At 48.8% G+C, this 286,016-nt stretch overlaps 3 protein-coding genes and 1 long non-coding RNA gene across 7 annotated transcripts in view; 2 read left to right on the forward strand and 2 right to left on the reverse strand.

The window, feature by feature from the left end:
- Positions 1–27,670, reverse strand: part of ZBTB7C (zinc finger and BTB domain containing 7C) — a 163,282-nt gene extending 135,612 nt beyond the window's left edge. Inside the window, exons 1-2 of the mRNA XM_074855897.1 lie at positions 27,656–27,670; positions 26,533–26,614 (exon numbers count right to left, since the gene is read on the reverse strand). Coding sequence (XP_074711998.1) covers positions 26,533–26,537 — 5 coding nt within the window. The 5' untranslated portion in view covers positions 26,538–26,614; positions 27,656–27,670. The remainder of the gene's footprint in view (positions 1–26,532; positions 26,615–27,655) is intronic.
- A 35,365-nt stretch (positions 27,671–63,035) lies between these two features.
- On the forward strand, positions 63,036–67,014 carry LOC141937900 (uncharacterized). The gene is made up of 2 exons (XR_012627112.1): positions 63,036–63,174; positions 65,450–67,014. It is a non-coding gene; the product is annotated as an uncharacterized LOC141937900 (long non-coding RNA).
- Positions 67,015–69,393: 2,379 nt separating this feature from the next.
- Positions 69,394–216,109, forward strand: CTIF (cap binding complex dependent translation initiation factor). 3 transcript variants are annotated; one of them, XM_074856064.1, is made up of 13 exons: positions 69,394–69,535; positions 97,013–97,225; positions 101,189–101,272; positions 112,853–112,975; positions 117,613–117,686; positions 118,586–118,690; positions 121,949–122,024; positions 148,480–148,556; positions 172,770–173,211; positions 174,905–175,234; positions 194,698–194,853; positions 209,631–209,684; positions 211,503–216,109. In XM_074856064.1, exons 2-13 carry the CDS (start codon positions 97,046–97,048, stop codon positions 211,716–211,718), a joined length of 1,917 nt encoding a protein of 638 aa, XP_074712165.1. In that variant the 5' UTR covers positions 69,394–69,535; positions 97,013–97,045; the 3' UTR covers positions 211,719–216,109. The 3 variants fall into 3 exon arrangements, with proteins under 3 accessions (XP_074712165.1, XP_074712166.1, XP_074712169.1); XM_074856065.1 differs by having other exon boundaries at positions 174,935–175,234; XM_074856068.1 differs by lacking the exon at positions 112,853–112,975.
- A 22,926-nt stretch (positions 216,110–239,035) lies between these two features.
- SMAD7 (SMAD family member 7) lies at positions 239,036–265,930 on the reverse strand. 2 transcript variants are annotated; one of them, XM_074856341.1, is made up of 4 exons: positions 265,325–265,930; positions 264,713–264,766; positions 259,556–259,627; positions 239,036–240,867 (listed from the first exon to the last, which is right to left on the reverse strand). In XM_074856341.1, the coding sequence occupies exons 1-4, from the start codon at positions 265,851–265,853 to the stop codon at positions 240,329–240,331; spliced, it is 1,194 nt and encodes a 397-aa protein (XP_074712442.1). In that variant the 5' UTR covers positions 265,854–265,930; the 3' UTR covers positions 239,036–240,328. The 2 variants fall into 2 exon arrangements, with proteins under 2 accessions (XP_074712442.1, XP_074712441.1); XM_074856340.1 differs by having other exon boundaries at positions 259,556–259,630.
- Positions 265,931–286,016: the final 20,086 nt, after the last annotated feature.

Raw genomic sequence — 286,016 nt, forward strand, 5'->3', positions numbered from 1 at the left:
ACCGGCTGCACAGTCTGGCCCAGTAACCCATAATTTCTCTGTAATCAGAAGCAACAGGGTGAGAGTTTTAGTGGCCATACATAATGCATGTCTTCTGGCATTGGTGGGGAAGCAGGAGATGAGCACCACAGCCAGCAGGGCCGGCCACAACGCCAAAAAATTGGACACCCAAATAACCAAAAAGAGCTCCAAGTGCCCCCTACAATCCCAAAGGCATTTGGCAGCATATCCTCCCCTCTCTCCCTGCTTCCCCACCATATTGCAGCTCTTTTCCACTCCCCCATGCAGCAGCAACACATGGCTGGTTTCACTGTGGCTGGTGGACCAGGCAGCTGCTGCCCCTTGGCACGGACGAGGGCTGAGCAACTTGCCCACACATATCCCCTCTGTCATACAGTATGAAAAAAGCTTGTTGAATTAGTTCATCAGCTGTAAGTACAATTAAGTACTTCAGGTATGATGTGCCCCACACTCCAAGGTCTCTGCGGTAGTTTGAGAGCACCCCATGATGCTCCCCTGCAGCCTGATGCTGATACATTCCTTCCCATTCCCACTGCCAGGCCACCATCGACCTCCTCTTCATCATCTCGGCCTCTTTCCTGTCATCCAGCCTCCAGTACATCCCCCAAAACGTCCGATCTAGTCCTCATCCCAGCTGTGACCCTCCCTCCTTATCCTCACACCCAGGGAAGCTGCTTTTATCCCTTTTTCCCTTCATTTTCCCTTGTGTGTTCTTCCCCAGCCCACCCTGATGCCTCCCTCTCTGCACCCTTGGTCCTTCCCTAAAAATCCCAATAACTGCACATCCCCAGAAACCCCTGAAAGCATCTTACACCAAGTTTTATACAATCCCAAAACACTCTTCTCCCTGAAACCCAGAATAAACCCACTCCACTGTGGGCAATCATGCCCTTTAGCTTGCACAGTTTCCAGGAAATAAAGATTTCCTTCCCTGGATGCCCATGGGTGGGTTTCAGACCAGGGCCAAGGTTCTACCCGGTCCCCTCCACATGCACAGTCACACCTCCAGCAGGGTCCTCCACTGGCATGGGAGCCAGACAGGAAGCATGTACTGGAGAGTCCCCCCTCCATTTTATATTGAAAAGATGCAGGACTTGGACCAGAAACCACCCTCCTGGCCAGGTCCATCTTCGTCCTGCCTACCTGGGGCACCAACAGTGATGCCACCATGTCATACTTTGCTGTCCTGGCCACATTATGATGATGCAGAAGCTGCTGCTCCTTTAAAAGGTCCCCGCTGCTGTAAACCAAAGATGGTTGTGGCAGCTGCAACCCAAGCAGCAGCAGCAACCATCTGCTGAAAAGGGCAGGGAAGAAGCCAATAATACTTCCCAGAAATAGGGGCTAGATCGATCCTGCTGCCACCAAAGTATCTGGGTTTCCCTGGGAGGAAGGCTCTCCACCCTGCACGGTGGAGCACGATCACATAAATATCAGCCCTGATTGAACTGCACAGGGCATGACATTTACCACCAGGATGTAACCTTTGAATACATCTCCTTCAAGTGATTAGCGCTGAGCACACTCCGTGCCATTTAGCCATCACCGCTGAATGATGATCAGATTAAGTCATGACAGAGCTAATGAAAAATGTGTGAGCACACTACACGGAGAGCGCCGGACGGTGCTTCCCAGCCTGACCACGAGTGGAGAAGAGCAGCAGCAGCAGAAAGGAGAGCATCAAGATTTGAGTTTCCTTAAGTGAGGCAGCCCAGGCAATCAACATGGAGCGACATTTGCCTCAGCAAAACCCTGCGAATAAATGAAGGGAAAGATCTTCTGACAATCCCCTCCGGCTGTAAGCCTCAGCACATCTGGGGAAGTTCAGTGGACAGCGAGGCGAGGAGGCAAGGGCAGACGGCAGGCAAGCGTCAACAGCAGCACAAATTGGGACCCATCAGAATATCTCTGTAAGAACTCGTTACTACAGAAAACTGGATCTCTGACAAGAGTTCTTTTTGCACAGAGAGCTTGCAGTGCTGCCCAGGAGATCCGTTTTCAAAAATTTCACTAAAAATTGAGGTCTGCTCTTGGAAAGGAAGAATAATGTATCTCAACCCTTGCTAAGAATACATCGATCTGCTCAGAGGATGAGAAACCAGACCCTTCCCAGGCCACAACCCCAGCATCGCTTGCATTTTCCACTTCTCTGCTCTGAACCTGTGAAACTTGGCAGACATCAGACACCTCTTCCGCAAATCCCACTCCAGCTTTCCAAAGCTGTAGCAAACGGCAAGCCCCACGCATCGACTGGGGTGCAAGACCCTGGAACGATCTCAGTCAGGTTGTGTGTCATCGCTTGTGTGGTTTGCATAAACAATTGATGGGGGCCCCAGCAGCAGAAGGGGATTTCAGAGAGAAAAACCCAGTGACAGACCTTCAGCTTGAATAATCTTCACCAGGCTGCCACTGCCACCAGCCAAGGACCTTCTCCTAGGCTACGGGGCCACCACTAGCTCTTCCCTTGCATGCTCCTCACCAGTCTCAAGACCAGAGGGGTTTACAGACAGAAAAATCTCTGGCTTCCCAGCAAAGACATGAGCTTTGGGAAGTGCACCCCACAGCAGCGTGCCCAGAAGACCCATGTCCTTCACCCCACTCCATGCCCTGGTGTACCAGCACTCAACACACACAAAATACAGCCTCGAGTCCAAAGACCATACCATTACCTTAACCCTCCACCCCACACACATACCCAGGAAATTGCACAGACCCCTCTTCAGGGCACGTTTGGTATTGGGCTATAGAGGGTTAAACTTTATGGCTTCAAAAATAACATTTTAAATCCAAAAAAGGAGGTGGAGGGGAGGGACAACGTGCCATCCCCCAAGCCACATGCTCCTATGTTCAGGGAAATCTCACCCAAATTCTTATATAAACCAACTCAAGTACCCAAGCGCACCAAAAAAAATTAAAATAAAAACTAAGAAAATTAAAATAAAAACATTTAAAAAAAAAAAGAAAAAAACAAACTACCTCCTGCAATCCGACGGTCCCTGGGTCAGTTGCTGTACATCCTTGGGAGTTTTTGGGGAGGACACCTCCACATCAGCAAATAATCGACCATATCGAAACGACTGTGCCCCATCTTCTGCCTGCAAATGCTCCGGTTGGTGTTTTTTTTTCCTACAGCGGTTTGACTCAGAGGTCTGGCCAGACTCGCAGCTCTCAAATTCGTTTAATAAATCATCTCCTCACCACGCCCAGAAGCAAAAGGCAAATCTGTGTCTCCCAGGCACCTGCTGATTGGACTAACGTGCCTCTTGCTAATTACCCCGCGAGGAAGAGTATGGCTCGAGTGACATGTTTATGAAGATAAATATTTTAACTTCACAGTTAGCGCTGTAAACTCGGTCTAGCCGGAGAGTCTCTTAAGTTGATTCCAGGAGAAAATGTCTCAATAATTAATTAATTTTTTTTAAAGGCTATGAAATATTAATTTTGGTGAAATACATAGCGTGTCTTTCAGGTGCAATTAGTAGCTGCTGTTGGAGGAAAAAAAGCTTGCTGGTGAAGCCCAGGGAAGGGATGCAAGTGTTTTCTCCCCTCAGCAGAGGGAAAGCAGCGCTCTGCCCTATCTAATCTCACTATAGCAACGGGAAGACCTTGGCAACCCCGGTCTTTACAGTTATTAAGACGGGAGTGGGAAGAGTCAGGAGCGCAGTGCTGGGGGATGCTCGACCAAGAAGCTGACCTTACTACCAAGGAAATAAAGCGCGCTGTCTTGCTCAGGGGTGATGGAGGGTCTGCCAACCTCTTGGGCAGATGGTGGTCCAAGCCTGGCTCCCCAAAACTTTCTTGTGGTGCCTTTTTTTAGGGAGATATATGACAAAGAGGAGATATGCATCTCCCCACCACACCCTGGAGAAGGATCTTCAAGTCCTACTGCTTGGATCTGCTCAAGCAGGTCCAGAGGAGTGTCCAAAAATGATCCGAGGGCTGGAACATGTCCCCTATGAGGACAGGATGAGAGGGTTGGGAGTGTTCAGCTGGAGAAGACAAGGATCTGGGGAGACCTTAGAGCGGCCTCCCAGGACTTAAAGGGGGCTCAGAAGAAAGGAGGACAGACTTTTTCATAGGTCCTGTAGCCATAGGACAAGGGGGATAGTTTTAACCTGAAAGAGGGCAGATTCAGACTAGAGAGAAGGAAGAAACATTTTACGGTGAGGGACTGGCACAGGTTGCCCAGAGAGGTGGTCGATGCCCCATCCCTGGAAACATTCCAGGCCAGGTTGGACGGGGCTCTGAGCAACCTGGTCTAGTAGAAGATGTCCCTGCTCATGGCAGGGGGTTGGACTAGATGGCCTTTAAAGGTCCCTCCCAACCCAAATCATCCTACAATTCCATGATTCCCTGAAGTCCCAAGAAGATGCTGGTCTCAGGACCAGGGGCCAAGTCTGCAGCCAGCTGCTCTCCCTCAGCTCCCCTAATCTCAGCCCCAACTTCAGCCATGAGGACATGTCCAGACAGGACGGGGACAAGCAGGCTCCCCCTGACTGCCACCCAGCCTGGGGCCGTCAGCAACCTGTGCCGCTGCCATCTCAGCGCCTCCAGAGACCGCTTGCTCGCTCTCAGATCTCACTGGGATTATTCACCCACAAATGCAAAGGCGCAGAGTGCTCAGATCACCTTGTTGCAAAATATTACATCTTGCTGACCACCTGGCCCAGAGCCACTTCTGTTCCGGGCTTCTAGACAGTGGGGACAGCCCCAGGGCTAGCCTGGCTGCCACCACCTCCTGGCCATAGCTTGGTCCCACATGGACAGAGCAGTATCTGCTGTAATACTTCTCCCCTGTCAAAGAGGGGCAGTTCACTAAGACCTCAACAGCCCTGCACCACCCTATAAAAGGGGACTTCAAGCTGCTAAAATCTCCAAAACCAGACCCTACAGCTCACAGACCAGCCCTGAACATCTGCCACCCACTCTGCTCCACCATCTCACCATGATGGCCACTCACCAGAACTGGCTACTGACTCAGGGGGGATTGGCTGGGGACCCTGCAAAGCTAAATTACTATTACTACTACTACTACTATTCAGACTGCTAGTAGAATAATAATAACAATCCATACTAAACTTCCAAGGTAGCATGGGTCGGTCTTTTTGGTGGCAGATGTGTTTGTCTCTAGCACCACTCTTCTTGGCACCCTGAAGTCCTGGGACCATGTTCCTCCCACTCCTCACTCCACTATCACGGTTTCCACCCAGACTCAGCTGTTTCTTTCCTTTCAGCATCTGGATTAGCCCAAAGAAGTTTCTCCACCAGTTTCTGAAACACTGTCCCACAACCCAAACCTGCCATAGGTGCATATCCCCAGCTCACAGTGGCCAGCACAGCCCTTGCTCCTTCACGCTACCTTCTGCTCACCACCGAGACCTTCCTCACCACCAAAGTTCTCAGCTGACTCCCAAGCACATTCCTCGTGATCCCAGCTTTAACTCCTCCAGGTCTTCACCAGCATTACAATATAAAGTAGGCAAGTGGGCCAATTCCAGATGGAATTGGATGACGCTGGTCATTTTTTCCTCCAAAGAAGAGAGGAAGCCCCCACCACTTCACTCAGCTCTGTTGGGTGGATGATGTCCAGCCAGCACCTTTGCTAGGCAGCCTGACGCTGGGCACCAATGCAGCCTAGTATAAATGTAGCTCTGTACTCTGAGCATTGCTCATTCTCACTCCTGCAGCCCTTGGAGGCAATTAAACGATAGCAATGGAAACATAAATCCTTCAGCAGCTGGGAGGAAAGCTGCCAAGGACATTTTGAAGCCCTGGTAGATTTAGACCATGGAAAACATAGGGGTAGACAGTGTTTAATTACCATTATGAATGGAAGAGCAGCAGGAAAAGGGGTTAGATCAGATAAAGCAATCACAATTTCACTCAAGAGGGGAGATGGTGTAGAAAAGTTAAATATATGATTCCAATCCTTCAGCCAGCTCTTCAGATGGTGTATATTGGCCAAGCTCCATGGAGCTCTGCTGATAGCCACCCATCTGGATGGATCCAAGTCTAGGACTCTTCTGAATGTTTGTCAGTGGTTTTGCTTGCTTTTATTTTTTATTTTTGACTGGGCTGGAAAGTACCTTGATCAAAATGCACTGTGCCCTTTAGCGCACATTAAAACTGAGAGCTATCGGAGACAAATGTCAAAATTTTCATAACTGGCTAGATCCTAATCTGGTTGAAAACAGCACCCTGCCACACTCCCTGCGTTGCCTCTGTCCAGGCAGGGATTACGGCTGTCAGCAAGGTGCCAGCCCCTGTCCCAGCAGTGGGAATCTGGGAGGGGGGCTGCCAGGTAGGACAGCAGCGGTGAGTAAATCAAAATACAGCAAGACAGTGTGTCATCCTAAGAGCCCCCTTCAGCCTCAGACACCCGCCAGCATTAGATACTGGAAGGCTCTTTATGTTGTCACCGGTGACTAAGGGCATCCATGCCATGACAGCACCACAAAAATACAGGTGATGGAAAATGGCCCTTTTCCAAGGAGGATGGATCTTTTATTACGTTCTGTTTATCTCCTATATTACTAAAGAGAAAGCCATGAAGCATGCGATCCTTTTAGGTTCTCTGAATCCACTTAGATTTTATCTCTGGAGCCGGAGCCTTCCAGGAATGAAATAGCTGCAAGACACAACGTGGGTGAAACAAAATCAAATAGAAAGTCTCCAACATGAAAGGCAAACTAAAAGGATGACAGTACTAGTTATACAGAGGGAGAAATAAGGAGGAAAGGAAATTAAAAGCAATTAAAGGGAATTAATTAGAAGGTATGATGGAACTATGAAAGAGGAAAAACGGCTATGCAGAGTTCACTAAATACCCCAAACTTTTAATTGTCGCACTTGGAACTGCAAGCCCTGGAGGTTCAAAACCCCTCTGGCAGTTTCAAAAAAAAAAAAATTCCCATGGCTTAAACAAATTACTTCTTTGCCTCTAAGTCTGCATGGCAGACAAGTTTCTGAGCTTCTCCTCCAAACCATGAAGGCAGAAGTGCATCCTGCTCTGCCCTTCACTCCACCAGCCAAAGTGGACAACCCATGCCGGCATCTGATGCCAGAAGCTGGGGCTTCAAGTAGAGTGTTAATGTTGTCCCAAGCATTGGGTTGAATTATTTGTACCTACCCCATGTTCCTGGTAGGGTTTTCTCAGGGCCCTGAGGGTGCTGAGGCCACCGTTTGTGATTGAAAGTCAGCAGGATGAGACCAGCTGCTGGGTTAGTCCTGGGGGAGATGGCTATCAGCTAAAACATCTCCCCTTTCATCAAAATGCACCACCTACATTTCCCACTAAAATCTAACAGGCCTTTTCATAGAATCACAGACTGGTTTGGGTTGGAAGGCACCTTTAAGATCATTCAGTCCCACCCCCCTACCCCAGGCAGGGACACCTTCCACTAGCCCAGGTTGCCCAAAGCCCCGTCCAACCTGGCCTTGAACCCTTCCAGGGAGGGGGCAGCCACAGCTTCTCTGGGCAACCTGTGCCAGGGCCTCACCACCCCCACAGGGAAGAATTTCTTCCTTATATCTAACCTAAATCTCTGCTCTTTCAGTCTAAAACCTGCTCATCATCCCCAGTTCTGAACTGGCATAAAGATCTAAATCAAAATGTTGCCATGAAAAGGGCTGTGGAGAGCAGGAGCCCCCAGACTCTCCAGGTCTTCCCATTGCCAACTGCCTTGGCTTTAACCATGAGAAGTAAGGAAGTCCCCTACGGAGATCAAAACGTTCTTTATTAAGGGAATAGTGTTGATGGCTGGGAGGAACGACAAGAGGTCATAAAAAAAGCAGGCAGACACTGTTTGTCTTGGCCTCCTGGGTACGTATTATTTTCCTGAGATGCAAGCTCCGGCCCCACGCCGAGGGCAAGGATGCATGAAATGGAGACAGGGCTGCCTTGCCAACGTGGGGTTTGTTTCGGAAGAAACTCCTCACCCGGCATTTCCGTGCGGGAAGGAGACAGTGGGGCAGCAAAGCCAGAGCCGCTGAATGGTGCTTGGAAAGCAACGGCCAAATACTTCAAGCTTGGGGTGCGTGCATGGGGAGATGGGCAAGGTCTAAAGCTCTTTACGGCCTTGCCTTGTTCTCCATACATACATGCCGTGCTGGCCTCCATCAGCTACAAGACAGGTCACGTATAGATATAGGGACTGTGCAAAAGGCTCCATCTCCACCCCCAGCACCAGCGGCAGCCCTGCTGCCCCCTCTGCCCTGGCCTTTGCTGGATGCTGCCAAAGACCCACAAAGCCTTGATTGTGTTTAATTAAGTGACCACACGCTGATTTACACAACAATAACCTTGTTTCCAAACACAAGGGCTTCAAGCAGCTTGCCCCAGTGACAGAATCACACTGTTCCTATGAAAGGGAGAACTTCATTATCAGTTACCTATTACAATTCAGAATTTTTAAAATCTTTTTTTATAAAGGCACAGCTAATGTGACAAGAAAAACTACTCATTTTCAATCCAAGCCTAGGGAGGAAATTTTTTTTTTTTTTTTTTTTTGCTTGAAAGACAGACTGTTTCACGCTTTGAAGTTAATTATAACTATTTTGCTTTATACATCACTTGCTCAGGAAGTTATGAGCCTTCCAGATCTCTCTGGTTTATTTGGTACCGAGACAGACCAAGGTTTGAAAGTCACAGCTGTCATAGGCCCAGCTTCCATTAGGAAGATTAATCTTCCCTGAGATGCATCTATGGGAAGGTCTGAATCACAGGGTTGGATCCTGCTGTTGGTTACGTGGCATCAACAGAATTGCTTGAAGGCGAGGAAAAGCAAAGCTGGGCTGGTGAGCATCAAAGCTCCTGCTGTGGGACCAGACAGGAGCAAGGCAGTAGAAAACCATCTCTTTGGGACATTTCAGCAGAATATTTATGCTCCGTGTAGCAAAGAAGAGCCCTGCTCCAGTGCTGGGTCTGCCAGGCACTGGGGCAAGACAATAACTGATTAATAGCAATAATCAAACTGTGACTGGAAATGTCAATGGAGCATCTATCAGTGGTCATGCCTATGTGGTGGGATGGGAAAGCTTCAGCTGCTGGTCCCTGGAGACGCTCACAGAGACCCACTGCTGCTCCAGGGTGTGCCATGGTACCTATCACAGCCTCCATCCCTAAATTAGGGGAACCTCCCGATTCCTCAGTGCTAAACGAACTCAAATAACAAAGCGGTGAGGGAACAGCCCATCCCATGGCAAACAGCAGGCACTGCTGGGACAAGCAGCTTGCTAACAAGCCCCTTCAAACAGCCTGCACCTCCTTCTCTGCCCACTGCCCGCCCCCCCCCCAACCTTGCCCTGTATCCACAGGAGCAAAATAATTTAGCTTTGGGCTTTTAATTAGAAGAGAAGAGCGACTAACACATTGAATCAGGGTCATGCCATCCTTCCCAAGCGCCACACTGAGAACACAGGCGGCACGTACATGGGAGAAAGACGTTTAAGCTGCCAGATCACAGGCCAATTCAAAGCAAACCCTGAAGAGTCACCAGGTAGTTCTTAGATACTCCTACACACACAGACACCAAAGGGACAGAAGAAACTGCCTGGCAGGGAGGGAACTGGAACTGCTCCAAGTGAAGGGCTGCACTCGTGGTGGAGTTGGTACTAAGAGGTATCAGTGCGCAAAGCTTCCTGTCTGCCTCCAATGCCTGCAACTTGCAGGCAAATACAACAAAGAGTTGGTTTTCTGCTGGTGCAGTATCTGCTGGTGGGTCTTCTAGGTGCACCTCAAAGGCAGAGGAATTTCAGCAATGGCCAAGCTAAAAAACTGGGGAGAGAATCGTGAGTGGTGAGGTTCTGCTCCAGGTTCGTGCAAGAAGAACATCACCACCGCAACACCTGGTCTTGAACCACGCATGGGAAGAGCTGGTGGTCTTCAGGCAGCTGCAAGCCACTGCGACAAGGCTTTGGGGAATGTCACGCTTGCCTTGGTTTAGGTTTTCTGCCTGCTTTGTGAATTAGCCTGTCTCCTAGAGGGACCCAGGCCAGGAGCCCATGAGTTACAGCTCAGCTGTGTCTGCAGCAAAGCTGCTGAATTCAGAAGGTGCAGGCAGATGCTGGCCTTTAATTCGGGGAACCTGCAATGGATGAACATTACCTTTTCCCTAGTAAAACAGCAGAATTCAGCTTACAAATTAAAAGGCAGCAGAAGATAAGCGATTAGCATACACTTCCCACTGCATGAGGCTGTCATCGACAAAGTAACTATAAACCTTTATTTTAAAGCACAGTCTCTACAGAATTATTCTGCCTCCGGGCTCCATTGAGTTTGCAGCACCCTGTATTTGTTTCCCAGCTGAGACAATTGCAAGTTAAGTGTTCACTGGTGTTGTTGCTGCTACAGAGATTGTGCAGCTAAATAATTCAGTAACCAATTACTGTTTAACAATATCACTCCCCATCATTTGAGCAGTAATCCATCATTCAGGGCAAGAGACTCCAGCAAAAAGGAGTCTGCAAGAACCATTTGTTTGATGTAAAGACATCAACTTGTGCACTTCTGTGTAATATACAACTTATTGACCAAAAGACAAGGTATATGGTGCATTTTATCGCATGCTAAATGAGAGCTGTAATGAATTGCTGCTTGCCTCTAGGTCATTTGTTTGATTGCCACCTAAGCAAACTGGTGAGGGCAAAAGGTCCTGCCCATGGGAAGGTTCCTTGGTGAAATGGGCTACTGATCAGCACAAGAAAAATAGAAAGCAGGACAGCCGAACGCTGACGTGCCCAGATCAGGAAATCTGGATTTCTCCCTCGTCCCCAAAATATATGAGACACCACCATACCTGATGGTTTCACCCTTCACACCACCGCACCCAGCCGGCTCCCCAACAAGAGCAGCCAGTGCTCTCCACCTCAGATTCATTCCGCTCAGGACCTGGTCCTCCCAGTCTGCCTCTGTGCCTGGACTGCGACCCAAAAATGCAGCTGCTTTCATTTTTAAAGACTCATCGATACACAGCATTCATGACCAGCTGCCCTCTTGGCTATGAGACAGGAGCTTATTTAAGGGCTGCACCTGATCTTCTTCATGTAGGGCATCCCCAGAGCTCACCCAGCCCATCTCCATCACTGTGGCTCAGTAGAGAAACATGCCTGGTTTTTAAAGATATTCCTCCTGCCTACTTGGTTCTTTGGTTGCATGGCTTTAAAGCTTTCTTCTGCACAGCTATAAAAGGGTGTGAGAAAACTTGGAAAGGAAACCCTGGGTGGTACAGACAACTGGAACAAGGAGCAATCTGTGCCCGGGGCAGGGGAGGGGGTGGCAAAGCCCACACGGTGCCATGCTGAATGGCTGCCGGGGAGGAAATGACACACCACACTATCCTGCTTTTGTCCAGGGGCGAGACCAAAACGCTCCAGGAGAAAAACCAAAAAGGGATTATTCTGGCTTGCACCGCTCCCTCCGCTCCCTCCTCTCCGCCACCCCCATGCAGGCTACGGGCGACCGCCTCTGTGTCCTCGCTCCTGCAGCTCATGGGGCATCATGACCTGAGCAGCATCTGGTTCGGTTTACCACCAGGCTTATACTTTCATGCTCCCTAGGTTTCTCCCTGCTTTTCATTTTTTTAATGAGGAACCATGGCCACAAAGCCACCCGGCGCTGGGTCTGGCTGGCTGGCAAAGCTGGGGCGCAGGAATGCCCCGCTCCACTGCTCCTCCGGGCGAGATGCCAGCAAAATGCTGTGGGCAGGGAGGAGCAGGCAGCGTCCTCCAGCCCTACCCACACTGCCCTTGCGTGAGGTGCCACCAAGCACACCGGCTATGGGGCCCATGCTGGTGGTTCTCCCCAAGCCCCATCTCCCAAAGGGCTGAGTACAGCAGAGTCCCAGCTGCGCTCTCCCCAAAAAAAATAGTCTTAAAAACTCTTCACCCTTGTTATTCCAAAGAAAAACTCAAAACCATGGTGTTTTCCAGTGCTCCACTGCAGGCCTTGAGGTCTACTCATACCTCTGCCGTGCCCCACATTCAGGCACGTCCTCTCCTGCTCCCCTATCTCAGGCACCCCTCCACCACAGCAGCCTCATGCTGTGGGGTTTCCCCAGAGTCCATCACTGGGATGATCCCCCTCCCCACGGGCTGTCTCCTCCCCCTCCACAGCTGAGGCTCATCCTCCAGCCACCTGCAGGTCATATCTTCCACCTGCAGCTTGTGAACCATCTCCCAAAGGCCCAACCACCCTTTCAAGCCCCACCCCATGGTATCACACATTTTTTCCATAACTCTCTTTTTCCTATTGTTTCAGTATCTCCCTCATCGCATCCTCTGCTGTAAAATGACCAGAACTCACACTTTATTTCTCAGCCAAATTTATCTCCCCATCTGGGCTACCCTTCACTCCTCTCTTCAGGCATAATGAAAACAAGCAAGGTACAAATTACATTTTCTTATAAATTAAGAAGCCCACCCTGAAAGGAATCCAAAATCTCTACTGTATATATACATATCGATGGTACACCTTATAAAAAACAAAACCCCAGCAGAACCCCAACTGAACAACTGTCCATAGACACAAGTTCTCCTCCTACATCACACAGGCACTTCAAAAGGGCTCAGGAAACATTAAGCAAAAAGATGGATTGGAGAGTGCAGGAGTCAGGGAAGGGTGAATATTGTGGGACAGATCTAATCTTGTGGGAATTCAAGAGGACTTCAAAAAAGCCAATAACCTAAAGCCAACTTGTGTGCAGAAACCTAAAGCCAGCTTGTGTGCAGAAGCACCCATATAGACAGGCAGGCAACCCAACTGATGTGCCTCAGTACTAGTGAAGGAGTTGGAGGGACAGTGAGGATTAGCCTGAACAGGAATGAAAGGTTTTGGCTAAGCAAAGGAGGACTCACTGGCTCTCTGCTCATCACAAGGGGACACAAAAGTCTCCTGCTTTAGTTGCCAGCATATCCAAGGCTTGGTCCAGCCTCAGTCCAGGTACTCCAAACTTATGTTGGAGAAAAGACACCAGGGTACAGAAAGAGCTGCCCACAGACACCTGGTGTTGCCTGGAGACACAGGACATCCTCATCCAGAGCAATCTCCCCATGCACGGGATCTCCTAGGGCAAAGCAGAGCTGCCCAGACCTAGAGGACAGCACCAATCAGCACTTCCCAGGCTCTGCCCCAGACCATGAGCACACCCTGCCAAGCACTGGGCACAGAAGAGAAGCCACCAAGCCCATCTTCAGCTGGTGCCAAACATCACAGCATCCCTTCAGCCCAAAGCCATGCTGAGCCCAGCACAGGGTCTGCTCTCCGTCTACAGACACCAATGTCCTACTGCCAGCAGCAGCCATAAAACCCCCCTGCCCACCCCACAACTGGCTGGGACCCTCAGTGCTAGAAGCTGCAAACAAAAAAAATCAAAATTATCAATTGCAGCAGACACATCTTAGTCATATTCTTCTTTCGCATGTCAGAGCTTGCTCCTCTTTAAGGCATTTTTATCTCAGCATCCTGAGGCAGGACGGGGCTCTCCCTCCATCTTGCAGAAGAGAGAGATGAGGAGACCACAGCACTTCCTGCATCCCACTGACCCACATCCCATCCCCGTCTGCACGCAGAGCCACCCAGCAACCCAGGGAAGTGTACAGCTACACGTGGCTGCAGCTCCCTGTTAACAGGACTCCGGCCAATTCGGCTACATCCACGTGAGTCATGATACCAACAGCAACGCTACGTCCAAGCGACCTGCTCCAGTTACAGAGGATGCCTGCAGGAGAGCAAGACACCCTTGCGCAAGCTTCTCCAGGCTGCTAAACCCAAAGCTTCCCCTTTTATTCCTCTGTGAAATAAGTATTTCAAAACTTTCATGTCAAAATAATTAAAAATAAAGCCAGATCTCCACCCCCATCCTTAGTTTAATATAAACTGTAAGACTGTGAGCTTTGCAAAGTGAGTCTGGTGGTAGAAATGGTCTGTTTTTTTCTATCACATCCATTTCTGCAGGGTTAATGCGCAATCCCACCACTGTCCTCATCTCCACTGGCAAGGTGGAGAGTGGGCTGGGAGCAAGCACGTGGCCTGTGGATTGTTTTTGGTGTCTTTGTCAGGTCTGACTGAGCCTCAGTGAGCTACAGCCCTTTTGCAAACCAAAATTAGAGGCAGAAGAGGGTCAGAAATGGTGCAGACACCTCAGGTGATGCCACACCAGCCTGCAGGAGGTCACCTTACTGAGTACACCTCAACAAGGTGAAGTCCAAGTAAAGATTGAAGATTGGCCACTTCCACATGGATCAGATCTTGATGGAGAGCAGCTGCAAACTTCCCCCATGGGGCTCTGTGGTGCTCAGCCTGGATTAAGGAGGATTCCCTTTTCCTTTTGTCCTCCCTGAAGACTCATCTTGAGCATCTCCAGCTCTGAAGAAGAGCAAAACATGACCGCTGTCCCTCCAGAAAACAGCAGCAAGCAGAGGCACCGGCACAGCCCCCTCCCAAACCCAATCACGCTGCAAAACCACCTACCACAATCCCCCCACCAGGATCCATCCCTCACCTACGGAGAAAAGCTGCTCCAATGCAGATACGCCCCCTCTTTACATTCCTAATGAATTATTATTGATAATCTATAGGCATGGCTGGCCAGCCAACCTGCCACGCCTGCAGCAGAGCCTCCTCTTGCTCAGCTGTTGAAGGATCTGACCCAGAGGCAGCTAGATGATGAGCTTCAGCTGTGGAGAAAGAGGAGGAGAGCCCAAGGGAAGGTGGGGAGGGGATTGCCATGTCGATGGACTCTGGGGAAGCTCCACAGCACAAGGCCAATGTGTTGGAGAAGTGCCCAAGATGGGGGAGCAGGAGAGGACATCCCTGAGCATGGGGCACAGCAAGAGGGGAAGATTTAGCCCTCTGGGTCATCTCAGTCACCTGGGTGTCCCCCCAGGACTTGAGTCACCAGACACTCATTAGCCACCTCAGTCACCCAAGGCACCACCAGCCCCGGGGCCAGCACGATGCGGGGAGCCCTGGGGAAGCATTGAAAGGCTTCATGGAGCCGCCTGCTTCAGATTGCACTGTCTGAACATTTGCATATTTGGAACCACATAAAACCATCCCCTAATACTAACAAAAAATAGCTTAAGAGCAAAAGAGAAGTACAACTGCAAATATTGTAGGGGTCCGCACCCCATGCTGAACCCACCATAGAGGCTGCCAAAACCCACAAAGATGTCCCCAGCCCCAGGAGCATGAGATGAGGCAGAGCATGCAAGGAAAAAGTGCTCAGCTGTGGTATACAGTGCAGCAGAAAAATGGCTTGTGGTTTTTTTTTTTTTTTACAAGTCACACCTGCACATCGTCCACCCATTCGTTCCCCTCCAGACTCATCAAAACACTCACTACTTGCAAGATGCTTCCCAAAAAGGATCAAGTTTGTTAAGAAAAAGAATACAGCTCTAGGCAAAATTAGCTTTTTTGTCTCCCAAACAGGCAATTATCTCTTGCAAAACTATGTTAAGTCTAAATGCAGGAGGGGCAATATTAAGCTTTACTAAAATGGTGCCTTTAAAGTACAAATTGTTGCAACATGTGAAAATAACATGGGGGATTTGCAGCTGTGGTAAACTGGGACTACTTTTTATTGTATAGTTTCCAGACATACTGGGCTCCAACAGAGATGACCCTAAAAAATCTCAACCACAGCTGTACTACATACAGCACCCCATTTTTAAATTTTTTTAGAGCAGGTACAAACTGCAAACTGCTTCCCCGTTCCTCCTGAAACCCCCATAGATACGCTCTAAAGAGGACTGAGCAACCTGGATTCACAAGGTATAGCTGTTAATATATGTAAAACATAAACTGAACTGCAACATACAGCTAATATATGGTGGTGTGATGTGGCTAAAAATGTTCTTGGTGTTTATTTGGGACTGCCTACAGAAGAAAACCCTGATGTTCCTACTTACGTGGCAACCTGGGCATGCTAGATGAGTATCAAAACATCTTCATTGCCCACCATCAATACACATAGCTATTAAGTAGACAGATGCAGACAGAGATTAGGAAACATTTTTGGAGATCATTAGGACAGCCCTTGTAAAGGCACAAGCTTCGGGATGCAATGAACTGAAAGGCAAAACAGAGACTTGAGATTTACATCCCAGATCAGGCTCCGGAGCGTGAAGCAATAACGGTGGTTCTGGATAGCAAAGGCAGCAAACTGCGTCTAATGCGACTTCTCCAGACAGGCAAAGCAGTCAGGAATGAAGCAGGCACAGGTCTATGCAGATTCCAGCCCATGACACACTCGGCAGAGATTAAAAAGTCTAAGTGCTTTCTAAAGAACAAAAAAAAAAGCCCCTTCAGGGGGACTGATATATGATTGCATGATAAATGAAAATTATAAAATATGATATGGATAAAAGAAAATAAGCAGCATCTCCTAGAACAGTTTCAGGGATGCCCCTCCTGCATGTCTGGTCTCCCCCACAACCATCAAAGGGACCGAGCTGAAGGTGAAGCAGTTTTCCAGGGGCAGGGAAGCACACAGCTCTGGAAATCCCATGGAAAAATGGATTCCTGCTCATGCCTGAGTGTGTCACACCCTCAACTTCTCCTGCCACCAGGATCACCAGCATGTCCCCATCCAGGACCACAGCTGGCACGAACCCATCCCAGCATTTTGCAGGAAATGCTGCACATAAATGCCTGCACAAAACAAATGCAAAATTATGCAGCTAATTTGCATGTGTAATTACTATGAATTAGTATGCAATTGGCCAATTAGATTCCCTTCTTGCATGCATGCAGTTTCTAAATTCAGGCCTCATCATGGAGCGATCCCCTGGTTTGATAAGCGGTCCAGCTGACAGGCTGTCTCCAAGTTCTACTCCCAACCTCAAGATCATCCTACAGCTCCTTTATGGGTTTCCATCAGAAGTACTGGCTAAAAACATTCACTGATCGCACAAGCTTTAATAAATTCACAGAATTTTATCTATAAGGGACCTCCAAGATTACTTTTTGTATCAGCAATAGCGTGGCCAGCAGGGACAGGGAAGGGATCTTACCCCTAGACTCGGCACTGGTGAGGCCACACCTCGATTACTGTGTTCAGTTTTGGGCCCCTCACTCCAAAAAGGCCATTGAATGACTCGAGCGTGTCCAGAGAAGGGCAACAGAGCTGGTGCAGGGTCTGGAGCACAGGTGTGATGGGGAGCGGCTGAGGGAACTGGGGGGGTTTAGTGTGGAGAAGAGGAGGCTGAGGGGAGACCTCATGGCCCTCTACAACTCCCTGAAAGGAGGGTGCAGGGAGGGGGGATGAGTCTCTTGACCCAAGGAAACAGCGGCAGGACAAGAGGGAATGGCCTCAAGCTGCGCCAGGGCAGGGTCAGACTGGCTCTTAGGAAGGATTTCTTTGCAGAAGGGGTTGTTGGGCGTTGGAATGGGCTGCCCAGGGCAGGGGGGGAGTCCCCATCCCTGGAGGGGTTGAAGAGTCGCGTTGACCCAGCGCTGAGGGATCTGGTGGAGTTGGGAACGGTCAGTGTGAGGTTCATGGTTGGACTGGAGGATCTTCAAGGGCTTTTCCAACCGAGATGATTCTGTAATTCTGTAATTAACCTCACCTCAACCTAAAGAGTGGAGCCTCATAAAGCCCACATGTGACATTTGAGGTAAAGCACGTTTTTCAGAAGACAACTGATCCCTAAACTAAAGATGACGGAGAACCCATCCCAACCCTACACAAGCACATCAGCAGCCTGCCTGGAAGTTTATACAACATCTGGCACATCCAGTTAAAACATGCAATGGAAACGCTTTTACTACTCATCCACAGCGGACGTGCTCTCAGGACTGAGAGGGTATCGGGGAGCACCAGCCATCCCCACCGACGTGGAGGCAGCATGTTTCTCCAAACTCCTTTTTCACCTCTAGATGCAACCTGGCAGAGTCCAGCCAGGGAAGAAGTAATGAAGAAAATGAGCCTCCCAACAAGCCCAGTTTGAAGCCATCCCTGCGGGACAAGGTGGGCTGCATGGACTTGGGGTAACAGGGAGAGGGAAGCGGGGCTCAACCCTGCTCCTCACCCTTGCCCAGGTCCTCTCCTGGGGCTAGGGACCTCAGTGACAAGCAGCCACTCTTCCAGGCAGCGCTTCTTCAGCTCTAGTGACTGTGGAGGTCTGGAGTTCCTCATGGAGAGAGGAGCCCAGTGAGCTGTGAGCCCATTCTGGGGAGCCTGGGGGCTGGCAGAGGAGTGTGGCCACGCCAGACCCCCCCTGGGTGTGTGGCATTTTCCTGTTCCTGGAGGAGGACAGGAGCACTGGGGAATGACTAAGTCCCATTAACAGCACTGGGGTTGCCAAGCAACTGGGAGGAACCAGCCAGAGACAATAGGGACTAGGGCCAAAATTGCAGTGGCACCGGGTGAGGTGGGGGTGAGGTGGGCGAGAGGAGGCTTGAAGCTGTACAGTGGTTAACACCCATGCACCCACCAGCCACTCCTCCACCCAAAATCATCCCCCCGAGGTCGTTCTCAAGTAGGATGCTCATGCACCTGCGAAGGCGAGGATGCCCCTACTCATTCCACCAAGGAAGGTATCACCACCCCATGTTGGGTGGGGTGAAGGGGAGTGTTATCTCCCAAAAATCCTGCCACCAGTGACCCAAATCCCACACCTTGGCCCCTTTTATGAAGCACCCCTGGGCAGCAACAGTGGAAATTTACAACAGATTTCCTCTCCAACGCTGTGCCAACTCTTGCCAAAACAGAGGAAACTCGCTCAAGTCTTGAAGGTGACTTTAATTTCCTCTGATTTTTTCGGGGGGGGGGGGGGGGGGGGCGGATTTACTTCTTTCTTTTTAACGCCTGGTTTTGAGTTACACCTCCCAGAAGAGAAGCATCCCAACGGCATGCTCATCCGTGGCTGCTAAAGGAAGGGAGGCTCAGCACTTGGCACAGCAGCACACTCCACAATTACTCATGTTTCAAAATCAAAAGTGCCTTTTTCCTCTGTTCCGCCCCCCCCCAAAAATGCAAGCGATCTTTCAGTTCAGCTTGGCCACAGGACAAATAGCTCCAATACTGCTTTTTTTTTTTCCAGCTCTGCAGCAAGCGCATGCAGGGGAAGCGGTCCAGGTCCAACACGGATCAGTGTGAAGAGCTGCTGAGCATCACCAACCCCGAGATGCCACCACCCTAAGCTCATCCAGGGCTGATGGCACTTTCTTCAGGACTTTGCTAAAGGCACCGACATGTTTCTCTAAAGAAGTTTCAGGTCCGCAGCTATCTGTTGGTGTAAATAAGGTGACCTCCAAAGCTACACATCAACATCTGCTGTGAAGACACCATCCTTCTCCTCCCTGCTTCTCCCCAGACCCATGCACATTTAAAACACACCATGTTTTAACCCAATAGTTTTGCTACCTCTTGCTTTCAGCTGGGACTGCACGTTCAAAATGAGAACAAACAGGTATTTTACAAGCATGGCCAGGCATTACTTTACAATTCAAAGCCCGATAAAGATAACGGTCTTAGAATAACCCCGCATGCACAGTCTTGGAGAAGGTCTGCTCCTGAAATCAATGGACTAGCCAGGCAAATAAAATCACTCATGTGTGGAAGTGTTGCAAGCTCAGTCCATAATACAAGTCATAAAAAAAGGGTCCAAAAAATAACACAGGAGGTGCTGCAGGAGTAAGCACGTACACGTACAGACAAAGCTGCTCTAGTGGGATACTCAAGTTGCATCAACATCACAAAAAATGAAGTTAACACCCTGGTTTTCATATTTTTAAGGGGAATTATAAAATGAGCTATTTGTAAACTGATACTAAATTAATTTACAAGTTGATGTTTATTTTGTGAAGCCCATCATTATTAGGGGTCACTTTAAATTTACAACCTGAACCCGGTAAATTCATGCATCATCATATTAACTGCTCATTATCAAACGGCTCATCTATAGCCTTATCATTTGAAACAGTGATCGTTGAAGAAACCCCGCTGCTTGTTTCCCGCTTACAATTTCACATGACATCTCTACGCTTCTCAACAGGCTGACCAAGAAGTGTTTATCTTCTTGGGGAAAAAAAAGGACTCTAAAACAGAGTATCAGGGATTAATCGAACCAGGGCACCGACCCAGTGTCTTTGGGTTGAAGAGAAGACCAAGACCCTCAATACTAAATTCCAGCCCCACAAAGAAACTTCAAGCTGCAAATATCCAAAAAAGGACGATTTATAATGGCAACGCTGACAAGTGGAGCGCTGCCGGCAGACGGCAATGCAATAACAACGCTGCCTGCAAATCCCCACTGAGCAACTTCAGTGACTATCATCCGTCATGTTTCTCTTCTCCTCTGTTTAATTGACAATCAAGATGCTTAAAAGCCACAACAAATACCACAAAATGTTTTCTCTCGCATCACCGTGATTAACTTCTGGAACTTAAATCTCAAGCTGCAAAAGGTCACCAGTTTTGGTCAATCTTCTGGACGTTAACCGCAAGCTCACTGCTGACCTAGCTGAGGTCACCATGCTCCTGCCCACCCTTTTTTGGTTTTACTTTGATCGCATGTTCATCACAGAACAAGGCAACTAAAAATAAATCCCCCACAGGGATTTATATTTAAAAGTTGCCAATGGCTTCTTACTCATGTTCCTGTGCCAAGGTACAACATGCTCTACAGAAGGGCTCATCTTCATTGCAGTCATGGAGTTCATCGCCTGCCAATTAGCTTCAGGTCCATACATTTGCTCAGGCTGATTTGGTTACTCTCATCAGATTTGATCAAGCATGCAAATCTTCAGGCCTTACGCTAGGCAAAGCCTGGAGAAATGAGAAGGCCTGAGCCAATAAATAAATAAAACCACCATTTTTGGATTAAAGTGAAAAAAGAGGGCAAGAAGTAAAGTTTTCTCCTCCCTCTCAACCTCCTCCTCTGCTGCGTGTTGTCGAACATGATGCAATGAGAAGGTTTAGGTAGTACTGGAAAGGCTCCTTCCACCAGGAACAGAGACCCAGGGGTCCTACAGGACAAGGGCCATCTTGTAGACTGGTAGATCTTGTACACACTAGACCCAAAATCTGCAAGACGTAGTGACAACAGGTTGGGAGACACCACTTTTCTCAGCAAATCAGTACCCCGTAAGGTTACTTAGGACTTTCTAGAGCGTTGTTCATCCCACAACCTAATGTCCCTCTCGGGGGTGCTTGGCTGGCAGAGCTGACAACTTTCGGATAAGCTGAAAGCATAGAGCTGCTGGGTTTTCCCACTGGAAGACATAAAATGTCCACAGGAGGTGTCCTGTTGAGTTTCCCATAGGGTTCATCCTATTTGTGGGCCCAACTTTTCCCTGCAGCTCCAAGTGGAGGCAGTAATTCTGCATCTCAGGTCCTGAACCATCGTGTAGTTTTGTTATTAAACAGCTGACGCTGCCTTGAAGCCTGGGAGCAGCGTTTTATGTGCATGTGAGAGTTTATAGAACATTTGGGTGTCATTTCTGATGAATGGCCCTGCATAAATGTTAGATCTCCAACCTGCTGCTCTTGCAAATGCTATTTTTTTTTTCTTATTTATTTGTATTGCAGTAATTCATTCAAGTGCCAACCATGACTGGGGCTGTGCTATCAATATGCAGCCTGACAGCAGCAACAAGAGACACGACCAGCTTTACAGACCACACAGGAGAACAGGAAGCATCATGGCTGGTGTCCACGGGGAATGGAGGTAAAACGAGGTGATGTCCCCAAATCCCAAGGAAAACCCCGGCAAAATGGACAGAAAGAGAACCCTGATCCACAGTGCACCCATCTAAGTGTTTAACCAGAAGAGGACCACTGAAGACCCATGACAGGCAGAACAAGGAGTCTCAGACAGACCTTTCATATTGAGACACATGTCCCACCAAAACACCTAGACCATGACAAGAGTGCCTAAAGGCCATCAGCTCACACTTCTGCAAAGCCAGTCGCAGATAAAGCTGTCCTAGCTGGGACAGCCTCCCTACCCGCCCCAGGGACCTGCTTCCCTGCAGGAACTATAATGCACAGCCAGCGCTGGTTTGTATGGACCGTCAGGATGAGATGCTATCAGAGTACAGCTCTTCTTCTCTACAGAGTGCCCCGAGGCAGCGTGCAAGCCCTGCTGCTGGTGAGCAACGCAGAGGTGGAGGGTGGATTTGCAATATCCCAGCTCTGGTCTGGCAAGGTGCGGACCTGCACCATCCCTGAAGAAGCCAACATGCTGTCCAGAAGTAGGCTGACATGGCCCATCAGCACCTACGGGGGATGTGGGCTCACTCCACATCTGTGTCACCTCCTCTACCTGTGCTAGATGTTCATCCCACTGCACGGAGGACCACGAGTGTGGACAACCACCACGGTCATGGGTGACAGCGAGCTGCTGCTACCCCGAGCCACTGCAGCCAGTGTCACCAGGATGGGCTGGACCTCCAAGCCACAGAGGTCTGCCAAGGTCCTAGTCCTGCTCCCTGGGAATTGCACCACCATCTGCAGTGGAAGCAAAGCTGGCTCCTGGTTCTCCCTGCCACCAGGAACAGGCAGTGTCATCTCACCCTTTGAAGCCTTTCTTCTGAACTCCACTCCTGTAGCAACTCCCTTTGCTCCTGGAGATCCGCTGGAGAGGAAACCAGCAGCCTGGCAAGCCCCACTGCTCCCCACCTGCCTGCTCCTTCCTCCTCCAAAAGAAAAAAGAAAAATGCAAACCCTTTCAGACCAACCAGCTTAGGTAAACAAGCCAACACACCTCCTCCCAAAAATGATAATGGAGAACTAAGATCTAACTAAATAAATTAAACAGATTCATTAGAATGGGAAGGGTTGTTTCTTTGAGCTGGTCACAGTGAGATTAAAAGCAAAGCAAGACCTGGATCCCTTTTCACCAGAGTGCTGTAAAGCGAGTGGCACAGACCCAGCAGAGCTTAAAATACACGGCAGGGCACACCCTTCCCTCCAAACACACCTGCCACTTTTTTCCCCCCCCTTTTTCTCTCCCACATCCTCTCTGGAAAAGCCAAACTTCATTCATTACAGAACTGAACTATTTCCTTTTTTATTCTAATATTTCCTTTTTTTTTATAGGCAACCATCTGGGAGCAGGGAGGGGAAAGGAAGCCCTGGAGCTTTTCAGACACAATAAAAAAAAAAAAAAAAAAGTATGATTAAAACCAAACAGCATAAACAAACAAACCATGTTACCCAGAATAATGACTTCGGGGAAAAGCGCCAAAAAAATTGTATAAGCTTCTGGAGCGTGGCAGGAGAAGAGAACAGAGAGTCCTCGCTGCCGAGGAGAGCGTGCCGCTGTGGTGGGACGGTGGCGGGGACAGCAGGGATGCTCTGGGAGAGCCAGGAAGGAGAAGGGTTTCACAACGATTTAGCTGTCTAAATATGTCTTTGGGCACCTGGTTTTGGTAATTGCAAAGCCCTGGTCTAGGCAAACTCAGACCCTTCCAATACAGTGTAATTGCCCCTCTGCTCCGCTCTGGTGAGACACCCCTGCAGTGCTGGGTCCAGCTCTGGGGGCACCAACAGCAGAAGGACACGGACCTGCTCGAGCGGGGCCAGAGGAAGCCACGAAGATGCTGAGGGGACTGGAGCAGCTCCCCTGTGAGGACAGGCTGAGAGAGTTGGGGGGGTTCAGCTGGAGAAGAGAAGGCTCCGGGGAGACCTTAGAGCGGCCTCCCAGGACTGAAAGGGGCTCCAGGAAAGGGGGAAGGGACTCTTGATCAGGGGGTAGGGATAGGACGAGGGGTAAGGGTTTTAAACCAGAAGATTTAGACTAAATCAAAGGAAGACATTTTTTATGATGAGGGTGGTGAAACACTGGCACAGGTTGCCCAGAGAGGTGGTCGATGCCCCATCCCTGGAAACATTCCAGGCCAGGTTGGACGGGGCTCTGAGCAACCTGATCTAGTGGAAGATGCCCCTGCTCATGGCAGGGGGTTGGACTAGATCTGCCTCTATTGATACCAGGGGTTGCCCCAGTGCAGGTGCAGGACCTTGCACTTGGCCTTGTTGAACTTCATGAGGTTCACACAGGGCCACTTCTCGAGCTTGTCCAGGTCCCTCCGGATGGCATCCTGTCCCTCAGGCATGTCCACCGCACCACTCAGCTTGGTGGTGTCTGCAAATATAAACCCCTCTGAGCTATTCTTGTTTTATAGCTTCATCATTTTCGGCAGCAGCATGCAATATTCTGTAGTGATGACAAACGGGGGGCACGCAGGGCGGTTGGCACTACCCAGAACCAAGGTTATGTTCTCCCAAATAAAGGGGAGCACAGAGGGATCCACCTACTGCTCCTGTCCTAGGAAGGAAGCGTTTTTGGGGGGATGCTTTGCACCCTGATGCAGCACCCTAAAAATAACGGGGTGGAAGAGCCACATGAAAACCACGGTGAGGAGGAGGGGGACAGCATGCAGCATAGAGACAGGGCTAGCAGAAAACATGGGCAGTGCAGGCAGCTACACTCCTGAGATACTGACACTGCAGCAGAGAAGATAAATGACTGGCCCAAGGCCACGCAGCGAGGCAGTGTCCCCTCTACGTGACTTTCAGTCCCTGCTCTGGCACAGGATCACTAAGAGATCCTTCAACAAAATGTTATATTGGCTTCAGAACCGTGTGATTTATTTTACACCCGTACGCACTCACATTTATAAACGTATTTTTTTTTTGCCTCCTTCTTTCTCCTCTATCCAGATGCACTCAAGCACATCTCAAAGCCTCTCTGAATAACCAGAGAAAGTAAAAACTTCATATTTCTCTGATAAAGAACTCGCAGGGGTTGACCTGACTCCAGAAGCTTGGGCTTCGCATGAAGCAGGACGCTGCCAACAGTCCCACCTGGCAAATCAGCGCCTGTATTTACAACCACACTCCGGGAGATACTGCAAATATTTCCTAGAAGCTATAAAACCCATCCCGACGATTGCAATGGGAGCAGGGATGAATTAGCTGAAGTCTGTCACTTGGAGAAGTCACGCTGGAGGAGATCCATCCAGGTAATCCATCTTTCTGCGCTGTAATACAATGACACAGTAATGGCCAGCCCGGAGGGATTTCCTTCAGGAAAACTCAACTGTTACTAAAATGGTAAGTTAATACCGAGAAGAACTCAGCTGCCGTTGGACCAAAGGATGGGCACAACAGGGAATAAAATATTACAGTCCCCATTCAAATATTTTTATTTATAAGAGCAGAAATAAATAGACCTATCTGCAGGCTGCAAAGAGAGAAGGCAGAGATTAAAAGAAAAGAAAAAAACCTGCATGCATCGATTCCTTCTTTGCCATTTTTCCTAATAAATAGCCCGGCATGGCTGTGCTGAGGTGGAGGAGGGCACGCTGCCCAGCTCTCGTGGGGACACAGGACGCAAATCTGAGCTCAGGCTCTGCCCTTTTGTGTTGATTAAAAAAAAAAAAAAAAAGAAGAAGAAAGAAAGCAAGCCAGAAAAGTTATGTAGCTAATAAAGGGCTCTATTGTGCCATCAATTTTTTAAGCTTTAATGATTTCAGGAGGAAGTTCAGCTCAGCAATCAATAGCACAATATGGGCAGGAGGGCTTGGAGGAAATTCAGCGCCGGAGCTGCGGCGAGAGCTGGTGGGAAGCGGGGTTCAGAGGAAGGGGGTTCCCCTTGCTCGGGGCAGAGGAGGTGCCCCAGTACCCCAAACAGGCTGGGCCTGTCCCCTGTCCCGCACAGCTCCCCATCCTCTTCAGCCGGCGCGGTGCGAGCTCCCCCTCCTGCCGCACAGCGTGTGCGGCTGGGGGACAGCGGGGACATTTGGGGATGCTAGGAGCACGGCCAGCAGCGCGGGAGGTGGCAAAGCACCCATGGCGGCTGGGGTGCTCGCCCCACATGCCCCACACCGGGGCTGAGCACATCCTGGGGATGCTTGCCCCACACTAAGCCCGTCCCAGGGATGCTCCCTCCATGCTGAGCCCGTCCCAAGGATGCTCTCCCCATGCTGAGCCCGTCCCAGGGATGCTCGCCCCATACTAAGCCTGTCCCAGGGATGCTCGCCCCACACTAAGCCTGTCCTAGGGATGCTCGCCCACACTGAGCCCGTACCAGGGATGCTCGCCCCACACTGAGCCTGTCCCAGGGATGCTTGCCCCACACTGAGCCTGTCCCAGGGATGCTCGCCCCACACTGAGCCCATCCTAGAGATGCTTACCCCACACTGAGCCTGTCCCAAGGATGCTCACCCCACGCTGAGCCTGTCCTAAGGATGCTTGCCCCACGCTGAGCCCGTCCTAGGGATGCTCGCCCCACGCTAAGCCTGTCCTAGGGATGCTCGCCCCATGCTGAGCCCATCCTAGGGGTGCTTGCCCCACACTGAGCCCGTCCTAGGGGTGCTCGCCCCACACTGTGCATGTCCCAAGGATGCTCGCCCCACAGTCCCTGCACCCGGTCTGAGCCCATCCCGGGGATGCTCGCCACCAGGCCCACAGGTTCCTGGGCACGCAGGTAGCCCCCCAGGTCCCCCTCCCGCGGGCAGCCAGCCCCGGTGCTGCCCGCAGCGTGAGCACACGCCGGCAGACGTACCGCATCGCCGAGTCTCGGTGCTACCGGCGGGAAGGCAGGACGCGGGGTTGTCCGGAGGGGGATGATCCTGCGCCAGGCAAACCTAAGTGACACGATGATACAGCATGAAGCTCTTCAGCATCAGCGGGGACAACGCCTTGCCCGAGGTGCCACCCTAACCCCGTTTACAGGGGCTCAGGCAGCAGCTGGATAAATAACTGGAATAAAAACCCACCGAGGACTCCGCAGCACCGGGAGGGGGCTGAGCTACCGGGTCCCTGCCCCGGTGCAAGGTGCAGAGGAGAAGGGATGGGCTGCGATGGGGTCTCCCCCCTGCTTCCCGTCCTTAATTACGAGTAAAATCTGATCCTGTAAGTCAGCGTGCGCTTGGCAGCGCTCAGGATCGCGTCGGCTGCAGCGCGAGCAACCACAGGCAGCAGGAACTCCAGCAAAAGTTTTGCCACGATACCAAAAAAAAAAAAAAAAAAAGAATAGTAATAATTAATCAACCAAAAAAAAATTATAATATTAATCATTCAGTAAAAAGAAAGGGGGGAAATGGCAGACCTGGAAAGCCAGGAGCGACGGTGACAGCGGCGCTGCCTCTGCGCGATGCTGCCGCAGCTCGGGGACCCTCCGGTGCTGCGACCCCGCCGGGAGAACCGGGCACCGTCCCCCCGGTCCCGGGCAGGGAGGGAGGGAGGGAGGGGGGGGGAGGCTGCCACCACCGCCCCACGCAGGAGGGTCCACGCGTGGCGGGGAGGAGGGCGCTGGGGATGCGGGGACACACACACACACACACACACGCCGGTGCATCCCCCCCCGTCGGTGAAGGCAGCAGCCGGGGGATCCCCACCCCCGAGCCCCGGTCCCGTCCCCCCTCACCCCGGGGACTCCAGTGGCAGCGGGGTATGGGGTGGCGTTTTGTTTTGGGTTTTTTTAATGTTAATATTAAATTAAAAAAAGAACTTACCGTCTAAAACGAAATTAAAAGGGAAGGAGCCCCGGCGGCGCGGAGCGGGGAGGGGGGGGAGCATCGCCCCCGCCGGTGGGACGGGACGGGGCGGGGCGGGACGGGACGGGGCGGACCTCGGGGGGGGGGGGGGGGGGGGTCGGTGGGAGCACGACGGGGACGCGGACCCACCTGCGTGCGGCAGCCGCCCGCCCCGTCCGGCGGCTCCCGGCGGCGGCGAGCGAAGGGCCCGGATGTCTGTAGCCCGCTCCCTCCCCTCAGCGCGGCTCGCTCGCCACCCCCCCAACCCCCGGCCATTGCCGCCGCCCGGGGCGGCCCCACCCCCGCCGAGGGGGGGGGTCACCGACCGCGGGGGGGGGGTGTCACCGACAGCGTAGGGGGGGGGTCCCGCCGTCCCGCCCGCCCCATCGGGGCGCCCCGCGCTGCCACGTGGGACCAGCGGCGGGGGGGTGGGGGGGGGGGGGCGGGGGGGCGCCGCTCCCTCTTCTCCCTCCTCCTCCTCCTCCTCTTCCCCCCCCCGCGTCGGGCTTGACAGGTCCACGCGACCAAACAAACCGCGGCGGACGGGCGGGCGGATCAGCCAATCGGAACGGGCGGGTGGGCGGCTCAGCCAATTGGGGTGGAGGGGCGGGGCCGTCGGGCGGCGGAGGGGGAGCGGGGTGACGGCGGCGGCGCCCCGGGGTCTGAGCGCCGCCCGCTGCCCCCCGGGGTCTCTGCGAGGGGGAGTCACGGCCAGGGCGGGACGCGGAGGTGCGATGCCCTCAGCACCCCCCGCCCGAGGGAGCGGCGGCCCTGTAGCTGCTCTGAGTTTGGGGGAATCGATGGTGTTGGGAAGGGGGAGCAGCCCGGCGCCCACCTTCACCCCCCCCGCCACGGCTCACCGGCCTTCGAGGCCGCTGGAGAGAGGCTGAAGCGAGCTGATGTCCTGGACTATCAGATAATTCCAGCGGAATAAACGCTTAGATGGGGGGAAAAAAAAAAAACCAAACACTAAAATACAGAGTGGCAGGGCTGCTCCAGCATCGTCACCCCAAGCCCCGCTCGCAGGCAGGAGCGTGGTGCAGCGGGGTACGTCTCACCTCCCGGGGATCTAGCAGGTCTGGATCCTCTCTACATCATCCCCTTCCCAATCACCACTGTCCGCCTGCGTTCTCCGGGGCACTGGGAAAGGGGATTTAAGATAAAAAGGTTTTTTTTTTTTTTTTTTCTGAGAGGAAAAAAAACCCCACAGCTCCCTGAAAGGATCAGTTCCCATGTTCATGCGGATCACAAGCTTAGGGTGCCACCTGCCCCGTGTTTTGTTGTACTGGCATCACCCAGCCTGACAAAAACGTGGGGATGACCCCATATCACTCCTCAGTGTCTCCAGGGTTGGGGTCTGAGGGAATAAAATAGGACTTGCAGAGGAAGAAGGCAAAGAGTGCACTTAAATCCCACTCGCTCCACAAAATTAGGATAGTGAGAAGCTTGGTCCCAAAACTGGTGTTCCAAAGGGAAAAATATCAAGGTTCTGACAGCAGGAGGGTTTTTTGGATGGTCGTTCTCTTTGGCAGGGTGTTGTTTTGGGGATTTGGGATTTTTGATTTATTTATTTTTAAGTCAGATCTAGCCAAAATCACAATTTGTTTTGATTTCATCTGGCAGTCTACACCTCATCAGGCTTCCGTGCTTTCCCACCGGGTCCTTGAATGCACGATGCTGAGTCACAGAAGAACATTGTCAGCTTCAACTCAAAGTCGTTGGGTCTTCATCCTCGATATCAGCTATTCGGAGGGGGTGTCCTCCATGTGTGTGTTTAGATCATTTCCAGCGTATTTATACGCGCGCTATTTTCCAAGATTTCTGAGGTGGATGCAGCAAACTTTCAGCAAGTGTTTTCAAAGAAACACCATTTCAAGCCGTTCCTTTAGGGTACGTTGTTCTGCCATCCCTGTTTCAGGTGGAGGACCCTGGCACAGCGGTGCTCCGATTAAGCCTGGGATCTCTGCTCTAAGACCGAGTACAACCATGGCTAACTGCTGATCCAGCCTGGGACTCTGAATGCCTTATTTAGTCAAAACTCTCCGATTCCAAAGGAAATCCTTCATTAATAGTTCATTTTTAGATTTAAAGGAAAGATTTGAATTAGAAAGGGTAGGAGCAGCTGCTGCGACTTTTCTCTCCTGATGGAGGAATGTGTGTTCCCAACAGAAAGAGGAGGCAGGATTTGGGGATACCCCACAAAGAACCACAGGGAGCTGTTGTGTGATAAAACCCTGAGTCCTCTGTATCAGCTGATTTTGGAGAGGAAGGATGCAAGGGGCAAGCAGCCATGAAGGAGCAGCGGCCCTTTTCCCTCCAGAGGAAGGATGTGGTCCAGCTAAAGAAACTCTCCATAAGGGACAGAGGGGATTTTCCCCAGGGATGCTGGAAGCTTTGTTCTCTAGATCCAGAGTTAACACCTGGTTATTTTTAAAATAACAAGGTCATGTAAAACGCGCTGACAGGAACAACGTGATGCCACCCCCTGATCTCCCCGGTACACGTCCTGCCTTCAAAAATCCATCGACATGGAATTGCCTTCCCAAGTACCTAAGCCCATGGCAGCAAAAGCACCTTGGAGAGAGTGTGTGACACAAGACAGACGTGCGCCAAGGACTCCTGCACGTCTTCGTCTGGCAAACACTCACCGGCACGGCAGGCGAGAGGCTACAAGGGAGGGCAGCTTTAGACAAGGCATGTCACGAGGCAGAAAGTGCCGCTTCTATCTCCTTGGTTGTTTTCTCCCCCTGCCCAGCCACAGGCAAACTTGAGATAGGACCAAACCAAAGAAGACCTTGGCCTGAGGTTAGAAAGGGATAAAATAGAAACAGAACTTTTCCTGCTCCACTTTGCATCTGGTTGTGTCAGGGTCCTCAGTTCACTAATTGGCCTTAATTACCCTGGCCAACCTCATCTCCACCCGTGCATCCTCCACTCATTCATCCAGAGGCTCCACTTAAGCTCAGGCTGGGCACCTTGCCTGAGCTGTGTTGTAGGAGCACCCATTTGTAGTCCTGCCCGGGTTCCTGTGTCAGACCTACATTTTGTAGCCTTGTTTCCAGTCCTTCTCCTGCTGTTCCCAAGTGGACCCTGGACCCAGTTCATCCCCTCACCTTGCCTGGGACTGTAGGTAGTTCCTTTTTACCAGCATATGGCCCTGCCAACCCTCTTGAGATCTGGTGGGACTACATCCCGGCCAGCAAGGACACCGCCTGTGCCTTGGTCATCCTCAACACTTGGCCCACCTTCCCTTGGCAGGAAGGATCCTGAACGCACCGCAGCACCTGGGAACCCTGATGCATGAACACCCTGCTTCTAGACTGTGTTCCCTGACTAGCTCTGCAAGGCATGTCTGGCAGCTCTTGTGGCTATTGGACTCGTGAAGGCTTTGGCGTGGGGTTTGTAGGCTCAGGAAGACGTGGCCACCCCTGCCTTAACACCATGTTTGTTCCACTTGTACTTATGGAGGTCTTCGGTCAACTCAAGTACTCTCAGTTAGAGGGCTCAACTCCGGTGTTCGCTTGTAACGTGATAGAGAGTGTGGAAGTTGGCAGGAGAGGCAGGGAGCTACCTCACCTTCATGCACATAATCAATAGCAAATCGTTACTTAAAAAGTAAAGTGGTTGATGGTGGTTTTGTAGGGCAAGACATGCCCTGCATCTGCAGCCTTTGATTCATACTGCTTAATGTGCCATGAGATGGAGCTCAGCGAGTGACTCACATGGTAAAAGCTCTCCGGTGAGCCCCTGGTGCTACCTCTCAGTGAGTGTGTCATGGTTGCTTCAGCATGTCTGCGTCTCTTCTCCATCCCAGCTCTGTAAGCCTTCAAGGCCCTGTTAGGGAAATCCCTAAGCCCAGACTTTGGAGGGACAACACCAAAGCATGTGTGGGGCTCTTGCCAGGATCAAGACACTCCCAGTCTGGATTAGGTCCCGCCTGCATGAGGCAGAGTATGATGCAGCTCAGTCCACCTGCAGATACCAGCCAGCGGTGTGGACAGCAAACCCGTGGCTCGAGGAGCACCGGCTGTGGCAACCCGCTCCATCTTGCAGGAGGAAAGAACCTCACTCCTAGCTTCCATCACGTTTATGTGAGGGTCTGGCCATTCCCGTTTGAAGGAGGCAATGTACTGAAAGAATGTCCCCCGAATTCACATCGCCGCATCCATCACAGATACACATCAGCACTTCTGAAGTGTCAGCCTTTCCAAACGCGGTGTGCTGCCCCTTTGAGTGCTGCCACTCCACTGCGGCATTCAGCCAAGGTATCTAATGGTCCTTCTCTTATTCCAACATTATTTGCTTTACTCCAATAACCTGGTCATTGATTTTGGTCGGGAGCTGCCTGTTGAACAAGGGACAAAGCTAGATAAGATTCTTTCCTACTTTATTTATACACTGAGGATGCGGAGAGTGTTCCCTCACTGACACCTCCTGTGCTCCCCTTGCACTGACAGCAATCTCATTCTTCTTGCTTCCCTGGAGCTACCCTGGGGTTTCTGTCAGTTTGGGTGGGATGCAGGGGTGTCCTTGGAGAAGAGGTGGGAGTGGAGAGGCACTGGGACCAGGCTGCTTTAGCTGAGAGGCGGGCAGCACAGAGGAAAGACAGCAACCAACTTGGGGCTTGTGAGATCTCCAGTCAGCGATGGCCTAAACTGCCCTGTCGGAGTCTGCAGCGAGACAGGAGCACTCACATGTTGACCATACCCCTGCATGCTGCTCCGTGGTTAATTACTGGCCCCTGGCACAGACCCCAAACCCTCTTCTAACCGTATCTCCCACCTAGAGCCCTCCTTGTCCTTAGCTCTATGCAGCCCTAAATGCCGCTCACCACTGCAGCTCCAGTCCCCTTACCGTACCGTGGTGCTGGATGCCTGGTAGGCCTCAGCCTGGTGTGTGGAAGTAAAACCTGCTCGAGCGCCAAGACGCACCCCGAGCCGGGATGCACACGCTGTGTGGGCATAGTTTTGGCCGTTATTCCTGCAACTGGAGTACATCTCGTACAGTGAATGGGAGAGCTGGGGCCGTGAAACTGGTGAACCGAACACAGTCCGAGTCCTTCAGCATGTACAAGCTCAAGCCACGCAGCCAGGCTTTGCCGGGGTGATCTGTCCCTGGTGTGATTCTCTCAAGCTAATGATTAAAGACTGTGCCACGGCCAGATCTCTGCACCCATCTGCAGTGTGGTCAGCTCTCCTTGCACTTTGCCTCCTCTCTCAAATGAGGTGGCAATCCTCTCTTCCTCTGGCGATGCTTAGCCCAGCGGGTCTGCATTTTCAGTCTGCTGTTCAAAGGCTACATTAATGTGGAGGATAATAAAGTGTCCTTGGAGATGCAGGAAGGCAGCCATGGGTGTAGCACAGGCTCCACTGAAGCCAGTGACAAATCTGACTTCAGATTGATGCGCCAACTGCTCTGATGCCTCATCGAAGCATCACGGGGCAGCAAGGGACCTAGCCTGTTCGGTGCAGTGAAGGAACTAAACCAGGAGAAACCCTAAAATCCTGCTGCCTGGACGTAGGGAAACCTTTCATCTGAGCACGAGCAGCTGAAAACGGCTTCGGTGACAAAATGCCAGTTGAGCTCAAGAGGAGCGTGAAGGGTTACGGACACTTGTGCTGTGACAGGCGGTCCTGGGCAAGGCTGAGCACGTCCTGTGGAGCCCAGCCAGCAGGGCTGACCTGATGTAACTGGGAGCTGAAGCTGGCGCTGGATGCTTGACTTGAAATGGCCCAGGGACTGAACAGATGGCTCCTCTTTATTTGCATGCTACTTGGATTTGTGAGTCAAGCAGAAGAATAACTTAATTTTTGACATTTGCTTCTCCTCAGAGCCCGGCACAATTTATGTTATACTGGCATTTGCGTGAAGGATGTTGCTTTAGGCACAAAACCCATCCTGGCTTTAACCCTAAAAGGAGCCAAATAGGCAGGAACCATGTTCCTCCCCAGCTCTTTTGTAGGCTCTGCCAAGGGATATCACACTTACACAATGACCAAAGAATCAGGAGAAAACAGTCATTTAGGGCTTGTGGAAGGAAGGGGCAGGGTTGGAGTTAAACTGGACTGGAAAATATCTCATTTGTAGGCCTGAAATGAGAGACTGTTTGTGGATGAGGTTTACCTCCTATTAAAAATACCCTTCAAGGCCTGTGCAGTTAGACTTGAGCACAGGGGATAAATTTAGTAAAGGCCTGTTCCTGCTGACATAAACTTAAGTGAAAATAATATATATGGCCAGGGCACAACATCTGCAAGCCAATTAAAAACCTGGCTGATCACACCCAAGATGACAGTTGCCATGACTAGTGTGTCTGTGTGCCACCTCTTTTAGAGGGAAAAAACCAAATCCTGACCGGCTGTGCAGCATCTTCCTGTACCCACGACAGCTAATGGTGATGATGTGACAGCTCAAGCCCTGGGAGTCTGTCCTGCTCGCCATCACCGCTGTGCCTGCTGTCCCTGTGTGGTCATGTATGTGATACTCACGGTTTTGACAGTAGGGCAGTAATAAAAGTCACAGGATAAGAGAATAAAGTGCATTTTCTGGCCTAAGATGTGAGAGTTAGCCTGGGTAAGGACGTGTGTGCTTTGACGCCCATAAACGTATGAACTTTTCAAAAGCTGTATTTTAAATACCTAGTACAAAGAGATGTTCTTGGGTTTGCCGTGGACAAAGGGCAGTTCTCCTTCACCTGTAAATTTAAGTGAAGCATCAGGTGTTGTCAGCGAAACGGGTTTGTGAATGTGAGACAAAGCAGCCAGAGCGGGGAGATCCATGTCCCTGAAGTCTGGGGCTCCGTTATGTTTTCCAGATGCTTTCCAGCATCTCTTGCATTCACTGTGATCCCCCTCTTGTGGCTAGTCCAGCGCCTGCAAAATTTCCCTGCCTGTGCCTGTCAAGGCTCAGTGGCTTGAGGTTCCTGAACCAATGCAACAGAAATATGGTGGATTTAATAGGTTAGCTGCCCCCCAGCTGTGACCGTCCTGGTGTGTGCTAGAAGATGACCCAAACTGTTGTAAAGTGCATTGGCTCAAACCTCTCCTGTTGACTGTTACCCCAGTAGCCTAAGTTACCAACCTGTCTTGGAGCTGCTGACCTTGTGTAAGATCTTAACAAGCTCCGGTTGTGAAGTAAAACGTGGTTTAAACCGTATTCGTGGCAAGTCCAGCCAACACGCTTTCCTTCACCACATGGACAGGCCATGGGCATGCACAGGAAGCAGCCCATCTCACGGGCCATAACTTGCTATATTACGATAACTTGGTCACATCTGATGGTGTGTTTCAGATTTGGCCTGAGCCCTGAGTGAATAAAACACGCCTGGAGTGCACAGCCATTGCGGTGTTGCTTGTATGCAAATGGGTCCCCGTCATGATCTCCTCTACATCCCACGTGGAGCAGAAGTCTGTTGACCTCACTGAGTTGGTCACTTTGAAAATGAGACTGAGCCCAGTGTTCACGTAGAGGTACTTGGGTTGGGAGCCATGGCGTGGGGATCTGATTCCCTGAGCTAGTCCGTCCTCTCTCTAGTGTCTTCAGGGAGGCCAGGATCTTTGCAGATTAAATTCTACCTCTGGCTATTAAGTGGCCTTTGAAAATCAGGGCCTGCTCTTCCCCCTTCCTTTGGTGCTTCAAGGAGGTGGGACAGGTATGCTGTGCTCCATGTCCTCTTTAGGATGGATCCACGTGTTCAGATCCAAGCTCCTGAGATCCAGCACTGAGACCTCTTTGAATCTCCTTATAACTTTTGACCTACTGTCTTCGGTTTCAAAAACAAAATGCCCAATGTTGCAATAGCCTGGCGTTGCGGGTGGGCCGTTCGTTTGACGTGACACAACCATCCCGTGACGCTTCATCATTTTCTTCATAATTCTCACCGGGTGAGACCCGCCACAGCACAGGGCTGCACCAGAACCCGTCACGGCTGACAGCCGGAGGGTTGGTGTGGCTACCAGCGGCGGGTCTGTGCTGCGTGCTGAGAATAAGGAACTGCACTCCCTCTCGTGGCTATGCTCTCCCCTCGCTTTTCCTACAGCAGAAGACCCTAAAGCTTCACCATGTTTACAGACCGTGCCCATGGCCTGTGCAAAGCCCTGGCATATCCAGAGTTACCGGCGCAACAGAGCCCACTGCTTAAGGCACTGATAATTCGGCTTATGGTTTCGTCAAACTGTAATTGTTTGGGCAAAAATTTTTCCATGCCAGATGTCTGCCTTAGGCTGAAGTTCACTGAAAAGTTTCAGCCAAACAATTTTGACCATTTCCAAGAATGAGGGGAAAGCACAGTGTTTTGCCCAGATTTTGCAAATAAATAATTCCGTGAAACTGTTAGAAGACAGAAGAGCCTCCATGTATTGAAGAAAGAGCATGAAATTTGGCCGTGCTGTCAAAAAGTGCCATTTGCCACTTCCAGGAAAGTTTGTTTAGTTTTGAATTAGTTATAAGCTCTGCAAATCATGGTTTGTATGTGCTCAACAGATCCGGTCACAGATTAACAACTCTGTTCTCCGAGGACTATCTGTAGCAGGCACGCTCCAGCCCAGGGCTGCAAAGGCCTGAGTATGAAATGGCTGCTTCTAGCGCTGGAAATAAGAGCTGGGGAAGTGAGGGAAGCTGGGGAGAGCAGAGGGCTTCAGAGATGAGTGTGGGGGGCATTGGGATGGGGTCAGAAATGGGTAGGTGATGTTGGACATCTCTCTAGGAGAGGGATAACACAAGCTGGCCTAGAAAGAATAATGATGAAGAAGCTCCCGTGAGGGGTACAAGTATGAGGCACCCTCTCCTTGCTCCTCCAGAAACGCTTCCCCTTGGTGTCAGGGACAGGAAGGGCAGATGCCCTCAACATTGGGTCACCTCCTGAGCTAAGAAACCTTCCCATGCAGGGAGAGTTTCTTCTCAGAGCTGCTCCAGGGGTGGCAGTAAGAGATTCAGAGTTTGGTTGCCGTGCCGTCATCCCAGAGGCAATTTCTGAGGGAGAGCAGGTGATGCCTCAGGAGTATGTCTAAGGGATGTTCAGCTGGCATGTGATGGAGATGCGCTGACTGATCCGGGGTGTCCATGGGAGCGTTTGCCACCCGGCAGCACGGCCTTGCAGAGAGGCAGGGCAAGCTGACTGGAGCTCTGGGCTGCTCCTCCCGGCACCCTGCCTCTCACATCTAAAGCTTGCACTGGGTGTCTGGACCCAGCCCCACAGCGTGCCCCGTGGACTCGGGTGCAGATAACATCTGACTCTCTCTTGTCCTGGCAAGAAGATTGTGTTGCTTTATAACGCTGCAAACCAGATGCCAAAAACGCACTTTTGCCATCCAGTGGAGGCAAGGTTGTTAAGAATGGAGGCGTTGACACAAACTGCCTTTGGGGGAAATGGCACGGAGCAGCATCCCTAGTTCAAGAGGCTGTCTGAGTTTAGCAATAGTCTCTTGTTCCCAGGCTCTGCGCCAGGGTAAATTGGCTGCAGTGTACTTTGGGAATGAGGGTTTTGCCTCCAGGAGAAAAAGAGCTTAGCACAACTCTGCCGAGAGTCCCTCTTAAGCTCATCCACGCAAAGGGATTGGTGCCAGTTCCTCAGATGGGCTTGTTACTGGCCTTCCCTGGGTGTAGCAAAAGCTGCCGTTAGCAGGTACAATCCAGAAATACAGATGTGGGGGCAAAAGGGGGTGGAGAGACAGGAGGGGACCATGAATTTAATTTTCTTACATGAAGTAGCCTGAGTTAATTGAATGGCATCTCTCTGATGGGGAGGAGAGGAAGGCAGAGACTAGGATGACTACCCTCTCCGTGCTCCGAGCTTTGCGAACACAAGCCTCGTGTTCCCCACCGTGCCAAGTATTCTAATGCATCACACGGTATCTGGGAACAATCAGAGTACAAAGAGCCTCTGCCCTACCCCCTGCCCAGCCCCTGCTGCCCTGGATGCATCCCTGCCCCTGGGTCTGGGTGGTGGATGAGGCAGGAGCCAGGCAAGGTCTGCTCTAGCTGAGAGGTCCTGGGGGGTTCTCTGTTGGCTCTATCCGGCTGCTTTGCCTGGAAGTCCTTCAGGTTTCAGGACTGTTTGCCCTGCAAGGGGAAGAGTGAGTTGGAACAGGCACAACTGGAGTCTCATGACCCGCATGGCTCCCATTCTCACTGGAGTGGAGCGTGGCTGTAGCTCAGGCCCACGGGCCTCTGGGTTGCCTAAACGAGGTTCTCCTGTGGCTGAGATGTTTGAGACCATCTCTGGCCTTGCCTCCAGCCACCACTCCATCACATGTCTCCTGGGAGCCCTCTGTCATGCCCACCAGACTCCGTCTCAGTACCTAGACCATCTCACGTGGCATGGGAGACCTACCTTTGGGCAACTGAATTGAGCCCTTGACGTTCACGCTGCACACAGGTTGTCCCGAGAGGTGCCATTTCTGCTGCTGGGCTCAGCACTGACTTTCTCGGGCTCTCCGTTCAGTCAGGCTGTCTGGATGAGTGCGTCATGAATATGTCCAGCCACCCCTTCCCAGAGGGCTCCAGTGGCTCCAAAATCCATGTCAGGGAGCAGAACAAGCCTCATTTTTCCCCCTGGACTTCAATCTCCCCTGCACACAGATTAGACATCCCCATTTCCTACCTGAGATGCAGTAAGCCAGCAGGATGGCGACCAACAATAATCTCTTTTAATGGTTTTTACTTAGAGCAGGGTTTTGTATTTAAATTACATCCACCTTTAAAAATAAAGGATTACAACTTCTTGAAAGTCCTAGGCTTATTACACTCTATTAAATTTCCTTAATTACCAAATTTGAAAATGCCACCAGATCAGTAGAGCAGTCACAGTCAAGGTGAAGCACACGACGTCCTGGTTTCTTGAGGAACTAATGCACCTTTTGACAGAAGCCAACTTTTCCACAGATGCAGGGAGACTATTTACTTCATTTCCCTTTGCTTGCCTAGCTCAGCTCAATGACTTCTTCATTCAGGACTCAGAAGAGAATGGGCAATTGAAATAAGCAACAAAGTGTGTTTTAATCCTCCAGGGATAAAAAAATGAGGTGTGAAAATCCACTGGTTCTAAAAATCTTGTTTCTGGTCAAGTCAGGTCACCGACAACAGGACTTTCTTCGTTTAAGTTGGTTTCAAACAAACTGACTTTTCCCTTTCTATTTATCCAACACATTTAGGCTTCATCCCTGAGAGCTCTGGCCAGAAGCGACCCCTGTCCATGCTGTTTGACTCTCATCCTTAAAAACAGGGTGGCCCTCTACAAACTGCTTGCTGGGGCACGAGTCTCAGGTCCATGAGAATAAATTTGAATAAACTCATCAATAATTCACTGCATTCACTGCAAAAGTCCACTGCATTTTAGTTAAATTATATCAAATTCTGTGCTTTGGTACAAATGAGTAAATAGTGTGCAGCATCCTTTGTTCTATAATATAAGACATCTATGCTATAGAATTCTGAAAAATGGGTATTCATTTATATGGTGACTTAAATATGTGTTTCTGTCCTGGAGTCGTAGCAAAACAGAGCTGAGAGGGGGCTTGGCTGTTCAGCTCATCCGTTCCCTACACCCAGGACAGGGTTAGCTGGATTTCTGGCTCAGTTTCTTCTCGGGTGTTATTACTGATCTCCAGTGATGGATATTCCACGATCGCATTGATCGCATACCCACCTACTCACCAAAATTTAACAAAATGTTATATTCAGTTGGAAATCAGCATGTTTTGATATTTACTAGTAAATGTCCTAGGGGGGAAAAAAAAAAAAAAAAAAGAAAAAACCACTATCATTGCAAAACAAGATTAAAAATAATGTTTTCAAACATGACTGCATTTGAAAATTTTGGTAATTTGATTGAAACTCTTCTTGGCACCAGACCCCACCCCAAAACCTCTCACTCTTTATTTTTAAGCTGGATCAGTTCGGTGGAGACAGCAGAAATTTTTTAAGCTGGCACTGCTGCAAAGAAGAAAGTCTTGGAAATCGTCCTGCTGCTGGTTCAATGCGGATGCTTCCCTCAGCTTTCCCTTAACCCAGCAGGTTACCTGGCTTCACCAGCAAGTTAAAGCGGAGACGAGCTGCCAGGGACGAGCTCAGGGTCTCCTCTTGTTGTAAAACCATAACAAAGCATTTTGCTTTCCAAACGCTTGTCTAACCCAACGGGAATAATTTGCAAAGGAATCCTGACTGTACTTGTCATTCAGTTCATTATCTTTATGATCCAGTCCTTAAAAACACTTAATGGTTAATAAAACTTAAGGAAATACAATCTCACAGGCAAATGTTTTGGCTGAGCATCTGCTTCAACACTGGAAAGGGCTGGTCTTTTGTCTCTTTAATTGCCTTTTTGACCTTTTCAGAATACAGACTTTTACATCAGCCACAGGACAGCTGCACAGCATCGGTGACACCAGCTATGCGTCCCTTACAGATGCTCTTGCTCCACAGCTATTTTGATGCTAACCTTTCTGCAGGTTCTGTTACTCATCCCAGAAAGGCTCTTTAAAAACCCCAAGGAAGAGTCCTGGCATTTCCAAAATGTGCATAGGGAGGCCCAGTGGCGGTTTGGAAGAAATCCTAGTTTTGTGATGCCAATTCTTCAGCCTGTGTCAAGATATGAGTGCAGAGCCTCCTTCACATACATGAAAGTGCTTTAGAAGAGAGCTCAGCATTGCTGCACCGGGTTTGTAGGAGACCCTCAGTCCCGAGTGAGAGGGTCTGTGTGGGGGAAGCTGGGCTGTATCTATACCACAAGGGGAAAAGCTTTAGAGATCAGCCTAATGCCATCTTAGGCTGAGCTTGAGCGTTTGCAGGAGAGACAGTGGGGAAGTCTAATCCTGAGACCAGGTCTGGATACGTGCTTAGCTGATCATGGCTTGTGTGATCTGCCTTAGCTAGCTGAGAGGAGGTGATGGGACTGTGGGGATGAGGAGACCATGGGGAGCAAGTGACTAACAGGCAGCAAGGAGGTGTCTGTGCTGGACCATCTCCCAAGGATTAATGTACAAGCTAATCCTTTCTTGCAGAAAAGTGCCACAGGGAGGCTGTGCCTTTCTACTCAATAACCCGTGAGTTAGCGCACCCATCTGGAAGTGCTTTGGGAGACCTTGAAGACCCCTTCCCACCTTCGAGGAGATGAGCCACCTGGCAAGTTATTCTGGAGTGGGGCTTGTTCAGCTTCTTTCTCTGTTTTGTATAAAATAATTAACTGATGGAGAGAGACAGACAGAGACAACATGTGAGTTTATAGCTCATTGCCTAGGCATTTATCTAGAAGGGGAAGACCCAGTCCCTGCTCTTAAGACTAACAGAAAACTGCACCTAACTCCACAGAGTCTACCCAAGGATCTTCTTTGTACCTAGAGGAAACCAGAAAGTTAAACCAAGACTAATGAGGAGAGATGAGTGTGGAGTTTCCAGGTCAACAGTGGGCTCCTTAGCAACACTGCCCAGGGATCAGTGAAGCCTGGAGACCACATATGTCAATTGTGGACCTCGGGCCCTAAATCTTTTCATGGATTGGATGTCATCAACATGGCCAAGCATTTTGAAAGTACTTGCTACCTCAACATCTAAATACAAGTGATAAAATTAAAAGTAAAATTTTTGTTTCCCTTAGTAAGATCCCATCAGAATATCCCCCAAGACAGAAAAGCAAGGAGCAGAGGGTTTCCTGGGACAACACCTCCACAACCACATGGGTTCTGGGAGAAGGAGTCATCACTGGTGGTGGCTCTTTCCCTGCCTCTCTTTGGCTGCACTGTCTCTGGCAGGGAGTGGATTGACATTGTCTCTGTCCTCTTAAGCAACAGCTTCAGGTCCAGAGGTCCAACTGATGGAGATGAGGTGAAACATAAATGCAGCTCTGTCCTGCAGAAGCTCTGGGGTTCCTGCTCTGTTTCAAAGACAATGGCAAAGTCTGGTGAGTAGAAGGCGTGTCACCAGCCCAACTTGGCTGGAACAGTTAATTAATTTTCTTCCTAGTTACTAATGTCTGTTAATGGCAGATTCCTGTCATAGGGATGGAGAGATACTCTCATTTTTGCCCAGTTCCTGCATTTTTTAGTGTGAAAGGCCCTGGAGGAAAGGTTTGCCCTTATTATAAGCATGATTTAGCTGGAGCTGCCTCCTGGCCTTCCATCAATGATATGTCATTGCAATGCAAGCCCTTAGATAGTGGTGTGTTTAGAGAGCCTTTGTTCTTGTGTTTGGTGAATTGATTTCCATCTGAGAAAGTATCACTCACTGTCAGAATTAAAAAACAGCCTGTGAAAAAGAAAAGCAGCAGCCTGACTTCAAAGGGCTGTGGTTCTTTTCTTGTGGCCTCTCCTAACCTGCATGCAGCTGAAAAACTTGTTTGACCCAATTCATTTAAGGCCTCCTTCTTCCCCTCCAACAGACAAAGACGCACAAACAATAAGCGCATTCAGGTGCAGAAGAGGGAGGGAAACCCAGAGACCCAGGCGAGGCTCCCGCTGCACACACCCTGTTCCCACAGATAAGCACAAAGCCGGAGGAGTGACAGGTTATCTTGGGCAGAACCAGCTACATGCGAGGTCTCCTTGAAGTCAGTGGTGTGTGCGGAGAGATGTTATCTTTTATTAGGCCAACTGGTAGAGTCAGAAAAACTAGACAAGCTCTCAGGCGCACAAACCCTTCTTCAGGCCAGGGAAATATCTGGGCCACCTGAAGCCAGGAGGTGCATGCGATGTCCTAGGAGGAACAGAGTGGGGTAGAAGGTGGGCAGAGGTAAGTAGTTGGGTAGGCAACCCTGAGCTAAGGAGCTGGTGGGCTGGCTTGGCATAAAGGCTCTAAGGCAGACCTTATGGCAGCCTTCCAGTACTTAGAGGAGCTACAGGAAAGGTGGGGAGGGACTCTTGATCAGGGGGGTAGGGATAGGATGAGGGGTAATGGTTTTAAACAGAGGGCAGATTTAGATGAGATGTAAGGAAGAAATTCTTCCCTGTGAGGGTGGTGAGGCCCTGGCACAGGTTACCCAGAGAAGCTGTGGCTGCCCCCTCCCTGGAAGGGTTCAAGGCCAGGTTGGACGGGGCTTTGGGCAACCTGGGCTAGTGGAAGGTGTCCCTGCCCATGGCAGGGGGGTTGGGACTGGATGATCTTTAAGGCTCCTTCCAACCCAAACCATTCTGTGACCTATAATGTGTAAGTGATTCTTTTCTGGGGACCAAGTTAGTTTCTGACTTGCTACCTGACATCTCATCTCTGACTGGCATATGGCCAAGGGTGGGACCACAGCCGCAATCCCTTCCATCAGTTTAAGCTCCCATGAAAAGGTCCTTCAAAGTCATTACCAGGAATTAGCAGGGTGCCTGGGCTGGCAGCTGTGACCTTGGAGGTTTCCAACAGCTGAAAACATGCTCAGGAGAGTTATGTCTGCAGCAGAGGTACCAAACCACTCCCAAGCAGGGCTGACTGCAGCAGGCAGCACAACCTCATACAGAGAAGACCTCCGGATTTTTTTTTTTCCCATTTCTATTTTTAAACGTGCTCCAAGCTAAAGTCCTCATTTTTTCTTCAGTGATGCATGTGCCTTCATTTCCTCAAGCTGGTATTCATTCCTTCCTTCCTCCCTCCCTCCCTCCCTTCTCTTTTCCAAGAGAAATGTCTTAACATTTGCAAAAAGGAACTATTGTTTTTGCACTTCAGAAATGTGAACATGTCACTATAGCAATTACCTCTTAAACTTAACTAAACCGGCCTAATGTTGTTAAGCTTAATAGGACCTTTGTCACCTCTGAGCACTTTTCTCTTTATTAATGACTCATTGTAAAGCACATTATCGCTGGTGTCACTTTCTCAGTCCTGCTTCACTGCAGTTGGATGTAGCATTACCTCAGCGCATGCAGATCTCAGCCAGGGATCTGCCGGGTGCAGCGCAAACAGCTCTGCAAGTTCTTTGTTGGATGTCGATGATAAGATGTGAGTAGAAGACCAGATAAAACCAGCCAGTGAATAGCAACAACTAGATGAGCACCAGTACCAATCGCCAGGTGCCTGAGAGGGCTTGGTACCTGGTTCAACCCAGCCAGGAACAGACTAATAACATGCTAAGTGGTTCAGGTTTGGAGATAATACTGCTGGGAAAAAGGCCAAGGGATAAAACCAGCATGGAAACTAAACATCTTGAGCTTTGAGGTGGTTCCTCAAGGTTGGCTGAAGCATGTAAAAGTCTGCGTTGCCCCTGAATACCACCACTTTCTGACCAGCACTGAGGAGGTGCTCTGTGCTGTTACACACAGCATGTGTAAACACAACAAATGTAACTCCATATAGCCTGGACCAGCTGGTACCTCTCATCACCACCGTGTACAAAAAGCCCTTTGTGAAGCTACTTCCTATGGGCTAGAAATTAATTTCTCCTGGTCACCCCCAATCACCCAGACAGACCCTGTCCACAGGGGACTCCTGCAAACCCATCCATAAGTCATCACACCACCGGTGCCTCCAGGCAGAGTGCTCTGCGGGCTTCAGAGGGGCTCTACAAGGAGACGGCACCCCAAGTGATTTTAAGCTTCCACATTTCTGATAGTCAAAAGGATTGAACGTTGAGATACACAAGCTACCGTTCACCAGCAGAGCTGTGTTTTCTATGTATATGCTCTACACCTGTATCCCTCTGGTTAGGGACCACTAGTTAGTAGGTTGAAATACCTGACACTTGTGGTGGGCTTAGATTGTGCATGAGGACAGTTACAGGTACTCAGCTGTGGTAGGATACCATCAGGCTTCTCTACTTAGCTAAACCTGCGCTCTCAGCGTCTTTATTTTAAACATGGTCACCCTGTGTGTATCCGTACATCACACCTGTATGTTCCTCTTTGCATGGTGGTTGCATGAGAAAGGGCTGGAGAACTAGGTGAGAGAAGCTATTCTCTTTTCAAATGGTATCTACCCTGAGCAAGGTTTAGGAAGGTGATGCATGGATTTATCTGTCTTGGTAGGAGGTGGTGACAGTCCTTGTGTCTGTCACCTGAAGATTTCCTTTGAGTCCTGATAATCTGAAGTGTTATAACTATTATCAGGCACTTCCAGAATAGCCAGGGTGGGAAGACCTCCCGCAGCAAGCTCCCTGCTTGCTTCTCCCAGCTCTCACACTCCTGAAAGAGAAATAATCTCCTGCCAAGATATTTCACTCTGGTGGCAAAAAGATTTGAGAAGTGTGCGAGAGAGGCTAATCCTGGCACTCATCTCAGCAAGGCTTCAAAACCCCAAGCATCAGCATGTACAAGTCAGAAAGGTGTCTTTGAGCAGTTAGACTCCCTCAAACCCAGCATACGCACCCCCGGCCAGCCTCTGGGACGGGCAGTATTTCAGTTATTTCTCAGTGAGCCTTTACCCAAGGTCCAGATGATGACTCTTGGGTCCTCATGCCCAGTCCAATTCCACGCCTGCTGCTCTACTGTAGCCTTGCGATTCCTAAGCTATATATCACAGCACATTTATTCTGACACCCTGTGTGTGCGCAGGTTAGTGCTGCTCTGCCAGGCTCAGCAAAGGCTTCTAAATATATTAGTGAAGGAGAAGGATCTGGGATGGCTTCCAATTTTAACCAAGGTCACATTGGCGAGTGCTGGTGTGCAGTGCGAGGATATTATACACAGCATCTTTCAAACGAGCGGTATTCCAGCTGCCTACAGCATTTCTGTACTGCAGCAGAAGGAAATGGGAAAGGATGACAGAAACGAGAAGCCTGGGAGATACCTAAATTTTGCGACGGGTATATTGTGTAGCTCTGGTTATTCTTCTACCAAAAAAACCCAAGCCCAAACCGTGTTACCTACCTGCCTCAAATGGTAGGCTCGGGCATAATGTTTTTCAAAGAGTTCAGAGCTTTGGGCCCTTGGATTCATCCTAGCAGACAATTTTCCCATTAGGAGGCAGCCAAATGCTCCAGGGAAACATACACTGCTGGAAACAGCACCTGCATTCCAGATTTATCCAAGTCCCTTGATGAGGCATCCTAAGAAGAGCTCTCCTCCTAGCCACAAGAAAGGGCTGGGAAAGTTTAGGCAAGGCCAAGGACTGGAGGTGAGACACATCACAGATGAAGGTTTGAAATCCCCCCTCTGGCAGGGGTGACTCTCTGCAACTCTCTCCATGGGAAACGGAAGAGACCTGGACTTTTAATTGCAGCCCTGGACTGGAGGAGGAGACCCAGGAGGAGCAAAAAGAGAAAGGAATAAGGAGATGCATAATTTGAGACACCAGGGAAAGAGGCAGGCTGCTCTGGCTGAGGACAAGGCTCAGCAGAGGCCAGTTTATGAGCCTGGCAAAAAAGCAGAAGGAGGTTTTACTTTTGTTGGCTTTCAGTGCGGTTCAGGAGCCCCTCGAGGCTGGGGCAGCTTTCCCATTTCTGCAGCGAGGCAGTGGAGAGCCCTGTGCTCCCCCAAGAGCAGGCGAAGGGCAAAGTCTGGGGGAAGAAGGAGCAGGTTGCTATAAATTACCTGTCCATCTTTCGAGGCTCCATGACTGACAGCTGTGCTAGGATCTCCCAGGGAGAAGACTCACTGAAACCTGATAAATGTGGTGTTGGAAACGATGCTGGGAGCTTCCTGGTACTCTGTACTGGTGTGTGTTCCTGTGATTATTCATTTATGGTGAGTCAGAAGGTGGGATAAGGGTTAAATTTACCTTCTTAAAGAAACTCCATCTTCTGCCTGTCTCCCCCTCTAAAGCTGTTAGATATATTTCAAGCTGGCAAAGGGTTAGGAGTCCCAAAGACACATTTATGCCTTAGGTGGAAATAGGGCGCTAGGTGGAAGATAAAGACCTTTTCAGTGCCCCAGCGAGGAGAAAGCTGTCAGGGGAGGTCCCTGAAACATCGATAAGGCAGAAAGAAGAGTGTGTTAGAAGTCCTTGGCCGCAGGACAAGCATCAGGCAGACTGCAAGAGAATCCAGCTGTGCCACACTAATTTCGTTTTCTAAGTCCACCTTTGGTTACTAATGTGCTCTGTCAGTAGACCAGGGGATGTTTTGTCTACTTGCCTTTATTTTTAGCTGCCTTGGGTCAGCAAAACAACTCAGACAGTAGTGTTAAAAGATCTGCACCTCCAGATCTAATCGGCTGGTTCGGAGCCATACCCTATGCAGAGAGCTAGCCTGCACTCAGTAAATTCTCCCTTCTCCCCAGCTCATCTTGCTCTCACCAACTGGCACCTCCACCTCCTCCTGATGGCCCTAGCTGATGACTGTGGTACCCTGCCCCAGCCACACGGTGTGGAGATCTCCAATCCTGGTGCTCCAGGCCCGCTCTTGGCAAAATTTAGCCTTGTTCCAAATGAGCTTAGTACCTGAGCATTGGGATGGAGGTGCACACCCCCGATGGGGCATCTGCATCTTGCTCCTGCCCTCCTGCCCTGCCTGCATCAGGAGATCCAGGAAGAGGAGCACGCCTCTTCCTGCCTTTGTGAAACCCACAGGCTTTCCTCCATCACATGAAGATATGAGTTGTTATTAATGTGCCACAAGTGCTGGGGGAGGGGGGGGCCACAGAAACTTTCTGTGGATTTGTCCCCAAGTCAGACTGCGCCTGAAATGACCGCATGGTCTTTGGAGCGGCTGGTGTGCTAGAAAACTGGCTATTCACCATCGATGCCAAAACCATATCCCAGCACACTGCTCTGGGTCTCCAATACTGGCTGGAGGACAAGGGCAATGTCAGGGATGTTAGCCTTCAGTTATCCTTCCACTCAATCCCTGAACAGAGGTTGAAAAATCAATGTCACAAGCCACAGTCGGAGCAGGACTGGGTGGACTCTCCGAACTGAAGCATAGTTTTGGTCTAGAAATCATCTAACAGCATCTTGCAAAACTTCCAGGATTTCATGAGCTGGACTCAAACAGAAATGCCACAGGCAGTGCTGCCAACCCCAAGCATTCAAATACCATGAGTCAGCCCCCCCTCCCTCAACTCTTCCAAGTCTCCTTTCCTCTCTGCTTTTTTTTGAACTGTGAGGTTAAACTTGGTTCATATTTTCCAGGTTCCTCTCCTCCTCTTCCCCCCACCATCTTTTAGGAGGGCTAGAAACTTAACTGTTCTTTGGGTGAATGGGGCTATTTCTAAAAGGAAGAGGAGGCGCAATGCTCTAAATCCCTGGAGCAGGACCCTAAGTAACATTGTTATGTGACTTATGATAAATTTAGGCAATTTGGCAGTGCTTCAGTCTGGCTCCTTATTTAATTGCCTGCAGATCCTGCCTTGTCATTAACACAAGAGGTCAAGGTACTGGCAGGGGTTCTGTGAATTGTGGATGCATACTTAGGTTATAAAAACACCCCTGTCTTCGCCTCCCAGTGAGCCCTCCTTGTTCATCCAGCTGTTACAGCTGTTCTCCCCTACCCAGAGCTCCTTCAGCTGACTCTGCTCTTCTTTGCCTTTGCGAGGTGACTTATGCAATGCCTCTGCTCAAGCACGCATTTGGCTAGCTACATGCTCACTGCAGCAGCAACTGGGCATCCTAAATCCTCAGTAAAATTGGTATATTTTAATAATTTTCCATCCAGGAAATGTTTTCTTCCTCTGAAGCTTGCAGGGGAAAGGAAGCAGAGAGGAAGACGAGCAAGCAGAGCCCAAGGAGCATCCAGCAAGTTCTTTGAATAAAGAAAGAGCATTTGCCAGGATGCAGCGTGTATGCAACAAGCAGTACACATGTGTCTACTGAATCCTGCAGCATCTCGCAGCTGCATGAAACACACCACACGTGCAGCTGGGGGATCTCCAGCCTGCACTTGTAATGCACACTTTAAAACCAGCTTCATCCCAGGGACTGGTTAATTCTTCTTTCATGGGACTCGATGAGAGAGATTTGTAACCCCTTATGGAAGGCCAAAAAAAAAAGTTCTGGTCTTCCTCAGGTTTCCCTGAAGATCAGGGTTTGGAGCTGAGGATTTCCTCAAAACCACGGGTTGCTCCTTATGACATGCTCCAAGCCTTATATGACTCCTTTTACTTGCAATTACTTAACCACCTTCTGATAACACAACAGGAAAATGTAACTCCAAAGGGACAGAACTTGGGTAAACAGCATTCAGCATTATTCCTTCCTTATTCCTGACTTGCAGCTACCAGGGACCTGGGGGGTTGATTGCCAGCCAGCTGAACAGGAGCCAGCAGAGTGCCCAGGTGGCCAAGAAGGCCAATGGCATCCTGGCTTGTATCAGCAATAGCGTGGCCAGCAGGGACAGGGAAGGGATCTTACCCCTGGACTCGGCACTGGTGAGGCCGCCCCTCGATGAGTGGGTTCAGTTTTGGGCCCCTCACTACAAAAAGGCCATTGAATGACTCGAGCGTGTCCAGAGAAGGGCAACGGAGCTGGTGCAGGGTCTGGAGCACAGGTCTGATGGGGAGCGGCTGAGGGAACTGGGGGGGTTTAGTCTGGAGAAGAGGAGGCTGAGGGGAGACCTCATGGCCCTCTACAACTCCCTGAAAGGAGGGTGCAGAGAGGGGGGATGAGTCTCTTGAGCCAAGGAACCAGCGCCAGGACAAGAGGGAATGGCCTCAAGCTGCGCCAGGGCAGGGTCAGACTGGCTCTTAGGAAGGATTTCTTTGCAGAAGGGGTTGTTGGGCGTTGGAATGGGCTGCCCAGGGCAGGGGGGGAGTCCCCATCCCTGGAGGGGTTGAAGAGTCGGGTTGACCCTGCACTGAGGGATGTGTCAGTGCTAGGTTAACGGTTGGACTAGATGATCTTCAAGGTGCTTTCCAACCGAGATGATTCTGTGATTCTGTGATACCATGGGAATCCCGGTACTCTCCGTCCTGCTCTGTGCTGAAAATGTTTGGTGGGACTCGCAGCAGACCTTAACTCTGGTGTTGTGAGCAGCGTTGCGTGGTTGGCTGTCACAGCTCGCAGGGTCTGAAGGGTCTGCAGAGTCCAGGTTGCTGGACCACGTTCTTGAAAGGAGTGTCAGTTGGGCTGGAGCAGCAGGAGCGCTGTCTGCGATGGGTCTGGCGCCTGGCAGAGGGATGGATGGCTGCAGATAGGCAGTCTCTGGCACCCCTCTGTGGCCACCTGCACAATCACAGCCCGGGGAGGAGGGGACAGCAGCCTCCCCTGGGGAGCACCTCCCTGGCAAGCGGAGAGGACAGGGAAGAAGTTCTGAAGGGTCTAGAGGGGAGGTTAAATCCTGTCTGTCGAGGCAGCAAGTCGCTGTGAAGGGTGGGAGCTCTCTTGTCCTTCGTGCAGGGCCAGGAGGTCCTTATGGATGTGGGTACCTGGAGAGAAGCATTAAGGAAGGGACCAGGATTTTGGGGTTCAGCGCTTGGGCACAGCTGGGGTGGGACCTTGGCTGCTGTGTTCCTACAGCTGGGGAGCAAGAAAATGAGCCTTTTTTTTAATGCTGATTGACTGCTATCAGTGGAGATATAAACTACCTACATGGAGAGATTATGGTGATAGCTGTGATCTGACTTAAATAGCAGAAAGTTGGTGTTGTAAGGCTGTGGATGGTGCAGCAGTGATGCTGTTAGCTGGGTTTAACCCTCTTGTCCGTCGACCCAGATTACTTCCTTGGTAAAACAGCTGAGAAACCAAAAATAACCAAAAATACAACTCCAGTGCTACAGTGCTACAGTGCTACAGTGCTGCCCATGGCCAGGCAGGCATCGGGGAGCGCAGCCAGGCACTGTGGGCGGGCAGCTCTGCAGAGGGTTGAGACCCCACACCTACCGAAGGTCAGCGGGTCCCTGAGGCTTTCCAGTCCCTTCCAGTCCCCCCCCCATCACTCTCACCTGCTCACACGGTGCCTGGCTTGGAGGCAGCGTGCTCCAGCATGGTGCTCCAGCAAGGTGCCCCGAGAAACAGGGAGCTCCTTCCACCCTCATTCATCTGGCCTCCAGCTCATCCTGCTGTTTAACCCAGCCCTCTCATTGCATGTGCTCCCCACGCTACTCCCTAATTTAATTTCTATTCCTAGGGAGCTTAGGAAAGGTGGATTTTCCCCCACCCAATTTCTTACCCTTCTTTGTGCTTCTTGGGAGAGGGGGGAAGCACTCGGAGGGGTTAGACTCACCTTGCAAAGGTGTCAGGGTTGGAAGCAGGACCCCGACTTCTTGCCTCTGGATAATTGCTGGCCATAGCCAGGGGCAGGACTGGCCCTTGCAGACATCAGTCCCTCCTGGGCTATGTGCAGGGACACGGTGGGCATGTGGTGTGTCCGGCTGTGCCGTGTGTGGGCAGCAGGTCTCTGTGTGCGTGCTCAGGAGCAGGCGTGCTCAGGCAGGTGATGGGCAGGAGCAAGAAGAGCCTGGAAGGGCTCCTCTCCAAACAGTGGAGAGTGGAGATAAGAGCTCCTGGGCTTCAAGCGGGACCCAGGGCCTTGGCTCAGATGCATTTGGGGAAAAAGATAGCAGTGGGGTCAGTGTCACTTCAGTTCCACCAAATGCTACCCTCTGTGTGGCACCATGGCCACTAAGAGGGCATCTGGGCCAAGCAGAGCTGCCTGTGCACCACCCAGCAAGCTTCATCAGTCATGGGCAGAGGGAAGGTCCTGAGCTTAAAATAAAAGGCCCTCGTGCTTTTGGGTTGCTGGACAGATGCACAGGATCTCAGGAGAAATCTCCTGGGCCAGATCCCTGCCGGTGCAGAGCTGTATCCAGCAGCGAGGTCAGCTCTGCACAGACACAGCCCTGGACTTTCTCCTGTGCCTGGAAGAACCTCCTAGTGTTCCCACCAGACCTCCACACCTGAGCCCAGCTCTTAGCTTGCTAGCAGAGTCCTGTACTTTACAATTATAATTATTTGCAATAAGCTGCGGCCTCTTACAGCACTTTCCCCAGTGCAAATGATGTTCAGGGAAGTGTAACAGGTCTGAGGCTATGCCTGTGAAGTCTTAAGGCTGAGGTCAGAGAAGATACAGTCACCTGTGAGTGTGGAGATGGCCTCTGGAGAGCAAAATACTCACTAATGCCAGGGGAAGAACAAGACAGCATCCAAAGGAGGTTCAAGGAGCAAGTTAAAACAAACTTTAAAGTATCTTCGTGCAAAGATGCAGCTATGGGACTTGCTGCTGCCTTTACATCTCCAACCCTGGCTTCGGGAAAGCCCTGAGCGGTATTCCCAGAGGAAAGGCTGGTTAGAAGAAATCGACTTGGGCGCTGCATCCAATTCACCCCTTTAACTCGTGGCTGCTGGAAGGTAGGTCTGTTCTTACCGTGCAGCTCCTGGCAGCATTTCCCCAGCGCTCTCCGTCCCTGCAGAGGGAGCGTAAGGAGATGATACCCGTCCCCATGGCGGGGTCAGAGCTTGCTCTACCACCCTGAGCTCTGCAACCTGTTGCAGGTCTGGAGTGGGTCTGACCACAGTTACACTTGGAGGGATCTCCTAAGGATGTCTTCAGCTTCAGGATGCCTTTGGGCAGGGGAAACAACACCAAAACTGCTCTAGGTGGGAGCATTCAGCTCAGGACTCTGCCTGGGCACTGAAATCTCGGTGGTGAACAGCTCTGCAGCGATGGGAGCACCCTCGGCAGCAACGGCTTTGCTGGGCAGCCAGTGGTCAATCCAACCCGCCGTGCATGGTGGCTGGGGTGGGAGCAGGAGCTGTGGGATTTTCTGGTGTCCCCTTCTCCGTCATCAGCTTTTTCCCTGCTGACTATTCCCCTTTCCCAAACTTTTCCCCAAAGTAGAGCTACCTGATAAAGCTCCCAGCAAGAAATCTTAAAACCTTCCACTGATTGTATATGAACCCTGACAGAATGGTCTGACACCGAGGTGGTAAAGGCACCCACTTCCTTGTTGCAGCCATGGCACCCTGTGATGGGTCACTGGGAGAAGGGACATCCTCGGGGACAGCCAGGAACATGCCGTCCTGCCTCGTTGGCTCCAAGGCTCAAGGGAAAAGCTTCATCTTGTGCAAGTCCGTGGGCAGGGAGGGACGGGTGACCTGAGAAAAGGGCCGCAAGAGCAGATTTCATGCATCTGGTTTGAGCACAGGACAGCGGCTGAGCCCAAGGGGCTGCGGGCAGCTGGGGAACACGGTGGATAACGAAATGCAGTGAGACAGCCTGTCCCAAGATAGTCCCTCACGGCAGCTCGTGGGGCGGTCGCTGGCCTTCCCGTGGCCAGCGTGGAGTTGGAAGCACGGCAGGATGCCTCCCACCCTCCTCCTGGGATGTGGCTGTCTGTGGACGTGGTCCTGCCCCCCAGACCCACCGGCGGAGCCCCCATCCCCACCACCCTCCGCATCCCTCCCGCCCTCGCCCCTTTCTGTGGGATGCTCCGTAACGCTGCCGGGCCCTGCTGTGCCATCCCCCGTGGCGCTGCAGGGGAAGATTTTGGGAGATGGCCTGTGCGGGTGGAGGTGGGAAGGGCCCCCCCCGTGTCGTCTTGCTGCAAGTGGGAGCTGTGGGCGCGCAGGCAGGGTGGCAGGCAAGGAACCCACATGCTGTGTGTGAGGCCTGCCTGGAAGGGGAAGCTGGTGGTGCAGGCAGGGGGTGGGAGGGGTGACGGCAGGGGTTCAGGTGGGTTTAGGCAGGGCTTCAGGTAGGTGCAGGCAGAGGTTCAGGTGGGTGCAGACAGGGGTTTTGGTGGGGGTGCCGGCAGGGATTCAGATGGGTGCAGGCAGGGGTTCAGATAGGTGTGGGCAGGGGTTCAGCAGGGTGCCAGCAGGGCTTCAGGCAGGTGCAGGCAGGGCTTCAGGTGTGTGCAGGCAAGGGTTCAGATGGGTGCAGGCAGGGGTTTCAGTGGGTGCAGTCAGGGGTTTTGGTGGATGCAGGCAGGGGTGCAGGCAGGGGTTTTGGGGGATGCAGACAGGGGTTCACATGGGTGCAGGCAGGTGTTCAGGTGGGTGCAGGCAGGGTTTCAGACGGGTGCAGGCAGGGGTTTCGGGGGGTTTCGGGGGGTGCAGGCAGGTGCAGGCAGAGGCGCTGCCCGCAGTCCGCGCTCGCCGCCAGCAGGGGGCGCCGCAGCGTCACTGCCCGTCGCTGCCGGGAGGGGCCGGGAGAGGGCGGGGATGGGATAACGGGATGGGGGTACCGGGGTGGGATAATGGGATGGGATAACGGGATGGGGGTACCAGGGTGGGGGTACGGGGATGGGAGCACCAGCCTGTGGAATATCGGGATGGGGGTGGGGGCTACTGGGATGGGAGGGGTACCAGGATGGGGAGCACCGGGCTGGGGGAGGGTATCGGGCTGGGATGCAAACGCACCGGGATGCGGGAACTCTGGGCTGGGGGCGGGGATCCCAGAGATGCAGGAGCGCCGGGATATGGAGGAGCATCATCGGGGGGGGGGGGGGGGGGGGGGGGGGCGGGGCTGGGATGCAGGAGCACGGGGATGGGGGAGCAGCAGGCGGCAGAAGCGCCAGACACAATCCCGTTTCCAACACATCTCTTTCAGAGGCTGCAGATGGAAAATTGCTGGCGCAGGGCACAGAGGTGGGCTTTGTGGGGTGTGGGGTGGCGGTGGGGACCTGGCAGTGACCCTGAGGTGCCCAATGGCATGTGTGTGCTGCGAGGTGCCCAGAGCGCCCACCCAGATGGTAGCAAATACCAAATACACCGATGTAACAGCTGGTTTTCTTGTCTTTCGAAGACTCTGTCGCTCCGTGCATTGAGGTAGGCAGCTCTCCTCCTCTTCTTCTCCTCTGTCCGCCCAGGCCCAGAGCACGTGCCATGCCTGGGCTGGGTTTGCCGAGGAGGACCTGGAGGATGAAGACCATCCTGGCTGGGGCATCACGGTGACCGTTAGCTGCTCTGAGGCAGGATGAGGGGCACTGTGGCTTGGGGGAGCTGGTAGACCGCCCCTCATCTCGGAATGCCACCTCAAATCAGCCTTTCTAAGCTGGCAAATAGCAGCCGGGCTCTTGTCGAGTTGTGACATCCCCATACGCAGGCACAAGTGGCAGCTTCTGGCTGGGGTGAACCTGATTTCATCGATAAACCCAGCGCTTGAGAGCAATTCCTGCTCTAACAGTGGCTTAACAGCATCCAAGGGAGGATACTACGTATTAAACAACATAATTGGAATGAAATAACTTGCTTCTGTGCTCCTCACAGGCGTGCTGTGCTGTAACCCCTTGCAGGAGCCAAAACGGATGATTGCTCCTTAAAATTGAGATTTATCTTTAATTTCAGCATCTCCCTTGGAAAAGCTACTCATCTCCAAGGTGCCTCGGCAGAAGAGAGGCTCCAGTAACCCCATGTGAAATTTGGGGCTGCCCAGCACCTCTAACCTCTACAGAAGAGCCTCCTGGCTCCAGAGAGAAACCTTTTTTTTTTTGTGCAGGGGTCTGAACTCCTGCATCAACTCTTCGTGGAGGTGGTCAGTGTGTGCAACAAGAGTCGAGGGCGATAAAGCTTCAGTGCCACGTGCCAGCCTGTAGATAGATGCTCATGGAGACTTTGAACAGGATGCAACACTGAGGCCAGAGGCTGCTGAGTGCTGGGAGCTCTCAAGTCCCATTAAATCCCAGATGGATCTAAAACATTTTCCTTGAGTGAAAAGTGTTCAGGCTGGCCTAGAAAGGATCCATGTCTCTTCAGGTTCTCTCGTGGTAGGGCTGAGATGGGTTTAGCAGGCTGTGGGGCTGCGTTTGTGCCCTGCATGTGGGGTTTAGCAATGGCAACTTTTTCTATATCTCCCTGGGTTGTCATTGACCTTGGCCATGGTGCCAAGGCCCATGCAGCAGTACCGTGACAGCAGAAGTTGTCTCACCATGCTTCACTGGCAGCTGTGCCAGCTGCTGCTCCCAGCCGTGCCAGGTCAGCCCCAGCTTGGCTTTGGCGTCCTTTCCATCAACTGTGATGCAGTGCTCAGCTCTCAGCATGGCATGGAGATACAAAAACGCAGCTGATTCTCACCATAATGTGCCGTTCACCAACACCCTCTGAAGTCCTTGGGGAGGGGAGCGTGAAGGTGCTCACTGAAGATATTAATGAGCAGGAAAAGAAGCCAAGAGGGAGGTCTTGGTCTTCATGGGGGAACCAAATGGTGCAGAAGGGGATGGGTGGAAATGGAGACACACTGTTGGTTCCATGCTGCAAACAAGGGACAGGTGGGTTGGAAACACTGAGCTCCCAAATGCCAGGGATAGGATGGGATGGGATGGGATGGGATGGGATGGGATGGGATGGGACATATGGGGACAGGATGAGATGGGATGGGATGGGATGGGATGGGAGGGGATGGGAGGGGATGGGATGGGATGGGACATATGGGGACAGGATGGGATGGGATGGGATGGGATGGGATGGGATGGGATGGGATGGGAGGGGATGGGATGGGAGGGGAAGAGATGGGATCTTGCAGCTTTGCGCCAAGGTAAGCCAACTAATAAGCTATTAGAGACAACTCTTCGCTCAGCAGATTGAAAACATATCATGACCCTTAACAGTCTCAGTGGGTTGGCAAGGCACAGACAGATGCAAACCCATGGATTTAATTTTTTCATGAAGATGAAGCAAAGAGGAGCACCCTGGTTTCAGGATAATATTCTAGAGTGGCATGGAAATGCAGCACCATAAATACAGATGTGTTGAGTCTTAAATGTAAGATGCAGTTTGGCTTAAGTGGCATGCTAGGATATTTCCTAAAACAAAACTATTCCAGATGGGAGCTAAGTATTTAGCTTAATATCCATTTGTCTGGATTAAACTGTATCTGTTGTGACAGCGGAGCATGTTTGCTGCAGAAATTGCTGCAGAAGGCTGGACCTGAGCTGGCTCAGCCCCAGGCCAAGGTTTGAAGCACCCAGATCTGACAGCAGTGGCTTCCTTAGCAGACAGAGAGAACATGCTCCTGCCTTCAGTAAGAAAGCAATTTCAGAGCTGGAAAAGCAGGAAAGCATGACATTGTTTTTAATTCAAGACTGAGAGGGCTGAGCATGAGATCTGCTTGTTCTGAATTCCTGAAGGATGTGATCATCCAAGATCATTCAAAGAAGAGATCATTCAAGTCAGTGTAGCAGTTAATGGCAACCTCTCCTAAGGCATCGGTTTGCTTGGTAAACTTTCTTTCTTACATCTAGCATATGCTTTAAATATTATCTCATATATAGGTATATTAATTCTACATTTAATTACATTTTTAATCCCATCTTCAGTCCAAGGACAGACTCATGGAGAAGCATGGACTTTTTACTTAAAACGAAATATGCTTCTTCCCACTCTCTTAACTACACAGTGTTAAGAACCTGAAGATTGAAGCTTGTTTTTTTCTGTTTTCCCTTTCCCAATTTTTTATCCCCCTAATTTGTAGGTAGGGTAAACAATAAACTTTGGGCTTTGGGTTTGATCTAACTGTAAAGCGTTTGGAAACAACTGTGCAATAGTGCTGTTGTTAACATAGTCGGGGGGTCCGGGCATTTGGGATGTGAAAGGATTCAGCTGACTTAGTGTGTCTCAAATCCTAAAGCTTGATGAGGTCAAAGGGGCAGGGAGATTCATGGCAGGCAAACAACAGAGGAGGTTCGTAGGTGCCTAATCATCTCCTGGGCCTCTGTGGGGAGAGGCTCGTTCCTGCCAGTGTGGATTGAGCACAACTTTCCGACGTTTCCTCAGCTTATGGTGTGCCCAGACATCTGCTTTGGGCCTGTACAGTTTGGTTTTGTTCTACAGAGCCAAGGTATTTTAGAGCTGGTTCAGCTGCAAGAACACAGGAATCCACCTGGGGTGCTCCGAGGCCTCCCGGCTGCCCCACCCATGGTCCAGGAGGGTACTGGAGGTCCTCTGTCACCCATGTGCCCATGCAGATGTCTTAGCTAGCATAAGACACTTGTGTTTGGGGACTTAAATAGACCCCTTTCTATTTGTTATGCTGACTTGCCTGCAAAATAATACAAAACAAACCCTCTTTTTACCCAAAATGAGATTTATCTCCCTGCTTTCCCAAATGCAAAAGAAAAATGTCTTGATGGCCACTCCACACTTCACCACTGTTAGTGACTTCAGTCGGACAGAAAATGGGTATGGGAGTGATGGAAACAACAACTGTGTGAGAAAAGGGTCCCAACCAGGGACGTGGCACCGTATGTCACTGCATGGCCGGGGATGATGAGGGGGACGGTCTCTAAGAGATGTGGTCTAATGGTCCAAGAGACATGGTCTAATACGGGGGTTCTCAACCTTTCCTTCACCACGGACCCCCTTTAAATACCTTCTGTGGCTGCGGGCCACCAAGACTTAATTCAAGATTCAAAGCACTAGACTACATCAAATATTTATTTCAATTTTCTCATGAAAGGTCTTCGAATTTGGAGAGAAGGGAAAATAAGTTAATCTGTTAATGCACACACTCCTATTATAATATCTTTACTGAAACAATTCCACATGAATTTAAGATAATAGCATCAACATTCTTCTTGCTCAAATGGCCCATTTTACAGTATTTTAACATGCTAATTCCAAATTTGATGCCAATTTTTACATTAAGATTTGATGAAAAGTTTTTACAGTTCTTCTCACCACACCCCTTGTCTGTCTGTGTTCAGTCACCATATATTTTTGTTTACAGGTCCAGGGCCACCACTTGGAGGAACAGACTTCAGCCCCATTGTGGCCCTAAAGAGGGCCGTTGGGTTAAGAAAATGCCTTTAAGAGAAAAACCACCTGGTTAAAGTGGGTCCCACCAACCATACTAGCACCAAATAGTGCATCAGGGCAGGCAGGGGTGGGGGGCGCTTGAGTATGAGAGGAGCATTGAGGGCTGCAGGAAAAGGAGGCACAGTGCTTGCCGCAGGCCAGACCAAATGTTTCCGGGCTGGACGTTCTCCACCCCTGCTTTAAGCCTTCACAAGACCCCCTGTGACGACATCACGGCTCCCCAGGGGTCTGCAGACCACAGGTTGAGAACACTGGTCTAATACATCATGTGCTTCGGCAGCATTCAGGGAGAAATGTGGCTCCAGGTTAGTTTTTTGAACACCTGGGTGAATGCAGCAAGGATTTTATTTCTGCCTGGGTGTCCTCAGGCCAGATGGGGAAGAGGAATAACCCATGTCAGCAAACACCTCTATCTCATGAGCAGTAAACGTCCAAGGCTGGAACAAGCTGTGCGCTACAGCCACAGGGGAACAAGACAACTCCCCTTGGTGCTTGTTCAGGACCTGTCTCAGGTTGCTCCAGGGCTTGGCTGCTGCTGGCAAAGGCTCAGATGTGGGAAAAGGGTTGGGAAGAGGAGGCTACTGGTATATCAGGGTCATGGTGGTGAGAACCTATTCTCACCACGGTCACGAGCACTCCTATAATTTGTCCTCTGTGTGACCACCTATTGCATGAAACCTATAGAAAACTAAGAAAACATCAGCTGCCCCCAGTCGATGGCTCAGAGGCAGAAACCCAGCTCTGTTTGACTATGCTTTATGTAAACTCTACTGCCACGTTTCACCTGCCGTGAACTACAACAGGAGCCCGGGGCGGTGGTTTCAAAGGCTGATGCCTGCTTTGACTGCGCCGGTGTTCAAAGCTGGAGCTGCTGTTGGATGTGGTGTGGGATGTGGTGCTGCTGGGGCAGACAGGCAGCAAATTCCCTGCTCTTGTCTCAAATAGGTTGTGATGTTAAGAGAAGGGAAGGGGGTGGGGAAAGATGGGGCTGTGGGTCTGGAGGACATGTGCTTGACGTGGAGTTTGTTAACGAGTCCAGTGGGACCAAGGAGGAGCTCCTCATTCCAGTCCTTGGTGGAGGTAACACCCCCCAGTGACACAAAGAAACTTTGCTGCTCTAAGATATCCTCCTATAATTCCCATCTATTATGAGGAATTATATATTCTCATTATTACGTGAAATAATATATTCCCATATATTATGAGGAAGTATATACTCCCATTATTATGGGGAAGAATATATTCCCATATATTATGTGGATGTGGTTTATCAACATCTCTGCCAAACCCCTTGACCCCAGTAGGAGTCAGGCAGCAGAAGCCAAAGGCATGCACAAACAATAATTTAATGCTGAAGATGGGAAACAGAAATCTCCTTATATATGTTGGAATTATCTTAGCTACATACTGATCTCCAGGTCTGTGAGGGATGTTGGTGGTCCCAGTGCCTGAGATCTGGTTGACGGATAGATCTTTTGCAAAGAGCCCATTTAATTCACACAAACTCAACTCTATTAAAAACCAAAACTTTTGCCTCTCCAGAGAGAGTTACATTCCTTCAGCATTCTCTCCCCTGTGCCCTTGGTTGGCCAGTGCCTTCACAGGGTGGTCACAGCCCCACCACAGCCAGGGATGCCACAAGGTTTGACGCTTACCTTTGCATCCAAGCATACCCAAATGATTTATCCGGGATTTCTCAGGCAATGTCTGCATGTAGCTCTTTCCCAAGGTCCACAGGAATAGACTTGCTGAGTTCAAGGCCAGGAGGGATGGTCTCCTCTGATGCCCTCTCTTACGCAGCCCAAAGGACCGCACCCAGTAATCCCCATACAATGTCCCCCGTTCTGTTTAAGCCCTAGCACACTATTTTAGAAGCCTCTATTAAATACACACACAAAAAAGAAACAACTCTGATTAAAGACTCCAGCTGATGAGGAATCCACCACAGCCCCAGGTCCCACACCCTTAATTACCTTTACTGTTGAATGCTTGCAACTAAATTTGTCCATCTTTCATGTGCTGCCATGCATCCCTGTATTTTGTGATAATTTCTCTTCAATTATAATCGCTCTGTCCTGCAGAAAACAAATAGAAGCAGATTTATTCAGGGCTATCTTTGTAGCAAAATTCAGCCCTTTCTGAAGTCAAACCCCTCCTAGGAGAATACATCACTTGGGAGACGTGACCAGTCTTCTTTTTCTTTAAAACTGGAGAAAATAATTTCCCATCACCTTGCTCTCTCATGACTTGTAGCATGACTCTGGTAATATCTGGTGCCTTTCCTTACAACTTGCTGGAATCCAAAAGTGGATGAAATAGACCATGAAGAAAGGATTTTACCTGGTGCAATTGCCAAGTGCTCCATAAATGCTCAGAACTTGGGCAAGAGAGAAGTAGGACTAGATGATCGTTGTAGGTCCCTTCCAACTGTACTACTCTATTCTAGAACCCAAAATCTTGTGTTTTTCCAGAAGATGCTGAGGATTTTAAGGTGCTTGGCTTTGCAATACTTTGCTTCTCCAAATGGCCAGAAGTGCCTTGCAAACATCATGGACATCTAATCAGTAAGGATTTTCTCACCTCCAGGACCTGAAAAATGCTAACGAAGGTTTGGGTCTATTATTGCTCTAACTGTCTGCACTTCAGCCCTTGTGAATGAAGCCTATCTGGGGAACGTGGGTTTATTATGCAGAAATTAAACATTATCTTCTGGAAATTATATTACCTGGAATCCAAAAGCAGGTCTTTCATGATTACTTTCCTTTCAAGAAAGGGGTTTCTCTCTGTGGAGTGCACTTAATTGTGTTGCTAGCACTTTTTAATTAGGATAATTTAGAAATTAAGTTAAATTAAACATTTTATTTCAGCAGTAGAAGAAGAGGGGACACTGGAATAACCGCTGACTGAAGGGCTATGCCTGTTCATTCTTGGTCTAGCTCCAAAGACCTGCTAATATTTATTCACAGGAGAGATGCACTCAGCATCTTCCCAGATTTTACTGTGCTTCTGAAACAAAGGGAATTTCCTCACTCAACGCAGGCAGGAAGCTTAGGAAAACATCTCCTTGTGTCCCATCCCTGGGGAAAAGAGCTGATTCCTGATACACAGGAAAGCCAGGGTCTGTGGGACCATCCCTGCCTGGGGGCCCCCAGCTGGGTTAGAGCACCGTCATGCCATAGCGACATATTAGAAGAGCAAGTTTATTTTATAGCCAAAGCTCTGAAAAAGCTTGCCTCTTTTTTATAGCATTTGGGTGATTTTTTTTAGGAAAAATTGTGGGCAATTTGAGAACCTGTGGCAAACCGGGGTGTGGCGTTCAGTGCTCTCACCCGTGCACGCACATCCCATCATGAGGGATATCCAGGAGAAACGTGTCCCTTCACAGCAAATAGGAGCTGGCTTCTTGCCTGAGCTTGGAACCCGAGTAAAATATTTATCAGCCGCGTGAATGCAAATTTCCCAAGGACAGCTGTGGATATGATTTAATTCGCAGATATCTTGTGGCAGGGGTCCTTCAGCTGTCTTTTTCTTACCAGAAACCTAGGAAACAGGCAACTCGGAGGTGCTGGTGATAGAGGAAGAGGCAGGAGAGGGGAGAAGGGATGTGTGCCTCCTCCTTGGGCATGAATTTCAACGGTGAGAAAGCCTTCGGGTTGATGGATTTGCCATCAGGAATCTGGAGCTCATCTGTTATCCTTGGCTGATGGGGGGAAAGAGATGAAGAAGAGGTAACAGGAGATGAAGGCTCTATGTTCTTTGGAAGCCCCAGCCCAGCATCCTGGAAGCCATCCTCCAGGCACAGAGCTCCTCCTGTCTCCTCCAGTCAACACAATGGGGTGGTTCGAGGAGATTTGGGTAAAACAACTTGGTTTAGCTAAAGCTCATATTCAGTGTGCAGCATATGTTTATGAACTGCTCTGGGGCAAAAGGTACCCACCACCCTGGAGATGAAGGGAGCCCCGGGTACGGCTTTTTAATGACAGTTGGAAATGCCTCAGTTTCCCTTCTAGGTGTTAGTTGTGGCGTGGGGGTCAAATGAGGCTTTTGGGGAAGAAATAGGAAAAAATAAAGGTGACAGGCGAGAGGAGAGCAGTGAAGGACGCTAAGGGGGATAAGGAGGCTGTTACCTGGGAAGTGTTGCTCTGCTTGGAAAACAAATTAACATGTGCCAAGCAGCCTGATGGCAGGGTGATGCCACGCCGCTGGGGGAAGGGTGGGTGGCCAGCAGCACCCAGGGGTGATGGGGAGGCAGGAGGCTCCTCCAGCCCCTCGGGTCCTTCAGCTGCAGGGACACGCTCCAGCTCACAGCAGAGAAATGTGTGGGTCAGACCCAGTTGAAAAGATCTTTTATTTTTTTCTGTTATTTCAGACTTCGCACACTGTGTGTTTTGGGGCAAAAAAATAGAACTTTTGCTCTCAAACAACCAAATCTTTAAGCAGTGCCTATCCTACAGGGGATAACTAACTTCTGTTGAGCAGGTCATGTTGTCGGTTATTTGGAAGCTGCAAATTTCCATCTCCTGTATATGCTATCCTGTGTGTATATATGAGCATATCTGTAGTACATATTTATATTTCTGTCCCAGCACGGTTAATATAAATCTGCCCACTCTCATGCCTGAAGGCCATAGCATGATAAAAAGCCTGCCATACACCCGGCGTGCTTGTAGTCTGATACTGTTATCTCTTTTTTCCCCCTATCAAAAGCAGGACTGTGTCAAGTCCTTTTCTTCTAACAGCTTTCACAGTGAGCAGGGAATGAAAATGTTTCCCTTTCCTCCCCAGTCACCTTACTGGGAAGGCAAACGGGTCTAAACTGGGTGTACCAGCCCTCAGCAGCTGCTGGGAAATGGAGGGGAGGGCTTCAGCTGGGTGTATTTTTACCAAAGTGATGTGATAAGAAGCAAAGCCCGCGTGAAGATAAGCTTGTTTATTTTATTAGCAGACCAAGGATAAATCCTGAGCTCTTGTCATTGCCCAACCTGACCTGCTGGCCTGTGAAAACCACAAGTTGCCTTGTCCAGAGTAGGGTTTCATTATGAGGTTAAGGACTATCATTTCATGGTGTGAAGATGCCCAGTGGGAAAGAGAGGATGAAAGACTTGGGTGCTCTGAGACGTCACATCTCCTTGGTGGAGGTAGGTGTGTAAGTCCTTCCCCTTGAAGGAACGGAGTCTGAGCGACCCTGATGGTTTCTCCGTTGCACATAATATATAAACTATACTTATCTGACTCAAATATACGTATTTTCCAAGCTCACCCATACTTGCTGGGTGGTGGAGTGCTGTTTGCTGCCAATCCTCCTTCCTGTTTGTGGTGGCTCTGCTGGTAGCAGAGATGAGAGAGGATTTGGGGGAAAGGGAGGATCTCCACACCAGCAGGTGAGTCAGAGCCAGAAAAGGCATCATTACAAGATGCGTGGGAGATAACAGAGGGTGCAGGAAGGTGATGCAGAAGGATGTGGTCTCCCAGGAGTGGAGAAGCAAGAAGTTGGGCTGCTGGTGTGAGTAGGGGTTTGGTGAAAGCCTCCTTGGTGGGCTTCATGATCTTCCCCACCAGATCCTGGAGTAACCCAAGGTCAGGCAAGGAAGTTGCCACCACCCTGAAGGTGATGAGGCACAAGACTGTAACAGCCTGAGACACTTCTCATTTTCCCAGAGAGGAAGATTTTCTCCTAGGACTTCATCCTGAGGACCAGAGACAAATGTTCAAAGAGTCCTTCTCAGTCCTTGCTAACCCAGGGCTGCTGGCAGCTCTACAAACATTGGTGGTGATTTAAACCTGGTGAAAGCTGACTCACAAAGTACTTTACCAACAGGGTAAGTAGAGCTGTACCCACTCAGGGGAGGAAAACTGAAGCTGAGAACTGATGGCTTTTGTCTATCATCACCAGTGACAGAGCCCAGGTTATTCAAACTCAAGCCCATTGAGTCATGCTGCCTTCCACTCCTCTCCAGCCATGGGTTGGGCTAGCAGCCCCATGGTAGTACCTGCACTGGCTCTAGCAGAACTGGCTCATATGGTGCAGCCACCACAGCTCGGTGTGGTGCCCAGCCTTCTCTCTTCAGCCTTGTTTCTAAGGAAAAGTGTACCTGGGACCAGAGTGCTAGCTCTCCAGCTTGCCTAAAGCATGGCTTTCCTCCAAAACCTCTTAGTTGTAGTCTCCTTCTTGCTACTCCTTCATTCCAGGTAGTCTTTTGGGGATATAGCTTGCTTAAAAGTCAACAGTGTCAATGAAATTGCCTGTACGGAATGATGAAATGAATGAGTGATGAAATGGCCAAATCATAGAACCATAGAATCACAGACTGGTTTGGGCTGTAAGGGACCTTTAAAGGCCATCTAGTCCAACCCCCTGCCATGGGCAGGGACATCTTCACTAGATCAGGTTGCTCAGAGCCCTGTCCAACCTGGCCTGGAATGTTTCCAGGGATGGGGCATCTACCACCTCTCTGGGCAACCTGTGCCAGGGCCTCACCACCATCGTAAACAATTTCTTCCTTCTATCTATTCTGAATCTCCCCTCTTTTAGTTTAAAACTGTTACCCCTTGTCCTATGGGTACAGGCCCTACCAAAAAGTCTGTCCCCATCTTTCTTCTAAGCCCCCTTTAAGTATTGAAAGGTCACAATAAAGTCTTCCCAAGAGAGACAAACTGGAAGAGATACTTGCTCTCGTCCTCCATCCAGCACCCTGGATTTTCCACACCCCTCACCCTGGCGCCAGTAAAATTCCCCTGCTTCTTCTCCCACCCCATCAATTAGCAATTCCCTCCCGCTGCACCCCTCTAAGCAGCATCTCAATCCTCCGATGCAATTAATATCTACAATAAAGGAGTATGAAAAAAAAATCCCATTTGCTACCAGAGGAAAAGAGAGATATTTCTGGGTTACTGGAATATTTCCTGGCTGGCTGTGCCTCTTCAAAATGTGCTTATCAATGGTTAATTTGAAATCATTCTCCAGCAAACCCAGAGTTATTGATGTCCCTGTCAGGGATGCTTTCTGTCACACTGCAGAGGCATCTGACAGGATCAGCCCTGCCTGGTGTTGAGGACATCCTTCATCACCCATCTCAAGTCCTTGTGATACCTCTGACAGCTCTCGGCTCGGCCTCCTCAGCAGCTTGACCTTTGCAAATGCCCATGTGTTTCCTTGTGGCTAGATTAGTGGCAATCCTTTAAATTGGTAATTTGTTCTTACCTGGGTAATCATACTTTGCATTTCTAAGGCCTCTTTAATCCAAAGATGTAGCTGTGAATTAAATCAGGGGAGGAAAGTAATGAATTATGTCCAGGTAGCCTCATTATTCAGCTGAGTTATGTGAAATACGGGAAATTAGGGATATTATTTTAAGGACATGGGAGGTCAAGGAGAAAATCCAAACGTTCTGAGTTGTACCTTCTCATCTGTAGTATGGAAAGTGGCATCAGACCTGGATTTCAACCCATATGCAGCAAAGCAGTCTTCATAAACCCAGCTCTCCAGGAGCCCAGACCCATCCTGTTCCAGACCTCCGCCGGATACCAGTGAATTTAGCCTTGACTTGAAAACAGCCTTGGCACCGATCACCGCGCTGGATACAAATGCCCTTCTAAAAATAACTGAAAAGTGGGGGAAGGAGCCTGTCCCCGTGCTCAGCGTTTCAAAACCAGCTTCTCCTCTTGCCATAGCAAAGCATTGCTTCACCCGTGGATACCCTGCTCTGAAATTAGATTTTTATATATATATAGGAGACAGTCTTGACAACTTTGTTCTGTCACTTGCCGCAAACATCCTGGCTGGCCACATTCACATCCCATCACCTCAGTTTCTCTCTAGTTTTGCTGCCAGGCTAGCTCATCCCATAAGATTTGGGTGGAGGAGGAACCGCTGGAGCCCCACGTCCAACGCTGCCAGCCCCCCAGGCACGGATGGACGTCTCCGTGCTCGGGAAGGAGAGCAGAGCCGCTCACTCAGGCTCTGTCGGGACAGAATAAAGACCTTGTCTGTCTCCAGTCCTTGCTTCTACAGTAGGTCTATTATTTGGATTTTTAAAGGAGGTCTATTTGCTTTCAAGTCAACTCCAGCCTAGCCAAAATAATGATCTCTCTGACTCTGGCAGGGAGATTGTTGACCCAACTGTTTTAAGGGTTTCTTTTCCTGCAGGAGCCTCTGATGGAGCATCTAAGCACTTGATGGCCACGGTGGCATTTTGCAGGTCACTTCTTAGAAACCTGTTGAGTCTCCATCCTGGGAGACATCCCCATCATCCCACCTATGCCAGAAGTACTTGGGGAAGAAGAAAGGATTTCCCTTCTTCTTCAGTTCATTTTTTCAGTATCTATCTGTACGTATAACTGAGCTTTCCACACAGGGGATGTATAATTTGAGCAGAACACAGTACGCTGAATTTTGCCTTCAGCTACACTCTGTGAAGCCAACATTTGCTCCAAGCTACTGAGGGAGCGCCAAGCTACCAGCACACCGCAGTTACGAGCAAGGTACTTTGTAAATAATCTGTATTTCCCCTTCGAAGCAGCAGGTGCCCATCACAGCTAAGCCATTTTAAGGGGTATTGCCAGGGCAAGGGCAGACTTTGGCACAGCATCATTTTGGTTGCAGTTTCTGCTCTCAAATATCTTCGTGTCCCTGGCTGCTCTTTCTGTCTCTTTTCCTGGGACAAATATCTTGAGGCTGGAGCTTTTCCCACTGGCAGAGATCCACCAGTTCCCACTGAACTGGGAGAGAGCTGAGGGAGGCTCTTAACATCTTCCCAGAGATGCTCAGCGCTTTCCCAGGAGCAACCCTGGGAGGATGGTGAGGCAGGATACAGACCTGCCCACACGGGTCCCAGCATCTTGTGGACTCTGTGCTTGTCAGCATAAGGAGCCAGGCAGCCTGCCTCAATTCCCTCTGCTAAGGCGATGGAGGAACTCCCCTGACGCCTCCCTACCTCCCTAAACACACTCTTTTAATAAAAAGCCAATTTAATTTCCCAAGCACTGAGTCATCTCTTGTTATTACCTGGCGTATGGTACCCAAAACAGCAGCCACAGCATCTTTTCCTTAAAAGAAGGATGTTTCATTCCCTTCTCCATCCCCAGCTTTTCACAACTCCTCGCTTTTTTTCCTTTTAAGCAGAAACCCTCTCCTTTCCCAATTTCCCGCCTTCCTAAACTGCAGTGGGATTAAGCCAGAAGCAGGGACAAAAGGAGGCCGAGCTGCTGAGCACACACATCGGAGGGGCTGGAGGGGAGCGGGATTGCACCCACACAGGGATGGGACCAGCAGCTCCGCTTTGCCCTTTGGACCCAGAGCCGCACCAGCTCCTGGAGAAAAGTCCCCGGTGACTGTAAAGCTGTGTTTTCTTCCTGCTGGGACAGGTTAATAACTATTGGCACAACCAGCGTGGCCGTGGAGCTTTGCACCCGTGCTCCCCAGGTTTCCCTTTAGTCATCCCCTGCCCTCCAGGTCCAAATTCCCCCCCCAACTACTCAAGGGATGACTCCAGCTCCCTCCCGTGCTCCTGCAGACACCACGCTCTGCGGGATGGGTCATTCCCCACCCAAAAAACATCTCAGGCTGGCAGCTGTGTGCCCTGATCCAGCACCCAGCTGGGCTCCTCAACCAGCACACCCAGTCCCCAGCCACACCCGGTGAGAACCTGGGATGCCCGGTGGCATTTTGCACTGCCACCCGCTCAGGGGATGCCTTCAGCAGGGCGGGCAGGGATGCACAGAGACGTCCCACCGTGGGGCCAGCACCTCGTGCCCACCCAGCAGCAGGACTTTACACGTGACAGCGTGTTCACACCACTCATACTACAGGCCAGTGTTCTGCAAAGAGGGTGATTTGCTATAAATAACTAGCTGAGATGAATTGTTATCAGGTTAAAGTTGACAATCCCAATCGCACTGGCATTTCAAAAAATGCTCGTTAATGCAAGAGCTGATCATACCTTTTTTTTTTTTTTTTTCCATCGACTCTGCTCTCACACACCAGGAGCATCCCTGGGAAATCCTGGTCCTGGGTGCTCTCGGCTTAGGGGATGTGGGGCTGGAGAGGATGCGGGGGGGCTGGAGGAGGAGATAAGCCGGGGAAAAGGGATGTGGGCAGAGCCGTTGTCTGCCCCAGTGAGTTCTGCACGGCAGCTCAGCCTTCACTGGAGCAACGCTATTGGTGCTCGGATTAATAATTAAACCGTAGTATGATCATAGATAAAAATATGAAAATCCAGGCAGTTCCCCTTCGCTTAAAATACAACAAAATAAAAAAAAAAAATGTGGCGCTAAATTAACAATGTGCTCTCCCAATTATAGCCACCCTCCAGTGAATACAAGGTTGTCATGGCAACCTGCCCAGCAAACGATAGGGCCAAAAATAAAGCGCAGCAGGGATAGAGATCTTTTGAATCTGATTTTGCTGTCAAAGTAGAATTAAGGTTTCTTCAGAGGCCAGCTCTTCTGGTTAATTTATGGCCGCGGTTCCTCCGTTGATGTTCATTAACATGATCCATTTATCCCGATGAATGTTCGGGCAGAAGTAGGCAGAGAGCAACAAAGAATTCATGGCTGGAAATAAAAGTTACCTCTTGAATCTAACCCAAACAACAAGAGAGGGGGAATGGCTGGGCAGGTTGGTGTTTCTGAGAGCCCGATGGGGTAAGGAGAAGGTGGTTTAAAACGCTTGTAGGAACATTTCCAAGCGGCTTTGAGCAGGTCTGAGGTGTCTCTAACAGATCCAGCTGGCTGTGTGTTTAAAAGGTGTGTAAATTCCGGGTTTTTACATTTCCCGACTCAGAGTTTTGTGTATTTATATGGAAACGCTTGGTTTATATGGAAACATTTGCAGTTTCCTTCTTAAACTCAGTTTAAACCCGCCTTTTTAAGGTCAGCTTTTTAAGCTCAGCTTAAAACCCGTCTCCTTAAAGCCCAGCTGGATGTGCGGAGGAAGCGGAGGATGCTGCAGGACGCAGCCTGGCCGGCCAGGGAGATGCGAAAATGAGATTACAGTGTTCAACCGGGGGCTTGGAACGGACTGTGTGTGTGTGTGTGTGTGTGTGTGTGTGTGTGTGTGTGTTAAAAAATGACGCCACAAAAGCCGGTCTGAAATCGGGGCGGTTTAACGGACCCGGTGGCCGGTGAGGAGCTGGGGAGGGGGGTGGGAGGCGCTCGGTGGTCGTGGGGGGGACACCCAACACTGCTCAGGAACCCCAGGGCTGAGGGGGGAGCGCGGCACCGTCGCGGGCAGGCCGGGCGGCGGGGCGCGGACTACATCTCCCGGCAGGGCCGGCGGCGGAGGAGTCAGCGGCGGGGGCCGGCCCGGGCGGGGCGGGCGGGCGCGTCACTCTCCGGCCGCCCCGGCGCGTCCCTCCGCCGGAGCCGGAGCCGGGTGTCTCCTCCCGGCCCTTGTCCCCTGTTCCCCCCCCCCCTCCCCTTGTCCCCTTGTCCCCCCTCACCTCAGCGCGGCGCCCATGAGCCTCCCGGCGGGGGTCTGACACCGCCCGGCCCCGCTGCTCGGTAAGGCCGGGGAGGGGGGGCCATGACACAGCAGCCGGTGCGGCGGCGGGGAGGGAAAAGGCGGCGGGGGGGGTGGGGGGCACGTCCCGCCTTTTGTCTCCCTCAGAAATCCTAAAAAAACCCCAACACCCCCTTGCCCCCCAAAACAACCCCGGCGCGTGGGTGCACTCGGGGGTTGCAGACAGCGTGGCCGCCCTGGGGGTGGGTTTTAATGGGGCGGTTGAAGCCGGGACACGGGGATTTGGCCTCTCGGGTGGTTTCCGTCAGCATGAGCGGCCTCGTCCCCGGGGCGGGGGTTCGTCCCTTCGCTGACAATTTGTGCACAAACACCACCCCCACCCCACCCCCCCCCCGGTATTTCCCTCCCCTGGCAAAGGCGAGCGGCGGGAAGGGCGGTAACGGGGGCGGCGGGGGTCCAGGGCTCGGGCACGGCGCTCGGGCCTCTGGAAGCTTCCCGGGCCGCTTCGTTATCCCTGACGAAGGGCAGGGCTGGCTTCTCCTCTGGCGAAGACAAAAAAAAAAAAAAAAAAAAAAAACCAACAAAAAAGGAGAGGGGAACCCATCGTCCGGTCCCCGTTGCAGTGAAGCGTGGTTGGTGGTTCTCCCCTTCGCAGCAAAGCCGGCGGGGGCTCGGCACAGCGAGGCGTCGGGGCGGGAGAACGCGAGCGGTGGCAGCATGCCCGGGCACAAAGATGCCGCCTGGTTTAACCCGGAGCATGGAAGGGAACGTCCCCGGGTGGGATGCCCGCTGTTGTGTGGTCTAGAGGTGGGAGCATCTCCCCCCTCCCCCGGGGGTGCTTCCCCCAGTCCTTGACGCCGGGTTGGGTTTGGGTGTAGCAAGCGAGGACTCGGCTAAATTTTTGTTGCTGTTTCAAGATTAGCGTTTTCCTGCAGAGTCACTCTGGTTGCACGTGGTCTTGGGGACTGTGGGTGACAGGAGGGGACAACAGATGTCAGTGGCGGCGGAGCCGCCGGAGTCGCGGGACGTTTTTTGATGCAGCTGCCCCCAGAGATGCCAGATGCCTGGAGAGGTTGTTGATGGGTGCCCCTGGTGTACCAGGGCCTCAAATCTCATCCTTGGAGTTGCTTTTCCATCAGATGAGACTAAGGTTCATCTCCCAGGTCTCTTCCCTGTGTCAGGCTCCTCTGGAAGGGGTTGAGACCCCCACCAGTAAGACCCCACACTGGGCCAGGTCGCAATCCCATTAAATTAGAAAGGGGCAGGGGCTGTTTCCCAGCATGAGGAGAAGGTCTGGAGTGCCCTGGGCCTCTCTGGAGATGTGGTGGGTCCTGAAATAGGCCATTTCCACGTGTCTATCTGCGCCACCCTCGTTCCTGCTCCAATAATCCGTGCTGCTCTTCCTCCATCACTCAGGTATGGAATGAAGCTTGAAGTCACACCTTGTTAATAGAAATGAAAGAGATGGGAGGAAGCAGAAGATACACTGAGCTTCCAGGTTGTTTCTCTCAACCCAAAGATACCAAAATAAGACCAGGTGGTTTAATAGTCCCTCCTCTCCAAAATCCAGGAGGGTTTTTTGGTGGTGGACCATCCTCTGAGCATCCAGATGCTGGCAGGGGGTGCCACATGGGATGGAGGAGGCAGCATCCCACCCTGCTTACGGCTTCTATGACCATAACAAGCAAATATTCACACTTTGTCTCCAGTGAGTGGGGAAAAAAACACATTTTATTGTGTCAATCCACATTGCTTTTCCTCATAAGGACCATAAAGGCTTTACTCTGCCTTTGCTGATCCAGAGGTCCAAGAACAAAACCTTGCGCTGGATTTTATTCCCTCGAGCCTTGAGTAAAATTTGTAGGCTGTGATTTCCCCGCGTTAAGTGTGTTATCTTTGGCAGAGAGACGCGCGGTGTCTGTTTTGGGAAGCTCAGGCTATGCATGTATGTAAAGCTCTTTCCCTCTGAGCTCTGTCTGAGACCTCCTTGCAGTGCAGGTACTGCAGTGGAGGGCTCTGTGGATTTAAGGTGTCATGGTTAAAGTGTTGTGGGACTTGTCCAGCTCTTAGGAAGCATTTTTTTAAATCATTTATAAGATCTCAGGTTGCTTTTAAAGGAAAGCAGAGGAGCAGCGTTGGATGGTGAAGGTGACGTGGGAATGCGACTTGTTTCAGGTGAGCTGGAGGGTAAAACCCTGCACCCAGGAGCTCCCTGACCAACGGGAGACCGGAGAAACCATTTCTGGGGATGAATTGAAGACCAGTTCTGCCTTTGCCAGGGGATGTGGGAGAGGACTGAGCTACTTGAGGGTCTTGTCTGTCTGGAAGAGAAAAATACTCTTTTTTTTTTTTTTACTCTCTGAGCATCCTCACTTCGCAGGCAAGTGCTCCGTTGAGTTCACTCTTTTGTGGTCTCCTGGTGAGGACAAATTTTGCTATGCTGACTCTCTGCTTCCTTCTCATTTTGTGTCTCTCTCTCCTGTTTCTCCTTGCAGCTGTCCTTGCTGCTGCTTGGTCTTTTCCCAGCAGGACTGGTGTGAAATTGTGGTAGTTATCACTGGTTGAGGTTTTGCCCGAAGGTCTCTGCAGAGTGGCAAGAAAACCGTCCTGGACCTTATTTAATTTAATGTTCTTGCTGCTCACGTGAGTCTTTGGGGTCCTGTGTATTTGTGAGGAGCTATACCTGAAAGTATAGCAAGACTATGGTTTCTGTGGAAGCTGGGGGCAGCCGATGACCTATTGCAGGGGCTGTTTGGGGCACATTTAGCATATTGCTTGACTATTTCAATGGAGGGATTAAATATTCCTAATTATTTCATTGTTCTTAAGTTTGGCAGAAGTATCAGGACATTTACATTGCACATGCCATTGTTAAGTTTCAGAGTTAACGGTCTGCTGCTTAGTTTGGGGTAGCTCATGGTCTTCATCAGACTGGGGAAAGGACAACTGTTCCTGTCTTGAAAAGCTGGAAGCATTGAGGCTTCTGGACAAGTAATCTCCATAAATGCTTTAGGATGTTCTTGTGAAACTCCTCGGAGAAGGTGCAGTTCTGCTACCTGAGTATAATTAGCGCATTACTGAGTCATCCGAAATAAAGGGCTAGTGTAGCTAACCAATCATTTCTGTTTGTTTGAGAGACTGGCTATTTTGTTTTTATTTATTTATATATATGTGTGTGCACATATATAGTCATTTACACCACAGATGCCCTGCTACTGATCCTGAGAGAAATCTGTTTCCTGTTCAGTTCAGACTGAAATGGAGATGACACTGGATGTTCTCAAAACTTCTGTGCTGTTAACCCTCAGCTTCCCTGCTGAAAAGAGAGATTTTGTTTCTTCCACATCTGCCTTGGGCTGTGCCATGATTGGTCTTGTCTGACTGGACTCTGCGTTGTCATTGCTGGTCTTCTGCAAGGTGGAGGTACCGCAGCAGTGCCCAGGAGAGGGGATGGTGTCTCTGTAATGGATTTGAGATCTTTGCTGTTTTGAGTTAGCTTTCAGAGACTCCTGTGAGGCAGTCCATGGTCCTATGAGGCTTTAGGAACCGCGGCTTGGCTAGGAGTAGTCTTGTGCTTACTTCAGAAAAAACATTGCTCCTGTCTCCTCTTCTACAGAGACAACCCTTGGCCTCCCCTGTCCCCCAGGCACGTAGCAGTTGTGGTACAGGAGAAGAAAAACCTGGTTTCTTAGGCGGTAGGTGAAGCTGTGGTGACACAACTAAACTCCTGCCTCTGCTATCTCTGCAGGACCAAACCCTGCTGTGCCTGTTGGCCAGGAGGCTGCCGCAGGAGTGTTTCATAACGTGTAGCAATTTATCGAGGGCGTCTCCCCTGTGGCCACCAGCACTAGCTCAGCTTCGCCTTCTGCCCCAGCATGGTTGCGTCCACCACGCCGCGGGGAGGTGATGGAAGTCATCTGCATCTCTCAGGTGGCTGGACGGAGAGGATTATGGGTGGGACGACGTGTTTCTGGAGGAGATGTCGCTGGGATGGGGAGTGGAGGTGGGCAGCTCTTTGGTGTGCCACATCCCTTGGTGTCATGTCATGCGCGGGTGACCCGAGGATGCAAACACAAGCTTCTTGTTTCTCCACGGTGGTTTTGTCTTAATGCAAGAGAACGACAGCCAACCTTCCCCCTTGCTCTGGAGCTGGCTCGGCTTGCTGGGACTGGTTTGTACAGCCTGCGACGTTCCGGGAGAGCTTCATCACCACTGGAGCCTGCCCTGCACTGAAGCAGAAGCTACTGGGAGACATAGAGCTGCCACCAGCTTCCACAGCCACCTGCGATGGGGAACCGTTAGTGGGGTTTGTAATTAATTCTGGAAAATGCTTTTGAACTCGTGGAATCCTGGAGGAGCCACGTTGCTTGGCTTGTGTTCACCAGGACCTTGGGAGAAGCTGGTGTTCACAACCAAGCTGTTGCCACCCCTCTGCTGCCTGTTGCGTTGGGTGGCAGCAGGCACGGGAGGTGAGGGGCTGGGTGAGCACAGGGGCACGGGAGGCCTGCAGCCACAGCTGCTCTTGCTGCCACGTGGGCCATGGAGATGTCGTTTTGGAGCCACCAGCTTCCGCAGGTGGCTTTGAAGGGTGCTCAGGTCTGCAAAAACACATCTTAGTGTTTGCTAATGGAGGATCTCACAGGAGTAATCGTGGGGTGAATTTTAAAGGGTTTTTTTCTCCTGCAGAGAAGTGTGTGCTCTGGTCACCAGCGGGACTATGGCGTAGTTGAGGTCCAGCCATGCCAGCCCAAAGTCGTGGTCTGCAGACAGTGTTTTGCTTTAGGGTGCTGGCATCTACTTGCATCACCCAGCCAAAAGCAAACCCCATGGGCCAGAGGGCTCCTGGGCGCCGTGACTGGCTGCAACCAAGCCAGAGGGGATTTTAATAATGCACCATCTTGGATGTCTGGGCAAGAGAGGAAAAGAAAGCAGGAAAGGTTGTGGTTGTGCTGTGGTTGTCAGCTGGAGTTTAATAGCAGAGAAACGTTTTATGTTCAAGGTGGTGTTTGCTTTTCATGATGAGAAGAGACAGGGGTGGATGCCTGCACCCACAGGAGCTGTATTCCCTTAGGTCAGGGCATATCAGTGCCTCTTCCCAGCCCGGTGATTGGCTTGGAGGCATCTTTGATTACATTTTTCTCCGTCTTGGGAAGCCGGGCCGGCGATCCTAAAACTTGCAGCAATAATTTTTGCAGCTGGAGGCTTCCCAGCAGGACGTGGAGGCTGGGGGTGGTTTTGGAAATGATTTCTTTATTTTTCTTGTCACGTGCTCATTTCGTCATTGCAAGATAGTAGATGAGTTCGGCGGAGTTCTCAGGGTCCGTGGGGTCTCACCACGATGGCTACAGGTGTAGGAGGGGAGACCATGGATGTGGATGAAGAGGCTGAAGAGCTGCAGGGCACCAGCAGTGGTGAGGCGATGGATGGCTTTCTCCGACAGCTTTTTCCCCTTCTTTTGACATCAGCAGTTTCTCGCACCCTGACAGCAGCTCTGCGATGAAACACACGCTTCTGGAAAGCTCTTCTGGTGAATGGCGAGTTTTCCATCCCTCCCTGCATCCCTGCCCTGTGCTGGCCTGGCGAAGGCAGCAGAGCGTTTTTCCCTGCCTCTGCAGGTGGTTGGAGCAGCCTCAGTGGTGGGCAGGACTTTGTAGCCCTATGGAGCGCTTGGTTGTTGGCGGAGCTGCAGCATCCTTCCCCGCTTGGATGCTTTAATTGCAAAGATTCACCCCAGGGTGCTGATCTCTCTCCTTCCCTCCCAGGTTTCGGAGCATCTGTGGAGCACACATCATCTTTCTCAGAATCATCTTTGAGAAAGGATGTTTGCATGGCTTTTTTTTATAATATGTTTGCATTACACGGGCTGAAAGATTTATTTGTCGACTGCAAACAGCCACTTAGAAGCCTCTTCTCTATGTTTCTGTGCTTTTTTTTTTTTTTTATTTAACAGAAATGAGGCTTATGCACTCAGACTGGCTGTCACTCACTATTCCTCCAGATGCTTTTTTAACCCAGGGTCTAATTTCAGCCAGATTTGACAGAGGAGTGCAGATCTCAAAGATAAGGTTTTACAGTCTGTATGAAAGAGGGTGGAAAAGGGAAAGCCAAATTTCTTCTTGACTACAAGGAGAGGCTGCAGCAGTCGTGAGCTTCAATATGACCTGTCTGGGTGCAAGCAGGTTGGTTAATTCAGAAGCACCTTTAGTAATTCACTAAATTTTCTTTAAGGAAATAACCCAAATTCTCTTGAGCATGGGTGAGGAGGAGCTGGCTGTAGGGATGCTGCCAGGGAGGGTGTGATGGGCTGATGCTAGATGACCTTTAAGGTCCCTTTCAACCCAAACTGTTCTATCTTATGCTGCCACCCTGTTGTACCAGGACTTTGTGCTTGTGTGTGACCAATGAGCTTGCAGTGAAAAGCTGATTTACCTCCAGGGTCTCCTGCCTGTACCAGTATTCCACCATTTAAAAAGGTTTTCCAGCCTTCAGCTTAGCCTTGCCACGTACCTGCTGGGATGGATAATTGGGTATAATACCATTACTGCTCCTAATAGTGACATGTCACATGCTACCACCTAGAAGCTCGCATAGAACATTTGCACACTGAGGAGCAGATAAATTCTCTTCCCAAAAGCTTGCCCAGGCTCTGCCCAGGCTCACTGCATTTTCCCATCAAGACCGAGGTCACGGCCAACATCATCGCCTCGAGGAGGTGAGGCAGCAGCGCAGTGGCTTTTCGGCACCATCGATGGTCCATGAACTTGCCTTGGAGCTGGAGCTGCTGTTAAAAGTGATTAGCCAACCCCCAGTCCCCAGAGGATCCGAGAATGATGCTTTGCCCCTCTTGACAGCCTTTCCCATTACAGCTGCAGCACGAGGCTGCCTTTTCTGTCCATTCCCCTTCTGCCGTCATGTATGCACTTTGATTTTTTTAATTTTTTTTTAAACAGGGGATTCTCTTCCTTTTTTGTCAGCTCAGAGAATGATTTTCCTTACGCTCTTCTCTATTTAGGGCTCTGGGGGAGGAAGTGACTCAGCCTTTCCCCTGCTCGGGTTTGCACAGTCATCCCTTGCTGGCTTTGCTGAGGTTTTCCTTGAGCACCTCCAGTTACGCTCGCTTCATTCAGCAGGAGCCTGTCTGCCTCTCCACCGCACGTTTTGGTGGGGAAGGGCATGGTGGGGGAGGATAAGCCGTCGGTGGGAGCTTTCCCTGTGCCAGGAGGATAGTAATGCAGCGAGGAGGACACGCTGCCAGACCTGCACCAGCTCCAGGTCTCCTGCTCCTCATCTGTGAGCGTAGACATCTGCGGAGAGGCAGGCAAGCCCAGCCAGATGAAATTTTGGGGGCTAGCCTAGTCGTACTATTAAAAAAATGATGAGATTTGATGGCACGGACTCACCAGGGAGAGGAGGTGACTCCGGTCGTGCTGCCGACACCACTGAAGGATGCCGTGCTCACCCGGGCACTGATGGGAGAGGTCTGCGTGGATGATGGATGACGCTTGCTCTATGCAGGACTGCTGCCAGCTTGCCTTTCATGGCAGAGCTGAACTGGCTGCTAAATACTGGGGAGGAAGGTTCACTTGCTCTCTGCAGGGCTTTCAGATGCTGCTGCTCAGTGAGGGAGTCACTAAATTGTCTGACACTCTTAAGTGATACCAGGCATTTGGCGTGCCATGTACTATATGAAAAAAAAGTGCATTCGTTTCAGGTTAATTGTTCTCCTATCCTGGAAGCCAGCACAGCTGGCTGCAAACTCTGCTTCTTTCTAAAGGGGAGAAGGGAAAATAAAAAGAAGAAGAAAAAGAAGAAGAAACTCCCAAGCCCCCTAGAACCTTTCCTCTCCCCGGCAAAACCCAGAAACTCAAACCCTGAAAGCAATTTTGATCTGGTCAGGCAATTCCAACACACACCACTTATTCCTTTGTTTTATAAAGTTGTTGGAGTAGGAATTATTTTTGTCTCAAACTATTCATCTCTCAAATTTTATCTTCTCTCAAATTCTTACTCTCAGGAGTAATAACTTGTATGTGATGAGATCCTTGCTGAGGATGTGTGTGATGGGATCCTCGTTATGGAGATCTTACCTCCTCGGCAGCAGTCCTGTGCCTTTGCTGTCTTTTGCCAGCAGTTGGCTCTCCCGGGTGGTCTCTCAGCTCGTGGCTTGGCTCTGGCTGGGCGCAATGTCTTGTGAGAGTGTGTTGCTGAAGGTTGGGCACTGTTCCTCTAGTAGCTTATGGTGATAGGTCTATCCCCACTCTTGGTCTGCGTGGTGCCTGCAGCGGAGTTTGATCCCACTTTGACGTGGTTGAATTTCAGTGAGTGGTGAATTTCACAGGCTTTTGGGAGAACATTGGTAACTCCAGACATGGCCTTGTTGAAGCTCAGGTGCTGTGAGCAAGGACTTCTCTGGTGGTCACGAGATTCAAGCATTTTTTTGTGTATATTAACACCTCATTTGGCACCTAGGATTGTAGCTATTGATATGGACCTTCATCATGACCCTGTTGTGCCAGGTGCTTGAGAAGAACTGAAAAGCAAGGCCTTTTGGCATGGTGGGTGGTGGTCTCATGTCACGGAATCGGTGTCAAGAGAGCTTTTAATAGCTTGGTAATACTAAACTTGCTCAGCAGGGCTAGATCAAGCTTCTGCAGTGTGGCTGAAGCACCTCTAAGGTACTTCCTGTGCATAGGGGCTACCTGGGAGCCCTCATACTAAACAGCTCATGTGGTTTGCTGGTAACAAAGAAGGCGTCTTGAGTGTCCCAAAAGAGGGTCTTGACTAGCCCAGAATCTTGGTGTAAGGAGCAGAGTCCAGGACTCAGAAGTTACGTCTGATCTTTATTGGGATCTCTGTTGAATCAGACCTGTCTGGTTCAGCCAGATGTTTCTGGAGAAGGTGTGGTACCCTTGCAGGACTTAGGTTTTACCTGCCCCTTGCATTACTTACCTTCTCGAGGAGCTGTTTGCCATGGAAAGTGCATGGAGGAGGCTCTCTCCTGGTGGTGCCAGCCATAAATACACAAGGAGAAAAGCTGGCTGGAAAAGTGAAGGAGGCACTTTGGAAGGAAGCCATCTCTCTGGTCTGGTAGTCAGTAAATATGGTGGTACACTCGTGGGTATGCTGGTGGTTAAGCTGTCTCTAGTAAGTAAATGTAAACTCTGGGAATTTCCAGATATTTTTACAAGAAACCCCAGAAACCTAAGCCTATTGCTTCTTGTAATACCCATGTCAGATCTTTTCCTTCCTCAAGTCCCGTGGCCCTTGCCCTGGCCAGCCCATTGCAGCAGATGGAGCGTGGGTGCCTGGGGGCATCGCGTTGTCTCTTCTGTTCAGTTTTGCCTGTTGAGACAATACAGGCATTAAAGTCAAGTTTTATGGGAAGTGCTTTAAACTTGCTTCATGATAAGGTGGTGGCTGATGCTGTGAAAAAGCTTGTAATTGAGGAGTTGTGGAATTTTAGCAGCTGAGGTGAATATTTGCGTGGAGGTGTAGGGTGTGCTGCAAAGTTGGTCATCACCTAGAAATGCTTCAGTGACCCAACTTGGGTTTTGCTTGCTTATGTTCCATATTTTTCTTTTCTTTTAAGAAATCCAACCAAATCATGGGGCTTGTCAGAGGCTGTTAGTTGAGCAGTGTGGCAGCTGTAAGGCATCTGGTGGTGTGACTCTCAGATCCATCTAACTGGATGTCAAGAGGTGGATTTGTTGGCGAGTCCTCCCCTCTGTCCCTTAATGCTTCTGACCTTTTCCACGTGTCTACAGGCATTACACTGAGCTTGATGGGAAGTGTCAGCCAGTAAAACCTTCCTCTCCTTCTCTCCATAGGCTAATAAGCCTCAGACTTTAATTTTTCAGTTATTGCCTTAATTCTGTCTGTTTATCCACTTTATTACAGTAGACACATCCATTGTGTGCTTCCAGCCTCTCCCTTCCCAGGTCTCTTCCACGTCATCCAGTGACACAAATGAAGAGCTGTAACCTTGTCCTCGCAGCACCTACACTCAGCTCAGGCCGTATTAGCTCTCTTCTGAGCATCTCTGTCTATTGATTAAAGGATTAGGAGGAATGTCAGCTGGGAAGCAATGGGTTTGATTAGCCAATTATTTTAACAAAAAAGCAGTGAACTTTGATTCAAAGTACATGAGAAACTGTAGCTGCTGTTTTCTAATGCGCTAGAGGGAGATCGGAGTATATAACCAAATGAGAGCATTGGTTGGGAAGCTAACGAGAGGAGTTTGCAGGCTGAACATGATCATTGTGCATGAGGGTCTTCTGCATGACCTCGGAGTCTGGAAAAATATGTATATTTAAGGGGGGCTGCTGGTTTTTGGCTGGTGAAGTGTTGTGACTGCAGGAACTTCATGGTTGCGTGAAGCATATACAGGATGGTTGAGTCTGTGGGATGGTGCTCTTGTGTGAAGATTGGGTTTAACTTGGATTATCAATCAGTGAAGTACTTGCGTCCTGAAGGACTTCATGTTTTTGTGGAGGACTCAGGAGTTGGCCAGTGGGAAAAGCTTGCTGGTATCCACAGAGCTTGCTGGAGGGACAGCAGTGTGGTTGGAAAGCGTGAGGCTTCCCAAGAGCATCTCATACTGTTGGTTGGTGTGTGGGTTGCCCTGAGCTGTCCAGGGAGCTGATGTGGGTCGAAGGGACAAGCAGGAGTATTGGTGAGGTGTTCACAAGGAGGCAGCTTAGAAAAAATTTTGGAGAGACCAGTGAAGGGAGTATCTGCCTCCCTTGTTAACAAAACCAAGTGGCTTTTGGAAGATGGGGGTTTGATTCAGGTCACCATCTGGAGGGAGACCCTAAAGCCCAAGCAGTAGGTGACTGGTTTCTGTTTTCTGGATTGGAGGTTGGGCCCCGGTGCTGGATGACCGAATCAGAGACAGATGGTGGCTCTTGCGTGGTACAGATGGGGAGGAAGAGCGAAGGGGGGTCAGGGCAGTGAGCACATCCTCCTCTTTGGTCTCCCTTTCCTGTTTTCTTGGTCTGGTGTCAAACATCTGGATGTGAGCTTGGTCCAGCTCCTGCTCTGGGGCTGTAGCTGTGGCTCTTCGAAGTGCTTGAGCCCTGAGGCTGCCAGGATGGGCAGAGCTGATGTCAAAGCATCCAGGGAGGAAGAGATGGGTAATAGAAAGCCTCCGGTTCCCTTTTTACACAGAAGAGTGCGTACAAACCCTGCCCAGCGCTTGCTGCGTGGGACCATCCTCTTTGCCTCCTGGAGCAGAAGGCTTTGCTTGCTGTGAGTGATTGTTGTGTATTTGAGCTTCACGTCAACCTCTGCTACCTCTCCTAAAGGTCAGCCGGGACTTCCCAGCCACTTCCTGCTGGGAATAAGTTTCTTCTGGTTTTGATTAAGCTGGAGGTGAAACCTGGTGGCTTTGTCCTGGAAGTCTGGCCTAAGGGAAGGTCTCCCTAGGCAAGATCCTGGAGTTACTCAGCGTTGAAGTAAGCTCTGGAGGTCCTCTGGTCCAGCCCTCTGCTCAGCGTGGGGCCAACTTCTACATCAAACCTTCCTGCTCAGGGCCTCATCCAGCTGAGTCTTGATGCTGTTTCCAAGAATGGAGACTGTGCACCCCTTTGGGTCACCTGTTTGATGCTTGAACCACACTCACAGTGAAGGAATTTTCTAACACCCCGTCAGAGTTTCCTGTGCTTCAGCTACCGATCCTCAGACCTTGAGGTGAGCAGCAGCCATGGTTTGCTGCTGGAGAAAGCTTTCTGCTACCAGTCTTTTCCATGCCCCTGGTGTATCACTGTTGGGTTTCTCAGCTCCTTGGGGACATCACCACTTTCTGACAAGGCAGCTGCGTGTGTGTGCCTGCGTGCACTGAGAAGGCTTATCGCCAGCTGACCTAATTATTATAATCTCACTCTTCCCTAGATAGTGCAGGTTTCCTTGGCTCTCGGGAGGCTTCCCTGGTTTCTCCAAGCTGCTGTTTGATTTCTCATCTGTCTTTTAATAATATTATTCATTCACTCAGGTGTTTGTTCACTCTGCCTAGGTAAAGCCAGAGAATAAGGTTTGTAGCCAGATACAGTGCAATACTTGTGAACTGCCCTTCCTGCTCCGATGGCCAACCTGCTAGATTTGGTGGCCCCAGCCTGCCAGACCTTCTGGGCAGCCCCCCTGCATGCGTTTGCTTGCAGTCCTGCTCTTCATTGTGACCCCCTCCTCTTCCTCCTGCCCTGTACACATGCATTCTCTTTACAGTGGAAATCCTCTGGCTGCTGACGTTACTGGATGAAAATTCTGTATTGCCACCTTCTGCCCTGCTCGTGGATGCAGGGTTGCTCCCTATCCCTTTTTTGTTGTTGTTGCTCCCTACCCGTTTTTTGTTGTTGTTACCTATTCCACTTTTTTGTTCCTTATCCCATTTTTTCTCTCATCTGCCAGACTCCTCCAGCTGTCCTGCTCTGCCTTCTGCAGATGCTGCCTTCCTTATGTGACCCCTTTCCTTTCCATAAGGTGTTTATTTGGGTAGAGATATAGGCCAGTTACCTTTTAAAGGTGCCAGATTCTTTTTTCAGCAAGACAGGGATTTGCAGCACGTTATGAGGATTTAACAGCTACTTCAGCATAAATAAAATAAAGCCCAGGAGAGAAAAAAAGCCCAAAACCAACCCAACAACAAAACCTTGCATCTTGGGGTGAGTTCCCACCATTCATCAACGTAATTTTCATCCTGAAAATTGAAGTTGGGATTATCCCTGTGCTATTTGAAAGCCTTTGCAGTCCCCATCGGGCAGAGAATAACCCAGTATAACTTGGTGCCTCCTTGCAGGGACAGGGCTTACTGCTAAGCTTCCCAGTTAAACCACCTGATGGGATCAGCAGAGGTTAACAGCACCGCAGGGGCTTGGTGGCAGAGGGTTTGAAAAACAAGAAGTCAGCAACATTATCCTGAAAACCTGTTTGTTTTTTTTTTTTTTATCCCCTTGTCATGAACAAGATCCAGTTTGACCTGAAAGGGAGCAGGAGAGGATGCAGCAGGGCACCATCCCAGCATCATCCAGGCTTTATCTGCGTTGGGGTTTCTGCAGCCCTGGGTGTTATCTTGTACAATGCCTGATAGTTTCCATAGAGTAAATATTTTCTCCTGGAGCAGTGCAGCTTGTGGAGGAGCTGAGAACAAGCCAAAGCAGAGGCATTGCTGGGAGGATAAAGCCCAAAAGGGCTGGCACTTGGGTTGTGTCCTGCATCGCAGCTTGCCTGCAGAATCGGGACTGCAGCAGTCCCCCTCTTTGGGGGGATATGAGTTCCCATTTTCCTTATTACCCTCTTCTTTAAAAAAACCCACAACTTTCCTGAGGTTCCTGTGACTTTCTAACATACATGTGAATTACAGTAACACTCGAAATTACATCTTCCGGCCTGGAGCATTGCTGCATCCTTTGGGTGGGTACCCCAAGTTATCCTCAGATACTCTTAATACTCCTCAGCATCAGCCCATAGAACAAATAATTGATACTAACTGTATTTTTTTCCCAGTTAATTAGCTGTAGAAAAATCGTGGTAGTAGGGATGGTTGTGAGGGTTAAGAGGACTTTTAGCTGGGGTCAATTAGAATAGGTATTTTTATTTTGTTAAAACAGGAAACAAAATAATGTCAAGTCAAAGAGCCTTTATTGAATCCAAAATTAAATCTGTTTTTAAGTATTTTACACCATAATGGAGAGCTGTGGAAATTTGGTGTACGTCACTATGAAATAAAAGCAAAAATCCTTTGTTTAAAAATACCAAACCCTAAAAAAAACCTGGAAGAACTTTTTCCAGCATTTTCTTCACAGTGTTTTGGCTGCAGTGGCTTGACTAAAACTATTTAAAACTCACCAAGCAAAAGCTAGGTTGCTGACAAACAAGTGATTTAAAAAAAATAATTTATTTTTATTATTTTTATTTTTATTTGATGAGTTCAGCCTTTTGCTTCTGCAAAGGTGGATTTAGTTCCTCAGGTGACTGTGGCAGGGGAGAAAAATGACCCTTGTCTGTGCCAAAGGAGGGGACACATGGCGCTTGAGTGCCAGGTGTCACCTCTAGTTCCTGATGCTGGAGGGCACTGGTCTTCTTCTGGATGTCATGGATTATGTGGGGGTGCTCACCAGCAGCAGGGTGACCCCATGGATTGGGGGTCCTCAGCAAGCACAAAGGTTCTTCGAGGTCCCTCCAGGAGGGAAAATCCCTGAAGCAAGCTCTAGTGTGAGTGGAGGAAGCCTGCCCCGAGCCCCAGTGTTTTGTGGTTATGTTGGCATTCATTGCATCTTCCTCTGAAGTCACTACGTGCTTGCAGTAAGTGAGGGCTAGGTGCAAGTTCATTTTCTTGATCATTCATGTTGTATAATTTCTCCCAGAAGTGCCTTTTCCAGTCCCTTGTTAAGCCTAGCTTCTTACTTGGTGGGTCATAAAGATCCCTCAGATGCCTTCATCTGACCTGTGCTGTACAGGCATCCGAGAGCCAGCAGTGATGGTCTTCCACCTGCAAGGCCCTTTCATAGGAGATACCATCTGGGTATATAGTGTTATACAGTCTCTTGATTAATCAAATTCTCCGTTACTTCTTTTCTTTTCTTTTTTTTTTTTCCGAAGCTAAATAGTTTGGGCTCTTTATTTGCACCTCTTAGGTCAAAGGTACGTGAATAGCAGGTGCCCTGCTATGATGTTTCTGCTGAAACTGCTGATGCTGCTTCTTGTTGCTGCAATTGCAGTCCTCCCCCTCACGTTCTCGTTATGATTAGCTTTGGGGCTGTTAATCCCTTGGGTGTAAGCAGAGGTTGGCCAGTGCAGGGAGGCACAGGAGAGGACTTTCTCAGATGCTGACATGTCCTGACATGAGCTCCTTCAGTCCGTGCAGCCTTATTTGGTGGGGCTGCCACATGGTGGAGGTTATCATGGGAAGACCTTCATGAGGGACATGAAGGACCCTTCAACAAAAGAACAAAAATAGTGTAAAACTTGTTCGTGGATGTGTTTCTGGGTTGTCCTCATGCCTGCAGGTCCCCCAGTTATTGTGGGGGAGTCAGTCCTGAGCACGGCTGGTGGGTTTTCCACTGCAAATGGGGTCTTGGAGTGGACACATCTGCCCTGAAAGATGGATCCTTCTGTTGGTCTTTGATGTCTGCAGGTGGTTCTGGGTCCTCCAGTTGTCATCCAGCCTGGTAGGAACAGTGTTTCCTTTTGGATCGAGGCAATCCTACCAAAATAAGTATTTCTGGCACTATCCCTGAGCAAGCTGTATTTGTGAAGAAAAAGCTTCTCTCGGTGCCTTCTTGAGCTGGTGTCCTGAGGGGTATTAACTCAGTGCAGTCACCCCAGAGGCATTCTGAAAACTAAGGCCAAATTTCTGATGTTCATCAAAGACCCTCTAGATCTGTGATGCCTTCCCTGCAGTAGCACCTTGAGGCTCCAAGACCTCTTTCCTCCTCCCCAAGCTAGAAGGGAAAGCCAAGCATTTAAGGTAAGTCCTAACAGGGCTTGTTGTCTTTTACAAGAGAAGGAAGTGAGGTATGGTGGCTTGACCAGAGGATCCAGCAATACATCCCAATCACATGTGCAGCACGTGGCATGCTTGGGTCTGTGATGGGTGGAGCCCTTGGACACAAGTTGCAGCTCAAGCACATTTTGGGACTAGCTTGAGGTTCTTGTCCCCGGTACACTGGCAGCAGTGCTGAGGCTCAGCGGGGCATCTGAGACCTGCGGTTTGCAGAAGGGACTGATGTCAAGGACACTGTCAGCAGGGAACATTAGGATATAGGGTTGGTGGATCCCAAGGCTGAACATCAGCTGTCTTGATCTGGGCCAATCGTCTAGACTGTTACTGCTTCTGGAGGTAAATAGACACTCCCAAAGCTCACTTGGTCTCATGTTCATCTCAAAATAGGTCAGCTATCATGTCCTGGAAGACCTGTCTCTCCGTTTGCTTTGTATTAATGAAAACTTCCCTGTCTTCCTGCTGGGGCTCAGCTGAGTTGAGCTGCTTCATTTACCTCTTATTAATCAAACCCAGCGGTCCCCTGGGCAATAAATGTGGCTGCGCAAATACTTGCAGTGTCTTTACCCTCTGGGGTTCAGCAGGCTGTTCTACCAATCCCCATCGCTGGCTTCTTATCACCCTCTCACTTGCTGCAATTTAGTGAGGCCACCTGGGATGGGCTTTTGGGCAGATGTCCGGCTGTGTTGCTGCTGCAGAGCTTTAGTCTGGGAGTGATTGCGAAAAAATGCACTTCAGGCCTCAAAAAGGGAGGCTGGTGTCTGGCCAGTAACTCCCAAAAATTCCTGTCTGGGGAGGTGCTTTGCTTGTTATTTGCGGGACTGGTTCCTTAAGGGGGATGTTATCCTTGTGAATTGGTTCAAGCTGTCTCATGAGCTGCTGGAAGGAGCTAAAATCTGGGGATGGATTTGAGAGGAGGGTTGAGCCCATGGGCTTGGTCCCTGCTGCTTGAGCAAAGAGTCTGATCCCCAGCCCTCCAGGACTGAGCATCACCTGCTGCTGTGGCTTTGGCCAGCATGGTGGGGTGGTGGGTCCACAGGGAGCTGGACCCCATCCCTGCCACGTGGCAGCATTCCTCAGCTCAGTGGGACACTTGGCAGGCTTGAGGTCATGTCCCTTCCCGGGGCAGCTGTTGGGAGCCCAGTGCAAACCCTGGGTCTGGCTGGGTGTCACGTTTTCTCTTCTAATTGCTGTGGGAAACTACATGGGAGAATGTGCAGGAGGAGATCCTTGTAGGCTGAGAAATGGATTTAGGATCTTCGAGGGCATCTTCCCATGCTGGAAGAGCTCTTAGATGATGCCTTTTGCTCACAGCAGTCTCAGGGAGCCAGGTTTAATTAGGATGGCCCCTCTGGTTGGAGTGAGAATCACTTCTCCAAAATGGAATCACGTTGGTGGATGGAAATCTGCTGTCTAGACGATGTCCAGTCCATGTGTCCAGGAGCAGGAACTAAGGAGGACACTGTGTCCAGCCCTGGGGGAAGGCAAAGCTTTGCCAACCAACTCAGTCCTGGGTCAAAAACCTGTCCTTAAATGCATGAGAGTTGGATACCTTGCTGGTCTGTGTCCTTCTTTCCCAAGCAGAAGGTTCAACAAGTAGGTAGGACATGGGAGATGATGCCTGTGGCTTTTTCCCTGTGTTTGCAAGCGGCTGCAGCTCTTATATTGGTGCATTTAAATCGGGAGGAAGCCAGAAGCAGGGTCCAGGAAATCTCAGCTCTTCTGACACCGATGTCCTCGTTCCTTGGCAAGCTCTGTGCCATGGTGGACCCGCTCGTGTGGTGTTGAACACTGACCCCACAGGGTTCCCTGCCCCCTTGTGCTTCCCCAGGGCTTTGTTTGCTTCCCTGCCTCTTAATTTATTATTATTAGATTAAAAGCATTATGAAGAAGGGATTTATTTTCCTTCTGCGTCTATGGAATTTCCAATTTCCATGGTTCTTGTTCTTTTCCACGAGAATATATAGAAGATCTGATTGATGGCAGTGCTGTGGCAGCTGCCTGTGCAGGAACTGATGAGGTCCACGACTGATGCTCCTGGGGTAGCCGTGATGTAAAAGCCAATCTGCTGCTTATTTTATGACTTGAACATTTGAATGTGGTGGAGGAGTGGGGGTCCAGGATCCAGAGGCAGGTTTTGGAAATTTTGTTTGTTTGTGGGTGTTGCTAAGTGGGGTTTTTTAGGTGGGTTTTTTTTTAGCACTGAAGATAATTAAAGATTCAGAAAATCTCTGAATATACTTATCTGCATGGATTCTTTCAGATGAGTTTAACTAGCTCAGAGAGGGGCATGGTGAGTTGTTTATTTTCTCTTTCCTCTGCAAACTGGCAGAGGTTTACTGGATGATTTTTCTTTCCAGTTTCATTTGAGCAGCTCATGTTAGGCAGAAGAGGCAGGGGGTCTGCTAAGAACAAGCCAACCTTGAGTCATAGGGAGTTGTCTCTCCTTGAAATCTGCTCCTTGTCTTGCTTGTGTAACCCAGGTCCAAAAGTGACCAGATCTGAGGCTGGGAAGGTTTTTCCCCTTGGTCAGAGCAGCTGGAATCCAGGGTTCATTTGCTTTGCTCTGTTGCAGTGGTGCAGAAGGTGGCTGATGCTGCAAAAAGCATCTTGCTTCCTCATTTCTATTTCGTCTTTCAAAGACCTTGAATATGGGGGGCACCTGAGGCTCTCCAGCCCCCAGCCTTGTTGCACAGAAGAGCTTCATTTCCAAAGAAGAGGAAAGCTGTGATGAAGGGAGGCAATCAGTGGGGATGGAGGCGAGATTCCATGGGGATGTGAACCTCATGAAGTTCAACAAGGCCAGGTGCAACGTTTTCCATCTGGTTGGGGCAATCCCTGGTAACAATATGGGCTGGGGAATGAAGGGATTGAGAGCAGCCCTGCGGAGAAGGATTTTGGGAAGCAGATGGATGAAAAATTGGACATGAACCAGCAATGTGTGCTCGCAGCCCAGAAAGCCAACCACATCCAGAGCAGTGTGGCCAGCAGGTTGAGGAAGGAGATTCTTCCCCTCTGCTCTGCTCTGGTGAGACCCCCCCTGCAGTGCTGGGTCCAGCTCTGGGGGCACAAACAGCAGAAGGACACGGACCTGCTCGAGCGGGGCCAGAGGAAGCCACGAAGATGCTGGGGGGGCTGGAGCACCCCTCTGTGAGGACAGGCTGAGAGAGTTGGGGGGGTTCAGCTAGAGAAGAGAAGGCTCCGGGGAGACCTTAGAGCGGCCTCCCAGGGCTGAAAGGGGCTACAGGAAAGGGGGGAGGGACTGTTGATCAGGGAGGTAGGGATAGGATGAGGGGTGACGGTTTTAAACTGACAGAGGGGAAATTTAGATGAGATCTAAGGAAGAAATTCTTCCCTGTGGGGGTGGTGAGGCCCTGGCACAGGTTGTCCAGAGAAGCTGTGGCTGCCCCCTCCCTGGAAGGGTTCAAGGCCAGGTTGGACAGGGCTTTGGGCAACCTGGGCTAGTGGAAGGTGTGTCTGCCCAGGGCAGGGGGGTTGGGACTGGATGGGCTTTAAGGTCCCTTCCAACCCAAACCAGTCTGTGATTCCCAGGAGGAGAAGACCAGCTGACTCCTCCTAGGATAAAATCCCCTCCATCTATCCGGAGTGGCAGCTCCAGCATTTTGGCTGGCGGCCAAGGTATGTCCTCTGAATGCTGCTAAAAGCTGGCGTACGGGCACAAAAATGCTCTTTGCCAGCAAACTACGAGTGTGGTTTAATAGGGATTAAGCACCCTCTGTGCTTGCCCTGCTGCTGACCGGGGGATGCCACTCCCGCCCCATCCCTCCCTGCCAGCAGCGACCCGTGGGGTGGATTACTTCAGCAGGTTGACATCTCAACTTAGAGTTGGATGTGTCTTTTAGGATTACAGGGCTTTTCACAGCCCAAGTGCTCATTATATTGCCTGGGTGCCTGGAAAGAAAAGATTTACTTTCTGATAATGGTGTTTCCCTTCGGTTATTTGCAAAAGACAGTACGTGGCGGCTGGCGTGCAAGCACCAGGTCAAAACGTGCGGTTGTAAAGCGTATGGATCAGCTTGTTATTATAGTGCTTTTATTTAGGACGTGGGCTGTGCTCTCTGCCTGCAGAGCGCTGCCTGTGTGGGGAGTTTCACACCCTGCCTGCTGCTTCCACGGGATCAGGGCTCATCCCCTGGGATTGCGGAGGAGCTGGGCAAAACACACGCGTTGGTTGTGTGAGGACTGCTACCTGTGTTGTGCATCATAGTGGGGCACGCATGTGTGCACAGTGTACATGTGCAAGCTCTTCTGGCAGGAGAACATCCTTCGTTCATGTCTTCTAGCGTAATTCCTGCAGCTGCCATGTCCTGCCCAGCCTGCTGGTGTCATGCTGTGTGCTCTCGGAGGAGAAACAGCGTGGCTCCAAAGAGGAGATTGTGGAGCATGTGTGATGTCTGCATTTTTTTTCTATTTCTTCAAATACTTTTATTTGGCAATGTTTCCTTTGTAAAGGTGAAAAATAACAAGGATAAGATGTAATGTGGGCTCTTGTTCCCTTAGCTTTTAGGGAGGGGAATGTGAAAATGGATTATGTCTGACTTAAGTCACAGTTTGTAGTATCAGCCAATGTAGAAATAAGACTCAGGCTGTTCTTGATTCAGGAGCTGGTGTTTGGAGGCTGTGACCTGTTTCAGGTTTTATTTCTAGAAATGCTGATGTATTTCCATGTGTTGAATTTGTATGAAGATCATGGGTTGGGGACTGTGCCTTGCTGTCGTGCTGCAGTGCTGCTGATACTCCGGCAGACTCCTTGCTCTGGCATCCCATGTAGTAGAGCATCCCACCATGGGATGGGACCAAGGTCCATCAGATGGCCCATAAACCCACCTCCATTCACCCTCTGAACTTCAGACAGTGGTTTTCTTAGTGGCTTTTCCTTATTTTTCTTGGCAACATCCATCACAAACCAAAGGTAACATCTTCCCCCTGGGCAAGGAAGCCCATCTGTTGGGAAACTGCTCCAAACTTGTGCACAGATTTGACACACTAAAAGACTTTGTGTTTCTAAAGGTGACGAGGCTTTGGTTTTGTTTAAACAGAAAAAAACCCACCTCCCAACTGCAAAAAATTCCTTATTGTGGTGAAGCAAGCTGCGTAATAAATTGTCTGGCTGAGAATGATTTCTGGCTTTCTGGTTATTTCTCTCCCTTCCTTGCCGGATCACTGTGTCAAGGCGGCTGTTTTGGGTTGCATTCTGTGGCCTTTTGCACTTGATAGTCTCCTGGTGCTCTCCTTTCCCTCCTCCACCATTTATTTCTGTGTTTATTTTAGTGTTTGCCCGCTCTGTTGCATGCCAGACTCGTGGATGGCACTGCAACGTGCCAGCTGTTGGTCTCCTGTCCTGTCACTTGGGCTTTTCTGCATCACCAGGTACCAGAAACTGGCCCTGAGACTGGAGGGATGATGAAATATATAAAACGCTCAGCCAGCCATGGACGCATCAGTATCTGAAAAGCCCAAGGCTAGCTCCGCCAGCAGTCACTCAGTGTGGTTTTCAAAGGTGTTTACATTTTAATTAGAAAAGAGTCAGATCCAGGATATAATAATTTACATGGCTGTGCTTGACGTTTTGGCATCTGGAAAGATAGCAGCTTTGGAGCAGCAAATCCAAACCAGACACGTGATGCTTCATCTGTGCTCGTGGAGATGCAGCAATACCTGGGTGCGGGGAGCCATGGTTCATCTCGACTGCTTTCATTTTCCATAGTAACTGTTCCTGCAGTTTACTGAATACAAAAGCTGTCCGCCAGCAATAAAGATAACCTGCTTGTTTCATTCAGTGAGATGCTCTCACCGCTTTAGAAAGACACATTGCTAATTACTTGTTGGAAATGGGGTGGATTAGGGGAGAGAAAATATTGCTGCTGAAGGAGCTCATTAAAAAGAGATGCTGGGAAGCGACCTGCCTGCCCACTGGCCGTGGCCGTGCTGATAGGCAGGAGTTCAAACCCCAAATGCAGACAGTGCTTCTGCCTGTGCTGCTGCCAGAGTGTTAGCTGGTGGATGGTGAGTCAAAGCATGCAGAGGGTTTCACCTGACCTGAAGGTGCTGATAAGAAGCAGATAAGGAGAGTTGTTCTGCACCAGCTGCTCTGCCCTGGTCTGTGTGGCCAAAATATCCCTCACCTCCCAGGTCTGGGGCCGAAGGGACACCCTCCCTGGTGCACGTTGTGCACTTCAGCAGCAGTTTTAGAAAGCCTGGCTTGGTGAAGACAATAGGCAGAAGGTGTGAGGGAGGTGATGATGGAGGGTTTGTCCATGTGTCGTTCCTCTCTGCCCAGCCCCAGAGAGGTACCGAGCAGAAGAGGGCATCATCTCGCTGAGAGGTGATGTCCAACAGGTCTTCGTTGTAGGGAGTGGAGAGCAGTGCGGTGGGTTTTGGAGGCTGGGCAAGAGATTTGAAAATTGATGTTGGTTGCTCATGGGGCAGGACGTGGTGTCTGCTGGCTGGGGCTGGGCTGGAGCTTGTCCCTGAGTCTCACTGGGGGTCCCTTCATTTTGGTTTTACCATCATCCCATTCAGGCACAGATAAATATATCTGTGGGCTGCTGAGATGCTACTAGATTCATGTCCCAGATGTCTCAGAGCAGACAGGACCTGCTGAATCGCAGCAGTATTTAAAATTTATTTATTGTAAACTCCCCAGGGAGAGCAAATATGAGAGGGACACTGGAAGGAAGTGACTGCATTGGTACACATAGAATTTGCACTGCAGCTGCCTTTTATAGGAAGCATCCTGTGTTCCTAGAAAAACCTGGGATGATAAATCCCATATGGCAAGAAAAAGGCTTTCAGTGATCTGTCAGGGTAGCTCTGGAGATTGTCTGTGAATTGTGAGCTGCCCAGTGGCTGCCCTGTGGTGGCATTTCTGGAGAATAAAGCTTCTGCAGAGGGAGGCTGTTCCATGTTCAAAGCCCCATCCAACCTGGCCTTGAACCTTTCCAGGGAGGGGGCAGCCACAGCTTCTCTGGGCAACCTGTGCCAGGGCCTCACCACCCCCACAGGGAAGAATTTCTTCCTTAGATCTCATCTAAATTTCCCCTCTGTCAGTTTAAAACCGTTCCCCCTCATCCTATCCCTACCCCCTGATCAAGAGTCCCTCCCCCCTTTCCTGTAGCCCCTTTCAGTCCTGGGAGGCCGCTCTAAGGTCTCCCCGGAGCCTTCTCTTCTCCAGCTGAACCCCCCCAACTCTCTCAGCCTGTCCTCACAGGGGAGCTGCTCCAGCCCCCCGAGCATCTTCGTGGCTTCCTCTGGCCCCACTGGAGCAGGTCTGTGTCCTTCTGCTGTTGGTGCCCCCAGAGCTGGACCCAGCACTGCAGGGGGGTCTCACCAGAGCGGAGCAGAGGGGGAGAATCCCCCCCCTCGCCCTGCTGCCCACACTGCTCTGGGTGCAGCCCAGCACACGGGTGGCTTTCTGGGCTACCAGCGCACGTTGCTGGCTCACAGTTTTCCACCCCCCAACCCCCCCAAGTCCTTCTCCTTGGGGCTGCTCTCCAGCCACCCCTCGCCCAGCCTGGATTTGTGCTGGGGATCTCCCCGACCCATGGGCGGGACCTTGCCCTTGGCCTTGTTGAACTCCATGAGGTTTGCCCGTCCCCACTCTCCAGCCTGTCCAGGTCCCTCAGGATGGATCCCTTCCCTCAGCGTGTCACCGCCCCACACAGCTCGGTGTCAGCAGGAACTTGCTGAGGGTGCTTTGATGCCGCTGTCCATGGCCTCAACAAAGACATTCAACAGCGCCGGTCCCAACCCCAGGCCCTGAGGATGCCACTTGTCACCACTCTCCACTTGCACATCGAGGCGCTGACCATAACTCTTGAGTGCAACCACCCAGCCAGTTCCTTATCCACCAACTGACCCATCCATCAAATCCACATCTCTCCAATCTAGAGACAAGGATGTCATGTGGGACAGTGTCAAATTCTTTGCACATATCCAGGTAGATGATGTCAGTTGCTCTTCATTATCCACCAATGCTGTAACCTCATTGTAGAAGGCCACCAGATTTGTCAAGCACAAATTGCCCTTGGTGAAGCCATGTTGGCTGTCACCAATCACCTCCTTATTTTCCATGTGCCTCCTTATTTCCATGTGGAGAAGCTTTGTCTTGGTGTGCTGGAGAGTAGATGGCTGGAGCATCTTCCCTGAGGGAGGATGTATGTATGGAGTCCTCTCACCCAGACTGCTGTGAGCTGATGGAAATGCATTGCTGTCTCTGCATGACTGTCTTCCTTTCATTGTAGACTCACCTCTTCTTACCTAATTTTGGTTGCAAGTTCCCCTGTGCTGTTGTCTCCCACCCATCTTGGCCAAAATGGGTTCCTTCTCCATTGCTGCTCTTCACCTATCAGACTCACCATTTGGTTGCACAAGCTCAACAAGCCTAGGGCACCTTTGGGAGAAGGGGAATGAATGTCCAGATGTCATAAAAAATGCTTGTTCTTATTATTTGCTGATTAAGGGTAAAACTGTGTAATTGCCATAAACTGTATAATCTTGCTAGAGCAAGAACCCCATTTTAAAATAACAGGTATTAATAATAATTATACATTACAGTAATGCTGATAATTACTAAGTTATAATAAGCAGTTTGCACATCAATTGACTTTTTCTGCTTCTGATTCCTTGTTTTATGGTCATAGTAATGAGCGTGGCATGGGCTTTGTAGGAAGGGTTTGGAAGGTAATTTTCAGACCCCCAAAACTTACAGACTTCATGCTTTGACAAAGTAGGGGGAGGAGCAGGGAACAGGGGGAAAAAAAAATATTTGAGGTTGATCTCTATTAATTATCATTAAAGAAGGTATCTGGGGTCTGGGAATCCTTGGTGGTAGGCACTATGCCAACACAGATCCAAGGGATCACCACTCCCTGAAGAGCTCTCAAGAACATGCGTTTGTGCCCAGTTTGGGAAGACATCAACCGCTTTGATGCTCAAATGTGGGTTTGGGTTTTTCTTTGAAAACCTCTTGTTTGTACATGTTTTCAGGGCGAGGCGAGATGGGAAACCTACTCCAGGCCCAGAGGTTTCCTGACACATGGCACCAAGAAGAGCAGGGCACCATCCAGCCTGTGGCGCCTTCCCAGTGGAGAGGGTTAATTTTGGAAAGGGAGAGAAGGTTTATCATTAGTATGGAGAGTAAACCTTCACAGGTGGACTTGAATTGGTCTGGATCTAGGTGGATGGTTCCCTTCCCAAGGGGTTCCCTGCCAAGGAGGAAGGGCCGCCATATGTGTTGCACATTTGTGTTCCAAAAATCTGTCCCTCTTGAAGGGCCAGGCTGCCTCAACCAAGAACCAGCTTGCAGGACCCAGCAAATGGGCCTCTGTAAACCTGTGATTATATTGGTTTTGTTTTGTCAAGCATGTTTATGTATGTGCATCTCACACTTGGTAGAATAAGGTAGAGCCTGGAAATCAATGGCTAACAGCTGAAAAAGCCCTGCCTTGAAAAAGCTTCTAGAGGATGTTGACCAAAACAACCCTCATCTGAGCATTGGGACGTCTCTGGGCAGACTGGTGGAATTGGAGAAGGCAGTTGTATGATAACTGAGAGAGACTCATCTGAAATAGGTGACACTGCTCAGAAAGAAGTATTGAAAGTAGACTGAGAGAGCAGAGTAGGCTTTCTTAAGTGATGAAGTGTTTGAATGTCATCTCATGGAACTGTAAAACCATTCAGGTTGGAGAAGACTTCAGGAGGTCTTTAGTCCAACCAGTTGCCCAAAGCAGGGTCAGCATCAAGTTTAGACATGACCTCGCTGCCCTAGTGATCAGGCACATGTGGTCCTAACCATTAACCCCGGTATAGGAAAGGAGCGTGGTCAGAAGGGGAATTCAAAAGACAAATTCAGAAAACCGGGAGCTGGTTGCTACCAGGGAGTGCCAGGAGATGCCACAAAGTCAAGATGTTCCTCTGGTTGTTGACCCTCTTTGTGGAGCCCAGGGTGTGGCGATGGTGGCGTATTGGCAGTGACGCCAGCACAGCCGACACGCTGGGATGTCCATGTCGGGTGGCCGGTCTCTGTGTCATTACGTGATTCACACCAACTTGGTGCAGAATAAGCATACAAAGATTACGGACCATGACTTGTTGGTCTCCTATCTGTCCAAGCCTGAACATCTGCTCTAGGGGTCTTTGTGTACAATGATGATCTTATCTTGGGTGTAAGTGGTAACTCATTACCCTTAAATATAGGGGAGTTTTCTTCCTGCTAAGTTCTGGTTTCCATTAGAGAAAGAGGTGAAGGTACTGCAAGATGACTTGGTTTTAGGGTTTCCTACTAGAGATCCATAAATATCTCAAATACGTGGTTTGTGCTTGTTTGCTGGACCTGGTACTTCTGATAAACCCATTTGCTTTCAGTTCACCGTCTCTCCTGTTGCTAATCAGCAAAATGCTTGCTGGGCATGCATTGCCACCCCAAAAGTGGAGACATGTCTTAGCCCTTGCTCTGGTTTATGCTTTATCATGGTTGTTCAAGGGGGAGCATCCCCATGGCAGTGCCCTGGGCTTGATTTCCTCTAGGGCCAACTTCAAAAAACCAATAAAAATAGGCAAAAAACCTTTGGGTTTGTGTTGTGTGGCCCCAGGGAATGGAGAATACCCTCAGACTCTGCTTGCTCCATCCTAAGTGATGCCACCTGTATCAGCTGTCCCCTACCTCATGTGGTCACCTCCCCATGCCATCATGCCCTCCAGGACTCATTGCAGCCACCTATTCTCCCAACTCTTTCTTTGGCACTTTCTGTTTAATAATTGGTGCTTTCCATTTGGTAATTGACAATAATTAGCTAAAAGGGGAGAAGCATACCCTCCTCCAGGGCTCCATGCTCTCTGGGGCTCTTCTTTTTTATCCTTGTCTATTTCTTTTTTCTTTCGCCTTTTTTAATACGCCACATGATTTTTGTTCAGGAGCTAATGTGTGATATTGATCTACATAATGAGCCTTTTTGGCAGTCCGGGCACATTTGGGAATAATTCCTTGAACAGATGAAATCCTTAGGCCAGAACTGCTCGTTCTCAGCAGTTTCCAAATGAAGCCACAATTGTTCAGAAGTGACAGATGAGAAATAGTTCAGGAGCTGGAAATTACATGAGCTGGGAACAGATTTTTTTTTTTCCTTCCCTTCCGGATGGCATGTGACTCACTTCGAATTTGCTTGGTAATTTTATGTTTTTCTCAAAACAGACTGTAAATACCAGTTCCTGGTGAAGGAGAGGGTGAGGGGTGAAGTCCTGCAATGTGATGGGAGCTCCCCTGTCTTCTCCCTCCAGCCGCAGGAAAGGAGGAGTGAGAGTCTTACCACAAGACACTGGTCCAAAATTTAATTCTTGTGCAAACATGCCCAGCCCAGGTCCAGGAGCTGATAGTTTCTTTTCTTTAAGGTGTGCTTGGCTTTCAGCCATGGAGAAATAGGAAGGAAGAGAGCATCATAAACCCCCTATATCTTCTGCAGAGCCATTCTCCTGCAGAGAGAGAGGTTTTAAACATAGATTCTGGTGTGATCTCTGCTCACCTCCTCATGCAGACCTCCTCAGTGGACCATTTACCTGTCGCATCATTGACTCAGCATCATTTACTGTTGCCGTCCTAGAGAAGCTTTTCAGTTATCATCCTCTTCCTCACACCCTTGTCCGTCATCCCCAGCTGATCATCCTTATCCAGCACAGCTAATACTGTGGACTTTTTAAATTAAGCTTTTTAATTTTGTTTTTCTCTTGTGCATGTGTCTGGAGGTTTTCAGTATCTTGGGTTTTAAGAAGGAGGATAAGCAAATGTCTGTTGTCCTCAGGTGTAGGAATATTACAGAAATTGGACTTGTTTTTTTTATGCACACATGGAAACTCTGTATGTGACCACCTAGGATTATTATAAATGTTATTGGATGTACAGCAAAAGTAACCTGTGTGTGGTAACTGACAGGCTTTGGCTACTGTTTTTTTAACCTTTTTATGATTACTGGGAAATCATTTCCTGCCTTTTTTAATTTTACTTCCTCAGGCCCCCTCCGTTCTCGGCGTCTCTCCTGAAGGGATGGAGAACTCATCGGTGGCATCAGCCTCCTCAGAGGCAGGGAGCAGCCGCTCTCAGGAGATCGAGGAGCTGGAGCGTTTCATCGACAGCTACGTCCTGGAGTACCAGGTCCAGGGGCTGCTGACGGATAAAACGGAGGGGGATGGTGAGAGCGAGAAGACACAGTCCCATGTCTCGCAGGTGGGTGAAGGGCACGGTGTGGGGTGGGAGAGGGGCTGAGGGACACCAGTGGCTTGTCACCTGGGTTGGGGATGCACATCCAGCTGAAGCAGCTTTTCGAGCATTGGGGTGTAAAGCAGGACATAATAAAAGACTGGATTTGGGGCAGCTTGCTTGTTCAGCCAGATATGAGGTCTCCAACCGGTTGGTAGAGGTCTCTCGCCAACTGGATTCTGTTTTTGCATGTTCTTAAGGTGTGTGCCCCGAAGCTTTTTGACTTCTCCAAGGTTCCCATTTATAAATGAAGAACATTTCATCTGTAAATGAAGGGTGGTTCTCTCCATCCCAGACAGCACGCTGCTTCAACAGGGTGGAAAAATCCTGGAGGGATTGGGAAGAGCTGCAAAGACTGCAGCGGCAGGATGCTCTGCAGTGAGGTGTTCTCCCATCCGTATGCACAGGGGTGTCCATGAAACAACCAAGACCAGAAGGTCAATCAAAAGCCCCAAATTCTCAAAACTGTGTTTTTTGTGGGCATTTTAATATGTGTAATAACCTGTTTTCTTGCATCATGGTTGTTATGTCAGAGAAGGAAATTTCTGTGTTTCAGAGGATGGGAACACCCAGCAAACAGAGGCATGGTTTTAGCGGGGATGTGGTTTGGTATTTTCATTAGGATGACAGGGTCCTAGTTAGGTTTGTTCGCAAAATGGACATTTTAGGTCCAACACAAGGAGAAATGAAACCTCCTGACCTGTTGTTGTTCGGAGAAAAATCGTTTGTGCCACGATGTGCCAGATGTGGGCTGAAGATGTGAACTATCAAAGGGATAAGGAGTCCATGGAGCAGGGAGCTCTGGTCTTTGCCCTTGGGTGAGTAAGGCTACCGTGATCCTCCGTTTGTGATAGAGCAGCTTTCCTACCCCACAGGGCTCCTGGTAGGATAAAATATTTAGGTTAGAGACCACTTACATACTGGTTATGAGGATGCAATAAGAGTAAGACTGAAGGGTCGTAAGGGTAAGGATATGCTTGTTGTTGGATAGCTGAGATGTGTTTTTGCTGCTGGTGGGGTCTGCTGGTTTGATTTGGGTCTTTGTCTCTTTATACAAGGTGTAAGGGAGACTGATCCCAAGCAGAGATCCCCGGAACACTTCGTGTTAAGCCTTAATGCTAGTTTAACAGCTAACAAGACTACGTGGCAAAGCCAAGACGGGGGTATGATGATGGAGAGAAAGGCAGAGTGCAGGCTGGGTTTGTGCAGGATCATGACCTCCTCCAGCATGCAGAGGAGTTTTGTTGCAGGTCATTTTGTCTCTTGCTTCATGCTCAAGTCTATTAATTGCTTACCAGTAAGGCCCTGCCTCCCTAGGGTTTTGTTTTGCCTTTAAACTGGGAGGTGTGCTGGGGTAGTGAGAGCAAGGTGCTCTCCTGCCATTTGCCAGAGCTGCCTGCTTCTCCTGTCCCCTGCACTGTGCTCCCCAGCGTGCAAAAGCCAGGGTCCCCAAGTCCAGCAGAGAAGAGCTTGCTCTCCTGTGTGAACCTCGTGAAGTTCAACAAGGCCAAGTGCAAGGTCCTGCACGTGGGTTGGGGCAATCCCAAGCATCACCACGAACTGGGGGATGGATGGGTTGAGAGCAGCCCTGCCGAGAAGGGCTTGGGGACACAGGTGGGTGAAAAACTGGACGTGACCCAGCAATGTGCGCTGGCAGCCCAGAAAGCCAACCATCTCCTGGGCTGCATCAAAAGAAGTGTAGCCAGCAGGGCGAGGGAGGGGATTCTCCTCTGCTACTCCCAGAGACCCCATCTGGAGTACTGTGTCCAACTCTGGGGTCCCCCACTCAAGAAAGACATAGACCTGTTGGAGCGGGTCCAGAGGAGGTCAGAGGGCTGGAGCAGCTCCCCTGTGAGGACAGGCTGAGAGAGTCGCGGGTGTTCAGCTGGAGAGGAGAAGGCTCCAGGGAGACCTTAGAGCAGCCTCCCAGGACTTAAAGGGGGCTTCTAAGAAAGACAGAGAGACTTTTTACCAAGGTCTAGAGTGGCAGGACAAGAGGCAATGGTTTTAAACTGAAAAAGAGTAGATTTGGATTGGACATAAGGAAGAAATTGTTCCCTGTGAGGGTGGTGAGGCCCTGGCACAGGTTGCCCAGAGAAGCTGTGGCTGCCCCCTCCCTGGAAGGGTTCAAGGCCAGGTTGGATGGGGCTTTGGGCAACCTGGGCTAGTGGAAGGTGTCCCTGCCCATGGCCGGGGGGTGGGACTGGGTGGTCTATAAGGTCCCTTCCAACCCAAACCAGTCTGTGATTCTGTATATGAAGGATCTCATCCTTATCTGATATCAGCAGTGCTTATCTGATTTATAGGAGCTATGCAGGTTTGATGGAGCTGAGTATCTGTTCCAGAGCTTTGGACCCTTTATCCCTTTATATATTAGCTCAGTGTAAAGAAATTACCAATCAAATGAACCTTTTTAAGAATATGTTTTGCTGTAGAGGTCTTTTAGCTGCTCTCCATGCCAGGGAAGGAAGGAAAGGCACATTGTACACTGCTTCATCCTCCACACCACTCACAGGGGAGCTGATTCCATCACCAGTCTAGAGAATCCCAAAATGTTGATGTTCCCATGGTGGGGATGTCTCCAACCTTGTTCCCACCAGGAAAAAGAGGAAAGTCAGAAGGAAAATGCAGTTTTGTTTTGGCTGTGGGCATAATAATGGGTGAGCTACACCTTGGGAGATGCTTCCAGGCATGTGGTTGCACCCAGAATTGTTAAAGGAGATAGGCATAGATCTAGCTCTCAAGCGTGATAGCACCATGAGCTTCTGCAGGTAGGTCAGCAGAGGTGGCAGGAGAGTGATGGGCAGCTCTTTAAAGAGCTCGCTAAAGGCGAGGCTGAGGTCCCTCCATCTGGTGAGCTAGAACGGGCTCTCTGATGAGGGCAGAGCTGTGCAGCGATCATGGGCAGTTCTAGTGGTGGCTCTTCCTCTTATTTTGTGGCCTCATTGATACCTGTCAAGAAGGTAGTTGGTGTTTGAATGGAATTGACTTTTCATTTTCTTGGTACATCAGCCTTGGTGATGGCATCCGGGCGGTGAGTGTCTCAGGAGCAGCTGAGCACTTCCAGGATGAAAGACCTCAGAAATGGGGCTACTCACCAAGGTTCAGTCTCAGCTTTGGGGGGGCGGTGACAAAACAGCTTTAGGATTAAGCAGCGTCTTTCATGTTTGTCTAGTGAAAATTGCTTTTAAAAATTTTATTTATTTTTCACAGTACAATGCAGCCCTTAATTTCTCCGAGGGGGGAAAAAAACCTAAATGACCCCAAATGGAATTATTTTGGTGGGCGTGTCTTGCTGTCTAAACCTTGGGGAAAGCTGTCATGATCCCCTGTGGCTGGGAAGTCCCCTGATGCCGATGTCCTTCACCATGGGGCGAAGCCAGTGTGACAGCAGGGCTGCCATCCAGGCTGCACATCCCAGCTGCGGCGTACAGCAGTGGCCAAACCTGCAGCTTTGAGCTCTGTTTTCTGTTTTGTTTAAAATAAAGACAGAGTTTTTTGGCAATTCAGGAGTCATATCTGTCCCTGAAGCAAACAGAGTTGGGAAAAGCAGAAACTTTCCAGCTTTCCATGGTAGACTCTATGGCAAAGAGTAATCAAGTCAAGCTGCTCTGGTGTGTACCAGACACCTGAGATACCAAACATGGTTGGAGTCTGTAAGGAAATACTGGGAATGGATTTTATTGCAAAGTGTTGTTTTCAGGTGCCTTCCTGCAATGGTTCCTGCATCTTTCCTCTGCTCCCCATCGGCGGGTGAAGCGTTTCCAAGCCAAAGCCTTTGGGATGATCCTCAAAAAGGAGGCGGGGGGGTGCACGTGTACAGTGATGCCCGCGGCCGGACGGTGTTTGCTGTGTGCTGTGGACTGACACAGCAGTTTTCCGCAGCCCGGCTATTATTTTACACAATCCCTTTTTTTATCCCTTTTACAGTGGACGGCGGATTGTAGCGAGCAGCTTGATGGCAGCTGCTCCCCATCCCGAGGGAAGGGCTCGTCGTCTCACGAACACAATCAGGTAGGGGTTGTGTTTAGCTCTTCCTCACCAAACCTTTGCTTTTGTTCTTGCACTGTCTCATCCGGCAGTGCGGAGCCTGCCTGTGCTGCCAGCTTTCCTTCTCCTGTGGAAGGGGAGACGTGTCCCTCTGCTCGGCATCTGAAAGCTCGTTCCCACTGAAACCATGGGAGATGGGCAACATCCTGATGTGTGGATGGATGCTCTGACCACAAACTTATTGCTCTGCGATAACGGGGAAAAAATACGGAGTGTCCCATTTATTCCTGAAGAGCTTCTTATTGCCACCTGTGCAAGGCACCTCTTCGGAGCATCAAAACTGACTTGGAAGTATGTGATGTATCTGGGGTGAGGGATCTTTGTGTAGCTGTGCCTCTTGGTTATGTGCTGCAGCACAAGGATGGTGTTGCAGGGAAGAGGATTAAATAGCTGAGAGGGTGAACTGGGAGAAACAGCAAAATTGCACGTGCTGACAGCCTGTGTTGGGTTTGCAGTGACGGAAGCCAGGTGCAAGTCAGTTTTGGTGGTTGTACGTGGCGTGAACGCCAGTGAAGAGTATTTAGCACTGCTGGCATCGCTGGAGGTGGCTGTCCCTCCTCTGTGCGAGCACTGGCGTGGGAGAGGGTTGGGTAGAGAGGAGGCATGGATTTGACCGTTGTCACCTGGTTGAGGAGCTGCTGTGCCACCACGCGAGTGTCAACTCTGTAAGAGCAGTGTTCACCCGAGGAGACAGGAGACCGAGCCGGCTGCAGGAAGGGGTGAAGTGGCATTTGCCGTTGCCGTGGCTGATGGATGATGGATGTCTCCAGGGCTTCAGGCCGGTGGTTTTGCTGCTCTTGCCCTGCTTGATGTCCTCCAGGCTTCAGTCCCACGCATGGGATCCATGAGAAGAAGTCTGGGAGCCCCTTGCAGGGTGGTACAAGAGGCCGTGCCGGTCTGAGCAGTGCATGTTGCAGCTCCCATTTTGGGCACAGTTTCTTCCCGTGCAGAGCCGTGCTGGAAGCTTCTGGGCTGTGGGATGGAGGCTGACACATCTCCTCCCTGCCATGTGCCTGGATGGAAGGGAGCATCTATACAAGCACTTGCACAGAACAAAGGCAAGATCCTGTTGTGCAGGAAGGTGCGGGCTGTACAGAGATGCTGCTTCAGATGAACCTCTGAAGGTGGCAGATGGTATTGTGGATTTAATTTATTATAGCTTTGATCTGCTCTGAAATATTCAGCAGCAAAACCCCGGCTGGGGTCTCTCCCACTGCTGCAGCCGGCTGCTTGAAATTCAGCTGGGAGGCTGGCCGTTTCCCTCAAGCCTCCTTGGGTTGCTCGGGGTGTTAACAGGACCGGGTGTTTTCCCTGGGAAGAATGTCCCTGGCTCGTCACCCAAGGGCCCAGCTGACATGCCAGTCTCTGGTGGGTACCACAGGAGGATGCAGGAGTCACACACGAGTGATGCTCGACTTCAATCAACGCAGCCCTGACATCTTCCATCTGCCTGATGCTGTGCTCTCTTTTGTTTCAACTTATGGGGCGTTTTTTTGTTGTTTTTTTTTTTTTTTTTCCCTGGGAATTAAACCTATTTGATCTCCTCCAACAGGGAGCTTGTTTTCTATATACAAATAACATTCGCTGATGCCCAAGCTGTTTTCCCTGCATTTGGGCTCTCTCCCAGCCTGCAGCAGAGCTAGTAATTATCTCTCTCCATGTTGGGCTTCCTTTAACAGCGAGTAACAAATTTTCCTTGGCACCAAAGAGGAGCTGCAAGCTATTGTTCTTCTGTCCAGGCAAGCGTTTCTCTTGCTGTTACTGATATATGAGTGAAACGCTGCTGGTGAGGGCTAGGTTCAGTTTATTACCATTTCTGGCTGTTGATTTTTCACTAGTAGCTTTAAACATTAAAAATATATATATTCATTAATAAGGTGTTTATCCTGAATGTAAGTTATCAATCAGTCTTCAAACCTGCTAAGGAAAATGCTGGCTTATTATTTCCCAAGAGATGTTGGCAGTTTTTTGGTTGCAATTTTTTATGGTTTTTGAGGGTTTTAGTTGAAAAATCAAATTCCTGTTTTTCCTATTTTATTTCCAGCTGAGATTTCTGCATTGTCAGTTATGCAGTATGCACCAGACTTAGTTCAAAAATACTTGGATGTGAGATTTCTGCTGGCTTCAGCTACTGTGAAAATGTGGGTTATGTATTGGTGGTCGTGATACGCCTCACGCAGTTCTAACCTGGTGACCAGAAAGGGCATTTATATGGAAATCCAGGTTAGTCCTGGAAATATATTCAGCATCAGTTTTCTTTTCTGCAAAGGCAGAGTAGTCAAGGGCCACAAAACTAATTGGCTTCCTAAAGGTTATAGGGGAGCCTAGAGTGAAGCTGACTTTCTCGTGATTGAAAATCCCCCTCTGCATCCCTAAGTACCTGATGCCTTTGAAATTCTTGTCTGTAGGATCCAGCAAGGTTAAGGCAAATAAAAGAATTATTTTTTTTTCATGCGTAGGCGTATTACGCATTTATATAGACATTTATATATAATGTGTGTATATAAGCATCCACAGGATGTTGTGTAAGTGTGGGGCTGAGAGTAATTCCTGGATAATGTGCAATTCAAGAGTAAAAATAAGGTGTCTTGATGCATCCTGCAGTCCAGGATATTCCTAAATTGCATTTTTTCTGACGTGGTTGGTTATCTATGGAGAAGACCACCCCGTACTTGCCCTGCTCTTGCACTGCTTGGTGAGACATCTGCTATTGGCAGCTGTGGGAGACTGTATGGGGGTCAGTGCCTGTAGGCTGGCACTTGTACATCCTGTACAAAGCAGTGGCTTCAAAATGGAAAAAATTGCCCCTGGAAACCTTTTACTCTAGTTTTTCCAGTTCTCTGGACAGGTGGCTGCGAGAAGATGGTCTGCTCATGGAGAATCTCATGAGATACATTTCGTGAGCTCCTGGTGCGCTGAGAAAATCCTGGCCTCACAGTCACATTCAGCTCATCAATAATTCTCCTTGTTTCCTACTGTGAACACTTCCGTTTGCTGCATGGCAGTGCCATGTTCCACTAAGCCCAGCTGCATTTGAGCGATGCCCCCCAGAAGGTCTGCCAGCACTGTGTGAGCCTCTGGGGTAGAGACCACTCCGTCGAGGTATGCAAGATACTCTCTGAGCACCATATGACCTTTATAAATGAGGAAAGTTTAGGTAATGGAGTAATTTCATATCTTTTTACGTTTGGATTTATTTTTTTTTCTAAAAAGACCCAGTGGGAAGGTTTTATGTAATACTTTATTTGCATTCCCCTTGTGAGGCTGTTGGAAGTAGGAAGCTCTTTGATATATTTCTGAGAGCAATTCATTAAGTAAAAGACTTCTGGTATGGTATGTATTTAGAGAGCCAGCAGAGCTCTTGGTACATGAAAGGCCTGGCAGCAGCTCCATCCCAGGCTCCCCTTATGTAAAGGGCATTAACAAAAACCAGAGCAACTCTGCGGGTCTGTCCCATTTCTCCAGGCGGTGGGAGAGGGAAAGCTGAAAATCCTCCTTCCTGGCCAAGTCCGTCCCTTCCCCCATTGGTGGCTGGCTGTCACCCATCATCACCAAGCAAATGCCTGTGTTGTTGGCAGTAAATGGGACTGCAGTTTATTTCACTGCTTATTTGCATGTGTGTCCATGTCCCACTGGGTGCAGCAGGGACTTGTTGCATGATTGGGGACCTCAGAGGCTTCTCCAGTTGATGGTCATGTTGTCTATCTGCTGAACAGTGAAGGAGCAGGTAGGGTGTGTGGATCACATCTGGATTATCCTACACCCTGCCAGTACCACCCTTCTCCTGTCCTCCCCGAGGAGCTGGTGGTGGAGGAGATGATTTGGTTTGCCTTTCCATTAAGCCAATAGAAACAGCAGCACGCCTGTGACAGGCAGAGGTGGTGGGTTTCCACACTCGGGCTTTGGTTGGAGAGGACTAGCTGGCCAGGGTCAAGAGCATCCCAAGGGCTGCACTGAGAAGTTTAGTGTCCGATGTTGAGTGTCTGGCGCTATTTGGTAGCGTGGAGATGTAGAGAGCTTTGCAGGAGTTGTTTGCCATTGTCACCAAGCCTGCCACATCCTGCCTAAGGATGTCTGAACCCAAACTCAAGCCTTGCTGTTAAGGAAAGCATGAGAAGTTCTCACAAAATCAAATGTCACATGAAACTTTTATCTCCGATGTCTCCGTGACTCAAAGAAGCACAGTGCTAGTGCCAAAATGTTTCCAGGCAGGAGATGGTTCTCATCGTATGAGCTCAGACTGTAGACAGAGGACATCTGACCTGCCTGCATCTGGGGAGGTGCAGCCCGAGGAGGTGTCTTTGACTGCTGTGCATGGAGTGGGAACAGCAGAGATCCACCTAAACCTTCCAGGTCCCTCTTTCATGTGTCTCACTTGAACCTCAAAACCCCCTCCGATGATGAGCACTTGTCTTCCAACCGTGTATGAAGGTTCTCTTGGAAAACAGCAGATTTCAATGCACAATGGAACTTAATTTTATAGAAATCAGAAAAAACAAAGTAACAGTGCAGATTTTTCTTGCAATTCCAGAGATATTTTTTTTTGCAGGCATCAGTGCTGCTTGGCTGCCTGGGGTGAAACATCAGGAAATCCTCCCCAGTGGATGCTGCATAGGCAGATGGCAAGGGATCACAGTCTCAGGCAGTGGCTGTGTCAGAAGGTCTAGACTTGGACTGAGGCTCCTGCAACCACCACCATCACCGTGTAAACTTCTCAGGTCGTTGGTAAAGTCATCTTCTTGCCAGCTTAAATCTGCTGACATCAGCAGACAGCGTGTAATGCCCCAAATCCTTGGCTAACCAGATCAGTGCTGGAGAGTGGTTGGACACTGCTTGCGAAGAGGCTGACAGGATCTCCTGGCCGAGGATGGAATTCATTTCCTCGTGCTGGTAGACAGCCTGTGTCTGGCTTTAGTTGACCATCTTTGGGTCCCGGATCTGAATCACAGTGATTTTCTTGCTCAGCAAAATGTCAGGGATGATCCTGGGGGCAGTTTGGGGTTCTCCATCTCACCACCCCGCTTCTGTCATAGCCCAGGGCCAGTTTGTACACTGAAGTTGGTTGAGGTTGTCCACCACGCTGAAAACCTGTTGGGACAAGTGGATGCTGGCAGGTACTGCAGTCACCGTTGTCTTGTTTCCAAAAGAAAAAGAGAAAGCGAAAGACAGGAAGTTACTTTGAGGCTTTGCCAGTGAATACAGGTTAGTGTAGCCCTGCCTGACAGAAGAAGAAATTAAATCTTTAAGTAGGGTGACCTGCCCATGATCAGAGAGCAGTTCTGAGAAAACCAGTCACTTAATGGTTTTCTGCCTGTAATTGCTGGGTAACACTCCCTCTGTGCAGCGAACGCAGCCGTGATTGGAGAGGACTGCTGAGAAAGAAATCAACTCCTTTAACTAATATATAGGTGTGCTGGGTTTGTGTGGAGGGTTTTTGGTAGCAAGGGAGGGGGCTACAGCGGTGGCCCCTGTGAGAAGCTGCTTGAAGCTCCCCCAGCTCCAAGGTGGACCCACCTCTGGCCAAGGCCAATCAGTGATGGTGGTGAGCCTCTGTGATAATGTATTTAAGAAGGGAGAGATTGGGACTTTGAGGAGGAGTTAGGAGGACACCTCTGCGAACACCGAGGTCAGTGGGAGGAAGGACGAGGAAGAGGGGGAGATGCACCAGAGCATGGAACCCCCCTGTATCCCATGGTGAGAGGGCAGGGCCCCCCCCATCACCCATGGGGGTCACTGGAGGAGCAGACATTTGCCTGCGGCCTGTGGGGGACCCCCAGGACTCTGTGGGGAGAAGCAGCCCCCGCTGTTGTAGTTCAGTGCTGGGAGGTGCAACACGTGGGGGTGACCCACGGCGGAGCATCTCGGGAAGAATCATCCCGTGGGGAGGACTCACGGTGGAGAGAGTTTGTGGGGGACTGTCTGCTGTGAGAGGGACGTGACGTGGAGCAGGGTGAGGAATGCAGAGGAGTTCTTCCCCCCAGCCTTGGGGGAAGGAACAGCAGGACTGACTGCACCCCCCATCCCCTGCGCCGCTGGGGGAGGAGGTAGAGATATTGGGGACAAAACTGAGTCCCAGAAGAAGGGAGGGGTGAGCGGAGGTGTGTTTAACATATGGTAACACTTCTCACTGTCCCACTCTGTCAAGTGTTGGTGGTCTTAGTGTTTGAATTATAGTGATGTCCTTGTTTTCTTCCCCTAACGAGCCTGTCTTTTGCCTGTGAATGGCTGACCCACCCCTCCCTGTCCTTATCTTTCTGAGCCTTTTGTTTCATTTTTCTCCTTCCCAGCGCTGGGGGGGAAGGAGTGAGTGAACAGTGAATGTCTGCTCAGTTGCCCTCTGGGCTCAAACCACAATAATAGGTCTGACTTCTCTGTGACTTCTGCTTGGGATACACCTCGTGAAGCAGTGCCACTCCTCATGAGGCAGACACCTGCTTGGGTGTCTGAAGATTTGGGAGTGAAATGGCTTCACTGCTTTGCAGCCTAATTTAGGAGAACTGTTGCTGTTTACTGACGATGGAGGAAGGCGGCTTCTAGGCCTGGTGTCACTAGTGACTCATGGGAGGACATCTTGTCACCCTCGGTTTCCATTTGTGTAGAGTGGACAGTGATGTTGGTCTGCCTGCTGAAGGGAGAGCTTCTCATGCTCTATTTTTGTGAAACTTGCCGTAGCTGAGTTACCTTTCAGGTCTCCATTCTTCTTCCAGATTTGGTTGAATAGGTCAACAAATGCTGAAGCTCTTAACAGGGGAGGGATGACTTGAGCCATTTAGTCTGAGGCTCAGGCTGGAGCTTGGTGCTGGATTCCATGGCATGTCTGAAGTTTTCGGTGCCATTCTGAGTGCTCTCAGTGCTCCTTCTCATCTTCATCCTTGTGTGTGAACAAGCTATCTAGCACATCCTTGGTTAACACATCTCTTCCAATGTTGTCTGGAAGGAACACAACCACACAGGCTTAGCCCTTTCCTGAGGAGTCCAGAAAGATCTTGTAGGCTTAATGTCCTAATTCCAAGCCCATCAGGTCCTTTGGTCCTTTATTGTGGCGGAGGTATAGGTAAAACCTTACTTTTCCAGTTGGGAGAAGAGCTCCAAACGATGTTTGAAGTCCCTCCTGCTGTACCTTTACTGAAGTAGTGATCAGGGACCATACCATATTGGAGAGGGCTGGGGAAGGTGGACATGGACCTGGGGAGTGAAGGAGCAGAGCCAAAGTGGTTGTTTTCTCTGCATGGTATTTTTATATCAGGGTAAGTTTTCATTTTTTCTTATAGCCTTATGCAGTACACTGAGAAGAAAGAAGCTGGAAATTTGTCCCTGCTAAAATGTTTAGAGTAATCTTATGTTTTTTTCTTAAAAGGTACATTTAAAATTATTAAAATAATTAAATCATTATTTTTCTGTAGAAAAATTGGAGTGGTTGTTCTTGAAAAGGTCTAGAAGAGCAGGGAGATACTTGGAGTACGGTGTCAAAATTCTGCATAACTGGAAGGTTTAGCTGCAGCGCAAAGTGGGTGCAGAAAACCTCTGCTACAGAAAACCCCCAAAGTTTACGTGATACCTGTCTTGTGTTATGACCAGGATTAAGACTCAAAGTTTGGGAGTCATTTGAAGGACACCCCACAACTTGATCTAGTGACCTCTCATAGGTGCAGTGGTTAGACTGATGTTAATGCTGGAGGATATCTCAGAGGCTTTTGTGTCCTGAGAAGTCCTCTAGATTTCTATTGTTTTTCCTTTTTCTCTGGCCCACCTTAGGCTGTGAATGCTGTACATTGAATATTGAGGTTTTGACATACAATTGTACATGAATCCCATCAAGAATCCACTGATGTCTTCGGGCCACATAAATCTTGTGGTATTGCCATGGTTGGTCTACACCTCTACCAACACAGCCAGCTTCACCCATACTTACCATCACTGAGACCAACCACGTAGGTGATCACCACGTTTCCGTTTATTGCCTGTGCACTGGGGCAAAGTTACCTCCTTTTTCTGCAAATGGGATTTTCAAACTTGCACTGAAGCAGCAGAAAATATTAACTCTTGAGCTGGCAAAGGGAGTGGGATTAATTAGTTCATACCTCAAAGATCTAGCTGCGAAAGTGAAAATGGCAGTGTAAGTGAAACATATGATTATTGCTAATTAAAATGCAAATGTTAGATTTGACAGCTAGTTTCTGAAGGAGGGTGGCTGGCAGTGTTAATGTGCACAAGCCTCACTGTTCCCAAGAGGGTGCAGAGCTTGGCCAGAAGGATTGGCATGGATGAGAGCAGCTGCTAGGAGTCAGTCTCTGGAGCCCCAGAGTGTGGCTCAGAGGTCCCATCTCCTGCTGATGAGTGTAGATCATGAATAGTGGGTGGAGGAGCCCAAATAAGGGCTGGAAACAAGAGTTCAAGGTTTGTTTGGGAGAGAGTGGGAGAGTCTTGGTCTTTCGGGGGCACAGCAGAGATAATGGGGCCAGATGATGGGGGATTTAGTTGGCAGGAGGCAAGGGCACGGGATGGAAAACTTTGTGCCGTTACAACTGTTTCTTCAGCCTTTGTCAGAGCTGTGGACAAATCTGTTCCTGCAAGAGCGCTGTGTGTAGGGAGACATGTAGGTGGCCATGCTGCGGGATGGAGGGTGAGCAGTGCCAACGTCTCACCACTGCAGAGCCTCAGCTTTCTGCTGAAGTCCAGCTGCCTGTAAGGGTTTGGAATTGGGGTTTTTATGGTTTTTGCAATGATGCTGGTGGAGTGTTTTTGTTGCTCGGTTGTTGTTTTTTAAGGAACGATCATTACCTGCGTACTTTCGCTCACTCCTCCAGGATCACCCATGAGGTTGGTGTGAGCTTCCCCGCTCCCGCAGAAAGGAGGTCTGCAGAAAGGGTTCGTTTTAGCATGAAAGGGATTTATTAGAGGACACAAAGCCACCAGAAATGTCTGGGAGAGTTTCTGATGGACACATTTCTGTTCTGGAGATTTGAACCCCTATCAGTAAGGTAGCAGTAAAGAGTTGTTCATCTTTGGCAATTAGTCAGAAATTTAGGTGAAATACTGAGCTTGGCTGTGCTGGTGAGTACGAACATGAATGTATTTAGGCCATACTCTGTTTCAGCTTCAACAAAAGTTTCAACAATTTTTAGTTCAACAATTTTTATTTTTAAAATAATTTGGTTTTAAATATGAATATTAATAGGACGTGATAAAGATAAGGAATGTGAACAGGGAAAAGACCCCAGGCCATGAGTTAGAGCCAGGAGACAAGCTGATTTAGTGAAAGGGTACCTGTGATTTTTGTCTTAACTAACTGGTTCGTGCCGTATCTGCTGACTTGTCTCGGTGAGTTTGGATGTCGATGCATGGTGGTACCAATCTCCCCATTTCTCACAACAGTTTTATTGTGGCCAGCCACATTTCTGGAATTTACATATCTTCAGGTTGTCTGCAGGCAACTGCGACCAAAAGTTGGATCAACTGAATATAACTGAATGGTGATGTTTATTTTCAGTGTGTCTTTTAAAGCAAAGGGTGCATATGCTCACTGGTCCCATTGGAGCATTTGGCACAGAAATTTTTCAGACATGGATGAACAACGTGTTCAGTGTTTAGGATACAGTAAACTGGTAATTAATCCTTTGAATATTAATGGTGGTGCAGGTTCATTTCTCCCAACCATCTTTTCAGTTGGGGCGTATCCTCCCCACATCAAATGAGATATTTCTTACTTCTCAAGATGCCTGCAAGACTGGGTCTTCCCCGAAGCTTCCCAAAGTGGCTACCTGCCTGTGTCTCACAAGTGACATTGATCAAGTTTTTTTTCCCTCCATGCCAATTTAACAACTCCCTTAACTGGTATTTCTCAGCCATCGGGAGATTCAGGCCACGATGTGATGAGGAGGCAAGAAGATGCTTTCTACTGTTGTTGTAACATGTGGGAACAACCACAACCTCTCAAATTTCATCTCTATACAGCTTGAAAACCAGTTGACCTCCTCTTTTGAAGTCAGTGCTGATTTTAGGCTATAGCAACCACAGTATATTTGAGCTTGCTTGAGACTTGCTAGGTTTGAGGATGGAGAATGTGCAGCTGTAGCAACACAGAAACCAGTACTGATGTGTTCTGCTTCCATTTCCTCATGTTGGGTAAATACTTACATGTTTCACGCGCACTAAGGTCCATGCTGGAGCACTTGGTAGCATCACCTTAGGCAGCTTAACGTCTGCTGTGTGGGTCCCTGACCCATCCAACCCAGGTGGCAGTGGTGGAGCTGAGACCTGGTCTGTGCTCCCAGATTAGTGACCTGGACTTGGCTGTTGTGTGCAAAGAGGAGTTCACGCTTTGCTTTGCTGGTGAGTCCTTTTGGCTCTTGAAGGCCAAGGTGGTTCTGCCCTTGTCTTAGCCCATGATAGTGTCTGCAGGTAACCCCGCGAGGATGTCTGAGACATGAGAAACCCTCTTTAAGTGTCAGCTGTCACACCAGTCCTGAAACACATGCTCCTTTTTGTATTTCCCAGATTTTCAGAGTGCTTGAAAGAGTTGAATATTCTGCACTCTGTGATTTCATGTTTTTTTGATCATCTTAGGTCACTTCAGAGGTCTTTCCCAAGCCTGTGAGCAAAGCTTTTGGAGCAATTACCCTGACAATATCCACCTTTCTCCCCAAGCACCTTGTGGGTTGTTTGGGTAGATAGAACTGGTAGGGTGAGTTATTCTGGTTTTCAGATGACTCATCTTGCCCTGAGGGCTGTTGGCTGAACAAGAAACCTGCAGGTTGCTTGACAGCAGAACAAGTGTTAGGAGAATAAAGGAGAACATTAGGGACAGCTCCTTAATAGGGAAAAATAGTTATTTGTGTAATGTGTCTCCTGGTGAACTCCAAGTGTTTTCAAATATGTGAGTAGCTGAACTCCAACAGTGGGCTAAGCAGGTGGAAAAACTGACTGAGAAGTTGATTTGGACTTGGGAGGGGAAATAAGGGTAAAGAATAAGAATAGAATAGAATAGAATAGAATAGAATAGAATAGAATAGAATAGAATAGAATAGAATAGAATAGAATAGAATAGAATAGAATAGAATAGAATAGAATAGAATAGAATAGGACGAGACTATTTCAGTTGAAAGGGACTTACAAGGATCATCTAGTCCAATTGCCTGACCAGTTCAGGGCTGACAGAAGGTTAAAGCATGTTGTTAAGGGCATTAGTCCAAATGCCCTTAAGCAGTTTTGGAGGATGTGGGGTTGCTGAATATGCATAATTAATCTTCATGAAGACAGAGGAGGTAAGTATTATTTTTCCTTATGCATAGACTAGAGCAGTAGAGCTAAATCTTATCTTCATTGAAGCGTCCCACAGTGTCATCCCTTCGCAGTATGTAAATAGAACATGTTAAAGGACTCCGAGAAAGCCCCAAAATCAGGGTGTTGGGCATGGGCATGGTTTTGTAGGTGGTTGCACGTGTGGTCTGGGAGCTGGAGCTCTCCTGGCTCCCCAGGTCAATAGTTTTTGTGGGTGTGGGACAGCATTGCCCTTGACTAAAGCAAGCTGTTTGTTATTTCTAGGAAGAGTGGGATCACAGCAGCAGTGGGAGCGCAGGATCCCGGCCGGGGTCGGGCTCCAGGCGCGGGTCTGGATCCAGGTCTGGCAGCCACGGGAGAAGCAGCCAGTTCAGGCAATCAACCAAGGTATACCTGGTAGCAACATGCTGAAGTCGTGTCCTTTGCTTGCTGTTTATCAGAGGCATCCTCCTAACGACGTGTTTTGTGTGTGTGTGTACACGTAGGGTGTGAGCACATGTCAATTATGAAGGACACCTCAGAGACCTAATTAATTCACACATAATGTGTGACCTGGCTGCTGAGGGCTGTAGCTGTCCTTCATCCTCAAGAAGTCTGTTGAGGTACGCTGAGTGCCCTAATATTGGGAAAGAAGTTCCTAGTCAGCTGGTTTAGTGCAAAGGAAATTAGGGTTTTTTCTTTATTTGAAGTCTTGGAGTATTTTAATTTTGGGAAATTAAGAGATGTCTGTAATTATTTTTTGTCAAGTCTTCCATTAGAAGGTGATATATGAGTGGACACCACATAGATGGTGTTAAATGGTGACCATGAGTCCAGCTGCTTTCTGTGGAAGCTGTTAGCAGGACTAGATGGGGAGTTACCTTCCTGCCCTGCAAAAAACTGTAAGAATCTGCTTTTGACTTGGTTTAGATCCATTTCTTGAACTCAGACCAGTGAGCTATTCTGCGTGTTTTACTCAGCCTCTGTCCTCCTCTCTCCTTTTGGGGTTGGTGTACTTCTGCACACGTTGTGCCAGAAGTGGAGGATGGACTCCAGGAGATCTGGGGCCAGTGGTCCTGAGTCCTGATCTGTTCATCCATCTCACCCATCCTGGAGAGCTTGAGGAAGTTGTCTGTCCTCCTGAACCATGCTGTGTAGGAAGAGGACCTGCAGAACCATCTTGTTGCTGGAAAATAATGTTCCTTTCTGGTGGGAGTGAGACTCACGTATCCTTCTTTCTTTGAGCAGGGATAATACTGTCTTCCTCAAAATGTCTGTATTTTTCGTATGAAAACTTGCTGTTGTCAACAAGGAAACCTTTAATTGGAGCCTTTTCAGACAGTTCAGTATCTATCTTTTTTTGTTTTCCACCAAAGTGCAGCCAGGGGTTGTAGGCAGCTGAGAAGGAGGAAGGGTGTGGGAATCTTCTCAGATGTAGAACTGAAAAATGCTTAAGAAGTAGCACATGACACAGGATAATCCCTGAATTTCTACCACGGACTCAGCCGACCACTTGGCATTGTTCTACGTTCCTGCCAAGCACAGTGATGACCTAACACTGTTGCAGTCGTGCCGCGAAGAGCGTGATTTTGTATTTGTAGTGGTTCGCTGGAGGATGGTAACGAGGAGTGGCGAGAGGAACGGGTGGGACACTGAGCTGGGCTTTGAAAAGCTGCTGCGTGCATGCAAATGCTGACTTTGTGGGGAATTTGCTGAAGCTGCATGCATGAGTAAACAGTCAGAGTCCACGTGGCCGGTGGCGTGGTCCATCCCTCTGTTTGTGTGGGCAGCGACAGGCGTTGGGTGGCGGTGGATGGAGGTGACGTATGCTCACAGGGACTGGAGGACAGAGGTCACGGACGTGCATTTAAACCATGCTGGGTGTAGAATCTGCTACAGCCGATCTCTGATCTCTCTGAGTATTGATGTTATTCTTGTCGGTGTGTGTCTCAATCATCATTCCTAGTGGCTTAATTAATTTTCAGCAGTACTAACCCCTTTGCGGTGAAAATGTTTATCTAAAGCTGAGGGTTGGCTCATTCGGAGCTTCATGTTAAAACTGCTTATGGTTATAATTGCAGTCCTGGAGGAACTGACAGCAAGTCGCTTCTTTTCTTAAATACATGTAATTTACTTTTTTTGTTCCTCCACTTGAGAATTGGCTTTATGAAAGTCTTATATATTAACTGTTGGTACCGTGCTGTGAGCATTTTAGTAAACGCCCTGCAGCGCAGGTTCACTTGGGCAGCAAACATGCTCCCTGCCTTGTGCAGCGAGACAGAAACCAGTTATAAAGACACGTCACTGAAGACCGACAGGATGTCTTGAAATGACTGTAGTGACTCACAACTTAATGACAAGGTGCGTTATCGTTTGGCCCTGGCGCCAGATTTATGGAGTCTGGCTGATGCTTGGAGCGTCTCCGAGAGGTCATGGGGACATTGTCTCAGAGGACCAGGAGTTGCAGCCCAGTTTGGGTGGGAGCATCCAACCGCTGCCTAGAAGCTTGCACCACCTGAACCATCGCTGCAATTTCCCTTAATTGCAGGGATTAGTGCTGGGACTGACCTGCCTGTGCTCACCGGTAGAGCACCGATGAGCCGATGTGCCAGGGAGGTATGGGGGAGCTAGGTGGGACAGCTTGTGCTGGCTCCGCTTGCGACACGGGCTAGGAGGTGTCAGTGCCAAGGCTCTCCGTCCACATCCAAACAGATTTCAAGCCAAGCGTCGGAGGCTAATTGCTAGGTGCTTTATTTCAGAGCTCAAGACGGGGCTCTTCAGAAGCCCAGTATCGAGCTGAATTTGGGCAACAATTTTAGGATGCAACCTGTTGCATTAGGAACCCAGTTTATCTTAAATTTTTTGCTATTTAATATCTTTGTTGATGATTTGTCTCAGCCTCACTGCAACTGCTTACGTGTTCCCAGTCTTCCTTCCTGAACCCAAATACTTTGCTCTTGGGAAATCCCAGGCTCACTGACAGCTACTCAAAATTTCCCATGTCCATAGGAAATGGAAAGAGAAATGCATCTGTCTGCAAGAAGTATCTCTTCTTTGGATGACAGCTATAAAGACCTGTACATATATTTTCATTATACTGCATGAGGATGTTTCTAAGTATTTAGAAAACTATTTTCTCTCCTTGGTGGGAGAAAATTTTGCTTACATTTGCCTAAAATAAAAAGCTCTGCTTCCAGAACTGATCTACAGAATTTTATGTATTTCACAGAATCCAGAATCGTCTAGGTTGGAAAAGCCCTTGAAGATCCTCCAGTCCAACCATGAACCTCACACTGACCGTTCCCAACTCCACCAGATCCCTCAGCACTGGGTCAACCCGACTCTTCAACCCCTCCAGGGATGGGGACTCCCCCCCTGCCCTGGGCAGCCCATTCCACCTCCCCAAAACCCCTTCTGCAAAGAAATACTTCCTAGGAGCCAGTCTGACCCTGCCCTGGCGCAGCTTGAGGCCATTCCCTCTTGTCCTATTGCACCCTATTTCTGGTAGTTTGTTTCTGTGCATAGACTTGTTGACCTGCAGATCCCTGGAGGTTAAAATCGTAATCTGTAGACCCCTTGGAGGAGACAAAAAAGGGAGCAATGTGGCTGTGTTTGGTGTATCTGGTGCCTAAATTGGTCGTTGTGCTAGGAATGGCTGCCAAGTGTCAGCAACTGTAGTGTGGACTGAGGATGCGTGTCCTGCTTGTTGGGAAAAGATTGCTCACTTTATGGGCAGATTGAGGTCTGGAACTTCATTAAGAAATGGTCACACTTTCATGAGTTTTTAGTGTCTCGATTATTATTAATAATATTTGAAAATGGCAGAAATTACAGGATGGGGAATATATGGAAGCTGTCTTCTCCAGCACTTGTTTCACAAGAGCAGGACCATTTGGGCTGAAATACTTAAATAATCTGAATATGGGTAAGATTATGAATAATCTGAATATGTGTGAGAAATATTGAGGGAAAATTGATAATACGGGATTCCCTATTTGCAATGCATTTATGTGTCCGTCCCAGATGAGTCTGAGTCAAGTCTGATTTCTTGAATGGTCTTGAATGGCAAATTCCAACATGCTTTACTTCTTCACCTGTAAAGCGTGGAGAGGGCAGCCCTCTTTCTGTGGGAGGGGCACGTGTAGGCTGATGACTGTAAAGGGACCATGAAGGACGAGTGCGAGGTCTTTGCTTTAGATGCTCTTGCTTCAGGTCTCTGGTTTTGCCAAAAGCAGCTGTACGGGAAAATTCAAGGTGCTTTGCAGTTTGCTGGAGGTTTCTCATAATTCCCACCTGATTATACCATGATGCTTTTGCTTCTGAGGGGAAGGAACCATCACCTTAGTGTTGGTGGGACGTGTACCAAAATAACCGTGTGAACTCATTTGCTGGTGTGCATTGCAGAGGTGGCACAGTGCGGGTTCTGACATCCCCTGCCTGATGTTAGAGCAAGAAGTCATGCCACCGTGACTCCTTGAAGAAGCAGGATGGCTTTCCCCGTCATTATTGGTGACAGCAGGCTCTGGTGGCAGCTGCTGAAGAGTATCTCCATCCTTGGAGATATTCAAAAACCATCTGGATGTGGTCTTGGGCAGGTGGTTGTAGGTGGCCCTGCTGGAGCAGGAGGGTTGGGCCAGATGAGCTTCAGAGGTCCCTTCCCACCTCAACTGCTCTGTCACTCTGTAGCTGAGTGTCTTCATAGGTGGGACCTCAACCTACCCACTGAACCTTGGTGTGCCTTGGAGGTTGTGGACGATGGGGTAAGAGGACAGGGCTGGCGTCAGAGCTGAGCCTACATGTTGTCTGCTCCGTGTTGTCCACAGTTTTGTTTCCCCAAGGCTGAAACTGTGTCACTCCTTACCTTCACGGTGCACTTTTGCAGCAGACAAGGGGACTCTGCATTGCAGTGAGCGTGGATTCACACGGGAGTGGAGGAGCCAGGACACCTCTGTGACTGGCGATGGGAGAGGCTGTGCCAGGCTGTGCCGTGGTGCGGATAGTGCCAAGTGCCTTCCGGCGAGTAACCACCTTTCCCTCCCTCCTAGAATGGCAACAAGGAGAGCTCCCTTGACATGCTGGGCACGGACATCTGGGCTGCCAACACCTTTGACTCCTTCAGGTAAGCCGGTTTTAAAATGCTTTAAGAGAGAGATGGACTGTGCCCTCTCCTAGCCCGTGTGCCCATCCTGCCAGTATCCAGGTGCCAGTGAGTACCCTGCTGGTACTCAAGTCATTGCTCCTCCTCCTCCCCATCCCCATTTCGCCCGCAGCACTAAGCACAATGTACTTAAAGCATGCTACATGCTTAGGAGAGACAGCTGGATGGGTTTGCAGTCCAAACACCTGAAACCAGTGCTGATATGATTACTTGTAATCATCCGAGAGCTGCGCAGGCAAGACTTGAGGCAGCTCTGAGCTACTGCTCCAGGCTTTTACTCTTCCATTAATTGGAGATGCGATCATGCATTGGCTTCGCAGCTGCTGGGAAGAGCTCTTCAGCAGCTGCATCCATGCAAGGGGAAGTGGTGAAATATGCTTTCTGTCCAGATCTATGCATCTCTCTCTCTCTGTGCCTGGAGCGCCACAAGAGTCTGCAGGGGTTGAGTTCCCACCTGGGGCTTGCTCCAGGCTGTTGGGAGCGGGCAGGTTATGCAGGACCAGAGAGAACATCTCCACTGCATGGACCAGACCACACGTGCTGCAATACCCCCTTGATACAGAGAGCAAGTATAGCTAGCAAGGTGTGTGCTGCATCATGCTACATCATACATTGAAATTATGGGTTTAGAGCAAGCAACAGGAGCTCAGCATCTACAAAAAAATAGAAGAAATGAAAAGAAACGTGATGCAGCAATGTGAAGGTTGGAGACCTGCATCCGTGTGCTCTGTGGCAGGGAGCAGTGCCTCCAGAAGTACCAGCTTTCCTTGTCTACAGGCTCCAATGTGCCCTCTGTTCCTCCACTTGTTTAATTAGTAGTGGACTTTCTTTCTTTGTTTTTCCCTGTTTTTCTCTCCTAGTGGTGCGACGTGGGACTTGCAGCCTGAGAAACTAGATTTCACCCAGTTTCACAGGAAGCTGCGAAACACCTCCAAACACCCGCTGCCTCACATAGACAGAGAAGGGTGAGTGCTGCGTGTGCAATACCGTGTTCTCCAGCAAGGTCTCTAACTCCTGTGCTGTAGGAACGCTAGCTCGGTGTCATGGCTCCTGTGGAGGACATGGGGAAGCAGTGCTGGATGATGTGTGGGGTTTGAGCATGCCACGATCAGTCTATCTGGCTCTGCTATTGTCCAGTTTTACATTGCTTGGTAGAGTTCAGTCTTTAAACCGTGCTGGATCCAAGTCTCCTAGATTTAAGCATCTCTGAATATTGGAGGAAAGATCCTGGCTTAGTGCTGATCCCAATTACAGTTCCCACGAGTGACAGGGCTTCTGCTGTTCTCCCCAGCGAGACTTCAGGGAAGGAGAAAGCATCAGTGTGATCCATGTAGTGTTCATCCCCCATCTGCTAGCCACAAAACTGTGAAAACATTAAACAGCTCCTTTGGTGGTGACAGCCTGCAGGAACTTCCATGGTGTTGCTGGATTCCTCTTTGGTTGTTGGCTGGTCAAGCCAAATAAAGGCATGCCAGCACCAAGTGGATCACCGATGTTGCTTAGATGTTCATCACCATTTCTCTGGAGATTCTCTGCAGATTGGGAAACAGTCATAGTTTGGGTTTCCCTCTCTGTATTGTTCAGGGTACAGAGGAGGGAAAAAACCCAGAATGGGTCAGAAAGATGGGGTTAAGAAGATTGCAGGTGACTTCCATTGCCATGGGGGGATGGAAATCCTTTCTCAGAGAAGTTTTTCTTTTGGTAGGTTGCTCTTGCCAAAGTACAGGCCAATGCCACGTGTCTGGGCTGCACATCTTGTTTAGAAACACCAGGCTAGCAATCCCTCCCCAGCCCAGGTTCAGGAGTGTCCTGTACCATATAGTGACAGGCACTCACACAACTGTGTAAAGCTTTTTTTTTCTGCACTGTAAGTATTTACTGCAGGTATATAAACAGCAATTTTCAGAATATTTGGAACAAGGAATTTTTAGATTTTAGTATTAGCTCTAAATTTCTAAGTCCCTAAGTGCCTTAGTCATGTTTATTCCCATTTCTACCATTCAGATGGTTTTGAAAAATGAGGTGAAGGACCCTCTGTAAAATAAGATATAATGTGCTCCGTGGTTGATGGCACTTGACAAATGATCCTGCCAGCAGCACCTGCTACCTATAGGGAGGATGCAGCAGGGTCTGCTTTGTGGTTTGCCCCCAGTTCCTGGGGTACTGTGAATGCCCAGGCTGCAAACAGGTAGAGAAGGCGGTATGGAGGTGAGCTTTAACCACTCCTAAATATTACAGCTGTAAAAATGTAGTAAGAATTAGTGTATATGCAGAAAAATTAAACAGATGCTGTCAGTGCAGGCAGCGCGTCTCCCAAAATGCAGGTCATATAAGTAACCTGCACTGGAGTAGAGGAAGCACAGACAAAATTGTTTTTATTTTTTAACTTTTAAAGCTGTCTCTGTTGTGAATTCATCAGCTCTCCATGATGAATCTGTGCTGAGCATGATTCAGCTGGTTAAACCTCCAAGAACGTCCTCCTGCTAGCTAGGCATTTTCCCTCTTGCTTGAGTGGGGTTTTTAACATGCTAGCTGTGCAATGAAAAATTTAATAGAAAAAAAAAAAGGAAAGATGCTGTTCAGGATGTGTTTTCTGTGCTGTACATACCAAAGGGACCATTCTATTCCTTAGTCCAATCATGTGGCCATGTAGTTCCATCCAGTTGATTGACCTCAAGTGTCTTTTGCTTGGCTGAAGGGTTTTCCTCCAGAAGGAATCTGAGTTTGGTGATATGCTGAATAATCAAAGTGAACTGGTTAAGGAAAACCAGGGAACTGTACCTCATTTCTGACCCAAATTTGTCTGCCTTTAATTTCCAGTGTTAGTGCTTTTTGTGCTTTTGCTCTTCCAGTTCAAACAACTTTTTGTAGCTGATATTTTCTCTTCATTCCAGTTATCTCCCAAGCCCATGTATCACTTTAGTTTTTCCCATTCTCTAAGAAGTTTCTCTACCACCTCTTTGAAACATGACTGCCCGAGCTGCTTACAATCCTGTAGTTCAGGCTCAGCCATGCTGCCTGTAGAGGAAAGCTGCCTTCATCCCCCTAGTCCCTGCCTCCTCATCTCCTGCCTTTATGCCACAGTCCATCATCAGACGTTCACCCTGGGATAGTCCCCATCCTTTTCAGATAACTTTTTCCTACCATGTGCATGCCCGTTCTTTACCTGTAACTGGTATTATTTGTCCTCAGATGTTTGACTTGATTTTTCTCCTCTATATATAAATTTTCTGTCTTGCATATTTATATATTTTATATATATACACACATGTTTTTTGAGCCTGGTGCTTTAGCACGTGCCATTTTTCTGGATTTTTTTTCCCCCTATTTGCTGTAATTCCACCAAGATCTTTGGCTCTAGAAGTCAGATTCTCTGACTTCTAAGTACTGATTACCTGGGTCTGCTGCTATCAAAGTTTCTGCCTAATGTATGTTGTTTAACAATATCTTGTCACTGATTGACCAAAAAATGCATTATCATTCTAGCATAGTAAAAATAGATCACCTCAATTATTTATAAATGCAGAAGGATGGTATTTATTGACCATTTTTTTTCTGTATTATTACAGACTCTCTGCATCCAGCTAGTAGTTACCTTTGGATTGGTTTTTTTCCTTTCTTGATTAAAAAAAGTCCTTCAGCTGCCAGCTATCTGTTTGGTCTGTCAGTGCTTGGCTTCTCACCCCAATTTTTCTGCGTTTCAAGTTGTATGTTTGTATTTATATTGATTGCTGTTTGCTGTCTGAGATGTACGTTTCTGCTTGTTTGCCAACACCTTTCTCAGCAGGAGAACTGGAGCTCCCGTGGAGACCGACAAATGAGCAGTGCTTCAAAGAAAACATTTTTCATTACATTTTTGTGTCCTCATTGTTTTTTTTTCCAGGTGGGCTGTGCTTTTGGTTTTGCTTGGTCTGGGAATTGAATCACCCAATGCTGCTGTTCAGGACTTGGTTTTCTCACTGCTGTTATTACCAAAAGGATTTGAACGCTGTGGCGAATGGTGCAGGTGGAGAGGACTAAGAAAAGCATTCAATTTTGTATTAACGGCTTTGTGCCTGTGTGGGAGTGTTTTGGAGGCACAGCATACTCACTTCAGAGAGCCTCTGTGTTTTCATGAAGGTCCTTTCCATTAAGCAACAATCTTCCCCATGTGCTGTAATAGAAAATCAAGTTTGGCTCCCGCGAGGTTTCACGTGGTTTTGTTTGTTTTCTTCTTGCCACAGGCTTGGAAAGGGGAAATACGAGGATGGTGATGGCATCAACTTGAACGACATAGAGAAGGTCCTTCCAGTGTGGCAGGTAGGTGCTGAGGACATCACCTGCCTGTGGTGTGGTGGAGACCAGCAGCTCCCTGCCTCAGCTTTCCTTAGGAGACTCTCCCCAGAGGTGGGAAGACTGCTGGGGTGGATGCACTGAGCTATGGTCCTTTGGGGTTTGCAATGGAGAATTATGGTTTCAGTCAGCCTTGCTGGGAACCTGAGTGCTGGGCAAGGGCCGTGACCCAAGAGACTTCATTGGAAGGTGAAACGTTGAGGACAGTATATATATATATATATACACACATATATACATAGATATAGATATAGATATAGATATACATGTAATGGACACAGGGCTCATATGTTTTAGGAAAGAAGGTTCTGAAAAGCACTGAGCCTCTTGACAGCTCCAAAATAAATTGCTACCAGGAAGCTGGCAGTGACAGTGTGCTGACCCAGATGTTTCCCCTATGGGGTGGACATATATTTATACGCAGTGGTCATCTACTTGTAGATTTTCTCCAGATATATCTCTAGTGCCCAGTTTCAGTAGTTCTGGTTAAATGACTTTGATGCTCAGATGTTGGGGAATGGCAGCATAAGACCTTCAGTTAAAATGTCCAGTTTAACAGGTCAGTTTGTCAGCATGATATATTTTTTCACTTTCCAGAGACCTAGTCCTCAAAGGAGCTGAGTGTCCTGGGCTGGGCAAGTTTCTGAGGATGCTCAGCGTGTCTTTGCTGAAGTCTCCTCTTTGCTTCCAGAGGGAAGGACGGAGACATCTCCTGTGCTGTGGTAGCATTACCCTTTTCAGTGCTGAGAAAAGAGCTCACCGGCCTTCTTGCTCATGCATCATGTGAGGGAAAGCTTTGCTCATCCTGCAAGCCATGTGATGATCTGCCTTACTATTTCTTTTGGGTGAGCTAGCTGGCACTAAATACATGAACCATGTGGTGGAAGGAGTGGAGAAGTGCTGCTGACTTTGGCAGGGAGGAGCGCTGCCTGCAGCTGCTTTCTGCTCAGTCTTTTCTGTGCTTGGTATGTCTGGACTTTAGGTCACAGGGAGAAAATGTCAGGTTCAGCTGATACAGACCCCAGTAATTCTGCAAAATAAGGTTATTTTCCCTGGGGGATAATTGGAAATGAGGAATCAATCCATATTTAGTGCAGGGAGATGACTTTTTTCTCTAGGGTTTAACTTCTTTTCTGATCAACAGCTAATAAGGCAGGTCCTCCTGGTCTGGTTGTCATCTCATCCTGTCCTAACACCAGGTCGAGTCCATTGACTCCAGTGAATTAATTCCAATATGTACCTTAATATCTAGCTTAATTGTTAGTGTGGCACCTCTATGCTGGAAGACCTAGTGGGAACGGTGGATTTGGTGTTCTGTTTGTGCCTCTGGGCAGACTTGTGCAATGCTGTATTATTTTGGAGATGCACTTACCTAGGTACATGCAGTCATATGTGCATGTGGGAACTAGGAGCCGGGTAGTTCTGGGTGAGGGTTTATCTTGTTCGGTGTTGACAAATGAAATACTTGCAGACAGCTGGTTTAATCCTGACATATCATTGTTAACTGGATTTGAATGCAATCGTGCAATGCTAACAGTGATTTTGCTGGTCTTTATCCCTTGTTTTAAATGGCTCTGTGGAGCACAGTGTGTGGGGACATAAGGGAAAATATTCATGTGAGCCTATGGAAGAAAAATCTTTCACCTTCCATAGGGCTTTCCCACACTGCAGTTATGTTTGTGTCGTATCCTGAAGAAGAGGCTTTTCAGGTTGGAGGTACATAAACTCTTGTTCTGTCTGTGTTTAAGGGTTGCTTACAGCAGCTGTGCATGGACAGAGGGGCTGGTCTGAGCATCCTGCAGCACGACTCAGATGCAAACGTTTTGCTGCTGAATGTGCTTCAGCAGCTAGAGCAGAGTTAAGAACACCAAGTTTGAGAGAGGTAGCGAGTCTTACTTGCAGGCTGCTTTGGAAATTTGGGTTCCTTTGATGGTATGGTATGATAAACGTAGGACATGAATCTAGAACTAATTTGTGGTGCACATTCAAGTCTGTATGTGTATCTACAGAGAGATACAGTGACACCCACAATGGATTAAGCAGAATATTCTGGATATCTGAATGTCAATATATAAAAATGAGTTCTGTTGCTGGACTTAGTATTCTAACAAAATATTAGAAGGAAAGCCCATGATTATTTGACAATTAAAAGGTAAAAAAATAAACCAAACCCAAAACAACTTCCCCCAAAACCCTCTTTCTTCATAGCTGTCTGAGGGAAAAATGCCTGTCGCCAGCCTTTTGTTTTGAAATTGGAGAATGCATGCAGCTGGCTCCTCCGAGATGCTGTCGCTGTCTCCGCAGCACGGCGGGCTCTGCCATCTCGTGGACATGCACAGGCAGGCGAATCCGGCTCCGCTTCAGCACTGCGCACAATTTCTTCATGACAACTGGTATTTTGAAGCTTCCTCCTGCCCCATCTTTTCCAGGCTCATCTGGGGTGCTTGTTTTTACTGGTAAATAGGCTTTGTTTTGAAAGCTTCATGGCTAGGAGCTCATGAGGTCATTGCTTTGGCTCAGCTGGTGAGCCGTAACCTCTTCATCTCTCCTTTTACTCATAGGAGTCTGTAGTTGGATTTGGGCACTAATTCACCTAAGCGATGCCAAAAAATTACTTTGGAAGAAAATAATCTTTTGAAGATAAGTATTCCCCATTCATAAGATCTGCTTTTTATTGCACACCAGGGAGGATCGATTGTCTGCTGCGTTAGAGAGGCAGAGCTCAGTTGAAGAGCCAGTCTTCATTATCCTCTCTGTGTCACCTCAGCTGGTTTGTTGGAGGAGACCATATAACATCTGCGTGTCATGAAGACGTCATGGGGAGGTCTGAGTCAGTGCATTTTGCTTTTGCTCCCCTTGGCAAACACGTGGAAAGGCTTTCAGGCTTGGATGTGTCACAGCCAAATGTCTCGATCCTAGATGTGGTCTTCAGACTGCAAGCCCTTGGCAAACTCTACACTTACCAGAGAAAACAACCCAAGGGGTCATGTCCTGCAAGATACCCCCCATCCTCCCTGTGAAGCTGCTGTAGCTCATGAAGGATACAGGAGGCTGCATGTCACACGGACATGCTGTGAATGCTGCTAGACACGAGCAAAGAGTTTTGGGGCACATCCCGAGTGGTCTCTGGACTGGCATCTTGCAGTTTTTGGCTCTCAGTTTGCTGGACTCATGCCTTCAGGATGGGCCTGCCTTCCTCCCAGTGGTGTGGCTGTGCCTTTGCTGGCCAGCTGCTCCTTGTCTTGTGTTTTAGGAGGTAGAAATTATGTGGCACTTTTGAAAGGCATACTGGGCTTTACTGGTGCTGTGGGATAAACTTGGAAGATAGCACTGATACCGTTTGGTTTGACGTCTTAATTGCCTTGCAGCTCATCCCCTTCCATTTCCTTAGTGATTTTTGACCCTTTTTGTTATATGCTTGGAATTACAATAAACTGCTTGTTTCTCTTCTGGCTACAGTTGTCATCCAGCTTCCTTTTTGGATGAGAAACAAGGGAGCAGCTCTTTAGGAGAAAGGCAGACTCTAAGTTGTTCGTGTTCCTCTTAGCACCACTGTATTTCTGACTTTGTCCAAACAGGCCTAGAAGCACTGGGATTCTTGACTGTGCTGGGTTCCCTCCTGAATTTAGGCACCTAACAGGTGCCTCTACCTGCTTTCCTTGGGAGCCCTCCTCATTGAAAAGTATTTTCAAGTCAGACCTTACAATTCAGTGTGGAGATTGTGTAAGTAAAGGTGGAACCTGTGCGTGGGCTGGTCAGTTGGGCTTCCTGCCGTAGGAAGAGCATGGACACTTTGGGGCATGATTTGTTGCATCTCAATGCAGAGGTCTAGAAAAAGTTAGATGATTTCTATCCAAGGATACCCATGTCCTTTCTCTGTCAGCTCTGCAAGGAGCCCAGAGAGACCAGCTCACACATGGACTTGTCAGATACAGTAGGTTCCTTAAGAGAGATGAAGACAGGGCAGATGTCCCGTGGAGAAGGGCAGATCATGGGGAAGCATCCCCTTTGCTGTCACTTGGCATGCGAGGGGAGGAGGTTGGTGTCCAGCACTGGTGTGTGGGCTTGCTCATGGACCCTACAGATCGCTGACCCTTCCAGGGTGGTGGTGACAGAGGGACAGGTCTCTTTGGAGCTCAGGGACAACTCTTTGGTGGGGTGGTGTTATTTATTGTCACCATACAGAGTTCTCATCCTCTCCTCCCTGCTCTTTCTGCACTACAAAGTTGGGTGGTTCTTGTTTTAGCCAGCTTGTTAGCCAGCCCAGAACCCTCCTCTTTCAGAGCCTTGGGCACAGCGACATGGCCCTCTCTCAGTAGGCTGTTCTGCCCTGGTGAAGCTGTGGTGGGCTCATCCCCTCCCACCGGGAGTGATGGTCCATGTGGTGTCTCCCATGTGCTGTATGTCCCTCCTGCCACTCACCAGGTCTAACCCTGACATCCTTCACGTGTCCACCAAACACTTATGAACAAGTTGGGGTGGCTCCCTAGGAGTCCCAAACTAGGGAGATTTCTTCTTCCTGCCCCCAGATTCTGCTGGACTCCATCCAGAGCGTGTAGGCATGGCATTACTTTCAGAGAAGGTTTCTAGTCTAACAAGCCAGCTTCCCATATCCCAAGGGTCTTTCCAATACTGTAACTGCTAAAACCACTGTGGAAAGTCCCTGTCAAAGAGCCAGGGGTTACTTGAGTATAGGTCAAAATGGATTGGAGTCAGATCTCTATTGCTGAGTAAAAAGCTTTTGTTTTGCCATGACTGCCAGTAAGATATGGTCTTTCTGTGGCCTAGTTTTTGTTGCATTTAACCCAACTGACAGTGACCATCTCCTTGGGCTGAAAGGGCAAACTGCCATGGTCACTTGTAACCCCTTCAGCATCACTCCTATGTTAGAGTTAAGGCCACCATTGACCAAGGAAGGCAGATGAGACTGTTGCCATCTCCAAAGCACTGGAGTGGAGAGATCTGGACCAAGAGTGGCTTGTCCTACATGCAGGTCACCAGCTAGCAGGTTCTTGCAAGGTCCAGTCCTGGTCTCTGGCGGTAGAGCAGAGCTGCTGTGAGTCCTGAACCAGGTTATAAACCCCATGGTTCTTATCAGACATGCAGAAAAGGGGAGATCTTCCAGTGTTTTTTTCAGATTATGATGGTCTTCCATATCATAGGATTGCTAGGCTTATTTTCTGCACAGAGGAAACACCAGGGAAATGCGCAAGAGCTCTGATGCTTCCATCATCATTATTATTGTTATTATTGTTTTTATTGTTTCTAGGGTTCAGAGCTGGTTTCGGATTGCGACAAATGAGATGGACTCTCCCTTCTCAGGGCTGGATTTATTTTTCTGGCTGTCACCCAGTTCAAGCAGACTTAGCGATGGTGGCTCGTAATTCCCAACCTGATGGGTGCAGAGATGCCTTTTTTATTGTGTTTCCTGGAACTAGTACTGGTCAGCTGAGCAGGGTTGGAGCCAGGCAGCCCTGTTGTTTGGAGAATGGTGGAGCTGTAGTGAGCTCCTGCCAGAATGGGAGTCGTTGGGGTGCTCCCTCACCCCAGTTGGGTTGGCTGAGTTTAGAGACACGGATTTGGGATGTGCAAGGAGGGTCAGTGGAATGGTCAAGGTTGACTTACATTGCAGTTCTGAAGGTTGGCTTGATGTCGGTGGCTGAGGGGACAGGGCTGGTGGCAGAAGGAGCCCAGCAGCACTAGAGGGCACTGCGGCCTCGCTGCACAGCCCCGAAACACGGCTCTGCACAGAGGAAGCATTTCCAAAGACTTTTTCCAAGCAGAACCTCGGTCCGCAGTGGCTGCGTCTCGCACCCTCCTGTGCCAGGTCATGGTGCTCTCCATCCCTCTGTGCCCACCTCGGCCTCGGGGTGCATGTCCAGCATGGGGGACCCTGGGGCTTGTGGAGAGGGAAGGTGTTTCTCTGCACCTAGGACTGAATTTGGTTAGCACTGTGCATCGTCATAAGCCTCAAAGCAAGTGGAGGCCCTGAGCAGAGTGAGGTCAAAACAGAAGGTGTTTGTGAACCCCCCATCATTGCCTTGTCTAAGCACTACAATCCTGAGGGGTTAGACATGCCGCACAGCCCAGGTCTCCCTTGCTTGCATCGCGACACCTCCTCAGCTCCTCTTGGAAATCCACTTTTCCAAATGTAGTCCTGAATGCCACCTATTTCCTATGGGATGCTCCAGCAGGGCTCAGTCTGAAGTAACGATCCTCACACCAAAGAGCAGTGCCAGATGTGCTGCGGGTTCCTCCCTTTCTCCGGAAGATGCTGCTACCCCATCAAATGTAGGATGTTCCTCTGAACACCCACGTTTCCGTTTGTTCATCTGTCCCTGTCTCCCATCTACTCTGTTGTCCCCACCCCACCTTGAAGGACATGCCAACCTCGGAAAGAGGGAGACAAAGACCATGGTGGTGTCCACCGCTGGACCATCTCAGTTCCTTAGACCCCAGTTTGCCAGGCACTGGTTTGTGCTAAAAAAAAAATAAAAAATGAATAATGAGATTTTAGCTGCTTTGCAGCTTTTTCTTGGGCTAGGCCAATGGAGGGGTAGACACAAAGTGACTGAGTGGCTGGACGAAGCTGGTGAAGGGCCTGGAGAACAAATCCTATGAGGAGTGATTGAAGGAGCTGGAGCTGTTTAATTTGAGGAGGAGAAGGCTGAGGGGAGACCTCATCACTCTCTACAGCTCCCTGAAAGGACGTTGTAGAGAGGTTGGTGCTGGTCTCTTCTCACAGGTGATTAGTGACAGAACAAGAGGGAATGGCTTTAAACTGCAACAGGGGAGGTTCAGACTGGACATGAGGAACAAATGTTTCCCAGAAAGAGTGGTCAGAGAGTGGAATAGGCTGCCCAGGGAGGGGGTGGAGTCCTCATCCCTGGATGTGTTTAAGGGTCGTTTGGATGAGCTGTTGGGGGATGTGGTGTAGGGGAGAACTTTGCAGAGTAGGGCTGAGGGTTGGACTCGATGATCCCAAGGGTCTTTTCCAACCTGAAGGATTCTGTGATTCTGTGTGACTAGGCTGGGCTTACTAATAGGAGGTGGTGGGTTTTGGGTTCACGATCAAGGACCACAAGGAGATGAGAGAGGAGGATGGGAGAGCTGGATGGGTAAGTCTGTTCCTGGGAGGATGATAAAGAAAGATGGTCTGGTTTGCTTTTAAGAAGTTCACAAGTAGTTTTAGACCTGAGAACTGCAGTTTTCTGGGGAATTAGCTGATTTGGGTATGGAGACTTGTGCTGGAGTATAAATAACAGCTCAATAAGCATTTGAGGCTCAAAATTGAGCTCTGGCTTAAACACACCAGAGGACAACACAGGTTTTTCGCAGCCTCACAGTTGACTTCCCTTTCAACAAAGTTTGCTTTTGTGCAGCTATATAATATGCAAAGCAGGCCTGAAAGGTTTGGTTTTGTTTTTTCCCAGTCCTTTTTATAGACTGTAACATCTCCCCCGCCTCAAATCCTGCCTGAATTTTAACTTCTGAATAGTGTTACATCTTTTTTTCCCTTGTTTTCCCAGAGGATTCATTAGAAACCTGAGAGGGCTTTTGCTGCATTCCCTTGAATTTGCTGAATATTTTCCTGAAGCTGGTTGTGGAGTAATGATTAAGTTATAAAAAAGTTACTAAAAGTAGCAGAGAAAAAAAAATCCAGATTTCTAAAGGTCCCAAATAAAAACTCAATGTCTCTTTGGTCAAGCAGCTATTTCTGCTGGCTTGGCTATTTCCACATCCTAATCCCCTTCCCTGCTCTCCATGAAAGACCTGAATTTTTAATAAAATAGAGGGAAGGAAGGAATTTTCTCTCTAAAAAAAAGTAGACATACCATAGGACCAGAGAATAGAGACGTGCCTAGATCCCCGTTGGCGGAGGGACCTACAGAGCCTAGAAACACATCGCGCTCTAAAAATCCTGCTAATGGGGGATGTCCTTGTCCCTTGTCTGACAAAATATGAGCTTAATGTTTCCTGTCACATTTAAAAATTTCTTCTTAACCAGAAGATTCTCCCCCCCCTTGCTGCTGCCTTTCCTCTGATGTTATGGAAATAGAAACCGATACAATAAATGAGACCAGAAGTTCTTAAAATGCGAATTTCCTGTCCGGAGGCAGCAGGTAAGTGAATCCCGTCCAGCTTGGGGAGATGTATATATAGCTATGGGTATAAATATAGGTATTTAGTGGCAGGATAAGTGTTTATTGCAATCCAAGGTGGTTGGTCAAAGATTGTCCTTTAAGTGGGAAATTTATTGCTGCGTACGACGCCTGGATGTCTCTTCCACAGGGAAAATAAAGACTGTTTATGAAGGGAATTAAATGATGTTCTCGCCTGTGGTAGCAGATGAAGCTCTGTAACCAACAGGTACTTTCTAGTCCCATGTTCATATTGTCCCTTATTTCATGATTTTGAAAATACCTTTGGGGTTTGTTTGGGTTTTTTGATGATACTTCATGAACTTCTCTGCTGGCTCTAAAAACGGCAAGTGCTCAGCTGTACGTGTGCTGGTGTGGTCAGTGAAAGAAAACTCTGTGCCATCCCCAAAATGCCTTTGCTGGGGATTGGGATTGAAGGATTTCATCGGGGCTAACAGAAATAGCGAGAGGAACGTGGTCTCCATGTCTTCAGCCACACGATGCTGCCCCGGTGTCCATGTCTCCCAGGGTTATTCTGCTCTGCCCTTCACCTGCTGGTACCACTGTGGAGAAACTCCTCCTTGTTGGCTTGCTTTCTTTTTAATTTTTTTTTTTTTTTTTTTTTTTTTGGTAATTCCTGTAATGTATGAGCAGAGAAACCACTGGAGAATGATAAAGCTTCATTTCTTCCTGCTTTTGTGACCTGCTTGATTATTTTGTTTCTCATTGTATATTCTTTTGAGGCGCCTTGTCTGAACGGAAAGAAAATATGTATGCTTATAGGAGCCGTTTGTTTCCCTTTGGCTGGGCAAAATAAGACCCTTTGGCTGGGCAAAACAAGCAGGTATCACATAAGATGCGGATGGTTTCTGCTTGTTGGTGCTGGGGAGGGAGCCGCCAACATTTACTCCATCATGCGCCTGTGAGCGGCATTATTAAAGCTGGTGAGCTGCATATGCCTTCATTTGGCCAGCCTTCCTCATGGGGCTATGAATAAATACAACGTAAAAGTGTGTGTTGCTCAGGTTTGGGTTACTGCATGTTTACTAGATAGGAGTGAAAAGGTTTGGGGTTGGTAGTTGAATGGACATCGTTTGAAGCAGTAGCGGGAGAGATGAGACACCCTGTCCTGTTGTTTCATGGTTGCTGTGCAATGATAATCTGGTCCGAAGCCAGTTTTTAAGATTCAAATGCGAAACACAAATTTGCATTTGTTGTAATTTAGAAAAAAACATGACTCCGAGATGATCTCCAGGTTTCCAACCTAATGGTACCAGCAGGTCGCACCGCTGCTGTTGGACCTCCTGGGCATGCCATGGCATGACAGCAGCAGCCAGTCTGCTCCAGCTGTTAGGCCTGTGGTCAATGAAAGCTTGGTTTTCCAAAAGCAGAGGTCTAGTGTGGGCTTTTTTAAAGTTTTCTTGTTGTTTGGGTTGTTCCCATCCACACCACTGCGTCCATGGAGCTTGTTCAGCCCTGCAGCTAGGATCCCTGGTGTAGACAGTGCTAGGAGACATCGAGGATGGAGGATCTTCAGAGTTGCCTGTGGTTGTACTTCCAACTCAACTTAAAGGCTGTGGAGAACCTGGGGGCTAGACAGGTGACCATGGATCGTGGTTGGACTTGTAGATGCAACCGGCATGCTAAAAAATCATCTCCTTGCATCCAGATTTTGATCTGGAAACCCAGCAATGGGTTTTGATACCTGGATGGTTGAGGTAAAGTTTCCCCTTGTGCTTTATTTTACTTTCAGTGCAAATCAGCCCCACATGCCTTAAGGCTTTGGGTCCCTGTGTTCCCCACGGCGTCACTGCCCGGCGCCAACAGTGTCCCGTCAAAACGGGTCACCACCCCTATAAGCAGAAAGGCAAAGAATTGAACTCTCACTGAAATGGTATTTCAGCCAGAAAGAGCAAAGGGGGCAAAAAAATACCCTGACCATTAGAGTGTGAGCGGCCACCTTGTCATGCAATCACAATATCAGTTTTCTATTATATTTTTTTTAATGGTTGGCTTAGCAATTAAAAGGCTACACTGCGCTTTGGTTTTTCCAGTCTGCTGCATCGTGTGACCCCAGTGACTCTGAGTTAAGCCTCATTATATAATGGCGGGGTGGTTTTTTGGAAAACCTCCATTTAATCCTTTTGGAGCAGAATTTGCTGTTTTTGTTTTCTTTCATATCGTCGTCTTGTTTCCCCCCCGCCTACCCCTTCCCCGGCAGGCGTATGCTGGAGGCGTCAGTCTGGGAGCAGGGTCCTTTCTTCCTTTCTTTTTTTTTTTTTTCCAAATCTGCAGAGAAAGGAAAAAAAAAAGAGGTTTATTTTCGTTTGCTTGGGTTACAGCGCCTTTCCCCGCTGACGGGGGGAAGGACTACGTGATGTGCAGCAGGTATTTTGTGAATGGAGCACAACCCTGTGACTCCCCGTCGCTTGACCGAAGCAGGAGGCAGGGGAAGGAGAAAGAAAAAAATAAAAAATAAAAACCACCACCCAGTGACTCTATCTGACTCGTTTTGGCTGGAAAGCTTTTTCAGCGCCATGGTTCTTAAGCCGGGAGGAAGCTTTCTTCTGGCCCAAGAACAATAAAGGGGTCAGCAGCCTGATCCTCCCTCCTACACCCTCTTCCTTCCATTGTGAGGGGTCTGTGCAAATATCCCAGGCTGCTTCTGCTGGGGCCTGAGGGACCTGAGCCGCGCATGTGACATTAAGGAGAGACTGCGAATTTAGTAGTCCTGAGCTGCAAAAAGAAGAAAATAAAGAAAAAACAGTCTCTGAGGTGCTCTATCTCTGGTGTAGCATTGTGCCTGGAGAAGGTACCGATGGGTATTTCTCATGGTGGGGGGAAATCTGTCCCCTTACCGTGCATAGGTGCACCTCCATGATGCCACGGTGTCATCTTCCCCAGTGTCTGCTCAACAAAGGGCCAAATCCCCACAGAGGGTAGGTGAACCCTTGCGTCTCGCCAGCCCTTGACCTCCTCCATTTCTTTGGTTGTCCAGGATAGGGCATTTCTGCTGGTCTAGTAGTGCACGTGCAAAGCCTGTGTGCTGGTGGTGTATGGTCTCCAGCAAGGATGGGGTTGAAGGAGGCACGGCTGCTCACCATGTTGTGCTTTCTCCAGGGATCAACCGCCGTCTGGCAGCACCCAGGTTTCCAAGTCGACACCTGGAACGTCGTGCCTGCTACTCCTCGGATGTGTATCACAGACCATGAGGGTCTGAGCCAACAATCCCTGGAGTAAAAGACCTTTGGAGAAGTTCTACGGGGCCTGACTCACAGCAGTGTGCTCACCACGCCTGTCCATCATTAAGGCAGCCTGCATCTCTGTTGGGGGAGGTTGTACATGGATCAGAGGGCTGCTGTGGTTTCTGTGATATTTCTTGGGAATCCAGAGCAGTCACAAAACTTGCAGACCACGCTGGGGTCTGCCACTATGAATGGTGATACTTTTTCTGGGTGACATTTGGTATCTGCCACACTAGATACCACCTACCTTCCCAAAGGAGAAGATGGGACCGGTGGCCTCCCATGAGAAGGCAAATTCAATGCAGAAAGCTGATTGTGCACTGAAGACCCGATTCATTTGCCAGAGGGAGAGTGGATGATGCTCATCAAATTGTAGGAACCCACCTCTTTTTTTTTTTTTCCCTTTTTTTTCCACAATAACCAGCCAATAGCATGTGTGACCTCCTCTCGCTGTGTTCCAGCTTGTTGGACCTTGGCACCAGGCAGTCGCATGAATCATGATGGTGATTTTGCCGTAAGGCAGTTCCTGTCGTTATTATCTCCTTGCTGTGTTGATAACGCTTTGGTGGCGATGGTCAGGATTTCCTTGCACTACAGAGCTTTCCTGAAGATCAGCTCTGCGAACGGTGGAGGAAGTAGCCGTTACAAGATTGCTCCTGGCTGCTGAGAACTGGGTGGCCAACTTCAAACGTACGTGCGACCTGACATGATCCGAAGAGCACGGCGGCGACTCCTCTTTCCCCTCATCCGTGTTGTCAGTGCAGGCGGGTGGGAGCTCCTCTTCTTCTGCAAATGGTCCGAGGGCTGAAGCAGACCAAACCTGGTCATGGAAAACTGTCAGAGACCAGGACCCCTGGCAATGCAGATGCGGGGGGAGTTGTCCCATGTCTTGCCTGAAATCCCAAGGGCATGGTGGGAACACTCATGACAGGGAGAAATTCAGGGTCTCACACCCGCCCCTCTTGCAGTGCCACAGTATGGGGACTACACACACTATGGGATCTTTTAGTTGAAAGGAAAACTATTTTTTGTTCAATTTATAAATGCTTAGGCAAAGAGATTTGTTATTTAAACTCTTTGTTTTTACAAATGCCCTTGTTTGAAGGTAAAAGCAAGCAAGCTGTGAGTTCTTTTGTCAGCCTTGGTATTATGCTGCTTCTCTCCTGGTACCAGAGCAGCTTTCTGATCTCTGCATACAACATCTAGCTCCAGGATTTTGGTATTTCCAAGCAGCATAGCTGCACAGGTAATAAATGATAATTACACAGCCTGCCTTGACCTTGGTGGAAGGCATGTGAAGTGTGACAGACTTCCAGGATACAGCTCCTTTGCTTCTATTCCTTGTCTAGAAGAAGAAATAGTGCCCAGCTGCCCATGGCCAGCAAGGCCATGAAAATATATCTCAAGTAGCTCCAAGGGTTGCAAGTGTACATGAGGCTGGGAACCTGTTGTGTTAGAGGTGGAGCTCCATGACTACTTGACCATCCTGCCGTTCCTGTCTGAAGTGGAAGCAGATTGCCTTGTTTGCCTTCATACTTGCCACATCTTTTCATGGTGCGATTTGCATACAAGACAGGACTTGAATTTATTCTGCCAGTCCTCAACTTCTGAGAGTTGTTGGTTCAGGAAGGGCAAGGCTACAGTGCAGCAGCTGATGGCCATGCCCTTCTTCTGGGAGGTCTAAGGTAGCTTTCCTGACACGAGGTCAGATCAAGAGAGTGTTCTGGCAGTGCAGAAGTCTTTCTGCATGTGCTGCACTGAAAATTGATGATCTAGTGGTCCCCTAGAGTGGTTTGCAGTTTGGGTAGGGTAATCCAGGCATCTTTCACAGACGCTTTTCCAAAGGTACTTGACTATTTAGTGCCATTGCTATGCGTAGCACAGGCAAATCAGATGTTCGTGTCCTGGTGAGAAGGACAGACTGTTCAGAAGCAGATGGTAATGCAGCAGAGGATGGTTAGAAGTGAGTTGGATGAAGATGGGTAAGGATGGGAGTGGGACTTGGTGATGTTCCATTAGTCCACTGTCAAGTCTGGGCAGGTTGCTCCTCGATGAAGGCAGTCGTGTTTCTGGAGAAATCAACAGCAAATCTTCATCTTCTGTGTCCATGTTTCCAATCTGCTGCTCATCTGTTTTGTCCATATCTTCCAAGTCTTGCCTGTGCTGCCTGTGTGGAGTGGTTGCTTCTCTGCACCAAGAGGGCTTTTGCTCTGCCAGACCTGCACATGTACCCACAGCCACCGAGGTCCTAGCAGGGGTCGATGCAATGGAAATAAAAAAGCTCATATGAAAGAGCATGGAAGGCAAAAAAAAAAAAAAAAAGTCATGCAAGTGACCTCCCACCCTTTAGAAGCTGTGTGGCCTCTTAGAATATTCCCTGTTGGGTGCTGCACTTTGCTGTGGGGAAGAGCATACTGGTTTCATGAATTTTGTATTGCCACGTCTCTTCTTCCCCTGTATGTCCACCAAAAGGCTTCTGAGATCTTAACACATGCAGAGAGCTACATCCAGGGGCCAAGTTCAAGGGGGCCCCTGCCCTGGGAGGTGAGGGCTGTGGTAGCTGGGGGTTTCTGCTGGAGCTTTAAGGAGTCTCCTTGGGTTGGGAGCCATGTACAGTAGGGACAGTCACCAGCCTCATCTTACGTGCGCCTCGTCTCACTGGTTAGGATCATTTCCCTCGTTGAAACCATCAAGAATTTCCGTTATTTCCTTTCCTGAGGCTTTGTTTGGGTGGGGATTTCTGGAAGGTATTTCACAGGCAGGTATAATTAAAGAAAGACATGCTTTGCCTAGAGGCTAGACAAGGTTTCTTTAAAACCAAGCCTTTAGCGTGGTGGCAAAACAGAAACCGTTTGTTGCCTGGTCCAGTGGAGGGGAGTTCAGGGAAAGGAGGGAGCTAATCAGCTGAGAATCATCCCAGTTAAATGCTGCACACCCAGGGTTAAAACCCTTATCCAGCAAATCCTTGAAATATGTGCTTAATTTTAAGTCCCTCTGACTTCAATCTGTTTACTCTTGTGCTTAACTTTAAGCATGTGCCTAAGTGCTTGGCTGGCTGAGGGCCAAGGCAAATAGTAGACTTAAGAGCAGATTCTCATAAAGTAAATGCTTTACTGGACTGAAGTCCCGTAGGACAGCGGATGCTATTGCAGGTCTGGGATGATGGAAGGGGACAGTGCTGCATATCCCAGCTCCGTCAAGTTATTCAGTGTCGGGTATGATGGACCTGGGGCTGTGCTTGCCTTACAGGGAGCATCCTAACAGTGTAGTCTCTAAATGGGTACTTCAATTTCAGTGTCTGTATTTCACTGTTCCACAGGCATCAGCCTCACTTGTAGCCTTGTGTATACCACAAACAGAGTCTTGGGAAAAAAAAGGATAATTTTTTTCCTCTTAAGTGAGAGAGAGGAACATTTTAGTGGAGGAAAATACCTTGATTTTATCATCAGGAGAGGAAGGAGAGCAGATTATATGACCTGACTAATAAATCTTCATAGGGATTTGCGTGGCTGCATTAACACTTACAACAAAAAGGACTCCTGTATTAGTACAAGCTTTTATAATGGCTTTATCTTCTTCTTTTCTGTTCCAAGCTAATTCCTGAAAGCCTTCTTTTAATCCCTCTTTTGCTCATCCAGCCTGGACTTCTCAGAATGGCAAAGGTTTTTTTTTCTTTTATTTTTAATCTATGAATGACAGCACTTAAAGCTAATAACTGTAGCTGTGGCATGGACAGAAATGAAAAGCCACCATCAGAAAACAAGATCTGTGTTTTTTGAAAACACCACTACCAGGGGTTAAGGGAAATCTGCAGCTGGAACAAATACAGCGCTCGTCTAACTTCCTCAATAACTCTGCTGGGGGAGCAGGCAGTTGCCAGACGAAGGAAGCATGGTTAGCCATCAAGTCTTTGAATGCAGCTCCACTTCCCCCTCAAACCCATGGAATTTATATTAACCTCCAGCTTTTCTTAGCTGGTGGGAATTTTTTTTTTTTTTTGCATGAGGAAGAGCCTCGCTTTTGTTGCTTAGGTTTATTGGAGGAACGGAGAAGATGGTTCTGCTCCTCACGCAGCGTTCTTGCTGGCAAAAGGCCATGGATGATAAGTAAATAATTTTTGGCGTTGCTAAGGAGAGAAAGGCTGAGGCTGCCAAGCACAGAGACGCAAGTGTTTGATGACTTGGTTTTTGGAAAGGGCAGGCTTGAGCCATCCTGGCTCGCCAGGTTGTCTCTGATCGCAGCAGAGATGCGGGCAGGAGGAAGGACCCCATGTGCCTTTAGCATCTTGTGCATGGGCAAAGACCAATATGCCAGTGAGGATGTCTAAAACCACTTTTAGTAAGGTACTTGCTACTTAATTTAAGGCCGTAGGTGGACCCACAGGAGAGCTACCCAGATGAGCATGGAGTGTAGTGTGGGAAAGCTTGTTTTGCATCCGAGGCTGCTGTAGCGTCCCTGCCTGACTTCAGGAGTCACCGTGACTGCATAGCATCTGTAGGATGGTTATGGCTGCGGTGGTGACAGCGGCGGGCAGGGGTCCAGAACAGAGAAGGCAGCTGGCTGAATGGACATGGGGACATGCTGGTTGCCAAAATTCCCGTCTCTCTTTGGTGACGAGTGGTTCAATGGCCGCTTCCGGGTTGCTCGTAATGCAGTGCATCTGCTCGGGGGTGCCTGCAGTTCTCCCATGGTGTCCTTTTCTGTTCCTCAGTCACACTGCTCTCAGTGATCACTCCCTCAGACCCTTCCCAGCTTTCGGAGCCCAGTACTGCCCATCACACGCCCACAATCCTGCCAGCAAGAAGGGCACCAAAGAAAGGAGAAAGGAGCTAAAAAAGCCCAAGCAAGAAGGGGCAACGTGACCTGAAACACGCCAGTAAGCAAGGTCTTTGGTGGTCGTCACTTGGCACAGGAAAATATTGAGGAGGGTCAGTGTGTTGAGTTTTGTTGCTCATTCTTCTTGTCCTCATTTGGTTCTGATGAAACACCTGAAGGTGTGTCCTCTTGGCCAATGTGAAATGAATTGAAGGGGCTTCACCCAGCTCCTGGCAGTCATCACAAAAGCAGCTGTAACTCATGCTTTCACTGGCAAGAAAGCTGATGTTTGAATGATGCCTGTATCTTTGGAGTTGTCATGGTTGAGGTTCAGCCTTTGCAAGACACGGGAGAGTGGGTACGGCCACCTTGGTGCATGTCCTTAGCAACTTTGAATAAAAACCAGTTTTTCAGGACTTTTTTTTTGGTGGAAATGACAGATCCATTTCCAAATTTCACATTTGGAGACTGCTGTAAAGCAGGTACAAACATGCTTTTCTTGCTCGTCCTCACTTTACTGTTCAAAGTAGTCCATGGCTCCCAGAGGCCTGCAAAGCACCAGTGAAAAACCACCAGCGTAATTAATATGTGATGTGATATGATTGATACTCTGTGGCAAGTGCATAATGTTTTCTGTGCTTGTCCCTGCATTAAAACCCATTACAGCAGGAGGAATCTTAGTCCTTGATGCATAAAAAGAAAATCCTGGGAGGGAGCAGACGGGCACTCAAGAAGCAGTTTCTTCTACCCAGGTACAAACTGCCAGTAACCTGGCAAGGAGAAAGTCAAGCCGTTGTGTTGCACAGCCCACACTTGGGCAAAGGAATGGGACTTTTCAAAGGGAAGAATGAGGCTTTTATAGAATTAAATTGGCATTTGCACATTGGGGTATTTTCCGAGCTGGGGTGGCTGTGACATGGGAACCTCACTTGCTCTCTCTGGGCTGAGCTAGACTAAGCAGAGACTTCAGAAAGGAGAAAAAACATTTCTTTGTGGTATAATCCCAGGGACAGTGTGTTGGCTGTATCTTCAGCCAACTGCAAACAGGAGTATCTGTTGTGTGAAAATTTTTCCAGCACTATACAAGGGACTTGGAGAAGGAAAGGACAGTTATATTCTGTGCAGCTTTCTTCAGCCATGAAGGTCTGTGAGAAAGGTCCACTGGTGGACCAAGAGGGGCTGTCACCACGATGACCCTATTAAAGCTGATGGCAAAATTTACTTTTCCTTTGGTGGCTCAGTGTATGGATCACAGTGATATGAATCATGGCAAAAAATGCTCATTGACTTATTAACTATTGCCTGTGATCTTAGGGTGTTGCAAAACTTTATGCACTTGGAAGGCTTCCAACAGGAAGTGCTAAGGGCTGAGCAGTGAGAAAGTTCTCCTAGCGCCTCTGGATCTACTCATGTTGAAAGAAAAGAGAAGTCACCTCTTGTTTGTAAAGTTGTGAAGTTATCACTCTGCAAATAAGGGGTTTCATCGCTGTTGGACTGTCCCAGCTCCTGGGAACTTGCATGAGGTGGAGCTCCTACAGGCTGAAACCATGGTCCAGCCAAGAGGAGAAGATCTGTGGGGACCTCGTTCTGGGGGATTGCACAAATGCACATGGAAAACACACAGTCTTTTGTTAATAGTAAGGGTTAACTGAAAATATACTTGGATACAGCCCTTACCTCCTGCTGAGAAAGATGCTGAGGTTCAAGGTGAGCACACCCAGCCAGAGGAGGCTGTACAAACGCTGGAGATTGCACAGAGGTTCAACAGACCCTCCAGCTTAGAGGGTGACCTGGGCTCTGGTCCCAAATTCCCTGGTGTCCTATGGGGTCTGTTTAGAGGTCACCTTAAAAATTCATCAAGGAGGTCCCTATTGTACCTGCAGGTCTCTTCCTTGCGACACCATCCACTGCAGTGGTGTGATGGGGAGGTGTTGAGGGTAGATGGTGAACGAAGGGTCCTCCCGCCATCTCACCTGCCCTGTTCATCTCGGCTGGAGAGGCATGGTCAAATGGCTCATTGAGGTGCACAAATGAGAGGTGGTAGTCTTTGAAGGGGATAAGAGATAGGGAAAACCAGACTGGGGAACGTGGAAAATACAGAGGAAAAGTACACTTTAAAGAAATGCGAGGTCCCAGAGGGACTGAAATAGTTCGAGTTACAAATACTCCCATAGCAACCTCCTAACAGTCTAAGTCCTAGCTAAAGCAATTCCTCCCTCACCCCCAAACTAGCACAAGACAATGAAAAAGTAGGAAGACCTTTTCAGAGCAGTGCAGCCCTTTCTCAGGATGAACTTGGGCTACCTGGACAGACCGCAAACCAAATACCACATGTGGTGCCTCCTGGTCACAAATGATGTGGGTGGTATTTATTCCAAATATTAGCTGAAAAAGGCTCCTTTTTCCAGGTGAAAGCAAACCCAAGTCACCAACGCTATTTGTTTTAATGATTCTTTAAATATTCTGCATTTACGGACTCCAAGCAATGGTGTGGTTATATCTATATTTACTGGATAAATATATTTATTTATGGATGGGATGCTTTACTGCTGACAGTAAGGTTTGTTTTTAAGCCTGACCAGGCTAGAGGAAATACATACAAATAAACAATAAACCTAAACAACACTAAAATAACATCAGTTAAAACAATTAAAGTTACTTCCACTCACAAAGTATTGTTCCCATTTTGCTAAAACATGGGAAAAAAATCCATTTCCTAAGTCAGTTTGTACTGATTTTGGAGTTGCGTATTCTTGTAACAAAAGGGGATTTCTTTTGTCTGTTATTTATACTCTTCCTATGGCACCGTGTGTCCGTGTGTCTGGAGCACCCTGTTTCAATGCAACAGCCTTTCCAGCCTGTCCCCATCTCGGTGGCTTAGCTGGGACTTGGTGGCATTGGTTGGGCGTTTCTTCCTGCCCATCCTGGTTGCACTGATGTGCACGTGTGTGTTTGTAGAGGCAGTTACTCCTAGGAGACTTTGTCCTGGATTTTAAAGTTTTCTTATCTCTGAATTATGTATAATTCAGGAGCTTAGGGGCTGAGAGTTAAAAATAGGCCCCAGAAAACTCGCTGTCAGTAATCAGCAGAAGGCATTGAGGAAGGTTCAGGGTACGTTTCACTTGGGATGCTTTGCCTAATTATTCTAATGCTTTAATTGCATTTGCATCCTTCACCCCGCATGGGGAGTTTCACGCTGGGTTGTTCTGCCATTCTGTGTGTCTTTTGTTTCATCCGAGAGCTGGTTGCAGAGGGATGAGGTGGGACAGTTTAGCTGCCATCAAGTATTTAATGCCATTTTAAGTGCTGTCTTCCCTCTAGCTGGGTGTCTGCTCTCTGCCAGAAGCTGATAGCAAATGCTAAGGAAAGATGGTGGGAAGATAAGGGTCTAAATAATACTTCTTTTGGTCTGGAACTGCATGCAGAGGGTCTGTACTTCATTAAAACACCCACTATTTCGTGAGAGGGGCCTATAGACCAGCATTAATGCTCAGCAAGTGGGAATGCAGGAGGTTGCATCCTTGGGGCAGTGTGGGAAGGCAGAGCCCTGTAGGGAATAGCGCTGGTGTTTGTAGTGATAACTGCAGAGTGGTGTTTAGCTGTGACAGTCGTGATCACCACCACAGCCATCGCTCCTCTGTGCTCCCACTCCTCCTTAGGGAAAGGAGTATCCTGCAAGGTGCTCATCACCAAGGCACATGTGCTGCAGCTGCGTGTTCAGCCTTTACCGGTGATGTATGATTTATGGTGTGCTCCACAAAGATGCAGTTAATCAGGAAATTCTCCAAATGGGGACACCTCCCAAGAAACAACTTCCTATGCCTCCCATTCGAGGCATATTGCACCATGCCGTGATTCATCGGGCAAGCACGTCCTACTGTCAAGGTCCCACGGAGCATCCCTCCTCCGCTGTGAGGCTTGTTGGATCAGCGGTGGCAAAGCCAGAGGAGTTTTGCTCCTTTTCCAGCTCTTGGGTGGCTGGAAACTAAATCCTCTTTGCCAACCGTGTAGTTTAATTTAGCCCTGTCTCCAGTGACTGAGGTTGAAGAAAGCGTCCTTAGAGGTGGCCAGGACCTGCGTGTGCTGTGTGGTGGGTGAGGAGTGATGGGAGAGCCACAACCATGAAGTGCTGTAAGGATTTACCTGACTTTTATCTTGAGTGAGGAGTGTGTTGTAAAATGGTTGCGCTTTCTGTTCTGTTGATGTTGAGCACCAATTGATTCCTTATACAGAAGCAACTATTATTATAAGCACCTTCCAGGAAAAATGAATAGCTTGCAATTTGAAGGAACAGATTTATCATTTAAATTTTAACAGAGAGGAAATCATTTCCAGGCGGCTTCCTGACATTGTTTGGTATTCTTCCATAGCTTCCAAAGCAGGTCAAGGCTTCGGGTTGTGCCTCAGTCCTCTCCTTTCAAGAGGTAAAAAATTCCCCTTGTATAAGAGAGGAGAGTGAGTGGCAAGACAGCACTGTGAGAGTTCCTGGAAGGGAAAGAGGCAATGGCAAATAGCCTCCAGGAGATAGCTCTACTGGAAGTGCCCATGGGACTTTTATGTGTCGATAAATCCTGGCCTTGGGTGGGTAGAGGTGATGGGGATGATGCTAGCGGTGTCTTTGCCACATTTTTCATGTGCAATTGGATGGCTGGGGTGGTTGTACTGAGCATTGGCACATTCAACCCCATAGACACCAGGAGTGTGGGACTGGTACAATAGAAGTTAAATATATCTGTATCTCTGTGCTGTCCCGGACTTTCCTGACATGGATAATGCATCCTACAGGGAGATGAAAGCCTTATCGTGGGGTGTTGCAAGCCTCTAGGTTGGTTTCTGTGGAACATTTCTGGAACCACAATATATTTATTTTTTTATGCTCCCTCCAACCTTGGTATATGTGTTGTTGCCTTTACGCAGGCAGATGGGGGTGTCTTCGGGGCTGCTGTGAACCCAGCCCCACCTCACCTTTCCCACCTCCCCAGAAAAGAAATCCCACCCTGAACTTTGCGTGCAATAAAACTGAGTGAAACTCTCAGTGCCTACCGCAGGCCTAATAACCTGTTTGTTCAGTTCAGGCCTTCTGCAACCATTTGTTTAAGATAAGCAAGGGTGGAGATGTTTCTTGAGGGCACAAAAGGCTCTTGAGATAAAGCTCATGCAGACTGATCCTGCGATATGGCTGGATCATTTCTTTTCCTTCTCTCATCACCCCAGCATTGGTTTTTTCCATCAGTCTGGTTGCTTTTCTCAACCTTTCATTCACTCTCAGGGTTTCAATGTTGCTGTTTCCCATGCAGGCATCTTCACCTGCTTGACCATCACAGACTGAGGGCATTTCTGCTGCATGGAAACATCTATGGAAAAGGTGGAAGGCGTGGGTATGAGTGAAAACAGTCACGCTGTGGGGCTGAGTTTCACATCTGAAAGTCAGGCTGCAGTAACCAGACAAAAAGACCATGAGGATGAAGCAATGAACCCCAGCCTCTCGTAGCACCTGAGAATTTTACCAGGTCTTTGTGAAACGCCCATGAATTTGGCCACCCCAGGCAGCAGTTGCACTTGAGAACTGCAGAAATGGAGGAGGAAGAGGAGGGAGGGTGCAGGTTGGTCCCAAATAGGACCACCTCTTTTATAAGGCAGTTGTTGGATGTTGAAGGAGTCTCTGGAGTTTGCTACATAAGGGTGGTCACAGAAGGACCAGCAGCAGCAGAAAACCCTGCCTCCTTTCTGCTTATCTCCCTGTGATTTACTGTGTGATTTGCCATCATTGGTAAAAAAGGCAAAGCTGGTGCCTTCCTCCAACTTCTTCTGCTGATGTTGCTGCAGAGGAGGCATGAGAAAAACGATAGCAAAGCTCCTGCCTGTAGCAGGGTTGCTCTAAAACCAATCGTTTACCTCCTCTGATCCTGCCCCATTTCCTCACATCCTTCCCAGGCCAGTACCCCACAGGTTACTGGGCTTGAAGTGTGGGGTGGTTCAGGAGAGGGATGTTGCGGGAAAGGGGCAGCTGTTGGTGGGGGGGAGAGGTGGAGGCTCGTGGCTTGCTGCAGATTGCCAACAAGATCTTGAAAGCTTTTTATTTGTTCTTTCATTAAACTTTGATGTAAATGGGTCTGGGGCAGCAGAGAGGCAGCTGCTGGCTTTCTGGATTCCCACGGGCAGGTGAATGGGGTTGAGGGTTGGGCAGATACCTTCATTAGGGAGGTAAAGCACAAAAAGAGTGCACGTGAGTGTCAGACCTGGTCCCCTCTGCTGTCTGTCTGCAGCAATTTTGATAGATGACAGATTTCCCTTGGCGTATGCTAGCTGGCCACCTGATAGTCACCTAATAACCTTGGCAGACATCACCTTCCCTTGTCCAAGAGCCGCTTTCCCTAAACCATCTAAAAATGAATATGCATATCACAACATAGCTGATCTCTAGGGGATTGGCCCAGAGAGCAGACCAGTCTTGAACACCCCTTCTTTTCCAGAGCTATTGGCCTTTCTTGTTAGAGCGTGCATGTTTATGATTTAAACTTGACATACACATACATGCATTAGAAGTCCCATGGGCTTCTCAAGTTCTGCTCCAAGCTTCCCACCATGTAAACTGCAGAGTGTTTAGCTCCAAAATTGAAAATGACCCCTATTAGCGATCCTTCCTGAGACCATGGGCTCCTTGTTCTTTGCTTTTCCCACACCCCTGGCTTCGAGAACCAGCAGCACTGAAATGTTGGTTTGTTACCTTCTTCTCCAGCCACCTGTGAATAAATATCAAAACCCGTGTGGGAGAGAGACCAAATGTGATTTTGCTGCCCAATGAGAAGTTGCAAACCTATGAAAACCCTGAGCACCTGGGCTTGATGGTGTCTTTTGGCCCAAGCAGGAGCAAAAAACATCCCTCTTATGTAGGTCTTGTTGTAGACCCACTGCGGAGCAGAGGGTGCTCGTCTGCCTTGCAAGACATGTATTTCCCTTTGGCTCTGTTCAGGGATTTCAGCTTCATGGAGAGTGTGTCCACTGAAAGAATGGAAGAGCTGCATTTCAGATCCACAGTGTCCTCAGCGAGCCAGCACTATTGAAAGCACTTCCATTGCTGTCCTGCCTGACCCGTGGTGGGGATCAGCCTCCAGGCAAACCCAAGAGCCAGGTCATCAAAGCACTTACTGTGCCCTTGGGACTCTGGCCTGTCTCCACCCACCCAGCACCCTTGGTCTTCTCCAGCCACTCCGCCCTTCTTGCAAGTTGCTGATACTTCCTTTTACATCAGCTTGCTGCACAAAAAAAGTCGACTTTTCTCCCTTCCAAATTTAGCTCTGTTTAGGCACCAAAATAGACAAGAGTAGGGATCGGTGACTGTTTTTTTCCAAAACATTGTCTCATGACTAGGACTAAGGAAGGGAACTGCTCAGCAGGAGAAGGGACATACTTCATTTTCCTAATGGGGACACGGAGTTCTCCTTTGTTCAGGCACAGGCAGTGTCCAGAAGTGCTCCTTGGATTAGGAGCCTTATTCCCATGTAATTAATCCATCTCTCACCTCGATGCTGTCTGCTGCTGGTGGGCAGAGGTCTGAGGAAGTGCAGGGGTGCTCTGCAAGGAAGACATGCAGCAATGCACCACCGTACGTATGATTTCTAGTTGGAAAGATCAGAAAAGCAGCTCCTGAGACTTTGGTGAAGGCTTCACATTGAGGAAATAGGTGCTTTAGGTCCTTGTGTCCTGCAGAGATAGTTTCACTTTTCCAGGGTAATTGTATTTGCACATGTGTCTGCAATGCAGCTTAAATTCTTAAAAATACCCCAGGCTTTAGCCTGCTGTGATAGTATGACATTTAGAAACAGCCTCACTGAGTAGTGTACTATTTTTAGCCTGATTTCTTAAACTAGCACGGCTGATGTGATTGGGCTGTGTGTGTCTGCTCCCTCCCTTCCTTTTCTCATTTGGTTCGGTAGCCATTGGCCAATTCCAAGCAAATTTTCAGAGGAACAGAGATCTTGGAGATGTTAAGCTCCTCCTGTGCATTCAGTGAAAATAAATGATTGGGAAAATAAGTGATGAGGAAGACTCAAACCACAGCCCTCAGTAATGAAGGTTCAGTATGATTCTAAGCTATTAGACATCAAAGATGCCACACAGATTTAACCATGAGGTGTTTGGCTGCAGGAGAAGTCCAAGTCAGACCTGGTTAACTAGATGATAACCCAACCACAGCCCTAGGAGAGCAGGTTGCCAGCTTTCCCTACTCCCAAACTACCTCTTATTAGTCAAAGATGGGCTACGTTTGAGCAGTGAGATAGGATCTAGGGATCATGAGGAGAGCTCTTTCTGGTGCTAGGTGCAGGGACGTGAGCAGAAAACCACAGAACAACGTGCATCGCTGAGGAGATCCTCACTAGATGAGCAGATTTGCAAGAAATCATGTAATGATGGCCATTGTACCATTGGCAGTGTACCATTATGAGGGATCATGTAGGATGCTGTGTCTGGAGTGGCACCTCTGGGTGTTAAGGGTGTTTTAGTGGGAGAGGAGGATTATTTGGTCACTGAGAGTGGGTACTAATCTTGAACAGGCTTTCACAAGCCTGTGCTAAACCGTATGATCATGGCGCATTGGGTTTTCTCTGGAAGAGTTAAAAGTGAAGGAGAAAGTTGAAAGGGAAGCTGCCTTCTCAGGAAACACACTTCAAGACTGCAGCCAAAGCAAGGTTCAAATGGGGATGTGCAAGCCAGCAGCAGGACTTACCCAAGGGCTTGGTGAGTTCTTCATTGCTTGAAGTCTCACAGAGCAAAGGTCTCTGAAGCAGAAGGCTCCAACTGCTGTGGGAGCTGTAGTGTTGCTGCAGTAGCAGTTTCTCCAGGCTCTTTGCAGATGGCCAGGATGGATAGTCGCAATAACCCTGTTGGTCTTGGACTCAGGAATGCCTTCTCCGGTCTGCAAGCCTGAATTCGTTACCATCCCCAGCAACCTTTCTCCTCCATTGCATCTTCCACCAGAGGAACTCAAAATATTATTATCTCAGTAACCGCTACTAAAATTAACTGTCATTTTTAAGGCTCTTCACTCAGAGAGGGACTTTTTTTCTAAGCCGGTGTGTTATGTTGTCATGCCAATGTGACAAAGCTGCTGCTCGATGAGATGCATTCCCACCCAGCCCTTGCCCTTGCCCAGGCTGCTCCCTCATGGCCCCTCATGCATGGTGATTCACCACCAGCGGCTACAACACCGAGGCTAAGATAGATTGCAATGGAAATAAAAGGAGCGACTTTTACAGGGCTTTTATTGCCAGCCAGGGAAGTACAATACTGCATAAATAAAATTCATTATGGTTATGACAGCTCTGTGGTCCCTGGAAAATAAATAATACTTTGCACTTACATAGTGCCTGTCATCCAGGAACCTCAGAGCTCTTTGCTCACATTAATGAAGCCTCACGATGCCCGTAGTAGGATGGTAAATACAGCATCCCCCTTATCAGATGAACATACCAAGTCAGAGAGTCGGCACCTTCGGTGGAGAGAGGACAAAACAGCAGCTTGAGTTACACACAGCTCTTCCACTGATATGACCAGGGCAAATCATTTAATGTCCTGGTCATCTCAGTTGTTGCCAGTAGGTGGATGCCACCAGTCCCTGCCCCAGCTGTGGTACGGGTTGACTAGCTCACAGCAGGCAGGCACAGCAAGATGCTCATGAGAAAGTCATTTACTTGCTGGTGGCGTGGAGGCACAGCCCCAGTGGACCAGCCCACTGTGGCTCATCTTTGCTTACTCCAGTATCCTCAAAATGCTGCTGAGCATCGTCCCCATACAGTCATTTTTACAGCTGAGTTTTAGACAAATAAATAAATCCGAAGGAAACAGCCCAGTGAAAGTGGATGGTTTAGGTGCACCAGTGTCAGCAGTGTCACATGTGAAGTAGGTAAAATCCCTGTAGATGGTGTATATTGGGATCAATCTGTGTGTGGTCCAGTTACTTGCCCCGTGGGGTTTCTCCCATACAGAAATTGCAGATAACCATTCCCTGCTCATTGCAATGGCCATGAGAGGGTACAACAAGTCTGTGGATTTCCAGACCTGCTTCAATAAGTCTGAGATGTTGTAAGGGTCTTTGGATGGCAACTGTTTCTTTTATCATCCTCACATGTTGGGTGTGCAGTTCTGTCTCACTCTCACCTCTTCCATATTGATGCCTCCTGTATCTTGGAGCTGATCACTGCTTTTCCCTCTGTTTTTCAGGGTTACCATCCATTGCCTCATGAAGCTGAAATCGCACACACCAAAAAGCTGTTCAGAAGGAGGAGAAACGACCGGAGGTAGGTGAAACCTCTTTATTCTTTTTTAATCTTCTCTTCTTTATTGTACATCTTGCCCCACTGTTTCATGGGGTGTCTTTGGACAATATTGCTTTTAGCAGTTTAGTGTTGGGTTAATGCATAAACCCTTATTTGAGCACTAACATCCTGAAAATGCACAGACTGTCCAACCCCTTGGTTTGTCTTTTAAATCTGGGGTATGTCCTGTATTGCTCCAGGAGTATCTTAAGGACCTCCTCTTCCCCTTACTCCAGCATAGCCAGATCCACCACTTGTGTTAGAAGAGGCAGCTGGCAAGGTATTATCTGTAAAAGCTTTGAGTCCTTGCGACTTACTTCCTCTCTTTCTGTTGAAAAACAAAATTTGCTGACTTTCAGGGTCGCTTGCAAAGTGGGTATGGTTGAGAGGGGTTTGCAGCAAGCATCGGATGCTTGTCTGTGTGAAGGAGGGGATATGCTAAATAGGCAGCTGAGTTCCTGTGGCATTGGTGATTTCAATCCATTGAGTTAATTTAATTGGGTCAATTTGATGTTTAATTGTGTAAATTGCATATTCAATTATATGAGGGCATCTAGAGTTCTTGATAAGAATTGTGACTATGGTTAAATGTGAAAATAAGTGGGGGGTAAGGGAATTAGTTGTACATGCAGCTTTATTTCTGCTGGTGTGTTCTGCTATGGCTGAGACAACACAACCATAGCAGTAAAACGTTTCTAAAGCCAAGGTTAATGTTATTTAATAGGAGAAAGAGTGGCTAATGTTTTCTCCTAGAGTGATCTGAATCTGTGTCTGAGCTGTGATGCCTGACAGGGGGATTTACGGGAAAGTCCTACAGACACCTGTAATAGTTGTTGCAATGTATCCTCAAATCTCCCCATCATTTCTCAACTCATGAACAGCCATGATGTAGTTAATTCTGTGCTTGGTTTGGTTTTCCCAAATTTTACCCAGTGACCAGAAAACAGCTGTAAAGAGTTTGCTTAGCCATCCTAGAAGCATTCTTCTGTAGGCCGGTTCAGCAGCAGCAAACTCCGTTTTCTCTCTTCTTTGGTCCTCCCTCCTTTTTTTCTGTATGCAATTTAAATGACAATTTCATTTCGTGATTTAGTTAAAAAAAAAAAAAAAAAAAAAGGGCTTGTTTCAGCTGGGTTGCAGCCCTGTGATCACTAAACATGCTTAGAACCAAGTTGAAGTCTGTTTGTGTTGTAAGAGAGAGCTGGGTGGGCTTCCTCACAGTGTTGGGCTGGCTTCCTGAGAAATCACAGTGGAGGTTTGAGCATCCAGCTCCCATCCCTGCTCACTGAGCGGGTCTTTCTCTGCCATCTGAAGAGTGCACGATGCTGTGGGAGAGGAAACCTGCAGAGCCAAGGGGTCTCCTGCCTGAAGCCCCATGCTCAAAGCTGTGCTGGAGCAGAGCGTGGAACTGCCTGTTGGTTCTTCCCTCCCATCCAAAAAACCAGCCGGTCCAAGAGAACACACCAGACCTGTATTTCTATTTCTTTTTCTTTCTGGTCCCTTGAGATAAACCATCAGCAGACAGAAGCATTCAGCCCCCCAGGGCATCCCTGCCTTCCACACAGATGACAAGGAGAGATAACAAAAGAAACTGCCTTGGGCTGGGGTTGGAAGATCATGGGATGAGAGACAGCCTAGACCAAGTAGCACTGGGTTAATATCTCAGTGCGAGAGACAGAAGCCTTAAAACCCAGTTGATATGGATCATGAGGGAGGAGGCATGGGACGGTTTCAGCCCTAGACAATCATGAATGAAATAAAATGGAAAGAACAGAGGGGATGTGGTCCTGCCTGAGTCCTGCACACACATCCATGGTGGTGTCTTAAGCTTAGACAGAAAAAAAATGCTTGCTTTATTTGCAGAAAGCTAAGAAGCCCAGTTTGAGGCAGTGGAGTGAAACAACAGTCTCTTAAATAATTATTTAAGCTGAAAAGGCATGGTCCCATCCCCTAGACTTCAGCTGGGGACCTCAGCAGCCCCCTCTCCCCACACCACGTGGTTTGATGTTGGGGGTTTTCTGGGTCCCCTTGCCTCTACCATGCACTTTGGACTAGGAGGTGAGTTTTAGTCCTTCTTGTGCCATTGGAGATGCCCCCAGAGAGCACTCACTCCTTAAAATTATTTTCTAGCAGTAAGTGAGGTCTCAGAATGGTTATTTTATGAGAAAAACATGGTAGAAATAGAGGGGGAAAAGGGTAGAAATAGGGGAAAAAAGGGAATAGGAAAAATTAAAAAACAGACTATATTGGAGCATAAACAGGTTACAAAGCTGTTTAACTTTATTTGCAGTGTTATTATCTTAATGTCCCAGGCATCATTCTGGGGGAGAAAAGCTTCATTTTGAGGCTGGTGAAGCCACACATGGTGGTATAAACATCCCTCAGGATGAGATTTTATGGCCAGCAAAACAGTTGGGAGTTACAGGCTTTTTGTTTTAAACCTCATCTGGATATGGAGAGACTCAAAATTGCAAGACCGTGGATGGAGCATCGGAGGCAGCAGGGTTTGGGAGAGGCTTGAGTGGGGCCTTCTGGGGGTGCAGGGCTTGGGAGGGAGGTTTAGGAAGCAGCTCTGGATGCCTGGACCCAAGGGAAATAGAGCTGGTTTCTTAGAAGGGGGTTGGTAGCAGCCAAGGATGGGAGTAGGGTTGACATGCAATGGATTTGGAAGGAGAATCACAGAATCATTCAGGTTGGAAAAGACCCTTGGGATCATCGAGTCCAACACTCAGCCCTACTCTACAAAGTTCTCCCCTACACCACATCCCCCAACAGCTCATCCAAACGACCCTTAAACACATCCAGGGATGGGGACTCCACCCCCTCCCTGGGCAGCCTATTCCACTCTCTGACCACTCTTTCTGGGAAACATTTTTTCCTCATGTCCAGTCTGAACCTCCCCTGTTGCAGTTTAAAGCCGTTCCCTCTTGTTCTGTCACTAATCACCTGTGAGAAGAGACCAGCACCAACCTCTCTACAATGTCCTTTCAGGGAGCTGTAGAGAGTGATGAGGTCTCCCCTCAGCCTTCTCCTCCTCACACTGAACAGTCCCAGCTCCTTCAATGGCTCCTCACAGGATTTATTCTCCAGGCCCTTCCCCAGCCTCGTTGCCCTCCTCTGCACTCGCTCCAGCCCCTCGAGATCTCTCTCGTATCGAGGTGCCCAAAACTGGACACAACACTCCAGATGTGGCCTCACCAGTGCAGAGCACAGGGGGACTATCACCTCCCTACTTCTGCTGGTCACACTATTTCTAATCCAAGCCAGGATGCCGTTGGCTTTCTTGGCCACCTGGGCACACTGCTGGCTCGTGTTCAGCTGCTTGTCAGTTAGAACCCCCAGATCCTTCTCTTCCAGACAGCTCCAGCCACACCTCCCCGAGCCTGTAGCCATGCAGGGGGTTGTTGTGGCCCAAGTTCAGGACCTTGCCTGGTTGTAGCTGACCTTCAGGTTGGCTGGTACTTTATATAACACAGCTATTATAAAAGAGCTGATAAAGCACATTGGTACCCAGAAATCTGCCTATTTATTTCCAGCTGGTCTTATAAATAATACCTGTTCCACCCCAGAGAACGTGGGGCTCCTCTCCCCTCCATGACGGTGACATTCAGAAGGGGCCACATCTTGGGCTAGCAAAGCACCTTTTTTTTCTCGTGCAAAACGACTCTGACGTCCGGCCGTGCTGTAAATAGCACCCATCCCCACTTCCTTCCCGTCACCTTTCCTCGGGAAATGCTGTCACCACATTGCAGAGGAACGTGGCTCACCTATCCTGAGGTCTCTGCCGTGCACCTTTCACTCCCCCGAGGAGAAGCAACCCTATAGGTGTGCAGCCACAGCTCTCTCCTTGCACATATAATATGTTTTTACGTTCCATGAGTCATTTTTCTGTAGGATGCATGGTCCATTTGTGGCATAAGATAGATGTGAAGAGCAAATTAGAGACGTCATTAAAACAGGCTTCGACTTTCTGAGTTAACGACCACTGTGGGTGTGTTGGACACATTTTTGGTTACAGCGATCAACGTCAGAGCCACATCTGGTGGAGGGTTTAGTTGCACAAGGTGTTATAAAAGCCTATAGGAGATACTGAGGTCCTTGCTGCAAAGACCTTATAATCAGAGCAGGAGAGCAGGGAGAGGTATCGTCTTCCCCACCTCACCCAACAGAAACCCCACACCCGGTGATTTCTCTGTTGGTTTGGACACATGAGGTGTAACTGCCACCTCCTGATGAGGGTGATGGAGGGCATCACCGCTTGATGGAATCGTTGAAGAAGAGTAGCAGAGGCAATTTTTTTCATAGATGTCCATGTGGACAAGTATTGAACACCAGTGAGGGTTTTATTGTCCCAAACGCTAATCCGCTGTTTGCTGCCACACAAGACCAACCCTACCTAGATATCACCAAAGGCAACTTGTTTTGGCCTCCCATGGGCAGACACCTCTAGGGAAGGAGGGACTTTCCCTGGGCCGTGGCAGGACTTCACCTGCCCTTCTCTTCTGCAAGCAGTTAGGAGAAAAAAACCTCTGGGATATGGGGCACAATAGATCCAGTTGTCAAGTCCTCTTCTCTGACCCTTCCCAACCCAGTGCCTCGCTGCTAGCAGATCACAAGCTGTGCTGGGATGTGGTGTCCTCGGACAGGTGAGCGCTGAGTTTGGCCCCTTGTTTTTCAAAAAGTTCCCAAAAATGTCATTTCTTAAGTATCTCTTGAAACATTGCAAGTCAACTTGGTGCTGCACAGGGTGTCTCCAGTTCCTGTGGCATCCTGGTATGATGTGTTTTGGGATGGAGGGTCCAGCTGGCCAAGCCCCATGGCCCAGAAATGCATGCACAGAGGATTGCACCAGCTTTGTTGGAGTGATAAGAAATGTTTCCCAGTTTAAATCAAATTTACAAGGAATATATGGAGTTGCAATGGGTAAAGACAGGTGAGTTTGCACCTACTTTTTGGTCTTCTGGATAAGAGAGTACTGAAGTTGTTCTGCCTAAGGAAGGGTTTTCATGAGGACCAGGAAAAGGTTGCTAGGGAAGTCTTAAGATGTTCGTGCTGTTGTGATTGCATTGGTTCAGTCACATCTTGTTGGATTTAAAAGTCAAATCAGGCTGAATACCTTACCAAAAGGAAATCCTTGTGTGTGCATAGATACTGGCTGGTACTTCACAAGGCTTTTGGTGATCAGTCTATGGGCAAGGTCAGGAGCAGATGACAGAGGGAAGTGCAGCTCCATGTCTTGGAGAGGGTGGAGTAAAAGGGGATTAATCAATCCCCTCTTTCCAAAAGGCATCTGAATTGCTCTCTTCAATAGAAAAGGTGTGGATCCCTTGTGCTAGCTCCACACGCAGCTGGTGTGTCTCAGGCTTTGGGATGACCAGAGCCACCGTTCTCCCAGCCAGGGCTGTTGGGGACCATGGCTGGCCTCTGGTGAAGGACTGTCACCCTTACCTGTAACTGAGTTTCGTGTCATCTCCTCCTTCTCCTGTTGGATGGAGGTTTAAGAGGGGTATTTCTGCACCTGGCAAATCCATCCTTGATAAAGCCCTTGCATGGGGATCAGGAGTTGGAGCTGTGTAGGTCCTCCTGGCTCAGACACAGGGGGAAGGGATGGAAGCAAAGAGGCTTGTGTGCTTTCCCCATCTCCCTTCAGCATGCTCCAAATACTTACAACTTTTGACAACAGGATTACAGAAGTGTCCCCAAGTTTTTTCTTGCATTGTCCCTATTTGCTTCCTACAGTTAACTTGGCTTTACACTTAAATGATCAGGAAAAAACAGACTGGATTATTTTTTGTGTGTGTGTTGTTTTCTGGTTTTAATTAGATTCAGAGCTGGGGAAGGCAGAAATATCCTCCTTCCCCAGAGAGCCCCGGGTGGCTGTCAGGGACGGTTTCCTCTTCCTGAAGCAGGAGGGTTGTGTAAGCGCCACTGACCTCTCCTGCTCGCGCCCACGCCAAAAACCGGGTTAGCTGGGGTGAATGCACGGGGGCGGGCACCCCTGTCCTGACTCCCGGGTCATAGTCCACGTTGCTGAGGGACCTCCTGGGGCTCATCCCAGCCCATCCACGTGGCCCTGGCCGGGGTCTTGCATGGAGGCGAGCATGGTCCTGCCCAGGGATGGCCCAAAGGACGGTCACAGTGGGCTCAGGGCCAGACAGGGAATGTCGCAGGTCTGCCAGCGGCTCCGCCAAGGAGCGTAGGCAAGCTGTGATATATTTCTTTTCCCATTATATTTGATTTTACAGACCCTTAGGGACACTCAACCACCTACAGTGATTAGTTCAACTGATTAAGCTGCTTTTCCTCTTGTGGCAAACTCCTTTTGTGAAGGGTTTTCAATAGCCACGCTGCTCAGGACATTGTTCCTGTACAATTTCCTTTCAAAACATCATAAAGGGCACTCCACCACTTTACCCTGTCATAAAACATCACAGGAATCAGCTTTGCCCAGCTTGCTCCTTCAAGGGCAAGATCTCCTCATTCAGGGAGAAGGTATGGGGTCGGGTGGGAGTTGCAGGACCGCATGATGCTGGAGTGAGATGGAGCCATTAGCAAGCGGGATTTGAGATGAGACGTAGAGCAAAAGTTTTCTGCTTTTTTTTTGTGCTCTTTGTTAGTATGAGGACCCAGGGTCACCCAGGGAAGTGAAGGATAAAATAAACTTGAAAGCCCAGAGAAGGAAATGCTGCTTTTCACGTGTCGGCTGGTTCAGCCTTGCCCAGCAGAGGCTGGGAGCGGATGCGGATGCTCTTGAGGTACCCGGGGGTAAACAGCACAGGGGGAGAAGGGCTTTTTCTGCTGAAGAAACATGCTGCTGTGAACAGTAAGCGGATAAGACTGGCCATTTAATTAAGACTGGAAATCAGAGGAAGGTCTGTCTTGATTGCCACCAAGGGAGTAACAGATGTAGGGAACTGGAGAGGGTTGCAGTGGCACAGGGTCCTTCCTCCCTGTGTTTGTAGTTACTCCCATACCCTCTCATGAGGCTGTCGGGTGGGTCCGTACAAAGACCTGGTGTTGTTGGGACCTGGTTAGTCCACCAGCTGCTCTTTGGGCAAGGCGGTGATGGAGCAGGGCAGAGATGGTATCAGGAGGGGTCAAACAAGAGTCCCTTCAACCCTTCTGGAGCCACGCTGGCCAGACATGCTGGCATCACCCAGCCCTGCTGCCCTTCCTTCCAGGCGTCAAGGAGAAGGCTCTGCCAGGGGTCACGGCGCTGGGACCCTGCTCCCAGAGGGAGACTGTTGAGAACAAAGCCTGCACCAGGCTCCCTGTTGAAGGAGCGGTCCTTAAGTGACCAAAAAGCTGCCTCCTGATGACCCGTGTTCATCTGGCTGCGGGTGACTCAGCCACGGGTGGAGCTGGTGGGCGGCATTGCAACTTCTCCTCAAGAGGGACCTCTTGGAGCTGAGATCTGGGGATGGTTTGGCTCCATTGAGACCACTCACTGCCTTTGCACCGTGCTCTGGGCTCAGTGAACAGGACACAGCATGGCATGGGGCTGCCATAGTCCAACACCATCGCTGTGCAGTAGTCCCAGCCCCGGCACCTGCAGGACACAGGTGATCAAATAGCTCTGCAGAAGACACCTGAAGTTCGACCACGTTTATATCTAGCATCAGTCCTGGATTGGCTCATCTAAGAGCAACTTGTCTGCCCCAGCACCGTCCCCGGAGCTGCCCGTGTAGTGTCTTTCCATTAGCCAAGCGACCATGTGAAACACCAGTAGCAGTAAAGGGGGAGCAGTTGGTATTTAGCGTCCATTGGGGAGTTTGTTTTGCCTGTCACTAGTGTCTCAAGCTGTGGCAGGGTGAGTAGAGGTCTTCTACCCAGCTGCTCTTGTTTCTGCCATTGTGATCAACACTAAGACCTTACGCACTTGAGGGCGTCAGTGAAAATATGCCCAGCCGTGAGTCACCCCTGAAGGCAGATGGTGTGGCTGAGATCCCGCCGGCAAAACACACCACGAAAGGCGATACCGTATTTACAGCTCCTCTCCTGATGCTAGCAACAACAAAAAGGATTTTGCATTTCACATGATGCGAGGAAAATGTACTTCTGCAAATATCAGAGCTCTCTTGTGGGCTCAAGACTAATGTCAATAGAAAGATAAACCTTTGTGAATTCAACAGGACATGCTCCACGTGAGCAGGACTTCAGGAGATGTGTATCCATTACCATTCTCCATATCTGATCCATCCTCCTTGTGTGCCTAGCTAAAGGCATGGTGCAGAAGGGTTAAAAGATACTCATCTAAGCAAATTTAATCCTTTCCTTTCATTGTTCCTTTTTTTTTAATGCCAGGAGGCAGTGACAGGAGAGAGCCGGGTGCATTTCCCAGCTGCAGGGTTGCCACCTCTCTATTGAGAGCGGCTTTGTCATTACATAAAAACTCCACAACACAAGACTTTTTATTCCCTTTTTTTTTTATGAACTTGGCGACTGAAGTGAGCCCTGTCCTACAGACTAAATTTAACCTGAATTGCCAAGCTGCCAGTAGACTTTATGGCATCAGGAGGCTTTTGCAGGTTGTTTTTCTCCATCTCTGCAGCTGATTGAAAGACTTGATGTACCACCGGCAAAACATTTTACTGTTATGAAACCTCAATAGAAATGTAATGGCCTGCTGGATAAGCTCTGGGTCTTACGAGGTTAGTTCACAGAAAGCAAAATAATTGCTCCAGCAAAAAATCCATGAGAACTTCAGTGTGTGGCTGTTGTGGAGGGACACCTGACTTCATCAATTAGGTATCTTGTTCCTGTGTGGCAGCAGGGTCTGGTCTGAAGGACAGTCAGTTGTCAACACCAACAGCTCTTCGCTCCTTTTCTGCTGCTGCCCATTCTTGTGAGCATTAGGGAACAGGGAGCAGGAGCTCATGGTGGCTATACAACTAGGCAGAAGGTTGGCAAAGCAACTGCTCGTGTGTCCAGGGTCCTGGGAGGGACATGGGAGACCTCATTTCAGTTCTCAGCTTTATCAGACTGCTGGGTTTCACCCCCATGATCACACGGGCTATTTCAGTTGCCTATGCAAGGAGCTACCAGACACCAGACCTTGTGAAACCTGCACCAAAATGGGGTGGGAGCCAGACAAGATGCCATAAAGCATCTCCACCATCTGAATCCCACCGCATGTGTCCATAACTATGTTGGCCATATATGAAGTGGGTGCCAGAGTTCTCGTTCTGGTCAGAGAGGATGTGGTCAGTGGAGTTCAGAGGATGGTTCGCCTCAGTGTGAAGCAGGCATTTGGCCAGGTGACTCCCTCCCCAGTCTCCACCACCTGTAATGAGTTGGGCTGCCATGGAGTTGAGATCCCCACCTTACATTTGGCCTCTGACATCACAGACATCTAAAATTAGGCAAATGGAACCCACCCTCAGCGTGATGCTGTGTAACGCCCTCCCCATGCCTGTGTTCTCTGTGAGTTAAATGCACCTTGCTGCTGTAAGCTGTCTGGGGAGCAGTTGTTCTGTACACTAAGCACGTATACATGGGTCCTGAAGTTCTCCACCATGGCAGTCTGGTAAAAGGCCTGCACAAGGCTGAACTTAGTGAGCAACCCTACAATAATCTGGTGCTGTATGGAGAAGAGGGAAGATTCCCCTTCCCCTGGGCCTAGGTAGGAATTCCCAAAGGTGGCAGTGACAGGTGCTTGTAGAGCCCTGAAAAGCTTCTCACTGAGAAATTCTGGCCCCCACACAAGAAAAATTAGTCTGGCCATCTTATAAGAACAGGTTTCCTTGCTTTATTTTGCCTTCCCATGTTGACCAGAACCAAGGAAGTCTGAAAAACAAAGAGCTGTAGGAGGAGTTGAGCCAAAAAACCTCTCACTGGAGGAAACACTGGGATGCAGATTTGTTCTGGGCTCTCTTCAGCAAGAACAAAGACTTGAGACTGGGCATCCCATTCTCTCCCCATCTCATGGAGGGAAAATCTCTTCTCAGCCAAGGAGAGCAAGGGTTTCCACCAAGACATTTTCATGCTCACAGCAAGTGCCACCTTGGCACTTCTTGAGAAGCTTTAGAGGCAGCAGTGTCCACTTCAGACCATGCTTGCCGTAAGTATTTCTAGTGACTGAAGAAAATGTGCTGGTGTCTGTACCTGAAAGATGCACACGGCTAATGAGATCCCTTTAGTCAACCCCTTGTTGAGGCTGCCTGGCTTCACTGGCCAGAGGAAAACCCCCCTTACCCATCAGCTGGGTAGGTAGACCCTACGGAGGTCTACCAGCCAAGACTGCTAATGAGCAGGAGTTGACACCAGTCACTGCTGTTTCAGCAGCCTGGGTGGAGTGCCTAGTAGGCTTTTTTTGCCCTCAGTTTTTCATAAACAGGTGTCAACAGAATTGTTGTCATCACAGGTGGAAGGGTTTAGCCCTGAGCCCCTTAAAGTCATTGCCAACTCCTGCTACAACCCCTCACTCATTTTCACTTCAGTTATCAATTTACACCTTCTTCTAGAAGGTTTCTTCCAGAAGGGAGCTGGTGGGTGGATGTCCAGTTGATGAGTCTGGTATGTCCTAAGGCAGGAGCTGGCTGAACTGGGGGAAGTCTGATGAGATGGTGATATCTCAGGATGTGCACGGCAGTGATGCTTTTGGCACTTACATTTCAGACAAAATGTGAACCTTGGGGTTGGGTGGGGTTTTCAGTATTGGTTGATGAGCTGTCAAGTCCTCAGCTCTGCCTGAGCTGTGTTGTGGATGTATGTGTGCTGCCTTGGATTTGGTCCTAAATGTGAAGAAAAAAGAAATATATATGCCTAGGTGTGTCATGGGCACATGAAATCGTGAGAGCATCAGGAATGGACTCTAAAGCAGTGTGGCTTGTATTTGTACATGTGAATTTTAAAGCTATTTTCTAGCTTGTATTTAAAGGACAATATTACTTTATGTGAAAATCTGCTATTCTGCATTCATTGTTATCTGAGTTCTCAGGCATCATCTTCCTGTCCATTGTTTCATCTCTTATAAAAAAATTATTTTCCTTCTTGTTTACCCTCGTCTTTCACTCTCAGCTTAAAGATATATATATACACACACATGTATAACCAAGATACATACATATATCCAAGTTGTCCCAGCATTTTTTCTCACAAAATGTTTTCTCAGTGGGACTTTGCCAAAGCCCCACACTTGTTCCCACAAGCATCACATTGGCAAGGCAAGAGGTTGGGATCACACTCGCACATGTCCTCTTCGGGCCAGGTAGATTTTGTGCTGGAAAAATCGCTAAGAAAAGCCAGACCATCACTCAGGAGCGTGCCATGGAAGGTATTTATTTGAAGACTCTTTACAATAAGCTGACAGCCTGTATTCATGCAATTTTCACACTATCTTGAAGGGTTGCACTATTTCCAGAGCTGCTCCCATGCCAACCTATTCATGGCCAGCACTAGGGCTCCTTTCACAAATAAAAATAGTCACAGGAATGGCCCTCACCCTGGATTTTAAGATTGCAATTTATTTTGGGTGAAGGCGAAGGTGAACGTGTTTTACGGCTGACATGAACGTGTCGTTTTTAAGGCTGTGAAATTTTGGAAAAGCCTTAGAAACCCGTTCTCAGAGGTCACGGGGACAAACCTCTCCTGCTGGGCGAGTGAATAGAAATGAGTTCATAATTACAGAGTATAGTAGCAACACGTTTGCTTTTTCACCATTTTAATTGAGGTTTTCAGAAAGGAAGAGAACTTAAAACAATACAGAAATGTCTTTTGTTCTTCCAGGGCCATTTACTGAAGGCTTTGCAGTGAGAGGAGAGGATGTTTATTAAAGAAACCAACAATATCAAGACATTATTTTAGTGACGAAGTACTGTTCCTAGCTGGAACAAAATGAAATGTTTCAGATGGAATGGGTATTTGCTGAAAACTAACATCGAGCTAAATGATTTACAGTGCCTTTACTGAACTCAACAAATGGTGTTGAAACAGAATAAAGAGAAAGGGAAGAAATTGAAAAGATCGAAACACGCTTTTCCTTCTCGGTAGGATTTCCAAGTCAAATTAATAAGGTTTAACGCCACGTGGGTCTGAACCCCTGAAGCAGCATCTGGAAATCAGGTTTTCATCCTCTTCTTCCTTATGCTCATGTCTTCTTCATGCTCCCCTGGGAGCTGATGGGGGTTACTGGAGCTGCCACGGAAACTCTCTTCGGGGGTGCAGAGGGAGCATCCCAAACCCACCGGGGATGTCACAGCTGTCAACACTGAGGAGCTGAGTCAGCACGATGGTGGCTGTGAATAGCTGCCATTTGTGGGACCGCTCTTCTCCTGAGAAAGCTCCTGAGAAAATTTTTTTTTTCTTTTAAGGATAAAAGTAAGTCTCTGGTGGTGTACTCGCCTGCAATGATGAGTAGCAAGACTAGCATCTAGCCAAATCATAGTGTTTAGAGTGTAACAATGCAAAAAATCCTTCTAGGCAGCTGAAAGCACCTAAGCAGAGATGCTGTTAAAGTAATAGTTTCTGTCCTGCTTAAGATTTAGAAACCTTGAACCAGTGGTGAAGGGCAGGCCACGTTTTCAGTATCAACTGCACTAATGAATCCTTCAGAAAGGAATTGGAGTATCTCAAGCTGGAAGGACCCCATAAGGATCATCAAGTCCAACTCCCTGCTCCTCACAGGATTACCTAAAACTAAACCTTATGACTAAGAAAGCTGCACTGGCTGAAGCTGAGCATTCAGGTGAACAAGGTGAAGAACTCCTTATTGGAGTGCTGGTGCTTCATGATGAGGTTCCTCAAGGATGTTCCCAAGGACTCGATGATCCCAAGGGTATTTTCCAACCTGAATGATTCTGTGATTAATTGTTCCTGTGCATGAAAGTCCCAAGTAAACAGTCGGCACTTGTGCCGCCTGCCCAAGCAGAGCTGGTGGGCATCAGCCAAGGGGTTGGTTACAGGCAGTTTAAAGACAGATCATCATTTCTTTCAGTTTGATTGTCTGCAACATCGCTGGGAGTTATTACACTAAATTAATTCTCTGAACTGCAGGTCCCCAGGGGACAATATTGTCTCGGTGGTTTGTTCCTAAAAGGACTCAGCTGGGTGATTGCGTTATTGCGGCTTAATGAATTACGGCACGTGAGCTGGGCGGCAGTAATTGCCTGTGCATTGCCACTGGCTGGGCGTGCAGAGTGCCTTACATCGCAACCCCTCCACCCAGCTGGGAGATGACTCGCCTTATCTTATGGTTGCCATGCCATCCTGCATTAGCAGCTGGGCAGGAGCTTTTCATGTGCAATTAGATGTGCTAGTGGTGTGCTGGAGCTGGTTGGGAGGTCAGTAACAGCAGGAGGAGAGCTGTGAAGGGTCACACCAGACCACCTGGCTTGGTGACCAGCAATGGACACCAGGATGAGCATGACACGAACAGGGTATGCAGGTAATGCTGCTTCCCAGTAGTGTTCTCCTCTTCTTAGTGGTCAGACTCGATCTTAAGGTTCTTCTCCAACCGAAATGATTCTGTTATTCTGCAGGAATTTACACTTTGAGGATCTGCAGGACCACATTTGTTCACTTTTGCATCCAGTAGCTCCTGATTGATTTTCCTTTCATGACTTTCGCAATGTGCTCTTTGAACTCTTGTGAATTCCTGGTACTCACATCTCATGTAGCAGAGCTCCACAGTTTAACTGTGCATTATGTGAAGAAATACCTCCTTTTGCTTATTTTGAACCATCCTTCTTTTCATGTCATGAGGGTTAAAGTGCTCTCATGGCTGTGCCTGCAGACTAACTGACTGTTTGTTAAACACTACCTTAGCTCTTCAGTTGTGTCCAGCAAAGTGGGAGTCAGCATTTAAAACCAATTTTGCCATTTTGAAAGCAAGACCTTTAAGAGAAGCATTCAGCAGTGCCAGTTCTGGGATCATAGAATCACAGAATCACAGACTTGTTTGGGTTGGAAGAGACCTTTGAAGGCCATCTAGTCCAACCCCCCTGCCATGAGCAGGGACATCTTCCACTAGATCAGGTTGCTCAGAGCCCCGTCCAACCTGGCCTGGAATGTTTCCAGGGATGGGGCATCGACCACCTCTCTGCGCAACCTGTGCCAGGGCCTCACCACCTTCATCATAAACTATTTCTTCCTTTTATCTAGTCTGAATCTCTTCTTTCTTAGTTTAAAACCATTACCCCTTGTCCTATGGCTACAGGCCCTACTAAAAAGTCTGTCCCCCTTTCTTCTAAGCCCCCTTTAAGTCCTGGGAGGCTGCTCTAAGGTCTCCCTGGAGCCTTCTCTTCTCCGGGATGAACAATCCTGAGTCTCTCAGCCTGTCCTCATAGGAGAGGTGTTCCAACCCTCTGATCATTTTTGTGGCCCTCCACCCAGGGCACCTTGGTCATCTTGGTTGTATGGGTGTTGCTTTGGTAGCTGATGATGTGATTTACTTATTTTTAACCAGCTGGGCAGGAAAATCCTCATCGTGTGGGCAAGTGTAGGGTGCTGTTGGGTCGATCAGCTGTAGGAAGAGTCACAGGGCAGGAGTTCAAGAGCTGTCCCCAGGGAAGACAGCCAGAGATGAAGCAACACTGCGGTGGTTTGTTCTCCATCAACCTCAAAGTGCTTTTTGGCAGAGGGCTGCTCTCAGCATCCCCCCTTTCCCTGTGAGGAAACTGAGGCAGAAAGGCGGGAAGGGGCTGTGGCTGGATCTTCCTCCACTGCAGACCTTGCAGTGAACCCGTGGCCACCAGACCTTCATATGTGCAAACCCTGTCACCCATGAGACTGTCCTTCAAGGCTGCTCTTTTAGTGTTATGTAGTGCAAAACACAACCGTCTACGTGATGCTATTTCAGCCGGGCAGAATTGAGGGAAGGAAATATAGCGGCAGGTTCCTCTGCACTAGGAAACCGATCTGTTATTGAAATGGCTTTCTCTTTGGTGGAGTGTTTCCGGCATGGCTCCTCAGTACTGGAAATAGGTTTATCCATCTACACGTTGTTTTCCAGCATGAGTTCATGGAGGTGTTGTCAGCAGCTGGTTGCCGGAGTGAATATAAAGGGAAATAACTTGTTTCTTTCTCCTACTTTCAATCCTTGAATATAAATGTACCATTCCTGGTGATCACTTGGAACGAGCACTGAGGGCTTTCTGCTGCCAGATTGTTCTCCAAAGTTATCTGGCAACTGAACTGAGAGGTAAGGGCAAACAGAGGTTGATGCTTTCAATGAGTAAAAAAACGTTTCATGGTATCCCCTGTGTCACACAGGGTCTTTCCATGAGATCTGGCCCATTGAAGAAGCCCCGCAGCACTTCAGCAGTGTGGCTGCACGGTTTGGGTGGTGACTTCCAGTTTTTGGCCACAGCAAGTAGCCACCCTCTCTGCAGGAGAGCATTTAACTACCTGCTCCTTCTTCCTGCAAACCCAAGTTGGGGACGTTGGCCCCGGAGACCTGGGAGGGAGCAATGTGCTGAAGCTCTGCAGGGCCTCCTGGCACGGTTAGTGTGTTGAAGAAGTTGCCAGCTCAAGTTGTTTGGGCTCTTGTTGCAGAAACAATATTTCTGTCTGACCCCAGTTAGCAACTGATGTTTGCAAAATAAAGAAGTCAAGGCACTGGAAATACTTTCCATTCCCGCTCTTGTCTCAGCCCAAAATATTAGTATTAAAAATATTGCATCTATTATATGCAGCTAATATCTCTGCTGGCATTTAAATCACCCAGGGATTTTTCATCTCCATATTAAAAAAAAAAGTTAACTACGCTCTATTTTTGGATATTTGTTAACTGTTTTGTATCCATTTATTCCTACTAAAGCCACAGCAGTCTGTCTCCAAGGGACCATCTGTGGGAAAGAGAGTCCCTAGATTGATTCGGAAGGTGCTGGGGTCACTGAGAGGCATGAAGGCGCTGAGTATCTGCTCTTTCTATGATAATGTCTTTATTTAGCGTGACAGCCTCCGGGGCACGAGTGGACAACAGGCTTCTTTCTTTCATTTAAACTAACATTGCTCCATCCATTCCCAGCGATGTGCAGATGCTATGGATCACCCCTATTTCCTGATTAAAGCTGGGGGTGCTGGTCCCCAAGCAGCAAGGGCCAACAGTTACTTGGCACTGGAGCTGCAAAAGGTGACCCAGGTCTGTGCCTCCCCCCCAAGCAGCGTGTTCCCATCCAAACTGACGAGGGGAAGCTCATCCAAGAGAAAATAAATTTTCAGAGTGGATCAGACCATGGCACGGCTCAGCACGTCCATGCGAGCCTTAAGGGTAGCGTGAGAGAGGAGGCAGGAGTGGGGTTAAGAGGAGACAACTCTTTTGACAATGGGACAGGCTTAGGTAAACATTTGGGAAACTGCTTAGGATTGTCACTTGCTGCTTAGGATTGTCAGTTGGTTGCAATAAGTCAATGTCCAGATCAACTGAGCTCCCAGAGTTCTACACTAAATGCTACAGCACGCTGCATCATTTTAAAATAAATTTATTTAATATGTTTGATAAAGCTTCTGGCACACATAAGTCCAAAGCATCTTTGCTCCTTGGGTTGGTGTTTTACCAGATCCCTGTGTCGGAAGTAATTGCTTGCCATTGACTTTGGGTCATCTCATATGTCTGGACAGCTGTTAGGGGATCCTGTCAAATCTTGCCTTAGCTTCTACAGGAAAGACATTTATTTCTTCACTAGAAAGCACTGGTATAAATAGGATATGGAAAAAACCTAGGATGTCTCCTTGCTGCAGGTCAAAGAGTCACAGAGGTCTAAAGGAAGACAGCTGAACAAAAAGGCAGCAGGTGGGGGCTGGTACGTACTATTTAGGATGTGTCTTGAGGGACACAACCATGGAGGGATGGTGGTGGGCTGTGTCTGTGCATCTTGGCACGGGTTTAAAGTTTATATCTCTTGGAGGATTATCAGATCTCAGGATAACTGATCAGCCTTGGTGTATTTTTAAAGGAGGCAGCCTGGAGTCTGAGATATAAGCTCTTTTATTGCAAAGTAGTAAAGGATGAATCTATATTCATTCAAGTCACATTCTTATCAGTGGCCCAGGATTCGCGTGTGTTTGTGCTCAGCAGATTTTTGGGAAACTTTGTGTCCTGTGGTTGTGTCTTTCAGATTTAAACTATTTCAACTAAACTGGATTCAGTTCCTTCTCACTGTATTTTCCTATGGTTTTCATGTAATTTTTGCAATCAAGTTTACAGTACGCTAAGAATCCAAAAACATAATTCCATGTAATGTAGTTTGTGAAGAGAACCATTTCCAAGCAATTTCTACATAAAATCACTGCAGTGATTTCCACACCAGTCTGGGCAGTCAGCCTTGAAGTCCGGGGGGTGTCTTCCTAGCTGGTTGCCCGCTCTGTGCAACAAGGGCCTCCATCTGGACATCCCTAATGATTTGTGGGAGATCCAGCAAAGCATTTAAAGAGCTGTTTTGGAGCTATCTCGCATGCCATCTGTACTTGGGATGTCTTTCCCAAGCTGGTGTTGCAAAACAGCTACTTAAATTCCTCCTGAAGATTCATTTCCATGAAGCTTAGAAGAAAATAGCTGACTCAGGCAGCCTGTGCGGCCGAGCGTTGCAGAATGTGAGGACTTTCATTGGACTTCCAACACCAGACAAGTTTGCTCTTCAGTGCTTTGCTGACCCTGCTCCAAGGGACTTTGTGCTGTGTCCTTTCAGCCCAGCAGCACTGTCTCTGCTCCTGCAGCACAGCCTGCAGGCTGGGTGCTCGTCTGGTGGTCCTGTGAATGGGTGTCCATCCCTGTGGTGGGAGAAGTGGTGGACACCGATGGTGTGAGGTGATGCTGCAGGAAGGCACAAGAAGAAGGCAAGTCCATTTCTGTGTCTGGAAAGGCCAAATCAGTCAGTATCCCATAGCAGAAGATAACGCATCCCATGATGAGATGTCCTACACCCATTTTTTCGATGTGTTATGGCTTCAGCACCTTGGGTGTCTCTGTGTGAAGTCCTTCAGTCATAAAATCACAGACCCATTTGGGTTAGAAGGGACCTTTAAAGGTCATGTAGTCCAACGCCCTGCCATGAGCAGGGACCTCTTCCACTAGACCAGGTTGCTCAGAGCCCCGTCCAACCTGGCCTGGAATGTTTCCAGGGATGGGGCATCGACCACCTCTCTGGGCAACCTGTGCCAGTGTTTCACCACCCTCACCATAAAAATCAATGCTACCCTCTTGGTTTATAGTAGTTTTTTACAACTAGAAATTAGTTGTAAAGGCCAAACAAAATAATCTAGCAAACAAAGACAGATGTGATGTCCAGGCCCACGGAAGGGTTGTCAGCAGTGGCTATACCCCAAGACCAAGGTGGTGATGAGGAGTTGTGCCCAGGTAGGCAGCTCATCAAGGTTTCATAATGATTTTCCCAGCAGCCAGATTCTGTGACCCTCATCAAAAACGTCTCCACCCTCACAGCATTGTTTTTGTTGGCTGTGGTTGTCTTCTGGAGTTCATTGTATGTTTCAAGGATGCGTACATGTAAGACCTAAAGTACTCATTGCATCTCAACTGTTCAGAGATTATTTTAGATCCTGATCACCACCATTTTGACAGGTGGATTTTCTACACTTCCAAAATGCTGTGTCCATCCAGACGCGTGGGCTGGGTCTAGTGGTTGGGATAGACTTTAACCCTAGTGACAGAAAGGCATAAAAGAAGTGTGAATAATTTCATTTTTGTTTTCAGGAGTGAACATGACATCTTGTTCCCTTCTCATCTGAGAAAAATGCAAACAAAAATGAAACCGGAGCCAAGTGAAACCGGTTTGAGAGAGAAAGCCAAAGGGAAAACACACAGAAGTCCTGTGTTCTTCATCCTTTGAGCTGTTGGTTGTTACTTTCTGTGGGGTTTTGAGGTTTTTGATTAAATTGTGTGGAACCGTCAAGCTTATTTGAGTGTTTCCCATTCTCAGTCATAGCAAGGATAGAAAACGGCTGTACCAAAGCAACACTGAGTTATACACTATACATGCACGTAAAACATCAGAGTGCCTTTGATGGAGGTAGGCTTGGTGAAGAAAGAATACTTCTAGGGGAAGTCAGGCCTCTAGAATAGAAATTCAGACCTTTCTCCTCATTAAATTAATAACAATATTCCCCAGACCTCCAGGACCAGTTTTAGATGCTATAAAACTCCACCAGCTCCTAACTGGCATCCTTTGGACCCTCCAGTTTGGTCTATGATGTTTCTTAGGTGCCCAAAGCCAGTGCTGATGGGCGTTTTTGACTGTAGCAGCACTGCCATGCCCAAACACCTCCAGCAGCGCCTGCTCGGGGGTGCCAGTCCAGTTCTTTGTGGAGCTGCATCACGCAAGGTGAAGCAGCTGGTCTGGCTGGAATATGCTTAGTTCAGAAAGGCTGGGCCCAGAGCAATTAGTTTGTTCAGGGGATGTTTCAGAGGACTTGGTTCTTCCTGCCCTTTCCCTTTTCAGGCAGAGTATCCTGGGCAGCTAGCTGGTACGGCCAGGAAGAACCCAATTGCTATCGATCTCTGTGCATTTAACTCTTCCAGTGGTGACTCTAAGATGTTTTTTTAATTTCCCTCCCTCAACGGAAAACTGCTGTGGGATTTTCAAAAAGAAGGTGGGCAGAGGTGGCCCTTCATCCCATAGAGCCAGCCCCACCAGTCCTCCATTCACAGGTACAGTTGCTGTGTGCCCTGGGGGTGCTCTGCTCCTCTAGCTTTGAGGGGTGTCACAGATAAGTGAGATCTGGAGTCAAAGGTTCCACAGAGTCCATTTCTGCAACAGAATTGCCCGTATAATGACAAATTGCTAATTAATTGCAGGCATGTTAATAGCAAAGCTGATGATGAGATAGTCCCAAGACTGTCGTGTTCCTGGGCCTGATCCTGGCACAGAGATGAGATCCTGACTGGGCAGAAGAAAGGGTGGAGGGAAACTTCCTGCCTTGCAAAATGCAGTGAGGAGTGTTTTCATTCAAGCACCAGAAGGATGAAAGGGATGCAGAAGGTTTGACCTTGGCCACGGTACCGCTCTTCATTCTCAACCTCTTGCCTGAGTGGCTGCAAGTCCATATTAGTTGTTAACTGCTGGGTGGCCCTGGACATGCCCACCAGGTATCAGGCTGTGCCCAAAAGCAGGACAAAACCAGCATCCTGCGAGGAGCTTCGCGTGCCCCGGAGGGTTTGTCACGTGGGAGAGTTGCCTGGGATTTTAGGGCAAGCGTGGTGTCCAGGCAGGTTCTTCAAAGACATGAGCCAGGATATCCAGAGCACCCAGTCCCTGAGCCCGTGGACAGGATCGGCCGTATGCGGTGCTCTGCACCGTGGGGTAAATATCTCAAGTGCTGTTGGAGATGTAGCTCCTTACCTCTCAGTATTTGTAAGAATTGCCTAACCACATCTCTGCGCAACCACCAGCAGAATGTAACCCCGCATTGTCCTCTGGCTCTCTGCATGCCAGACAAATGGTCGGGGCTTTCGGAGGACTTGTCTCACTCAGAGGGGGGATATGAGCAGGGCTGACGGGATGGAGCAACTGTGTTTTAGACCACAGCTGTCCACGTGTCTGGAGTTATTTTCCCCAGCCTTGTGCCTTCCAGCCCCTTTCCTTGGGAGCAAACGATGTAGTAAAAACTTACAGGAATCCTGTATTTCTGAGCACGTAGGCTGGTAATCACTGAGACAGCTGAAGCCTTAGATTTGTTTGCGTAGGCTCCTCCAACAGAGCAGACATTTGTCAGATCTAAATTCTGTTGAAAGGTATCTCATTTAGTTAATTAAATAAAAAAATCAGTGGAGAAACGATAGCAGAAGAGATACTATCCTATTTCCAGCTTGGCAACCCTGACTGTCTCCCCTTGGTTTTTAGTACTTCTGCAGTTTCTTTGTGACTCTGAATGTCTCTTTAGTTTCCATGTTGACCGATGGCCAAATCCCCAGTCCCACTGAGGTTGGGGAGTTTTGAGCTGAATCAGAATTTGGCCTTTGAAGTGAAAATAGTTATTTAATGTTAAACAGAGTCAAAAGGTAAGAGACTGTGGTGCTGTCTAGATACTTTTTCTTGTAGCTGAAATAGGGTCCCCCACAAGGTGTTGTGTCCTTACAGCAAAGGATGAGCAGAAAGGGACAGAAGAAGGATTTCCCAGTAGCTGCAGCATTTTTCTGGGGTGAATTCTTCCTATTCTGGGGGATGTTGGTGTGTGATTCAAGTTTCAACTGTTCCTCCCTTTGGCATCACAAACCTAAAAGCCGGGGTTGGGAAGTGCCTTTCTGCTCCTACATGGTCTGGTTCCCTAGGCTTGGTAGGTCACCCCAAGCCACCATCTTGGCACCTACACACCCGCCCTTGAGCAAGCATGAGATTGTTTCCATCAACTCAACCCACAGTAGGTGTGTGTGGTGGGGTGCCCTTGTCCCCATCCTGCCCCTTCCTGGGGCTCTCTGTGTCCCCAGCGCCTTGGTCACACCTGAGATCAAGGATGGGTCATGCCAACCTCCCAGGCCTTGCAATGCTGTGCAGTCAAAAAAGTTTTAAGATCTGGGCCCCATTCTCCCTGCTTTGGCTGCAGAGTGCTATTTCTTCTTGGCTTTTCTTCTTCGCTGGGGTGTTGGGAAGATAAAAGCACACGACGAGTCTTTGCCTGAATGCTGGATGATCCTCTAGACCCCTGCCTGCTGCCAAGTCACGGACGTTGCTTCTTGTTTGCCATTCTTCCTTTGCCTTTTATTTCTTGCAAATTTTTTTTCCCTAACTTGTTTAACTCTGGTGTTTTCCGTCCTGTGGTCAGTGACTGCAAAGCTTTGGTTTGTGTTTGCTCTGCCCCTTGCCATGGGATATTGCCTTTTAGCTGTTCTGTACAGGGACGGAGCTGCCCTGTCCTTTCCCTGTCCTATTGCAAAAGACCCAAACTGAAAAATCTTGCACATTCCCCATTGGCTTAAGTGGTTTTTTTAAATCTTAAACCTTTTCTTTTAATTTCACAGCCCTTAAACAGAAGCGGTTTGGTTTATAGTATCATTATATCTTTAGGAAAAAAATGTCCCTGCATGCATTTCTTGCAGGAATTTACAGCAGAGGTTGGTTCCCAGCTCATTTCCAGGCATTTTGCCTTACCTCTGCTTACATTAAAGCTGTCACTGTATGCAACTTTCATCATTTCTGTGCGATATTTGCAACTTAAATACAGTTTATTATTTAAGTAGCAGCCTCTCTGGCTTACAACCCAAGGCTGAAAGTGCACCCAAACAGTTAAACTCAGACATCTGAGAGAAGAGCAAAACCACAGAAAGCAAACGCTGAATTATATCAACAAAACTCTTGTATGCTTAAGCATGTGAGGGCTTAGTACTAGATAGGGGTTTTCACTAACTTTTATTTTGACATTCCCCTTTTAATAAGCATTGCTCTTTACAAAGTGGTTTATGTGATTGCGTTACTGAGAGGAAACAAAGAAATGCCAGGAAAACTTGATGTGGAGAATCTGTACTCATAAAATGCTTGTAAGCTCCAGCAAACAGGAAAGCTTCCCCCGTGTCCTTTTTTTTTTTTTTTATTCCCTGCCTTTCAGCCTGAAAAAAAAAAAAACACCAAAACTGACGTTGAATATCTTGGAAAACCAGATCCAGTGGTCTGAGACTAAACACAAATTCCTTCCACTGCCACCGCGAACAAGCCTCTTGGTCCTGCGTTCGCCAAACACGAGCCCTCGCTCTTTATGGTTAAGAGCCAGTTGGCCTCAGAAAATAGGTTTTAACTCCTGGGTATGCCAAGGAATACAGATTTGACGGGCAGATGGCTTTGGCAGGCAGGGTTGGAGACTGTTTAGCCGCTGACCATTGAAATGTATTTGTGAATGGCTGCTTCCTTCATCCAAGCGCCCTTAGCCGAGCGGTGCAGATGATGAAAATAAAATTAATTGCTATGCGACGGGTTTAAAATAAACACTGCTATTTATCCAAATGGAGGCGGGGGTTTGGGGTAAGGGTTGAGGCTGAGCAGGGGGATTATAACAGCTACAAAACCAGTATGGATGTAGACTAGTGTGGTCACTGCAGCACTCACAGTTGTTTCCCTGTTTCAGGGGACGATGCGGGGGAGAGGTCCTGTGTGAGCCTCCAACGCTGCTCCCAGCAGCCATGTAAGGAGCCGAGCATTAAAGCATCTCATGTGCTCTCAGAGCCATTCCTGAGTGTTAAAAAAGCAGCAAGCAGGCAAGGGGCTGCTGCCGTGCTTAGGTGTCCCATGCCTGCACTGTCCCAGGCAAAGGCAGCCAATGCCAGGACCATCTCCATCTTAATTGCATCCTTGGTGATGGCATTCCAGCTCTGCCTTCTCTGCTTGGTACAGCCACGCTGCAGCCCATGTGGAAATCTGAAATGTTGGAGGCTGCCAAAGTGTTTCTTCTGTTCCACTGTTGGTTTTTCAGGGACCTGCTAACTTGGCTATGGGTTATGGCCAGCACATAGGGGCTTGCTCACCCCTTCTGAGCCACCATAGTCTCTTGAGCAAACCATTTGCAGACAATTCCTCATCTTTATGGCTGTTGAATTTCTGTGTTATCCATTTGGAGCAGTATTCACACAGCCTCTTCTCCAGAGGTAATTGTCCTGGCTCCCTGTGCTGCCAGAGCCAAGCATGGTCCTCAGCTGCTTCATCCATGCACGTGTTCTGTCCCAGTGTACCAATGATGGACACGCATGAAGAAAGGCCAAATAAAACCATTTGGTGTGGGCGCCTCTTTTACTCAGTAATTTTTAGCTTTTTTTTATCACTTAGAAATAAAATGGTTCACTGCAAACCAATGCATCGGTGTGCCACGTTGGTACAGCAGAGGTGGCAGGCAAGAGGTGCAAGCAATGCTGTAGGCTAGGTGTATCAGGAACTCCTTAGGTCTTCAGAAAAAAGTATTTCCTGATATTTCTTGCCTGACTGACTTCCCACTGCTCAGCTAGGACTAACGAGGTCTTCTCTGGTTTAGTGTGGAAGCAACACAGAAAACACAGAAACCTGGGAGAGATTTTCCTGGCAACCAAAGTCATGTTATCTAATTGTTCATGAAAACTTTCAGCTGAAATATGCCTATCACTGTAAGAGATTCAGAGGCATGAGTTGGTACTAGACTGTTAGATGCTAAGAAATTGGCTCCCCTTTTGTGGCAGGGAAACCCACAGATCCCACCCACCAAGAGCTGGGCTGTTTGGTGGGGCAGATGTGTTGACCAAACAGGGCCGTGCTGGAAGGGGTGAACTAATGACTTTCTTTGATTTTCCAGGCGACAGCAGAGACTTCCTGGTGGGAACAAGTCTCAGCAGCACACAGAACATCAGCAAGGTGGCACCAAACACAACAGGGACCACCAGAAACTCTATCAAGGAGGTCAGGCCCCTCACTCCTCAGGCAGGACGGGCCACCACGGCTATAGCCAGAACCGGAGATGGCACCACAACCAGAAGCACTCACCCAACGACAAAGAAACGCACAGAAACGCCAAAGAGACTGAGAATTTGAAAATCGAGGACACCTCTGTCTGCACGGTGCATATTCCCGTGGAGGCACATCGGGGCCCAGAGGCTGTGGAGAAGCAGTCTCAGCAGTACATCCAGGAGTCAGAGACCAAGCGGAAAGACAGTATTCATGAGCGCATTGGGGAAAGACCTAAGATCAATTTGCTGCAGTCATCCAAAGACAGACTGCGGAGGAGACTAAAAGAAAAGGTACTATTTCTTAGGGAAATGTTGAGTTTCCCTTTTTCCAAGAGTCTGGCTGTTGGCCATTCTCCATACAAAGGGTGGGTTGGACTCAAGGGACCTTTCCATGGATGCACTCAACAATCTCCCAGTGTCAACACTTCTCTTGAAATGTCTTCATGCTTCTCTTGGCTGAGGTTGCTACCAGCTTGAGTTTTCCAAGAAGGACTGGGAACTCTCCCCCTACCCATGCAAAGACCCTTGGGGAATTCTGGTGCCCACATGAGCTGCAACATCGGCTCTCCTTCCCCAGCGGCTGATCCCAGCTGACTGCCTCCTGGTCTGCAGCACTCATCCTCTTTGCAGAGAGGTCTAAAAAAGGCAGCTTGTCTCCACCATTATAGAGCTTTGACTTTTGAGTGCTGAACAGTTGGAGTCAGCTACTTAAAAGCTGATATCCATTTATCTCAGCAATGAATTGATACGCTCTTATCTTTCCTCCTTCCTTCCATCAACCCAACAATAACAAAACTATTGCATGCAAGTGACGGAGGAGAAATCCTTTTTGGAAACAATATTCAGCCTCAGATTTCTGAGGTTCGGAGATAATATCTCCGTTTTCCCCCTGTGAAACTCAGATTTTTTTCTCTTGAGATTGTTTTGTCAGAGTGGAAAATGCATCCATGGGGGTATCTCCAATGAGATATCCAAAATGCTTAGCAAAAATAACCCAAACATATACAATTCCATGGGAGTGCATGTTGGAAATGTATACGTTTGAATGCATGTGCATTTACTATTTATGTATGTGGCATGAGGGGGAGGAAGAGATTTTGTTAGTTATTTTTATGTTCTTTAAAGCAATGGGAATATAGCAGAGACTTTCAGAGTATTCATTTTAATGCTCTCCCTGAAAATTTATAGTCTTATAAGAAACACATCACATAAGCACCCGCTCTTGGGTCAACACAACTGGTCTCCTGATGGGAGTTTTGGACAACTCCAACTGCTGGTTGGCATTGGGGCTGTCTGAAGAATTGCTACAGGTTTGTATTGGATAGCATGTTTTAAGATTGAACTAAAGGAGGAGAAGGGAGCAGACCAGAGCAAGCAGGATACATGGCTTACACTGGAGGAAAGAGGGAAATGCATAATTAAATGTTGAAAAGAAGCAATAAATTCTATGGTAGTGACGTGAAGTGAAAATTGTAACAGCCAAGAGATGGAAAAGTTAAGAGATTTTGCGATGCTGGGATCACGTGATATTTTTTATCTCAATTTAGATCATTAAGTATATATTAAAAAGTAGATATTTTTGTAGGATTATTATCTGAGCGTTTTGTAAACATCAGTGCACTTTCAAAATAGAGGCAAAAAAATGCCCATTATCACCATGTTGCAGGCACCCCCAGAAACCTGTCCAAGATGCCAAAGGCGGTCAGAGGTGGTCAGACCTTGGCTTCCTGGCTCAGGACCCTCGAGCATGTCTTCTCCCTGAGCCAAGGGGGAGGACTCTGGGATTGAGTGCTGTGGGAAATGGGGAAAGAGAACATTTCTGGGGCAGGACTCATTCACTTGTGGTTTTCAATGCTGAGATGAGTGCACTGTAAAAGATGTTTGGATTTTTACGTGTCTGTTTCTGTGTCTCTCCAATCCCCTTCCCCCTTTGCTGTTATGGAAGGACAAGGGCTGATATGTCTGTTTTTTCCTTGTGTAACAGACGCCTTGTCTTTCCCTTTTCACGGACCAGGACGAAGTCACGGTGGAAACCACCAATCCCGAAAAGAACAAAATGGACAAATTAATTGAAATCCTCAACAGTATGAGGAACAACAGCAGTGATGTTGACTCCAAACTCACCACCTTCATGGAGGAGGCCCAGAACTCTACCAACTCTGAGGAGATGCTGGGGGAGATAGTCAAGACCATCTACCAGAAAGCAGTGACGGACCGCAGCTTTGCTTCCACGGCAGCCAAGCTCTGTGACAAAATGGCCCTTTTCATGGTGGAAGGAACAAAATTCCGGAGTCTGCTCCTCAACATGTTGCAGGTAATGAGATAAAATTAGTTGGTTAGATGCCTGCAGCTTCACTTCACCTGGTCTTACCATGTATTTGGACAGGAGCTGAGCTCTTACCAAATTCCTGTTGAACCCAGTTGATGAGAGAACAGAAGTGTGCCTGCAGTTTTGTCTGTGCACATCTTTAAATCACTGAGGGCATTGTCAAGTTGCTCTTCATTCCCATTTCATGAGCTGCAGGTGAAATTATGGTATCTCACACCAGGGCCCATCTGTGAAATGAGTGGGTTGCTTGTGGCAGCATCCCTGTGGCATGAAGAGAAGTGAACCCAGAGGTTCTTACAGTTGTTGCTGCTCTTTTCAGCTGAAACCCATCCCAGCACCAGAGATACCAGATTAAGTCATGGGGTCCCTGAGTAGGCTGTTGGTTGCGTCGCCTGACTGAAGGACTCGCTCCTCATTTCTGATTGCAACCCAGACAGAAATAATTTCTGTATTAACTAATATTCTGGGTGATTTTTTATTGGTATATGCCGCACTGGTTGATTGTTCTGCTCCAAAAACATCCAAACCCCAGAGTTAGGGGGGAGAAAAAAGCAGTGGCTCTGATAACTGGTCTATGATAATGGTGTAAGCTGGAGAAACAGGACTGTCCTCAGCTGCCCACATTCTGCTGGGGGGACCGTGTTTTACTGTAGTGCCACCATCAAAGGTGGGGTTGCTTTCTAGGGAGGGTGTCACACAGACCTCCATCTTTCTGCCTTTCTGGAGACAGGACGTGTAGAGCTAAAACCATGAATTTTCCATCCTTGATTAATACGTATTTCCATTTGGCCATTCCCTCACACACACGTGTCATCTGTGCCACGTACAAAGCTCTCGTTTCATTTCCCTGCTCTCCGCCCACGTTCGGTGCCTAGCATCGCTCCAGTTTTTGACACATCTTCTTGCCCTTCTTGCTGTTGTTGGAGATCTTCCCTTGGATGCTGTGCCTGGCTGCCTATGCCTTGTGCAGGCTGAGTTGGCTTTTGGGCAACACAGCAAGCAGGGAAATAAGGAGCAAAGTAAAATAATGAAAATCGGTGTTTAGCATAACCTAAGATAATTCTGCAGAGTCACTGGTCTGGTTTTGCTTCTCTCATTGCTCTGGGCACGTATCAAACCCAGCATGTCTCCCCGTGCCTGCTCCTTCTTTGCTCTCCCCTGGAAAGCCCTTGGGCAACACACACATCTGCCCATCGCGTGTACCAGGGGGTAATTTTTTTCCAGTTGATTTACTTCCAAAGCGATTATAGAGCAGAACAAGACAAATTTCAGTCAGCATCAGTCCCAGATTTAGCAGCAACAGGCTGGAGGGGGCTCTAAAATCTCCATGCATCCCACTCTTCCCATGCCAGGTCACTCTTTGTGTCTTCCCCTGTTTGGCTGAGCGATGCTAATAAATCCAAAATAAAGTGCAGGAGTGATACCCAGGGAGCAACAGGGTGTTATCCAAAAATTGAGGATGATGTCAGTCCTTCTGGCTTAGGGAGGACTCTTCCAGCTTGCTTTCTTCTCTTGCCCTGGCATTTCCACCCCTACCAACAGACCCAGTAGACTGATCTGTACTGCAGCATTGTGCAATAATAACTGGCTTCACATTCAGCTCTTCATAGCATGAATGTAGAATAAATAATACATCTCCTATCTCCAGAGAGTCCCAAAGTGCTTCCCAGGAACATGTAGCCGGTCTCAGTGCGATGGGAGTGCGATATCCGTTGTGGAAAGCTGGGAAGAAATGCAAAGACTGAGCAGGGTGTGCGGGTGATTGAGTTCATGTGCTGGAGTATAGGAAAATATGCAAAAGGATTTGCTCAGCCCCAAACTGCACATCTTTTAAAAATGTCTTGATGGGGCAAAAGGTGACAGATCACTACAGGTCAAAAGCAAAGTGCTATGTGAATAATTTAACATTTCCTTTCTGATAGTAAAGGATTTTGACTTTCTCCAAGCACAGTTTCTTTTTCCAACCAAAATAATCAGATGCATTCACGCAGATTGATGAAATACTTTGGGCAAGCGCTAAACTGGGAATTTTTGTGATGCATTCAGGCTTGATAGCCCTGGCTGGAGACAGACCCAGATAGCAAGCACAGAAGACTCATTGCAGCTGCCTTGACATGAAATAAGGGTGTTGATGGTATTGATATAGGATATATTATCAATATCAATATGGTATATTGGATAATATATGGATATTGTGGAGTAATATGGCTATCATATTGATATATTGATATATGGTTGATGATACAATGTTGATATATCAGTATCAATATGATATATTGATATATGGTTGATGATATAACATTACCCAGCTCCAGTCCTGGCCCCTTCACCATCAGATACTTTCCATCAGCCATGTCTAGATAATTTACCATTAATCAAAAAAAGAAAACTTTAATAACAAAGCTTGCTCCAGAGCTGGATTTATGTCTCTGTAGCACCTTTCAGACTAATCTGATCCCTGGACGTAAGGAGCTCGGCTCACCAGGCACAGGCAAGCTGGGGAATTACTCTGCTGGGGTGTGATAAATCGGGATCAACGTGATTCCCCCCCCCAGCGCTGCTGGCGCCTAGGGCCAGATCGCTCTCCCCCCCATCTGCTCCCAGCAGATGCTCCTGTTTTCTAGGGGCTTGTTTGTCCCTTTCTCTTGGGACTGCGATGGCAACAGCGCAGCCCCACCAGAGGATCTCATAAATTAACGCATTAACCCACTGAGCCACCCTATCAGCACCCCAGTACCTATAGGCAATGACCCTATACCCTGCCAGACCTTAAACCAAGCAGCAAAGGGTTTTGCCTCAGAACAGGCAATAAACTGAATAAACTGTCTTTTTAACCTGACTCCTCTTACATTTTCAGCTGTTGACAAGGTGCTCGCGCTCAGGGGCTGCACATGTTCGCAGCTTATCTCGGGGGACTTGTTTTGATCCCAAAACAGATGCCAGCACCGCGGCACAGGAATGCTGTCATGTCATCCCCCTCCCTGCCAGCAGCTCCTCTGCAGAGCATCCCCCCAGCCAGCGTCGCACCTTTTCAGGCTCTAAGGGGATTTATTGAGAAAACTCGGGTTTGAATTTATTCTTCGTTCTGTGTTTTGGTCCCAAATCTTGGCTGAGCCTTGAATTTGGGTGCTGTGAACTTTTTGGGCTGCTGAAGGGAGATGCCAAAAGGGGAGTCATGGGGTGGGCTGCTGGTGAAGCTCGGGGAGATGCTCCCATGTGCAGGCTTGGTAGTGTGGCAGGCCATTTGGGTTTGATCTTCTCATTAAGTTTGGTTTGGTGTTTGGTACAAAGAACAATTTTGGGCTGTGCAAGCCTTTGGGGTGGATGTGGCCAAATTGGTCCCAGGGAGCTTGGGTGGATGAAGGCATGCAAGAACACCTTGGTGGACACATGTATGGTTTCTTCATCCTTCTAGAAATACCTTTTTAATTAATAAATTGGAAGTAAGTTTCCTGCAAGAAGTTTTTGCTTGTCGTGGTTTCACTCACTGGCATGTCCAGGCTGCGGTGCTTTTTTTTTTTCGGTGGGGGGTGTTAAGCAACGTGCCACAAACCCTTCACATGTAACATAAGTTGGAGTATTCCTCTGTTGAAATGGCCGTGCTCTTTATAGCAGAGCTGTGTCTGCATCTGAGCTATGCAGAGCCAAGTGTATTATTAGAGTGGACATCACTGGGGCTGTAATTGTACACTGCTCCCCTTAGCAACCATGGCCAACAGCACATCAAACAGAAGGCTGATACCTTCTTTTAATAAAAAAAAAAAAAAAAACACACCGCAAAATGGACATCTCGACACAGAGCAGCAGAGTCCTGTGCAGCCAGAGCCAGCACCTGGTACGGCCCCGGAGTTGGAAATGCCTTGGTGCAAGTGGAGAAGGGTTATTTGTTGCGTAGCCCATTGTATACCCTAATTTGTACCCTGTGGTGTACCCTATTGCACACCCTATCACATACCCGCACGAGGTTTCTTCATCATCTTAGGTTAATCTCTCGATGCCCCAGGAAAGGCCTGCCCTTGGTTCGGCACTGTGCTTCGCTCTGGTTGTCCTTGAGTCCAATCCTGTGGGTTTTGGCAGATGTCACACTTGTGTTTCAGGGGTCTCGGCTGGGTTTGAGGTGCTCGGTGTGATCACTTCTGGAGGGGGTCAACCAGGAAGGTGGGCAAAACCCTGTTGTCAGCCCAGGAGGAGGATAAAGAAGAAAATTTAGATTGGATCCCCTCTTATGTACTGGAGAATCAATCGGGGTGCAAAGGGACATGTTTACCATGCTGAGCATGAGGATTTGGGAGGAGTGATCTGAAATCACTCCTTTTTTTGAGCAAATGGCTTAACCTCCCAGTGATAGCAGCCCTTTCCCCATTGTAGGGGTTGTGAGGATAAAGACACCACGGGAATACTGCGGGAATTGAGACATGGAAGCAATACACATGATTAATACTGAAAGATTTTTTTTCCCCCTTAACCTGATTAAGATCTGGGTCTTCTGTGGGGAGCAGTTTGTGGTTTGACAGAGGTGGAGGCAGGAGGATCCAAGCATGACCGGAGAGTGTCTGACCTGTAAGCCATGTCCAGCATTGATTGCAAAACCCATGGGTGCTCCTTCCGTGGCTGTTCTTAATTTGATTTGATTACAGATGGTCTCGTTCATGCACAGAAAACACAGTGGTACCACTTGTCTCAGACAAGACATTCCCCAGGAGTCACCAGAAGGGTTGTTTCACTGAAAGATAGGTAGCATTTAAGGAGGAAAAAAGGGTCCTGAGGTCCCTGAAGCAAATCCCAAGGCTGGAAAGATGTGTGTGTTGAGTGCTGCAGCGGTGAGGGTTTGCACGCTCAGCTCCATGGAGCAACATCACATTGGTCTCTTCGATCTGTGCACAAGCCTAACATCGCTGCCCTTGGTTTCCCTTCCAGAAGAGTTTGATGAGGGTGAGGTGGTGATTCAATGGGGGAAGCCTCCTCAGCTTGAGCCACTGCCCACAGCTCTTCTGGGGGGATGAACCTCAGAGCTGATGTGTGCATGGGCTCTGCCAGCCCAGCAGGAGCCCAGCACAGGCAGAGAAATAGCAAATGATGCTGCCCTTATGTAAACACCTTCATTTGGGGGTTTGCAGAAACTTGCAAAGCTTAGAAACCTTCTTCCTTTCATTTTTGCACTGGTGTTGATAGCGCTGTCCTGGTTTTATAAACCGTGGTGGGACTCACCAGTGAAAGCTGCCTGCTAAATGCAGCTTTGCAGATGGGATTTATTTTCTGTACACCCAGGGAATTCAAAAGCAATTCTAAATTCATGCACACACATATATGCACAGTATATATATGGGCTTGGAGGGGGACAGGGAGCACAGCCCCGTGGGTGGCTCCAAGGAGCATCCCCAGCTGGCTGCATCCTCCTGCTCTCAGGCATGGAGAAAAGGAGGAGCAGGAAGATGTGTTCCGTCTTGTTTGCCCCCATTTGTGTCTCTGAAGATGCTCTGTAATTCTGTAACAGAGTGTTTGTTATTTATATTATTATTTATTATTAATTTTATAATTTTGTATTCCTATTTTGTTATTTAATATTTGTATTTCCATTATTTTATTACTATTTTAAAATTATTTTGCACAGTCATCCGTAACCCGTGCAAATGTCGGCAGCGGGCAGGAGAGGGAGCCAGGGGAGCAGGCTGGCAGCCTGCCCGCGCCAGCAGGTGAAGGACAGAGCTGGGCATCAATTAGAGCTGGCCCTGCCATTACCCCTAAGTCTGGCCAAGCCAGCGCCGGCTGCCCGTAGTAATAATGCTCGCTCGGCTTTGCTGTTGAGGTTACGGGAGCCGCTGGCAGACAGGTCCCATGCGGGTCTGTGAGTTATTGGAGAGCCCCAGATTAAATATCGAGCTGCATGCTTTAAACTTGCCGCTTCTCCCAAGCAGAGCGGTGGCTGTAGGAGCCGTCCGGCTCCTTCGCAGCCTTTCCATGATGTGGGAACGTGGCGGGGAGGAGGGAGCCCTGGGCATCACCTCCGTGGAGGATGATGGTGAGATGAGAGGGGGGGTTTAATGGGGCGCAGAAAGGGGTTTAACCCAAGATCTGGGGTTTTAATGGAGTGCACATAAAAAGGCAACAATTTCCCATGGATAGGAAGGAGAGGATGGGGACAGGAGCTGTGCCCCACAAGCACTAGGAGCCCTCTGAGCTGGGAATAGCTGAGCTGGACCCCAAATTAAATAGGCTGTGGGGTTGCACTGCACATCAGTCCTCAGCCCGAGCCCAGGGGTAGGTTTCGGGGCTCACAGCCCCACGAGGAGTTGAGCTGCACCTGGAGGTGACCACAGAGCCACTGACGTACCAGTGGGCATCACAGGGGATGCCAGGGGGGTTGTCCCCGCTGCCCTGCAGGTAGCTGGGGGCTGGAGTCCATCTGACACAGCCACGTTCATGTGTCTGCACAGAGGTGTTTAGTTTTGAGTAGCAGGGCACCATGCACTTGAGAGGTGGGAAGCAGGACTAAGTGGAAAAAAAAAGAAAAGAAGCCTTAAAGAATGGTGTATTTGACTTGAATCCAATGTGCTGGTAAGATTTTATATTGCAATGCTCAGGCGTGATGTGAGAAAATAGCCATCACCTTTACTCAGTAAATAAGTCGTGTGTGCTTTCTCCTGGCTCCTTTTCACCCTGGAGGGGCCGAGGCTGCAAGGCCATGGTGGGGACCAGCCCCTGTTCCAGCACCTGGTGTGACCTCAGGGATGGTACTTGGTGTCCGATCATCTCTGTTGGCCAGTGGATGCTCTGTCTGGGCACCTTGCAGTGGTGGTGGGACTCAGTGGAGGTTCCTCATGGTCCTGCAGGCTGGTGGTGAGGATTGTCAGGAGCATCCCTGGCTGAGCTGCTGCCTGCTGCTGCTGCCTGCTAAAAGCACGGCCAATTTCAGACCCGGGGGGCTTTGGATGGTGGGACCCGTGCACGCCCTGTGCATGGGCTGCAGCGTGGAGGCAACACGGAGCAGAGGCTCTGCTGGGCTCTAGGTGGAGACTGCAGACTGCGCAGCCTGCCTGCAGCCTGCCTGCAGCTCTGGGCCAGATCCAGGCAGCGGGCTACTGGTGGGGTGGGTTCCTAGCTGCTCCCAGAAATTGTTGGGTGAGGATGCTCGGGACCACACAGGGTACCGCTGGGGCTTTGGTAGGAGAGGCAGAAAAACCAAAAACCTCAAAATCCATTTATCCATTGAGAGGTGAGGAAATGCCTAAGGACCGCCCTCCACCTGCTATGCTGGAGGCAAGGGGGGCACTTCAGCGTTGAGATCCCATCAGACCAGGCTGGACTGTCATCAACTCCAGCTCTCCATTTTCTCCTGAAAGGCTCAAATCCAACCCTGGGATGCGGGAGCATGTTCCTGCCAGCCCAGGGACTCAGCCGGCCTAAGGCACCCTCCTGCCAGACCATCTGCTTCTGCCTGCTCCAGCATAAATCTGGCTCAGGCTGCTGCAGCCACCCCAAGGTGGAGGTTTTGGGATGCAGTGGGGTTGGAAGAACCCTGCTGCCAGTACCTGCAGCCACTCTGCCATCCCCATCCCTGCTCTGAGCTGGTTCCCTTCACCTCACCTGGGGACGGGATTTTCAGATGCTCACTGGCACCCTGCAATGCATCGCCCTGCCTGGGACCCATCCTGCAAACTCCCATGTCCCCCACGCACTTTGCTAGAGCATGAAGTGTCCTTCTGGCAGAGGAACACTCTGGAGAAGCGGGTGCCAAGGCCAAGGCCAGAGCAGACATAGGCACCAGTATCATAGAATCACAGAATCATTCAGGTTGTAAAAGACCCTTGGGATCATCGAGTCCAACCCTCAGCCCTACTCTACAAAGTTCTCCCCTACACCACATCCCCCAACAGCTCATCCAAACGACCCTTAAACACACCCAGGGATGGGGACTCCACCCCCTCCCTGGGCAGCCTATTCCACTCTCTGACCACTCTTTCTGCAAAAAATTTTTTCCTAATGTCCAGTCTGTCAGCCCAGAGCTGGGGTTTGTGTAGAAGCACGTTGGAAAGGACAGCACCTCTTTTTCTTTCATGGGAAGGGAGGGGAAATGGGATAGCTTGTGCTTTGCCCATCCCTGGCATCTCTCAGCCACAGGCACATGGGATATGGAGGATGCTCTTGTGTTTGCCAGCAGGAAATCTCTTTTTTTAAGGATTTCTAGCTGAGCCATAAAAATTTGTACCAAATTCAGTTTCCAACAGAGTGGGCTTTATTGATGTGCTCAAGCACAGACTGCCCGCAGTGGATTTTTGCTGGTCTTTACAGCTGGCCTGCTGCAGTGGCATCCCGGAGGGACGGTCCTGCGGGACTGCAGCATGGGTGTCCCAGTGTGGGCACCCTCAGCATCCCATGGCCAGGCTTAGGCTCAGGTTTTTTGCCACTGGATGTTTTTGTGTGTACTTACCTGTCAGAATCTGGATTTGGAGAATCAGTGCTGCCATGGAGTCCACATCCCCTTTACCTCCCCCATGGGTATCATTTTGCACAGCCTCATCTTTTCCTGCTGCTGACATTTAAAGTAGCAAATGCAAAATAATGGTGTGAAGTGGCTTTGGTGGGACGAGTCGTGGGAGCAGAGGAGGCAGAGGATACGTGGCAGGTGAGGGATGAGATGCACAAGAATTGTTTCAGGTCCCTGTCCCACACTTAACTGGGGCTGATCCTGGTGCAAAACACAGCATCAAGTTTTGAGGACAGGAGCAAACGATGCATGGCTGGATGATGCCACCCCATCATGACATGTCCTCGGGTCTCACCAGTGGTGCTACCACCCATGGGGTCCCCCCCATGCTCTCCCCCCTCACCGAGCATCCAAAACCAATGCTTCCTTTTCCCCTCCCAGTGATAAATTCCTCTACTTTCTGTTCTTTTTTTTTTTTTTTTTTTTAATTACTGTTGCAGTACATATTAGTTTTTTTAGTAATGAGGAGGAGCATCTCTGGCAGCACTGGGATCCCAAACCCAGTGATATTGCCTCCAGTCCAGAAGCAGCAGGAACTGAAAACAAAGACAGCGAAAATAAAGTGTGCGCTGGCTAAAGAAATAGTGTCAGACTGGAGAAACAAAACCTTTCCATTTCTGCTTCGTTAATAAGAATAAGGTGTGTTTTCTTGCATCTCTTTAATATTCAAGCCGCTGCCATCCAGTGGTCTTACACAATGATGCTCACAGTCAGCTGCTCTGCTAATATGCTGCAAAATATGCCATGGTGATCATGAGCGTCCCTTTAGAGATGGAAGGTTTGGAGGGATCAAGGTGTTTTGCAGGTTAATGTTGTTTTCTGCAGATCTTTTGTGTCATCACAGCTTTTCCAGCACGGATGGGCAGCTTCAGAGGCATTGTAGGGTTCTCCATATCTGCATGCTTCAGGGGACAAGCAGAAAAGATTAATGCACCTTTTCAACCCATTTTAAAAAAACCTAGCCAAATACATATGCTATAGCAGAAGCTCCCCAGCTTCACAGGATTTGTAAATATTAGCCCCTGAGAAAGATTTTCTGAGCTGTTTTGTGTAAATAATATTTTCTAGCAGGCTGGTACTTCACCTCCAGGTCTTGGCTTTCAGTAGTCACTTGTCCCCCATCCCAGGGAGCCCAGAGCTGCATTTCCAGCAGGGAGCTCCAGCACTGGTACCCAGTGCCTATCAGATGCTTGGCCACAGCAGTGGGAGAGACAGGGTGAAAAGCAAATTTTCAGCCCCTTTGCTTTCCAGAATGTTTGCTCAGTGATGTGGAGTGCTGGGCCAGAGCCACCACCTCCCTGCAGACTAAACAGTTGCAGTGTTTTCTCCCATGACCGAAAGAATTTAGAAAGGGTCCCGGTATGAAACTTTACACGAACTCTGGGTGCCACGAATATCTTTGGCTGAGAATCTGTTAACTCCTCTGGTTCTCTCCTCGCCCATGTGGTGTACTCTCTGGGCAGATGAAGAGAAAACCCATCCCATGATGAATCTGTTCATTTGCCCGCAGGACCCCCTGTGCTCTCCCACTCACCACATTTTTGCACATCCATCTTTTTTTTTTTTTTGCTTGCTTCTAAAGAAGAAAGCCAAGATCTCTGGCCATAATGGAGCTCTGGTGTCCTCAGTTCAGGAAAGACATGGACCTGTTGGAGCAGGCCCAGAGAAAGCCACAAAAATGATCTGAGGGCTGGAACACCTCCCCTGCGAGGACAGGCTGAGAGAGTTGGGGGGGTTCAGCTGGAGAAGAGAAGGCTCCAGGAAGACCTTAGAGTGGCCTCCCAGTACTTAAAGGGGGCTTAGAAGAAAGATGGGGACAGACTTTCATAGAACCTGTAGCCGCAGAACATGGGGTAATGGTTTTAAACTAAAGGAGGGGAGATTCAAACTACATCAGAGGAGGATATTTTTTATGATGAAGGTGGTGAGGCCCTGGCACAGGTTGCGCAGAGAGGTGGTCGATGCCCCATCCCTGGAAACATTCCAGGCCAGGTTGGACGGGGCTCTGAGCAACATGATCTAGTGGAAGATGTCCCTGCCCATGGCAGGGGGTTGGACTAGATGGCCTTTAAAGGTCCCTTCCAACCCAAACCATTCAGTGGTTCTACGATTCTGTAATGACCCATGCCTCTTGGACCTCTTTGTACCTGCTTCTGTGCATTGAGGTCCATCCAAAGGTTCTCCACTTTGCTGTGCCATGCAGCTTGGGGGCTTCCACTTCAGGGGCAGGTTTTGGGGATGGGCGAAGCCCCTGCGGCTTCATTCACCCATCGGTCCTGGCTTGCAGAGAAGCAGAGGTCAATCCTCAGTGTCTTGCACCCCACAGTCAGCTCTGCAGATTGGTGGTCCCACCCCATGGTGAGGCACCACCAAGCATATACTCGCTAGGAAGGTCTTAGCATCCCACCAGGAAGCATCCTGCTGCCACTCCCAGGCACCCAGGAAGATCCCTCCTAGGACTGAGCCAATGTAAACCAGAAGTGCCTGTGCAGAACAGCTCCCGACAGCAAACGGGATTAGCTTCCTGCTTTTTCTCCCTGCCTGCTTTCAGTCATCCGCGAGCAGGCTGACGTTTCAGCTTCATTTCAAATGCAAGCAAAATTCTTCCAGCCACAGTGCCTGGATGAAGCAGCATCTGCCTCTGCAGCCACTTTTCCTCCTCTTATATCCCTCTTTGCAAACTTGGCCTGTCCCCATAGATCCCTTGGCACCTCTGCCTTATAAAGAGGACACATGGCATGTGCAGTGCTTAAAATAAGAATGCAGTCTGCTGGCAAAATCCAGCTGGTCCCTGGTACATCCCCCCAGCCTGCAAGTCTGATCATCTCCAGCTGCAGCATTTGCAAGCAGCATCCGTCCATCAGCCTCCGTGGGGACCCAGTCATCGCCCCAGGCTGACATTGCGCATGGGACAGGCATTTTTTCAGGCACAGAAGTGACCTCTGAGCAGTTGCTGGGGATGGTGTTGGCACTCAGACCTTGCCCTGATGCAGGGCAGGGCTTGAAAACTGCCCATCAAACCATCCCCACCCATATGAAACAGCCCCTATACACTTGTTTGGGGGATTTCTTCAACCCAGCATGGTTTTACACTGAGCTCATGCTTTGGTGAACGCAGCCCATGGGCTGGGAGTTTTATATTAATACATTTTTCCATGCAGTGAGGGTCCCAGTGCTGCTGCGGATGCTGGGATGGGCAGGGATCCACTGTGTTTCATCCCCTCTCTTCCTACCACCTCCGTGGAGCAGGGAGGGGATTGCTGGCCCAGGGATGGGATATTCCTGGGGACATGGATGCTTTGCCCCCATCTCAGGGAATGTCTGCCTGGGAGAGGACTCACAGTGTCTCCCAACATCCAGAGGTAACACGAGGTTTTCCCATACACACTCTCAAAGGCAAAGGGCACGTTGCTGCCTCAGGGTTCCCGCAGCACCGGGACTTAAACTAATATAATGAGGATCTTCTGCAACACTCCAGAGGAGCAAGCCTGCCGAGTGGGAGCTACCTCCTCCGGGCATTACAGCCATGGAGTGTCTGCAGGACCGGGTCAAATGGACGCCCCGGCTGCCTTCCCAGCAAGGAAATTAATTTGTATTTCTTCATGGTCCCTTGTCTCCCCAGCAGTCCTTCTCCGTGAGATGGAGAGGTTGGCTTCTGGCTCTCAATGGTATCACTAGTTCCCTATGTCTGTGTGTCCTGCTGTCTGTCTGTGTCCCTCTGCTCACTGTAAGGTCTGGCTGGGGCACGCAATGACATTTTGCTGTGTGATTGTGTTCATGGGATAACAGGGCTTTGAAGTGGTGATAAACTGCTGTTATCCAGCTGAGCTGACACCCTGGCACGTGTTTGGGAATCCAGAAAGGAGCTAGATAGGAAGGGCGGCAATAAAAATTAAATAATGAGGAAGACAACCCTGTCACCTGGGTACTGCTGGAGGAGGTGCTGGCAAACATCCTCTGGTGAAGCAGCCGGAGCTCCCAGAGCATCCCACTCTCTCTTCCAGAGTGTTTCTGCTCTGTGCATTATCCCACTTGAAAATTATTTGGAGAAATAGTCCTGCAATACATGGGGTAAGCCTTGGTAAATCAGCAGAGGTGTGAATGTGTTCTGGTGGAAATGAGATTTGCTCCAATTCAGTGGTAAGTTCTGGTGACCTGTGGGACACAGTCTTTTCCCAGGATGTGGCCACATCTCAGTTCTGATGGTTTCCGCTCCATGAGAGAAAAGAAGGAGTTAACAGGACACCAGGGGATTTCCTTTGGGTTGCCTCTTCTCACTCTGCTTTCTCTGCACTCAGAGGGTCATTAAAGTTTTTTACACTGGGACAAAACAGTGTTTACTGTTCATGGTGTGCAGACCATGCTGTTTCATCCTCCTGGTCATCTCAGAGCTTCCACTGAGACAGTGCTCCGAGATCTCTAGCAACTGCTAGGTTAACAGCAATGCTTTTCTGTTTGCACATCCATCATTATGTTCCCACGTGTGTGCTTTAAACCTCAACTAAATCAATAATTAACCGCTTGCACGTCTGCAGCCCCCAGAGACCTCAGAGACATTGCTGGCTCAATCTGTGAGACACCCACACTGCGTGGGTAATTGCTGTTTGGAGGCAGGCAGAGAGGTCATGGTAAGATCAGGGATTAGGAGGTTCAAGTGACCACCCACTTGGTCACCTCGGGGTGTTTGGAGACACGGGAAGTACTCACAGCTCCTGTTGCAGTTATCCTGAGGTTATCAGCTGCCTGGGTTACCCAAACCTGAGGAATTTTTAAGTTCATGGATGTTCCTAATCCTGGGAGTTTGCTCAGCATCAACTTTAGAAGAACCAGGAGTTTTCTGACCTTACTTTCCCTTTCCTGCCCAAATCCTTTTGAGAGGAATAAGCACTGTTTGTGTCTGTCTGATGGCTGCAGGATCTTTGGTGAGTTGTTCATGTGGAATTGATCAGTGGCATTTAATGCAGGTCATACGTTGTCTGGTGGTTGGCTGATGGGTGGTGGGTGCCCACAGGATGGTGGGCACAGTCCTGGTAAACTGGGCCTTCACCATGGGATGCATTTTGGAGACCTCTGTGACCATAAACATTCACAGAGCTGTGAATGTTTCTGGAAACCAAGTCCACGCTGAAGGCCACCAGTAGGATTTGCTGCTTTTCCCAAAGTGGCCAAAACACCCCAAGAGAAAGCCGGTGCACGTTCACCTGGTGCAGATCAGACAAGGAGGAAACAACATGATGCAAGTCTGTGGGAGTGAAATGCCTCATGGCTGGGTGAAGCCGGGACCTTTGCAAGGCTGGGCACAGGGTGTCATCCGTAATTTAAAAGCTTTATCTGCTTTAAATGTCAATAGCTCCTTTGTTGGAGTAATAATAATTGCCATGATTTGCATGTCTCAGTCACACGCCCCAAAGCACTTTGCAGAGGAAGATGAGTAAATCATTACGTTTGCCAGCTGGAAATCAGGGTACAGAGGTGATGGGAGCCCACAGAGGACGGGAAATAAATCTCAGTCTCCTGTGCTGCTGTTTCCCAGTCATGCATAGAAGCCATTGGCTCAAAGGAGGTTTTCCATTGTCATCTTATTCTGCTTTGTCTTCCTGTCCCTGTGCTGGCAGTAGCATGGGCAGAGATGGTGTGGTGCCATCTCAGTATGGTTTGGTCCTCGGGGAGTGTCAGCAGGGTGCAGGCAGAGAGGTCAGGAACGTTGCTGTGGGTGGCTGGAGGAAGAGTAGAGCACATGGAAGAGCTGATGGTCGCACCTCATGTCCCACCATCTCCGGTGATTTAGTGCAGCAAAGGAGCTCGTGTAGTGGTGTCCATGTGGAGTGAGGTGTTCCCAACGAAGCTGTGGGTGGTAGCTCTGCTTCAGAGAGAGTCAGTGAGACCCCAAGCCTCCGTGGACAGAGGTGTTCCATCACTTCCTCGTGCTGTCACAGGTTTCTGCAGCACCTCCTGGACTTTTGAAAGCCAGTGCTAAAAACTATCCATCTCACTGGGTTATACTCCCCAGAAAGCAAAGCTACACTCCAGAGCCCCCTCCAAGCCAAGACCTAAACACAAGTATTACTTCAATTATAAACAGGGAATAATGCAGAAATGTTAAGTGTGCAAAATGTCATTTATTGGAGCCCTTCCTAGGAGGGTTTGGGGAGAGAGCAGGTGGAGGATGTGTGCCTCCAGGAGAGCAAGAAGGGACAGATACTGTCCCAGCATCTACCCGCCAGCTCCCTCCTCCAACCCATTTTGTTTGTCTCAGGTCCTTTCCAAAGAGCCATTTAAGGCTCCAACCTTTTGCAGCACATTGCCAGTAAGATCAAGCATTTAGCACAGCCTCTCTCAGCTTTTTATATAGCACCTAGCACTGATATCTAAGCATTATATATTCCTTTTTGTGCAGTATTTCTGACTCAGTATTTCCTGCCTCCTTGACAATGAGTGAATAAACAGCAGTGCTGCCAGAGGAAGAGCCGTGTGTTTACAGAACAACAAGCCCAAATGTGTCTTTTTTTTTTCCATCAGAAGGTAGCGATGCTTAAATTAACCCTCATTTTTATCCCACGCTAAACTTTTGCCCTCTAACTTGCTGCTGACAGAGTCAGCCATGAGTCCGTGGGCCCAGATATGGGGAAGAGTTACCTGGGACTCATCTTAAAAAAAGTGTGGCAAACTCCCAAGGGATGAATTTTTGACTGCAGCTGTCTGGGCTGGAGCAGGGCTTAGATCTGATGGCAGAATGCTGCTTCTCATTCCGCTTGACTCTGCTGCCCACCAAAAATGTTAAAGGATGGATTTTGCTCCTCTGCCATGGAGTAGCCAGTCCTCTTGGCTCTTCTAGCTTAGTCCTGGTCTTGGAGATATCTCATGTCTGTGCCAAGAAAGGATAGCGTTGCATGAGCTACATCTACACTGAGATGAGGAGTGGGCTTGCACTTGGGTGCAAGAGTGGAGACCGCCAAGATAAAGGCATTTTCTATTTCCATTGCTGGCAGCAGCTTCAGCCAAGCTTAGAAGGGTCCAGCGGGGAATGTCAAAGGGTGGACTGAGCCGTTTCCCATCCCTTTCATGCCTGAACATGGGCCACCCCTGACCTATCCATCATGTGTGGTGATACCCAACATGATGAACATGCTTAGCCTTCAAGTTTACACTCCAAACTTGTCCTGTATGAGACCTCTTTAGAGGTCTCCTTGGCATCCCCCCACTTGCCACATGGTTTCCCAGTGAACTCTTCTCCCAAACCAGGCAGAGAAGGGAGGTCAACCCTGCTACCTGGTATAAATACGTTTTATTTTAAACTATAGGTGCTGAAGGAAGGTCATCCAGTGAACGCGCCCAGATTATATACAGGCCAGGGCACCCCCAAATTAGTAATACAATTCGTGTTTAAAAATACAGCCAAACTGATGAAAGATAATTTGCTTACTGCCCTGACATCACCACCTAAGCATGGGGCAAGCCAATACACAGGTTATTTTTATATAACTCCATGAGGCATTTCCAGAGCAAATAAAGTTCACTGGGCAGGGCAGTGACCCAGCCGTCTGGTTTCAGCACTATTCAGCCTCCTCAAGGCTTCTCAACAGTGGTGTGGAGGTCTGTGGGTCAGGGCACAGCTCCATCGGATGTGCCCTGGGCATGTGGGTCATGGGTTGTGTTCTCTGCTGAGCCACTCTTTGCTGCCTTCCAGCTCTTCAGCTCTCCCACACTATTGGTCTGGCTCATCCATTTTGTTTGCACACCCTTTGGAAAAGTGGTTGAGTTGCTTTCCACGTTCTCCATGCTTGGCATGATGGGTCATGGGTCCTGCTGGGATCACAGCCGACGGGTGCAGCCGGGTGAATTGCACCCGTAACTCCATTGACCAAATTACCTAGATGACAGCAGTGGCCTCCTCAAACACGGACACCCCAAGCGAAGTAGGACACCTCTGCACGGGCAGCGTTCGTGTTGGCTTGCCCGTCTGTGCATGCTGTGTTACTGGTCAAACCTGCTGTCTGAAGGATAAATGTAAGGACAAAGTTCCCCGGGCCACCTTCATTGTACACGCTGTGACACTGGTGTAGCACAGCACTGTGGGGCCAAAGCAGATGGGTATCTCAGGGTGTTTTGGGAGAGCTCTGGCACTGCAAATCTGGCTACCATGGAGATTCAGCTCTGCACTGCAACTCCAACTCTTGCCTGTAGGCAGGCATGGTCCAAAAAATGTAATTCCTACCTCTGGCAAGGTGCTTTTCCTACTTTGTCAAAGGAATCAGTATCACACTCCACCTTTTGCAGAGTACATGCAAACAATCTTCTTTTGTGAAATTTGGCCTGAGGCTGCAAATGGAGCTAAATTATTTCTGCTGCAGTATCGCATTCTGGGTGAAAATGTTCACGGTGACCTCTGCATCTATCCCACGTTCCATCACCCACTCCCGTCCTTCATGGTGATCCGTCAAAGTTTGCACAAGCTTTTTCATGACTTTGGGGGTTGGGAGAGGACCCCAGTCCCTTTTGTGTTCAAAGGGTCTTCTTCAGCTGCAGGGCTGGGGGCAGAGTGTTCATTGATGTCTCTGCTGGGTGGCATCACCCACCGGGTGCCATAGGGTGATAAAAAGAAGGTGCTGGGTGGTGGCATCCCTTCCTGCCCAGCTCCCGTCCCAGGCCTGATGAGTTTGTTTTGGTTTGGTGGTTGTTTTATGGAAGTTTTTTGTTGGGTTGGTTGGTTAGATGGGTTTTTTTACAGAAAATATTTTTTTAAAGAGAAAATGTTGAAGAGTCAGTTTTCTCTCTTGCGAAGTTGCGGAGCGGAGTGATGTGTTTGAAGCAGGAACAGGAAGGAGGAGACTCCTGTGGTGGTTTTTGTTCTTTCCCAGTAATCTGGGACTGCAGAGCCTATGTGGTTATCCCAAGCTGCTAGGAATTTCCCAGCATGCCCCAGGGATCCCAAAATATGGCCCAGCTCCCCAGACACATCAGTGTGGACCTTCCCAGGCAGGACAGGGGAGCTGCTGGGGGGGCATCCATCCTGGGAGGGACAGGATGGCTGGGAAGCTGGAGCCAGGTGGGACACTGCGTGAGATGTAGGAGACAGCTCAGTGCCAAGGGATGGAAAGGTCTCGGGGCATCAAGGAAGATTTCCAGGGTTCAAAGGGTGCTTTTCATCCCAGGGCAGAGGTGGCTGGGAGTGACCTTATGGGTGGGTGAGGCTGGAGGGGCACAGGATGCTCTCGCTTGTTTTTTAATTTTTCAATACCCAGGAGGTCATTTCTCTTTGACGTTTTTTTATTGAAATTCAAGTGAAAACTCCAGAATGAGTAATTTGGTAACCCTGGGGTGATAATCTGAACTGGCAAATAACCCTCTCCTCCATCACCACCCTGGGACTGGCTGGATAATGAAAGGACAAACCCTGCAAACTCCCCCAGAGAGTCTGAAAAGACCCAACAGGATTTGGCTACAGGTTGACTTCAGAGTCTCAGACACAGTTGGGCAATTGCCTTATAGAAATGGGTGTAGAGAGGAATTAGTCATCACTGTTTGGTTAATAAGTGCCTCTGTTATTTAGCGAGTCTTTTTCCTGCATATGCAAATATATTATTTTTTTTTTCCTTTTATAATGAAACATATAAATAGCTCCTGTCTTGGATCTTGTATGCATATGGTTGTGTCATGAAAATAATCATTGTGCTTTTGCCTGGCTTTCTTTAACAGCTACTTTACCTACCTTTGTTTCAAAAGAAAGATCTCCTGTGTGTTGTCCGGGGCATGAGAGCAAACTTTGGTGTGGTGGCTTTTATATCTCCCTGGCTTTGCAGAGTGCAGCTGCAGGTCGGAGCATTCACAGCAGCAAAGCCCTTTGTCTCAAGCAGTAGGAATAAACTGAGATGAAAAAGATATAAGATAATTTATTTAGTTGTTGGATTTCAAATGTTGTGCAACCCACACTTGGAACACACAGTGTTGAGAATGAACTTGTCCTGTTCTTTAATTTTCCCCTACTTAGTGTCTACTAATTTTTAATACCAAAGAAAGGTGACCATGGAGACAGACAAGCGAAGTCGCGTGGGACATCTTGCAAGAAGCTCTGCAGTATCACTGAGAGCCCAGGGAAACCCTCTTGGCTCTGAGTGCGATGCACCCTCTTGTGCCACCTTCTAGAAGGGTTTTTATTTGCTTTTCTGTGTTTCCTCTTGCTCTTTGCCACACACTCCCAACACACACAACCCTTTTCATATCCTGCCTTTGGTCAAACCCCATTTTTTCTCTCCAGTTGGAGGACTGATGGGGAGGCAGCTATGTCCCTGCACGCTTCCTCCTGATGTTGCTTCATAAATCACATCATTTGGATAGTCCTTGGTCATGGCAACCATCAACTCAGGAGCAGGGTGACCTTTTAATGCCAATCCCAGGCTGCCCTGATCTTCTGGTCGGTCAGGGAGCCAGTCTCTGCCGTAATTTCGTGAGACCCTGGGGAGTAGCCAGACCGTTAGGATGCCCTCGGCCAGACACTGAGTCTACTGAAGAGACCAGAATGAACAAGCTGGGCAGATCCGCCTGGACCACCAAGCCCAGCATGGCTACCAGCATTCATTGCATTTCCCCTGCATTTCATTTAACCTCTTCACTGCTGCTTTTATTCAATCTTGGTCGTGCATATGAAGAAGAGTCCCCGTGTCTGTCCGAGGGGGAGGGCAGGGCACAGGGGATGCTGTCTCTAACGCAAGCCGTGACAGTTATTGCCAGGATTGGTGATATTTCTACAGTACCTGCTTTCTGGTGGCTTTGCTGTGTTGAAATTCCAGCCACTCCGCGTGCATTGAGTAATCTCCCCACTGTTACTAAAGAGTCAGTCTGTCTGTCTTCCTCCCCCCCACCCTGAGTTTCAATTTCCTCCTAATTCTCTCTCTAGACAGCCATTGCCTCTCCCGTGGCGATGTGGTTTTGCTGATGCAGCCTGTTGTCTCTGTCCCTCTTGCAGAAGGATTTCACCATGCGGGAGGAGTTGCAGCAGCGGGACGTGGAGCGCTGGCTGGGGTTCATCACCTTTCTCTGCGAAGTCTTCGGCACCATGAGGAGCAGCACCGGAGAGCCCTTTCGAGTCCTTGTCTGCCCCATTTATACCTGCCTCAGGGAGGTAAATGCCTTCAGAGTTTGTTCTTCTTCACCTGTGGGCCAAGCCATTGCATTGTAGTGCTGAGGTGCCATGATTTGTAGATGTTTGCTTTATGATTGCTAGAGGTTTGTTTTGCCAGCATCAACACTTCTCACCCCAAAAGCACTTGCATCTGCAGGGATGCTTCGCTTTTCCTGCCTATTGTGTTTCTGCTAATTAAAGCATGTGCTCCAAGCAAGACCACTTTGTCCAAGACGTTGCAAAGCTCAACAGCTGGAATTGCAAACACAACGTTTGCATTTGCAAATCCCAACGTCATGAAAAACCCCACCAAAGCGGCTTAAAAAGCTTCTGAAAAGCAGGTAAAGCCATCAAAATAGATCAGACAGACTGACAGGAGGAAAGAGGGAGAGAGGTGAGGTCTCATATGTCCTTACGCCCCTCCTAGTGCAGCAGAAACCCAACCCTGCCACCAGGTTTGGGGACATTTCAGAGAACCTGAGCTCCTGATGAGCTTATTTCAGAGCCTGAGCTCCCCATGGTTCAGGATGGTGGCAGCAACCTTGGTGAGGACAAACAGAAAAGACAACTCAAGCATTAGTGTTCAATAGAGCAGGAGAGGGCTTTCCCCCATCCTGTTTTAAAGATGGTTTTGTCTCCTGCTGCTATCTGTAGAAGACTTTCTCAGAAAAATCTGCCTCGTTGCCCAGGGATGGAGCTGTGAGTCTCAAATTGTCAGTAGTGCTTCTGTTGGGCCATAAATAACTCACGGTAAAATAAGTTCTCCACTAGACCTTGGGCAAGGGAAGGATAAAGAAACTGCCAGCGATGACTTTTTTACACACATGGGAAGTTTTCTCTGAATGCAAACACATCATAAACATTTTGTCTTAACAGTAATATTGTGGGCAGGGTTCACAGACGGTGACTGTAGCACTGAGGAAGAGTCCAGGCGTCGTGACGAGGCAGACATATCCAGAGGAGGAGGTGTGAGAGGGATGCTAAGAATAGCCTAACTTCCCCAGAATCTCTGCCCACAGTGGTATGTGTCACCTTATGGGGAAGATCTTGGCGTCTAACAAAGTCCCCATTCTCCTCCACTTCCCATCCCAGTCGTGACACAACCCAGCCCTGATTCTGCCAGGATTGTTCCCTGCTCACTCCTGTCTGCCCTCGCCATGCCATCACAGTCCCTCTTGTCACTTTGCTGGTATGTGGGGACATGGTGGTGGTCTAGAGGTGTGTGGAAGGACATGAATTTCACATATCAGGGATATTTTTTTGCTACAGGGAAGCTCCATAAAAAGCCTTTACTAATTATATCAAGACATCATGCATAAATTTGCTTCTTAAAAATACATCTCTCTGTTCCTTAGCAGGACAGCTCTGTCCCTGTGGTGTCTTTTGTCAGAGGAGACTCTTAGCTTAGCTAACATGGGTGAGCCTGAGTCTTCCAGCTCTCCTGCCCCAAAATGGTTGATCTGTGACTGCTCGCTCCGCAGGGTTGTGACCTTGGCTCATACCATTCCTCCTCCATGGCTCTGGGATGGGTTTTTGTCTTGCTGCCGTTTTTTGCCGCCATACTGGCGCATCAGGCCAACCCAGGAGAACAGGACCACCTGTTTATCGGTAGTGATAGGGGCCAGACTCTGAGGTGGTTGCCAGAGCCAAAGCCAGGCTGTAGACACAGCTGAGGAGGTGGTGGTGAGCTCTTGCAGCTGCACCCAGTAGAGGACAGGGACATTTGCACAGGCTGGCCCTGCCCAGTACTCCATGAAATGGTGGAAACTCCCTAATTGTGCAGAGTGCTCATCCCTTGATCAGCTTCATGAAGCACATGAGCTGGTGTCCCAGGGCAGGAGGGAGTGTCACCACGGCCTATAAACTTTGGCACTTCCACTAGCCTCGGGACAGGTTCGCAAGGTGTAGTAGGTCCCATCATGGTTTTTTTCCCCTTCCTGCTGATCTGCACATACATCCCCATGTACAATCGCAGTCCCTCGCTCCAAACTCCTTCCCCCTTGGGCATCCCCCAGCAAAGCCCCTCTGTGCTGCACACAATCACGCTTAGCTCGCTCTGCTTCCACCCACCCATCATTTGACAATAAATCATTACCAGAGGTGAGATAACATCGCTGGCTCTGCCTGTCCTTTCAGCTCCTCTTGCTTTTTAGTTTTGCTGCTTCTTTTTTTTTTTCTTTTCTTTTTCCGTTTTCCTTTATAGCTTTGGCAGACTCAGCCAAAGGTCAACGAGGGAGTGAGCAAGAGGAAGGGGAAAGTTGCCTGATGACTGAGGCAGGAATGTCTCTTCCCTTCTCCCTGTAAAGCTTTCTCCAGCTACTTTCCTTTCCCCCCAAATAAAAGCCAGATTCACACCACCATTAGTTGTAGAGCTGGGCTGGGTGGAAGCGAGGATGGCGGCGAGGACATTGGTGCTGGTAGCCCAATGAGGAGGTGCTGGGGACGTGGCTGAGGCATCAGGTGGCAACACCAGTGTTATTTATTGAGCAGTGTGGATGGGTTGGTTTTGTGGACTGGGAGAAAAAAAATAAATAAAAAGAGAAGTTCATTTCAGGCGAGGCTGGAGTGATAAATGCTGGGGTTTGCTGGCTAATCGAACCAGCGTTCATCACCGATCTCAGGCAGGCAGACAGACCGCTGTGTTTTGATGTCAGCCATGGGAACGGGAGTTTAATCACGGCAAAGGAAATTTGGGTCAGAGCTGCCACCTTGCCCAAGCAACATTTCAGGAGCCAAGGGAGTGGCTGGGCCCCTTGGCACAAATGTGGTCCATGCCAAGACCCCATCCCAGGGGACTCTGCCACGTCTTCCTCTGTGCCTATCACCTGAGCTGCCTGCTGGAAAGCAGGGTGGGAGGAGAAGGGAGAGTCTACCACCATGTGTGACATGGTGACTGCGTCTCCCAGGAGCTAGATCCCCAAAGAATCAAAAAGTTTTAATTTTCAGAACCATTCTGAGGGTTTGGGCTGAAATTTATGCAGGCAGAGACTGTCTTCACAACAAGGTCTTGTGGGGTCAACATTGGGGTTTTAGGCAAAGAGATGGTTTGCCAAGAGAATTAAAAGGTGGATCCAGCTCTCGTTAAAGTGGTTTGATGGAGCACGGTGAGTTTGGATGGTGGTTTGGATCAAAACATGTTTTTCTGCTTGGAATAGTTCATAGTTTAAGTTGGAGAAGGGAAATGGATACCCAAGCTCAGCCCGAAGATCAACATTGAAGACAGTGGGGAGAAAGGAGGGATTTTTAAGGCGACCAGAGGAGAGTCCTTTGCAGATGAGAACCAGAGGACTGTTGCAGCCATCAAATCTGGGAAGCCTGGGAAAAGAACAACAAAACAGAAAAGTTAAATATAAATAAAAGAAGGAGCTTTCTTCCTATTCTTCCCTCAGAGCTTTGGGGAATCAAGGGCAAGCTGGAAGAGGACATTGTTCCTGGGGAAGAACTTTCCCCAGAGATGGTTGTGCTGCAGCCAGGGCACCACAGGCTTGACCCTTGCCAGCTTCCAGCCCTGGCTGTCCTCACATGGGACCAGTGATGGCATCTTCCAGGACCATGTTCTTCCACATGTCTTTTATCTGGCTCAATGAAAACATTTTTAGCAGTTTTAGGAAGTTGTCCTGGCTCCCACGCTGGATGGTCTAAGCAAGAAGGATGTCCCATTGTCTTCTCCCAGCCCTACAGCCCATGTGCTCTCAACTCTGCCCTCGCTTTATTTCACAAAATCACTCCAAATTTGTTCCTGTACCTCTTCTTCTGCCCCCACAGGATGGTGGGGAGTCAACATGCTGACATCCCTGCTGCCCCAAAGCTTCTGCCCCATGCCCAAACACCGAGGACCACGTTCAGCCCCCACTCCAACAACACTTCACGTTGCACGTTCCCCAGAACCAACTAAAACCAGGAGAACAACCAAGGCACTTTGGTTCTGGCTGTATTTCTTCTTTTCTGAGGCCTTCAGCAGAATGGGTTAAGACCAAGGACCAGCAAACGTCAGTTGAACCATCAGTGGGGCAGGAGCACTCCAGATCCCTGTGCCCCATGGCTACAGAAGATGTAGAGATAATAAATAATATTATTTGCCATCTATTGGTCACTAATTATCACCACTTTGGCCTTTCTTCGCTCTTTCCTAAGCATGGTTGGAGCTGACTGTTCTTCATCCAGCTCTGTTCTGCCCACTGCTGTGTGTGTGTCAGCGGGGTTGGCATGGGTCAGCCCAGCTCACTGCCCTCCCTGCTTCATGCCCTGGTGCTGCTGGGGAGGAGAAGCAGTAGGACATGGTCCTGAGGGACCTGGCCCAGCTCTTGGTGATGGCTGAGGTCTGCAGGGAAGGAAGGATCGTAGCCAGCTTGGAGCCAGAGTCGTGTTCTACAGAAGCCAGGACAGATGAGTGGTGTTGGGAAGTTTGACTCCTCTTGTGTCTCGATCTCCTCAGTCAATGTTGTTGAGACGCCAACCCAGGAGGTGCCTCTGGGCCTGGGAGCTGCCACCTTCCTGCCAGCCCTCTGCCAGGAGGAGCCACTTCCAGCCAAGGTGGTTGGTGTCAAATGCTGCTTTGGATGCATTTGTTTATTTTTATGACACCATTCAGCAGTCAGACCTGGCTTTACAGCCAGGTAACCTGAGCAGTTGCCTACGGCAGCAGAGCAAAGAGGTGGAAAAACTGGCTTACGGGACCTAAAGCTCGAGAAGATGCCAGGTGGCGATGTCATTGTGGTCCCCTCAAGCCACCTGGCCAATTGGAGTCCCACAAGGCCAAGCAACACAGGGTGGGCTCTGCCCCCTCTCACCCCCCTACCCCTTACTCCTGTCTCTGTGTTCTTCTCCTGCACAGAGCTTGTTTCTTGTCAAATTTTTAAGGTTCCTCTTGACTCCTTCCTCCAGCCCACTGAGGATGGCAGCTCCTCAAGCACTGTTCCCCCCAATTTGGTGTCATCTACAAACTTCACAAGAGCATGCTCCTCACTCCTCCAGGTCATGGATAAGGATGCTAAATAGGGCAGGTCCTGAGATAGCCACCTCAGTACTCCTCGTCACTGGCTTCCGACTGAAGTTGAGTTGTAACCCAATAGCTACAACCCTCTGAGCCCAACCATCCAACCAGTTTGTTCACCCATCTGGTTGTCCACTCATGACATCCTAGCTTGGAAACAAGGGGATTGGATTCCAGGGGTGACAGGGAGGAGCCTCAGTGCGGCACCATCCCACTCTCAGCACCCACAGGTGCATCGGATGAGACTGTTGGAACCGGTTCAGAGCAAACCCCAGGAAGCAGCTCGTCACCAAGAGTCTAATTAAAATGCAAAACTCCTTCATGCAGGAGACTGTGGTTGCAGGAACAATTCACGGAGGTCCCTCCAGCTTGAGGGGGTTATTGCTGCTGGGGCTCAGTGGGTACCCTGGGGGTATCATGCTGAGCATCAGCACCTATAAGGAGGATGTGGACATTGACCTGACCCAAGGCAGATACTTTTATGGTCTTATTACCAACCCTGGGGACTGAGGGCAGTGCCCGGGAACGGTGAATCAGCCCTACAGAGGCAGTGGGGAGCAGACCTGGCAGGCTGGCAGCAGGCAGGACAGTTGCTCCTCTGCAGGAGTTGTCTCCTACCTCCAGTCTGGTTGGCAGAGACAGTCCCATTTCAGCATCGTTTAAAATCTTGGCACGCTCCCATCACTTCCCTGCCTTGGTACATGCTGCTAACTGAAAGCCTCAGGGTGGTGGTGCAGGGAGCATAAATACTCCCTGTCTAATTGCCTTTCCCCCACGTCTGAGTCTGTGGTGCAGCATGTAGACGGGTATCCACTCCCCTCCCTTCTCTTAGTGCCTGTTATCTCCTGGGGCCATGCTGTGTAATTTAGCAAAATATTCTAACGCGGTAATTAACGTCTAAACTTCAAGAGGGCACTGCCTTTTCACTGTCTCCTTCAGAGGAAGAGAGAGGAAAACCTCCCTGGCTGCAGTCAGATGAGCGGGGAGGGTGGTGCTGTTTGGAAAAGAAAATTGTATCTTAACGTGTTGGGGTTTTTTTTAATCACTCTCACTTTTTAAAAACCAGCAGCCTTTTGAGTCAAAAAAGGGTCTTTGACAGTATAATGAGATGCTAGGATTTTTAAGATTATTCTCCTAGTCAGAGAATGAGACAGAATTTTTCTTTTATCAAATGAGCAAAGGCACCAAAGGGGCCGGATCCTGATCCCACACCACCCTTCCACCCAGGTAGCCACATGAGGCCAGATCTGACTGGAGAAATAAGTCCTTTATGAAGAGCACTTATTTCCTCATAAATCTGCCTTCCTGGTCACCGGATCTGGTTCTGCAAAAATCAGTGGTTTGGTCTCCAGTCTGGCGGGACTGGGACAAGCTGGGAAGTGGTTTGTAGGGGGAAAGGATGGAGGAAAGATGAGGGATGAGGGCATGGGAGGGAAGGGATGCCAGGGAAGGAGGGAGAGAGAGGAGATGGTGGGTCAGGGACATGGGAAGGAAGGAGAAATGGGGTGAACAAACAAGTGGGGAAATGTCGTGGGAATCCAGACAAGGAGGATTGAAGACCTGGAAAAGCTGGGAGAAAAGTGTGGGATTTGGAGCCAGCAGGGTACACTGATGTGTGGGGTGAGCCGTGGCAGGAGGTAGCATGCAGGAGCAGGGCTCTGCAAAGTGTGTCTGTCTGTAGGATCATGCTCCCGGCAGGGATGGTTGTCCCCATGTCTCCATGCTTGCTGTGCAATAAATAAATAGCCGTGCAAAAAGCTCCCACACACCCAGACCCCCGACCGTAGCTGTTTTGATAAAAACCCTCCTGTGAATGCAGCTTGTATGGGGAAAAGAGAATTCCCTTTAATCAGCATTCAGTCAAAGGGCAGAGTTAAGGTGAAGGAGAGTGGGCATTATTTGGGAGCGGATGAGGGCAGACTAAAACAAGAAGGGCTGCGCAGTGCCTTTGAGTCCAGCTGGTCTGTTGAGTATTTTATGTGCAGGAGCATATATTCTTGGAAAGCTACAGGACTCGTTTAGTCCCAGCATTAAAACCGTAATGGCGTATTTTAAATAGGGGAGGGGAAATGCCACCCTTATTTCTCTGGGACCGATGGAGAAGGCAGAGGAAGCAATTAGGACAGATAAAGAAATGAAGCTAGATACCATCTCACAGGATGGTCCCTCCTCCTCGCATGGCTTTGTTTTTCTCCTTCACCCTCCGTACCAGGCATTGTTAGTTCCCAAAAACCCTTTCAATGGGATGTAAACACAACTATTTGCGTCTGCCGCCATGCGCTCTCTCCCTCCGCAGAGCCAGGAAAGCGGAGAGCGTCCGGCGAGCCAGGGTGGAGCCCATTGCAATCAAGCACGATGGTCTCGCCACTGTTTCTTTCCATGTTTTGTGTTTCCCCAGGACCCTTGGGATGAGATCACATCCTCCTCTCCCAGGGTTATTATGTCTTTGGCTGGGCAGGATGAAGCCGGCCGTCTGGGTGGCTCGGTCTCCCTGTGTGTGCAGACTGGGTGGCTCTGTCTGTCTGTCTCACCCACCTTCAGGTCTTGAAGGTCCACCTCCAGTCAGGGGATGTGTAACCACCAGGCTACTGTTGGCTTGCAGTGTCTGGGTTGATGAGTGACCAGATTTTCTTCATCATTGTCTCCAGTAATTGCCTCTTAATGGTTTCCATCTTCGCAGGAATCCCTTCTGCTGTTCCAGATCCGGGGAGAGAGAGTCATGTTTCATGGTTTCCCCTGTCTACAGTGGAAAGGAGTAGGAGGAGTTTCCCACGACTGGGTACTGGGTTTTGTTCCTCTGGCCTTAATTCAATTTGCTGTTAGTATCTCTGAGTTCCTCAGGAGCCTGACAAGGAGGATAACCAACATTTTGGTTTAGTTGATGCAATAAACAAACTAATCTTTTCTAAGCATCCTCCCAGGGAGTCCTGGTTGGGTAACAGGAGAACAGAAGTCTCCTCAGCTGAGAGCAGCACATCACTGTAAAAAGAGTAGGTGCCACCAAACAAAACTCCTTGAAGTTGTCCAAAATACATTAGGGAAGGTGCCTGCTACAGACACAGCTCTTGACGCAGCCATGCCAGCATGAGCAGCTCCAGCCCAGAGCTCCTTCCCGCCCTGTGCCTCCTCCTCTGGGCAGTTTCTTGTGGGACCAGCAGTGACCCACGCTGGTGGCCTCTTCCTAATGGAGCAGCCTGAGTTGCTGTCAGCATGTTCTCACCCAGGCTGAGACCAGGCCACCTCGGTCAGGGAACTGGGAAGAGGGACCCCTCAATGAGATGCATTGGCTGGTGGCATCTTCAGTGGGCTTGAAGACTTCACCAGATCCCCAGAGAGGTGTGAGCAGAAGGCCCTGTGGAGAGAAGCACCATTGCTAGTGGATGCAACCCAATGCTCTCCCAGCTCAGCTGGGTTTTCGCAGCCCAACAAATAACATTTTGGAGCATGGCAGAGCCTGTGCCTCCTGCAGAGACCAGCACGGGCAGCTCCATAAGGGAAAGGCTTTCCCCAAAACTTTGTATTAGGGCAAGCTCTGCATCAAATGGGTGAGCAGAGAAGATGCCACTTATTCCTGTGGACTTCTAAAGGGCTTCTGTTTCCAAGTGCTCACTAGTTTCTTCTCTAAGGAAAGGACTCACCTGACTTCCCTAGCTCCCAGGGTATGCCCAGAGAGGGACTCGGTACCCCTTTAGAGAAAGTGGCACTGGCACAGCTTGTTCGTGGGTGCAGGATCGGCCCACCTGACCTTCTGATTTCCTGGGTTGAGTAGCTGATACTTCTCATGAGAGCAGATTCTAGGAATCCTGAAACTGGCCTTGCTGGTGAAGTGTTTTGTAATTACTCATCCCCCACACCCTCGTTTGTACTTCGCATTTTCCCCAGTCTTGGCTGTTTGCATGACCCCATGCCTTGTGACATTAAGAAAAGTGGAGCTGTAGCAATTGCTTGTAGCTCATTGAAGTGTGTGACTCTCCTCATGCAGAGCAGCCGAGCAGTCCCATGGATCTTATCTTAGGCATCCTCCTTAAAGACTTGCAACAATAGGTCGATAAGAGGCCTCTGGAAAAGCAGAAAATTGCTACTGATGTCTTTCTGCGGAGAGCCTGTGAAGTGCAGCAGAACTGACTTGTCCTCCCAGGAGGACCCATCTAGCAGACCACAGGGCTTCCAGGAGGCTTTTGGGGCAGGAATTCCCCAACTGTGGCCCATGAGGCCACCAAGAGTGCCTGCAGAGCCGTGTCAGCAGGACAGCACATCCTGCACCTCAACAGGGCTCCCAGTTGTAGAGGATGATCATAGAACCATAGAATCACGGAATGGTTTGGATTGAAAGGGACCTTTAAAGGCCATCTAGTCCAACCCCCTGCCATGAGCAGGGGCATCTTCCACTAGATCAGGTTGCTCAGAGCCCCGTCCAACCTGGCCTGGAATGTTTCCAGGGATGGGGCATCGACCACCTCTCTGGGCAACCTGTGCCAGGGCCTCACCACATTCATCGTAAAAAATGTCTTCCTTCTGTCTAGTCTGAATCTCCCCTCTTTTAGGTTAAAACCCTTGTCCTATGGCTGCAGGTCCTATGAAAAAAGTCTGTCCCCATCTTTCTTACAAGCCCCCTTATAATGGGGTCTCCATCATGATCCTGACCACAAAGCTGGAACTGATCCATCTTGTTGAGGACAAAGTCCACCATGGCTCTTCCCAAAGGCTCCTCTGGTTAAAAACAGGACTGGGAAGCACCATCTCTCCTGCACTCTTTCCAGTACAGTATGTTCCTTCTGCTTAATCTCCGAGTGGCACAAGTAGCTGTTTTTTTTTCCTTCTTCCTAACGGAAATATGTCTCCATTTTCACCCGCTGTCTCATTTTACACCAGTGAGCTGGTTGCTACACCTTGATGATGCGTTAGCAACACGTTGGTTCCTCTGTGGTCATGGTCCACACTCCCCAGGGGGAACACCAGCAGGCACCTCCTCGTGACCTACGTGTTAGATGGAAAGCATGCCTGTGGGCAGGGACCGCAGAGCGATCGTGAGGCTGGGGCTTCACGCCTGAGGCTGTCTGGATGTCCTTGCGTGTTGCCACCTGGATGGATGAACCTGAGAAGCCCGTCGGGGAGCCAGGGCAAGCAGCACATGGGCTGTAGTCAGTCCAGCTTTTGCTGGGTCTCAAAGACATCCCAACCTCTCCGTGGCTCTGGGGGGATATTGTCAAGCTTTCTGCACTTTCACACTGGAGTCATCACCAAAGCATCAGGAAACACTGCATGCTAAGAGGCAGTTTGTGGCAAGTGTTGCTTTTATGTCATTTTGCAAGCGATATCATACACAATAATTAGTACCGTGCCTTGCAGGAGAAATATCATTGCAGCTGGAAAGGGTAGTGTATGCATTGGGCTGCTCCCAGTCCATCTCCTGGGGAGAATCACTGAAGAACACAATTAAACCTGCGTGGTTGGGTGATAAGGGATGGTGGGACAGGTTCTCCAGTCCTGCTCGTGGCATGGGCACTCCTGAGAATACCAAGTAAGCACTTTAGCTTCTCAGCAGCCCAGATGATCTCAGAAAGCAGATAATAAACCCAAATATTTGTGGGTATGTGAATCCCATCAGCTTAGCAATCTGGTTTGCTCCTGGTGGTCTGCACCGCATGTGTGTGCATCCATCACTGTTCAGGAGGACCAAGTTGGTTCTCTCTGTGATGAGGTTTTGGGGCTTCTTTGCCCCCTCAACTGCCATTGCATGTCCACCCCATGAGGCTTATGATGCTTACCTCTGCAAAGATGTAAGGAGTGTGTTTTGGGGCCACGGAAGTCCCAGTAGCATGCCATGGAAACCAGTTGCACTCAAGAGCCACCCTGCAAGGCACTGCATCTCTCCCACCACATGCAGCACTTCCAGGAACAGACTCTACAATTTATTTTGGGTTGCTTATGAAAATGTTTAGCACACGGAGCCCACTTGGGCACACTGCCCAGTGCTCCGTATCTCAGCAGGACACAGAGATTTGGACAAGGAGGAGCCCAATATCTTCCACCAGTCTGCAAAGCTGCTAGTCCAGCACCAGAAAAAAAAGTGAGAAGCCTTTTGCAACCGAGGTTGGGTATTATATGACTGGTTGGGCAGATTCTGGCATGCAGCCTCCTCTCTTAGGAAATCAAGCAGACTCTTTGTCTGCTTTCCAGCAGGAACTGCTGCTTTCATTGCCCAGCTTTGCCCGATACGGGGGAAACCGGCTGGAGAGCAAAGGGAAGTTTTTCTCGCAGACAACCCCAGCCTCCGGGGGATGATTACAGGTTAAACCGAGAAGCGTGTGAGTCTCAGCTCACCTGCCCTGTTGTCTGCCTCACGCACCTTTTTTTGACTCCCTCATCCACATTCATCAGCTGGTTTGAACCATACGGGAACCTGGTGGAGAGGGATGGGCTGGTGGCCATGGTGGGATTTGGGCAGATGCACACAGCAGGGAGGAGCGGTTATAAATAGTTAAATAAATAATAATTCCAGTGTGGGAGAGCTAATTTAATCTGTATAGCATGTTTACGTTAAAATATTTTAAGTAAATATGAATTAGATTGCAAACGATGAAGGTAGTTGGTTGGGTTCAGGTTTAGGGTCACGCAAGTGCTGGTACTTCAGGGTTGTGATTTCCCTGGAGGTCTTGAAGCATTTGCACCTTTTTTTCTTGCAGTGCCATCAGGGCTGACACGGGGGTCAGAGAGCTTTGGGAAACACTGTGCTCTTGCTGAAGCAACCACCCTGCTGCTTTGGGGTGCCTGGTGCTTATCTGGGGCAGCCATGGGTGGAGTTGAGCACCCTTTGAGAAATACATGCAAGATCTCATCAGTGGGTGAGGACATTGATGGCAGGGCCCCAGGCAGCACGGTCCTTGTAGTTCAACCCTTGCTGTCTGCCTTCAGCAGCAGTTCAGTGCTCAGGCCAGGCTAGGGACAGCAAACTGGGGCTCCTTGATCATCTCCTGTCCCAGGATGCAGGGGTCAGCAGCAGATACCTGGTGCCTACACCCCAGGGAAGCTCCAGAGCCCCTATCCAGCATGCTAGAAACATAGTTATGATCAGAAGCATGCAGAGAAACAGTGACATCTTTTTTATCCTCCTGACTTTGGACTGCTGAACTGATGCAGGTGTCTGACAACCATCTGTGGGCATGGACTTGGACTCTGATTCCCAGAGCACCAGCAGATCTGCTTGTTGGGCTCTGCTCTGCTTCTCAGGGCCATGGCTGGGTTTGGTGGGCAGGTTGTGGGCCTCCTCAGCCCACATATCACAGGCCCTTGGAACTGGTATCTCTTGGTGCCTCAATGTGGAGCATGTGGTGGTTGGATGACTGAGGTGGAGCACATGGTGCCTCGATGGAACAGTGGAGTATGTGGTGCCTGGATGGATGAGGGGAAGCACATGGTGTCCTGATGACCAAGATGGAGCATGTACATTCTCCTTGTTCAGACAAGTCACATCAGATGAGGTCCGGGAGGGCAGTGTGAAGGTAGAGGATGCCTGCCCAAGTCTGGGGGCAGGATATAGTCTCTGTTTCATCATAAGTAGATAAGCATTAGCCAAATCTCCGAGCACTTGACAGTGACATATTCATTCTCACAACCACGTTTTGAGGTGGGAAAGCATGTCCCAGCTCTGCGGGTGGGAAGCTGGGGCAAGGAAAGCCCAAGTGAAGCTGCAGCCTTTCCCTGGCAGAGAACAGGATCATTGAGGAGACCACGGCAGAGGAAGGGCTGGAGTCAGGTCACCATAAGTTCCTCCTAATGAAGCCTATCTCCACTTTTCTTGCTTTAGTTTTCATGTTATGTTCTTACTAAAGAACAGCAAAAAAGGAAAGATGAATATATATTTAATTTGCAGCCCTGCTTCATGCCATGCTCACAAGCTAAATACTCTAGGATTGAATTTCTGGTCTGCTGCCTGTCTATGTCCCTAATTGATTTTTTTTTCCTTGATGTTGTTGGTTTAAACTAATTTCATGGTTTTTTGCAAAGAATCTGTGAACTGTTTGTGAGAACTTATCTCAGAGCATGGGGCTTGGACTTAACTAACATTTTCCAAACAACTCGGCAGGAAGATAAACTGGTGGGGGGAGAACTGTTGCTTGTCTTCAAAACTCTGGCTGAACCTTTGCCTAATGCGAGATAAAAATCCGATGGACTGCATGCTCATTGGGATGCTGTAAACATTGTCTTCAAAGCAAACAAACTGCTGTCTGCTGAAAACAGAAGGGGGTGAAGGCAAAACTTTCAGAGCAATTAGAATTCCTTGAATTACCTCTTTTTTTCCTAGCTATTTTCCAGCAGTTGTGGAGCTCGTAAACAAATAGGTGTTTATTTGTAAAGGGAAGGAAACATGGAAAAATGAGAGTGGGAAGGAGAGACAATAAGGCTGAGAAACAGAATTGTGATTTTAGCTGAAAGATGTGACTTTGGAGGACATTTAGTTACGCTGAGCAATTTTTATATGGGCAGTTTTAATTAGTCCAACCACTTTTCCAAAGTTTGCCTTTCCCTGATGAATTTCAGATACTAATGAAGCCAGTTTTCCCAATTTTTCTGGTTTTTCTCAGTGTTTACTTCATGCACTCAGCTCCCGGCCACACACAGGCATTAGCTCAGGGCCAGCAGGGCTTGTTCAACCCAAGGTGATGGAGTGGAAGTGGCTGTAGCTTCAGGTGTTGCCAGCACTTGTAACTTTATCAGCCACCTCATGGTACAGTGTTTTTCATAATGCTCTATCTCACTTTGTTGGCTGACAGAGAATCTCATTATTTTATCTACTTGAAAAACAACTAGAACAACTGTGCTTTTTCTCGTGGTTTTAGCAAAATACCTGGAACGGCATCACTGTGTGCGTGACAAGTCATAAAGATGAAAACAAATTAAAATGTATATTTTTGATCCTGTTTTGAGGGTCCTTGCTCACGGTTTCAGGGTTTGTGGGGTGAGACTTGCTGAGCTCCTACACTTTGCCATTGCCAGGTAGAGCCGTTGACCCTTACTGCACGCCCTGAGTTTGAACCAAGAGGAGCGAGCACCTTCCTTCACCATCCCGTGCCACGCACAACAACATTTTGGGTCTCTCTTGAAAGTTGCTCGTGCTTACAAGGTCATGTTTGTAACGTAGAGTTGATGGAGAGCAGAGCAGGGTTGGAGTTGGTGCACCCATGGATTTCACTGCAACCCGTTGCACTAGCACCACTTTATAATCAGTCTAGAAGGAGCCCTATTAATTACAGTGCATTGGATGTAACACTTTTCCATCAGGCACTTTTGTGGCTGTTAGAAGTGCCCCCACGGGGACGGAGAGGTTCAGCGGTGGGTGGCTGGCTCTTGGGCAGAGCCCTTCCCTTCCAAAAAGCCTCTCCCAGGGCTGTGCTGCTCAAATGCTGTCATGTGATGGTTGTGTTTACTCGCTGTGTATGTGAAACAAGTGCATGTTCTCATTGCTTGCAGTGGGATAAAAAAAGCAATGTAACCTAAATAAAATTTATTTTGAAAGTTGTTAATCTAAATTCTCTATATTCTGTGCCGCTTGCTAGCTCTCAGCAGTGGATATGCTGGTGATACCCTTTACCCTGTATTTTGTCACTGTTTATCTTAATTTTTTGTGTTGATAATCTCCTTCCTCCCCTCTTCCTGATTTTCTGTCCTTTCCTCCTGGAAGTTGCAGAAGCCAAGCTGGACGAAGAGATGGAAGGAAGGTCATAAGGGAGGAGGAGGAGGAGGTCATGCATTTCTCAGCGCCTCTCTCTTCTCTCTTTTGCAGTTGTTGCAATCTCAGGATGTGAAGGAAGACGCTGTGCTTTGCTGCTCCATGGAGGTAGGGACGCACCTGCACCACCCGCCCTGGTCCTCATTGCTTTGGCCCTTCTGTCCTTGGCCACGCACGTGTCAAGCAGCTGTTAGACGTCTCCAAACCCAAACTGCCATGGTGCCTCTTTGCATTATAAAATCACAGAATCACAGACTGGTTTGGGTTGGAAGGGACCTTTAAAGGCCATCTAGTCCAACCCCCTGCCATGGGCAGGGACATCTTCCACTAGATCAGGTTGCTCAGAGCCCCGTCCAACCTGGCCTGGAATGTTTCCAGGGATGGGGCATCGACCACCTCTCTGCGCAACCTGTGCCAGTGCCTCACCACCTTCATCATAAACTATTTCTTCCTTGTATCTAGTCTGAATCTCCCCTCTTTTAGTTTAAAATCATTCCCCCTTGTGCTATTGCTACAGGCCCTATTAAAAAGCCTGTCCCCATCTTTCTTCTAAGCCCCCTTTAAGTCCTGGGAGGCCGCTCTAAGGTCTCCCCGGAGCCTTCTCTTCTCCAGCTGAACCCCCCCAACTCTCTCAGCCTGTCCTCACAGGGGGGTGCTCCAGCCCCCCGAGCATCTTCGTGGCCTCCTCTGGCCCCACTCGAGCAGGTCCGTGTCCTTCTGCTGTCTGTGCCCCCAGAGCTGGACCCAGCACTGCAGGGGGGTCTCACCAGAGCGGAGTAAATAAAAGATATCACCATGAGATAAGAGATGGCCTTTGAGAGTCTATCACTGGACTTGTGATGCATGTAAATGGATGCAAAATGTTTGGTAGCTGGGGTCCCATCACAAAATTGTATCATCCTGGTTCCTTCAAATCTCACCCTGCATTTATTTTTTAAGCACAAAAACATCTGTATTGGAGCAAAAGCTGCCCTGTGGCTCACACGGAGAGATTTGCTGTGCTCAGCAGCAGCTTTGCAGGGAAACGCTGGTACAAATATAGCAGTTTCATTAGTTTCGCTTTTGGGAAGTGATTGGCCCGTGGGGATGGATGCTTTCCTTGCAGAGAGTTGTTGAAATTGCAGCTTAAATGGTTGAAATTCAGCAAAGTGACAGGCAATTGAGGAGGAGAGTTTGAATTTTTAAGGTTAGGAGTTTGGGGAGCTCTGCATTCAAGTCCCACAAGCCTTCCGACATGGTGGACTCATTGCTGTCCACTCCAAGCTTGGACCATCTCCTCTGTGGGACCACACAGGGCTTATGCTGCTCCGTGGAAGCTTTCCAAGGAGTAATTGTTGTAAAAAACCCTTGCTAGTCCTCAGAGAAACGGCACGACGGGTATAAATGCAGATCTTGGTAGGGCAGGATTTGTTATGCATACAGGAAGGCTCTGCTTATTCCGATTAATGACTGGGAGTCACTGACAGCTGTGAATCAGCGAGTAAATGAGGGACCAGGTAGAAGGCAGGAATACCACATCACAGCCTGCACTTTGTTTTGACAATAGCATGATTTTTAGGTGGGTTTTTTGGGTTTTTTTTTTTTCCCCCCAACGTAATCCAGCGTTGCCACCTTTGAAGTCAGTGGGAGCTGAACCATTCGCTCCTCCAGCAGCCTGGCACGGATGCTTTTGAAAACCTCGCCCTTCGTGTTCAGCTCTTGGAGCCTGCTGCCGGGTGGTTTTGGTTTTCAAAAGCCACGACACCTTTAACTTTGCCTGTTCGCTCCACTGCTCCGAGCAGGGGAGGATTGGGTGGATGATGGGCGTCTGTTAAAGCTGGCAGGGTGTTTTAATATCATAGAATGATAGAATCATCGCATATCTCAAGTTGGAAGGGACCTGTAAGGATCAGCATGCCAGGGTTGACCTCTTCTTCTCTCTGACAGCTGCAGAGCACCGGACGGCTGCTGGAGGAGCAGCTGCCCGAGATGATGACGGAGCTGTTGGCGATCGCCCGTGACAAGATGCTGTGTCCCTCCGAGTCCATGCTGACACGGTCCCTGCTGCTGGAGGTCATCGAGCTGCACGCCAACAACTGGAACCCCCTGACACCCACCATCACACAGTACTACAACAAGACCATCCAAAAACTGACAGCTTGAGGGGCAGGGCAAGGTGGGGTGGGAAGGGAAGGGACGAGAAGAAGACACGCACCTTGACGGGATCCAGCAGGAGCTTTTCCGACTTAAATCCCCCAGCAGACCAAACCCCAGCATGCTCGAGAATACGTTTGTGGGGTGGGGAGGGAGAAGCATGTTTGTTTTTCAGCCGCGTCGCCAAGTGCCACCCCTCTTCCCCGCTGTGGTTTTGTTTTAGGGGTTTCTTTTTCTGAACTCATTGCTCAAGCAGCAGCAAAGCAACGCATCCCGCCGGGTTATTGTTTGGCTTTCGAAAGAAGACGGAGAATTTGGGGAAAAAAAAAAAACAAAACACATGAATCTAAGTGGGGGCTAGTATTGTTTTCACGCCGTCCTCCTGCCTTGCCCTGGCCAACTGGCAGGAGACAGCAGGCAGCAGATGTCTCGGGAGGACAAAGCCAGACACACACTACACCAGACGCTCATAATTGATGGCTTTTGTCGAGCGGGGCTTGTGTTAGGTTTTTCCACCCCCCTCTCCTCTTGTCTTCGACTTTCTGTGTGTCCCCCCCCTACTCGCCACCCCTTTGAAAGCGGATCGGAGAGCGGGACGACTTTCTTATTTGCACTGGGTTTTCTTTTTCTCGAGCATTTGTATTTTCTTCTTATTTTATTGTGTCGTTGAACGGACAATTGCAAGCAGCTCGGAGATGGGGAAAGCAATGCCTTCCCGTGAGCTGACTAATGGTTTACGTGAGATGCTGAAGCAGAAGGAGTATTTTAAAGGAGTCTAAAAGCCACTGCAGAAGTAACGTAGCCACCGTCGTCTTGCCAGTAACCTCGATGGCTTGAGAAACATGTTCTCTGAGCTGGAAGCTCTAAGGAACAGGGGATTCTGCGGCCCTTGCCGTTTAAGTCGCCGTTATCCCTCAGCCACTATAACCCATTTTATTTTTTTTGTAATAATTTTTTTTTGTTTCCATTGAAGGAGTGCTTTATTGTAATTACTGTCATGGTTGTTATTATACATTTAAATCCAGGCCTGTTATAGTCAGGCCTAATAATGTACAGGGCAAGGGAGAAATGCAGGTTTGATGTTCTTTGGTGACTAGTAAAGAGAAGACAGGCAATGTAAGGCAAAAAGGAGGAAAAAAGAAGAGGAAGACATAGAAAAAGCCAAAAATAGAGGTTTTGACCCTGGCTTCTAACTAGCTGAATTTGCTATACAGTGTTTCTAGGTGTGTGGTGTACAGGAGCGGCTCTGTCCCGCAGTCGGTGTAAGAGGCACCATGTCCTCGACAGATGGGTGATGGGTTCAGAGGGGGAGAGTTTGCTCGGCGATTCCCTGGGTTTCTCCAGGATCCCTGGGTTGCTCCGTGCTGGAGCATCCCGAGGCAGAGGGCAGCTGTGGGGGGTGATGACAAAATGCCACCTGGGCGAGGAAATGCCCAGAGGGTGAGGAGGCTGGTACCGAGGGACACGCCACGCCATTGCATCACTCCCGACTCATGAATGGGACCTGATGGTCTCCTTATTTGCTTGTCTAGTGATGCTTTTACCTACTAAACCACGTTTGGTTCTTATTTCGGTGAAGCCTAATGGGGGTGCGAGTGCCCCATCCCGTCTGTGCAGTGGAAGAGGAGCTGAGGAAGGCACGATGTTGGCAGCCTGTCCTGTTTTCTTCCCCTTGTTCCTTTTACTTTCCTGGTGATAAGAAGAAAATTTACAGCGCAGCGCTGGCGCGCATGGACCCCAGACCCAGGCAGGCTGGGTCTGAACTCAGCAGCTCAAACCCATTTTTCCAAGAAAAACATTGAATTTCTGGTGGCTTGTAAAGAGAGATCTCACCCCAGCCTCTTTGGATGTGCAGTATGTTCTTGGGTGCCTTATGAATGTGTTGGTCTGTCCGCGATGGGGTGGAAGATTTCACTGCAAAATACAAAGGGCAGAAATTTTCAGCAGAAAATGCACTGCAGGAGATGAGAGTCCTGATGTTGCAGTTCAATATTATTTGACTTTTCATCTGGTTGTCTGCTAATGTGGTTTCTAATCCACACAGCAAGAGGAGCGAGCTGGAAACAGGAGCTTCAATTTTCCTGTGTACCCAGAAAGCAGCCAAATTATTGCTGGATGCACTGGACTTGTCTGGAAAAATTAATTTTTGCTTTGTGGATTCAAGCCCGGGAACTTCATGTGGTGACAGCGCCTTGCGTTGGGTCAGCTATGTTAGTAGCAATGGAGTTTGATAGTATTAATGAGCAGCTGAACTTAATTAAGGCAGCAAAGCCCATCAGTATTATAAAGCTCAGGGTTGTGCCCGTTGCTCTTGGCTGTTTCTGCTCCCTGATTTCTTGAGAAGCGGAGGAGAAGGAGATTTAACACCCATCGTAGTGCGCCCAGGCACAGCATCAGTCTTCTGGGAGAAGACCTGAAAACCAGTTTTGTCTTGATATTTTTTTTGTTGAAAGAACAAAAAAGGCCTGTAACAGGGGCACAGCCTGATGGGTTGAGGTGCCAGGGATCCTGCTGGCAGCAATCCAGACCACTGCTCCAGCCCCTGCAGCTTCTCCCTCCTCTTTACCCCAGAATTTGCTCTTGGGATGTAGTGAAAGAAGAAAAAAAAAAAAAAAAAAGAAAAAGAAAAACTCAGAGGATTGGAGATTCTGCTTCTAAAAACCTGAATTTTCACCCATCAGTGCATCAGGAGGCATTCAGAGGCAAAGTGTGAGCCACTTGGCAGTATTTCTGCTTAAGTATTTCCCTACCCCTACCAGCTGTGAGGGTTTATTCAGTTTTGCTGTTGGGGTACAGTCCTGCAGCCCCCACCTACCAGGCTTGGCCCATGACTTTCCCCTCCAGCACCAGGATTTCTCCCACTGAAGAACTTTTACGTGAAATGTGTCGGGTTTTAATGTCTTTGCCATTTATCTCCACTATTAACGTACGTTCATCCAGCCATTAACTGCTTTGGTATGTCAGTCGCTCCATTGATAGGCAAGAATCAAAATGTTGACCAAAAATGGGGTTTTTTCCCCAAAATTACATGCTGCCAATGGTATCTTTCTGAAATTCGTCAGTAGGAAGCCGGCGGGCATGTGGCATCATTAACCATGGTACTGCGTTGGGAAAACAGGTACCACGAGGTCATTTGATGGGGCAGGATGAGGAGCATCGCTGGGAAGTTTTGGGGATTCCTGGTGAGAGCACCTATGGATGTCATCGAGTATTTTCTTCTCTTTTTTTTTGGCTTTCTTTAGAAACAGTCACCAAAGAGTGTAATTCTACAATGCGCATTTTTGAAGGTGTGAAGCCACCAGCTATGTCTCACCGAATTAGCCAGATTCAATCTTCGCTGCTCAATAAAAGTATCCACATGGGGTTGTAATATGTTTTCACCATACGGCTACATCAGCAAAGGTGAAAATAACCTCCTTGGGCCAAATACGTGTGGGGCCAAACCTCGGGCTGGTGTAAAGGTGAGTGGCTGAAGCATCTGTGAAGGAGGAATGCTCTGCACCACCACTGCACCAGTCCCCTTCAGATGCAGGGCGGGTTTGCCTGCTCCCTGCCAGACTCCCCAGCATCTAATTCACCTCATTCCGGTGAAATTCTCTCCGAACTGAAGATTTTTGCTACCCACAAAGTGACTTGCTCGGCTTCCCCATGAGGGATTTCACTCCTGTTTGGAGAAGTCTCATGTATATGGGGGTGAAACAAAAATGGGGAAGAAAAGGGAAAAAGTAAGCGATTTGCTTAGTTTCACTCTTCCCCTGAAGGTGATTAATTAGTATCTATTCTTGGCATGATTGATGGCTTTGAAGGAAAACTTGTCAGAATAACTTATGATTTATTTTCATGCTTATTTTTATAACATCTCTCACTTGGAAGTCTCTCAAAATCTTAAATATTATTTTTTTTTTTATTCCACCGCTGGGTATTTTATGGCTTTACACTAATTTTGCTCTTCTGGGTGTTAGCTATTAGCCAGTCCCAGTGATACTTCCAGTATTTTTTCAGGAGAAATGAAACTAAGGGTTGCGAAGTCCACTGTCGATAGCCAAGGGAGCTGGGGTGTCCTGCAGAACATGGAGTTAACACTAGCAATTCATTATTTTTTTTTAATGTATTTATTTGCATTTGAAAAAGCGACATTTTTAATTTAATCATATTTGTTAAACTAAGCGCTTTAAAAAAATGTGAAAATTCAAAAAAAAAAAGAAGGTGGTTTTGGGGAGAATAAAGACTAGATACTCATACTAGAGAAAACACAAACTCATCGTTTTCAGCATTTCAGAGACTGTTAAAACAAGGGAGCTAATAACTCTTTGTGACAATTCAGTCTTTGTTTATAGAACATCCAGACCCACTGTATGCTATAAAATGCATCATCTGAGTAATAAATGTTTAAAGCTTGACATTTCCCCATCTCTTTGTGGGTACGCGCTGTCACTTGTGCTGGTCTAGGAGAGACCTTCCTTTTGTTCAGGCTGGAAGAAAAGGAAGATACGGAGGAGAAAAAAAATCCCTAACGGTGTCTGCTTGGAAACATAGCAGAGGGCCTGATCCTTCTCTGTGCCCATGGGGATGGCTCAGCCCATGCTCCTGGCACCGGGTTGGATCCTGTGCGGTGCTGGGGCTGGTCCCTCTCCCCATTACTCCTCACGGGGGTGAGGATGAAGCCCGTGGGAGTGGTGCGAAGGTCTCAGAGGTCTGTGGGTGAGGATAGGGCCCCTCTCCTGGCTCGGCCTCCACAGCCACCCGCTCCCCAGCCTCTGTCCCGAGGGAATTGCCTGTGTCTATTCATGTCCTACCCCAGCTGGACCGGGGGGTCTGTTGGAGGACCCCCCCCATTTATCACATCTGTTTTACCCAGTGCTACGGCACGCAGCGGCAGTGAGGCCTCGCAAACCACCTCTGCCTTTAACCGCATTCAGCCTCCTTTTAAAAAAACAATTTTAAAACAGCAATTTTTCTAAGAAGCCTCCTCTAGCCCAAGCCAATTAATTTTTGGCTAATTGAAATGTGTGCGTTGGCCTGGGAAGCCGCACGGGTCACTGGAGGTGAGCGGTTTGTGCCCCTGTGTCATCGGGCTCCAGCCAGAAAACTGGAGGTGAAACGGTTCCTGCTTTTGAAGAAGTGTTCTTGTGAAATGCCCCTCGTGACCATGTGCGTGTGCTCGGAGCTCACTGCGACGTGGCTGAGCAGCAAAATAAATATAAAAAGGAGGTGGAAGAAGGTGGGGCCATGGCAGAGGGATCCCCGCTGCTGGCTGGGGGTTCAGCTCATTGCTGTATAGAAAATAGATCTATAGATGAGATGTTAATAGAATAAATAGATGAGATGTTAAAATGAGTTGCAGGCCACTTGCAACCAGTGCACATCACCCAGTGCTCCATGCGACCCCGTCTCTGCTTAGGGAAAGAGCCTTGGGTTTATCAAATGCTTCCTCACTTGTGCTGCTTGCTTTCAGGATCATCTCCTCTTGCACCTCCTAGAAGCTAGATATTAACCTTAAAGTCCACACAAAGCATTTTATGTGAGTTTAACCCAATTTGCTGAAGAGCTCTCCTTTTTCTGCTCTGCCTGCAGTCGAGGTCTCAGCCATCATAAGCATCATCCACGCTGGTAAATTAGACATAGCCAAGGTCAGGTGATGGCAAGTGACCCATGTCCTTAATGTAACCGAATTGATCCGTGATGCTTGCTTTCCTTTTTCATAACCCCTTGTGCTTTATTTGCCCCAAAAGCCCATTTCTGCTGCAGCTCCCGCAGGCTGGCTCCCTGCCCAGGGGACAACGCTGTCCCCACGCCTGATCTTTTCTGTGCTGACACAGAAGGTGGGTGACATGATGTACCAGGCAGTGTTCCTCCTGACGTAGGGCGTCACCTGATCCATCCTTCTGCCCCAGAGCAGGACCAACCACACCAGCACCCTTCCTGGGGGAGTTTGTCCAACCTGCTCATAAAACCTCTGGTGATGGAGGGCAGACTGACCATTGCCTCCCCAAAATGTCTTGTGGTGGACCATGGGGTCATTCCTGGATGTTTGCACAGGGCTATAAATTAGAAATATATAAACTCCCTGTTCAGTCCTTTGGACCGTCACCAGACGTTGCTTTGGGTTATTTTGATGATAGCACAATGAAAAACAACAAGCTGGTTCGTGCCATCTGCTGCTGGAAAGCTGAACCAGTAGGAACTGGTTTTGTCATGTTACTCCTAATTACTCCTGGGTCCTTCCCATAATTTATGTTGCTGCATCAACTGGGTGGGAGAAAGTTTTGCAGCAAGTGAGACAAATCACTGCTCATGAATGAGGGATAAAACCATCCAACTCTCTCCTCCAAAGCCACCCCTTTCCACGAATCCTAAACATCCCCATCCTACAGCCAGACCCTACAGCTCCAGTGTGTGCTGGAGCTGGAATATGGCTCCTTCCACCAAATCAAGGTTGAAAGCATCTGGACCAGCTTTGGAAGGAGCTTATCAACACTGGAGTTGGGCTGGGAGCAGCCAAGCCAAGAGCAGGGACAGTCCCTGGGCCCACCAAGATATATTAAATGAGGAAATAACCTGCAGTAAACACGAGATTTTGGAGCAGATGGATAGGCATTGCTGCAGATCTGAAGTTCTCAAGATGCAGGAATATTTCTGTGAATTCCTCATGCCTGCCAAAAACCCAGACGGCGGCAAATAAAGACACCCTGTGAATCAGAGTAAGTTTGCTGGGCTTTCCTAAAACACGACAAACCTGCAAAGAACCAGGATGTTCTCCTTTTCCAGTAGCTCCACTTCTAATACTGAATGATAAGTGGAGTTTTAAAATGCTCGTGCTGGTGGCAAAATGGGTAACAAAGATAAATCCTAAGTGACAAAGCACATTCACAATGTAATAGCAGTGCTACCTTGTTTGCAAGCTGAACTGTAGCTTGAATGATTATTGCTTGGGGTGCAACAAGAAGAATAACGATATTAAAACAATAATGCACATTACAGGACTCTATGGCCTCTTCCTTTTGGATCCCATGTTGTGATCACTGATTATAAAGCCAGAGACTTCCATGGCTACATAAATGTGACTACTGAGCCCAGCTTTATGTCTATCCCACTCCTCAGGATTTCTCTGAAAGAATTCCTGGAGCCAGATTTCTGCAAAAAATATCCCATCCTTGGGCTATAATTCAATGATTTAAACATTTCCAGGGATGCGGGCACTGCCTGTGACTCTTGGAGAGTTGCTCTGGTTATCCTCACTGTTAAAGATGAGTGCAGGCTCTTAAGGATGGATGGCCCCAGGGCAGGGCACCAATACGGAGCCTTCTCAGGGAGATTTGGCTCCCTCCACCCCATGCAAAAGCATCGCTCCCCTCGGAGCTGCAGCCTTCAAGCGGGGTTAGCGGCGTTGCAAAGGGCAAAACCTTGGTGAATTGGATGCTAAACTGATGCCTCATCCCATGCCAGATCATAGCTGGCTAACCATTTCCCACCAGTCGTAGCCATGCCACAGAGTTAATGGGGAAAAAATGCAGAGTCCCTCTCAAGAGAAATGTCAAGATTTCAAAATTCCATTCTGTCCCAAATCATCCAAGTTTTTCACCAAACAAAGCGTTTCGTTTCAATGTATGTTATGTTGCTGTAGCAGTAACATTTAAACAAAGTGTTTGGACTTTATTAGCAGAGACCTTTTCCATAACTTCCCATAGAACTTCCCCGTCAAAAGTTTCCACTTTGAGAAAGTGATGCCGGGAGGTGGCAAAGGTCTGATGGGAGCAGTCATCTCCACCGTGCGTTGCGTCATCCTGGGCTTACTTCAGCCTCTGCGCCTCTTCTCCCAGCCCTGCCAGAGGGAAATGCGCTGGTGTTTGATGTCTCTCTCCACACGTGTTGTTCTTACATGTCTGAATACTCGACATGAACATGTGGCCTCGCAGCCAAGGTGGGGAGAGAGATGCACAGACCCCCTAGGTGCTGCCAGTGACCCCACAGTGGTTAGAGATGATGGAGCTGTGAGAGGAAACCAGGTCCTGGGGCAAGATCAGTACTTTTGCAACTGGGTGAGATGTGGCGAGTACAGCTGGCTGAGGAACTGGACTGCAACGAGTGTCTGCACGTGTGTGAGAGGTGGAGAAAGCGGTCTGTGAGAGTCCCTGGCATCTAGGACCTGTGCGAAGTCCAAATGGGTGGTTAGGGAGACCATTTCCACACTTCTGCAGGCAGCATGGAGCCTGGGTTTTACTTGGGGGATGCTCAGAGGTACTGGTGGGGTCCCCAGGCTTCCTGGTCCAAGAGACAAATCCCATCAGCTTTTCATAGAATCACAGAATCACATTCAGGTTGGAAAGACCCTTGGGATCATCGAGTCCAACCCTCAGCCCTACTCTACAAAGTTCTCCCCTACACCACATCCCCCAACAGCTCATCCAAACGACCCTTAAACACATCCAGGGATGGGGACTCCACCCCCTCCCTGGGCAGCCTATTCCACTCTCTGACCACTCTTTCTGGGAAACATTTGTTCCTCATGTCCAGTCTGAACCTCCCCTGTTGCAGTTTAAAGCCGTTCCCTCTTGTTCTGTCACTAATCACCTGTGGGAAGAGACCAGCACCAACCTCTCTACAACGTCCTTTCAGGGAGCTGTAGAGAGTGATGAGGTCTCCCCTCAGCCTTCTCCTCCTCACACTGAACAGTCCCAGCTCCTTCAATGGCTCCTCACAGGATTTATTCTCCAGGCCCTTCCCCATCTTCATTGCCCTCCTCTGCACTCGCTCCAGCACCTCGAGATCTCTCTCATATTGAGGTGCCCAAAACTGGACACAACACTCCAGGTGTGGCCTCACCAGTGCAGACTACAGGGCTTCATGCATGTACCAGAGAGGATTTCCTTCTGGCTGTCGTCCTATGTGTGGAGATGGGGAACAAGAGGATCCCTCTTACCTGTAAAAATAATAATAGTGAGCTCTGCAAGAGCCTGGGATTTCTGGGCACGCAGCCCCATGCTCCAGCATCAGATGCTCAATCCCCCATGCAGGAGCCGGAGCCAGGGTGCCAAGCACAGGTGGGTCACCAGCAGCATCAGCCTGACGTGCTGTGGTCAGGCCTCGGCTGAGCTGGGTATTCCCCAGGTCCCATCTGTCAACCACAGCCAAATTATCTGTCATTGGCACTTTTCTGTCCGTGGGATAAAACCCAAAAGAAATTCTGATCAGCATTTACTACTCCCTGCCTTGATACCATCTCCTGAACTCTAAGTGGTTCTGCTATAGGTTTGACCCATCATGGATAGGGAGAATTCCTCCTGTGTGCTGGCCAGCCATGCCCCAGAGCTGCAGACCTCCCTTACCACAGGCAAATGTGTCCCAGACAGGTCCCAGCGCTGGTGCCAAGGGGACATTTGTGGTTTAATGCGTTGCAGAATGTCCCATAGCAATGGGATGCCTCCAGCAGCCTTGCAGGACCATCCTCCTCACCTAACATGTCCTCTCCAAACCCTCCCAGGCAATCAGGGACCATAGCTGGGACTTGGCCCTCCCAAAAACTCCCCGCCCAGCCCTACAGAAACCCCCAGGTATTTCTCCTTGTCTTTTGGTCCCATGGGCAGAGAATTGACACCACATCTCCCAGTAGTTAATGCCACCAGCACGCTGGGGCAAGAAGAGCACCCTTCAAGCTCATAAATATCAAAAAATATTTTTTGATATTTATACATTTTGAGCTCCAAAGGAGCTCAAATTCACCTTTCAAAACAAGTCTGGAAGAGGCCAGATTTGGTAAATGAGCAGCAACGCAGCATGAGGGTGGGAGGAAAAAAACTGCGTCAGGAGATGGGTTACCAAAAACCTGTCTGGTGGTAATTACACATGTCATCTGATGAAAAACTAGTTTGAGGGCAAACACTGTAAAATACTGCTCTGGGGAGAGAAAGATGACAAAGGCTGTGAAATCCAGTTCATGGGTTATTTTACAGCTAAGGTAACTTCTATCCCTAGGGGTGTATTTTACAACTCGTGTGAGAAATCAAACCCTAGTTCGCAGGTCTACTCCTCTCTTCTTTTAAAGCACAAAAATGTGGCGCATTTGTTAGAAAACAAGGTTTTGTGCTGATTTCCTAAAGATAAATGCAGTCTTATTTTCTCAAGGCAATGAACCATTTGGGAGAGGAATGGTGTTGCGTGTGGAGACTGCAAGTGGTTTTTACAGTCATTGCATGGACACATCCTCTGGTACATATTTTTTATATAAAATTACATTTCTGTTGCCTCTATGAGCAGTTAAAAGCAGTGCTGTGGGGGCTCACCACTCTCCCAGGAGGGCTGAGCACAAATAACCCATCTCTGCTGCTTGGGTTCTGGTTTTTAGCCTAATTTGCCCATTTTTTTTTTCCTCATTTGCCCTCTGTCCTCTAACTTAAAATTCCCTTTTCTCCCTCTGTGTTTGCAGACAGGGCTCCTTCCCCTCTCCAGCTCCATGCTGCAACATTTGGTCACCTCAGCACCCTTTCCACAGCCGAGAATGTCTCCTTGGGGATAATGAGTTGTCCTTGTGCCAGTCCCCACCTTTCTGGGGACAGGTGACCACCAGTGGTCCCTGCAGTTTCCATTTGGACCCCCAGCACCTTGCAAGGGTTTTCTCTCTTTTTAATGCTTTCTGCTACTGCAAACATTTTGTGCGGGATTTGCATCCCAAAATCCCACCAGCAGTTGCCATCACCCGTGTGCATCAATGTCACCCATGCAAATGCTGCGAGGGGGTTGCAGGGAGCCTCATAACCCCCTGCTCCTCCTGCCCCTCCACGCACTGCCCCCTGCCTCCCAATTCCTCCCCTGATTACCCTCTTCCACTTCACTTAATTGCCCCTGTGGTGCTGGATCAAAGCACTGCTCCTAAGGGAAACAACGAAAAACAAAAACCCCAGAGGAGTCCTGGAGCAAAGGCAAGCACAACAACAGTCGTCACGTGGGGACCTGGCCCAGCCCAAGGTGGCCCTGGCTGGACATGGCGGGGGACAACGAGCCCCATGGGATAGTGATGCACCATGGTCACCTCCAGGAGATGCTCCCATGGCAGGGCTGGGACACGTGACCTCATGCTCGCTGTCCCACCTGGACATGGCAACTGGTAGGAAGTGGGGTTTTGGGGACACTCAGGGGAGCTGGCAGAGTGGGGAGGGTCAGGGCTGGCTTACCCCCACAGCGCCGCGCGGGAGTCTGTTTTCTGGTGGGAACCGTCAGGATAAAATTAGAAGTAGGTTGAACTTTATCTACGACTTGAACTGAGGTTGAACTCAGCCCTGGTTTGTTTTGGTTTTTCCAAGTTCAAAAGAGTTCATGAGGAGGGAGGCAAGAGGGGGAGGCACTGGATTTTTTTTTTTTAAACTTGCTTTTTCTGTGATTTTGCTGGAGTTTGACTGCCTCATCTGCTTGGAAAGGATCTTCTCGCAGTATTTCCAGCTCGAGATGGTGATGGGGTGGCTCAAATACTGCCACAATTTATTTCATGTCAGGTATTTGGGGATGGGGTAGCGCAGGGCTGACCAAGCCTTCCCTGTGCTGCCCTTAGCTCAGCCCCGGGTCTGTCCCAGCCCAGACCAGGATGGGAAGGCAAAGGGGAAAACTGGAGTGGTCTTGGTGGGTACCACACTGTACAGAAAGACAACAGTGCTCCACACTGGGGATGCTTCAAGGGATTTTCAGCACATTTTTGTCCCGTGCCAACTAGCTGGGCCTCCAGACAACCTTCTAGCACCGCCAAGGGGCTCATGTGGACCTGGTGCTACTTCTAATCCTCAGTTTTCATGTGACCACCCCATAGTGGAATTGAATGTGCTTTCCTGGACGCACACCAAGGGAGCTGGTAGCCAGAGCCACACTCCATGCCCCTGACCCCAGCCCGGTGGGTTGTGCAAGCTGCTGGCATCCACACGAAGGCATGTGGGTGGTACAGAGAGCATGTACCGGGCTGTACACCTCATTCGGGGGGGTGACCATCCCCTCTGGGCCGTGGGAGTTGGTGCAAGCAGCAGCACAAGGACACGGTTGTGAAGGTTTCACATTGGACCCCTAGCAGAGCTGCAAAGGGAGAAATGGCATGGCATCACTCCTGGGCGAGTTGTGTTTCCCAAGGAGACAACCATCTCTTCCCAGAACAGATGGGAGACTTTTACTGCCTGGTTAATTCACCTCCTAAATTACTCAAGAGTTAGTAGAAACTCTACCAAAATGAACCTTCTAATTTTAACAAAGATGCCTCCTAGATCACTGACAAATTTAGGGAATGCACAGGGCAGACTCATTTCCTGGAATAGGAGCTACTGGAGAAAAAGTCCCTCCAGGCTGGCTCCTAACTATGACACATTTGATAGCCATTCAAGGACTACTGGGAAGCATATGTCATTTGTCTCCGTGAAGCTTCAGACAGAGTTTCATCATCAAGTCTGACTGCTCTCTGAAATAAAACCGGTTAACATCTACTAGCAGTGATAAAACCTCTGGTGTTTAAATAGGATGTGTCACGAGGGTGATTTTTTTTTTTTCCCCCAAGGTTTTATATAGGGGTGCAAAATTACTTTATGCCTATTGCACCTTGTTTTCTTTCCTCCTCGCTGGGTGACTGCGTTGTCCCACGAAGGGTGGCACAGGCTGTGGGTGTGCCCGAGCTGCCAGGACTGTCAATGAACTTTGGCACCTTAAACCGTGGAAAACCCGACGTGCCAGAGGGAGGGATAGGTGCCCGGCGTCTGGCAGATCGGATTGCCCCAGAGGATTTGCTGGGAGTCCCATGACGAGCCTGGAAGGGAGCCCAGACGGCAGGGCACCACCGCGCTTTCCACCCAGGGTGCTTAGCCGGGGTCTCCAGAGGACAACCAGTGGCCTCTGTCCCCTGCTGTCACCCTTGCATGTGCAAACCCCAACCCCACATCAGCCCAAGGTCTTGCCGGGGGGGCTGGAATTTGCACCCCAGCACGTGGGACCACTGATGCATGGGATGAGGCTGCACGGCAGTGGGCTGCCCTGGTGCAAATCCCTCCCGTGTTTGCATCGCTGGTGCCGGGGCACCATACCTGTGCTTGCCTACAAGGGGTATTCACCACGGCTTCACCCACAACGTTCACCCCACGGGCAGTTACCCGTGGTGTGTTGGGGTATGGCGTGTTTTTTAGGACAAATCTTAATCTCCAGCCATGACCCACTTTCCTGCCCTGTTTCTGGTGTACAAGCTGCCCTGTTCACCCCCAGTTCACAGCAGCTGCAACTCTGGTCACCAGCATCGCCCACCCTCCCCAGGCTTGCAGGATCATCCCAGGTCCTCAGGGTCTCTCGCCGCTTTGTTTCACCTCTGAGGTGTCAGATAGGATCTCAGCGCCGGCTGTTTCACAGGCAGATGAGGAATCCAGAGCTGCAGAGGGTTTTTTTAATCTCACCCATTTCAGCTTCACCATCCCTGTGAGCTGTTTCTAGGAGTCCTTGCCCAAGTGCTCTGTCTCCAGGAAACGCCGTTATCAGCCACCCCCATCAGCTGCTCCATTTCAAGCTCCTCGCCTCACTCTCAGGGTGCTGGTTCCCAATTCAATTTCTACTGGAAACAGATAAGGCAGAGGAAGGAGATAAGGGCCAGCCGGCAGCCTGGTCACCCTGCTGCCATCCTCCCCGACTCACAGGGGACAGATGTCAGCGCGGGGGTGACACAGGGACACTGTTGGAGTGGTACTTGCAGCCCTGCAGCTGTGGGTGGGTATGGCATGGGCAGCCTGAGCTCCCCAGCCCTGTGGGACAGCTGGTGGCATGGGGACTGAAGCACTTAGGGTAGATTGGGGTGATGCATTCACCCTCTTTCTTGGGTGTGCGCTCCCAAAACTGGTTATTCACAATAATACTCCCCTTACACAATACTCCCCTTACACAAATACACAATAAACTCCCCTTTAGGGAGAGGGTTCAAGTTCAGGCTGGATGAAGGGGGCTTTTGCCTCAGTCCTTCATCCCTGTGCACCCTGCAGTGTAATAGTTTTCCTCCCTTTCCTCCCCAAAAGCTCCAGCACAAACTCACACCTCTTTTCCTAAGCATCCCCTCTGCACCCGTCTCCTCCCCTCCTCTGCAAAATGGCCAGATTAATGACAAAAAATGGGTGAACATGATGGTGAGGGACCACCCATTTACTCTCCCAGCTGGTCAGTGACAGCTGACTGGTGAATGGCATTTAATTAAAACTAAATGGTTAATAGGAAGCTGAACAAAGGTCTTCCACTTGGCTCCCGACGCAGGTGCCAATGGAAATCATACCGAGGGCTGAAGTGCTCAGTGTCGTAACAACCAGCCTCCACTGTGTCCCTTTGCCAGGCCACTAACATCACCGCAAAATATTGCTCCCAAATACTCTGTCCTGGTGCAGATTAACCTGCAGGTTAACCCTCTGAGGTGGGACATCCCCACGGGCATCCCTCCATCCATACACCCCTGTCCAAAAGGTTCTCTTGTCTCCAATCTGCAGTTTTGGTAGGAAATGTTTTTTTAAGCCTGGGGCCAGTTATATTTTGAATGTTGTCCATTTGTGAACGCAAAAAAAAAACCCAACAGGGAGTTACCCAATACAGAGCAGTTTCCCAAGGTTCCCAAGCAGAAGGATGGAAGTAATAATTAATCAGCAGTGGCTGGTGGGGGCTTTGCTCAGCTAAAACAGGTCTAAGGGTCACTTCACAAGGGTACCTGGCACTTATAAAAGAAAAGATCTTGTCCTGGCCTGAGGGAGGAAGGAAGACAGGTAAAAAGAGAAGGAAGGTAAAGCTAGGAGTGACAAAGCCGCCTGGACCCCACAAGGAAATTCATGCCTCCTCCCCAGCCCTCTACTCCCCGCGTTCCGCCCCCCCGTTTCCCTAATGTCTGAGCATCTTTTCCCTCCCAAGTAATGGGCTCACAGGACACGACTAAGCATCTCAGAGGCCCCCCTGGAATCAGCCATCCCTTCCCAGATCCAACATATTTGCTCTGGAGAGCAGGGCTTTGGGTCAGTTCACCACTCTGCCCATCGTTAATGGAGGTGTCACCACTCTTTTAGTGACAGTGGGATTGAAACAGCCCCATAGATCGGGATTTGGGATCATCGCCCTTGATGGAGCTGACACCATTAAATGCTAGTGAAGACGAAGTGAGATATATTTTAGTGTGTATTTTAGTCTCAAATGGCCTGAATTAAAATCTGTAGGAGAGTAAACGGAGCTCTTTGACCAAAACCTCTGCGATGCTTGCAGACATCACCAAAAACACAGCTTTCAAGGAGAAAAAAATATGCAGTGCATGCACAACAATTTGCTGCTTTATCGTCCAGATCCTAGGCCAGACCTTCAACTGGAAAAAATATTTCTAGCTGCTTGTGTTAGGGTAGGTCTGGAGATTTTTATTCTAGCAGGGGGTCTGATGTCCTCCATCTGGAACAGAAACCTTCTGTGCACTGATGTCTGTTGCTTATCTCACTGGTGATGCTGTTTCTGCAGTTCCAGGGTCTTAATTGTCAGCAGAGTCAACTGTATACTCAGAACTAATTGAAATAAATACCACAATATACTTTTTCTTATCAAAAAGAATTTGTAGAGAAAAACATCATTTGAAAAATGGGTAAAAAGTGGTGTTCTTGTCCCTGCCTTCATTTAATGCCTGGCTGGGCTGCTGTGCTCCTCCCTGACCAGCACAAATGTGGGGATTTCACCCTGATTTTCCACGGGGGCCCTGCAAGTCGGGACTGGACCAGTCCAGGGGTTCCCCAAAAACCACATAGACCTCAGAGGAACCACAGATTTCTGGTGCATGTTTCACACCTCTTTGGGAACGGGGTCCTCAAGCGTGTCTGAGCAGTGGTTGGGAAGTTGGGAACAGCTGAGCTGGTTCTTATTAAAACCCCCTAAGCTCCCTGTGGTCCTATTGCAATTTGGTGCTGAGAATAACTGCTCTTAACACACCCATCCCTCACCTCTGCAAAGCCATAAAGAGCTGGCAGATGGCTGGACAACAGCTATTATGTTCTATAACAATGAGAAGAATAAAGATATTATAATAAGTAACATTTACCTGAATAAGTAATGTCTAATGAATGCTAGATAATGATTTAGCAATAAAGGTGGTGAACTAGTAATAGAGGGTTTCTGGAGGAAAGTGTGTAAAGTGCTTAGAAAATTAAAAGATATCCCAAAAAGGAAGCTTAAAGGACCTGGGATTGTTTAGTCTGGAGAAGAAAAAGCAGCAAGGGGACATAGTAAATTGTAAAATACAGTTACGGAGAGAAAGGAAATAAACTCTTCGTAATCTCAGAGGAAGGGCTAAGAAGTCATGGGCTTAAACTGCAGGAAGGAAGATGTAGCCGGGGTGACAGAGGGCAGTTTGCCAGCGGAGGGGATAACTAAAGCCTGGAAAAATTGCCTGAAAAATAATAGAGTTGCATTTAAGATTTTTAGGAACAGGTTGGAAAAACCCCGATCACAAGATGGTTTTAGGATAGCTGAATTGCTCCTGGGTTTAGGGGTAGATTAGTTGATTTTCAGTGCTTTCTTCCAGCCCCATTTTCTATTATTCAGTTTATTTTTCTTCCTTGATTGGATTGCATTTTGAATTTTAAGGAAATGTCTCACTTTTTAGCATTGTTCTTCCTTGTCTGCAGACCAGTCTTCCTGCAGTGAAGACGTCTTCTTCTCCAACAAAGCTAGTAGATCTCCAAAGGACACACGCCCTGCATACGCAGGGGGCCAAAAAACCTCGAGCAGAGATTACTAACCACAAACCCCAGCAATTTAGAAGACATTATTCCAGATATTTAAGGTCAAATGCTGAACAGATGGGTGCTTGGTTCCTAAAATGTCATATTTTGGTGAAACGTCCCCAGTACCAACCCTGAACACAGGAGATGAAGACTTGTTTCCACGAGATGTTATGTATCTGTCAATAGTGCGGACTCTTGTGTTCCTGGCACAGATAAAGACCAGTGTAAGCATGATAAATCCTTCTGATGTTCCTCAAGCTTAAGCTCCAAGGACAGACGAAATCATAGTAAGATGATGATGAAGAGAAAGCAGACAGCACTTTACACTTCAGAGCTTTTTACGGAGGAGGCATGTGGCATGGAGAAACACTCTGAATAAAGCTGGGTCTGGAGTACCTCAGCTTGGGAAGGTCCCAAAAATGAATGAGGTTTTAAGGAGGGGTTACAAGATGAGGGTGAGCAGGGAGCGGTTAGGAGGAATTTTAATTAACATCAGCATTTGCAATGTTATTTAATAAGGTCCAAAAAACATCTGAGAGCAATGAAAGCTGAAACCAACATTTTCGGAGCAAACAGAGGCAAGTGTGGGGCTGGGGGAGCAGGGTTGACTTCCCAAGGGATGAAGGGCACCTGAAGAGGTGGAAGCTCCTGGGGATAGAAGAGCTCAGGGGTGTGGTTTTGGGGGATTGCTGTTTCAAACAGCCCTGGGTGGAAGAAGGGCTGAGGGCAATCCTGGGGTGGAAGATGCCCTGTGCATGCTGGCTTCTGGGGCTGTGTGCTGTGTAGGGGCAGCACCAGGCATCTGAGGTGGCATTTAGGGAGGTAGGAGACCAGCAGCATCAGAAACTGAGGCCCTTTTGTGACTCAGACACCCTTCAGCTAAGGTGCCAGGTGCGTTGAGGGTCTGCTGTCTGGGTTAAGCATCCTGCAGAAGCAGTTGAGCCCCGCATTTGATAAGGGATGCTAATTCAGGCATGAAATGGAGGAAACCGACCTTGGTGAAGGCAGAGTGAAGGCATGGTGATGATAGATGGGCACCCAGATCTGTGGCCGAAGGGTAGGGACAACCACAAGACCACAGCAGTGGTGCAGTGACCACATACCTCATGAGTCCACCATGCCTCCCACGAGCAGCTCTGCCCCCCAGGACCCTGGCACAGGTTTTGGCCCCACTGGAGAAGACACAGTGGACTACGATGGGGTTTGCCAGCCCTAATAAACCTGAAGGCGAGTACAGGACAGAAGGCCGGGCTGGCCTGTGCACAGTGTGCAACACAGCAGCCTCGACCGTTCAGCTCTCCCCATGCCCGAACTTGTCGATGGGGTTGTTCAGAGTGATGACATAATTACAGTTTCAATAGCAGATTAATAAGAAGTGGGTTTTTTTAGCAAACTCTGAGGCATGCCTGAACTGGAAGGGCATTTCACCTCCCCACTGCCTGGGAGCCGAGGGTGCCATACCCTCTTTGATGTCTCCTGGCGTGGAGGTTTAACAAACACCGTCAGCGGCGGCGGCGGCGGCACTAATGTGCCTGCTGCAACTACCCTTCCCTTGGTGCGTTCTCCTTCGGGAAGGCAGGCAGCTTTCATCTCCAGTGCTCAGTTGGGCAACGGGTGTGTAAATAGACTGGGGAGAAGCCATCAGCAGCCTCTAAAATAAACAACTTCTGCTGGTGGAAGAAAGGCATCCCAGATGCCATCAGAGGCACAGGGGCTAATAACTGGGATGAAGGGGAAACTGAGGCAGAAGCAACTTGCCCGAGGTTGTTCAGAGCATTTCTGTGAGGTGACAAACTTAGGGATGCATCCAAAAGGCTGCAGCAGTGGGAGGAGCTGGTAGAGCAAGGCTACCATGGACCATGGACCACTGCGCAACCATGAGATGCGAAGGAGAGATCATGCCCACGGGCCAGATACCAAAAGTCAAGCTTAAAGTCCAGCTTTTAGGGTTCTGGGGCAGACCCTGAGATACATACCGCTTAAAGCAAAACCACAGAGGGCCAGAAATTTGTTGCTTTTGGAGTTGATGGATACAGAGGAAGGATATATCCATATCCACTCTGACTTCTTGTCTCTGTGTAAGGTCTCCCATTTTATCTCCTCACTCAGCCCAATGCAGTTCAACTGGACCAGGTGAATCTCTCACATCATTCAGGTTAGGAAGTTTCAGTGCCTGATGGAGAAGCTTTTGCATACCCCTGGGCATGTCAAGCCTGGAGCTGTCCCCCAGCTACTCCCATCAGGAGTCCCAGAGCCCAGCCAAGCCCTGCCAACCCAACCATTAAGAAAAAAAACCCAAACCACCCAAATCTTCAGGCTGACTTAAAAGTCAGGATATCTCCTAATGACCCTTTTCTTTTCTCACCCACCCAGCCTCTGAGTCTTCAACCTGCACTTTTCAAATTTCTCCTGCAGTTGGAGGACTAGAAAGCTGTGTGTGCTTTCAACTTTTTCATGCCCACACAGCACCTGGAGCTCTCAGATGCCTGTGAGCCTCTGGTAGACTCCCAAGCAGAGCCTTAAAAAAGCAGCTGAGACTTTGGGGCAGAAACATATGTCCGAGATCTGTTGTTCCCTGTAGTTTCCCGCTCCTCCTGTCAACCATCTCCACTTTCAGACCCATTTTAGACATTGCTTAAATTCTGCCTTATCATGATCCTGTGCCCCTTATTGCTTCAGCTGAGGTTGTTTTACTGGACTGTCCATCTCCACTGGAAGGAGGTGAATGTATTTGAAGTTTCTGAGCTCTGAACACCAAAATCACCCTTTCTCTGTCTTCCTGGAGTTTCCCAAGCTATGAGCAGGTCTGTATCTGGAGATCAGCTCCCTGTAACAAAGCAGGTCCCTATCTGGAGATCTGTTTTCCTGCAACAAAAATACGCCCCAGGTGAGAAATTTGCCTCCTGAACTCAGCATGACCTCCAAGAGCTGAAAAGCTTTGGATTAGGAGCATCAGGGTTGACTGTGCTGAAGATCAATCCAGCCCTGGAGACGTGCTGCCAAGAGTGCTGATGCATCCCTGCAAAAGACCTCAAGAAATGTTGTTTTTATAGAATTAAAACATCAGTGCCTGCTAGCAGTCCAGCCCAACAGTCCTCTCTCAGGCCAGAGGTCTCCAGGGGATGATCCCAACTGTGGGTTGAGGCCCTCCTCTCCCTCTCTCCATGGGCAGCAGACAGAGCTGGCAGCACCTCCAACTAGCAATACTGCTGCTGCTCCACCAACTGCAGCCTCATGTCCCCAGAAAAAGCCCTAAAAAAAAAAGACCTGAAGAGTTAAAAGTAAGAATGAAAGTTTTATGAGTCCAGGCTCCAGATGTTGCAGGCAGGAAGATGAAAGCAGTCCCCTCTGCCTGGTTGTGGAGGCACTAAGCCCTTAATAGGCTGTCCTGTGGAGGCGATGCCCTGTCTCCAGCCCTGCTCAGCTTCATGTCCCCGCTGGAAGTGGTTCAGCCAGGGAGCCCGCAGGCAATGGGTTGCTTGCTGCACGAGGCCTTTCTGTCCCACTGCTCACTCTTGATCAATTATTAAAACCAGAAAATTCTCCAACCATGAAATTCATCCCAGCTTCCCCATGGCATGCTGGGCTGGAGAAATCAAACCACAGGGCCTGTACTTCCAGGGGAAGGAGTAAATATCACTTCCAGTGGGGCATTTTGGCGTGCTGGGGCTTTTGGTTTGTTGGCACCAGTATTCCCCCTTGTCTCCCATGGCCACCTCGGCCAAGCACCCTGCCTACCCACAGTGCTATGGGATCCCACCACCCTCCCAGCTGCCCTAGCTCCACCAAGATCAAGAAGGTTGGTTGCCCTTCTTTCACCTCCATCAGGCTCTAGCATATGTTTTGACACCTGGTTTCTGCTTTCTTTCACCGACCCCTTTTACAGTGGCTTTATTTTCTGTTTTCCTCCCCTTGCAATCTCTCAGCCTTGGCTTGCCTTGCTGATGGGAGATAAAACTTGTTTTCTGACCCATTTTCCACTGGAGGTTGGCTCTAAACTGAGTTATTAAGCTTCAGTAGGTGTGATACTAGGAACCAGTTATGTCCTTCCACTGGTTGAATGATGGAAGCCCGAGCTGCCCTCCTTTTTGCAGGGTGCCTTGTGCAAAACAGATACCTTTGAGGTTAGAATGTGATTTTTCCTAATTTTAAACATATTCAGATTGGCATTCTCATCTGGGCAGTTGTAGGAAACAACAGGGGACCCCCTCAGCTCTCAAACAACAACTCCCCAGAGGTCTCTGGTGGCCCAGCTCCAGCTCCAGATAGGCACATGTCTCAGAATAACTTACATATTTTCTACAGGACAGAGGATATAAATACATCCATGGTAATACCAGTCCAAAGTATTGCCACTACAGCAAAATTAATAGTTAGTTCCTTGCAATATATGTGATTTTTTTTTCCCATGCATGTTGTAACCCTGGTAACTGACAGCACCCATATCATCGTCTGACTTACACTGCTTTGTTCCCGTCTGATAGGAAGAAAGACTGCAAACATTTCACCACCACTGAAGGCTAATGAAACCAGACAGATTTTTCTCTCAGAGCTGCTCTAACATCCAGCAGGCCACCTCCTTCCTTTAGCCCTAACCCTGAACAGATGCAAGACTGCAAGTGATGGAGTCAAGAGCTTCGAGCATCTGCCCACAACATTGGGCTCAACCAGGCTCAAAGGAGCTCAGCACCTCTTGGCTGAAGGAGCTCAGAGTCCCCACTTCCCGACAGTGTCTACAGGCTGAGCTGTGGGTGGGTGGAGCGTGTAAGGGTTTTGTTTCAGCTCAAATGGTTGTGCATTGACAGGAGAGAGTGCAGGGGCTTCCCAGCCTCTGCAATAAGTATCTCACTATTGCACATGGCACCAGGCACATGCCAGGGCTGGGAGGGGGTCTTCAACATCCCTTTGCACAGGGTGTCTTGGCTGAGGTAGAGTCCTGCTCCTGCTCAGTCCTGCTTTTCCTTGTTCACTGATCCAATGAGCATCTCAAAAGCACCAGCCCAGACAGCAAAGCACACCCTTGTTCTCACCACGAGGTCCTTCAAGGAGGACAAGTCATGGCACAGCTTGACCTGTTGCTGCTTCAGGACAGCTGCTAATTTGGGTCTTCCCCCTCTACCCAACCTTTTTAATTTCTGAAAGTGGGAATTAAATTCACCCTCAGATATCCATCACACTTTCAGACTAGATTGATATTGTCACAAGGTTCAGGATTTATTTGGTGTGCAGCTGACAGCTGGATGCATGTGTAAGCATTGGACCCTCTTGGCTTTCAGAAACCAGAGTGTTTAAAAAAAAAAAAAAAAGATAGTCAGATTCATCACAGATTCATCACCAGGAGTAATTTGGCAGTTTATGATGCTGGTGCAAATCAGCATGACAAAAAGGAAACATCCTGGGCTTTTCCACTGAAGCTGATGACAGGGACCTTGACTGGTAAACATGACACAGCAGTGACTTCCCTGTTAACCACAAGAGATGCCTGAGCCTCTCAAATGTTTCAGGTTTTGTTTCGTTTCATCTTTAAGCCACCCAAAACTTCTTACAATGACTCACTGGAATGCCCAGGGATGTCCCTCTGGCTCTGCTGTGCAAATGCGGGGTCATGGGGAATAGACCTCTCCAACCATGGGCTGGGTGTTCAGGTCCAAGCCTGGCCTTGCTGTCATGCCCAGCACATCACCTCTCCTTGCCTCTTGAGCACAGGCTGCCTGGGGCAAGGTCTTTCTCTTTATAATGCCTGGCCCGAAAAGGCTGAGGACCCCATGCGAGTCCATACTTCTGTGCAAATAAATGGCACAGGAGAATCTCCATCCATCACTTCTTGCTGTGAACACTTCTCCTAACTGGTTGTCCCAGCCCATGTTCATCTCCTCCCTTAAACCACTAGAGATCTATCCCCACCTTGACGTCTTGTCTCCAACCATGTGTCTAGTAAACCAGGATGTATTTTTAAATACATGTAGGCAAATGTTGTTTCCGCTTATGGGTGGTTTTTATTAAATTAAATTATCTTCACCACTTTGCCTCCAGAAGCTGTTGCAGACCAGGACGTGCACATATATACACAGACTCAACTGAGTTACCGTTTGCAGACTGAGATAAGCTCCACTGGAGCAACTTTACACCAGTAAAGAGTGAGAGCACAGTACAACCATCACAAAGCAAACACTTTTCAAAGGACTCATTCTCCATATAGTCTGGAGCTGCCAACCCATATCCACATCGTCCTGAGGGACGCATGGATAGAAGGGTCCATTCACCTGCTGGGCTTGTAAACAACCTGCAAGACAAGAGCCCACAGATGCCTTGGGGATGATAGTCAGATACTGAGTGTCACCTAAGTGAGACTGGGGTCATGGCTCTGCACCATTTGCTAATGGTTTTCCCATGTGGAAAGCTGTGATCTGAAGATGGTGGAGTCTTACCTCCTTCCCTCGCAGTGCACCAGCCATTATAGACACTCTCTTTTATCAGCAGTTGACACTCTGAGCATATTTCACATATGATTTAGCAGCAAAAACTTACATCGTTTGACCCTTCTTTATTGCACTCTTCAATTACCACTCAGCAACACTGGGGAAAAAAAAGGCTGTAACCGTGCTGTAATTTACTGTGTTGCAGTATATTATTAGAAGATTTAGCACTGATTATGCTGGAGATGTGGTCCAAAGCAAGAGTAGAGATAACTAGAACAGACTGATTTCAGACATCCCAATTTCCAGAGAAATCCTTTTATAAGGAAGAGAGGAGGAAGACATGTCCTGCCATCCACGGGAAATCAGGACTTCAGACTGTCTCAACCAGCTACTGTCTGAGCCTCTTAAGTGAATGAGATTTCTGTAAGGTGATTTCCAAGGAGGGAAGAGTGGAAACCACAGCTAAGTCGTACAGAGCATGATGATACGTGACATCCCAGGGCCACCGCTGCTCTGTTGGAAGATGTCCATGGATGCCTGTGGAGCTGGGGTGCTCATACTTGGGTAGGTGCCTGAATTTAGGAGCTGTGGGTATGGAGCAAGAAGGACATCATGTTGCTGGCTAGGAGTGACCTGGAGGCTGGACATCAGCGTTCTCATTTGGGAAGGAGCTGGCTCTGCCCTCACTCGCAGCTCCTCCACCCAAGGGCAGGTCAGGACTGTGGTTCTGCTCCTTAATCCGGGCATTACTGGATCATCCAAATTTGACCAGATCAAGAGTGGCCACATAACTGCCTTTCTGACAAATTACCTCCAGCACTCGGGGTTTATGTAAGCGCGTGTGTTTAAGCCTGGCTTTGTGCCAGCTGCAGAGGGACTCACATAAAGTGAGAGTGGTACCACCAGACGAAGTCTCTGGCCAGACAAGGCAACGCCAGCAGGACCACACTGGACCAGGTTTATACCAGGCCAGCACTTTGCTTCATGTGGCTGCAGCTTTTTTGAGCCCTAAAGATGGGTTTACAGCATTGGCAAACCCCAGCCAAGGGGAAATTCCTTCTCACTTTAACCTTTAATCTCTATTTTAACCTTCAGACTGCATCACACCCTGCATGTACCAGGCTAGAGCTGAACAAGCTTTGGGTGAATGAGAACACATAGAAGCTGGTACTCAGCATCCTTCTGTCATGTTCTTTTTTAATTTCTTTTTTTTTTTTTTTGAGTGTGTGTTGAATGAGAGCTAAAATTAGCTCAGCAGGAGGTGAAGACTAGCTAAAGCTGCCATCGTACTGAAAAGCAATAGTTTTGCTCATTATTTCCCAGTTTTCTTACTGCAAACAGCGTTGCCTGGTCTTTTATTTTGACAGATGAATGCAAGTAAAGATCTCATAAAATAAAGTGCTCCTTGAAGTGTTTCAGCTCATTTTCCAGATGATCACTGTAACGCTTGACCTGGAAAGCCATATCTAGCTGAAGGTCCAGCCAGCTTAACATGTCTCCAGCCATGGCTGAGTAGTCACGTAGGACAAGGTGTAAAATAGGATGTGTGGAGGATATCCCAGGCCCAGCAGGCTCTTACTGCACCTTGCAAGTGATACAGCAGCCCAGCAGCACTGTGCCCATCATGGGGACACCTCCACAGCCAGCCTCTGGGCTTTGCTGGATCATTTTACCTCTGCATTGTCATAGAACTATAGAATGGTTTGGGTTGGAAGGGACCTCTAAAGGCCATCTAGCCCAGTCCCCCCACAGTAAGCAGGGACATCTTCCATTACATCAGGTTGCTCAGAGCCCCGTCTAACCTGACGTTGAACGTTGCCAGGAATGGGGCATCTACCACCTCTCTGGGCAACCTGTCCCAGTGTCTCACCACACTGATTGTAAAACAATTTCTTCCTTCTATCTAGTCTGAAGCTCCCCTCTTTTAGTTTAAAACCATTATCCCTTGTCCTAGGGCTACTGGCCCTACTAAAATAGCTGTTCCTACCTTTCTTCTAAGCCCCTTTTAAGTCCTGGGAGGCCACTCTAAGGTCTCCCCGGAGCCTTCCCTCCTCCAGGCTGAACACCCCCAACTCTCTCAGCCTCTCCTCATAGGAAAGGTGTTCAGCCCTCGGATCATTTTTGCAGCCCTTATGTATCTTGGAAAGCTGTTATGAAGAGAGTTCATGTAGGGGTACAGTATTTCTATCCTCCGCTTTCAGCTCTCAGGAGGAGCAATGTTTTGTAGCCTCTGTATCTCACAAGTGGAAATCCTGAGAAACAGCAAGGTTAAATGATTTGGTCACATCTCGTGAAAAATCCAGATCTCAATTCAAGGCACATCATCTATGCTACAATCTGGCTTCACGTACCAGGACATGGTACGTACCTCTTGGAACAAGGTGAAAACATCTGCAAAACATCTCTTAAACACAGAGTCCTCTGCTGTGCCCAGATGGCTTGTTGCTACTTTGGTGTCATAAAGCGGGGACAAAACTATCATCTCACCTCTGCTGGGTAAAGACCCATGCCTTGTTGCCAGCACAACAGCTTGGAGGTGGGAGAAGTACAAGTGAGCTCAATATTCCCTATCGTTTGCTTACTCCAGAGTAAAAGCCAACTTAGCCAGCTGATTGTAACCCTAGTGTGGCCACTGACCTGGTGCCTCCTAGACTTGGAGGGATCTTTCTAACACCAGGTCCCTACTGCCTGCACAGCCCTGCTCCTGCACATAAAAGCTACAAAAGCTCAGAGGAGTCGACAGTCAGTTTTGCAGTAAAGTCATCCACTACAGCCTTCATCTGTAGAGCCTTTGATGGTGTGTTGCCCGGGTGGGTGTCGAGCAGATGGGCAGAAGCGCTCTTCCTTGAGCTTCTGATGCAAGCCATCAGTGCTAGTTTTGGTGTTGGACCATGAAGTTATGATGTGATTATTAGGTATTTCAATTTCTGGTGCAGAATGGAAAGGAAATGAGCCAAATTGTAGCGTAGATGACATCGTCGCAACATCTGCCCTTCCAGGTGTCTCTTAGTGCATATCAGGCAAGACAGGGTGGGTGCATGCATCATGCCCTCAGCCTTCAATGCTGAGTCCCAGTTGAAGGATAAGAGGCTAGAGCCTGCAAATTGAAACTCCCGTGCAAATCTTGCACATGATCAAAAGCCATTTTGAAGCTGGTTCATGGGCTCAGTGTCATGAATCCAACTGAAGGCACACTCCATTCAGAGCAAACCAAATACTGTATCTCAATAAATCCCTCTGGATTGGGCACACCTCCGTTGAACAGAAAGGCACAACGTTGAGCAAACCTGGTCCGAATGCTCACAGAGTCTGATCTTCTGCTATGACCATCAACCATGTGAAGGACAGCAGAGGCTGGAAGCCACATTCCTGGGGTCCAGGTGCTTTGGCAGGAGGGAGCTTACAAGCCCATCTGGACCTTCTATTTCTCCAAATCCTTCAGTCTCCAGGACAGTGGTGGTTTCCACTCAAGGTCCTTCTCCACAAAAGGCAGGAACCAGCTGTAGGGACCTTCTTCCTGGCAGAGGATGCATGCAAGTGCGATGTGATACAGTGGAGCAGTAAACACCTGAAGGCAAGGTGAGTGGGGCAAAAGGAAAAATAACCTGTATTTCCAGAGGCATCAGAGATGAAGGGTGCAGGCAACAGTTGGGGAAAACCCACCAAGGACTGGCTTTCCCCTCTTTTCCTCAAATTTTCCTCCTCACCTGGTGGCATGGACCACCTGTGTCCCAGTACAGAGCAGAAGCTTGGCCTCCCTTGGTCTTTCAGGGAATGGGACAGGGTTGAATGGGAGCAAGGTCCCTAGCACAAGGGTTCTTTCAAGCTGAAATGACGAGAAATAGGAATAACAAAAATAACCCCAGCAGATTTTGGGAAGTGAGCCAGGCATCCCTGTGCAACCTGCCCAGATCCAGCCAGCCCCTTCAGACTTGGGCTGACTGGGTTCATCCAAGCCAGGGGAGCCCAGAGCCATGTGCACTGAATCAGCCCAGTGGAGCCCAAATCTCAGGATTGACCCTATCTGGGTGCTTCCCACGCCAGAGCGGTCCCACACGGGGCTGAGCTGACCTGGGGGCAACATCCCCACCACTGACCCCACACGGTACCCGCTTAGAGCAGCATCTCTCCTGCCTGCCCCAACCCTGACACTGAAAAAGCCACTCAGCACAGCCTGGGATCAAGTGTATGTTTTTATTTTTTAATGGAACATAAACTCCTTTAGAAAAAACATTCATCTGGATGATAACACCCATAGAAAAAAACATCAATCTCGGGTTCTTTTTTTTTTTTTTAATTTGGCATTTGTTATTTGCATTTATATTAAAGCAAAGTGCATCTCTCATTTTTTCTCATTTATACACATTGCACAATACATAAATAATGATGCTTATAAAACGTCTTTATATTTACAAGTAATAATATATTTATATATAACATAAAATACATTTTTTTCTTTAATAAATCTCAGGGGTTTTTTAAGGAGTCCTTTTTTTTTGAGTGTGTTTTATTTCCAAAGCACTACAATGCTAAAGTTCCAATGAGAATGCTCTCTTGTTCATTTAAACCTTTATATTTAGAAAAATAGCTTATGTTAAGGTCTAAACATGCTCATTGAGCTAAGAACAGTGTAAAAGTATCATACTCGTGTATGAATTCAAGAAGAAATGAAAGCACAACTGCATTTCCAGATAGGATGGTACCAGGATAACCTGATCTAAGCAGGTTACAACAGACCAACTATCGTGAACACTTTTTCTTTGTCTTCCCACTTGTTTTGTTGGCTTTGTTTTGTTTTTAGGCTTAGGCTTCTGTCACTTCGCATCTCAGCTCAAATTATGAAGCACGGGCCATGCACGAGGTTTCTCCGCTGTTGTTTTCTCCCCTTGCATCAATTCAAGATCACAAAAAAAAGCAGTGGAAGAATGAACACAGTGACAAGACATGAACCCAGCAACACGAAAAATAAAATAAAAATTAAAAGGGTGGGTAAAGACCCGGTTGGGAAGGTTTTGTACCATCCTTCGGCGGCAACGTGGGGTTAGGACTGCTGGGGAAGGGATCTTGGTGTCACCGTCACCAGGCATGGCAAAGGGAAGGTGGTGAGTAAAAAATACAGGTATCTTGTTGTTTTATCCAAGAGAAGGAGCTGTAACATATAGCAAGTGGCTTCTGAATCCATCGATCACATAGGATGATCCTTTCAGAGGCGTGAAGTAACTATATGCAATCCATCCCCCTGCATCCTTCTCTCGGCCTTCTGAGTTATTGGTCATTCACACTTCTAAAAAATAGATATATTTATCAAAATACCCAAGGCAAAAAAATCTTTCCATAAGCTATTTCTCAAAGAGGGGTGGGGGGAAACAAACAAAACAAAACAAAAACAAAAAGTTTGCATGAAAAGCAAGCACTCAGAAGGAAATAATAGCAGCAAAGTAGTATAAATGTCGTGAGTCCACTGTGTCTCGAGTCATCGGTTATTAAAAATAACCTCCAACCAGCACGGGCAACTGCTGATGAACTGTCTTGTGTAGCACTGGCCCCAGCCTTTCACAAAGCTGATTTGAACAGTAAATCCGGTCCATGGTTGCTGCATGAACTCATGGTCGTTGGGTCTCTGCAAGCTGTACGCCTTCTCGTAGTCAAAAGCCTTGATGGAAAAACCTGGAAACACTTTGTGAACCAGCAACGTCCTGGAGTCAGGGTTGTCCAGTGTGGCCGACTTGATGAAGATGGGGTAACTGCTGCGGTTGTACACCCACACGCCGTCCACTTCCTTGGTGAGCTGGATGCCGTAGCCGATCTTGCTGCGGACCTTCTGCACCAGTTGGCTTTTGTTGTCCGAGTTGAGCTGTCCGAGGCAGAAACCATTCCCCTGAGGTAGATCATAGAAGATATCCAGGGAGGGCTCTTGGACAGAGTACAGCCGACCCACACGCGTCTTCTCTTCCCAGTATGCCACCACGCACCAGTGTGACCGATCCCCCGGCTCCTGAGGAACTTGGGAATCTACAGAACAGGAGAAAAAAAAAAAAGGAAGAAAAGGAGAAATTGAGCACCAGGAGGGTAATATGACGTGAAAGCAATGCAATGCTGGCAGGTTCTTGCCTGCCCATGTCTTCATGATGCTTTCCATGCACACACCAATGCCCATAGCACATCCACCATTTCCAAAAGCCATGTCTTAAGGCCACTATTAAGACCACTTAAGTTGACCTAGGTTTGGGGGATTCCCATGCTGCTTCAGTGCCTAGCTCTGCTTGGAGTTAGGGGTCCTAAATCACCATGCCCACCTTCTAAAGTGGCTTGAGACTCACCAGCAGCACCCGCGGCACAGCCATTCCTCACCCAAACCATCCCTAGGACCACCCTCAGTGCCAACAGGAGAGACAAAATGCTTCAGCCAGCTGCACCCAGAAAGACCAAACACCCTAAAACCCCTTATTTGCACCCACCAGACAACTGATCCGTTTCTATAAATAACTACCTACTGTGCACAGATGCTGAAAAAAAAATGAGGTGCCGCTAAGAAAAGCACATTGAAGGTCACCCCATGGAACCAGAGGGGACAAGGGCTCACCTGCTTTAGCTCATGGGGCTTTTCCCTGCCCGTGGGCAGAGACAGGGTGATGGAGAGGATGGAAACATCTGATGAAGAGCCAACCGCAGGGACCAGAAATCTCATGTTTTTTAACAAAAATGGCCTAAAAAACCTTCAAAAACTCCAAAAATTCATTCCCATAGCCTTTCTTTGAACCCCCTTGCTCATAGCTATCCGGTGTGAGCAGCGAAGATATGACACAGGAGAAAAAAACAGGGAGGGGAGCTGAGAAACGTGAAAAAGCACCTTTTCCTGACAGAGGATCCCCAGCAGCACAGCGCTGCTCAGTGGGTAATTCCCTCCAGCCTCAGTAGGCATGTTAAGACCTGGGAAATATTCATCTCTGTAATTGTATTTGAAAAAAAAAATTAAAAAATAAAAAAAAATCAAGCTGGGAATGCGAGTTAGTGAGCACTACCGAAATAATCCCCTGCACCATGGCAGTAGCTATGGGGCTGGGGATGGTGGGTAACCTAGCACCCCAAAACTATCTCTGCATCACCTTAGCAGCCCCAAAAAGCCCCCCCGGCATGAGCAATGGCAGCAGCAGCACACTGGCTGCCCTGTTTTCTGTATTTTTTGGTATTAATAAGCCCGTTTCCCCACTGCAGGCATTTTTCTCCCATCTCCCAAGTTGTGCTTCAAGCCCTGCACTATGCTTTTAAAAAAAAAAAAAGCCCAGCCACACACTTTTAATTTCCTCATTTCTATGCCAGCGAGGAAAATATTTCTCCAGTTGCTGGAGGCAGCTACTAAAAATGGGCCTGACTGCATATTCCCCAAAATACAGACCCTTGCTCCTGGTGAAACCAGGGATGGGGGTTCCAGAGACTAGGGGGTGATCCCTGGGACAGCATCCATCGAGGTGTGCCCCAGTTTGTCCTTCCCCCTCCCCTTCTCAGTGCCTCCCAAGACTTTGTGGTGGATAACTTTATATCCTGCTGAAACCTGGCACCATGCAAGGGACCAAGGGGGGTCAGGGTAGGCGGCTTGGGTTACCTCCTCCCTAACACAAACGGGGTGCCCCCACCCAAGGGTGCACCCAGTGGGGCAAGAAACACCCCAGGATGGTGTTTCCTCCACCTGCCTGGGGGGGATAGAGGAATCTGGGGGAGATGCTCCTAGATCCAGGGGGATGATGCTCCTGGATCCATCCCCATCTCAACCACCCATTGCCCTTCCCCGCCGACTGCCTGCCAGTGATGCTCAGAGCTTCTTGGTTTTCATTTTACAGCAGTTGAGGGAATTTTGGAGCAACAGCCATTGAACCCTGCTGAAACTCCTGCAGGTTTTTATTTATTTGAACGTAAAAGCATCCCTTTCAGGAGGAGGCAGAGGGGAAAAAAAAAAAAAAAAACTTTTTCACCTGATATTTGTGCTTGCATTAGTGAAGACCACTTAACAAGTAGCTCATTGCCGCTTACAAAGAGTTATTTAATTGCCAGCACATTAAAAAAAAAAGCTAAAAAAAAAAAAAAAAAAAAAGAACTGCCTTGGCTATGAATGAACAGACCTTTATGGAGGCCTGGAAGTTCATGAATGAATCCCACTAGGTTTTTCAATGACATGGGGTGACCAGACCTCAAGGACAAGTCTTAGGTAATCTGGGATATTTTTTTTTTTAAGGAGCCAATGCCAGCACACAGTATAAATATGCCAGAGCCTCTTCCGTTTGCGGGCTTCAGCTGTTGACTGGATGTCTAGTCAAAAAGCCATGAGAATATAAGGCTTGAGCTCGGATAAACAGGATCAGGCCTCCCTGCCAGCCGCCACCAAAGCTGCTTTTCACAGTTGTTGGGACCCCGGGGGAGCCTCCCTGCTCCCACCCGCCTCCCTGATTCTGGCATCCGCCAGGAAAAAGGGTGGGAAAAGCCAGTGGCATCACTTGGGAGGCAGAGACAGGAGAGGAAGTTGCAAGAGATGAGGAAAAAATGACACATGCTCCCTACAGCGATGGGAGATTTTTTTTCCCCCCCGAAAAGGCTTTTTTGGTGGCAATGACCATGGGTCTGGGCAAATGAAGCAAATAGGTGGATTTTTCACCAAACTCGCTGGGTTCATCTAGAACCCCCTATCCAACTCCCACCTCTGCCTGCCACAAACCCACACAAAAACCCAGATCCTGGGAAATTTGCAGCCACATCACCAGTAACATATCCTTGCATGTGACAGCCCAGAAATGGCTGAGAGACGCTTTGGGATTCTTGTTTTGAGTTAAAAGCATCATTTTTATGAGCTCCTCGGAGCAAACACATCCCTTCCTAAATGCCTGGAAAACTCCCAGCAAACTGGGAGCGTTCCCATGTTCCAGCAAACAATAATGTTTAATGCTATAAACATCCCCGCTATTATTTTGTTATTAAGCATCCCTCCATTTACTGCTGTCATTGGTTTATTATTATTTTCCATGGTTTGCATCACAGCCTGCCTAGGGGCTCCATCAGGATCCCCCCAGTTCATTGTGCAAAGTTATTGTGAAAAAAAAATATATATAAAAATAACTGAAAATAAAGCAAGTCTACCCTCAGGAATTTAGAGAATTAATGTATTGATCACTCACTCTTGGGTCTACAGAGAACAGCCATCTGAAGCAGAGCACATTTCTGCATGGAGGGGAGAAATAAAGACAATAACTTGATACCCCAAAGTCTTTGGGGTAACATTTTTTTTAAATTTGGTGCAGACAGTTCATCGCCAGCACAACCACATCATTCAATACCTCATTTCCACTGGAAAACTGATTTTTTCCCATATTTTTTACACCCTCCTGAATGCTCCTGAGAGGCTGCTCTGACTTTTACCAGCGCATCCCTTGGCAAGGAAGGAGCTTCCTCCACAAAAGCATCATCCCAGCTACCTCCCAACACAGCAACCACCATGAGAGGCTGTGAGGTTTCCTACCACCTGCCTTGACCCTCATGAACATCAAGTCTTGCCCAAAATTGCTCAATAAAAGGCCACAGCCAGGATTTCTCTAGCTTCGGGTCTACATACGCTGCTCATGGGCTCAGGGCACTACCCTGCTCCGGGGAGGGATGCTGCAGAAAATGCTACATCCATCCAGAAATCCTGGAGGATGTGACACCAGACCAATAACCCCCCAAAATTAAAAGCTGCTGGAACCAAGGAGATCCAGATGAAGGTGGGTATGGGAGATTCACACCATGGAAACACCCAAATTTATCAGTAACAGCCCCATACTTGGTTCTCCCAAGTTGTGGCAGGAGGTCTCACATCTCACATTGCTTGGAAGTGGCAGAAAATTTCTGGTGTGGCTTTTCTCCTTGACACATGAACACTTTTAAGATGATGAAACCATGTCATCTGTACTTTTTCTTTCCAAGCTCCAGCAGTTTTATTAGGAGTATGGGAAGTCGGTTTGTTTTTTTTTTTTTTTTTCATTCAGGAAGAACCAAAACATTTCAGAAAAATGGAATTAAAAAAAAAAAAAACAAAACAAAAAACAACAAAACCAGCTTTTGGATCTCAGCCTTGTCCCAGTGCCAAGTCCATGAACATAGAGGGGAGGTGGGCTGGGGATCTTTTGTTTTGCTTTGTTTTGTTTTGACATAGCTAAAGGTTTTCCTGTAATCAACCAAGCTCTAAAGAAAACAGCAAGTTTAGCACACACTGAGCTATCTCACCCGCCGGGACCACTCCCATCTGATCAAGTCAAGAGCTATCTAAATTGTCACTGATATGTGTGATAATAACAACTCACTGCTGAAAATGGGAATACAACTGCGCTCCTGATTAGGTTTTTAAATGCCTGTAATTGGATCTTTCCTCAATGATATTAGGATTAGACACAAATTAAATTATCCAACTGTAGAAGCATTTCAGACTATGGATTTATATATTTTTTATATATATTTATAGAATTTTTTTTTTTTAAAGTAGCTTTGACCCAAAGCATCTTCTCATGCTCTTCCTAAACTTCTCAACATCACACCCCCTCCTCTCCTTCATTCCTCTGCGATCCCTGGGGCTGGATTTCCAACCAAACATGAACCCTGATGCAGTACTCGCCATGGCATCATCCACCCTGAACTGTTAACAAAAGTCTCCTTGTTTTCATAGAATCAGAGAATCATGGAATGGTTTGGGTTGGAAGGGACCTTTAAAGGTCCTCTAATCCAACCTCCCTGCAATGAGAAGGGACATCTTCAACTAGATCAGGTTGCTCAGGTTTTGTGGTACCTTCACCTGGTCCACTCGTGGAGGTGACACTGCATGCATGACTGATAACTGAACACGAATGGGTAAAGACAACAGATAAATTAATGTAGATGTCCACCACGAAATCAGAGCACCAAAAGGAGATTGGTCTTACGGACTTTTCCCAAAAGTATCAGGACGTGAGCTCCTGGGGCAGCAAGGAGACCTGGAGGGGTGGTGAGATCCCTGCCTGGCTTACCAGGAGGGAAGATTTCTGCTGGAAAACAAGCAATGTGGGCACTACCGATGAGCAGATGAACCTATGGTCCTTCCTCCTTTATCTGTCAGCACACGCGGAGGGCATCTGTGCTTAAAAAAAAAATGGGCTGGACTGCTGTCAGCACAACGTGTCGTCTGGCCGGGGCCAAGGCTGAGACCAAGCTCAGCGCGTCTCGCGCCCGGTAATCTCTCTTTGGCTGACCTTAAGTGGCATTTGCAAGCCTGGGGCAGAGCCATGCCCCCCATCTTCTCCTATTCGTTGAGATGGAAAAGATGGAGACACAAAACCTGGAACTGTTTATGGGTTTTTGCATTCTCTTCTTGAGGGTCCTCAGGGCACTCCAGTTGTGGTTTTGCCCCTCGTGTCACTGGCAAGTGCTGTTTTTGCAGGATCTCAGGAAAAACACACCCCTGAACTCTTATTTGAGAAGTGAACAGGCATTACATCAAGGTGAGGACAACGCTGAGCATGACGTGCAACCACACAGCTCATCAAAGCAAAGCAGGCACCAAAAATGGAAATTTTACTTCCTTTCTAGTCTCTCGGGTAATTTACAGGCCACTTGGGTGGGGGAACAAACAAAAAAAAACCCAAGAAAAATCCTTCAAAGACAGATTTCCAGGTATGCTTTGCAAAAGCAAAGAAAAAAGAAATCCAAATTAAAGGATATATCCTGCTGCAGAAAAGGGTCTTTGTGTCTTTAACGGAGCTTGTGGGCAGCCTGGAGACACCACCCACGGCAATGTTTGCCCCAAACCTTTTATATCTGCCTGCACACAAGGGTTAGACAGCTTCAGCTTCCTCACTTCCCCCACCACCCCCTGCTTTTGATGGCTGGGATGATTTCTGAAAGGCTAATTTAGAGGATGGTCATGTGTTAAGCTCCTGTTGTTTGCAAAGAAAACAAACCCTTACCTACTGCAGGGATACCACCCTCAAGGTGGCCCACAGGCTCCCTCCACCAGGCCAACACAAGAGCCCCCAAAGAGCTGGGACAGTGGGTCACATCAACACGTACTTAGGGAGCCCTTAATCTGTGGATTATTCACACGATAGACCATAACATCTCTTTAGAAGCCATTACAGCCCACCGTGTCAGTAGGTACTTACGGAGTCCTTAATCCGCGGATTGACAGGCTAGACCATAAATTTGTGTCTATGTCTAATTAGGCAGCTCTTATTACTCAACATATACAGTAGTCATGCAGGCTAAGGAGCCTTAAGATTGTTTAATTTATTAACAAGTTGTCCACCCAATCACTTAAATGGCTCCTTGCTCCTAGCAAAATAGGTAACCTTGCATGAAAATAAACATCCACCTGAGTTTTACCGAAAGACTTCAGTTTCCTGAAATTTTCGAAGGGCTGGTATCCAGAAGCCAAGATGTTGCCAACAGATTTGAAACCTTGCAAGTCTGAAGGGGACACAGCAGATAAAATCTGGCAGAAGCCATCAGGGGGAGGAGTCTGGGATTTCCTGATATTTGTAACTAGGGCTTTGGTTCAGACTCATTTTAGCGGCTACCTACGAGACTGGGAGTGCTCTGCTTGGTCCCCTGATGACCCAACCAAGAACTTCCAACACCTTCATCATGGCTGGGAAACCCTCTTGTGAAATCAGGACAGAAACGAGGTCGGGTTAGACAGTGGGTAGAGATGACTGATCCCTGAGGACATCCCCTAAGGTTCCCACCCCAACTTGGCAGTGCCTTGAGTCAACCTCCCAAACTGAAACCCAGCCCTGACCTTTAAGGGTTAATTCAGGGATGGGACACAAAAGCAAGAAAACAAACCAAAGGAAGGGTCCCTGCAAGCATGTTGTTGCAGACCTCCAAAGCCTCAAGAGCAGGCACGAGTATGGCAAACACTAAAGCTGGCCCAGGAGGGATGTCCAAGCTTTAAAAACGTAGGGTGATCAATATATACGTGTGAAGGAAGCCCAGCTCCCCAACGTCCCCTGCATCAAAGGACAGCAAAGAAAGAACCAAATTGAAACTGCTGAGTTCATGGAGTCCACCAAACCAGAAATTTGATTCATAAACATCCTATTAGTCACTGCTACTGTCTAATTACGGTGATTAATCAATTACCATGGCTAAAAATTACTTGAGAAGAGAAGAACCTTTTTTTGTACCCATTTTCTTTAAAAGCCAAGCAAGGCTACAGCTACAAGAGGAAAAAAAAAAATACGCAGGCACACACCAAAAATGCCTGTCTGCCTGTCTCCAGCGGTTAGAGAGGAGCCAGCTGACTCCAGTTTCCTCCGTACCAGGCTTCAGGCCTCATCAGCCATGCAAATTATAGAGTACCGTGCTGTCTGAAGGCCGAATTTCAACTCAGCTCAGAGAAAAGCCTTAGAGGAAGGGTGGGGATGAAGAAGCCAGCCAAATCCATTCATAATATTTACAGTAAATGGGCCTCTTTGCTGTTGTTTAGTATACAGTCAGTCTAATTATTTTTGAAGTTTTAATTTAAAGAACCTTCTTTATCTGCCTCTCCTTCTGCACTCCTCAAAGGTGTGGGAAAACTTTTCCCTTGTTTCAAAAAAGCAGTAGGACGGGAATCCCTTCCCCAAGCTCCAACCCAGCAGTTGGGTGGGACGAACAGATGCTTCAAGAGGGAAGACCCTTCCAGAGGGACTCTGCCAACATCCATGGGGTTTTTAAGACCCCCCGAGCCACCCGGACAGGCACAAGGACATGCAGATCCATGTGGAAAACCACTAGAAATCCTATTTTTGCTGCTTGTGTCCCTGTTGCTGTTCTCCTGTGCTGGTGGGAATGTCCTGGGAGGATTTGCTGGCTCGGGAGTGCTGCAGGATGCTCTGCAGCCCCATGCAGCCTCCAACCTCCTCCCCTGCCTTGATAGCACCAGGAATAGTTGCGTTTTAATGACAATCAGACAAAAGGCTCCTCTGGAAAACACAGGAAGCCCAAGCCAGCGTTCGTGAGATGCTACCGTGCGTCCACCAAGCAACTCAGGGTTGGTACCAGCCCCAGCTCCCAGAGATGAGCGAACACCTCCGTGCTTTGTCCTCAGCAGCTACCAAGACACACCTCTTCTCCACCCATACCCAACCCAGATCTCAACCAGAAACCTTCTGAGAAGGAGAAACCAGCACACAAAGGGCTCCTGACTTAAACAATGCAAATCAGACCTGAGGATGAGCTTGCCAAAATATCTCTCCCGGCTTGGGTTGTGCTGGAGGTTCCCGTGACAGCATCCTGCCCATCGCCTTTCCAGCGTGGGGATAAATGACCGACGCGTATGACAAGGCCACCAGAAGCCACCGGGCCACGCCAGCCCTGGGGTCACAGCCCCCCTCAGCGCAGACACTGAGCTCGGTTTTAGAGGATGAAGACCTTAAAACGCTTTTGCAATTAAAAATAAAGCTCCGCTGTTGCAAGGAGGGGGGAGGTCACCTGGTACCCGGCGGTGCCCCAGGGAGGGCAGGGATACGGCCCCCAGGAAAGCCGCAGCTCTCCACTGACAACGTGTAGCTATGTGGGTTACACGTTAAAAACCTTGTAAAGACCTTAATAAAACCTGAAGCAGAGCAGTCTAGGATTTCCAAACGGATACCTAATACACAGATGTGTGTTAGGATTTTTTTTTCCCCCCTAACTGCATTCCACACACACACACACACACACACACACACGGCATCGCTGCCGCTCTCATTTCAATAACGAAAAAAAAGCCTCTCCTCACAGCACACCGACCTAGAATTCTCCCCAGAGACTGAAAACAGACATAAATATGTTCCCCCCGCTCCGCAAAAAAAAGAACCACGTCTCCCAGCTCCCTTTCCCAGAGCAGCATCCCTCACAGGGATATAAACCCATGGAAAAAGCAGGGTTGGAACAAAAGTCCTTTTCACGCTCGTCGTGCCCCGCTCCGTAACAATTATGAAAACTGTTTAGCTGGGCTGGCATTTGGAGCATTTACTGCATTCCTGCCAATAAATTCCAGTCCCGGATCCGATGGAAAAGGCTCCCCCCCTTTCCCCTCCCTCCCTTGCCTTCATTCCTCCTGGCTTTCTTTACAACCTAATACCCTGTCGACGCGGGGCCAGGGCCTACTTAGGGGGAAAAAAAAACACCCAGCGCCAGACTGGAGACAGCATGCAGACTGAAAAAGTTAATCATTACTTCTGTCTGCCTTCATAATCTAATCACGCCTATTCCTAAGAGCAGGCGGTGAAGCACGCTCTCGTACAGGCAGGGTCGCCGCCCAGGGACGGACGGACCGACAGACAGACAGCATCAGCCCCTACCCAGGTAGGGGGCAAGCAAGGGATGGACGGACGGACAGACGGCGTTTGGATGGAGTTCACAAGCCTGGCCACGGACACACCCCTCCCCTCGCCTCTCACTTTGCTCTGGATTAATAACGCTTAGCAATTATAGAGAATATTACATTCATTAAGTAATTAACCCTCCCGGCGCTCTGGTGGAGTTGGCACCCCCCTTTCGCAGATGGAGGCTGGCAGAGGTTTGCCCCAGGCTATAAAACGGGGCAGGTTGGCAGGACCCAGATTAAAAAAAAAAAAACAACCAACAAAGAAAAACAAAAATCAAAAAGCTCCTTGTGCTTATCCCACCCGCTTTCGTGGCAGCAGCAGAGCCGTGTCCCAGGCAGGGACCGTGCCATACCCAGGGTGGCATCACCAAGACCCAGCAGCATCCCCCCCATGGGGGGAATCCCAGGGATTCGGGGCTCGGCAAACCCAGCACCATGCCGGCAGCTCCAGAAAATAACCATGGTGCAACACCTCAGGTGTGTCAAAGCTCCATGGTCTTGACACCCAGGATACATTTTCCATTCTCGGCTGTGACAAAGAACAGGAAAACTACGGGCCTCTGCGTATGAAGATTTATGGGTTTGTTCCTTATAATGATCTAAAAAGTCTCAGCCTGGCTTCCAAAGAAAATGAATTCATCAGTTCAAACGCAGTGATGTAACTTCAGGCTCCCAGCTCCTTTTCCAAATAAAACTCCTGTTATTTGATTCCTGCTCGAGAGATGATTTTATGGAGTTATTTACTCCATCCGCTCTGCCCGGGAAGGTGCTGCCAGAGCTCAGCCACGGGGTCACCGGCAGCTGTCCCACGTGGGTGAGCAGCACCCCATCTCTCAGTTTAACTTCTCGACTATTTTGCTATTTTCCTTGCTTTTCCACTCAAACCCCACCTTGCACACCAACGCGCAAACACACACACAACCCCTCTGGTATTATCTTGCATCACTCACCATGGAGGGGTCTCCCCCTTGGCAGCAATGCCCCGCAATTTTTAGCATCTATAAATTCAACCCATGAGTTTCCATCACCAAAAATCACTGGATCTAGAGCCAACTTCACTGGTTGTAAAAGCAGAGAATGTTTGAACCTTCACCACCTTCCCAACACCTGAGTCTCTCCGAGGCAAAGCCAGCTCTTATGGATGCAGTTTTGGCAGCTTTACAAACAAAATCTACTTGACCTATGTGTATATATATATGTATATAATATATAATTATATATAAAAAAATTTTCAATATATAATAAATATATTGAATATATTCAACCTACGTATTATATATAATTATATATGTTCATGATACATTAATATATCCTATATATGTATATATTACATGTAATTATACATATAATATATTCAATACACACATTCAATCTATCCATATATATATAGATAGGTTGAATACATTTTGTTGAACATATAACCATCCATAGCCTTGTTTATTACGTACACATATAGGTACACATTTTCTCCAAGTCTTAGCAGTCCAAGCAGTTCTGAGCTGCTCATTTAATGGAGAAATCTGCCTTTCCACCTGCTCAGGACCCAAGGGAAAAGCCCAGAAAGCCCATGGGAGCTGGACTTCACCCCAAAGAACTTGCCAAAACCCAGTACCCCATCAGGCACCTTGCTTCACCCCCGAGGGAGGATGAGGAAGGAGCACAGAGCTGGGCACCTGCCATCACACATGGAGAAGCATCACCGAGAGCATCACCAAGACCTCCTGCAACCACTCCGTGGTGCTTTGGTGTTGCTGGCACAACCAACCAGGGAGCTGAAGCCGGGAGGTTTTCATGCAGTGAGGTTAAAAGGGTAGAGAAGGGCTGAGCCAGCTCTTACAGGGTGGTTTTTTTTCTTTCCCCTTGCAAGTTAAAACCAAGATAATGACACTGGGTGGGGACCAATTTGAAGGGCTGAGCAGCCAAACCAAAATTAGTCTCCCGGCCAAGAGCTTCCTAGGCCTCACAGTTTGGGGAAGGAAGCTGAGAAAAGGCATGAAAAAAAAAAAAAGATTCCTTGGGAAGCTCGAGCGTCGCGCTCAAGCAAAGGTGACCCTGCTAGTCAAATATTTTTCACCATAATAAAAATAAAATCAAGTACTGGAGCAGCCTCCCTCGGAAAAGCTGGGCCCATGGGACGGGGTTTTTTTTCTCCTTTTTTTTCTCCTCCTCCCCCGGCACTTTCTTTCCTTTCACTAATAACTATGTTTTCTTGTATTTTTTTCTTCTTGGCTCTTTCCTCATAAAAGACTGATGTAATTTCCTGTCTTGTCCCAATGTTTCCTGTTAATTAACAGGGTGAAAGTTATCATCACATATTTAAATGGCTACCCAAAAGAGGGGAGGGGAAAAAAACCAAGGGAAAAATAAAAAAGAAAATAAAAAAGGGGAGAGAAGGGCTGTCTGTTAGCAAACACCACGTCACATCCCTGGTAGCACAAAAACCCCTGGAAAAAGCTTTTTGGACCCAATCACTTGAGCCCATCTGCAAAGACCCCCACAGGGGTGGCTCCTGCGGCAGGTTCATGCACAGGGGATGTGAGCCCCCACCCTTCCCCAGATGGGGATGGAAAATCCCTCCAGCATGTGCCCAGAGAAGCTTTCTTGCGTTAAAAAAGTAAAATAAAAGAAAATAAAGCAAGAGAAAAAGCAAAACCAGAAGAAGCAAAGAGAAAAGAGAAGAGGGGAGGGGAGGGGAGGGGAGGGGAGGGGAGGGGAGGGGAGGGGAGGGGAGGGGAGGGGAGGGGAGGGGAGGGGAGAGGAGAGGAGAGGAGAGGAGAGGAGAGGAGAGGAGAGGAGAGGAGAGGAGAGGAGAGGAGAGGAGAGGAGAGGAGAGGAGAGGAGAGGAGAGGAGAGGAGAGGAGAGGAGAGGAGAGGAGAGGAGAGGAGAGGAGAGGAGAGGAGAGGAGAGGAGAGGAGAGGAGAGGAGAGGAGAGGAGAGGAGAGGAGAGGAGAGGAGAGGAGAGGAGAGGAGAGGAGAGGAGAGGAGAGGAGAGGAGAGGAGAGGAGAGGAGAGGAGAGGAGAGGAGAGGAGAGGAGAGGAGAGGAGAGGAGAGGAGAGGAGAGGAGAGGAGAGGAGAGGAGAGGAGAGGAGAGGAGAGGAGAGGAGAGGAGAGGAGAGGAGAGGAGAGGAGAGGAGAGGAGAGGAGAGGAGAGGAGAGGAGAGGAGAGGAGAGGAGAGGAGAGGAGAGGAGAGGAGAGGAGAGGAGAGGAGAGGACTAACTAAATAAAAAAATAAAATTTTTTTTAAAAATAAAATAAACTGCAGAGGCAGCCAGCAACATCCAAGATGCTGCTTTTCTTAAGAGAAGTTACAAAATAAAAAAAGCCCAAAACCAACCAAACCAAGGGCCTAATCCAAAGTCAGCGGGCGGAAATCCTGCGAGACGCCGAGCTCCTTCCCTCCCCCAACCTCAGCCCCACACAGGATCAGGCCGCTCACTTTTTTGTGCCCTCCTGTTCCTCAACAGCAGCCGTGACGCAGCCGGTACCCTGGCGGCACCAGAGCCAAGCCAGCAGCCTCGGCATGCCAACCGGGGGGTCAAAACAAAGCGATTTAGGCAAAAAGCGAGGGTGGTTAGAACAGAGACCGTGCCTCAGCGGTTAATAATATCTTGGTGCTGAAAATAAACTGGAAAGGAAGCTCCTTTGTGACAGTAGGCAGGCGGCCAGGCTGCGGCGTGGGTCATTCAAGCTGGCCGGGGACGGCGGTGGGGCTGGCACCCACGCGCACCCGGCCCCGGCCAGCACCCGCTGCCCAGACTATCACCCTCCCAAAGCACCCAGTCAGGGCTCGGGGGGAGCTCCATACACTCCCATTTTTCCCTCTGCACCCCAAAATGGGGCATACCCCAATTTTTTCCCCTCTGGTATCAAGGTTTACGGTCTTGGCCGCCACAGTTAGAAATAGGCATCCCCCCATGCCGACGGCGGGGAAATGCATGTGGTTAATGTTACTGGTTCCTCTAGTGTAAGTGATACCCGCTGGCAGACAGCGGGGATGGAAACGATGCAGCCCGCATCCCTGCCAGCCCAGGGCTGCTCCTCTACGAGTGTTTTTGTCCCGTCAAGTTTTAAATGTCCCCAACGATCAAGTTGCCGGTGCTCATCAGGACATCTTTTGCGAGCAGAGCATGGTTTGAATCGACACCTAACCTCCAAAATTCACCTATTTGTCCTCATTCCTCCCTCAAAAGCACCAGGCTGCAGGATGAAAGCTGAGTGGTCCACATCATGGTCCCCACCATGAAGGACTCACTGGTGGTGGGGTCATCTGCATTTTATTGTCAACTGCTCTCAAGGCACCATTTGGTTGGGAAAATCCGACAGCAACCGGAAAAATGGATTTAATGGAGCTGTACAGGGATGGTTTGAAACACCTGGCATTTAATGGGGGGAGCACCTCTGCCATCAGGTTGTTTTTAAAACCCCTCCTAGAAGAGTATCTAGGAAAGGATCAAAAGGATGTAGAGGACTTAACTATTAAATGGGTCCTATTTGCTTGGGAGGGGCTGGGTTAATTAGCCAAGAGCCAGAAGCCAGGAGAAGGATGCCCCCAGCATCCCTGCGGCAGCAAGGGGGCTATCCCAGCCCTGCCCCCGGGGGGGTCCCTGCAGGGCAAGATCCCCCTTAAACCAAAAAAAAAACCCCACGGGGCTGAAGGAGCTGGAGCGGGTGGCCAAGCCAAGAGCCCCGGGGTCGGTGCCAAGCGCCGGCTCCCTCCTCCCCGCCGGCCACGGTCAGATGATGTGCGAGGCGAGCCGGGAGGCTCCTAGTCTGGCAGGCAGCCTGCTTTGCTCCAGAGGCTCCAGTGCTGTCATCTTGGCGTTAACCCCTGATAACCTTGTCCCTTCCAGGACAGGACGGTGGTTTTTAGGTAAGCGGGGAGGGGGGCCATGTCTCCTGTGAGGCTAGGAGGGAAAGGGTGCAATGCCCTGCGATGCTCAAAGCAAGTAAAAAAGTATTAAAAGGACGTATGCTCAAAAATAAACCAAGAATAAGTGACTTAAAAAAAAAATTCCCAAGCAATTGTTTATCCCTGGGACAAATATACAATCCTAGTTCCACAGGAAGATGTCTCAATTTCAGATTATAATAGGATGCCAATTTGTAAATAAAGGCATTTCACAGGAGGTTATAAACTCTGTATGAGAGGGAGGTGGAAGGAGGGGGGAATGGGAAAACACAGGCAGGGCTCTGCCAGAGAAACGGCGTGGGATCCCATTTACATGGTGGGGGGAAGCGATGGGGAGCCACCTCGGGGGACGAATAGGTCCAGACTGGACAAGGTGCTTCTTCCCTCGCGAGCAGATATCAGCAGGGATCAAAGGCATAGTGAAACATTCCCGGCCTGCCCATGATTTCGGAATGAAATGTCACTCAACCAAGCGGTCCCTTAGACCAGACAAGGTCCCACCGCTGGGAGAGCTGGAGCAGGGAGCAATCCTGATGTTTCTCTAACCCCCAGAGGTCTTTTTCCACCTTTTTGGTGCAGGGGAGTCGAGAGGCAGAAACTGAGGCTGCACTTGCTCCAGAAGAGCCTTGCGGGTCTCCCAGCCTCAAGCCTTGCAGAGTCTTGGTCCAGCACCCACCAAGCACCATCACTCAATGTCCACTGGCTCCAGGAGACCCTGGGGTGGTTCCAGAGTCAAGGCAAGTCAACAGGATTGGGCTGAAGTCTGGGTAAACTCTCAGGTTTGGTATTTTATGAATAACTCCTATAAATAAAAAAGCAGCAGAGGTGGCAAGGACACAAGCCAGCTCATGTTGCTTTCCCTCCATGATGGGCTTCTTGGAGAGCCGTGGTTGCCAGCACATCCAGCACCCTTCATCTCTCCTGCAGGAGAGTCACCTTCTTGCACTACAACCTTCCATCAGCCAAGAGCCATTAGCCCAGTGCCACACATGGGTCAAAGGGAGATGTCCAGGGCTGGGTGGGGAGAGACCCAGCACCAACACCATCAAGCACCATCAGCTCACTCCTACCCGAGGAGCAGAGCTCCTTCGTGGGTCATACAGGAATTCGGCCCCCACCAATCAGATGCCACCAGACCACGGGCTGACCACCATTAGGCTCTGCAATCATGGCTTTGCTTGTTTGAAAGAAGAGTCATAACCAAACACATCTGCTGAGAACGAGTCAGCTCAAAATACAGGAAAAAACCCTCCCTGTCTCCTTTTTACAGAAATTATTTTTATCTCCAGTGGGGTATTTTTGCTCTTTAACCATGTTGAGTATAGAAAGGATCTGGACTGATAACACCTGAGCACAACCATCTTGGTGGTAGACACCGTGAGCAAGGAGTCCTGACCTACACACAGAGTGACCACCGATAAAAATAAAGATATAAGAAAATAAACAAAGGCAAAAATATAGAAGCAAGAGCCAGTGTCTCAGGGGGAATGAGGGGTGCATCAGTTGGAGAAGGGGATGTCTGAGGAAGAGACAGCAGAGGTGAGATAAGAAGAGGACACCAGCACGGTGTGAAGGACTAAATATTGCATTCCTGGGCCAGAAAGGAGAACAGAAAGAGGAGGGAGGGAAAGACCAGCTCAGATCAGTTATCGCAAGGGAGAAACATTCCCCGTACATCCCTCCAGCCACGCCGCTCCCCCTCCCACATCCTCCAGTGCCTCTGGTATCCATCAGTGAAATTGCCTTCAGCCTCCAGAAGTAGATTTGCAACCCCAGCGGTGGACAGACATGAGACTCCTCATCATCAAAGGATCCTCATGGAGAGCTGCAAGGGCACTCACTTCCTTGCCCTTTTTAATGCTCCTCTTGCCACCATCCTCTCAACCCCACCATGCGGTTTTCCTGCCAGGGTAGCTGTGAACCCCAGGCTGGCCTCGTTCCCAAATTCTTGGTGCCAAGAGTGATCTGCCTCGCTAAATCCTGCCCTTCCAGCTTCCAGACATTAGGGCAGGTCTACTGACTTTGAACACCGCTACTACACCAGCATCAACTGCCCATCACTGGTGGCCAAAGGCTACAGTGCTAGGTGGCCACGATGCTACACCACCACCATCCATGCATGATGTCTTCTACAGCCGCCTACTCCAGCTTCCAAATCTTCCAAAACTGGGGTTTTTTTGCTTTTCTTAAAGCCGTCCTGTCATCAAGGAGCCACCTATCCAGTGTGTACAGCCCTGCTCTGGAGGGGATGAAGGATGCTGGGTTCTCCACCCTGCATCACTCATCTCCACCTGCCCAAACTTAGATAAGACCAAGCCAAAGCGCTCCCCATGTACCCTGCCAATGACTCCTTAAAGCCCACTTCAAATACACTCTTCTGCTAACTAAAATATGCAGGGGGGTTAGAAAAAAGAAGGAGAAAGTGAGCTTTGGAGGATTGTTGCAAAGTGCGTTTATTTTCCTTTCTCGACTGGGTCTCTCCAGTTGGGAATTTTCAGTGCTGCACTTCTGCGCGCGGAAGGGAGATGCCAGTAAATCAGAGCAAATTCAAAACAAATGCTCTTTCATGTGGAGGCATTCGGCTTTGTTTCAGGGCTTGGGTAGCTAACCGTATCCCTTCATGAGTCAACTCTCCTATCAGCTCCTCATTAAACTAAATGGCTACAATTACATTTGGGTAGGAAAAAAGAGCAGTTAATGATTGTAAAAGGTTCTGTTTCCAGGCTTGGGGGGGGGTGGGGGGGTGGAACCTTTGATAAGGAAAACCAAAAAAAAAAATCCACTCCAATGAAATAATAGAGTAAAAACGCATTTTCAGGGGGGAACATGCTTTCTTTTGGGGAGGGGGCTCTATGAAGGAGCTGGGGCTCCCCTTCCCGCAGCCCTTTGGGAGGCACCGGGAACGAGCCGTGTTATTTCCTGCAGCCCAAGCCCCCACCTCCCGCCTTCCCTTCGGGAGCAGAGCAGCCAGACGAGATGTTATCAATAGGCTGAACCTTACAGAAAGCCCCCTTTTAAAAGCGAGTACTTCCTCTGCTTATTTCATGTGGTATCCTGTGGAACTGAACTCTCTCCTCCCCTCCGCAACGGGTGTATTTCAGGAGGAAAAAGGAAAAAAAAAAAAGATCTAACAACATCCTTATTGTGTTGTTTTGCTTCTTGTCTTTTTTCTTATTACAGTCTTTTTGTTTCCTTCCCTAAAGCTATAGGCTCCAATAGCAAAAAAATAAAGAAAAACCCAAAAGTCTTCTGCATTTAAAAAAAAAAAAAACAGCAACAAGTTTCTCTGTTCCCTCTCCGTTTGATTAATTCTCATTAGGGCCTTTGAACAAACAATATGCTCCCCTCTCAAATAACAGACTGGGTATATATTACACCCAAAGAAAAACAAACAAGGCTCACTTAAAGACATCCACACCAAACGCAATTCCTGGAGAGAGGCAGGGGCAGATGCACGCACGCGTGCGGCCGCCACCGACCTATTTCTGAAATTCCAGTTTCAGAGCAATGAATAAATCATAAATCAGGGAGACATGCCCACAAAGGGAAGCACCTTCAAACATCAGCAAGTACATGCAGGTACATGGTTTCAGACACTTTAATCCTGGTAGAGACAGAGCCCAGCTGCAGAGTTGGCCGGTCCGAGGTGGGAGATGAGGTGCTGGAGACATCACACCTTGGAAAAGGTGTTGGGACTTGGACTAGGTGAGCTTTAAAGGCCCCTTCCAACCCAAATCATTCTAGGAATCTATGAAAAGCCCAAGAGGGGTGGGGCAAACCACCCTCCGAACCCCCATCCCACTATGGCACCTGGAGGCTGAAGGAGATGGCAAACGGGAAAACAAGGGAAATCATAGAGTATCCCAAGTTGGAAAGGACTCATAAGGATCAAGTCCAACTTCCTCTGCAACATCCTTTGCAAAAAAGGGGGTCACCTTTCCTCACCAGGCACCACAAGCCTCATGCATGAGATGCAGGGTGCTGGTTACCCTACCAGGAGCAAAGCCCAAGCACAGCTCTCGTCCCAGAGAGAAGAGATGTCACCACCACCACCAGGCCAAGGAGAGCTTGACACTGAATCCTTCTGCAAGGCACGCCCGCACCTGCTCCAATAATCCATGTGTCCAAACTAACAGGTGGCCAACATTGCTTAGCCTTCCCCAGCACACCTCTTCCTGCCTCGCTCCAAAAAGTAATGGAGCGCAAGGCTGGAATTCAAAGGAAATACAGGCTTTTGGGGATGGAGAAGCTCAGCTGGGATTTCAACACATCCTCTGTGCAAGAGGTACGTGGCTGCTACTGAAACGAAACCTAACTCCCGCTTTGAGCACACCTTTCTCAACAACATGCATCCCTAAAACTCCCCAGCATCGCTTCGCCTTCCATTGGGCCCCTTGGTCAACACAACCCACGGCCAAAATCAAGGGCAACAAGAGATGTCTTACCTGAAAGCCCCCCAGGGGCTAGGCAATTAGTTCCCCCTGTTTCAGTGGAGGAAGGCACAGAGTCTGGACAATCTGCTGGAGTGGAGGAAAAGAAAAAAAATATCAGTATATAGGCGGTTCTTCGCAGGCTCCCAGCATCGCCGCAAGCAGAACACACATTCCAAAGGGTTTAGCAGGAAGCGATTACTAATTGTCTGCGCAGAGACAGTAGTTCATCAAGAAGCATCCACCCTAACTCATCGCCTCAATCAAGGCTGCGCGCTGTGCTTCATAAGCAGCCAATGCTGATTATTAGACCAGCAAAAATTACAGACTGGCTGCCACCTCTCCGGCCAAGTCACCGGGTAATGAGATCAAGGTTGTCATCGTTCTGATGTAAGCGAGCTCCCAAAAATGCTTAAATCGTGGCTTCATGCACCCAGTTTAGTCAACACCTGTAAGTCACCAAAATGGGAACCGAAAGGGAAATGTCTCATCGCCGCTCTTTTGTGGCAAACGGTCTACATTTGTGTTCCCCTGCTCAATTTTTGTCACTGCCAGCTGCTGGCAGATCTTACACCCCGCTGTCACCTCCTGGGACAGGTGGGCAACTGGATCCACTCCTGCATGGCCCACCAAAGGGCAAGGGCAGGGCAAGATCAGCTGCCCCATGAAAGGTTGCACGGAGGTGCTGGAGCTCAAGGTTTGGACCTTTCCATCCCAAGCCTGCTGCTCCAGGTGACAACCACCAGAAGCCAGCACCGATCCTCTGATCCTACAGTCAAATTCCAGCTTTTCAGTCACTATCATGGGGGAGACAAGCTCAAGGACAAGCCTGAGAAGACCCATGAAGTTCATGCAACCTTCTGGTCCTCAGCAGGTTCTCGGGGACTTTGGGTTTCACCCCATTTGGGCTCCCTAATGACTTCATTTTGCTCATGGCTGTATCTCAAAGCTAGGACCACCACCAGGAGAGCTAATTTTCTCCCTACTGATAGTCGTTTTTCCAGATTTCATCCCTGAAATCCCAGTGAAAAAGAAATTCCTGACTGCGTAACCTCATTTTATCAGAGCAAAGTAGAAGCCCTAACAGGAATATACAGTTTAACAGGATATACTTAATCAAACCAAAAACAATAGGGGAGACAGGAAATGGACTTACTTGTGAAATACTGTATACGATACTCTAAATGTCTGGTCATGCTTTCTATGTTTTAAAGAAATATGGTTTCTCTTTTTTTAACCCTCTCTAGTCCAGACCGAAGATTCCCCCTGCCCCTCCCCTGAGTTGGCTTCAACTGCTTGGGCTACAGATGCTTTCTGATCGCAGGCTGCACCACCCTGCCCTGCGCTCGGCCCCATCTGCCCCTATTTACAGCTCCCTGATGAGTCCCTGTCTGAAAAAGGACTAATTTGCCCTTTCCATCTTGTCTTGCTCCAGGGATCATACATGACCAGGTCCTCAATTAGCACATCAGGCAGGATGGCGGGAGAGAACCCTATCCTGCCTTAAAATGCAGAACCCTAGCAATGGGGTGATGTGCTTTCATGACATCTTCACAGCTGTCGGCTCCCTTCTCGTGTCCCATCATCCAACAGCTGGTTCCCTTCATCAGTTAATTACCCTCTGAAGACTCTTCAGAGGACACAGAGCTGATGCACCTTCAACTCTAGACCAAGCATGATGGTCAGGTGTGGGATAAGCCCAAAGGCAGGACCCTCCCGGACGCTCTGCCCTACACATGGTTGTTTTCATCCTTGCGCTCTTCCTATCACCCACAGATCTGCCAAGGGCCCTCGCTAGCAGAGGGTACTCGGGCTTGTTTTATTTTCAGTCATAGTTCAGTCATTGTTGTATTTCAGTCATAGGATCAGAGGTAGGATCAAGCAAACTCATGTGAATCTCCTCCCAAAACTGCCTTCCTGCAATATAAAACCATCGCAGAGACACACAATTATTCCTGGTGGCCACCAGCCCAACCTCGCGAGGTGCCGAATACTTCCTGGAAGCTGCCAAACTTCCAACGCCCCTGAAAATCGATGCCACAGGAGGGCATTCAGCTCTGTAGTGACATCTCAGTGGATTTCCTGCACTCTCATACTACAGCAGCACCATGACCACCTGCACAGGAGCATGACGGACACAGACCCTTGCAGCCCCTTGTCCCACTTAATGATGGGTCAAAATATCTGCTTGAATAATTTGGGGGCACCGCTGTCCATCTCATTTCCAACACAGCGACAGGTGGCAGCTCCTGCAGGGATATTGAGGGTGCTGAGCTCTCACATGCCTCCAGGACTGCAGGGTGAGCCTGGCCCGTGCAAGCCACCATCACCCATCCCTGTAACCATCCCATGTAACGGAGAGGGAAAGTTCTCTCCTTGTTGAACAAGCCGGCCTGGACCTACAGCCTTCCCACAGGTAATCCAGCTGTCAGGGGCAGATCTTTCCACTCTACGGCCAGTATACAAACACCAGATCCATCCTATCAACACACAGACTGATGTGACTTTTCAATACCCGCAGCAGACCTGCCAGCTCCCCGTCTATCCCTGCGCTCCTCCAGCCAGCGACACAGCCTGTCCCAACCTCCATCACCTCCAAAAAAAGAAAATGGAATCCCCATCATTACGCTTTTAAACTAAAAGAGGGGAGATTCAGACTAGATACAAGGAAGAAATGTTTTATGATGAGTGTGGTGAGGCACTGGCACAGGTTGCGCAGAGAGGTGGTCGATGTCCCATCCCTGGAAACATTTCAGGCCAGGTTGGACGGGGCTCTGAGCAACCTGATCTAGTGGAAGATGTCCCTGCCCATGGCAGGGGGTTGGACTAGATGGCCTTTAAAGGTCCCTTCCAGCCCAAACCAGTCTGTGATTCTACGATCATGGGCACTGGCGACCGCTGCCAGACGCCATGCTGGTCCAGGTATTCCTGTCTGTCGGTCCATATGAAGCACTTAAAAGTTGTAGCACTAAATGTTTGAATAATTTTATGACCGCTATCACGCTTGCTAAAAAAGCAGAGGTCTCCTGCTGGATGCACGTTCCCAGCTCCACTGGCAGGTGCAGTTGCCCGAGTCTAAATGGAGGGACCGTTCCCACCCAAGGCCCCAGGTGAGAAGGTGGCTCCCGCGCCTCAGCCAGGTAAAAGGCTTCACACCTTCCCATCATCACCTACTGTCCCTCTTCCATCTAGCCAGCCCGTGGTGAGCAATCCTCAACATCCCGCTGGGAAACTGCCGCAGGAGATGGCACCGACGCTGGGACGGGAAACCCTCGGTCGCTCCGCAGAGGAAACGCCGAGAAACCCTGAGCTTGCAAAACCCACCTGCAACAACAGACTTCCAGGCTCCGCTTGTGCCTGTCACGGCCCCGTTAGTCAGAGTTCAGCTGCCAAATGGATTTTTCTTTTAAAAAGGAAAAAAAAGGAGGACTTTTTGGTGAGTAACCCAGTTGTTTCTGTGTTTCCGATGGGCAGCGTTAATCACTTCCTATTGGCCGATAGGAATAACTTTTCCTTTCGAAATGGCACATTCATGTTCTGCGGCTTTTCTGTTTACACACATTTTGCTACCTTGTGTCAACACTTGCTAATGAATAAATGTATCACTCGGCTAACTGAAAATGAGGTCCTGGCAGAGGCAGATTGGATGTTTAAACCCTGCTAATAGATTTAGCCTAACATCTTTACAGGAAACCCAAGGCAAGCTTTAACCCTCCTCTCCTGCAGCTCTGAACCCCTTTGAATCCCATGCCAGGATCATCACTGGCTAGAAAGAACAGCAATAAAGGCAGAAATATAAACTTTTGGGGGAACATTCCCCAGCAGGGACGCAATCAAAAGGATGCCAATCTCACCCAAACCCACAAAACGTCGTGACCCAGCAGACCCTCAGAGTCTGGTACGGAACAACCCTTCTGCATCCCAGCACGTGCTCAGATGTTGAACCTACTCCTGATATCCCTCTTTCATTCATTAGCCTTTATCTCCCCCTTTTTCACCCGGAGACAAAGTATTTCATGCATTGCAACCCAACTGTCAGTTAAACAGCTTTGCTGATTTCCACAAGGCATAAAAAGATTTAGTAGTCTTTCTTAGAGCTTGCAGAGGGGAAAAGTAACAGTCCAGCCTCTGAGGCAGCAGTGGGCAGGATGGGACCCCACAACAGTACCCCATGTGTCCGAAGCAAGTTTGGGGGTTCTTTTAGTCCCGAGAAAATGAAGCGCAGCAATTTTACATGAACCGCTCTTTCGGCCACAAAAAAAAAAAAAAAAAAAAAAAAAAAAGACCCGATATTGGTCTTCAGAAATACACCCATTGTTGCCTCCCTCACCACCGTGCCCCTCCTGCCTGCTGCGACCAAGGGACGCGACCACAGACACCACCGTGCTCTGGCCAACACTTCAGACCCGTTAATCCTCGGGAGCCAGGAGCTGCCCCTCCCCGAGCACCCCCCGTTTCCGATTCTCCCCACCTCTCCTCCTTCTCCCAGCCCGATTTATCTCACACCCAGCAAGCTCGCTGCCAACCAAGAGTTTATGCAGACAACCGCAAAAGAGCTGGTGCCAGCCTCAAATGGGCTTCTCCCCTGGCACCCTGACATTCAATTACAAGCAACAGGCATGCAGAGCAGTGCTAAAATAAAAAAAAAAAAAAAAAAAAAAAGGGAAAAAAAACTTAACTTTTCAACTTTCTTAATTTTTTTCAACTTGGCAAGGCGGGATGAGGCTCCTTTAAAGCACAGAAAGGTTTCTACCAACTCCATTTGTCAAGGCTCATTGGGATTCCCAGCCATCAGGGAGATGCTAGCCAGAGCTGTGCTGCATCCCAACCTAAATCCCTACAAATTCACCCAGGGGTGCGGGAGCACTGCCATTTACAGCTAGAGCCCACAGTTTTCCTGGCTTTCCAAGCGGCTCGAGCAGCAAAGGCCTGTGCTGCATTGCAATCCCTCCTAAAGTTTCCTGCCAGAGTTTTAAAATCCTACTTTGTGCAGAGGGTGTCTTAGATATGAGTTGTATGTTAATGCTTCCAGGGGTATCAGGAGGCACAGAAGCACGCAAGCAGCCCACAAACAAAATGCATCTCGGCATGACAAAAGGCAGACGTTTCCCCTGAGAAAGGGGCTGCTTTCCCTTTTTTTATCTGCAGCCTGCATTGAAAAAGTCCACTTACCAGTTGGTTTGAGAAAATCCATTGGATATCTGGAGTAGGGTGGAGGGGGAGACTCTGGAATTAGAAAAGTACAGAGAAAATAAAGGCAGAGCCATGAGAAAGGAAAAAAAAAAAAAAAAAAAAGAAAAAGAAAAAAGATAGGAACTTATGATAACAGTGGCATTCTTTTAGCAAAACTGTTTGTCTTAGCTCTGGGGGTTGGAGGCAGGGCAGCGAGGCGGTGATTGCCTTGATATTTAGCTGTCAGATAAACAAAAGGGGCCGTCTGGCGCCAGTCTCCCTGCTATCTGCCGCTCGGGCTGTCTGATCGGGGCCTCCTTGGCTCGGCGGAGCCGCGGCAGCGCCGGGGCCGAGCGGCCCCTAATCCCCGGGCACGGCGCGGGGCCGGCGGGGAGGCAGCGCCCCGGGTGGGGTGGCCTGGGGCGGTGGGGGGGGTGGGGGTGGGGGTGTCTAAACTAAAAAACAAAAGAATAAAACACAGCAAGCACGGCGGTGGGAAGTTTTGGTGTCGGCGGTTGTCCGCCTGGAAAATAAAAGTTGGGCGTGAGGGAGCCGAGCCGCCCGCATCCCCGCATCCCCCCCGCGGTCCCCCCCGCGGTCCCCCCCGCTCACCGAGCTCGCAGAGCCGGCTGAGGTGGTGCGGGTTGCAGCAGACGAGCTCGGGGTGCGCCTTGCCGTAGGATTCACAGCAACATAACCGCTTCACTTCGGCGGAGTGCCGCAGGTCGGGCCAGCGGAACACCTTGCAGAGCAGCACCGGCAGCGGGTACCAGTGCTGGCCCAGCCGCGAGTCGGCCTTGGCGGGCAGCAGCAGGCAGGGGGTCCGCGCCCCGCCGCGGGACTCCACGGCGTGCAGCAGCCCCTCCAGCTGCCGCTCCTTCAGCCGCTTCAGCACGGCGTGGGTCAGTGCCTTCAGCTCCCCCTCCGCGCCCGCGGACCCCCGCCCGCCGCGGACCGCCTTGCCAGGGCAGCAGCACCCGCGCCCCCCGCCGCAAACATGCGCCCGGGCCTCGGCCGCCGCCGCCGCCGCGCCGGGTCCGCCGCCGCCCGCCGCCGCCTCCTCCTCCTCCTCCTCCTCGCCGCCGGGCGCGCGGCTCCGCCAGAGCCGCCGGACGAGCACCGAGCGTTTGGTCCTGAACATGCGGGACGAGAGGAGGGGACCCCGGCTACAAAACGGGCATGTCGTCCGCCGCGCATGAAGGGGCCGGGAGCCGAGACGCGGCGGCGGCGGCGGGGGGCAGCGGCGGGCGGCGGCGGGCGGCGGCGGGGGGAAGGCGGCGGCGGCGGGGCCGAGGCGGGCTGTGGCATGCGCCAGTCTCCGCGCTGGGGCCGCGGGTCCCGCCGCCTCCCGCGGGGGGCTGCGCCGGCCCGCGGCTCTGCCCGCTGCGAGAAGCAAAACACCGGAAAAAAAAAATTTTTTTTTTAAAAAAAAGGGGGGGAGGTTAAAAAAAGGGGAGGGGGAAAGGTTAGAAAGGGGGGGGGGTTAAAAAAAAAGGGAGGTTAAAAAAAAAGGTTAAAAAAAGACGTTAAAAAATGTTAAAAAAAAAGACATTAAAAAAAAAAAAAAGAGGTTAAAAAAAAGGAGGTAAAAAAAAAAAGGGGGGGGGGGAGCCGCTGCTCGCCCCGGCTTTGCCCAAAAAAGAAAAAAAAAATATCACAAAAGCGCGTCTACGGTCTGCGGCGCATCGCGGGAGGGGAGGCGGGTGGTGGAGGGTGCCGGCGCCGCGCCGCCCTGCGCGGCTGCGGAGCGCGGCTGGAGCCGCGGGGGATCCTCGGCCTCGGCGGGGCCGCAGCTCCCATCAACCCGCCAGTGCTGGGGAGGGGGGAGCGCGGGGGGAGCGGAGGAGGTTGGGGAGGAGGGGGGAGCGGGATTGAGGCGAGGCAGGGCAGAATCAAAAGATAAAAATAAAAAAGCAAGCCAAAATGATGCCTGTTTAAAAAAAAAATAAAAATAAAAATTTAAAAAATTTAAAAATCCAAAACACCAACCCTAAGATTTGGACGTCGGAATCGGTTTAAGCATCTGTCACAAAAGAGAAGAACAAGCGCATCCAGAGTGTTGTATCCCTTTTTAAAGCCCAGGTCGTCCTGATGCGGGGTCTGGGGCTTGGGTTTTTTTTTTTTTTTCCTCCTTCTTCCGAACGGTTTTAATCCACACACACACACACGGAGTCTTGATCCGGCTGCTACGAAAAGAAAGGAAAAAAAAAAAAAAAAAAAAAGAAAAAGTGGGGCTGTGTCCCCTCCTTCCCCAGAAGCGTGCTGCCGGCGGGGGAGAGCCGGGCTGCGCGCTCCGCGCAGCTCCGCGCCGGGGCCGCTGTCAGCCGCCGGCCGCTCCCGGCGGTGCTTACATGGGTGCGGGGGCAGCCCGCGGCGACCCTCTCCGTGCTGCCGGCGCGTCTGGCTCGCTGGTTTTTTGGTTTTTGTTTTTTTTTTTTTCCTCCTCTCTCCTCCTTCCTGCCTTCCTTCCCCTCCTCCTCCTCCTCCTCCTTTCTTGGGTTGGTTGGTTTTTTGGTTTGGTTTTTTTTTTTCCTTTTTTTTTTTTTTTTTTTTTCCCCCTTCCCTTCGCTGCAATGAGCCGCCCTCCCCGCACCAGCGCCTCCGTCTTTCCCTTGCTGCGGGGGAGTCCCGGCGGCGGAGCCGGGCGCGGCGGGAGCGGAGCCGGCAGCGGCGCGGTTCCTACGCGCTAGACCGCGCCCGCCCGCCCCCCTCCGCTCCCCCCCCACCTCCCGGCGGCGGCTCGTAGTGCGCAGCGGCGCGGCCCCGGCCCGGCCCGGCCCGGCCCCGGCCCCGTCACGTGGGCGTCTAGACACCGTGTCGCTCCGGGAAAAAAAAAAAAAATATATATATATTATATTTATCTCAAACCGCCTTGCGCAAGCGGCGGCTCGGGTTGCTGAAAGGTTGTGGGTCCTGTCCTCCCCCCCCCAACCCCTCGCCTCCGCCGGTAGCGCCCGGGGGTCCATCGGGAGTGCTGCGCGGGTGCGGAGCGGCTGCACCCCCCCCACAGCACCGCCCCTCGGCACCCCGCGGGGGCAAAGCGTGGGGGGAGCCCCCGGAGCCTGGGTGTGCCGGGAAGGCTGTAGCCCACCGTAAATACTGGAAGTACTAATCCCGATCCAGCTGTAAAAATAATTTAAAAAAAATCTAAAAAATACCTGTATATGATTTTGGGCATCGAAAGAGGGCACGGCACAAAAAAGCAATAATGCTAATAATACCTTGCACTTTTACAGCACCTGTCGCCAAAGGAAGGTATTTCATAGGGGTAAGTATACTTCAATCCTCACAAAAATGGGAAGCAGAAATGATCATTCTTGTGACGGGTCTTAAAAATTTTAATAATTTCTGGCGCCCGGCGTGCTCTACAGATCCCCCCATTCGCGTTCTGCCGGCGAGGTCCTGCAGAGGACGGGGAAACTGAGCCACCACGAGGCTGTGCAGCTCGTACAGGGGAACTGGGAAGCCTGGCTTAACATTTCCTTAGTGCCAGGCTTTGCAGGGCAGAAGTCGCCGAGGGTCCCCATCCCACGCACACGCCCACAGATGAGCAGCTTCTTTTTCACATAATCAGTACGGGCGGTTGAGTTGCTTAAGGTCACTCGGTAAGTCAGTTATCGCACTGGAAGTAGAAGCCAAGACTCTTAAATCACGGCTGCTACGAGCAAATCCAATTCTAAAACAATTGCACCCAACTAAACACGACACCGGCCATAAAACACAGGGGGGGCAAAACTAACGTGCCGTGCAGGCGGGGTATTCCCAGGGTTGCCTGTCCTGGCTGCTTGCCTTCAGTGCAGGCAGGAGCGTGGGGATAATTTTAGAGCCCAGTCTTGCAAATATTCACATGAGCAGGCCGGGGAGACTCCGAGCAGGCCCGGAATTGCTCACGGGATTTGCAGAATCTGGATCTACGTTAGTTAGAAAGGGGCTAGATTTTAGGGCGGCCTTACTAAAGGTTAATGAGATTATAGCGGCTCAGGCTCAAAATCTGCTTTGTGATAAACAGCATGAAAAAGTTGAGGAGGGGAAGAACATCCGCTGGCATCAAAACAAAAATTTAGGTAGGTTTGTTATTAAACTGCAGTCTGAGGAAGGGGATGGACTCGCTTCACCTCCAAATAACTAACGGCACAAGTAGAAGCTGCCTATTGAGTGTCCCACCAAATTCTGCAGCTGGCGATGCCGCAGCCGAGGCCGTTTCAGAGGTGGGGGCAGCCGCGGGGTGCCCAGGGTGCAGCCGTCGGGCCTTGGGGCGACAGAGGAGCGTGCCAAAGCAGAACAGCACCAGCGTCTGGGTCTGCTGCGCTGGCCAGAAAATCCCATTTCTTTTAAAATGGTCACTTCTGCATCCAGAAAAACAGAAATTTGGTAACATTTTTAGTTTAACATCTTGTTCACCTGCCTCTGGAGTGACCTCACGTACACTGAGGCCGATTTCCTCATTTCCTTAGAGAACCTCAATCACCTTTCCACTATGATGCATATGGTAAATTGATGGGGGGGGAGGGGGGGAAAGACTTCCTTCTCATTCCCATATCTGCTGGTGAAAGACACACTGGACACGCCCATTAATACATGCATTATACTTTTTAAATTTTAAAAACTTTCCAGGCTGTTATAAATGAGATTGATGTCTTTATGTCTTTTTTTTTTTTTCTCTTTGCAGTTCCTCTTGCCTTGTTGATGACTTGACGACTGCGAGTACTTTATTGTCATGAACAGAGTGACGAAAAGCATAACGTGGTGTATGATGTGAAGGAATGGAGAATAGGAATGGGGTCCAGGAGTCAATAATAAATTTTTTTGGCCCTGCCACAGGTACTCTAGCTGACCTTGGGCACATCCCTTTCCCCGTGATTAGGGACCTGGCCTTTAGCACCTCTGGTTGCCCATGGGTACAGCTCGGCCATCATCAGCACTTGCCTGTCTTTCTGATCTCTGCAGGTGAAAATCACCCCAGAAGTGTTAAATATTAAATAACTGATAAAGAACTGCTTTCTAATTAACCCTGCAAATTTGTTTAAACAGACCATATGTATATGCCCATATGGAAAATACCAAAATAAGCATAATGAAGCTGATAAAAATGGGCATGGTACCTGGGTGGGGGAGATGCTCTGAAGGGGGGGTGATGCCCACAGCCTGTGCTGCTGTGGATGGCATTGCTCATGGGCAGGGAAACGTCAGACTGGACCAGAACCCTGGTCAAAAATGTACCAGCGTTGCTGTTAACCCAAGAGAAGGAATAAAATCTGTTTGAATCACAGACTGGTTTGGGTTGGAAGGGACCTTTAAAGGCCATCTAGTCCAACCCCCTGCCATGGGCAGGGACATCTTCCACTAGATCAGGTTGCTCAGAGCCCCGTCCAACCTGGCCTGGAATGTTTCCAGGGATGGGGCATCAACCACCTCTCTGGGCAACCTGTGCCAGGGCCTCACCACCCTCATGGTAAACAGTTTCTTCCTTCTCTCTAGTCTGAATCTCCCCTCTTTTAGTTTAAAACCGTTACCCCTTGTCCTATGACTACAGGCCCTATGAAGAAGTCTGTCCCCATCTTTCTCAAAAGCCCCCTTTCAGTATGGAAAGGATTTGTGTAAAGTATTTCATTTGTATGATGTATTTGTACAACGTATCGCAACCCTCATGCGAAACACATTAGGTCCTCTATGTAAAATCCCCCACTCCCCACGCCTAGACCTCAATTCTCATGGAGTTTTCTGGGGACCTTTCCTGAACCCAGCTGTCTTTTGAAGAGCTAAAGCCGAGTTCATTTGCATTGCAATTCAGCCTTTGACAGACAGTTGGAGCCAAGGCACTGTTAACCTAATTGTTTTGCTAACAGCACCAGGGTGTGAGACTCACCAAAGGCACTTCCAACAAAGGGGATAAAACCAGACTGGGGAAAAAACCCTTTTCCTGACATCATTACCAGGCACAAACAAACAGAGCTGATCCCTCCTCATACACTTTCGAGGCGAGGGTCAATAACAAACACACTTTGCTCTTTTGGGGGTATGTCTCTCTTTTTTAACAGCATTGACAAGCCATTCAGGGGAGGTGGGAGAGAGCAACCCAGGCTGAAGGCAGGGCAGAGGCAGTGCAGGCAGGCTCCTGGCACTCTCCCATCCTTTTGTGCACATTAGAAATAGCTAAGCTTGTGGCCCTGCTTCTATTTTTATGCATTATTTTCAGAGCAGAACTCTTAAGCAATGTCTGGGTTACAATGCCATTTTGGCTGTATCCGAGGTCTCCTTCCGCTCCAGCAGTTCACGTCGCACATGGCAAATTCAAGCTACGAGACCTCAGGTCTGCAAAGAAAACTCTTCTCCGAGCAACCTTGCTAGGTGCTGAGCAGCAGGTCACGGGGAGACATGGACCTCACAAGATCTCACTCTTCTCACCCATCATGGCAAGCTAAAATCATCATTTCAGTGCTGGTGCTCTTGGGTTCTCTCAGCCACTCCAAGGTTGCGTCTGTTGGAAAGAGATTCACTGCAACTGGGTAGAATAAATGAGAAAAAAACAAAAAAGGTGTAGCGCTTTGCAGGCATGGGGAAAAACACTCCTTTCTGCACCCAAACCAAGCGGTCCATCAGCAGCTATGGCAGGCACCAGCACTGGCTCTGGGGGACTGGTCAGTCACGGGAATACTTGGATTCATCAAAGCACTCACACATGCCTGACCACGTATGTGCTTTGCCAGCTGAAGTTTTGTTGGCTTTATGGTTTGACCACACAAATGGTGTATTGCTTAGGTTTTCTGTCTAGAGAGGTATTAGACAGAAGACAGTTTCCTTACCTGAACTCCCTTATGCCGACATAAAGGAAATTATATATATATAAATATATATTAAATCGGTATAATCTCTCCCTAATTTGCTGTTTTGAACAGAAGATGCTGGTATAACAATGTCCATCGAAGAGGAATAACCATGGTGCAGGGATCAGGTCAGACCCAGTGTGATGTGGGGAAGGGAAGAACGAATGTGGGCCGGTGTCGGAGGGCAAGTACAGCTGCAAAAGAGGATCTGGTGTCCCACGGCCGCGATGCAAGCCGAGGTGGGCAGGAGGAGCAGTGCCTGCCCTTTGTGGCCTCTCCAGCGGTCACTCATGGCCGTACAGTGTCCATTAATCCGTGTCACACCTACTTCTTCACCCACATCACACTGCCGTCCCCCAAATAACCTGTGACAGCAGTGCTGTGTCACCAGTGGGGCCGAGGTTCAGCCCAGCTCCCGCCGAATGTCACCAGTGGGATTTATGACCAGGAGGTGAGAGGAAAGGGATTTAGGTCAGGCAGTCTGGGAGGGGATGACCCGGGAGCTGGGGATTGCAGCACAGGAGAACGTGACACCGTTTGGGAGCCACTGGCCAGACAGAGGAGACACGGGTCTGTTGAAGGGGAGATGTAAAGGGGAGGATTGGAGGCAGGTGGAGTATTTGGCTTTACAGATAAAGAAAAGCCTGCAAATCCCTTTTGCTACATATTATGCTGAGGAAGAGACCGGCTTCTTCCTCTAGCAGTCCAACCCAGAGATCCCAATTCCTTTGGGATCTGTACGTACTCTGTGGAGCTCAATATTAACACAAAATATACAGTCTTAATGCACCACCTTACATGTAACCTTTCATTTGTATTTACCCACACTTCTATGTTTCAGATGTCCGAAATAGTAAATATTTCAAGTTTTCAGACTTGTTTTGGTGTGTAAGCTCTCAAAAAGGGATTTTTTTTCTATAAGGAAACAGAAAGCAAAGTGGCTTTGCTGGAACATTTTAAAGGTAAGCACAGATAGACAATATAGCTGATACCCCCCTTTCGGCATGTTAGTTTCAGCGGTAAAAATCAAAATCCTCCATGTTTCAGGTAAGGACATTTGCCAGATGTATGAGCTGCAATGTTTTATTTGTAGGTGCCTATAGTTACCTCTGACAAGCTCTGGACCAGATAATGGGGCATATGTAAAGAGCTGGGGCTGACATGGGAAATAAGGGTGTCTGTTACCCTAGACTTCCTTCTCCTGAAACCTCTGGAGTCCAGAGTGGAGACGGAGACAGCAACTTTCTGGTTGCAACCAGTGGTCCTGATGTGCCCGTAGACCTCAGGGTACCTCCCACGTGTGGATCCACTGCCTCCTGGATGCTGAATATGTAGTGTTTATGACATTGCAACACCTGTGCCTGGGGGTCTTGGGAAGGTGGGGTGTCCATCACTTAAACGCAGCATTTCAGCCCTAGCGTTATCAAGCTGATCCCTGACATCTGGCGGGAGGTATCAGCTTTAGGGGGATTTATCAGGTCCTGGAAGTTGGGCTGCTCAGATGGCAGCCATAATGCAGGGACGTGCCTTTCTTCTTCAGCATCAGCTGCTTGCCCAGAAGTGGGGACTGAGGTGCCACTGCTGTGCAGATCAGTTTACCGGAGGGAGGAATTCACAATTCCTTCATTAAAACCAAACAAAACTACCAAAAACCCTTTTTGGCAGAAGGAAATAATTGTAAGGGGGGTGGGAGAGTAGCAGGCAAAACAAGAGGAAAATCACCATCTTCTGTGTTTCCTATTGCTAGCAGGTAGGGGTGTAATTTTGGAGTTCCTTCCTTTTTAATGGGATAGGTCGTAACCCTACCATCATTTATGTGTCTTTCTGTATTTATTGCGGTGGCCTGGACAGATGCATTGTGGAGCTGATTTCTCTCCCTCAAACATTAGCCATGTCCTCACGGGGGGTGAGATACCAGCCTATGCTTTTCACAGACTTTTCCAGGGAAAACTCCCACTGACAATGATGGGAATTTTGTGTTCCTCATACTGACCTACAGCTTGACATAAAAAAATTAGTCAATGATCAGACATCTGTGATGCAAGCACTTTATAAAGCACTGCCATTTTAAGTGTAGAGTATTGCCGTTGCATTGTGCAACAGTCTGGTTTAAAGTACACGTTTTAGATTTCTTGTCCCCAGATCCAATACAAGTTCTCGTTTTAAACAACAAATTCTTGGATGCTTCTTTATATTCCATTTCTGTGGGAGCATTATACCTCTGTATGACAACATTTTGGGCTCTGTAAGATACACCCCTATGATGTGCTTAAGAGGGAACTGAGAAGATGCATGCAAATAATTAAAAGATGCTCCAAAATCAGGACAATCGCAGACAAGTAATGTCTTTTATCTAGAAGTCTACAAAGACTTAGTCACAAAATACCTGCATGTGGAAAAAAAGGTTATAATAAGAGTTTCTTGAGTCTCTCAAAGACACAGGATGAACCAAAAGCCAGGATGTTCTGCCAGGAGAACACGAGTGAAAAACGAAGCATCGTTTTTCACCAGCAACAATCCAGGTGGAGAAATTAACCACTGGTTGTGGTGGATGCTCTGTCAATAATAATTCTGAAGTGAGGTTTTGGTGGTATTCAGAAGAGGAGCTGCAGCTGGTTTAAACCTGTACGGATGCAGGGAGTCTTTCTGCCCTGAGTTACTCAGGTGGGTAGTCTAGACAGTAGGAATAGCTCTTCGTACCTGATAATTTATGAATTAGTAGAGACAGTGTATTAAAACAGATAATTGAAAAGTCCTCATTTGTCTAAATGTAGGGTTGGGATTTTTTAATAGCTTTTTACAAATATTAAACCCAACAGAAACGCTTTCATGACAGTCTTCCACATGGCTCAGTTCCAGGAAAAACAACCTGCTTGGAATTGAATTTTTTTCTCTAAAATATGCAAGGGGTGGAAAATGCTTGAGAACTGGAGAGTGACATTGAAACGAAATTGGGACCCCATCTGATAGCAACTACCTCCAGGATGGGACATTTCCTTTGAGCCTGAAATAAAGGAGTTTCAGGTAAACAAGAAATGTAGGATTGGACAGGAACTGACTACCCTGATTTCACAATCCAAATTGCATAAACTGAAGAAAAAAAAAAGTATTAATTGTAAAGTGTAATTTAAAGATTGGATTTTCAAAAGCACCTTACCCAAACCTGCACATCCATTTCATCTGGAGGGAAGAAGGCATGCCATCTGATAGTAATGATTAATCCAAAGGAGGCCCAGACTTGTTCTCATTTAAGAGGAAAAATCGCATATTGTGTGAGAAGGTAAAAGCAGCCATACTGGCTAAAATACCTGTGGGCTGCTGAACGGGTCTGCTAGGGGCTGCAGAATATGGCCCACCATTTCCCAGACTATTAATATTTGTTTACAAAGACATAACAGTAAATTTGGATCTGAAACATCCAAAGGATACTACAGATGTGCTTTCTCCCCCCCCCCCATTTTATAATTTTTGGGAGGGTTTTCTGGCATAATTTGATGACACAAAGTTTAACCACCCACCACCACCTATGGAATAGAGAAAAAACCCGATTTGAAGCAAAGAGGGGAAATGCACTGTAATGGATCCCTATGCTAGCTGTGCCTTCGAGTTCAAAGACAGACACAACTTTAATCTCAACGTGTATGAACTACAATGAGCAAAATTTAAAATTATTTTTTTCATTTGATGTCCCTAGAGATGGTATTTAACTGTGACCCCACCAACACCTTCTAACACTCACCCTCCCCCAAATCATAGAGACAGGGAAGAGCACTTCACAAAGAATTAAAGGCCGAATTTATAGCCATTGTTTAAAAACATAATTAACACTGTGTTTAAAGCAAAAGTGAGACAATTACCACCTCCTAAAGGTCTTAAGAAATCCAAGCTGCAGACCTCCTGCCAGACTGAGTGATATCACCGGCACCATAAACAGAGGTTTGCAAGAACCATCCCATTCACAGCCCCAACAGCTATTGAGTGCTAAGCATTATTATTATTATTACTATTACTCTTTTTGTTTATGGTGATGTGCTAGGAAGTCTGCAGCTCAGGTTTCTCAGGACCAAACTGACTCCTACAAGAGTAGACTCACCTCCAAAGGGTGTCAATGGGAGTTTAGAGCTCTCAGGGCTTCCCCACCAGCACTTGTCCCCTCGCAAGGTCCTGCTAGGACCAGTTACATCAGCCTGATTACAGATTTGGCCCATATATATCACAAGCAGATATACAGCTGGACATTAACGCTTACAAACTCCAGCTTTTCGTGTTCTGCCGCAACAACTAAATCCATACATTCAGTGCAGAGTTTGAATAGAGAGAGAAAGAAGGGACATAAAGATCTCAGCTTCTTGGTTCAAGCTAGAATCATCATGACATCCTGACGCTTCTGGCGAGTCTTAAGGTGAGTGTAAGTGCATCATCTTCCTCCATCACACACCGGTGAGCATGTCAGTTTGCAGAACAGCAAAGGTAAATCAGCCCCGATTTGAAGGTTTGTTTAGTTTGGACTAGTTAAACTATTTTGCAACATATTCATTACACAAAAATGTGGTAAATTAGATTAAGCAAAGCCAGAAAGCCCTCTTAATTGCTTTGAATTACTGTGAACACAAGACTACTCAGTCTCAGAAGCAAGGATGTGTCTTCTATACATCTGAACTATTTTAAGAGCGTACAAAATTTTGCTGACAACCCCCACCCCAAGGCTCTCTCACAGCACTGGTTGGGATGCAGCCCTGGGATAAAACATGTAAGCCGGCCTATGACTTCAAAGCATCTTTCAGTTGCACAAATGTGAAATATTTGGTAAGATAAATAATAAAATAATAAAATTAGTTACTATTTCTTTATCATATAATAAAATTGTGGCCCACGGCACTTGCTGCTCAGCCCCATGCAAACCCCTTGTCAGTCTTGGTTCAGCTTGACCTGGCTGCCAGCCCATGGGGTCCTCTCCCAGGTGGGGAGCCCTGGGGGCCAGGGGGGAGCTGGTGCTGTGGGTGGGGGATGCCCTCCCACTGCCTCCTGCCACCGTCAGGTGGGGCTGAGTGTGTTTGCAGATTTTCGTATATTCTACAGGATTGATGGTTTAATCCCTGTTCCATGAGACCCTTTTTTAATAGGGCCAAACCCCTGCCTCAGTCTTCCAGGTTGTAACCTTGATTTCTGACAGGTTCCTCATCAAGTTATTACTCCAAGGCAGTCCAGAGATGCACAGTTACTCCTCCAAGACTCTCAAAAGGCAGGTACTACAAAGCAGAACATATCTTTTGTTTACATTTAACATGTATTCTATGGCGTGCATCTATCTGAAAACTAAAATAAGAAATAGCTAAGAGGGAGGAAATCATATAAGAAAGCTAATTTCTCTCTCCCTCCCCACAAACAAAGAGAAGAAAGTCTGTCATTAGATGACATGGTTTTAAAGGAATGTTGTAATGTACAGAAATCCCATGCCATTATATGCACCCCTGAGGGCAGTGTGTATTTCTGTTCCAGCATCTTCCAAGGCATTTCATCTCTATCCTCTAGGCTGGATAGGGAAAACTCAATTAATTCATAGACCATTTGATATTGATTGAAATAATTAATGTCACTATTGATACATACCTGGCCAGGCCATTTATAAGATGGTGTTCAGCCTACCTAAATTCTGCCAGAAGAAAGTTAGATTACTACTCTAATGTCATCTAGGATCTCTTCAGGGTGTCTGAGAGGAGACAAATCCCTCCAGAGAGCAATTCCTCTCCCTTCTCCTCCACACCCATCACAGTGGGGGTGAGACACCCTTGGTGGGAAGCCGCTTGCTCCCAGGAGATGTGCAGGGACCTGAGTGGTCCAGGCGGGACACCAGGGTAAGGCACAGGTGAGTGATGCTCTGCAGCTCAGTGAGGTTTGATTTGGGGACCGCTGCTTTGCACCCCAACCAACCCTTGCACACTGGGAGGTCTGCAGCAGGGTGGGGGTAGATGGTGCCACTGCCCAGCTGGGAGCAGCTGTTTCATTGAATGGTTTGGGTTGGAAGGGACCTTTAAAGGCCATCTAGTCCAACCCCCTGCCATGGGCAGGGACATCTTCCACTAGATCAGGTTGCTCAGAGCCCCGTCCAACCTGGCCTGGAATGTTTCCAGAGATGGGGCATCGACCACCTCTCTGGGAAACCTGTGTCTGTGCCTCACCACCCTCATCATAAACTATTTCTTCCTTGTATCTAGTCTGAATCTCCCCTCTTTTAGTTTAAAATTATTCCCCCTTGTGCTATTGCTACATGCCCTATTAAAAAGCCTGTCCCCATCTTTCTTCTAAGCCCCCTTTAAGTCTTGGGAGGCCGCTCTAAGGTCTCCCCGGAGCCTTCTCTTCTCCAGCTGAACCCCCCCAACTCTCTCAGCCTGTCCTCACAGGGGGGTGCTCCACCCACCCCGAGCATCTTCATGGCCTCCTCTGGCCCCGCTCGAGCAGGTCCGTGTCCTTCTGTTGTTGGTGCCCCCAGAGCTGGACCCAGCACTGCAGGGGGGTCTCACCAGAGCGGAGCAGAGGGGGAGAATCCCTTCCCTCGACCTGCTGCTGGCCACAGTCTGGGCTGTGCCTAGCCCGTGTGCCTGGCCACAGCTGCTGTTGAATGGCTGCAGGCAGTCAGAAAGCAGCCATTTCCCTAAAAAAGTGACAGCGTGGCCCCATTTGATAGAAAGCAAACAATGATATGGCATTTTGCCATGTAATCCTGCTGAGCTCAGAGGCACTGAGCACTGGAGGAGTAGGGATGTCCTCTTGCAAAAGCCTGTGTCCTATTGCTGTGTCCTCCTGTGTGGCTGGGAGTCCCAGGAATCCTGACTCCCAGCCTCTCTGCTAACTTATTTTCATGCAGTGGCAGCAATATTGCAAAAGGTCTGCATTTTTCTTCCTTTCTGGTTCAAGAGCTTTATCAGTAGGAATAGGGGGGGCTGTGAGTGTGTGGAGGCTGAAGGAACTGAGCTGCAGAGGGAAAGAAGAACAAATGGGAGAAACGTGACAGTCAACGCTCAAACCCCAGATGCTCTAAGTGCATCCGTTCACTTGCCCATGTCAGGGACCTGCTACCATCTCTCTCCAGATTTGGGTGCCCTGGTTTCCCGCCTGGCAGCAGTTCTCTGTGCCCCACTCTCTCTTGCATGTCTGCCCATGCCCTCTATACCACCATCTCCACTATCTGTCTGGGAGATAAATCTTCCAGTTGAACTTAGCTGGCTGGGTGAGCCGTCATGGTGTTATGCTGGCAGGCGTCAGTGGGAATCACCAGCCGCTTGTCTGAGTTGCAGACGATTATGGAGGCATTTGAAAACCTATTTGCTTCCCCATTGCTTCCTCTTCCTGATTTCTGCTTCCCTCTTCCTGCAGCTGAGTTTTTCTCACTGAGAGCTGAACTTCCCGAACCAACCCATCCTTAATATTTAAGTTACTGCATTGCAGGTAGCAAATGGCTCCATATAGCACCAAGAAACATCCACCTCTTGTCCCACAGCCCAGCCTGACATTGCAGGAGCAGAGATGAGGTTGAATACTGCATTCCTGTGACACTGAGGAAGGACTGAAGTGGGCAGAGCAAAATAACCTGCATCAGCCAGAACACCAATGCTTTGGCCTCAGTGCTACAGGCTCCTTAATAAACACACACATACAGGGTAGAGAAGGATCATGCAGCTGCGTTATAACCTTCCATTGCATTGCACAAACTGGTAATGTATTATATGAAATAGTCCCCCAATAGCCTCCTTGGGAAATAAATAGTGTTGCATACTAGAACGAAAACATTCAATGAAAAGGTCACTTTTATGAATGAAGCTTTGAAAATAGAAAAGCACTTTTCCATCTTCAGTATGGTGAATTGAAGAGAGCACACACATGACTATAAAAGCCGAAATAAATTCCTTTGCTATGTACTTGATAACAGTGTAGGGTCACATCTGCACTTATATATGTACATATGTAAGTGAGGTGTCCCTTCTTTGTAATTCCCCAACATCTCCTCTTGAGCCAGCATTTGTAAAACGATATTTCTATATTTACTTAAGCATCTATTTAAAGAGGAATCCCTCATAATTACTCACCACACAGATAGATGACACTGTTTGGCTGTGTTTATTTAGTTTCTATTAGTGATTGGCAAAAAGTCTACTGTGGCTTCAAAGCAGATATAGATGAATGACCCGCTGATCATAAAATAAAGTATGATGATCTTTTCTAGGCCTTGTGGGAAATGGCATGTAGAGGGGACACATATCACTATCCCCTCCTGTCACTTGGTGATATAATATTAAATCCAGTCATTCTGGTAGGGGTGACTCAAGAGAAGATGTCCATAAAGCAACAGCAGTTTATGGTATAAAGTAATGAGAAGAATGCAAGGGAAGATGTTAGCTTCAAAATGTGAGTTCATTTGCTGCTGCAGGTGACACATCTGTCTCTGAGTCCCCTGTCAGCTATGATGGACAAAATATTAGCTACCAGAATATTAATCTCTAATTGCTGTCTTGCTCTTACCTGCTAGTACATGGTTCATCCTCTGTGCACCCAAGACCAGGCCATTCTTTGCTCATTCATGAAGTGATGTGGATGTCACAGAGAGAAAAGCATCTGAACTGAGATCAAAGGACATATGAAACACGCTGGTTGTCACCATGTCTTTCATTGCCCTCGGTAGCTCTGCTCATGGCATACTTGCGAAGTGCCTCTTCCCCCGGCTTCTCTCCCTGCCTGTTCTGCTCTTTTTCTGGCTTGGTTGTTGGTGCAAACACCAGTCAGGTGCGGCTCCAGGTGAACAGTTCTGAAGTCATGCCTTTTCAGCAGCTTTAGCCCTTCAGGTGAGGATAGGTAGGGCAGGAACTGGTCTTGACTATGCTCTAAGTTAGCAGCAGAATTGTACCATCGCAACCAGATAGCCCTTGCTCAGGAAATAGATCTCACAGGAACTTCAAAACTCTTCCTCTTGTGTAGCTTAAACTGATGTTCCATATAGCATAAGCTAGAAGAGCAGGAGGACCTACCTGTCTGTGTTGATAATCAAAGTTTACACTACTGCAAGGATATTTTTGCTGGTACATGTTAGACCTGCCAATAGAACCTCAAGCCTTATCAGCAGGCCACTTCCTTTCTTTTCATTTCCAAGGTGTTGGTTCATGGCCCTCTGTTGACTTGCCCAGACACTTGGATGCTACACCATTACGGAGTAGGAACTGCTTCCTCTTGAGAATGAAGAAATCCTCCAGGATTGTGAGGGTGCTAACAGTGCCAGATAATACATAACACCAATTACGGTTTTCCTGTGAGTTTTCAAAATATGTGAGGTGAGAGGAAGATAACACAGAAGCAGAGGATGGAGTTATTTAGAAGAGAACACAGAAGCCTCGTGCTCTGTGGAATGCCAGACAAACCTAGTACGCATGGTCAAAGCAAGAGCCCAATGGGGTTATTTCAAATGAGACGCCAAAATAACCTAAAGTACTTTTAACATGCCTGGAAACAAAGCTTGTTCCCATGGGAGGTAGAGCACCCTCAATTACTACTGATATCAGGGGGAGCTGATATCAGCTGTTGGTGGGGGCAACACCTTTAAAGACAGAACTGTCCCTGCCTGGAAAGTTGGGTATGGTCTCACACCGTGAGGAGCATGTGGTGGCATTGACCTCATTTTCCTGATGTTAACCTCACCAGCAGATGGGTCAGCCATAAACGAAGCGAGCAATGAAGGCGGTAGGTCCTAGGAAGACGGAGGGGAGAGACATGTCTACAGCCCAATTCCGGTCCCAATGCTCACCGCATGCACAGGACTTGGACTTAGGGCCTTTAATAAAAGAGTAACCCATCAAAAATCTTTTCAGGTAACTGCCTGGTCATGTGTGATTGTAGGACCTGCACAACGACCAGAGCCTTTCTGAGCTCTCTTACACTGGCATGCTGTGGGCGAGCTCGACTCCTCTTCTGGACAAAGTGACCGCAGGAGTTTCTTGGCTCCAGAATCCCAGTTTAGACTGTAGGGTTCTTTTTTTCTTTTAAATTGGGAAATAGGCTTCTGTATCATGCTGGCACCTTTGTTAATTTTACCCCAGATCTGTGGTTTCATTCCTCTGAAGTGTTGTATGCTATTTCCAGATTTATATATATATATATATATACACAAACACACACATATATATTTTTATATATACTACTGCTGTCAATCATAATATCTGCTATTCTTTCACTGTATTCATTAACACAACACCTTGTAGACCCTGTCTTTGCTGAAGGCAATTCATCTCCAGTTTGAACTTACTGACTTTAAACAGTCAGATGTTGGATGAATTTTGTCATTTATCCTCACGTTTTGATAATGGTGCTGTCTGAAGGTTATCAGTTACAGCGATTTCATAATCCTTTTGGATCCCTCTCATATCTTCAAAAGGCAGGAAATAGTTTTTTTACCTATTCAAGAGCCACTCATCTGCAGGTAAAGAATTTAACAGCTTGTGGGAGTGCTACTTACTGCCAGCAATAATGTGACTGATCTTTCTTGGCACTGAAAAAATGCTTCTTAGAAGTCACATTGTGAAAGGCAAAAATTGAGATATTTTCTTTCAGGCATCTACTAGGAACACTTAATACATGAAAACAAGTACCTAGCATTGAAAGGGGGCCTGTCTACATTGATTTTTGTGGTGGAATTTAATTGTTCAGTTTTTTGGGGGTATTTTTTTTTTAAGATTTGGAGTAGAAAAGGAACAGCTTGTTCGAGGATTTTCCAATTTAGATGTTTGTGGTGGAAAAAACCTGTTTAAAGTTAACTTGATTTTTTTTTTTTTTTTTAGGACGGGAGGATTTAAGAGCAAAAACCAAATTGCATAGATTGTTGTATGACATATGTATCCAGATGGTTAGGCTGGCTTAGCTTTATTCCGGGATTTGTATGTACTGAGCCCCAGTACATGATTTTGGCATGTCTCTCACTGTTTTTGCATTCAGATTTACCTGATGAACTCTTCCTTGTGTAAGCACTGACAGCTATTTCTCTCGTGCTTCAGAAGATGTGCTGTTTTATCTCAAAGACATGGTGCTGCCTTGTGTACAGTATTCCCATCCCAGGCATGCAAAAATAGGCAAAAGCACAGGGCCAGAAGTAGTTTAAGAGAACAGATAGCTGCATTTGATCTGATTTGCCTAAAATAACGGGTTGCTGTTGATAGGACTGGTCCAAAAGAACGAACATAGCAACATATGTGGCTCCACCTTGCCCAAGATAGTTGTGTCTTTGGGCATCAACAACAAAGTGTTTACTGGGGCATGTTTCCAAGGTGTTTTGGATCATGTTCCTTGAACCTAGAATTATATCAATGGCTAAATTTGGTCCCATCCTGGGAAAAAAAAGAATTTAAATTAACAAGATCAGTGTTATGAAGGGTAGCTTTAGTAACATTATTATTTCACATGCACTTGCAAAATATAAAACCATAGCCATAGTCTTCACTGAGCAGAAAAATTACACAAGAATGCCTGAATAGGTTTCTCATCTGGCTTTTGGTCTCCCATTGCAGCAAGTTTTGGATTCTGGAGCTGATTTTGTCTGGCAAATGACTACTTCATGTCCTGTCTTCCTACACAACAGAAAAACAAATAAATGCCTCCTGTAGGTCAGAAACCTTTTTGTGGCTATCTACTTGCCAGACATGGAATATGGACCTTCACTCAAGAGGAGATACACAGATGTGGGAGCACACTGGGATGGGGGCTTTTATCCTAGGGCTGGCTTATGCAGAGCTTCCTAGCACACTGTCCATGAAGAAAAGGGCTCCTGAAGCCCCATTTGCTGCGGGTAATCCTCTCCTGGAGCTGTGCGACAGATTAGCTGACTTGATGAGCTTCTTTCCAAGCCTCATTTTTCATTTAGTTTCCTAAGAGGAAATGAAACTCCTATTATTTTGGTCCGATGCTCTCATCGGCATGAAAATTACGATGTGAAAATATTTACTAATGATTTTCTTCTAACTAAAAACAACTAAAAAAATACATATTTGTTTGTTTGTTTCTTCCACTTGCTGATGTGTCCCGACTCCTGTCAATAGTTTGGACGAGATGCCAGAAGAGAGCCTTCAACAGGCAAATTGTAGCGACGTACTTACTGGCGCAGCTTTTTCTAACAGTTATCCACCACCGGTTGGTTTATACATTGAAGCTTGGGGATTATCTGTGCATATAAATGTTTATTTTAGCAAGTATAACTAGGTGATATTTTTAGTAGTAATAGTATTTAGTAGTAGTTTCATGTGAAAGCCTGTAGTTCATCAGCCTTCTCTGCCATGTGGCTTATCTGGGAAACGTGTCTGCCAGGGAGTATTGTGTACAATGCCACCTTCATTGTGCAGCACTTAACGTACACACAATTTATTTATTTTTGCAAATAGAGGAAGCAACCTTTGCCTGTCTCACCTCAAGTAACTGCATTAATGCTATGCGATACAGTATCACTCTACTTTTGTCCTTAAAAAAAAAAAAACAAACCAAAACACAAAAGCAAAAATCCACAGCCCCAGGCAATGCAATAGCTGAGGCTATCTGGCCTGGTTTATTCAGGTACCAGGCATGGTGGAGGGCAGTAGAAAAGCTCTTCAGCAAGCAAACAAAATGTCAAAGTGCTTACCAAAACATCTTATTCCTAACCACTAGCACCGCTTGCTTTATACAGTCAAACTGGAGAGACGTTCCCCACTTAAGTGTTTATTTTTGCGGTATAATTAGCTGATTTTTTTACTAGCAATAATGCTTAGTAATGGTTTCCTTTAAAAAATTGTTTTAAGCTGCGCAGATCTTCTTGGCTTTGTGTGCGTACAATGCCTTGAACTGGTAGGACCCCAATGTACTAAGGCAGTGCTGCTAATTAATTCTTGGCTGCAGAGGTCCTGATAAGAGTAAACAAAGGGTGAAATTAGCTCAGGAGAAGACACAGGAATTTGCAGGCAAACCCACATCCTTCCATGATATCACTGGGAATCCACCCATACTCCACCCATACGGTGGACTGAGCCCTGGCTGAAGGCAAGAGAACTGATTCTTGACAGGGTGAGTTGTAGATCCTAGAGACTCAGTGCAATTTACAGCCTGTAAGGATTTTATTCCCATAGGATTAGCTCGGATAGCAAGATGATTTACATTTACTCTCACATGGAGAAGCCAAAAGCCTGAGCCCCCACACCCACCATCATCACACCACCCAGTAAAGCCCCTTTAAAGCGCTTGATCGTGCGAGATGGCTGCAAAGATGCTACAAAATGTTGGTCCTGTGCTCTTGCAGAGATTAATCTACTGAAAAGCTCCATGTGTGCTTGGGGGAGGATTTTAATAGCAGGCAGGGAGGTGCTGCCAAACGCCTGCTGATAGTAATTCTGGGTTGGGCAGAGCAGAGGCAGCTGCCTGAAGGACGCCCGAAATGGGGCTGGCTGGAGAAGTTCCCCCAAATCCAGAAGACCTGGTAGCGTGTGTAATGCTTCCCCAGGACTTCTGCTCCCAGTGTTAAACTGCTGCCAAAACCGGGCTTTTTTTCCTCAGGGAGGACTGCAGCAAGGAGATGTTGAGATCCTCACAGTGCTGGCATGTGTTGCCATGACACTGAAGTAATTGCTGTTACCTTTCTCTCAGTCTTTCAGAATTAAGTGACCAATTTTGCCAACACTCATCTGCAGGAGGAAAGCAATTTTCTGTAATTCAGTAAAAAGATACATTATGCCTATGCTTTCACAACAGCACCAAAGCAAGTATTTCTACTGTTCCGACTGTTTGATGACACCTTGCAGTTTGCGTTAGCAAATCGTGGAACTGAAGGTAGAAAATAACAATATGCAATCTCAGAATTTTCCCCAAAGGACAATAAGAAGAGAGCATGAGAATATAAAGGTGCAAGCTTGTAAAACTATGTCTAGACTGGCTACCTTGAAAAACAAACCCAGTTCCCTCTGGATGGCTGCCTTCATCTTCAAGTTGCAGCAATTTGACTTGGCAGACACTGTGGATGTTCAGATTTGTCATTTTTTACAACGTTCTTGACCACACTCTTGATGGGGCCATGAAAATACCATACTGCAGGAACCAGGCTGCACCTATCACGCGTTCCATCTCAGCAAGGGCTGTTACATAAAAAGCCTATTCTAGATAATCTAAGGTAAAAAGCAGTTAACTAAAAACCAGACTGGATCAGGAAAAAATATAAACTCATAAAGAGACCGAGTGAGCCCTGGCTTAGGGACTGCAGGGAAATGTGATCTGGTTTAATCAGCATCCTGATGTCTGGCCATCCATTGTTCCTGCAAGGAGTTGGGTGTGACCTATTGGTTTTGAGTTTAACCCCATCTATCCTCGTGCCCAGCTCTTCTCTTCCTACACTGCTTCCACCAGCTCTTCCTCTCTCCACTCTCACGAGGTGGGGTAGAGCTTAGCAAGAAGACTTGCTGCAGCCCACCTCTCTCCTTCCTCCTGAAAAG

The sequence above is a fragment of the Strix uralensis genome, chromosome Z, assembly GCF_047716275.1.
Source record: "Strix uralensis isolate ZFMK-TIS-50842 chromosome Z, bStrUra1, whole genome shotgun sequence".
Lineage (NCBI taxonomy): Eukaryota > Metazoa > Chordata > Aves > Strigiformes > Strigidae > Strix > Strix uralensis.

Coding starts and splice junctions, on each gene's coding strand:
- SMAD7 (XM_074856340.1), bottom strand. CDS start 265,853: ATGTTCAGGACCAAACGCTCGGTGCTCGTCCGGCGGCTCTGGCGGAGC. Junction 264,767..265,324: donor CAGCCGGCTCTGCGAGCTCG/GTGAGCGGGGGG, acceptor TTCTAATTCCAG/AGTCTCCCCCTCCACCCTAC. Junction 240,868..259,555: donor AGCCCCTGGGGGGCTTTCAG/GTAAGACATCTC, acceptor CCTGTTCTGTAG/ATTCCCAAGTTCCTCAGGAG.
- CTIF (XM_074856064.1), top strand. CDS start 97,046: ATGGAGAACTCATCGGTGGCATCAGCCTCCTCAGAGGCAGGGAGCAGC. Junction 101,273..112,852: donor CGTCTCACGAACACAATCAG/GTAGGGGTTGTG, acceptor TGTTATTTCTAG/GAAGAGTGGGATCACAGCAG. Junction 194,854..209,630: donor TTTATACCTGCCTCAGGGAG/GTAAATGCCTTC, acceptor TCTCTTTTGCAG/TTGTTGCAATCTCAGGATGT.